General features: G+C 34.5%; 3 protein-coding genes across 15 annotated transcripts in view; 2 read left to right on the top strand and 1 right to left on the bottom strand.

Annotated features, from left to right (window-relative positions):
- LOC145256513 (sodium channel modifier 1-like) overlaps nucleotides 1–34,208 on the bottom strand; it is a 61,304-nt gene extending 27,096 nt beyond the window's left edge. The window contains exons 1-3 of one of the 7 annotated variants that reach the window (XM_080115493.1): nucleotides 34,035–34,208; nucleotides 11,395–11,494; nucleotides 5,040–5,110 (exon numbers count right to left, since the gene is read on the bottom strand). In XM_080115493.1, coding sequence (XP_079971619.1) covers nucleotides 5,040–5,110; nucleotides 11,395–11,445 — 122 coding nt within the window. In that variant the 5' untranslated portion in view covers nucleotides 11,446–11,494; nucleotides 34,035–34,208. Of the gene's footprint in view, nucleotides 1–5,039; nucleotides 5,111–11,394; nucleotides 11,495–29,578; nucleotides 29,939–32,758; nucleotides 33,160–33,600; nucleotides 33,765–33,786; nucleotides 34,014–34,034 lie in introns of those variants that run through there. The other 6 variants (XM_080115492.1, XM_080115494.1, XM_080115495.1 and 3 more) reach the window with 6 other exon arrangements.
- Nucleotides 34,209–74,402: 40,194 nt separating this feature from the next.
- On the top strand, nucleotides 74,403–212,280 carry LOC145256511 (uncharacterized). 4 transcript variants are annotated; one of them, XM_080115489.1, is made up of 19 exons: nucleotides 74,403–74,592; nucleotides 138,036–138,086; nucleotides 154,052–154,120; nucleotides 156,743–156,808; nucleotides 157,986–158,032; nucleotides 167,335–167,424; nucleotides 171,741–171,888; nucleotides 175,134–175,298; nucleotides 176,035–176,102; nucleotides 178,658–178,756; nucleotides 181,205–181,702; nucleotides 186,182–186,477; nucleotides 192,219–192,341; nucleotides 194,128–194,472; nucleotides 203,271–203,410; nucleotides 204,316–204,526; nucleotides 205,875–205,994; nucleotides 206,324–206,422; nucleotides 212,035–212,280. In XM_080115489.1, the coding sequence occupies exons 2-19, from the start codon at nucleotides 138,066–138,068 to the stop codon at nucleotides 212,043–212,045; spliced, it is 2,616 nt and encodes an 871-aa protein (XP_079971615.1). In that variant the 5' UTR covers nucleotides 74,403–74,592; nucleotides 138,036–138,065; the 3' UTR covers nucleotides 212,046–212,280. The 4 variants fall into 4 exon arrangements, with proteins under 4 accessions (XP_079971615.1, XP_079971612.1, XP_079971613.1 ...); XM_080115486.1 differs by having other exon boundaries at nucleotides 167,320–167,424; XM_080115487.1 differs by having other exon boundaries at nucleotides 74,512–74,849; nucleotides 167,320–167,424.
- A 31,423-nt stretch (nucleotides 212,281–243,703) lies between these two features.
- Nucleotides 243,704–282,500, top strand: part of LOC145256510 (uncharacterized) — a 223,732-nt gene continuing 184,935 nt past the window's right edge. For 2 of the 4 annotated variants that reach the window (XM_080115484.1, XM_080115482.1), the window contains exons 1-2: nucleotides 243,704–243,839; nucleotides 281,042–281,388. In XM_080115484.1, coding sequence (XP_079971610.1) covers nucleotides 281,259–281,388 — 130 coding nt within the window. In that variant the 5' untranslated portion in view covers nucleotides 243,704–243,839; nucleotides 281,042–281,258. Of the gene's footprint in view, nucleotides 243,840–243,885; nucleotides 244,008–281,041; nucleotides 281,389–282,500 lie in introns of those variants that run through there. The other 2 variants (XM_080115485.1, XM_080115483.1) reach the window with 1 other exon arrangement.

Here is a 282,500-nt window from a genome sequence, read left to right as displayed (position 1 = left end):
TTCTGCATGTCAGTACAGTTGGGGAAGCAGTGACCTGGAATGGAATTCCAAAGTCTAGCGGTTCTGGGGAAGAAACTACTAGAGTAGAAAGATCTTTTACATCTAGGGATCTCTACAGTGTGGGGGTGGGATTTTGCAGCTTGTCGGGTCTGTCGAGGGTGTTCACGTCGTGGGGGCACAAGTGCTTGCAGTTCATCAGAGCATTCACCATTAAAATACTTGTAGAACAGGCAGAGGGATGCAACGTTTCGTCGATGGGACAGAGGCTGAAGCTTAGATGCCAGTTTAGGACCTATCAGATTTGCGACTCTCTTTTGAACCTTGTCAAGGAGCGAGAGACTAGTAGCCGATGCACCAGCCCAAATATGACAGCAATACTCCATACATGTGCGAATGGTTGCCTTATAGAGGTACAGGATACTTTCGGGTGTTCATATAAGGAATTTAACATTTTGTGATGATATGGCATCACTTAGCCCCACCAACAGCTCACCACCCCAACATTGTGTGCCGCGGATTCTTTCATCATCTTATCTTCTTATGGCCATGTCATACTTTTTTATGCATTGGCGACCGTTGGGAGGAGCACACAGGATTACGAGTATAAAATAAAATAAAAGGAAAACAAAGGGAAAATACAGACTCCGACGCTTTACAGATTGCCTGGATTCTGGGTGTGTGTGACATCATTGACCTTCTACCTCTACTTGCTAAGGTCTACATCTCTATCTGTGGGGTATATGGTTAGAAAAAAAAAAAAAAAAAAACGTACCGGGCGTATCTGCATTGCTCTTTGAGAAAGAAGAAGGAAAGGATAGCCAGCGCATTTATATACACGAAGGGCATCTTGGGAAGGCAGAGCATGATGGGAGAAGCTATAATTTTTTTTTTCCTGTCTCTTCCTTTTTTTTCTAGATAGGACGATATAAAAGCAGGGAAAAATTCCCTGGGGGAGCAGAGAGAAAACAGTCGTGAACATCTTCTCTTGAAAAGAATTTAGTATTGCTGACGTTCGGATTGTGCGGTGTGACATTGGTGGCGAGAAGCCAGGTGTGGTTGATTGGAAAAGAAGAGGGCAGAAACGTGCTGTTGTCGAGAGAGTGACTCACTCCTTCCCGAACCCTAGAACTGAATCCTGATTATAACCCTAGAAATGTTGAGGTCATTTCCATCAGTTAGTTGATCAGTTCATAATCCCATCTGCTTCAAGTCATGATCTATCTTCAGCTGTGTCCTAACTCCAACTGATGCCAAAGTCCAACTAACAGTTCAGTCTGACTCATAACTGTCATAAAAACTTCAGAATGCCTGTAAACCATTCCTACTGTTATTAACCCACAGCCACTCTGCGGTGTTATAAAACTCATTGTCAATCTTAAAGTACCCACAAACCAAATCTAAATATATCTCAGGTCGATTATTACCTTCAATTTGACCAATCATCCCATGCCAAATTTCTTTTGTCTACCTTCCTATCTATTGTCTAGTGATAAATCCTATTTCCTATTTGTTTTGTTCCCCACTAAATGTACTATTATATAGTTGGTTCCCGGAAAATGACATATAAACCTAAATAATTATTGTTGTTGATGCTTGGAAAATTGAATGTCAGCTTAAATTGGTATTAAGAATTTAACTTCGAAATGGAATTTTTAGTATAAACAAATAGGAATTTTAGCTAATAATTTGTAAATGGAATTTTACATCATATCAGAATGTAGGGAAAATAACAAATAGATTAAAGATAAAGAATTTTACATCATATCAGTTCAGATAAAGGTAATAACAAATAGATTATGCGAAAAACATCAGGTGATTCTTTGTACAATGGTGCAGTGAAGACGTAATTAGAAAGGAAGATAGTTTGATATAAACGTGTAGAGTTTAGTCAAAGAGAGATTAGTTGTAGAAACTATCGAGTTCGACAGACGAGGGAAGTCAGTTAGCAACTGAGGTTGTAATGGTTTCTCTATGCCATGAAAGATAGAAGATAGCAAAAATGTAGAATAAGGAAAGCGAGCAACTCCCAAGTTGGGGAAACATCTGGAATAAAAGTTGTTTGAAAATACAACCTGAGACTTGTTGGCCATTTCTTTAGGATGAATCTTCATTGCAATTTTTGCCAGATCCATCAAACAAGACCTAAAGATGAACAAGCTTTATTTCCCCTATTGGCCAAATGTAAAACCCCACAGAACTGCTATCCATTCCTTTGTTGTAAAGACTGTCTGTTATAAATTCTTATTGTCCGTATTTGCTACACATACTTATGAACATATGTATACACACACACTAGATGAACACAGTTGTAAATATATACACAAATACAAGCATTACTAGATAATCAGTACACGTTATGTTACACACGTTTAAAGACATGTACATATATATATATATATATATATACATACATATATATATATATATATATATATATATATATATATATACTAGCAAAAGTACCCGTCGTTGACTGGGTTCAAAAACAGCCTACAGAAAATGGACTCTGATTTATGAAAGTATGATAGGTTATGAAAAGGAAGGGTTGTAAAGAGATAGCTTCGAATTTGGGGGTATCAAAACCAAAGTAAAATATGATGAAAGTAAAAATAAAATAGATAAACCCCATAATTTATTATACCATACCTGTTCACACTGAAACACTTATTACAACATTCTGTGGATCTAGATTAAAAAACCTTGTTAAACTTTGTGACATATTTCCATTCTATGGAGGTCAGGTGCGAACAAACACCCCATAATTTTATTATACCATATTTCTTCAAACAGAAACATAATTATCAAAGTATACTTACACAGATAGATATGAAAAGTCTTTATTAAAGTTTGTGTCTATTTCCATTCTATGGAGGCCAGGCGCGAATGCAGACCTCACAATTCTATTATACCATCCCTATTTAAGTTAAAACATACTTATCAAAGTATTCTTATCTATATCAAAAACACTTGTAAACGTTTTTTTTTAATTTTTAAATTTTTTATTTCCATACTTTGTGGACCGGGCGCGAACACAGATCCCACCACTGTTCTGCCAGATCAAACATACCCATTCCTGTGTCTCAATACATTTTCTATCATTATATGTAATCAGTTTTTTTAAATAGTCAACCATATAGGAACCTATTCGTGACCAGACACACACACATACACACACAGACATTCAGCTTTATATTATAGATATATATATATACGCAGTATATAACATGGACACATTTATGGTCACCATTTATGCAATACTACTTCCTTCTCTTTTGATATATATCTTTTTTCTTCTTCTTCCCAACCCCTGGGGTGGAAGCGCCTATAGTATCACAATGATGTCTACATCTTGGGCTGGAACTGAATTTTTGCACAAACTAATTGAATGGAAATAAGGAAGAAACTCATAAGCATGCATGTGCAGTGATGTACATGTCACCTGTGTATCACTGCACAAGTTAAGACATGTTTGTTTTAGCAAACCGAATCTATGCAAATAAATATAAATACACAAGGAAATAAATCTCAACCATGTGAAAGCTAGAACATATCACAGGCCTTCAACTTCAACCTCCAAAAGCTTTTGTGATCCGCACTCAATATCTACGAAGTGCATTCAATAAGCAATGCCCCTGACCCACTTCCAGTTGTCTGATCTAGCTGAAATTTTGCATATCCAATGATTTATATCTCTATATGTTATGTAACAAATTACAGCTCTGAACTAATTGTGGTTTCTGATTTACAGATTTTTTTTTTAATTGAGTCAGGTGAGAAATGAGCCTGTTGAGTGTTGCGCAGTGATCTGGTTTTTGTATTTGAAAGATGCACACCACAAGAAACATATGGTAATGATGCCACATCATATGAATTTGTAAAACGCTGGCATTGTGAATTCAAACATGGCCAGAAATCTGTGGAAACAGCAACCAGATCTGGTTCTCCCCACCTGTCATTGATGAGACATCTACCAGTCAAGTTGAGCCTATCATTTTGGAAGATCAAAATGTAAATATTTGCCAAATAGCTCAAGAGGTTTATGGAAACTACCATTCATGACCATTTGCATGCATAAGATGTTTACCAGATGGATTCCGAGGTTGCTGACACCTTATCAGAAACTAGAATGTGTTGAGTGCTCAAGGATAAATTTGAAAATGTTCCAACAAGATGAACCAAAATTTTTCAAAACACTGATTACACAGAATGAAACCTGGGTCTATCACTACGATTCAGAGACCAAAGCTCAATCAATGGAGGTGGTGAATCAAATGTTTTTACTACAAAGAAGTCGATGAGAATAGTAGTCGGAATAATACAAATTATTGATTTTTATCGAAAAAAATTTAGAAACACAAAATACACATTCGTCTGTTATAGTGTATAAGATGAAAATGGGTTTATTGCTAAGTAAACAACCTCTTTATACTTATGGTCTATAAGAGTGTTATCCAACAGTTTCTTCTTTAATTGGATTTTTACTAATTAAAGTAATTCTGATAGAAACCCTATCTAAGAACATTCCCAGACACATAAAATATATTTGTGTAAATTTTTTTTTTTTAATTGGCCCAGCCGTTTTGGAGTCAAACTCTCTCTATATATATATTCCTCTTCCCCAGGAAGAGGAATAGAGAGAGAGGGCAAAGGAAGTTTAATATCATGCAGTCATCAATATATATTATACATACGATTAGTACACTGGTAAAAAGAAAAAGAAAAAGAAATTAAAAGAAATTGGAAGCCTAGAGCAAAATAATGGTGTTGGTGTTTTTTTTTTTACTATTACAGATACTACTTACTACATTGTAGTAATTTTTTTATACTACCAAAATTAAAGAATAAACAAAGACCCAGATGAAGTTCTGATTCTAGCTTGTAGACCATATATAATTTTTTAATTTCTTTAGTTTAAAATTTACAAATGAAAGAGGTTGTCTGTTGTTTTTTGCACTAAAAAGATAGATTCAATGCAAGCGAAGATTATCAGCACATTCTAAAAGCCTGCAGACATTAAAGAAAACAGAAAATGAACTTACTTTCCATTTGAAAGCATTTGGGCTTCGTCATCGGGAATTTTTTCAGCAAATAATTCTTGGACTCTGCGTTTCTGTAAGAAGAGAAGAATAAACTACAAAATTGGTTCAGGCCATTTTCTTGAACAGACTTCAGAAAAGATTCAAGATCTAAGCAGCTTATAACTTGTGCTACAAATTCTGACACCTAAACGGATATAGTTGTGAAAATTTTCTCACCAACCATCAACTTTAATCACTTACACAATTAGCTGCGATCATTTTACTTACCCATTTCTTTACAATAATACTCGTTTCTTTTTTCAAAAAAATGTGAGACTTGAAAAAGGCTCGTACAGGTTCTTACATTTATTGCACTTAATGCAAACAACAGAATTGGTGAGTACTGGAAATCTAAGGAGACTCGTTGTCACCCAGACTCCAGGGAACACCACAGGCTGTTTTCAAAGAGAAATCTTTGACGATGGCCCGTGTGAAAACTCTTAGTGAGTAATCTGTGTATATTAATACGATAGCATGTGTGTTCTTTTGTGTGTCACGCTTACACCCGGGTCGTTTAATTGTTATGTTCTTCTATTTCTGGTCATAAATAATTTTACCAAGAATTCTTCATAAGTTTTGGTTTCAGTTTCGACTATGTAACCCATACAGGGTCGGCCCAGATGCACAGGCTTCAAAAAAGGGTGCAACTGGTGCTGATCCCTGTGACATCACCTTTGTATCCGTCTAGTGGTCGGATTTGTCCCTGTCGCCGTGGTCCGCTTACTTGTTTCCAACCTTGATCCGGCTTCCAGACTGTCACAGGGCTGGTCTGAAAAATAGACTGCACTCGACAATGGCGTTTTCAAAACAAAAAAAAGAAGTCAAGGATTAACTGGTTTGTCTTAACATAAAATAATTATTGCTTTCAATTTTTACAAATAGCATATATACAACTGCATTAATCATTTATACAGATTTGAGCGGCTGGCGTTTCCTAACAAAGTTCTTTGTTTCTTTTATCGTTAGTGTTGTGGTGGCAACCACTTATTTGCATATGCAAATAACATAACACTATAAATGGCAAGCCTAGGTTTGCCTTGGCGTGTCTTACTCAAATGCCACTGGAAGTGACGCCGAAGAGCGTACATGTCCTCCCACCAAGACTCTCTGACTCGACACCGTCATTTGTACATATTGTAAATATACCTTTTCTTTAATACACTTATTATTGCGTTATCTTGTTGTTTGCGTCTTCATTGTATTTCCTTACTAATTATTGTTCAACCTTGCAACCACAACAGTTGGCGACGAGATATGAAGCGTCAAATATAACAGTTTGACGAAGAACTATTTAAAAAAAAAAAAAAAAAAAAAAGTACAACGCAAAGGTTGACCATTTTTTTAAGGAATGCAAAGTGTTGACGAGCAAACGGATTTTACACTAAAGAGAAGTTTCAACTCAAGTAAAAAAAAACAAAAAAAACTCTAACGTGGCAAAAGCGACAATTTACGCCGTTTCTGGGAATCCGACTTACAAACGAATGTAAAAGTGAATTTTTGTTTTGTTGCTACACGACAAATCTTACTAAAGGACCAACTTGCAAACGAAAAGTGAACTTTGTTCTGTCGCAAAAACGACAGGTCAGACCCGTATTATGAAAAGCAAGGAAGTAACCTACGAAAAAAGTTCACCAGTGGATTCTAATTACTGTTCTCCGTAAACAAAACAACAACTAAAGGACTTTTTAATTAATGTTTTGCTACGAATTTGCTGTATTTCCTTACTAATTATTGTTCAACCTTGCAACCACAACAGTTAGTTACACTGGGGAGAAAAAGTTCACAGAGGCGCGTGTTATTAGGATGGGAGGGTCGTTGAAGACGCGTGGCAGAGTGTCGTTTAGATGTCTTTGCTTAATGTTATATTAGCATTGGTTGGTTGTAACCCCACCTCCTCTATATAGGTCCCAAATGGTCACCAGCCAATTGGAGCCGACCCCTTTGCTGGGTCCAATAATGTTCAGCTTCCCAAAGGTGTGTGTGGAGGGGGTTCAAGTACTTCCCACTGAATTCTGAACGCCCTGATGCAGAAGAAAAAGAAAAGAAATAAAAAACGACCTCTAAAATTATTGAAGAGAAAAGGGTTTTTGGTTTTAATGAGCCTCCTTCTCCTTCTCTTGATTCAGGCCACAAAACTAAATTAGCACGTCAGTAGAAACAATAAATTTCCAGCACCAGGGGATGTTGATTTTATAACTTACTAACACCTGTCATTTTCCTTACGGTCCAATTTTATGAGATCCAGTCTATCTTGCAATAAACATTTTTCTCTTCTGTCTTTCATTTATCAGTCATCATAGAGTTCTCTTCCCAAAGGGTTTTCACGGTCAATTACCAATTAACGGACCACTTGACTCGGTTATCTGGTGGTTTTCTCAGATAAACATAAGGGCTAAATCTTCACTGCTTGGGAAATATATTTCTGATTGCCATTTTAATCTTTGGACTATTCATCCTGTGAGTGGAGGGGGGGATCATTTTGATTACCTGTTAGGACGCAGATTCCTCTTCTTCCATCATCATCATCATCACTATTGGTTCAACAATGCAAAATCTTCTGAATTCATATTAAAGGGACCACCTAGGAGACAGGCTGTCTTTTCAATCCACTAGCAAGGTCTTCCCAGCATTGTCTGGACCCCATCAGGTCTCAACTATAGCTGATGTCACTTAAATCATCTATTTTTTTTTTAAATAATTTTATCAAGAATTCTTCATAAGTTTTTGTTTTGGTTTCGATTATAGCTGAAGGAACTCAAGTTTATATATATATATATATATATATATATATATATATATATATATATATATATATAAACATATTTTTTTCATAAGTTTTTATTTCGGTTTCGATTCAAGCTAATGCACCTAAGTCATATGGATATATTTTTTCATTTTTGAAATCGCAACTTTATATTATATAAAAATCGATAGAACATTAACTCTATAATAATATATACAAAATCTGCAAGAATTAAAATATCATATTTAAGCATACTTTACGACCTACTTACGTCGGGCATCCCTGTTAGCTTAGATAAATACTTTTGCAGTTTTAACAAAAAAAGCTACAATAATATCAGAGTGTCTCCATTTTTACTGAACATCTACAGAATGCCAACATCAATATATTACATATGAATGAGTCCCTTGTGGAATTTCCACAGGTCCCGCCAGTAATAACAATTACACTAGGAACAACCACAAAAATCTTTGAAAAAAGAATGGAAGAGATTGGAATCAGAGGGATTGCTGAGAAGATACAACGGATAACAATGATGAAAACGATTGAAATGTTAATGAAAACCCTTGAATGCAGAGACTAATACACATGAGCTACAAACATTGGATGAACACATGGAACCTGCTACAGAAGTTTGGGTTTGTTGATGCTTCAGCTGTAAAATTAGGTCAGAAACTCAAAACCTTCCAAAGCTACATTCATTATTGAATATAAACTATCACATCAAAGCGAACATAAAAAACAAACTATCACATAAAAGTGAATATAAAAAACAAACTATCACATCAAAGTTAACATAAAAAACATAAAACACAAACTATCACATAAAAGTGAACATAAAAAACTATCATATCAAAGTTAATATAAAAAACAAACTATCACATAAAAGTGAACATAAAAACAAACTACCACATCAAAGTGAACAAAAAAAAACTATCACATCAAAGTGAACAAAAAAAAAACTATCACATCAAAGTGAACAAAAGAACAAACTACCACATCAAAGTGAACATAAAAAACTATCATATCAAAGTTAATATAAAAAACAAACTATCACATCAAAGTGAACATAAAAACAAACTATCACATCAAAGTGAACAAAAGAACAAACTACCACATCACAGTGAACAAAAAAAACTATCATATCAAAGTTAATATAAAAAACAAACTATCACATAAAAGTGAACAAAAAACAAATATCACATAAAAGTGAACATAAAAAACTATCACATAAAAGTTAATATAAAAAAAATATCACATAAAAGTGAACAAAAAAAACTATCACATAAAAGTGAACAAAAAAACAAACTATCACATCAAAGTGAACAAAAAAACAAACTATCACATAAAAGTGAATATAAAAACAAAATATCACATCAAAGTGAACCAAAAAAACAAAATATCACATCAAAGTGAACAAAAAAACAAAATATCACATCAAAGTGAACAAAAAAACAAAATATCACATAAAAATGAACAAAAAAACAAAATATCACATCAAAGTGAACAAAAAAACAAAATCTTCTATATATATAAAAAGCAAAATGTGTGTGACATTTCGTGTATGTCTTCAAAAGGCTTTTCTCGCACACAGTTCCGAGGTCGTTACGATCGCTTACAACTGTTTATATGGGTCCTAAATAATAATATGTATGATTTGGGAAAGCGCGTTGCATCTAGATTTATTTATGTCGACTTTTACAAAATTATTGCTATTTTGGCTTCTCGCGTGTTGATGAGGCTTTTTCGTATAAAAAGCGAAACTAATTCAAAGTTAACAAGTCCTCGGCATTGCACCGGGAAATGTCCAGAAGCAATCAGTTTTGATCAATGTTGTACATCAGGCAATTGTTATTCAATCTGAACAATTGGGAGCTGGTTTCCCTCTCCCCTGGGGAAAAAAACAGTCAAATTTGGGTAAACAACTGCGTGACTTCTATTTGACCTTCTTAATAAGGTCAAATGGAAGCAGCAGAGTTAACTTTTATTGCACACGCCTGCTTTTATAGCTCAATAAATAAATTCAAACCTGTATATGTTGCATATATGTCACGGTGGCCTAATGGGTAACGTCGCCTGGTTTGTTTTTTCACACATTAATTTCCAACTCAAGGGTATGGATTTGATTCTCATACTTACCTACCAAAACATTTTTTTTTATTATTTAACACCACCCCACCAGAGTTTTGATTTACCTCAAGACACCGCTGGGTACCCCCCCCCCCCGCTAGTATTACATAAAAGTGAACAAAAAAAACTATCACATAAAAGTGAACAAAAAAAAAATATCACATAAAAGTGAACAAAAAAAACTATCATATCAAAGTGAACAAAAAAAACTATCATATCAAAGTGAACAAAAAAAACTATCATATCAAAGTTAATATAAAAAAAAATATCACATAAAAATGAACAAAAAAACAAACTATTACATCAAAGTGAACATAAAAACAAACTATCACATAAAAGTTAATATAAAAAACAAAATATCACATAAAAGTTAATATAAAAAAGAAACTATCACATAAAACGGAACAAAAAAAAACAAAATATCACATCAAAGTGAACATAAAATAAACAAACTATCACATCACAGTCCAATTCTGAATATGCAGCTTTTTTTATCACTTGCTGCAGGTGTAGTCAGTTTTAGTTGTAATTTGTGCCCTAAATATATTAAAATATTCATAGTGTTTGGTTTACGTGATTTCTTTTATCAATCCACTTCTGGTAAATATTGGGTTGGTGCAAAAATAATGTTTTTTTATCAGATATATATACATCAAAAAACATTATTTTTGCACCAACCTAACATATATTTAACAACCAAAAAAGTAGCTAATATACAGGAAATAACTGTTACCAAAGGACAGAAAATTTAACAATCTATCATTGATAGCCCATCAAATGTAAAGTTTTGAGATTGTCTGGTCACATTAAGTGTTTCAATGTAGGTATTACATATTCGCTCAGAAATCTGCACAGATGTGGGTAGGGGAGTCTACCAGTGAATATGCGCCACTCAGCTCCCTCCCATCAAATGAAAACCTATGGGAGAAAACCTCCACGTGATACTGAGTTGTGTGTACCCTTACATTGCCCAAGCAATTCTAAAAATACCTACACACGTCAGTTTAGACACTAATGATCATTGGGTCATTTGGTGGCACCCGGGATAAGAATGTCACAGTAGGGCTATGAAGGCATAATACAAAAATGGCGATAAAAAAAGTGATGAATATGAATATAAACTAAGTGACCACCTTGGCCCAAGGACGTACAGCTTGGAGGACACTCAACTGTATTAGTGCATATGCTACAGAGAAACCGTACGACACCATAATAAGTTAATTTAACTTTCAATATTCTATTTAAAAAATATATATTTTTGGACAAAGGGATTAAAGTAAAACACTTGTTCAATCTTATATCCTTGAGAGGCTTTTGGCCTGAATAAATGGTAAAAAGAAGGACATAAGGTTTAAGTAGGATTTGGACTTATTATCTGAAAATCATATGGTTTAAAAAAAATTCCTAAATAATTTTTCTTGAAGTCTACAAATCAAGACTTACCCTTAAAAGACCAAGCAAACTTTTGTCGTCTCCATCTCGTTTGAAAGACATAATACTTAAACTTCAATGGTACTCTTTGTTTTAGCAATCAATCAGGTTTCTGTTTAATAAATAAAAAAAAGAAACAAGTTACAGATCACAAAAATAAAATATTGCTTTACTGATATTATTATAATAATAATAATAATAATAATAATAATAATAATAATAATAATGATAAGATTTTGCCATTCCAGCAGACCACAGAGTGAAGATCAAGGAGACAGAGAAGCAGAGATTCTGTCCAGAGAGCTCAAACGGATATGGAAGATGAAAAAAGTCAAGATAACACCAAGGACTCGGACAGACATATGCATGGACTTGGAGTCTATATTCGAAACACCCTCCCCCTAACTAGAGAAATAAAACTAGAATCAGAGGGCCAGGCCTTTATGTGCTTCAGACTAAATATGCAACACAATATTAGCTACTTGTATTTTCTCTACCGCTCTCCCTCAAACCAAGACTGTACCTTAATAAACAAAGTCTCAGACAGCATAGATATAGCACTCTCCCTCGATACTAGCGCACAAATACATGTATTTGGTGACTTCAATGTCCACCACTGTAACTGGCTAGGATTCTCAAATCACACAGACGTAGCTGGTAGCGCAACACATAGCTTCTCTATATCTCATTCCCTATCTCAATTGGTTACATTTCCGACACGTTTCCCAGACCAGCACGATCAACATGCCTCACTTCTAGATCTCTTTCTGACAACGGTTCCCAATGACTGTACAACAAATGCCCACAGCCCACTCGGGAATGCTGATCACGCTGTGATAATGGTAGAAATCAGCCTAAATTCTCGCCCTAAAACTGAAGACCCACTACTCAAAACAACGAGGTATTACAAAAAGGCTGATTGGGAAGCCATCAGGGAGCTCATCAGAGATGCCCCATGGCAAAATATCTTTACTCTTCCAGCGGAACAGTGTGCAAATGAGACAACTGAATGGTTCAAAACTGCTATTGAAGCACATGTTCCCGCATGGAAATACTATAGCAAGCCCCACTCCCCCCAGTGGTTTACTTCTGCTTGTGCAGCTGCCATTTGTCAAAGGCAGCATGCGTTCCGCAGATTCAACCGACATAAGTCCAGCTCAAATAAACAGAAGTTCATAGAGGCTAGAAATAATTGTAAGAGAGTGATAGACACAGCTAAGTCAGATTACTCTGAAACCACCAGAAAGCGCATCGAAGCACAGAAATTAGGAACCCGGGATTTTTGGAAAATCTACAACAGCGTAGTTAATAATGGACAGTCAATTATTCCCCCACTAACAAACAATCATGAGGTTGCTTACACGGCAACTGACAAGGCTAATCTGCTTGCCAGTCGGTTTGCCTCAAACTCCACACTGAGCTCGGTACACCACTCACTCCCTGATTTTCCTCTGCGAACAGACGCCACACTTGACGATTTGAAAATCACCCCTTCTCAGGTACATGCTATTATAAAAAACCTAGACACCTCAAAAGCATGTGGACCAGATCTCATCCCGGCTGTGCTATTAAAAAAATGCTCTGCCGAGGTTGCTCCAGTTCTGTCCAAACTTTACAATAAATGCCTTAACGAATCTTGTTTTCCCGACTGCTGGAAAACCGCCTCTGTGGTACCAGTCTTCAAGAATTCTGGTGAAAAAACTGACCCACTAAATTATCGCCCCATTAGCCTCCTCCCGCTTTTCGCCAAAATATTTGAGTCCTTAGTTAATCAAGTCCTTGTCCAGCACCTAACAGCTGCTAAACTCCTGACTGACAAACAATATGGATTCAGGCAAGCCCGTTCAACAGCAGATATCTTAACTGTAGTTTCTGAACGTATATACCGTTCATTGGATAAAACAGGGGAGGGTAGAGCAGTGGCCCTTGATATATCTAAGGCTTTTGACAGGGTATGGCACGATGGTCTTCTAAGGAAAATTAGATCATATGGAATCACTGGAAGAATTCATAATGTAATTAAATCCTTCTTAAGTAATAGAAAAATCAAAGTTGTCCTCGACGGACGTACATCCAAACAATATGACATAAATGTGGGAGTGCCTCAGGGGTCTATCCTTGGACCTCTATTGTTCCTGATATTCATAAACGACCTCCCTGATAATATTGTTTCGGAAATGGGTATATTTGCCGATGACACCACTCTCTATAACAGATATGAGGGGAAAACAAATGAACACATATCCAAGAAAATGGCAGAAACACTAGAGGATGACCTCCAATCCGTAGTGGAATGGGGACAAAAATGGATGGTCACATTCAATGCTGCTAAGACTAAGCTTGTTTCCTTCAATAACTACAAGAAACCTTCTCTACCACCAATAGCAATGGCCAAGAACACATTGCCTGAAAGTACTTCTTTTAAACTCCTCGGCCTAACGTTTACAGGGAATATGAACTGGAATAGATACATTGAGTGCATTGCCAAGGCTGCTGCAAGGAAGGTTGGCTCCCTCTACCGTGCTAGAAAACTACTTACGCCTGCCAGTATCCTATACCTCTATAAGGCAACCATTCGCCCATGTATGGAGTACTGTTGTCACATCTGGGCTGGTGCATCTGCTGCTTGTCTCTCGCTCCTGGACAGGGTTCAAAAAAGAGTCGCCAACCTGATAGGTCCTGAACTGTCATCTAGGCTTCAACCTCTGTCCCATCGACGAGATGTTGCATCCCTCTGCCTGTTCTACAAATACTTTAATGGTGAATGCTCTGACGAACTGCAAACACTTGTACCTCCCCGACGTAACTACCCCCGACAAACCCGACAAGCTACTAAGTCTCATCCCTTTACAGTGGAGATCCCTAGGTGCAAGAAAGCCTTTTACTCCAATAGTTTCTTCCCCAGAACTGCGGGTCTTTGGAACTCCCTTCCGGGATTCTGCTTTCCCAACTGCAATGATATGCAGAAGTTCAAGTGTAATGTTAACAAACATCTTTCTACTCTTCTCCCTTCATAATGACCCCGCTAATTAATTCCCTAATAGTAGCCCCCTGCTTCAAAGTGGCACTGTGCCTTGTTTGGGGTGAAAATTGAATAAAAAAAAAAATTAAAAAAACACCAATAATAGTAGAAGCACAAGAAACAATACTGAATACAGAATGGGAGAGATTAGAATCAGAGGGATGGTTGAGAAGATACAATGGCTAACAATAATGAAAAGAGTTGAAATATCAAGGAAAACCCTTGAGTGCAGAGACTAACACACATGAGCTACAGGTGCTGGACGAACATATAGAAACTGTTACAGAGGTAAAACACTAAGAAATACCACACGCAATCATGAAAACTGAAACTGTAGAATTGTAAGTTAACCCCATCCCTACACCTTCGCCTTCCCCCTTTTTTAAGTGTCACCATAAACCGGTGCTACACCAAATAAGTGAGAAAGGTTAAGGAGGATGGAAAGACTGAGGAGAGAAAGCACTAACCAGATCTCCACTGGATGAGTGCAAAGAGGACTGGAACATTGGGGAGGGTTATTACCACCCAAATCCCAGTGAATACTAATGGTCATTACCAACAAGAAATCAATGGTAAACAGCTGTTGCGATGATGCAAATTAATTTACAAAGGTTATTAAAAGAGGTGGAGAGTACTGGAAATCTGGAGAGACTTCTTATCACTCAAACTCCAAGGAACACCACAGGTTCTCAAAGAGAAATCTTTGATGCTGACCTGTGTGAAAACTCCAAGTGAGTGAGCAATAGTAATAACAATAATAATAGAATATTTTCTTAATCTGTTTTTTCACCCCAAACAAGGTGGAGTACCGCTAAGTCGTAAGGGGCTACTATTTTGTTTTTTTGTTTGTTCACTTTTATGTGATAGTTTGTTTTTTATATTAACTTTTATGTGATAGTTTGTTTTTTATATCAACTTTTATGTGATAGTTTGTTTTTTATATCAACTTTTATGTGATAGCTTGTTTTTTATATCAACTTTTATGTGATAGTTTGTTTTTTATATCAACTTTTATGTGATAGTTTGTTTTTTATATTCACTTTTATGTGATAGTTTGTTTTTTATATTCACTTTAATGTGATAGTTTATTTTTTATGTTAACTTTTATGTGATAGTTTGTTTTTTATATCAACTTTTATGTGATAGTTTGTTTTTTATATCAACTTTTATGTGATAGTTTGTTTTTTATATCAACTTTTATGTGATAGTTTGTTTTTTATATTCACTTTTATGTGATAGTTTGTTTTTTATATTCACTTTTATGTGATAGTTTGTTTTTTATATTTACTTTTATGTGATAGTTTGTTTTTTATATTCACTTTTATGTGATAGTTTGTTTTTTATATAAACTTTTATGTGATAGTTTGTTTTTTATATAAACTTTTACGTGATAGTTTGTTTTTTATATTCACTTTTATGTGATAGTTTGTTTTTTATATTCACTTTTATGTGATAGTTTGTTTTTTATATCAACTTTTATGTGATAGTTGTTTTTTATGTTAACTTTATGTGATAGTTTGTTTTATATTCACTTTTATGTGATAGTTTGTTTTTTATATTAACTTTTATGTGATAGTTTGTTTTTTATATTCACTTTTATGTGATAGTTTGTTTTTTATGTTCACTTTTATGTGATAGTTTGTTTTTTATATTCACTTTTATGTGATAGTTTGTTTTTTATATCAACTTTTATGTGATAGTTTGTTTTTTATATCAACTTTTATGTGATAGTTTGTTTTTTATATTCACTTTTATGTGATAGTTTGTTTTTTATATTCACTTTTATGTGATAGTTTGTTTTTTATATTCACTTTTATGTGATAGTTTGTTTTTTATATTCACTTTTATGTGATAGTTTGTTTTTTATATTCACTTTTATGTGATAGTTTGTTTTTTATGTTCACTTTTATGTGATAGTTTGTTTTTTATATTCACTTTTATGTGATAGTTTGTTTTTTATATAAACTTTTACGTGATAGTTTGTTTTTTATATTCACTTTTATGTGATAGTTTGTTTTTTATATTCACTTTTATGTGATAGTTTGTTTTTTATATCAACTTTTATGTGATAGTTTGTTTTTTATGTTAACTTTATGTGATAGTTTGTTTTATATTCACTTTTATGTGATAGTTTGTTTTTTATATTAACTTTTATGTGATAGTTTGTTTTTTATGTTCACTTTTATGTGATAGTTTGTTTTTTATGTTAACTTTTATGTGATAGTTTGTTTTTTATATTCACTTTTATGTGATAGTTTGTTTTTATATTCACTTTTATGTGATAGTTTGTTTTTTATGTTAACTTTTATGTGATAGTTTGTTTTTTATATTTACTTTTATGTGATAGTTTGTTTTTATATTCACTTTTATGTGATAGTTTGTTTTTTATGTTAACTTTTATGTGATAGTTTGTTTTTATATTCACTTTTATGTGATAGTTTGTTTTTATATTCACTTTTATGTGATAGTTTGTTTTTTATATTCACTTTTATGTGATAGTTGGTTTTTATATTCACTTTTATGTGATAGTTTGTTTTTATATTCACTTTTATGTGATAGTTTGTTTTTTATATTCACTTTTATGTGATAGTTTGTTTTTATATTCACTTTTATGTGATAGTTTGTTTTTATATTCACTTTTATGTGATAGTTTGTTTTTATATTCACTTTTATGTGATAGTTTGTTTTTATATTCACTTTTATGTGATAGTTTGTTTTTATATTCACTTTTATGTGATAGTTTGTTTTTTATATTCACTTTTATGTGATAGTTTGTTTTTATGTTAACTTTTATGTGATAGTTTGTTTTTTATGTTCACTTTTATGTGATAGTTTGTTTTTATATTAACTTTTATGTGATAGTTTGTTTTTTATATCAACTTTTATGTGATAGTTTGTTTTTTATGTTAACTTTATGTGATAGTTTGTTTTATATTCACTTTTATGTGATAGTTTGTTTTTTATATTAACTTTTATGTGATAGTTTGTTTTTTATGTTCACTTTTATGTGATAGTTTTTTTTTTATGTTAACTTTTATGTGATAGTTTCTTTTTTATATTTACTTTTATGTGATAGTTTGTTTTTATATTCACTTTTATGTGATAGTTTGTTTTTTATGTTAACTTTTATGTGATAGTTTGTTTTTTATATTCACTTTTATGTGATAGTTTGTTTTTATATTCACTTTTATGTGATAGTTTGTTTTTATATTCACTTTTATGTGATAGTTTGTTTTTTATGTTAACTTTTATGTGATAGTTTGTTTTTTATATTTACTTTTATGTGATAGTTTGTTTTTATATTCACTTTTATGTGATAGTTTGTTTTTATATTCACTTTTATGTGATAGTTTGTTTTTTATATTCACTTTTATGTGATAGTTTGTTTTTATATTCACTTTTATGTGATAGTTTGTTTTTATATTCACTTTTATGTGATAGTTTGTTTTTTATGTTCACTTTTATGTGATAGTTTGTTTTTTATGTTCACTTTTATGTGATAGTTTGTTTTTATATTCACTTTTACAGAAACAAATTTCATTATTACATTCCTTTTCCATATACAGATATGTAAGCTAAACAATTGCAATTCCTTATTTCAATAACATTCTGTATTTATTTTAACTTATGATTGGAATTTTCAATTCCAAATCTAGCTTCGCAAGTTCGAATCCTTGACTATCCTATTTCATATTTACATTTAACTAATTCCCTATTTTTTTTTACTTACATGAAAAGGGGACAGCCCTTTTATCATTTAACAAATAAACAAACAAAAAAAAACGAAACAAATAAACAAAGACAAAACGAACATGTTTTTCTAATGTAAAAAAAAACAAACAAATCAATTTACTCATTTAAAAAATATTTGGTATTTTTTACGAAACCCAGTGTGGATTACCTCCTAAAAGAAATCAAACTCTACCTTTTTTAGGCTAATACAATTAGCGGCCTTTAAATCTATAGAATTTTAAAACTCAAATGACCTTGTAACAAGTGATGTAACCCACTTTCCGGTTTACGACATCCGGTTGCGCATGCGCGCATAAACATTAACGTTTAGACAATTGGACAGAGTTATCCCCCTTACACTATTAATAACCATGGAACTAATGCTCATAAAGCATGTTGGATGACATGCGTCACGTTGCCAAACTTGACCCCGAGTTCAGTAACCTATTTTTCAAATAACTTCTTTACAAAATATGTTTACAATTTCAATTGACGATTAAATTCCTTATTTTAATTTTCACAGAAACAAATTTCATTATTGCATTCCTTTTCCATATACAGATATGTAAGCTAAACAATTGCAATTCCTTATTTCAATAACATTCTGTATTTATTTTAACTTATGATTGGAATTTTCAATTCCAAATCTAGCTTCACAAGTTCGAATCCTTGACTATCCTATTTCATATTTACATTTAACTAATTCCCTATTTTTTTTTTACTTACATGAAAAGGGTACAGCCCTTATTATGTAACAGGACCAAATTTGCGGCGATACTATGTAGGGAGCAATTACACTTGAAATTCTGCATGTCTGGTAAGCAAGGGTCTGGGAATTAATTCCAAAGTCTGGCAATTCGAGAGAAGGAACTATTTGAGTAGAAGGCTTTACAGCATAGGGATGGATTTGCTGCAGGTCGGGTTTGTCGGGGATATTTACGTTGAGGGGGGGGTACTCGTGCTGTTAGTTTGTCCAATTTGATTTGATTTTCGTGACAAATTCTTATATAGAGATAGTCTCAAATGTTCCAGCCTGTTTGCTGTATCACTACGTGCGTGGAAACGTAACATAATTCCTTTGTTCCATATGCGCAGGTGGTCAAATCACAACGTTGTGTGCTTACATGTTTTGATACTCGTGGGCGTTATATTAACTGAAACGGTGTGAGAGTTAAAAATATGTATGTTTGACGTAAACTCTTCCACCAATGAACTTATTATAAATTATGGGATATATATTCTAAGCAATTCAGTGAGTACTGTGAGCACATTATTATTATTATTATTATTATTATTATTATTATTAGCAGTTCAGCCCGGCTTTGCTCAGGCCCTATGTACCGTTCATAACTGTCAGATTTCAAATGTTTAGACCAAACATTATCTGAGTAATTTTGTAGAGACCGCAGAAGTTTTAACTTTGACCCTAATTTTGACCTCTTAACATTTATTATTTTGGTCTCAAATCAAAATAAAAAGTTTTACCCTTGTCCAAGTTACTTACATTTAAAATTTCAAGTGTTTAGACCCAAAATTAGCAGTGAAATTTGGTAGAATCTGCAAAGGTCACTCTTTCAAGTTTGACCTTTTGGCAACCAAATTTTCGCCCCAAAACTGATTAAAATGCTTACCACATGTCTGAATACCCGTTATGTATAAATTTCAAATGTTTAGACCAAAAATTAACTGAGTAGTCTGCTAGACACCGCAAAAGTCAAATCTTTTGAACTTTGACCTCTTGGAAACTCAAATTTTCGACCCAAACATATTTTAAAAGCTTGCCCTATCCCTGAATACCCTTTATGTAAAATTTCAAATGTTTAGACCAGAAATTGGCTGAGTAATTTGGTAGAGACAGCAGAGGTCAATTTTTTTTTAACTTTGACCCGAATTTTGACCCCCATAACATTTATTTTTGGAGGCTCAAATCAAATTAAAAAGTTTGATCCATGTCCAAGTGACCTACATTTAAAATTTCAAGTGTTTAGACCCAAAATTGGCGGAGGAGTTTGGAAGAGTTTTCAAAGGTTAAATCGTTGAACTTTGACCTCTTGACAGCCAAATTTCTGGCTCAATACCGATTAAAAAGATTTTCCTAAATCTCAATAACCCTAATGTCAAATTTCGAGTCTGTAGACTGAAAAAAGACAGAGTTATTTGGTAGTGAAATGTAAACAGACAGACACCCACAGACATTTTCACTTTTACACATATAGATATATAGATTTTTTGTAAACATCAACTGTACCCCCAAAAAATATTAAAATTAAACTCTAATCTTTACTATTACATAAAAGAAACTTTTTTTTATTTGTGTGTGTGTGTGTGTGTGTGTGTGTGTGTGTGTGTGTGTGTGTGTGTGTGTGTGTGTGTGTGTGTGTGTGCGTGTGTGAGTGTGAGTGAGTGAGTGTATTCCATATGAACTCAAAAACAGCTGGACCGATTTTTATAAAATTTCACGCAAAGGTACTTTATGTGCCTGGCAGTGTTCTTAGATAGGTTTTGTATCGGAATGTCTTCGATAAGTATTGATAATCGAAATAATCTGATGAAAGAAGGAACAGGCGATTTTGACCAAAGTGAACACCTTACACAACCTAACATCACAAGCAGAAAGGCAACAATGCTTTTTAATATAACATATTGGTTCTGTGATGAGTATGTACATCATAAAGATTTTTCTGTAGATTTTACTGATTTGAATACTAAACTGTATTCATTATAAGACTGATTTCTTATCTAGATATTTCGAATGGAGTTGTCTCCTGCTTATATATTTCATTTGGCCGATAAAAACATTATGACTCACTCAATCATAAAATTTGATTTTCTCAGTTAAAAAAACAACACTACTTGATCAATTTACGTAATTTTGGGGATATGACATCTTTTTCTCGTGACGAGTACGTATATCATAAAGATTTTTCTGTATTTTGTTATTTTTTAAATGTGTAATTCTAAACAAGCACCTTAAATTATTTAAACTTTACTACACACTGTTACAGAACTCTCTTTCTGCTGACTGTTTTCCTCCTATCGTTTTGGTATTTTCAAGACTAAATTCGATAAGCATCTCCTGTCTTTGCAATAATCAAATTTCCTCAATTTTAACTTCTTACATCAAGTGCCTTCATGCCTTGTCTGGAGTGATTTCCATAAAAAGCAAAACAGAAAATATTATTCTAATGCTGTTCAGAGTATGTGATTCACTTTGCCAAATTATTGTATACATGCTATGTACGAGGTGCCTTCAATAAGTTTCCAGACTTTTTTTTGTACAAGCATTTAAAATTGTCATAAACTCTTGAAAATTCAGTACGTTATTGCTATCTTATGAGATGACTGACCAATTTTTATGATTACAGGTTCAAATAAACAGCCTACTAAAGCCTGATGGTCACAGACGGTGAATTTCCAAACTGCAATCTGTACGAGAGGACACTTTAGAAGAACGATATGCAATAAAATTGTTTTAAACTTGAAAAAACGCCACAGAAACGTCTGGAATGCTTCAGACTGCTTTTGGACCAAGTGTGCTCAGAGAAGATCAGACTATTTGACCAAGACAGATATCAAGACAGTTCTTCATCCTCCCTATAGTCTAGACCTTGTTTTTTATGTTCACTTTTATGTGATAGTTTTTTTTTATGTTCACTTTTTATTATGTAATTGGTGTTATTTTAGTAGAAGGTACCAAATATGTGTATATGTTATATACTGGTGTTATTTAATAGATGACATATATTCTGTATTGTTGTTGTTGTTGTTCGTTTTAGGACGTCTTAGTGTGATATCTAGAGACAGTCTTAGGAGAGTCTTAGTGAGAGATTAGAGTCTTAGGAGTGTTCATGTGTTGCTCCCTGTGACTTTTGGTTATTTCCTAAGCTCAAGGAAAACCTTAAAGGCTGTCATTATGAGACAATTGAGGAGATGAAAAAAAGCTGTGATGAGAGTCATTGACATGCTCATACCAGAGGACTACCGTGGTTCCAGAAGTTGTTGGAATGGTACAACAAGTGCATTGCAGCCGGAGGAGATTACTTTGAAGGGCACTAGAGTTTCATGTGTGTACTATCAATAAAAGTGCCCATACAAAAAAAATCTGGAAACTTATTGAAGGCACCTCATATGTTCATTGCTGCAAACCAACTATAAGGTGGTTGCCAGAAAAGCAAGAAATTTGTCAGTATTTTTACAAAGAATAACTTTTATAAAGTTTTTCAAATCTAATATTAAAAAGATGCCTGAAAGCAAAGAAGAGAATCCAAACAATAAAATTCACAATCTCAAATTTCTCGTTTTTCTAGCAACCACCATCTTTCAGAATGTTATGGGTTTCACGATCCATGTGGACTTATGGCTTCTTCTCTATTCTCTGCCCTTACCTAAAAGGTGTTTTTAGAGGCAACGAACTTTAAGATAAAATAAATCACAGGAAAATATTTTTATCATACAAGCTAGCAGGGATACCCAATGTTGTCTGGGATTTAATGAGAATCAACAAACTTTCCACTCTACCATACCTTTTTTGTGATTGAAATCAATGAAATCACCCATGTTTTTAATCAAATCAATTGATTGCCTAATCTTGTTAAGGGCACCCTACTCCCACAATGCACTATGAGAAAGATTCACATGCCTCCATGCAGTGACTTAGTCTGCAATACATTCTAGTCTACATTGCACTGTAGAGAATCTACTGTTGATTTTATAAAATTACTAGCATGGGTTCCTGACGTTGCCCGGGTGTTTGGAGGCGTGTGTTGAGCAAAAAAAAAAAAAAAGTGGTAGTAGGAAGGCAGGCTCAAACTTGTACTGTGAAGGAGGAAAAGAACAGGAAAAAAAAACTGTCTTTGCTGTTATGACCACCAGCAAACCGGAAGTAACGTAGGTTTAAATTAAGGCTAGACAATCGAAAAGAGAGGATGACTTTTGAAAATATCGGCGAAAAAAGTGACCCCCCCCCCTGTAGAAAAGTGCCAAGTTGAGGGGGAAAAAAATTAATGTTTTTAGCCAATTTTTCGGTATTTGTCGTCTGAATGGTCAAGCTTTAAAACAATACCGATCTTGTGAAAATCTGTCACCTCTGTCAAAAGTTTTAGGCAGACATGCAAACATACATACATATATACATTTATATATTGGTAGCTCAAATTTTCGGCCCGAACCGATTAAAAAGCTTGCCCTATTTCTGAATACTCTTTATGTAAAATTTCAAATGTTTAGACCAGAAATTGTCTGAGTAATTTGGTAGAGACAGCAGATGTCAAATTTTTTCTATCTTTGACCCCTATTATGACCCCTTAACATTTGTTTTGGGCTCAAATCAAGTTATTAAGTTAGATCCATGTCCAAAGAACTTATATCTAAACTTTCAATTGTTTATACCCAAAATTGGCAGAGGAGTTTGGTAGAGTTCTCAAAAGTCAAATCGTTGAACTTTGACCCTTTAACAGCCAAATCTCTGGCCGAAAACTGATTACAAAGATTTTCCCAAATCTCAATACCCTGTATATCGAGTCTTTTATTATTTGAAGATGTACATGTGATCGATTCTCATTTACAATTGTGAATGTTGGACAGTAACAAAGGCGGCTGAAAGTCAGCTGGAAGCAGCAAAGGAGAATTCTATGAATATCATGGCCAGAAAGGAAGACAAACAAGAGAAGTCATGCATAAAGATCACTACTCAATACCGTCCACGCCAGATAGTTAAAGTTCTTCGGCCATTTAATGGCTTGACAAAAAAAAAAAAAAGCTTGATGTTAGGAAAAAAAAAATAAATAAAATTGCCGTAAAAAAAAGAAGAGGAAGACAACAAACAAAGTTCACTGACAGTCTCAGCAAGGTCACTGGAAACACGACTATAGATCTAATCAGAAAGACCAAATACAAAGAGTACTGGAGTGCCATGATCATCAATGTCTGCAATAACAGACCTGATACATCAGGACTCTACATTGCGAGTGAAACAGTCGTATTTGCGAGTGATTTTTCAAAATGGCGATTAGAAATAATGAAATGCTTATCTTTTGGCGATTGCATTTCTTTCACTGACAATTTTTCAAAGCTCACTACTGAGTGAAAAATATCTTTTCAACTTTTTTTTTTATATTAAAATAAAAAAAGAATTAAATTATTTAAACAATAAAAGTTTAATAGAACAATATACACTTTTTTTTTTTAACGAAGGCCGTTTAGAAAAAATCATCTGAGGAAATCAGAATGTTTATACCTTCAAGTCTCAACATAAAATTTGTTGTATATTTAGAATTACACTTATTTAAAAAAAATATACAGAAAAATCTTTATGATGTACATACTCGTCACAGAACGAAGACGTCACATTCTAAAAATCATTTGGGTTTGGCTAGTAACTTTTCTATTTGACGAGTAAACGAAAATATTTAAGTTGTCAAAGGTCAACTAAAGATAAATTTGTCCGTAGAGCCCTGTTATAAATTGCATGGTTTTTCTCCTTTTTTTAAAAATAATTTTTAATAAATTCCTCATGAATGGCAATGATTCGTCCCTACTTGGAATACGAGTCCTAGTGTTCCCCAGAGTTAGCTGGGTGTTCTCTGACTCTCTTCAGCGTCTATAGCATCTTACCATCAGATATATACATATTCCCTGCAGCGATTCTGTTCCTTTTAGAATATATGATGTGCTTAGATTAGATCTGCTGTCTACTTGTCGGAATGTAATGGTTTCTTTTGTTGCCTACTGGTTATTTCATGGTTTTTGCCTCATCGTAATGCTTAAATGCCACCCTGTGCTATGGCTGAACAGACCAAACCTGCGACGATATACATTCACATTAGACCTTCTGCATAATCACACCAATGTTTGCTTAAAGATGTACTAGCAATCTCTTTTTGGACTATGTTCTTTTGTTTTTTTTCTTTTCCTCTTTTTACATAGGCATCACCACTTATCAAGGCCAAGAGGCCACTCGAGGATAAAGGTTAAAGCGTGTACAGTAGAAATTGGACAATATAGTAATCGTTAGTAATGGAAATTCGGTAAATTTGTTAACTTATATGGAACGGCTCATCCAAAACTTGTTTACGTTAGACTTGAAGACAACCATATTGTAGTCAGCTGGAAAGCAGGAAAACGGAAGACAATTCCATACGCGTGCAGTTCTAAGAAAGAAGCTTTGCTCATGGAATCTACGTTTAGGTTTAGGCCCAGATAAAGAGTGGGGGAAATTAGTGATAGTATTTTCTGCTAGACGGGTGTTTCTTGTGAAAGTTTGGCAAGGGGGAGGACATAGATTGGAGCTCAGCCGAGCACTTGCCATCAAAATAACAATACAATTTGAAGTGCTGCCTCAGAATTATATGAATAAACATGTATCCCTGTCACATTTTCAAAGTTTTGTATTGGTTATGATATTCCTAAGTTTTATGCATTCCATAATTAGCTAAGTAGACTCTGTCTACTGCTAACAGTTTTATGACCATGGCTTAAATTATGCCATTTATAAGTCTTTATTTAAGACACATTTCGGTCTAAACCTGGATCTTGTATCTGTGAATTTAGTCAATTCGTGAATAATACATTGTCGGTTTTTACTCAATGCAAACACTTATCTGAACTTTTCCATCATTTTGTCCATTTTTAATTCCGTATCGAAGCACGACTAACTCTAGGCAGATTGCACCATCTTCCTCTGAAAGAGGAAGTTTCATAGGAGTATGAAATTCATAAGCAAGCCGAATTGTAAGCAGGTACTCGTATATATAATTATGAACTGAATTTCTGTAAATGTCCGTTCGTGTTTGCCCGGTACATGACATAAACCGTCAAAATATGCTGAGTGCCGCCGAGCAAATCTTAAAAACAATACGAAACAGAAAATAACCGTTGGATACGAATTACAATTTTTTTAAAAAATGGCAAAACAATAAAATCAAATATAATAACAATCTACCATAAGTTTTATGAATCAGTATTGTTTTCTTTTTGTAAACAAGTAGAAACGTTTTTTTCTTTCGCATGATTAAAAACTGAATTGTTTTTAGGAGGCAGGTAGAGTTAGTTTTTCCAATTGGTAACGGTATGTTCCGTGCCCACCCCACATTCTCTTCTTCAGAATTTTTTGAAGCCAAGTCCTGCACCTAAATTTCAGGTGCTATCAGTTTATTTCGTTGACAGTACTCTACGACTTGCTCAGACATCTGTAGTAACTTGTCCAGCATAGTTAGATTAATTGCTGGGTGCTGCGCCATAATTTAAAATTAATAACTAAAAAAGTTTTTTCTACTTTTCTTCCAATTTACAAAAAGCCGTCTGCTTGACTTCTTATATGCTATGATTGGCTGATTAACTTGACTAGTGCTTTGCCTAAGTTTCCAGTCCAGCCCTACTGAATATTCGCGATGTATATACCTGTGGCGATATACATATGGGCACTAGCATGTTCAGGATTGCAGAACACAATGCAAAAGGACTATAACGGCGTTAAGTTTTTGCAGCTCTTGCATGGAGGTGTCGATGTCCTCCTACATAAAGTACTAACCAGGCTTAACTTTGGTGATCTAACGTGATTATGTCAAAGATGGAATAATGTCTACCTGTGTGATACAGTGTTTCTTTTTACATTTTCAACATCAAAATCAAAAGTCATGCAAAATTGCCTTTGTTTTTTTTTCACTAAAAAGTTTTTTTCGGATTTTTCTCACATTGTTGTGATCCAGTTAGGATCCAAAGAACACAACTCGGTAAAGGGTTCATCGTTATCCACACCAGTAAAATCTCTTTCGCAGTAAAGAGAGGGGGGGGGGGGTAAATGATGGTCCTCATCTTCTATAATATAAAAGGCAAAATGTGTGTGTGTGTGTTTGTATGTCTGCCAAATCTTTCAAAATACGCGATGGATTCTCACGAGATCGGTATCGTTTTGAAACTTGACATCTCGGACGATAAATATCGAAAAATTGGCCAAAAATAATTCCTTCACCCCCAACTCACCTGTTTTTTTTTTACAAGGAGGGGTCACTTTTTTCGACATTTTTGCAAGTCATCATCTCCGTTGGATTGACTACACTTAATTTCAATGCTCTTAACTTCCGGTTTCGCCATGGACGCATCAGCTAAGACGTTACTGTTTTTTTCCTCCTTCATGTTACGGGCTCGAGCCTGCCTGCCTACTACCACTTTTTTTTTTTTTTGCTCAGCACACACCTCCAAACACCCGGGCTAACTTTTATTGTTTTGACCCCCCCCCCCACCACCATCAATTTTTTTTTTTTTTTTTTGAGTTCCTTACTACACCAACTCCACACACCCAGGTAATGCCAGGGACTCCTGCTGGTGGGGGTCTCCGCTATTGCCCGGGTGTGGAGAGGTTAGGGAGGGAGGGGGTAGATCAAAGCAGTAGTGGAGAGAGGTGTTAAAAAAATGTTGTAGTAGCGGGGGTTGTGGAGAGGTTGGGGAGGGGGAACCAAAACAGTAGGTAGCCTGTGGTAGTAGGCAGGCAGGATCGAACCTGTAACGCAAATAGGAAAAGAAGGTGAAAAAAAAACATAGCGTTTTAGTGGGAGTACCCAGCGTCTTGTGATATGGCTTTTCTCTTTGCGAAGGGAGTATGTCAACACGACAGTCCAGGCATCTTTTTGCAGGTCAAAGTGTTCTTCTTTGAGGGCGCTGGCTTTTCAAATCCTACTTTCTATATCATCTTAACGTCTAGCGGGGTTACCCGACGTTGCCCTGATGTGTTGAGGTGGTGTAGTAAGGAATCCCGAAAATAAATTGGCAGTAGCAGGCGGGGGGTATCAAAACAACAGTAGGCATCCTGGGTCGAGATGTGTTATTAAAAAGAGAAAAAAAAGTGGTAGTAGGTAGGGTCGAACCCATAACGCGAAGGAAGAAAAAAAACGTAACGTCTTAGCCGAAGTTAAGAGCGTTGAAATTAAGCGTTGTCAATCCAACAGAGACGATGACTTGTAAAAATGTTGACGAAAAAAGCAACCCCTCCTTGGAAAAAACAGGCGAGTTGAGGGTGAAGGAATTAATACCTTTGGCCAATTTTTCAATGTTTGTCATCCAAAATGTCAAACTTCAAAACGATGCTGATCTCGTGAGGATCCGTCACGTGTGTCAGAAGTTTTTTCGCAGACATAAAAACACGCACACACACATTTTATCTTGCAACTTCCGGTTTTGCCATGGACACATCAGCTAAGCTGTTACACTTTTTTTTCACTTTCTTTTCCTCCTTGCGTTATGGGTTCAAGCTTGCCTGCCTGCCTACTACCACTTTTTTTAACACCTCTCTCCACCCGGATTACCTACTGTTGTAACTCCCCCCTCTCTCCGCTACTACCACTTTTTTAAAACCTCCCAGGATTCTTTACTACACCACCTCCACACACCCGGGCATCGCCAGGTAACCCCGCTAGTCTACATGAAAACTATTATTAAAAATGAGTTAAAGTAGTTTGCTTGAAGCATTGCTTAATGTGTATATAAAAAGAAATTTAAGTTTATAGAAGGCAGAACAATGCAAAGGTATGACGGATAGACTCAAACTGACACAACATAAGATATAATGGTGGAACCAGCTATACAGTTTTACTTTTTTTTATCCAATTCTTGTGTATATGCATAATCATATATATATAAAAATATCTGGTTGATATTACTTTATAAATATTAACTCTTTAATATTTATTACTTACTTAATATTATTATTTACTTTAGTTTTGTTTGGGTTTTGTTTTACGGCATATCAACCCTTTTCGGGTTATTTAATGCAGAGTCCAAAGATTTTGAAGAAAATTTTTTAATAGAATATATTTGTTGTTTTCAAGTGGGTTTCTATTTAACCCATAGTTAGGACCCTAACAGGTACTACCACTCTAGGTCAGAGTGGACTGGGAGCAATGGGAATTAAAGAGTGGCTCCACACTCTTCAAAGTCCGCAAGCTGGGGCCTCACCACTGGATATAGTTTAAGGTCATATCCAGGAACTACTTTAGTTTTGCCATCTTGGATCATTTTGGTAAACTTAACTGTAATTCTTATTTCATTTTATATATATATATATATATATATATATATATATATATACTAGCAAAAGTACCCGTCGTTGACTGGGTTCAAAAACAGCCTACAGAAAATGGACTCTGATTTATGAAAGTATGATAGGTTATGAAAAGGAAGGGTTGTAAATTTGGGTTGAATTTGGGGGTATCAAAACTAAAGCAGAATATGATGAAAGTAAAAATAAAATAGATATACCCCATAATTTATTATACGATACCTGTTCACACTGAAACACTTATCTCAATATTCTGTGGATCTATATTAAAAAACCTTGTTAAACTTTGTGACATATTTCCATTCTATGGAGGTCAGGCGCGAACGAACACCCCATCATTTTATTATACCATATTTCTCCAAACTGAAACATAATTATCAAAGTATACTTACACAGATAGATATGAAAAGTCTTTATTAAAGTTTGTGCTTATTTCCATTCTATGGAGGCCAGGAGCGAACGCAGACCCCACAATTTTATTATACCATCCCTATTTAAGTTAAAACATACTTATCAAAGTATTCTTATGTACATCAATATCAAAAACACTTGTAAACGTTTTTTTTTAATTTTTAAATTTTTTATTTCCATACTTTGTGGACCAGGCGCGAATGCAGACCCCACAATTTTAATGAACCACTGTTCTGCCAGATCAAACATACCCATTCCTGTGACTCGATACATCTTCTATCATTATATGTAATCAGTTTTTTAAAATAGTCAACCATATAGGAGCCTATTCGTGACCAGACACACACACAGACATTCAGCTTTATATATATATATATATATATATATATATATATATATATATATATATTTTTTTTTTATTTTTTTATGTAATATTTTATTTATTTATTTATTTATTTTTACATGTTGGATGTTCTTACTTGCATTAAAACCTGCCACGCATGCTTGAAAATCAAACACACGCCTAACAAAGGGAAGACATCTTGAACTATAGCACCACCTGACGCAAGTAAGAACATCATATATATGAAATATATATTATTAATAAATTTAAAGTATTTTGATTTTCTTTTTTTCACATACTCTTTGTTATATGCTCTTTGAACATTATCTAATTAGAAACTTTGGGTCAGGAAATAGATGATCATTTTATGTTACATTTATATTCACAACTGGTCCTTCATTCTAAATTCTAAAATGATTGGGGTTTTTTATTTTGCTTTACCGTCAAGATTTTCAGAGCAGTTACATGTAATTAATATAGGGTCCTGCGCGAGCCTTTTCTAGTCTCACACAAAAACACACGTTCACATTTCAAGCTATATTACTTGTCATATACATATGCGCACACAAACATACGTGCCCACATCCACACACGTACATATATTCACGTTCGCGTATATACACTCACATTCACGTGTATACACACACACACGCTAACGTACGCACATATACATGCACACATGGACAACGTCACTTCCTCTTTCAAAGGAAATCCACGCATGCGCAAAAGACCACCGGAAACACCTATAAAAAGAAGAGACAAGCTGTTTCCAGCTTTTTCAGACCAGCCTCCTAGCTGGACGGTCTACAGACCGACAGCGTGCCTTTTCGGCATGTGCGCACACACGCATGCCTCACGCCATTTGCTACTATGTGGGACAAAAAGCTATCAGACCGTACGTACACTTTATACGCTTTCTCTCTCCATGAACTGGAATGACATTCTCACTCTTTCTGTCTCTATCTACTGCTTGTGCCAGAGAAAACCACCGTGTAGCTGACGACTAACATGGCGCACAGTTTAACCTCTATCCTTTTCTTTGTCTACACGTTGGACTATCATTCCAATTTTCCACTACATCACTCACTTCTCTTCCAACGCGCGAACAAACGATAGTGACCCGAACGTGAGATGGACACACATTTCCTTTTTCCTTCTATACTACCAATCCCGCAACAAACGATGGTTACACCCACGCGGACATGAACACGTGTTATATCTAAAACATTCATTCTTTCAACAGTAAATAAATTACACGTTTATCTTATCCATCAATTGAGTTTTTGTTTCCTTCAATTCCATTCGTTTCATTATTTTCTTTTGTAACGGGATTAGGATTTATATGTCCTGGTCCTCTACAGCCCTCATAGATAAATTTACCCTCTGAAAGCAGATGTCAACTATTTTTAAGAAATAACCTAAGAAGCAAATTACAACTTTTTTTTTTTACATGCTTTCCCTTAATCCTATCAATGACCTTCTTTCAGGTGAAGCTTTTCAAATTTGGGAATCTTTGTTAAAAAAAAAGGGTCAATTTTTACGACGTGCCCCCCCCCGCATATTATAAACACCCCCACCTCTCTATGTTAAGAACGGCTTTTGGAATAAATACTCCCCAACCTAGAAAGCCGTTCTTAACATTGGGAGGTTGAGTTGTGTTTATTCCGAAAACCGTTCTTAACATGGAGTGGTTGTGGGTGTTATTACTACGCTGAAGCAGGTCGTAAAAATTTACCCCCCCCCTCCAACGTAGTTTCTTGGTGAAGCCGTCGTTTATGCTACAGCGCACATGCGGGTAGCGTAAACGGAAGCTGCAAAATGGTGGAAAGTAGTTTGTGGGTTCAGGGGGTTAATACCATGCAAACGGTAAATTTTCTCCAAGTTTGACTATCAGATTCGTTGCCAGTGACCTCAACTACTTTAAAATGACTACTTTTACAAGTATGCTGAAAACGAATATCGCATAAATTTTCCGCAAATAAGTAGTTTTTCGGATATTAAGCAATGTAATTTTTTATGTTTACGATTGTCAGGTGAAAGTACACAATAGTTATAAAACGTCCATCCTTCTCATGTTAAGAATAAGTAGTAATAACATTTCATATTTTTTTACCAAAGTATCCAGTGTAGTATAAACACCCCCCCAACCTCCCCATGTTAAGAACAGCTTTCGGAAATAAACACATCCAACCTTGGAAGCCGTAAAATAAATACCCATTATCTTTCAGCACGGTCTGTATTCCGGGACAATAAATGTATAAAACAATTATTGCGCTACTCGGCAATCGGCATATATATGAGTCATTTTGGATTATTGTTACGATTTATCATTTTCTTGCTGATAGATTTTATCAACCATCACATAACTCTCAAATTTCATTAAATGTACTAAAATTGTTATTAAACACGATGATAAAATATAAATAGAAAGCATGAAAATACTATGGGGGAGAAAAACAACAAATTAAAATCAAAAGTGCTGAAAAAAAAAAAAAATTGGCTGCCATATTGTAAATTATTTTTAGGTTAGATCACGTTGTTACAAACAAAATCTCGTTTGAAATATTTTTAATCAATTTATTTTTAAATTAGTTAAAATCATGAAAAATTGAATTTCTATAGCTAAAATGTAAATTTTATCCATTTTAATATTAAAATAAAATAATTTTTTAAAAAATACGTGAAAAATAAAATAGCCTCGTTGACAAAGTTTACAAATCTGCACAATTAGTTATTTAAAAATTATTTCACATGATTTCTATTTTTTGTTTTTTAAAAAATAATTAAACTCTGAAAGAGAAGATAATCTAAAAGGTACTTCTGTGGTTTAAAGCCTGTTTTTCTGCGAGTCTCGCTCGGCAACGCCCGCAGGGACGACGGAAACCGCCGGATTATACCGAGCGAACGGAAGTCAATAAAAAAATAAAAATAAAAAAACGAATAAAACAATATTTAATTTTACTGTTTTATTTATTTTTTATGGGAATTGTGTTTTTTTTTGGGGGGGGGGTAACTAAAAGTTTTGTTTCTTTGAATTAGTAAACAAATATATTTTTTATTTTGTTTATGTATAGAAAGTAATTTCGGTATTTTTTGTGTATAGAAAGTAATTTCGGTACTTTCTTTCGACCTACCCTAGCCGGCCCCCAGCCCAGTATAAACGCCTCCAAAACCACCCCATGTTAAGGACGGCTTTCGGAATAAACACCCCCAACCTCCCCATATTTAGAACGGCTTTCGGAATAAACACCCCAACCTCTTCATGTTAAAAACGGCTTTCGAGGTTGGGGTGTTTATTCGGAAAGCCGTTCTTAACATGGAGAGGTTGTGGGGGTGTTTATACTGGAATTATTCATATTCCTTCCTTGTTACAAGACTTGAATAAGCACAATAATACTCTGCCCTTCCTTTTTTTTTTTTTTCTTTTCCTTTTAAAACTCTTTCCTTCCCTTTCTTTTCTTTTTCTTACTTTTTTGCTCACTCGGTATAATCCGGTGGTTTCCGTCGTTCGCCGGGCGTTGCCGAGCGAGACTGACGGAAAAAAACGGGCTTTAAACTGCAGAAGTACCATTTAAATTTCCACCAAATATGAAAAAGGATTTTCTTTTATAAAAAAAAAAAAAAAAAATGAATCCATGTTAAATTAAACAAGTCAATTACCACGAGGTGAATTTGTCAGAATAGCAGTAAATAATATTTCCACAACTTCCTTTTTTCTTGTTTGTTAAAAAAAATATTAATATTTTTTTTAACTAAGCAATTTTTTTATATTCAAATTTTGTTTTTAAATATCCACATTTTTTTTTTAATTCACATTTCTGTTTTTAAATATTCATATTTATTTACCCTTTTAAAAAATCCATTCCATTTTTATCCTTGTTTTTTCCACTCCAGCCTTGACATTTTCGAAGTTTTAAAACATAAATAAATCAGGCTGGAATGAAGTTAGAATAGTACCGCAGAAAAAAATCATCCTGAAAAAGGAAGACCCAGTTTCACAAGAAGAGACTCAATCTCTTGAAAGTGTACGAGAAAATGGAAAAATTGTTTATGGAAAGAAAAAAAAGGATTAAAAATAAAACAAAACAAAAAACCTTTGCTTTTCATCCGGGCTTTCATAGTAACACCTTGATGACCTTTCACGATAGATTTCGTTTTCTACGGATGTACATACGCACATAAATTTATCACGGGACAGCATTTTTTCAAAAGAAAAGTGTTTAAATTTTGGTCAGCACCAACGTACAAACGCACGCAACTCAAATTCTCTTACACACACACACACACACACACACACACATTCACATACATCCACACACACAGGGTATTGGCGACAAATTTAATTTATTTTGGAGAGGAAAGATAAGCATAAAATCTTGTTGCGTGTGTGTGTGTGTGTGTGTGTGTGTGTGTATTTTATTTCATGGAAATCGCTCCAGACAAGGCATGAAGCCACTTGATGTAAGGAGTTAATAAGAACGAAAAATGAGGATATGCATATTAGTCTTGAAAAATAAAGACAAAATGAAATGAAAACAGTTCGATAAGCCTACAATTTTAGAAAAGAAACAATTGAAATAGGAAGCTGTTGTACAATGAGATATTAAAATTGTGACTTGATAAAAACAACCAGACCACCAAGTCAAAAGACCTGGAAGAAAGGAAGCAGAGAATAGATCAGATAATTTTTTAAAATTACATGTCATTATTAGTATTTATAGTACGGCACAATCACATTGACACATCGGTTCTCGTCAAATCACCAATGTTAAGCAATGTTGAGCCTGCCTAGCACCAGATGGGTGACTATTTGGGAAGGCTAGGTTCTGTGTGTACCTTCTGGAAAGGTTGGGCGTGGGGACAGCACCTTCACTCCGAAAAAAAACTCCTCGCAACAAAAGCATCTAAAAAGTTGTGGATGGCCTATGCCCCTCCAGGGACTCAAGACTATGGAATGGAATTAGTATTTATAGAAAAAATTGCTGTGAACACCCACCGATATAGCATTCATAGGTTTTTTATTTCCTCCCATTCATGCTGTTAGTGATCTAGGCCAAACTCTCTTCCTTATCTTCAATGATTTCTCAGCGTTCTCATCTAAAAGAAGTTCCTTGAAAATGCTTATCCTCTATCTGTGCCTAAACCTAAACAAATTCCATGTACAAAGCTTTTTTTCCTAGAATTGCCCACCTGTGGAACTCTGTTCTGCTGGCCTGCTTTCCAGCTGACTGCAATATGGTTGTCTTCAAGTTCAATGTAAATAAGTTCTTGTTGAACTGTCCTCCTAAATAGTTCATTTCTACCCTATTTCCATCACTAATTATTACTATGCTGTTGTCCCGGTGAGTCCCATTAAAAAAAAAAAAAAATTTTTTTTAATTCTCCCAAAACGTTAGAATGGTCCGGAAATGAGCATTGTTAAACTTCTATGCAAACATGATCTCCCAATGTAAATTCTAAAATATTTATATTTTGTCTTTTTATAGAAAAAACTGAGACCAGTACATCACATCTGTGAGAAAGAGATGCTGAGAAGAAGAGCGGCACCAATTGCAGATATCTTTCTGTATCTTATCAAGAATCCTCAAATAGGTACAGATCTTATTCACCAGCCCAAATATGACATTACAGTACTCCATACATTATCTGATAGTAGATTCTCAAATTTCAAAATTAAAGGATATTTTATAGGAACCTATGTTACTGCCATTCATAGTTGTTGTTGTCTCACCATATTTTTGGCCAACTAATCCCCTGGCCAGCTTTGGGTAGGATTTAAACCGTTATCTTCAGACAATTCTCACCCGCAACAGTAGAGATTCAACGTCTCTATCCACTGTGCCACAGGCCCCTTCGGGTTTCAATATAGCAGTTTCAATCATACCCAAAGCCGGCCAGGGGATTAGTTGGCCAAAAATATGGTGAGATGACAACAACTATGGATGGCAGTAATTGCTGAGAATGCAGTTAGGAGATTCGGAGTTGTTATCACGTCACGGTTACCACCTGACGAAGGCTAGAGGAATAGTTGGCCGAAACGTCATGAAACAACAACTAAGTAAGATGAGAATAATAGTCCACAATAAATAAAAATTAATAAATAATACTCATCTCAATAATGAATTCCAATTAAAATAATATATATATCAGGAAAATCATATTCAAAACTTCTCTGCTCATTGAAATAAATTATAATTCATTGAAATAAAATATAATTCATTGAAATAAATCATAATTCATTGGAATAAAATATAATTCATTGAAAATTGTTTATAAGAGTACATTACTCATTTTATTTCGTAATAGTAAGATAGTTCAGTGAGAAAGATTGGAAATATTTCCATGCATAAAGTTTATACAGATTGAGAGACGATAATGAGTTCATGAGATGTGAGTGTTTGCATGCTCATTAATGTTTGTGTGTGTGTGTGTGTGTGTGTGTGTGTGTGTGTGTGTGTGTGTGTGTGTGTGTGGAGAGTAAAGTATCCAACAGGGAAGCACCCAGTGACACCAATCCGTAGACTCGGGTCAACTGGTTTCACTAGTGTATTGAAGAAAAATCTGGCTTTTTAAAGGATTTAGGTAGCTCCCAGACAGACCATTTCAAATAAATTCAGAAAGTTTCTGATTAGTCCACAATATAATCATTTGTTTTTTTTTGTTTTTTTGGGTTTTTTTTTACATAGGAATCACCACATTATCAAGGTCAAGAGGCCACTCAAGGATAAGGGTTAAAGAGTCTACAGTAGAAATTGGACAATATAGTAATCATTAGTAATGAAAATTTGGTAAATTTGTTAACTTATATGAAACGGCTCATCAGAAACTTATTTACGTTAGACTTGAAGACAACCATATTGTACTCAGCCGGAAAGCAGGAAAACGGAAGACAATTCCACAGGCGTGCAGTTCTAAGAAAGAAGCTTTGTTCATGGAATCTACGTTTAGGTTTAGGCACAGATAAAGAGTGAGGGGAATTATTGATAGTGTTTTCAGCTAGACGAGTGTTTCTTGTGAAAGTTTGGCGAGTGGGGACCATAGATTGAAGCTCAGTCGAACACTTTCCATGAAAATAATGATACATCAGAGACAAACTCGCAACATCTCTTCTGTGAGATAGAGGTTGCAAGGAAGAGAAAAGGACATCTCCTACGAGGCTACGAAGTCTATTTTGAACTCTATCAAGGCAGGACAAGTCCTTTCTAGCAGCTCCTGCCCAGATGTGGCAACAGTATTCCATCCTTGGACGTACCTGGCTCTTATATAGATAGAGAATAGTATCAGCAGTGAGATATCTACCGGATCGATAGAAAGATCCCACCATTTTTCCAGCGGCCTTGGCAACAGATTTGATGTACCTGTTCCATTTAAGATCAGGAGTAATGGTCAAGCCAAGAAGCTTGTCAAAACTAGAGGCCTCCTGAAGACGAGCCATTCATTTCAATTGATGCCAGATGTGAATCAGAATGTTGATGATGTAAAGAGAGAAGCTTGGTTTTAGATGCATTAAAAGTAACCAGCCACTCCTTACCCCATTGTACTACCTGCTCAAGATCAGAGGAGAGAGAATTGGAGAGAACTTGGTCGTTTACTGTCTTAGATGTGCTACCATAAATGATAGTGTCATCAGCATAAATGTCTACAAATGATGTAAGGATGTGATTTGGAAGATCATTAATGTAGATCAGGAAAAGAGTTGGGCCCAGGATGGACCCCTGAGGGACACCAGCATTAATACTGTGAGCTTCTGGTTTTTGCCCCTCAACTACTACTCTTATGAACCTATCAGAAAGAAATGATTTAATAATTGAGAAGACATTTCCAGCAATACCAGAGCTAGAGATCTTATGAAGTAAACCTTTATGCCATAGCCTATCAAAGGCCTTAGAAAGGTTGCCTCCATCGAGAAATTTGCTAATCCTATGAGATATAACTGTAAGCACATCTGCTGTAGATCTAGCAGAACGGAAACCATATTGAGTGTCACTAAGAAGGTTATTTTTGTTGAGATGGTTGATTACTTCTGTATTTAACACAGATTCCAGCAACTTACTCATGACACACAGGAGACTTATTGGCCTGTACTGAGAGGGGGATGAGCGATCACCTGAATTCTTAAATACAGGGCATACTGATGAAATTTTCCAGGGAGATGGGAAACTATTCTCCTTAAGACAACGTTTAAACAGTTTTGTAAGTATGGGCGCTAGTTCAGGTTGAAGTTTTTTGAGTACTATAATTGGAATACCGTCAGGGCCAGTTGCTTTACTGGAATCAAGGTTTTTGATTAGCTTCGCAACATCACGTACAGAGATACGTATATCACATAGCGTGTTTTCTGATACAGGAGGAAATATTGGGGGTTGGCAGCCTTGATCGCAAAGGGTAGAATTAGCTGCAAAGTTCTTGACTGTTTTATTCAGGATAGTGTATGCGCCGACGATATGTATACAAACCAGTTTACGCATTTTGCTTTTGGATGTCGATGTGTAAACATCGACTGCTACAATATGAGAAAACATTCTAAAACAATCTGAAGGCTGATTGGTCATCATGTGACCAAACCACCTTGCAGGGGCTGCTCTCCATAACTCACATAAATGTTAATGACTAGCTGTTCAGCCCGGCTTTGCTCGGGTCCTATGTATTGTTCATAACTTTATGTACATGTATATATATATATATTAAAAAGTTTAACTTGTGTCCAAATAACCTACATCTAAAATTTCAAGTGTTTAGATTCAAAATTGACGGAGGAGTTTGGTAGAGTCTACAAAGGTCAAAGCTTTTGAACCTTGTACCCCTTGGCAACCAATAAAACCAATAAAATATTCCGAAATTTATCTACATTTGTATATATAGTGTCTTGGCTGGCTAGCTTTAGTTTTACTGCTTTGAGATGAATTTTGCTTAGGGTGTTTTTGCTTCATTGTCTCCACTGTGGCATTACCAGGGGACTGTATATATATATATATATATATATATATATATATATATATATATATATATATATATATATATCTGGATATATCTACACTCATAGCCAAATTTAATATTGAAATACTCATATCTTTGGTTCTATAGGACGAAACTACATGAAAATTTGCAGGCTTTTTGAAGGTTATAATACTATTTTATGGTTAAAATTTTATGACAATTAGTAAACCAGAACCTATATTTTCAAACCAATAAAATATGCCGTATGACAGGCTAGCTTTAGTTTTACTGCTTTGAGATGAATATGCCGAAATTTGCCAACATTTGTTTATATATAGTGTCCTGGCATGCAGCTTCAATTTTACTTCTTTAGTCATCTCCCCTGTGGCCTTGCCAGGCTACTAGTATATATATATATATATATGTATATATATAAAATAAAATAGAATCCGATCACGCATTTTGCTAATTCCTACCCTCTAATGAGAAGGAAAGTATTTCGTCGAAACTCTGCAGATTAAGGACTATCCACTTGTTTGCTCGTATATATATATATATATATATATATATATATATATATATATATATATATATATATATATATATATATATATATAAAGCTGAACGTCTGTGTGTGTGTCTGGTCATGAATAGGCTCCTATATGGTTGACTCTTATAGAAAACTTTTTTCTTTTTTTTTTTTTTTACATGGGGGTCACCACTTATCAAGGCCCGGAAGCCACTCGGGGATAAGGGTCATTTTGTGTACAATAACCAATGCGATAATATCGTAGTAATAGTTGATATTGGAGATTTGATAAAGTGTCTTACTTAAGAGGGCAATTAATCAGGAATTTGTTTATGTTGGACTTGAAGACGTTCAAGTTGTAGCCAGGTGGGAAACAGGCAAACGGAAGAGAGTTCCACAGGCATGCACTTCTCAGGAAAAAGCTATGTTCATGGAATCTACATTTTGATTTAGGCACAGATACAGAGTGGGGGAAATTACTGACAGTGGCTTTAGCTAGATGGGTGTTTATCATGAAGTATTGGAGAGGGGGGGACCAGAGATTGGAGCTCAGACGAGGACTTGCCATGAAAATAATGATAAAACAAAGACAGGCTCGCAACGCCTCTTCTGTGAGAGAGAGGTTACAGGGAAGAGAAGAGAGCATTCCCCACTAAGCCACAAAGTCTATTTTGTACTTTTTCAAGGCAGGATAGGCTGTTTTTTGAAGCTCCAGCTCAGATGTGGCAGCAGTACTCCATCTTTGGACGTACTTGGCTTTTATAGAGATAGAGAATTGCATCAGTAATGAGATATCTTCTGGAGCGGTAGAAGGATCCCACCATTTTCCCAGCGGCCCGGACAACAGACTTGATGTATGTTTTCCATTTCAGATCAGGAGTAAAGGTCAAACCCAGGAGCTTGTCAAAACATGAAGCCTCCCCAAGACGAGAGCCATCCATTTCAATTGATGCTAGATGAGGAACAGAGCGTTGATGATGTAAAGTTAGGAGCTTGGTTTTAGATGCATTAAAAGTAACCAGCCATCTCTTCTCCCACTGAACCACATGCTCAAGATCAGAGAAGAGGGAATCAAAGAGAGCTTTGTCATTTACGGCCTTTGATGTGTTGCTGTAGATGGTTGTGTCATCAGCATAGATGTTGACGAATGATTTAAGTATGTGTTTTGGGAGATCATTGATGTAGATCAGGAAGAGAGTTGGGCCCAGGATGGACCCCTAGGGGACTCCAGCATTAATACTGTGGGCCTCTGATTGCTGCCCATCAACCACTACTCTTATGAACCTATCAGAGAGAAATGATTTAATTATTGAGAAAACATTTCCAGTTATACCGTAGCTGGAAATCTTGTGAAGTAGGCCCTTATGCCATACCTTATCGAAGGCCTTTGATATGTCAAGAGCAATTGCCCTAGAAAGGAAGCCATTGTCGACAGATTCACTAATCCTATGGGATATAACTGTTAGCACATCAGCTGTAGATCTAGCAGAACGGAAACCATATTGCATATCACTAAGGAGGTTATTTCTGCTGAGGTGGTTGACTACTTCTTTATTTAATATGGATTCCAGTAACTTACTCATGACACACAAGAAACTTATTGGTTTGTACTGAGAGGGAGACGACTTATCACCTGAGTTCTTAAATACAGGGCATACTGATGAGGTTTTCCAGGGTATTGGAAAGCACTTCTCTTTAAGGCAACGTTTAAACAGTTTTGTAAATATGGGGGCAAGTTCTGGTTGAAGCTTTTTCAACACTATAATTGGAATGCCATCTGGGTCAGTTGCTTTACTGGAATCAAGGTTCTTGATTAGCTTGGCGACCTCATTCACAGATATTTGTATGTTGGATAAGGTGTTGTCTGTTGTAGGAGGAAATACGGGTAGTTGATGACCTTCGTCGCATATGGTAGAATTAGCTGCAAAGTTCTTGGCGAATAGTTTGGCCTTGTCTGATGCTGATGAGATGACCTCAGGTCCATTGATAATGGTTGGGATAGAACGCACGCATCTGTTCAGGATCCTGTTTGTTATTTGCCAAAACTGGTGGGAACCAAGCCGCTGCTCAGCTACTTTGGATTTGACGGACTGAGCATATAGCTCTCTTGCATTTTTTGTTACTCTTTTACAGTGGTTGCTGGCAGTCCTGAAGACAGTTTTAGTTTCAGTACATCTATTACATTGGTAGCTATGGAAAAAGTGATTTCTATGCGCAATGGCAGCAGCACATTCTGTTAGGTTTTTGTTGGAATTTTTTAGATGGTATGAATTAGTCTATGCCTACAATTAACCATTCGGTCAGATCTGATACTATAGAGGACACTTCCTTTTTAAACATGGAGTGCAGAGGTAGATCAGATATGAATGTACGGAAGCTATCCCAATCAGCCATAGAGTATCAATATACAGTACGGTGGAGAGGTACATCTGAAGACTTATTGTATTTCATTTTTATCTTAACTGATACAACTGTGTGATCGGAGGATCCCAGTGGAGATAGAACGGAACATAAACATAGCTCAGGGGAAGTTGTGAGAAAAAGGTCTAGAAGGCTTGCATACTGACCAGTAGTATCAGGCACACGGGTGGGTTCATGAACAATCTGAGTGAGGTCATAGGCAATGGCAAAATCATGACAGAACCTCCCCTCATCATCTGTCTTATTTGAGTGGGTCAGCCATTCCACATTATGGACATTTAAGTCACCACAAATGTGAATGGTAGCCGAAGGATGAGCAGACAGGATGAGGTCAATTTTCTCAGATATACTCTTAAGGACAGTAACCCCACTGTTGTGGGGGTGATAGAGGGCAAATATGAATGCAGTGGTGTAAGTAAGTACAACCCGGAAGCACATATAAGGTAAATTAGGGTCTTCTCTGGAGATATCTCTACCACGCGAGAAGCCATCTTTAATGTTGGTGGATATTCCATGCCCATGGCGATCTTGGAGGTCAGATTTAGCTGTTAAATTGGAGTATCCGTTAATTATGAACTCATCTAGGGAAGTGGTCAGCCTTATGCCAGTTTCGCTTAGAAAGAATATGTCCGGTTTCGTCTCCTGTAATTGGGTTTCAACCTCTGGAAAGTTGGAACGTAGACTAGACCCCTGATGTTGGAGAAGGAGACATGGTAGTAGGGGTCTACGTTGGAGGATGGGGTTCTAGGTTTCCTTGTGTTTTTTTTTTTTTAGATATTTCATGTTGAGTTTTTGAGATTTGTAGAACAGGTTGACAGACTTGGTTAGAGTAGGACAGAGAAGGAAAGTAAGAGAGATAGAGAAGTTTTTTTTTGTAGCTGTAACAATTACCCACCAGAAACTACTGCATGGTCCAGAATCCATTCACCAAATGGCAATACGGCAGCCCCAGTACTTTACACCTGCTGATAGGACAGCCTCCTTAGTGGTTAATCCAAGGTTCGGGTCCCTGACTATCAGGCGGATAAAGTCAGCCCAGATGAAACGTTTATCTCCAGCACCCTTACTAGTGACGTGGCCACAAGGATAGACATAGAAACAGAAAAATTTCCGACATCTCAGGCTACTGTTCACGAAGTATTACCGACCTGGAAAGCAGCTTTTTCTTCACCCTTTGTCAGAAAAATCACTCATTGGAAATGAGGACTTAAGGACAAAAAAGGAGAAGCGAGAATTACTGGAGCTGCTGATAACACAACCACAGTGTATTATCTACTCTCCATTAAAAAAAAAAAAAAGAATGTAAGGACTTATTAATATATGCTTAATATGTCTGTTACTCTGTTCCCAGTTTAGGAAAATATTTGAAAATAATCTTCCCTCCCATAATTATGCGTGAATATTTTTTTTTTTTTTTTTTTTGGCTTTATCTAACCTCGATAGAGAATGATTTGAGCATTCGAGCTTTACCTTTATAAGATACCGTAATGGAACTTTTAATTTGTGAAGTCGGGTTTTGGGGGGGGGGGTTCATTAATTTAGTTTGGAAGAACCTGTTTAAAAGCTGGTTAAGAGTCGAAAATTTTGGCTTAGGTACTAAGTTTAGACTGGTTAAGAAATAATGCATACTGTTGAGAAAAAGCATTTTTCAGTGTTTAGTTAATAGTGCAGATATAATTTGGAGAAAAAAAAAACAACAGAAAAAAAGAGCAAAAGAAAGATAAGTGCAATTGAAATGTTCAGAAATTTAGTCAAACCTGGAAAAAAAAAATGAATAGAGAATAATGTCTGCAATACATAAGTTTTTGCGATATCAAGACAGGTGGATTTCTAAATTATAGATAGAAAATGGCATAACTTAGCTTTGGAAGAGTTTGACCGTGCGGTCTTGAGTTTATATCAAGGAAGAGGGAAGAACTAGTCGTCCTAACTGGTTTATGCCGAGTACTTAAGTTGAGGGGTAGGGTGTGGCATCTTGGGTTCTGTATTTTTATTTATTTATTTTTTTAATTCAACAATGCTTTTGTTTTTGTTGGCTTTAACTACCTCGATAGAAAATGTCCAAGCATTTTAGCTTACATAATGACGTCACTTTTCAATGATCAGGCCTGCTTTACAGTGACCATGAGTTAGACCATTACTCCGGTCCCAGTTTAGGAGAATATTTGAAAATAATCTTCCTTCACATAATTATGTGTGAATAACTGATCACATACAATGATAGAAGATGTATCGAGACACAGGAATGAGTATGTTTGATCTGGCATAATGATGATTCATTAAAACTGTGGGGTTTGCGTTCGCGCCTGGTTCACAAAGTATGGAAATAAAAAATATAAGAATTAAAAAAAAACGTTTACAAGTGTTTTTGATATAGATGTACATAATAATACTTTGATAAGTATGTTTTAACTTAAATAGGGATGGTATAATAAAATTGTGGGGTCTGCATTCGCGCCTGGCCTCCATAGAATGGAAATAGACACAAACTTTAATAAAGACTTTTCATATATATCTGCGTAAGTATACTTTGATAATTATGTTTCAGTTTGAAGAAATATGGTATAATAAAATTATGGGGTGTTCGTTCGCGCCTGACCTCCATAAAATGGAAATATGTCACAAAGTTTAACAAGGTTTTTTTAATATAGATCCACAGAATATTGTGATAAGTGTTTCAGTGTGAACAGGTATGGTATAATAAATTATGGGGTTTATCTATTTTATTTTTACTTTCATCATATTTTGCTTTGGTTTTGATACCCCCAAATTCAAAGCTATCTCTTTACAACCCTTCCTTTTCATAACCTATCATACTTTCATAGATCAGAGTCCATTTTCTGTAGGCTGTTTTTGAACCCAGTTAACGACGGGTACTTTTGCTAGTATATATATATATATATATATATATATATATATATATATATATATATATATATATATATATATCTAATCCCCACTCTGTATGTTATTGTCTCCCTTCCTACTTTCTATAAGTATGTTTTTTGTTATTATAAGTATGTGTTTTGTTATTATAAGTATGTGTTTTGTTATATACTTGATTCTTACATATTCTCTTCTAGTGGACCTTCTGCCACTAGAAATCAGTACAGATATCGGGTTGAGCGTGTTTTAGAGGATGGTTGGCATGGAGGTTATCTCGTGAGTGTAAGAATGTCACACCTGCCACAATATCAATAACAACAAAAGTAACAAAAAGGTTGACAGTAGTTAAGTGGTTAATGACATGGACTAACAACCTGGGTGTGCCAAGTTCAAATCCCATTTGTTCCACAGAAAGACTTTCACTTAGAAATGTTGCCAACCTTCATGTGGTCCCTCCGATAAGTATGTGATATCGTTCTAGAAAGAAGTTTTAATGGAAAAATATTGAGGAAACGAATGCAAAAAATCATCATCATGAACAACAACAACAACAACAACAAGTAAAACAACAAGAAATATGCTCAACAACAAAAGCATCAGCAACAACAATAACAGCAACAGAAACAACAACAGTAACAGTAACAAAAAACAACAATAGCAGCACCAACAACAACAGCAACAATAGTAACAACAACAATAAAAACAACAACCGCAACAGCAGCAACAACAACTACAAACAACAACAACAACAACAACAAAAACAACATCAACAAAAACAACAGCAACAACAAAAACATCAAGAAAAATAACAACAGCAACAACAACAAAAACAACAACAACAACAACAAAAAAAACAACAACAACAGCAACAACAAAAATATCAACAAAAACAACAGCAACAACAAAAACATCAAGAAAAACAACAACAGCAACAACAACAAAAACAACAACAACAACAACAAAAACATCAACAAAAACAACATCAACAAAAACAACAACAAAAACAACATCAACAACAAAAACAACAACAAAAAACAGCAACAAATATGAATGATGCTCAACAACAAAAGTCACATAAATCGGCAACAGACGCTCTCTCTCTCTCTTTCTTTCTTTCCAGATCTTGGACGGACAACAACTCCACGTGGAACAAACCTGTCCACTTCCCTACTTCTCTCTTTGGACTCAACAGAGCTCACCTGACCTTTGGGCTCGGGGTTTTACTAAGACGTAAACACAAACAAGCCAACACAGCTACCTCCACACACGGACTTCCATGCGGAACACAAACTTTCTTTCTCATGTTACTACTGTAGACACAAACATATATGAACTCTTCTTTCTTTCAACATGTATAATCATCAACATTTCTGCACAGAAACTCTTCCACGTCTAACCAGTTTCCTTATTCTTACTAACTAAGATGACCAGGAAAGCTGTTTTTAAATGTTAGAATGAGGTTTCTCATCTTCTTTCTTCTATATGTTGGTGACTCCCGATGTGATGCAACGTTTGTTGACCTCTAAATCTTCATTTTCCTAATCTTTTTTCTTTGTCCATAATCAATAAACTTTAGAAAAACGGTTGGATCATTCTATCACTCCAGTAGATATTTCACTACCAATGCAGTCCTCTATCTGTATAAGAGACAAGTACGCCCTAGGATGGAGTACTGTTGCCACATCTAGACAGAAATTGTTCGGAGCACCCAACCCTGCCTTGATAGAGTTCAAAACTAACATTGTAACCTAGTAAATGATTCCCTTTTCTCTTCTGTGCAACCTCTTTCTCACAGAATAGATATTATGAGCCTGTCTCTGCTCTATCATTATTTTCATGGCAAGTGCTCGTCTGAGATCTAATCTATGCTTTCTCCTTGCCAAACTTTCACAAAGAATACTAAAACACTATCAATAATTTCCACTACTCTCTATCAGTGTCTAAACCTAAACGTAGATTCCATGAAAAAAGTTTCTTTCCTAGAACTGCCCACCTGTGAAACACTGTTCCACTGGTCTGCTTCCCAGCTGATTACAATATAGTCATCTTCAAGTCTAACGTAAACAAGTTCTTGTTGAACCATCCTCTTAAATAATTAAATTGTACCAAATTTTCACTACTAAGAATCACTATGCTATTGTCCAATGGTTACTCTATACACATTAACCCTTATCTTTGAGCAGCCTCCGGGCCTTGGTAAGTGGTGACCACTTTGTAAAAAAAAAAATGGACTACAATGTTACTATTCTATAATTTAATGTGCTGTACACCTGATTCTGAGAAGAATCAGAGTATCCTCGGATTAACTTGATGTTGAACCATATTTTTTTAAACTTATGCTTGACTCTTGCAACTCTTGCAACTCTTGCAGGAGGTGTATTGAATATTCTTGTTCAGCATTTTTTTTTCATACTTGCTATTCTGAAATCCATCTTTCACCAAGGTCTCCTTTAGGAATTACTTTTTTTTTTTTTTTTTTTTTTTTTATTACATTTTCACCCCAAACAAGGCAAATTGCCACTTTGGTGTAGGGGGCTACTATCAGGGGCAACAACTACTGGGGTACTATGTAGGGATTTGGGCAGCAAGGTGTCGGTTCACGTTACACTTGAACTTCTGCACGTCAGTACTGTTGGGGAAGCAGGGACCTGGAATGGAATTCCAGAGTCTTACGGTTCTGGGGAAGAAACTATTGGAGTAAAAAGATCTTTTACATCTAGGGACCTCTACAGTGTGGGGGTGGGATCTAGTAGCCTGTCGGGTTTGTCGAGGGTGCTCGCGTCGTGGGGGCACAAGTGATTGCAGTTCATCAGAGCATTCACCACTAAAATACTTGTAGAACAGGCAGAGGGATGCAACATTTCGTCGATTGGACAGAGGCTGAAGCTTAGATGCCAGTTCAGAGCACCCCTAATAAAATGATTGATAAGTCAAATACGAAGATTAAATAACAAAACCTCCTTTAAAAACAAAACAACAGCAGGGTTTATCTGGGCAGCAGAAAGTTGGACTGTGTCTGTTTGAGAAAAAAAAAAAGGAATAGAAATGGTGTGTAAAGTCAGACAACAGTCCTTTGTTTTTTATGCCTTAATGAAAAATTATTTATTATTAAATTTAAAGATAGAGAGAGGTTCTTAAAAGAAAAACAAAAGACATTAATTGTAAGCACTATAAATAACACCTCCACTTACATCCCTCCTCTCATTCAACTCTAACATAATTCAATTTAGTTCTAAGCCCTTAACCTAAATTTCTCTTATTGTCGGTCGATTTATTGTATCCGAAAATTTCAATTTCTTCTTTTAGTATTTAACTCCTAGAAGGCTTCTCGGGCCAATCTGAATCTAGAATATGGATTGGCAGAGAAAGCAGGTAAAGGTTGGTAGGGAGGTAGATGCTGTTCTGCCCATTTTTTTCTTCCCTGTCTCTCAATCTCCACCAGTCTTCTTTCTGTTTCATTTTGTTTAGTACTGGATATGATGGATCAGCGTCACAGGTACCTCCCCTGGACTGCTGTTTCCCAGGTGTGAATGTCAAATCCAGTGTTTTTCAGGGTAGTTTTAAGTTGGTATTTGTATCATTGTATAGGGTGGCCGATGGGTCTTTTTACTCTCATTCATTCTAAGGATGCACCCCAACCAACAGAGCCTATGCCTCATGATGGTGGCCTCGATACTATTTGCTTTCTCAAGGACATGTGTTGATTATATAGTCATACCATTTGACGTTGTATATTTCAAAGCTTCTGCTAGTGGAATGTTTCCATTTTATATACAGTTTAGAATTAGGGGTTAGGGTTTTAGGGTTAAGGTTAGGGTTTGGAGTTTAGGTTAGGGTTAGGGTTAGGGTTTGGGTTGAGGTTTAGGGGTTGGGTTTAGGGTTAGGGTTTTGGGTTGGAGTTAGGATTGAGGTTTGGGGTTAGAGTTAGAATTAGGGTTAGAGTTAGAGTTAGGGTTAGAGTTAGGGTTAGGGTTAGGGTTAGAGTAAGAGTTAGGGTTAGGGTTAGAGTTAGGGTTAGAGTTAGGGTTAGGGTTAGAGTTAGAGTTAGGGTTAGAGTTAGGGTTAGGGTTAGAGTTAGAGTTAGGGTTAGAGTTAGGATTAGAGTTAGGGTTAGAGTTAGGGTTAGAGTTAGGATTAGAGTTAGAGTTAGGGTTAGAGTTAGGGTTAGGGTTAGAGTTAGGATTAGGGTTAGGGTTAGGATTAGAGTTAGGGTTAGGGTTAGAGTTAGGATCAGTTGATATCTCTTTATTGCACTACTTGTACTTCCTACTTTACATCAAACAGTGAGATTAAAAAGCCTTTACTCTCACCTCTTTTATATTAGAATATTTTGACCCTTTTGATACCTAATTCATACCTATGGCTCTAATTTCATATTCATTGGGATTAAATTTGTTTTTTATGTTTATTGTATTTTCATGTGTTTTCTATACATATGAGGTGGCTTAAATAAGTTTCCAGACTTTTTTTGTATGGGAACTTTTATTGATAGTCCCCTTCAAAGTAATCTCCTCTGGCTGCAATGCACTTGTTGTACCATTCCAACAAATTCTGAAAGGTTCCATAGAAGTCCTCTTGCGTGAGCATGTTAATGACCCTTGTCACAGCCTCTTCTCATAACTACAACGTCTAAGTTTTCCTTGAGCTATGGGAATAACCAAAAATCACAGGGAGTAAGATTTGGATGGGTGAGGAACTGTCTTGATGCCTATCTTGGTCAAATAATCTGTGACAAGGACGGAGCACCCTTGGGACAAACTTCATGCAAATCCTCTGCATCTTCTTGTGAATAATAGTTTTCACACTAATATCAAACTGTGCACTCATTGTCTCTATAGACACACAACTGTCCTTATCCATGAAATTCTTTATTTGGCCAATAAACTCTAGTGTTCTAACTTTCTTACTCTTCCCACACCTCTCATCATTCTTCACAGACTCCCTGCTTTCCTTGAATCTCTTATGCGACTCAAAAACTGATCCTCAATTTGTGCAAGATGGCCCAAAAGCCATCTGAAGCATTCCATACGTTTCTATGGCATTTTTTCCAAGTTTAAAACAGAATTTTATTGCATATCGTTCTTCTAAAGTGTCCTCAAGTCCAGATTGCAATTTACTAGCTATGATAATCAGGCTTTAATAGTGCGTATTCCAATTCCTGCTGTAGCTGTTCATTTGAACCCAAAATCATAAGAATTGGTCAGTTATCTCATAAGATGTTTAGCAATAACATACTGAATTATCAAGAGTCTTCAAGAATTTTAAATGTCTGTACAAAAAAGTCTGGAAACTTATTGAAGGAACCTCGTATATATGCATTAATGTGTAAGTTTATTTTTATTTGCATTTTTGTTTTTGTTTTTATTTATATATGTATTTCTGTTGTTTTTATGGTAATCTACAGATTATTTATTTGGATACGTACACTATTACATATTTTTTTTTTACAAGGAACACACCACTTATCAAAGTCTGAAGCATTAATGAATGTAAAGTGTAGTGTCGTAATCGTTAATACTGTGAATTGGGTAGAATTTGATTATTTAAAGAACTTGTTTACATTGGACTTGAAACCTGCCATAGTGTTGTTGGCCAGTAAGCAGGCCAGCAGAACAGTATTCTGCAGGCAGGTAATTCTTGGAAAGAAGCTTTATTCATGGAATCTGCATTTAGATTTAGGCATAGATAGAGAGCGGGAGAAATTGTTGATAATTGTTGTAACTAATCGGGTGTTCCCTGTGAAAGTCCAGCAGGGGGGGGGCATAGATGAGCACTCATCATGAAAATAACGATAGAACAGAGACAGGCTCAGAACATCTCTTCTGTGGGAAAGAGGCTGCAGGGAAGAGAAAAGGGGCATCATTTACTAAGTTCTAAAGCTGGTTTTGAACTCAATCAAGACAGGATAGAGCGTCCATAGCAGTTCTTGCCCAGGTGTGGCAACAGTACTCCATCCTAGGTCATACTTGCTTCTTATACAGATAGAGGATTGCATTGGCAGTGAGATATCTACTGGAGCGGTAGAATGATCCAACGATTTTTCCAGAGATCTTGGCAACAAATTTGATGTATATGTTCCATTTCAGATCAGGAGTAAAGGCCAGTCCCAGAAGCTTCCAAGATGAGAGCCATTCATTTCAATTGAAGCATGATGGGGGTCACAGCGATTATGATGAAACAAGAGAAGCTTAGTTTTAGCTGCATTAAAATTAACCAGCCACCTTTTTCCCCATTGGCCCAATTTCTCAGAAGAGAGAGAATCAGAAAGGTCTTGGTCATTGCTGGCCTTTGAAGTGTTGCCATAGATTATATACCTACATATTGTAAAATTGCAATATATTTTGACCTGTCTTTAACTGTCATTTGATAATCAAGTATTTAAAATTTTCCCTACTTTATTTTTAATGGTTTTAGCTAAGATTAAAACTTTATAATTTTTAATTTTTTAATTCTTTAGCTTCATTCTATTCATATTAATCATCAATTTTCTTTAGATCCTTAACATGTATATTTAAAATTACTAGTTATACATAATATATTAATTTTATAGGCTTTAATATATTAGAATTCACATACTTTACTTTCTAGTTTCTCATTTCACTAACTGATAATTTTATTTTTTGATCCCAAATGATAAATCATTATTTTTTTGTCATCTTTTATTCGTATTACTTGAAAATTATCAATTTACACGTTTCTTCACTAGCCTAGCCAGAAATAGAATATATAACTATACTAGCGTGAGGTGGGTGAGGAGGTGTTGCCTGGTTGTAAAATATGGTTAAATATAATTTTTTTAATTCATGAAGATTTTGTATATATTGTAATAGAGTCAATTGAAAAAAAAACAAAAAAAACGAGACTTAGGTGCCATCAGCCAGAATCGAAACTAAAAGCAAAATTTGTAAGCAAAAAATGGAAACAGACAGACAAATGATGGGAGAGATAAAAACACAAAAATGTAGCTGACCACTTTTCCAACTTGATTGTTCGGCAGTTTAAAGAAATTTGTTAAATGCTGCCTCAGTCGAAAAAGGTTTGTGTTTACAGTCCATAAAGTTGAGAAGTTTAAAAGCTAGGAGAAAAAAAAAAATTTAACTACAGGAAAAAAAAAAAAAAAAAAAAAAATACGGAAAAAACACAAAACTTAAATTGCCATAAAAAAGTTGAGAATTTTAAAAGATAGGAGAGAAAAACTTAATGAAAGACGAAAAATACGGAAAAAACACAAAACTTAAATTGCCATAAAAAAAGTTGAGAATTTTAAAAGATAGGAGGGGAAAAACCTTTACTTATTACTTATTTTGTTGTAAAAGAAAAAAAAATTTAATGTGGTGGGTGCGGGCAAGAAAGTTGAGAATTTTAAAAGATTGGGAAAGAACACATTGAAAAAAAAATACCGTATGGGAGGCGTGAACTTGCAAAAGTTCATAATCAAACACACTATCAATAGGACCAATACGCCACCAATGTTGTCATGTTGCAAATTTATCTTTTTAAAATGAAATAACGAATCCGAGCAATTAACAAACAGCATTGAAACCAAGATTTTTACCTAACCCCCTTAAAAGAAAACAACATTTCTACATGAAATAACTGACCATTTTTCTAATTTTTCGATATTATGTGTTTGAGAGATCGCTCTTTCTAACGGTACCAGATTCATGCCAATTCGCTGCAGATGACAAGAGTTTTTAGCGGACATACAAACACACAAACACTCAGACGACTTTAGTTTAATGAGCTTCTTAACTCTTACTTCCATCATTAGTTTATGTGATGAGTTTAAAAGCTTAACCCATTTCCGGCTATTGTTATAGTGATGGTTGTTTAGATTCTAATCCCATCGTCTTCAACACATTTATCTCCCCCGCCCCCTTTAATATATCAGCCAGATGTTATGCGACTTTTGTGTTTTTATGTATGTGTTTTTTGTTTTTGTTTTTTGTTTTTGTTTTTATTTTTTACTATCTTTTATTTATATTTATTCTTTTTCTTTTCCTTTTTACCTTTTTTCCACTTCTTTTTCTACAAATTTAAAAGCCGTTTATCTCAACTTTCAATTTATTTTATTTTAAATATCACGTGATTGCTTATCAGACAAAAACTTCTGTGAACTTTTCTCCAAGTTTTATTGAGGATTTGGCTTTTGTAAAAGCAACATCGCCTGATAATGTCTCTAGTTATTTATAACTAGTTGACTGAAGCATACTCATGAATATGTAACGATACCAAAATGTTTAATAAAAAGTATATTTTTATAATATACTAGCCCGAGTGCCCGGCATTGCCCGGGTGTGTCGAGGTGTGTATAAGGGGGTTGGTTGAACAACCAAAGCTCTAAAAATAAAAAAAATGAGTACCCATGCAAGCGCAAAAAAAAACAAACAAACAAACTAAGGAGTAGTAGTCAGGCTCGAACCTGTAATGCGCAAAAGAAAAAGGAGGTGAAAAAAAGCAAGCATTTTTATCGATGCGTCTACCGCAATTGTGATGCTTTATGTGATGTCGTCCACGTGAGGCTTGAATGGCTTGCAAAAATGTCGATGGTAAAAATTAACCCCTTCTTACAGATAACAGTCCAGTTGACAGTGAAAGAATTAATCTTTTTGGCCAATTTTTTGATATTTGTCATCCGAGACAATGATCTTTGACACAATACCAATTTTGTCACTTCTGACACGTCTGTCGGAAGCATTTATGAGATATACAAACACACACACACACACACACACACACACACACACACACACACACACACACACACATTTTTTGCCTTTTATATAGACGACTAGTGGGGATACCAGGCATTGCCTGGGTGTGTGAAGGTATAGTAAGAAACTCCAGGAGTAATAAAAAAAGTGGTAGTAGCAGGGGGAGGAATCTAAACAACAGGAGGCAGTTTGGGTGAAGAGAGGTGTTTAAAAAAAGGGTAGTAAGCTCAAACCCATAATGCGAAAGAGGAAAAGAAAGTGAAAAAAAAAAACGTGACGTCTTTGCTGATGTGTACATGGCAAAACCGGAAGTCAAGAGTATCAAGATTAAGCAGAGTCAATGCAACAGTGACGATAACTTGCTAAAATGTTGGCGAAAAAAGCGACCCCTGCCTTGTACAAAACAGACGAGTTTAGGATGAAGGAAGGAATGTTTTGGACCAATTTTTGGCCGGGTGTTTGGAGATGTTGAGCAAAAAAAAAAAAAAAAAAGAAAGTGGTAGTAGGCATGCAGGCTCGAACCCAAAAAGCGAAGGAGGGAAAGAATGTGAAAAATATTTTTAAAAAAGATAGAGAGAGGTGGGATCGAACTCGAAAACATAGCGTAATTAGTTTTCCTCGCTAATTATTAGGCCAAAGAGGATAGTGCATTTCATGAGTTAGTAATTAAGTTAAGAATCAACTTTACTTTAAAACCTGGCTTTCTGTCTTGGTATTTATTTGCTTCCCACAAAAGCAAATCAGACATAAAGTCGTTTTTAATGTGGGGGAAGACCAGCTCCCCCAAAAAGGAGGCACTCTTGCATTATCTAAATAAATAGTGATTGTTTCAGTATGAAGGGTTTCCTCTACATTGACAAAGGACCAATTATAGAACAGATACTATCGGGCTCGAAGGCCATGCGTTTGCGTGTTTTTATTTATTTGCTTCCCTACGAAAGCAAATTAGACACAAGGTTGTTTTTAATGTAGAGGAAAACCAGCTCCCCCCAAAAGGGGGCACTCTGGTAGTTTCCAAATAAATAGTAATTGTCTCAGTACGAAGGGTTTCCCCTACATTGGTCAAGTATCAATTACAGAACAGATACTACTACTACGGTGTTTGCATTCAATTAGTTTCACTTTATTTATATGAAAAAGACAAACAAACACTCGAAACGAGGGAATTTTTTAAAACTCAATCAAAAAAAGATAGACGATGTCCGTTAGCAAATCTGAGATATGATGATCTAGGCAGTATAAGAAAACTTCTCCCGGAATCTAACCGATGCAAGAACCCCAATGCAAAAAGCCTTTTGTGGACATACACAAACGCTCGCACCCATTTTGCCTTTTATATAATAGACTAGCAGGGGTACCCGGCGTTGCCCGGGTGTTTGGAGGTGTGTGTGGTGTTAAATAAAAAAGAAACCGGGGGAGGGGGGTAAAAATTGGAAGGATCGAACTCAAAGCACTGAGGCGAAGTTTGAAAATAAAAACGGCTAGCCAGAATGAGTTATTGAAAGATATTTGAATTTATTTAAGTAAGAACCAAATTGACAGGTGTGCGCACGGAAGTCGTCGAGCGTTACAACAACGACGGAAGCTAATAAGCAAATGAGGTCAATGACCAGGTTTGTTTGTTATAAGCGAAGTAAAAAAAGAAAACAACGTTAAAACTTAGGCGGGGGAGGGGTGTAATCAAAACATCGAAAAAAAAAACACAAAAAAAAAACTAACGTAAGGCAAACGAACTATGTTGAAAACAGAAAAACGAACACGTGAAAAATGGCTTAAACAAGCCTGTTTCGATATTAAAATTTAAAAAATCGGTGGCTCCCCGGGTGTTTTTGGGTGTGTGGTCGGAGGTGGATAAGCGAAGTAAAAAAAAAACAGAAAAACGAACGTTACGTGAAAAATGGCATAAATAACACTGGTTCAATATTTAAATTTAAAAAATAAAAAAAAAGACATCTCACACTACGATTCGAACCCAAAACGTTTAGATAAGGAACCAACGCGCTAACCAACTGACCTAACACGACATACATGAAATTTAGTCAGTTTTTCAACTATTTAAAGTAAATCAGGTCATGACATCATCTGACGCATGCATAGAACCGGTCATCGTCACGAGAGGACCGTTTTTGTTGACCCCCCCTCCCCCCGTGGAAAATTGTCGATTTCGGGGTGAAAAAATGAACGTTTTTGGCCAATTTTTCGATATTTTGAGCGAAGGATGGAGCTTCAATATGATACCGAGTTTGTGAATTTTTGTTCTGTCTGTCGAAAGTTTTTAGCAGACACACAAACATGCACACATACACACATACACACATACATACATACATTTTCGCTTTTATATATATAGACTAGCCTGGGTGCCCGGCGTTACCTGAGTGCTTGGAGGTGTGCGTTGAGCAAAAAAAAAAAAAAAGTGGTAGTGGCAGGCAAGCTCGAACCCGTGACGTGAAGGCGGGAAAGAAAGTGAAAGAAAATCTGACGTCTTACCGCTATTCCATGACGTAACCGGAAGTTCAGAACGTTAAAATTAGGCAAAGTCAATCCAACCGATACGATGAATTGCAAAAAATGGCTCACAAAAAATCGACCCCTCCTTGTAGAAAAGTGCTCAGTTGAGGATGAAGGAGTTAATGTTTTTGACTAATTTTTCAATATTTGTCGTCCAAGACGTCAAGCTTCAAAATGATACCAATCTCCTGAAAATCTGTTGCCGTTGTCAAAAGTTTAAGGCAGACATACATACATACATTTAAACAGATAGGTGAGATTTATATTATAGACTAGTGGGGGTGCCCAGCATTGCTTGAGTGTTTGTAGGTGTGTGTGTGTGTTGTGGGGGGGGGGTAGATAAAGTAAAATAATAAGTGAAGTAATAACCCTATTTAAATATTAAAAAAACGAACAAAAACAAAAAAAAACAGTGAAAAAAGTTTTGGGAGGGAGGTAGGCTCGAAACCGAAGCCTTGAGGTTAATAGCCTGATGACATAGCATGACGCCACGGAGGCAGGGACAGTCAACAATAAGTGTTTAAAAATGCAAGTGGCTGAATGTCTGTATGGTTTTCTAGGTCAAATATAGCAGTAGCAGTAGTAGAGAAAACGAATTCACAGTCGCTGAAATAAAAGATATTTACGACGTTGTTTCTCAAATCGTAGATATTATTATCTAAGGAGTATATAAAAAGTTCTAAAACATAGTAACCCCTGGAGAAAAAAGCCTTTGCCGGACATACAGAAAAAATGCACACACACACACACACACACACACACACACACACACACACACACACACACAGTAACACACATTTTGCCTTTTATATATATAGACTAGGGGGAGTACTCGACGTTGCCTGGGTGAGGAGAGGTGGTGTAGTAAGGAACCCTGGTAGACAGCCTAGGTGGAGAGAGGTGTTAAAAAAAAGTGGTAGTAGGCAGGTAGGCTCGAACCCGTAACACGAAGAAGAAAAAAAAGGTTAAAAAAATATAACATTTTAGCCGATGTCTCTATCCCCTGACTGGAAGTTCAGAACATTGAAATTAAGCGTAGTCAATCCAATCGATACGATGCCTTGTGAAAATGGCAACGCAAAAACCGACCCCCTCAGTTAAGTTGAAGGAATTAATGTTTTTGGCCAAGTTTTCGATATTTGTTGTTCAAGACATCAAACTTCAAAACAATACCGATCTTGTCAGGATCCGTCACATCTGTCCAAAGTTTTTAGCAGACATACATACATACATACATACATACATATACATTCACACAAACCAACGATTGAGATTTATATGACAGACTAGAGGGGGGTACCCAGTATTGCCCGAGTGTTTGGTCAGGCGGTGGAGGGGTGTTAATGAAAACCTAAGAATAAGCGAAGTAAAAAAAAAGAAAACAGAAAAACGAACGTTAAAACTTATGGGGGAGGGGGTAATCAAAACAAAAAACACAAAAAAACTAACGTAAGGCAAACGAACGATGTTAAATGTAAAAATCTGAAAAACAAAAACAAAAAAGAAAACAGAAAAACGAACGTTAAAACTTCTGTAAAATAAAAACAAAAAAAAAACATGTGAAAAATGGCTTAAATAAGCCTGTTTCAATATAAAAATTTCAAAAATCGGTGGGTACCCGGGTGTTTTTGGGTGTGTGTGGTGGGTCGGAGGTGGGGGGTGTTAATGAAAACCTAAGAATAAGCGAAGTAAAAAAAAAAAAACAGACAAATGAACGTTACGTGAAAAATGGCTTAAATAACCCTACTTCAATATTAATATTTAAAAAACCGAAAAAAAAACCCCAGACATCTCACACCACGATTCGAACCCAAAACGTTTAGATAATGACCCAACACTCTAGCCAACTGAGCTAACACGATGTACATGAAATTGTGTCAGTTCTTCAAATATTTAAACTAAATCAGGTTATGACGTCCTCTGACGCATGCATAGAACCGATCTCGTCATGAGAGGACGGTTTTTGTTGACCCCTCCCTGTAGAAAAGTGTTGATTTCAGGGTGAAAAAAATTAACGTTTTTGGCCAATTTTTCGATATTTGTCGGGCGAAGGATGGGGCTTTCATATGAGACCAAGTTTGTGAAGTTTTGTTCAGTCTGTCGAAAGTTTTAGCAGGCATACAAACATACACACATATATACATACATACATACATACATACATACATACATACATACATTTTCGCTTTTATATATATAGATGTATATATATGTACATGTATATATATATATTTTTTCTCATTTTTTTTATTGTTTCTTTCTATGCTTTCAACCCAGCAAGAGTGAATGTTGTTAACAACCGGAGATTTTTCGATCGCCGCATGTGCATTAAGCTTTTTCGTATAAAAAAAGAAGAAGCGAACAGACTCGTGGTAAATAAAACACTGTCCTGCACTCAAATATAATTCGGTAAATTTGTTAACTTAAGTGGAACAGCTCATCAAGAACTTGTTTATGTTGGATTTGAAGACAACCATATTGTAGTCAGCTGGAAAGCAGAAAAACGGAAGGCAATTTCACAGGCGTGCAGTAAGAAAGAAGCTTTGTTCATAGAATGTGCGTTTAGATAAAGAGTGGGGGGAATTATTAATAGTATTTTCAGCTAGATGAATTTTTCTCGTGAAAGTTTGGCGAGGGGGGACCATAGATGAAGCTCAGTGGAACACTTTTCATGAAAATAACAATAAAGCAGAGACAAACTCACATCTCTTCTGTGAGATAGAGGTTGCAGCGAAAAGAAAAGGACATCTACTACGAGACTACAAAGTCTATTTTGAACTCTATCAAGGCAGGACAAGTCCTTTCTAGCAGCTCCTGCCCAGATGTGGCGACAGTACTGCATCCTTGGACATACCTGGCTTCTATATAGATAGAGAATTGCATAAGCAGTGAGATATCTACTGGATCGATAGAAGGATCCGACCATTTTTCCAGCGGCCTTGGCAACAGATTTGATGTACATGTTCCATTTAAGATCAGGAGTAAAGGTGGTAGGCTATTTTAAAAAAAAATATTTTCAATTACCTGCCGAAGATTCCTAAGGACGTACACTTTGCCAATGTCTTGTAAGAAATATTTCCAATCGGTTTCAATGTGTTCCCAAGCGATAGCACACTCTCATTGCAACTTTTGAACGTCGTGCAATCATATATTTTTGATTGATTTCCATTCCTGACAAAATGAAAATAACTTTTTCATTTTGTCAGCATAATGACTACAGCACAATCTACTCATTATTCATGATTTAAATTTTTGCGTGATTAAAACTGATATTTTCTTTCAACTTATTAACTGTCGTCTGCTGCAATGACTTAGTGTTTCAACACATTCTGTCAGTCTATGTCGAAGATGCTGGAATATGCCGAAGCAATATTAACGGAAAAACGGGTTGTTGTTTGCATAAGTGAAGCACAAATAGAAATGCACACATAATCATGTCAAGTACATGTACATACTTCTCAGCCCAGATGCAAACACAAATACATATGGATATACATAGATATATCCATGCACCCATAAAAACTTATATATATGGGCACGCAAATATACATATAGATAAACAAACTTATAGATAAACAAATTAAACTGAAAAAAAAAAATATACCTTTCTGGTGATTTCTTGGTCTTACTGGATGTCAGAACAAGAATTCATCTAGTCTGGTAGAATATCCAGATTTGTGTTGTAACTTGAGGTAACATAACTTGGAAAAGGTGGACCATTAGCCATACCGAGTTCTTACTTGGCCCGTGAATAGTACGTCATTTTGAATATTTAGTTAAAATTCAAGCAAGCAAGCAGTTCACAAAGTTTTATAATTATACAGATATATTATATGTATATATGTAAGAAAAAGTTTAAGTTAAAAATGGTTCCTGTTATGGTGTAAATGTTGGAAAGAATAACGAAAAGTTTCGGAAACAGTGAAATGAAAAATATATTAAACAGAAAATACAGAAACGACTGAAGGACAAAATAATGTTATAGCTGTCTCTCTCTGAGTCTTGGGTTCAGACTGCTGAAAAGCAGGACCTGGTTACCGGAAGTGACGTCAGGAATAGTCCATTGTCAAAATCTGTAGGGGTGCCACCCCAACAGTTTTACATATATTTTTGGTAAAAATAAATATTAAGTGTCCAGTATATGCTTCAATAATAGAGACAAAAATAAGCTCAACGATTATATCAATCAGAGCTTTCATGTCTGAGGGTAATTTTAAAGATGCTATTTATCGTTGCTTGGCGCGAAGACTTCATTGAATGTTCTACACTGATTCAATTTTACTTAAGTGTTAATTTTGATAATGGAGTGATTTTTTGAAACGTGTATGCATTTGGCTAGACATTATTGAGTGTTTGTTTTTTCGATACTGGAACTGGATTATAATATTTAAAATTTATACACACACACACACACACATACACACACATATACACATACACACACGCATATACACACACATACACACATACACACACACACGCACACACACACATACACACATACACACACACACACATATATATATATATATATTAGGGCAGGAATTAGGAAAATCTTTCTTGAAGTTATACATTCGGATTTTACCGTCACTGGATTTTTTATCTTCCACCAGACTAGCTATTCACGTGTAATCACCTTTTTCTTCACCATATTCCCTCTGCTTCACTTTTTTTGTTTTCAAGTAAGATCTTTGACTTACTTGTTGTTTCATCAAATACTTCTGCATGCAAAATCCGATCCCGCATTTTGCTAATTCCTACCCTCTGATGAGAAGGAAAGTAGTTCTTCGAAACTCCGCGGATTAAGGACTATCCATTTATCTAGTGTTTCCTTTTCAGATTAAATATGTTTTTAACTCATTTCAAAGTGTCTTTTAACATATTTTATTAACTGTTTGCTCATATATATATATATATATATATATATATATATATATATATATATATTTATATATATATATATATATTTATATATATATATATATATTTATATATATATATATATATTTATATATATATATATATATATATATATATATATATATATATATATATTTATATATATATATATATATATATATATATATATATATATATATTTATATATATATATTTATATATATATATATATATTTATATATATATATATATATATATATATATATATATATATATATATATATATATATATATATATTTATTTATTTATTAGTTTTCTGCCCCGGGGCATATTTTTTCAGGTCCGCATATGTTTGTTTATATAATGAGGTATGTTTTTATTTATTAGACTATAACGCATTAAATAAAAAAATTAAAAAGGAAGAAAATTCATACCGGATTAAAAAAAATTATACAGGAACTAGCTATAGTCTAATAAATAAAAACATACATCACTATATAAACAAACATATGCGGACCTGAAAAAATATGCCCCTGGGGCAGAAAACAAGATGGCTGACGAGAGCCGAACATTATTTACGTGTTACCATTAACGGTTTCCCGTTGTGTTTGGGCTTGAAACCGACAGTACCAATGTTTTTCTGAACTTCTGTAAAACTAATAAATAAATATTTAGCTCTTATATTGAAAAAGTTTTTCTTTGTAATCGAGCACTTTGTCGGAACTCTTTCCCCAAAATACAGTAAGCAAATATATATATATATATATAGTCATCCACATACAGTACTGTTTCGCTGTTTCACAGCTCATCAGTGCGGCTAGACAGGCAACTACCTCAAGCCAGGATTGAAACCCGACCGTTTACATGGCAGTCAAGGCTTCTAACCATTACGCTATTGGCGGCTGCTTAAACGAGTAGTGAGTTTAACGATGTTTTGATATCGTCCGAAATACCTCCGCTCGATTTGTTTACACAAAGAGCGTCGCTTATATGCTAATGGTAATTCGTTTTTCACTTCTCAATATGCTCAACTCAAGGTGAGGAGCACTATAGTCATCCACATACAGTGCTGTTTCGCTGTTTCACAGCTCATCAGTGCGGCTAGACAGGCAACTACCTCAAGCCAGGATTGAAACCCGACCATTTACACGGCAGTCAAGGCTTCTAACCATTATTCAAGCAAATATTATTAAATACAACGGAGACATTTTGTCTTATAATTCTTTTTTTTAATTTTTCAATTTTTCGTATTGTCTTTTTTGTTTCAAAATCAAAAATCTTAATAAAGGATCCATACATGTTGCTGTTACGAGCGCTTTCGATTCGTCCACGAATCATCATCAGGTGTTAAAAATACAGGATTGCGAAAAAGAGGATTAAAAATGAAAACTAAAATATATATATTCAGTGATGAGTTAAAATAAAAGTCGATTAAGAATAAAAGTCGATTAAAAATTCGAGTGTTAAAACCAGCAAGTTCGTAGACACCATGTACGAAGTCCGTCCAACACGGACTACGCAAGACATTTCAGAACGTTACTGCTTTTTTGAAATGCAATGTCATTTATATTAGGTTGAAGAGTTCTAATGTACGACGCTTCAAGAATCTTTAATTTTTTTACATTATTTTCCCGTTGTATAATTTTTGTGTTGTCAACGAGGACCTTTCTAACATTGGAGGGGGGACAGCTATGTTCTTTTTTTAAATGTTTGTAAATCGCGCTTAATTAAAAAAAAGAATTATAAGACAAAATGTCTCTGTTGTATTTAATAATATTTGCTTGAATGAAAAAATGCTGCCTAAATATACCAATTTCAAACTACATATATATCTTATGAATATAAAGAAAAGCCTCCATTGTTCAATATCTGGCATGTTGACGTCCATTCTCAGAGACGAAAGACAATACCAAAAAAAAAAAAATGTCTTCATTTCTTTGTGATTCCTGATCTCCGTTTTTGAGTCGACAATGTTTTTCCTGTCGATTGGCCTATTTTTTGAGACCCACTTCCATTATGCGATGGACTGGAATATTCTGTGATAAATTAGCTGCATTTCACTATCCTATCATAATTTGTTTCAGAATTTTTGTGATGAGAGTTTATATTATTTGTATTATTCGGACTATCTTTCTCATAACGTCTTGGCTGATGTAACCTCTGACCTTTGTGGATGCACAAACGCAGATGCATATAAATGACGTCACTGTAAAGAAAAAAACTATAAAAAGGAGAGACAGCACTGCAACATTGTCCTCAGACCACCAACACACGTTGTGTGAAGTTTCAGTCACAGAGGAGACCAAGACAAAGAATAGGAAATAACTTCAACTCACTTTTTCTAAAGTAAAAAGAGAAAAAAACAAAACAAACAAGTTACTTACAACAAAGCTTATTTCTTAGAACTGCACGCCTGTGGAACTCTGTTCCGTCTGCCTGCTTCCCACTGGACTACAACTTGGATGTCTTCAAGTCCAATGTTAAGAAATTCCTAATGAACCGCCCCCTTAAGTAAACACTTCATCAAATCTCCACACTAACGTAATGTACTTGCAATAACCCTTATCCCTGAGTGGCTTCCGGGCCTTGATAAGTGGTGACCACTGTGTAAAAAAAAAAAAAAACCTGACAATTTTTTTTAAAGTTTTCTTTTTCAGTTTGGTTAGTTCTTATCTCCTTCCTTTCTAACCATATACTTTAGTGCCAACTTTTTTTCTTCTTTCTTTTTTTCATTTTTACCCTTTTCTGTAAAAAAAAAAAAAGGGCTGGTCAATACGGCACCAAAGAATCTTATGTCACGCTGTCCAGGAACCAACACATGTTGTGTGCAGTTTCAGTTTCAAAGGAGACCAAGACAAAGAATAGGAAATAACTCTAACTCGCTTGTTCTTTGTAGCAGCGACATTTATTTCCTCATTGGTACAACCGTGATGTCATCCCCGTGATCTAGAACGTTCTCCACGTCTCTCACGAGATCTCGAACGTTATCTCGTCTCTCACATGATCATTCTCTTTCTCTTTTTTATAGTCCTTTTTCCCCCACCAGTGATGTCACTTTGCATGTATTTTCATGTCGTAGGTGAATAAAAAAAATGGAATGGCTCTTGATAGGATTAGATACCACTGATGTAGAATAGGCAATGTTTTGGAATACATGACCCAACCTAGTTGCAATCCAAAATGAACTATGAGAGATATGTACACCAGAAACAAACAGGCTACTCTTTGAACTTTAATTCTATGTCAGTTATAACTAGTGGTAGTGAAAGAATCACACAAATAAGTTCACCGACAGAAATTCCACTCCATGAGGCCAATCGAGAATGAGTCAACAACACATTTCTTATTAAGATTATGTGGCCAAGCCAAATTTTAGAATTCAATATCCAAACAAGCAAACAAACTTGCCAGCAGACTATTTAGATGACATGGTTGTTAGGCAGATGATACCCGGACTTAGAAACATAGGACATCAAAGGAGGGTATTTGTTACATTGGAGCAGAAGTTTTCACAATTGGTCTGTCTGAAGGTAATAGACAATTCAACTCCCCACTTTAATGATGCCACACACCCTCTTACAAAGGTTGAACCAAGAACAGCACAACCATGGGACCAAGGTCACTTCAACTCCATAATATACCGAACATTGAAGCAGATGCAGAAAGACATCTATTATATAAATCTCACCTGTCTGTTTAAATGTATGTATGTATGTATGTATGTATGTATGTTGAGCTCAAGGATTGGTGTAGGTGTGTGTTAAAAGAACACAAATGCTCTAGCGTCATATATAGCTTCTCCCAATCTAATCATCCCCATGTGCACGTCGTGAGTTCTGCTACGCTAACAGGGCTCGGTTGAATGGTGAGTGTTCAGCGTCAGAAAACGGAATCCCCACTGCCTTGTAGGATAAGGTTTTTGAACCAAAGGTTAAGGATGAGGTAACCCTGACAGAAACCTCCAGAGGAGCTTAGGCCCTGTTGACTGTAGCAGTCATGACCCACCGGTGTGTGGACGATGCTCTGGTGTTCAGCTACCTAAGTCCCAGTCATGGGTAAATGACACTAGCGGGGTAAAAGGAGCTCCTGCAAGCCATGGTGGAGGCAATCCTTCTAGGAAAGGACAACTTTTACAAGAAATCTGCAGTCAAAGCAATTACCAGTCATCTTGTAATGGCTTGTCACTGGGTTATTGTTGCGGCGACTTAGAGAGTGGCACTTGTGTCGTACAAGTGTTTGTTACTTTAGTACAGCGATGTACAAATGTTACTTGAGATTTATCTTTTATCTTTTATCTTTTTCTATCTTATCTTTATCTGTCGTTCATTTCTATTGCAAGTCCTATGGCAATGGAGGAGTGGCAACGTGTACAGACCTGACTAGTTGGAAGTACACAGTCACAAATCTGCACAGAGGCGACAGACACCCTATTTTAACATCGCTGTTGTGCCTTCACATGACAGAGGCCAACACCGGTGGGGGTTCCTGTGACTGAGCAGCCCTATTCAGGGAGAGCACTATTCACCCAGTGTATTGGGAAAGTGCTAGAAAACGTGCACTAAAAATTGTCTGTCATACTATCACTGGTTATTTATGCTGTTGGAATGTACGTACTCTTCTTGATAAAGGGTCATCCAACTGTCCAGAGTGCAGGACAGCGCTTGTCACTGCAGAGCTATGGAGACTTCATATAGATATTGCTGCTCTATCAGAGACCCATCTGACAGAGGTATCATCAGGCTACACTCTTTTTTGGATTAGTGAACCGGAGGGTATCCATAGAAATGGTGGAGTCGGTTTTGCGATTAAAACATCCTTGGTTGATACTATGGAATTTCCTTCCAGTATCTGTGATCGCATCATGAAACTTTGTGCTCTTCTCTCACACAACAGATTAATCACTATTCTTTCGGTCTATGCACTAACCCTTTAAGTGAATGAAGATGACATCTTGTGTTTCTATGAGTCCCTGCGCTCCGTTGTTGCATCTACACCAATTAATGAAAAACTTGTTATTCTTGGTGATTTCAATGCCCACGTTGGGAAAGACTATGAGACCGGAAGTGCTCTTGGTCGCTATGGTATCAGTACCATGAATGCTAATGGCCTTAAGCTATTAGAGCTGTGTTCAGAATTTAATCTTGCTATCTGTAATACTTTTTTCACTGTAAACTGAAGCACAAGGCTACTTGGATACACCCACATTCAAAGCATGGTCATCATAACTCGAAAACACGACCTTCGCGATGCATATGCTGTTTATGTCATGCGCAGTGCTGAATGTGACACCGATCACAAGTTGGTGAGACGAAAGTTTAATCTACGAATCTGTAAGAAAGTTCATCATAGTGGCATTAAGTGCCTAGCTGTATTGATATTGCCAAGTTAAAGTTGCCTGAAGTTCAAAAGAGTATGATGGAAAAGCTTGATAATCTTGCATTTGATGGTACATGGGTAAATTTCAAGACTCAGGTTTATTCTGCTGGTGTTGAAGTTCTTGGCTTCAAGAGGGATAAGAACAAGGACTGGTTTGACGACAACAATCTTGAAATTTATGAATCTTTACTTCGTGAAGATCATTCTGATCATACAACTAATTTGTAACAATACAAAGAGGTCAAAGCCACATTGCAACGTGAGCTGGGAAAAATGAAAAATGAATGGTGGATGAATATAACGGAGCAGATCCAAAATGCGTTTGACACAAAAAAAATTTGAAGGAATTTTATGGATTCCTGTGCCAAGTATTTGGTCCTCCTACCTCTTCAATATCTCCCCTGATGTCAAAAGATGGTTCTGTTGTCATTAAGGATCCAGAAAATATCTTGAAAAGATGGCAGGAGCACTTTACTGATGTGTTTCACAATCCCTCAGCAGTAGATGCTGATGCAATTGATAGCTCTACTTGCTCATGCATTTCGGGATTGCGATAAGAGTGTCATGTTAAAGTTTCGAACCACAGGTCGTATTTTTAATCTTATAAGATTTAATGCCAGAACCAAGCTGCATCATGTCTTGGTCAAAAAGTTACTGGATGCAGATGATGCTGTTTTGTTGTTGCACACTGAGGCTGATATGCAGCATATAATGGATAGCTTTGCTGACTCCTACACTACCTTTGGTGTGGGGATCAGTCTAAAACAAAGGTGATGTTCACTCCTGCACCGGGCCAGTCATATGTAGAACCGAACATCATGGTCTGTGGTGCTAGACTGGGAGTAGTTGATTCATTTGTGTACCTTGGTAGTTCTCTGTCGATGGATGGCTGTCTCAACACTGAAATCCACAGGCGAATTCAAAAGGCATCTGTAGCTTTTGGAAGGTTAGAGAAAAGAGTGTGGTCTGATCGTAGCATCACAGACAGGACTAAGATCTGCGTTTACAAGACCTGTGTGCTAACCACACTGTTGTATTCATTGGGGACATGGACTTTGCATCAAAGGCACGTTAAATGGCTTGAACGATTTTCCCAAAAATGCTTGAGACATATCTTAAACATCAAGTGGCAAGCACAAGTACCCGATACTGAAGTCCTTGCTCTAGTGTTGAGACCCTTGTAATCAGATCTCACATGCGTTGGGTGGGCCACCTGGTTCAAAGGAAACATTGTAGGCTACCAAAACAAATTTTTTTACAGGGGGCTGGAAAATAGCAAGCACCCTAAACACGAGCCTAGGAATAGGTTTATGAACTCTGCAAAGAATAATTTGAAAGTCTTACAAATCGACATTAACACATGGGAAGAACTTTCTCTGTAAATGCCAAAGTGGCAAAAGCTTGTACGTGAAAGTTGTGATGCTCTAGAGAAAAGAAAGCAGGCCCACAGCAATCTGAAGTGAGAGCTTCGCAAATGTTTAATTGATGGTCTTAACCATAACACACAGAGCTGGAAATGCAACACTTGTGAACGAGTGCTTTTGTCAAAAGCTGGCTACGTCAACCACCTTAAGTTGCACAAAACTCCTGTTCAGGTCAACTTTGAACCTATTAATCCGAACCAAGTGATCTGTTTAATATGCAGCAAAGTTTGCAAGTCTACTGCTGGTTTAAGAAGACATGTGATTGTTCATAGGAATACCATTCAACCTCCAGAGGAAGTCAACTCAGTGGAAATTGCTCAATTTGTACGTAACATCTGCTTCAAGATGTGCAAATCTGCGGCGGGAGTGCAGATTTATCTGAGATAGCATGGACGACGAGATTGGGAGAACGCAGTGTGATGGCGATCATCTGGAAAGATGCAGCAATCATCATGTATGTATGTCTGCCTAAAACTTTGTACAGAGGCGATGGATTTTCACAAGATCTGTATCATTTTAAAGCTCGACCTTTCGGCTGACAAATATTGAAAAATTGGCTAAAAACATTAATTCCTTCACCCTCAACTGACCACTTTTCTATAAGGAGGGGATCGCTTTTTTCGCCGATATTTTCAAAAGCAATACCCTCTTTTCGATTGACTAGCTTAATTTAAATCTTCACCACTTCCGGTTTGCTGATGAACGCAATGGCAAAGATGTCACTTCTTTTTTTTCACATTCTTTTTCTCCTTCGCAGTACGTGTTCGAGCTTGCCTGCCTACTACCACATTTTTCTTTTTTGCTCAACACACACCTCCAAAGACCCGGGCAATGCCGGGCACCTAGGCTAGTCACACCCTTAAGGGATGATGAGTCAAAAGAATTGTCCAGCAGCTGGCCTCAAGTGCCATTTTTGCATAGTGGTGGGGCACCTGAAAAAAGGTGTGCCATAAATTTGAAAAGTTCAAGTAATTTGGAATCTGTCTCTGAAACATAAACTATACTATACTTCTATTATGAATGAGGATTTTGTATCTGTCTGTTTGAAACGGAAACTATTCTATTACTTCTATTACTAACGGAGATTTGGTATCTGTCTGTCTGAAAAGAAAACCATACTATTACTTCTATTAATAATAGTAACTTGATATCCGTCTGTCTGAAATGGAAACTACATGATACTTCTATTATAAATGGAGATTTAGTATCTCTCTGTCTGAAACAAAACAATACTATTACTTTTATCACTAATGGAGATTTTGTATCTTTCTGTCTGAAACAAAAATTATGCTTTACTTCTATTAGTGATAGAAGTTTGGTATCTGTCTGTCTGAAATGAAAACTATACTTTCACTTCTATTACTAACAGAGATTTAGTATCTGTCTGTCTGAAACAGAAACTATATTATTTCTTCTATTATTAATAGAGGTTTGGTATCTGTGTGTCTTAAACGGAAACTATATTATTATTTCTATTAATAACATAAGTTTGGTATCTGTCTGTCTAAAACGGACAACTATACTGCTATTATTAATGGAGATTTGGTATCTGTATGTCTGAAATGGAACCTATATTATTACGTCTATTACAAATGAAGGTTTGGTATCTATCTGTTTGACACAGAAACTATGCAATAACTTCTGTTATTAATGAAGATTTGGTATTTGTCTGTCTGAAACAGAAACTACATGATACTTTTATTATTAATGGATATTTGATATCTATCTGTCTGAAACAGAAAACAATACTATTATTCGATTACAGATATTTGGTATTTGCATGTCTATAACTAAAACAATATTATACTTCTATTAGTAATTGAAGTTTTGCATTTGTCAGTTTGAAATGGAAATTATACTACAACTTCTATTACTACATAGATTTGGTATCTGTCTTTCTGAAACAGTAACTATATTTTTAGTTTTCGATTATTAATAGAGATTTGATATCTGTCTGTCTAAAACTGAAACTATACTATATTTCCATTGTTAATGGAGATTTGATATCTGTGTGTCTTAAACGGAAACTATACTCTTACTTCTATTGTTATGAAGATTTGGTATCTGTCTGTCTGAAATAAAAACTACAATATTATTATATTACTAATGAAAATTTAGTATCAGTCTGTCTGAAACAGAAAAAATACTATACTTTTATTATTAATGGAGATTTCATATCTGCCTGTCCGAAATGGAAACTATAGTATTACTGATATTACAAACGGAGATTTGGTATCTATCTATCTATCTATCTATCCATCTGAAATGGAAACTATACTATGCTACTATCATAAATAAAGGTATGGTATCTGTCCGTCTGAAACCGGAACTATACTATAGCTTTTATTACTAATGAAGATTTGGCATCTGTCTGTCTAAAATGGAAACTATAATACTACTTCTATTACTAATGAAAATTTAGTATCTGTCTGTCATAAACAGGAACTATACTATGCTTCTATTATTAATGCAGATTTAGTGTCTGACTGTCTGAAATTGAAACCATACAATTACTTCTATTATCAATGGAGATTTGGTATCGGTCTGTCTTAAATGGAAACTATAATTTTACTTTTATTACTAACGAGGATGTGATATCTGTCTGTCTGTAACAAAAACTATACTTCAATTATTGATTGAGATTTGATATCTGTCTGTCTGAAACAGAAAACATTACTATTTCTTCTATTTCTAACAGAGGTTTGGAATCTGTCTGTCTGAAACAAAAACTATACTACCATTCTTTTATTAATGGCGACTTGGTATCTGTCTGTCTGATACAAAAACTTCTATTAATAATGGAGATTTGGTATCTGTCTGTCTGAAAAAGAAATTTTACTATTACTTCTTTTGCAAACAGAAATTTGATATCTGTCTTAAATGGAAACAGTATTATTACTTCTATTTCTAATAAAAATTTAGTCTGTGTCTGTCTGAAACAGAAACTATACTATTATTTCTATTATTAATGAAGATTTATTATCTGTCTGTCTGAAATGGAAAACATATTATACTCTTATAATCTATGGAGATTTAGTATCTGTCTGTCTGAAACGAAAACTATACTCTTACTTCTATTTACTATTAATTCTATTACTAATAAAGATATGGTATCTGTCAGTCTTAAATAGAGACCATACTATTACTTTTGTTACTATACTATACGTCTATTAATGGAGATTTGGTATCTGTCTGTCTGTCTGTCTGTAACAAAAACTATACTATAACTTCTATTACAGAAGATGATTTGGTATCTATCTGCCTTAAACGGAAACAATGCTATAATTTCTAATGCTAATGGATATTTAGTATCTGTTTGTCTAAAACGGAACCTATACTATTACTTCTATTATTAATCAACGCTCTGATCCCCATCTGGCATCAATTGGGATGGATGGCTCTCATCTGGGAGAGGCCCCGTGTTTTGACAAGCTTCTGGGTTTGACCTTTACTCCTGATCTGAAATGGAACACGTACATCAAGTCTGTTGCCAAGGTCGCTGGAAAGATGGTGGGATCCTTCTACCGCTCCAGAAGATATCTCACTACTGATGCAATTCTCTATCTATATAAAAGCCAAGTACATCCAAGGATGGAATACTGCTGCCATATCTGGGCAGGAGCTGCTAAAAACAGCCTATCCTGCCTTGACAGAGTACAAAATAGACTTCGTGGCTTAGTGGGGGATGCCCTTTTCTTTACCCTGCAACCTCTCTCCCACAGAAGAGACGTTGCAAGCCTATCCTTGTTTTATCGTTATTTCCATGGTAGGTGCTCGTCTGAACTCCAATCTCTAGTCCCCCCTCACCAATCTTTCACGAAAAACACCCGTCTAGCTGAATCCACTGTGAAAAATTTCCCCCACTCTTTATCTGTGCCTAAATGAAAACGTGGATTCCATGAACAAAGCTTCTTTCTTAGAACTGCATGCCTGTGGAACTCTGTTCCGTCTGCCTGCTTCCCACCGGACTACAACTTGGATGTGTTCAAATCCAACGTTAACAAATTCCTAATGAACCACCCCTTTCAGTAAACACTTCATCAAATCTCCACACTAACGTAATGTACTTGCAATAACCCTTATCCCTGAGTGGCTTCCGGGCCTTGATAAGTGGTGACCACTGTGTAAAAAAAAAAAAAAAAAATGAAGATTTGGTCTATTTCTGTTTGAAATAGAAACCATACTATATTTCTATTATTGATGGAGATTTGGTATCTGTCTATCAAAAAGGAAACTATACCATTATATTATTAATGAATATTTAATATCAGTCTTTTAAAAACGAAAACTAAACTATTGCTACTAATACTAACAGAGATTTGATATTTGTCTGTCTGAAACGGAAATTATATTATACTCCTATTATTAATAGAGATCTGATATCTGTCTGTCTTAAATGGAAATAATACTATTACTTCTATTACTAATAGAGGTTTTGTATCTGGCTGTCTGAAACAAAAACTATACTATTTCTTCTATTACGAATGGAGATTTGGTATCTATCTTTCTTAAACAGAAATGATATTATTACTTCTATTACTGATAGAGATGTTGTAGCTGTCTATCTGAAATGGAAACTATACTATTATTTCTATTACTAATTAAGATTTGGTATCTGTCTGTCTGAAACAGAACCTATACTATTAGTTCTATTATTAACAAAGATTTTGTGTCTGTCTGTCTGAAATGGAAACTATGCTATATTTTTATTAATAATGGAGATTTGGTATATGTCTTTCTGAAACGGATACTATAATATTATTTCTATTATTAATGAAAATTTAGTATCTGTCTGTCTGAAATGGAAATTATACTATTACTTTTATTACTAATGAAAATTTAGTATCTGTCTGTCTATAATTTTATTTTTATATCTGAAGTTCAATTCAGATGATTGGTAGGACATTATCCATTTTGCTGTCACACATTACCTCTTTCGTTTTTTTTTGGGGGGGGGGAGAAGGAGTATCATCATGAGACCATCTATTAAATCATTACATCCTCTTGAGGGACAGGGTATTGATGCTATGGTGTCATGTTACCGCTCTTTTGTTTACATTAGAATGAAACGAACATGGATACACTGGTTGGCAGAGAAAAACACATGAACGACATGTCACGATCATGCTTGTTAAAAATACTGACAATTTTTACAACAACAAAGAAAAAGCACATAAAAACTTCATTTTTCACAAACTAAACAAAAACAACTGACTTTTATTTTGGACCGAGATTAATATATATATAGGCAATAAACACCCCAGACATTTCTGCCTGTAAGAAATCTGGCCTGAAATTAATTTTAGTCATTTGTTTGTTTAACAAGCCAATTTCTGTAGCTTGAACACATTTCCATGAAGCCAGCGACGTCACAACAAATCCAACAGCTGGGCCTGGGAGCTAAGAGATTCCTAATACTGACTTGACATTGAAATTCATGCGTCCCTAAAGTAGGATGACATGCCTTAGGTTGGTCCGAGTCATGTAGATGGGAGTCATATATATTGGAAACTGGTAGCATGATGTCGACGAGGTACTGGACATCAATGGGTGATGCCTAATAGCTATGGGAATCAGACGCAGCAGCAGCAATACCAAAACAAACTACCTGTCAAACTACAACTGTGATTTAAACTGTCCTTTTTAGGACACCTCACAAACTACCTAAATGCAATACACACTCCACTCTCTACTGCTACTCCAGATCTCGAAACTACTCCAGCAACTCCAGATCACTCTTGCAGCTTTCTGCAACTCCAGCAGCTTTGGTTCACTCTTGCAGCTTCCCACACCTTCCGGCAGCTCCAGCCATCAGCTCTAGCACCCCTTGAGGTCTGGCTACTTGCTCCACTGCTCCAGTACCCTTTGATGTCCTGCAGACCTACTCTAGTTATTACTAATGTCCAATTACCTATTTCCAGTGCCCACTGACGTCCAGCTACCTGTTTCCAGTGCCCTATAATATCCAACTATCCATTCCAGCACCCATTAATGTCCAGTACCCCGTTGATGTCCAGTTACCAGTTTCCAACATCAGATCCCATCTGTACGACCAAACTGAGGCATGTCAGGGATACATGAATTTCAATCCCATGACACCGGTTCTCACTCCAAACGAGCCTTATTTACGACCTTCATTGCTATACGATTAACCGTTTTCTCTTGATGAAATAAAACACGATATCAATAATCGATCATCTGTGTTTGTGCTCTCTTTGCTATGACCGTTACGTCTTTGCTTTGTGTCTACTTTCTTAGTTGTAGGGTCGATTGGCACCTTCACCTTTCGGTCCTCTGCAACATTGTTCTATTGTCACTAGTTTACCTCCTTCTTGGGAGTAGTGTAATCTGTTCTGTTATAATTAACCTAACCTCTCAAACTTTACCTCCTCCTTTTTTTTTTGGGGGGGGGGGGGGTCAGTATCGTATATATTGTTTATACGATCGTAGGGGGCATATTATTCCTAGTATGAATGGAATTAAAATAATTTGTAAGTTTCTAAGACTGACGAGCTCAGTTATCAATCATGAAAGTAGAACTCTCCAGTGAAAAATGAAAAAGAAAAGTGTATATGTAAATATTATTAGTTTATGCATGAAAATTATTGAATTTCCATTTTAAAAAAAAAGTGAATAAATAAATAAATATTCTTATTTAGCTAAATTTATTTAAATGGGTGGGGAAGAAACAGAAAAAAAAACTATATTAAGAAAACTCTAGCGATAGGAAAGGATTTATTCCCCCTTGCCTCCCCCCCCTCCCTGAACTGCTGACGATTGTGGCACGTGCGGGCCTTCGTAGCTGAATCGTCTCGTCGTCAAAAAAAAAAAAAAAAAAGAAAAAAAGCTGTGTGCGCATCCCAGTTGCGCAGTGTCTGTGTGGCTGAGGCTTCAACAGTAAAAATAAGCTTTTTTTTCTTGAAACTTTTTGGGGCCAGGCCTTCGAAAAACTAGGTAAGGTTCACGTACTGTGTGTATACATATATCTATATGTCCACCCGGAGCTCTCTTCTTCCTTGGCGTGTCCATCTTTTCTGTGTACAATTTCTAAAAACCGTTTCTTTTTTGTTTTGTTTTGAGGGGCGCCCAAAACTGAAGGCGCGAGAGCGACTTGCTACTACCACCACCATTATAAGATTACATTACATTTTTGCAATCGGACCTCGTCTTCCTTCCTCTTCTATATTTAAAAAAGATAAGAAACATAAATGGTTTGTATGTCTATATTCTTTCCCTTGAAAGTATTAAAAACGTCCCTGTCTCGTTTCCGTTTAAAATCTCGTGTTAATATATCCAATTAAAAGCGTATCGACAAACAGTACAGAAATAAAAAAAAAAATGTGGCCATAATCAAACTTGAGATGAAATAGAAATTAAAAAAATAAAAATTTCGTTTTTATTTTTTTTAATGTATTTTTAACTTTTGTTTTAATATTTGTCATTTTATTTATTTTAGTTGATGTAAGCTTTAAAATGTCTTATTAGTCAAAAATAATGTAGATAAAAAAAAAACAAAAACCCTAATATTTTAATGACTCCTGACTCGAATGTTGTCATGACGGTAGAAAATACTTGAATCCGAAAAGCTATTAGAAAGAAAATGTCTTTCTTTTTTAATAATTTTATTGTCAAATAAAGTTTCATTTATTTATAAACCTTTTAACATTCCTTTTATAATAGCTAGTTAATTAATTTCGCATATCTTATTTTTATGTCTAGAATTGAAAAAGGTTAACCTTATTTCTGTATAGAATTGAATTCTTTAAATTTTATTTTAATGAACCTAACTTTTATATTTTATAAATAATCCTTGTTAATACAAATCAACTCATTTAATAAAACAAATGTTTGTATTTATATCCTGACTAATAAACTCCATATAATTTCTCCCTTGCCCCCCCCCATTTAAAAAAATTAATTTCATATCCTTAATATATATATATATATATATATATATATATATATATACAAAAAACCCAGTCCTTATTATTGTGATATTTATGCAGAATACAGACCTTTCTGAAATAACATTCAGAAATCCATTCTTAAAATGAGGGGAAGGTGTTAAAAATAAACAAAAAAAACACACTTCTGTACTTTCACCTAACACTTTAACAAACAAAAGATACCGTAAAAATTGAATTCAACTTGTAAATCCTATTCAATAAATAGCCCGCTTCCCATTCTGTTGTTTATTGGGGTTTGTATTACTGTACACATAGATTCGAAAAAGTTGTCAAAAAAAACAAATATATAACAAATAAATGTTATCAAAGGCAAGATAAGTTACTTTTCTACTAAACTGGATATATTTTTCGTGTTTTTATTCAATGTAACATGTTTATTCAGCTCGAAAACCATAGTGTTTACCGATGTATTGGAACATTCAAGATGGCGTCTTATTCTCTCTTTAACACGGTAAGTTTGGGAAAAGATGTTATAAATAAAAAACCGAATAAAATACTGTTAAAAACTCGCTGAATATATGTTACCGTGACATAGGTTGACATATATTCGGCGGGTTTTTAATAGTATTTTGTATAGTTTTTTTTATTTATAACACCTTTTTCCATACTTACGGTGTTAAAGAGGGTGTGAGACGCCATCTTGAATTTTAGAATACATACATCGGTAAACACTGTATGTTTTTCCAGCTGAATAAATATGTTACATTGAATAAAAACACAAAAAATATATCGAGTTTGGCAGAAAAGTAACTTATCTTGCCTTTGATAACATTTATTTGTTATATATTTGTTTTTTTGACAACTTTTTCGAATCTGTGTACAGTAATACAAACCCGTTTATTGTTTATAAACAAAGGTGCTTGTGCATTTTAATCTCCCAGAAAAACAAATAAAAATCTTGGGTTTGTATTACTGTACACAGTACACTACACATAGTTTCGAAAAAGTTGTCAAAAAACAAATATATAACAAATAAATGTTATCAAAGGCAAGATAAGTTACTTTTCTACCAAACTGAATATATTTTTTGTGTTTTTATTCAATGTAACGTTTTTATTCAGCTCGAAAACTATACAGTGTTTACCGATGTATTGGAAAATTCAAGATGGCATCTGATTCTCTCTTTAACACGGTAAGTTTGGGAAAAGGTGTTATAAATAAAAAACCGGATAAAATGCTGCTTAAAAACTCGCTCAATATATGTTACCGTGACATAGGTTGACATATATTCGGCGGGTTTTTAATAGTATTTTGTCTAGTTTTTTATTTATAACACCTTTTCCCAAACTTACCGTGTAAAAGAGAGAATCAGACGCCATCTTGAATTTTCCAATACATCGGTAAACACTGTATGTTTTTCCAGCTGAATAAACATGTTACATTGAATAAAAACAAAAATATCGAGTAGTTTGGCAGAAAAGTAACTTATCTTGCCTTTGATGACATTTATTTGTTACATATTTGTTTTTTGACAACTTTTTCGAATCTGTGTGTACAGTAATACAAACCCACAATCTGATTCAAACTGATTCTTATTTAGAATTCAACCGAAAAATAAAAATACAGAAAAGTCTTTGCTACCCAAAACGGAACGGAAATGTCATATTCCAAAACTCGTATCTTAATCAAGTAGTTTTATAAAGACAATTTCGTTGAGTCATTTTTTTGGTTAATGTGAGATCGATGTCATTACAAGACTGATCTCGCAAGTTTAAATTATTATGGACTTAACTGTCATTGTTTTAAAGATGGCGACGCGCGCGAGAGGGTCCCTCTTTGCGTACTCAAAATTTTATTTTTCTTAGTTAAAACTTGACCAATTTACGTAATTTTCGAGATATGACATCTCCGTTCCGTGACGGGTACGTACAATTTTTCTTAATTCTTAAAATTAAGTCTTATGTTAAACAAGAACCACTAAACCTTATAAACGAAATGAATTATTAAAAAAAATATATATTCATATATTTGTATTGTGTGTGTACCGACGTGTTGGATACGAATACACTTCTGACGATCGGATTTACCACGAACCTGCAGTAAAGTATTAAGATAAGCCCCTTTTTAATTATTTATTGTGATGAAAGCTCTGTCTGAAAGGATATTGAGTCCTTTGTGTGTGTGTGTGTGTGTGTGTGTGTGTGTGTGTGTAAGATTTGTCTCGAGTCGGATCTGTTTTGACTTCCAGAAGCTGACGTCTCGTGTTAATTGAACTTAAAGCAGCAACCAGTAGTTCCGGCAGCTGCGGCTGCTTTCAAACCATTTTGCATGTCGACAACCACCATTCATCCTTTATGAGGTCATCTATTTTTGTCTTAATAGCGTCAAGTCTGCACAAGTGGCAAGCAAGCAAACAGTTTTTTTTTTAATAGTGTTATGAAAAACGAAAATTATCTATCGACGTTTCACTTTTTATTTATTCTTTATTTCCAGACTCCAAATTATTGATTTGAAGAAATAGGTACAATATTTGAAAATATGTAGTGTACTAAATGGCATTTGTTTCAAACGGATAGGTGAGATAAAACTAATGGAGGGACATCCCAGCGTTTGGTGTATACCCCACCCCACCCCGCATTTATTGGGGGGGGGGGGGAGAAATACCCCCCCCCCCGGAGTTTAGAGAGAGGTTCTTTTTAAAAAATGTTTGGAATTTCTTGTAGATTAGCCCACCACCCCCTCCTATGGAAAAAATGCGAACTAGTTTTTAGAAGGGGGGGGGGATCAGTTTCGCATAGAATTTGTAAAATGAATCCCACATCCGGGCCATGCTGTCGTTTTAGTATATTTCTTTATTTAGGCGTGGTTTTACGGCCTTGCCATTCGGACTTTAGGTTAGTAGTAAAAAAAAAAAAAAAAAAATTCATTCAGATAATGAACACTCTTTTGCATCAAATGTCTATACGAAACTGATCTCCTGCTCTAAATTCTAAACTATTTTTGTTTTTCTTTTCCGTCAAGTTTTTCTGTGTTCACACGTAATCGGATGAATTTTTCTAGGGGGAGGGGTAGCTAAGGATGTTAATCTAAAAATGTATTTTATTTAATTTTTTCTTTTTTCTTTTTTAAACTGGAAAAAAGCTCCAACCCCTAGTCCAGGCTTAAATACGGGAGGGGGGGGGCTTCAATTGTAAATTTTACCTACCCCCTTATGCGGGGGAGGGAGTCTCCCCTCCATTTTTCATTACCAACTGCGGGGGTGTTCCCCCTTTTAATTATAGGATGTCTCTCTTCTCTACTCGCCTTCCCTTTCGCTACAAACTGTGGGGGTGTTACTGTTCCATCCCCCTCCCCATTTTTCTAGACTACCCCCCCCCCCCGATATGTCTCATTTGTATTTATATCTTATTGTCCGAAACAAATGTCATTCAGCAATTTTTCTATTTCTATATCGACATTTTACAGATTTTTTTTTTTTCAAACTCTATTTTAGATTAAACCCTGTTTTCGTATCAAATATTTTTCTGTTCACAACTAATAGAATTGACCCGTCGATTTTTATTTCCAATGCCAATAAAATGCGTTTTTATTTTAGTTTTACAAAATCTTCGATGTAGATTTCTATATCGAACCATCAAGAGTCGCGACCGATATTTTTTACGATTGGCGAATTGTGACTCATATTTCTGCGATCCACAGTTCCGTCTGACATTTCAGGATATCGTCTTATTCATCGCAAATATTTAGTGCTTCTGCAGAATTTGAACCGAATCAAACCGACTTTTGTCGAATTAAATCTAGAATTTAGGTTATGATTCTAAAATTAAACTGAATAAAAACAAGTTTAATTCCAATTCGGTAAACGTGTCTATTTATAATGTTTTTACAAAAGTCTAGATCACATCAAATTACACTTTTCTAGAATAATTGAGCACTTTACGTGATTTCTCACCCGTTCAACAGAACGAGCAACAAAAATATTCGTATTTTTATAAAAAGAGGATTTTGAGACTTTATTTTAGATTTTTAGTTTTTCAAACTAAATCGATCAAATTGTTATAAAACCAATATTTAATTCAGTCTATTTTACTTTTTTTTTTTTTTTTTTAATAGTTTTCCTGAACATTTAAGAATTTTAAGACCACTTTAAACGACTTCGACAGTTTAAAGGTTTTCAAATGTCGTAAAGTCACCAATGTAATTCATCTTTATTATTTACAACTGTTGTCAAAAAGATTAAAATGACAAACTTGTTTACGAAGCAACAGAAATGCATTCTGGTGAATTTAATTAAAGTTAACGCTTTTTTTCTTTTTTAATTTTATTTCATCCTATTTGCATAGGAGAAATATCTTTTCGATTTAATTTTTTAGTAATTCGGTGTGTAATTACCAAAGTCACGTAGTCACGAGAAAATACGCGAAGTAAGTGGATTATTATTAATATATTGTATGAAACTAGGTGACTTTCCTCTTACTAGTTGTCATATATATATATATATATATATATATATATTTCCTGCTAATTGTTAAAAGTACCAAGCAAAATACTTGACATTTTATTTGATGTTGTCTACGTTGCAAACGTGACGTAATCTTTCTTCTCTGTTGATTACTCTATCCTTTTTTTTTTTTTTTTTTACGCCAAGTCAAATAGTGTTGGTTGAACCCTGTTGCACGATTCTTACACATTGATTCTATGTTCTAGTAAGTAAATTACGTTTCGAATATGTTTTTTTTTTTTTTTTTTTTTTGCCCCTGTTTCTTTCACCCACCTCCTCTCATCGAATTCTTTTTCCCCTCTTCAATAAAACGTTTAGAAGATTTAAAAAAAAAAATGACAACTACTGCTGCCATATGATGATGATGATAATGGTATTATTAATACTTGATGATGATGATGATGGTAGGTTCTATGTGGCATTGTTGTTGTTAATACTTAACGTTTCGAGAGCCTTCTTCAAATCCCATCCTCTCTCTTCGATCTCTGACCCATTTCGAAAAAAAAAAAAAAAAAAAAAAGCAAAAACAAATGTCGATCTTGTCAAATGTTTAACCAATAGTGTGTGTGTATATATATATATATATATATATATATATATATATTATACGCAAACCAGATCGGAAATTTCGTACCCGATTCAACACCTAAATATTTAGGTTACATCTGTTATCATCCCTTTTCTCCCTTTATATTAAGGAATAATTTTAAATATTGCCCTTTTTTTCTCTTCGACCACCCCTGGGCTTTGATTGCACGACTAGTAATATATATATATATATATATATATATATATATATATATATATATATATATATATATATATATGCGTACTACGTTCTAAACGAATTCTCAGTTGTACATATTAATTAAAAATGGACGAATCTCATTTTGTCCATACCATTATTCTGTGTCCGTTGTTGGTTTAATATGTAAAAACTAATCTAAAATCGTATGATCACTTCTCGAATATTTTAAACTCGCATCTTCATGACTTATGCATTGGTTTTCTTTTTATTGAAATAAAAATAAGGCAATAGTAACGTAACGTACTAAAAATGATTTTGTGAAAATATTCGACTAAATATCTTCATTACGAAATTAAATCTACCAAAATGCATTTCGGTTTCTTAAGCCAATCGTTTTAATTCTGGTGCAAAAAAAAAAAAGAAATGGATTAGTTTGTAACTTATGCAGAATTACGTGATAATTTTTAGATAGGATTTTAAAACCCAATTTACTTTTTACTGTTGTCTTTTATTTATTGTTAGATGAAAGTACAAAATGGTTTAAAAAAGCATTTCCCTCCGCATGCTAAGAATGGACTTCTAAGTGTTATTTCAGCATGGTTCATATTCTGTATAAGTACCGATATTTAGCATGAATTTTGAAATATATTTAAATTCTAAAATTCTTAATTTTCAGAGAACTACTTTAAATCGTTATTTACATATCTATTTATATCTTTAACCCTTATCCTTGAGTGGCCTCTGGGCCTTGATAATGTGGTGATGCCTTTGTAAAAAAAAAAAAAAAAAACATCCAATAATTAGAAAGATCCAATCGTAGGCTTGACGATTGAATTAATAATCGGATGGTTAATACCATAATTTAATTGGACTTTCAAGATGCTATTTTAAAATATATATTTAAAAAAAGCGCAACCAAAATATAAGAACTCCCGGGCCGTCTGGCTAAGATCAAAGTGTACTATCTGTTCTGATACTACACTTGCTCTGTTCTGTCCTCCTATAAATGAAACGAACATCTTTATTTTTGTCTTAATCCGCTTTTGGGTCTTGTTATTTATTTTTTCACAATTAAAACTCTATTTTGTCTCTCTGCCCTCGTAGGGAGACAAATAAGGACCCCCTCCCCCGGGCAACACTTAGTAGTAGCAATAAACCAGTTTCACATATCTTGTTATATAAAATATTTTTTCATTTATTCTAAAACCAATTCCAATTGGGATGTTATATTTTTTTCTACGTACAAAACGAATTGTCAATTCTACACAATTAAAAATGAACGAATTTCGTTTTGTGTTCATATTAAATATCGCCGTTGTTGGTTGAATACGAAAACAACCAAGTTGAGATAATACGAATATAATTTCGTATGGAACGAAATATAATTAAGAATGGGAAAATCTTTTTTTGGTCCATTTTCAGCCATCATGTCATTATTTAGGGAAAGAAGAAAAAAAAAAAATTCTCTTCATAAAAAAGCTACGCCCATGTAATTTGAAAGAAAGAAAAAAAAAAACAGCTAATTTTTTTTTTTTTTTCTTTCAGAAAATCCTTCGTGTAAACAAGTCTTATTCTTCGTTTCTTTGTAGTATTTGCGATGTTGATCAGTGGTCTGGTCACCTGATTGACAATATCAACCAATCTATTATACATTATTTTGAAAAAAAAAAAGTGAATGTTTCGGAATTTATGAACAAAATGTAGGGTAATTTTATAGAATTATTTTATTCCCTCCCCCCTCCCGAGTACCATGCCTTTTCTTAACTCTATCAGTAACCCTATGCCTGCGACGATATATACTTTTATTTTTATCTCATTATCGGCCTTGTGTTTAGTTTGGAGACTGGAATGAGTCTATAAAAATACCACTTACATTATTCAAACTTCTTGATTGTTAGAATCATAACATTTTGACCAATGTAATCTTCAACCTTCTTCAGGACATCTTTTTTAATTTGCGACAATGATTTATAATAACTTGTTTTATCAATTCAGGCTGTCTTGAGATACTGGCTTCCTGACCTAAAATGCATCAAACATTGCTGTTATTGGTATTTATTTCCCTTTTCCGTTGCAAAACTCAATCATGTTCTGCAAAGCCAAAATTAGTTTTTTCTAAAACAAAACCTGCAAACCAAACATAATAAATAAATATTTGGAGATATAAAGAACATGAAGCACAAAAACCTTTGGTACTCATGCACTTATTGATCCATGCTGAAATAATATCATTTAAAAAGCCATTCTTAGCATATGGAGGGGGTGTGTTTTGTACCTATTCTGTACTTTAACCTTATAATTGAATAAAAAAAAAAAAAAAAAAGAAACATATCATAAAACTTGGAAATATGATTTAAAAAATAGCGCGGATCGCTCTCTGCATTAGCACCAAACCTTTTCTAAAATGACTAGATTCAGCATTAAAAATGACCCCAAAAAGGTTGATATGCCATAAAACAAAACGACCAACCCACAAGAATAACTTGTGAATATTTGTCAAACTCCAGAACTTGCATGGACACATAGCTTAATGATTAAAAGTGTTGGATACCATTTGGTTCCAAGTGATAGTCTTCTGGGGTTTGAAGGTTCAATCCTTACTACAGACTATAATAATTGAGAACAATGTATAAATGAACTCTTATCTCTATCAATGCATAAATCAAAATGCAGATTCCATGAACAAAACTTCTTTCCTGGGACTGTTCCACTGGCTTACTTTCCAGCTGACTACAATATGGTATCGGGGACAAGAGCAAAGTGTAGTATCTGTTCTTCAGATGCTGCACTTCAATTTCTTGTTCTGTCAGTGGAGGAGGAATCCTTCATGACTGAGACAATTTTTATTTTTGTTCCTTTTCTCCACCTTAAAAAACGACCCTGGTGTCTAACTCTGTCCCATTGGGAGGCATTATAAATAGGGACTACAATATGGTAGCTCTCAAGTCTAATGTGAACAACTTCTTGAACTGTCTCCTTACATAAGCAAATTATACAGAGCTCTACGGACAAACTTATCTCTAAGTTGACCTTTGACAACTAAATATTTTCGTTTACTAGCTAAACCCACATGATTTTTAGAATATGACATTTCGTTCTGTGACGAGTATGTACATTATAAAGATTTGTTTTTTAACAAGTGTAATTCTAAATATACGACAAATTTTTTGTTGATACTTGAAGGTATAAACATTCTAATTTCTTCAGGTGTTTTTTAAACAGCCTTCGTTAAAAAGAATATATTGTTCTATTAAACTATTGTTGTTTAAATTTGTTCGTTTTATATAAACAAAAGTTGAAAAGATTTTTTTCACTCCATAGTGAGCTTTGCAAGATTTTCAGTGACAGAAATACAATCGCCAAAAGATGAAAAATTTCATTCTTTCTCTTCGCCATTTTGAAAAAATCACTCGCAAGCGCGACTGTTTCACTCACAATGTAGAGCCCTGTTATATCAGATTTCCACCACAAATGACTATCGTATGCTGATGAACTCTTATCCTCGAGTGGCATTCAAGTCTTGATAAATGGTGTTTGTCCTAATCATCAAATGTAACCCGTGCATCTTTTGCAACTTGTGAATTATGTCGAACTTTGGAACCTGAATTCTTTATTTGATCTACTGGGGTAGGTTGCTCTTAAGAATGTTGAAGGTTACAACGTCAGATGAAATGTTGAACATAAAGTCAAGGTGAGCATATTACTCTGAATACAAATTACTTGAATAAATCCATTTCATCTTTTTGTATTTAATTTCCAAGATTGTAATGACATCAGTTCAGTTATGGATTGCTGTGCAAAATGGCTTGTTTCATTTAATCCTGTTAAAACTCGACCTACATCTTTCAGTCATAGGTGTAACCTTTTTCTTCCTGAGATTCTCATCAATGACTTCATTCAAGATGAGAAATTGACTCTGGAACTTCTTGATCCTCAAATCTTCCATGGTGTCCATACATTAAACCTATTGCTTTTTTTGCTTCTAAGATTGGTTCTCTCCATCACTCTAAACACTTTAGCTAACCTGAGACTATCCTCTTTCTGTACAAATCTACTATCAGACCATATATGGAGTACTGTCATATCAAGGCTTGTGATTTTTTTTTTTTTTTTTTTTTTTTTCCTATTTGAGAGGGTCTTTTGGTAAGGTGCATAAACTTCTGTCATTTGATTGACTTTACTCTTTCTTTTCTGCAACATCTCTAACGTTATGTTTCTAATCTGTCTTATAAATACTTTTGGCATGTGTTCAGAATTGTCTGATCTATTCCCTGCTTCTTTTGTTGTAGCTTGTTTAACTCCTTCGACTAATGTTTTTTTTAACTTGCTGTTTTAATACCTCATTGTAATACAACTCTATGAGGAAAACAGTCAGCAGGAAGAGAGTTCAAAAGCTTGCAGTTCTTTAAAAAACTACTGGAATAGGAAGTTGTATTACAATGAGGTATTAAAACAGCAAGTTAAAAAAAAACATTAGTCGAAGGAGTTAAACAAGCTACAACAAAAGAAGCAGGGAATAGATCAGACAATTCTGAACACATGCCAAAAGTATTTATAAGACAGATTAGAAACATAACGTTTGAGATGGTGCAGAAAAGAGTAAAGTCAATCAAATGATCGAGGATAAGGGTTAAAGAGTGTACAGTAGTCAATTGGACAATATAGTAATTGTCAGTAATGGAAATTCAGTAAATTTAACTTAAGGGGGAACGGCTTATCAAGAGCCTGTATACATTGGACTTATATTGTAGTCAACTGGAAAGCAGAAGAGTTCCACAGGCGTGCAGTTTTAAGAAAGAAGCTTTGTTCATGGAATTTACGTTTTAGGTTTAGGCACAGATAAAGAGTGGGGGAAATTATTGATAGTGATTTCAGTTAGACGAATGTTTCTTGTGAAAGTTTGGCGGCAGGGGGAACCATAGATTGAAGCTCAGTCGAGCACTTGGCATGAAAATAACGATAAAGCAAAGACAAACAAACATCTCTTTTGTGAGAAAGAGGTTGCAGGGAAGAAAAAAGGACATCTCCTATGAGGCTATGAAGTCTATTTTGAATATCAAGCTGGTTTGATTTATTTGTTCAGTGATCTCCATTAATTTGCTGTTTTGATACCTCATTGTAATACAGCTTCCTATTCCAGTAGCTTCTTTCCAAGCATTGCAAAGTTGTGGAACTCTCTTCCTGCTCACTGTTTTCTTTCTACCTACAGGCTTGATCTTTTCAAGACTAAGGTCAATAGGCATCTCCTGTCTTTGCAATAATCAGCTTTCATTCTCGTTATCTCTTTACATCAAGTGGCTTCATGCCTTGTCTCTAGCAATTTCCATTAAAAAAAAACCCCAAAAAAAACCCTCTAAAATTGTACTTAATGCAAGTATACTAATTATGTATTCGCATATTAACCAAAGCGATATTCGTATATTAACCAAAGCGATATTCGTATATTAACCAAAGCGATATTCGTATATTAACCAAAGCGATATTCGTATATTAACCAAAGCGATATTCGTATATTAACCAAAGCGATATTCGTATATTAACCAAAGCGATATTCGTATATTAACCAAAGCGATATTCGTATATTAACCAAAGCGATATTCGTATATTAACCAAAGCGATATTCGTATATTAACCAAAGCGATATTCGTATATTCCTATCCCAACAGAAATTGGACTCTGTGATTGCACAGAACCATAATTCTACCTTTTTTAAATTTTGGGAGTCCTCACTTATCAAGGCCCAGAGGCCACTCTAGGATAAGGGTTAAATGTTAGGTAGATGGTTAGACCTGATCACTCATGGTGGAACTAGAGTAGATAGATTATCTAAATAAATAACTGGACAGGAATTTATTCACATTAGACTAATTACCATGTTATAGTCAGCTGGGGAGCAAATCCAGTGTTGCGGTTCACTTCTGGACAGTTCCAGGAAGGAAACTCTGCTCATGGAATTTTCGTTTAGTTTTAGGCACAGATAAAAAGTAAGGGAAGTTGTAGCTAGATAAGTATTTGTTGTGAACGTTTTACAGGAGGGAGGGGGGCTAGATAGGTGCTCGAATGAACGCCAATCATAAAAGTATCGATAAAGCAGACTTGCAAGGTTTCTTTTGTGAGGAAGTAGGGAGGCGAAAAGGTCATTGCCTACTAAATTTCAAAAACTGCTTTGTACTCTGTCAAAGCAGAAAGGGTACTCTCAGAAGCTCCACCTAAGATGTGACAATTGGGATGTATTTGACTCTTGTACAGGTAGAGGATTGCGTCGAGGGGGAGGTACTTTCTGGAGCAGTAGAATGATCCAACCGTTTTTCCAGTGATATTTTTTTTATTTAATTTTTTTAACTAGGTCTTCTATTTCGGGTCCGAGGTAAAGGTCTGTCTCGGAAGTTTGTCGAAGCAGGGTGCTTCAAGATGAGCTATTCATTTCAGTTAGGGCAAGATAGGATATGAGCATTGATGGTGAAAAGATAGTTTGGTTTTGGATGCATTAAAGGTAACTAGTCTTTTTTTTTTTTTTTTACCCTATTGTACCAGATGCTCCAGGTCAGAGGAAGGAGAATCGGAAAGATCCTGATTTTTGAAGTGTTGCCATAGATGGTATTATCACCTGCATATATGTCAATGAATCAACAAAGAATTTGATTTGGGAAGTTATTGATAAAGATCAGGAAGTGAATTGAACCCAGGATTTTTACTGGAAAAACTAATTAAAAAAGAGAAAAAAGAAAAAGAGGGATGGGTTGAAGCTTTAGTCTTCATCAGCAGTCATCTGAAGGTGAAAAAAAAAAAAAACTGTTCATCTGTCGGACTGACAAAGACTGTTTATCGTAAAGATGACGGATGACTTGCATTGGGAGTTTGCTTTAAGTGAAGCTGGTTTGCACGGTGATTCGGTGGCCGGATGAGGCCAAAACAGCTGGAGGTCAGGTGGAATCTAGAAACCAATGGAAGTGTTGATGTCCTCCATCATACAGCGCCTGGTATCCTCAAATGATCACTCATTTGGTACTAGTCAGACTCAACAATGCTTAACTTTGATCTAACGAGAACTGTTGTTGACATGATTATGCCATAGAGATGGTGCCTCAATAAAACCCGACTGGTCTTCATTACCTCGTTCGATTGGCATCAGGAAGGGTGTTAGATTTGTAAAAAAAAATCTCGCTTCAAAATAAGGTAATGATTCCCAAAGAAAATCTACATTTTATCAAATGTTATTTTTCTCTAAAAATGAAAACCAGACTCTAAAATCAGCCGATGAACTTGAAACTCTTTCATAAAAATCTTGAAGAGGAACTATTTAGAATAAGCAATTCTTTATAGTATTAAAATGGGTTTAATGTTTCAATCTAAATCCTAGTCCATGAATAAGGCAAGAGAAATTCTTTCCAAACAATAGAATTCATTGTTACTTTTTTTTTTTTTTTTTTTTTTTTTTTACACACAAATCTTGTTTAAAACTGGGTCGAATCTATCTTTTCTGAGAAAACCTTTGTGCTATGATCAACCTGTAGTATGTTGTGTTGGAGATCCTTTTTGATTGGGGCAATTTTTATTTTCTTCTAATTTGACAACTATTTGAGTATTCATCTTTTTTACCCCAAACAAGGCATATTACCATTTGAGGCTAGTTTGTGCTCATGTCGAATAGTGAATTGTGGGGAGTTGAGCAACGAGGTGTCTGTTCCCATTACATTTAAATTTCTGCAGGTTAGTACAGTCAGGAATTGGAGAGAGAATTCTAAAGTCTATGCAATTTGAAGGGATGAAACTTTGCTGCTTGTTGGGTTAGTCAGAAGTATTTGTCGAAGGGCCGCAAGTGCTATGAGATTGTTAGAGCACATTTCATTAAAGTGGCTATAAAACGGGAACAGGGATGCAACACGGACAGAGGTTGGAGCTTACACCCGATAGTGGAAAAGAAGGGGGGGCTAACTTGCTTTTATAGCCTTCGGTAACTGTTATTTGTGAACTATTCATTTGTTTTTTCAATTTGATAAACTTACAGGTTAAATTTTCTACTTTTCTCATTTTGCTTCTCCATTTTTCGGTTGGAAAAGGCCAACAGAAAGTTGTTTTTTTTTTTTCTGGTTCAAAAGTTGTACCGGTGCAGAGCTTTACGTTGTGAGTGAAGTGGTTGCATTTGTGAGGCTATTAAAAAAAAACATCTGAAGAAATTCGAATGTTTATATCTTCAAGTCTCTGAATAAAATTCAGTACATATTTAGAATTACCTATTTAAAAAATACAGAAAAATCTTTGTACATATTCGTCATAGAACGAAGATGTCATATTCCAAAAATCATACGGATTTGGCTAGTAGCTTTTCTATTTGGCTACTAAACAAAAATATTTAGTTGTCAAAGGTCAACTAAAGATAAATTTGTCTGTAAAGCCCTGCAGTACCAAAACATTTTCTTGACTGCATTTTTTTTCTTATTTCTTATTGATGTGTTTTTGCTTTTTAACTTTTTGATTGAATATTAATGAAATTGTGTGACATCTTGTTTCTTTCTCATCTCTAAATAACTGTTACATTTTTTTTTTATTTACCATTTAATTAATTTATTAAAATAAAGCAATACTTTAAATTGAACCTTGTTTTTTTTTTTAAATCATCTTTTTTAAAGGAATAATTACAAAATTAAATCTACCAGTACGCATTTTTTTTTTTTTTTTTTTTTTTTTTTTTTTTTTACAAATCTATTTGAATCCTTTGTTTACAGTTGAAAAAAAAACTGAATAAATAAAAACTTTACTGTTTGAAATTTGAAAGAAATTCGAAAGCGTTTAAACTGGCTTTAAAATTTGTAATGAGGAAACCACCCTTAACCCCTAGGTTAAACCTAGCACTGACGCACACTACCTTTACAGCGTATTAGATTCCTGGACACCAGTTTGATCCTGGCAATCTTTGTGTTGCAAACAGTTATGGTTAGTATTTTTCTAAACTGCTCCTTATACATAATAATTCGTGTTTGAGGAAGGGCCAAATATTGGGACTGGTGAAGTCATGAAAATTTTCTACTAGTCACTTCTAGGTTTTCCTAAATGTGATGTGCAGTCGAGACAACTGGCTGCTCAACTCTGCACTTCACATTAGTAGACGACCACTGAATGTAGCTGAGTTGAGTCCATCCCTTTCTATAGATGTGTGGTTGCATGGCATGACCTTTGAAAACCTGCCCCAAAAAACCCAGTTCAATGGAATTTGGTCTTTGACACATGCAAGCCACCTGTTATTCTGCGTTTTGTGTTCCTCTTCCTAATAGGAATCTCTTTAGTAGTGTTCTGATGATTAATCGAAAAAAATCGATATTTTGGAATTTGTATGGATTTTAAATTCATCCTGTTATTTTCCCTTTCCATTGTCTAGCCATTACACATATGTGCATACAAAATTGAAGAAAATTTTTTTTCCTTTTAAGTTATGCTCATAAAAGCGTTAGCAATAGACAGGTTACTAAGCTAATTAGGGAATTCATAAAACTTAGGAATATCACGATAGTTAGCGAATGCAGAACTCCAAAAATGTGAGTGATACCTGTTTATTCACGCAATTCTGGAGCGACACGTTCATAACTGCAGAACAAAGGAGATCGTTGATACATCTCTGAACAAACACTGATTATGCAGAAGGTCTAATGTGAATGTATATCATTGTAGTTTTAGTCTGTTTAGCCACAGCACAGGGCAGTATTAAAGTACTGTGGTAGTGACAAGAACCATGAAATAATCTGTAGGCAACAGGAGCAACTGTTACATTCCAGCAAGTAGACAGGCGATCTAATCCAACCAGATCATATACTCCAGAGGGAACAGGGTCTATTTCTAATTATGTCAAAAACTATTTCATTTGGATCTATTACAGTATTAGTTCTGTATTTGAAAATTTTACTTTTAAATGAAATCATTTACATTTGTTAAACTTTTTTCTTTTTTTTTTTTTTCTTTTTTTTTTTGTGTATCTGTTTCAATTTAGAATTTGGAACATAATAGAGAAATGAAATTTTTTATATATTTTGAAAATAACTTAAAGTCCACATTTACTTAGACTTGTATTTAGAAATAAACAAAAATTGTAATTTTTTTTTTTTTTTTTTTAATCCTTTTAGAGGATGCTTTATAATTTGTAGGTTTTTTTTTCTTTGTTGACTGTTATCCTCATCCTAATAGTTATTTCACCACGTTTCTCCCAACTTATCCTCTGGCCTTCAAGTGGTTAACCGTGATGGGATAGGAATGCTGAGTCTTGAGAAACTGTACCCACACTAATTAGTGCCTTCCACAAAATGTGAAACAACTATAAAGATGAGGATAAGTCTACAAAAAATGCTTACACAAAATTGTATTTATTTGCATTTAGAAATAAACGTTAAAACAATATTTGACACTATTCAAAGAATTTTCAGTTCGTTGAGGCTTATAGAAAATTGGTGAGCAAAGCGTCATATAGCATAATCAAGAAACACGTTAATGAGGCAGAAATAGGGTGTATTCATGTGATCTAAAAAAATCTCTTGATAAGATTAAAAAATATTTGATTGTCACCACTCTTTCTTCATTGCAACCTCTCAGACGTGATGTTGCTAGTTTTTTTTTTGTTTTGTTTTGTTTTTGTTTTTTTAAATACTATTGTAGGATGTGTTGTTTGGAATAGTCTGATCTAATCTGTTTTTGTTTCAGCTCGTTAGTCTAGTGGTCTTCATCAATTCGCTGTTTTAATACCTCGGTGTAATACAGCTTATCATTCCAGTAGTTATTTTTCTACAAACTGCAAGGTTGTGGAACTCTCTTCCTGCTCACTGTTTTCCTCCTAACTACAGACTTGGTGTTTTCAATATTACGGTCAATAGGCATCTGTCTTTGTGATAATCCTCTTTTGTTATTGTTACCTCCTTACATCAAGTGGTTTCATGCCTTGTCTCAACCGATTTCCATAAAAAACTTAATCTTGTCAAACTGGAATGTGCACAGAATTTTGAACAGAACTATTTAATTCAGACGTGGCTTGCTTTCATTTTGTTAGCTATGATTGGGTAACAATTTTAAGTAATTCTTGCTTGTATCCTTAGTGTTGTCTGTGCCTTTAACTTCCAGAAGACTTATTTAGAACTGATTATAATTTAGCATTTTTTATCCATTGTGCTACAGGTTATTAACTGATTATTTTTTAGATGTGTAGTTTTGTTGCTTATATAAAAATCAAAGATGGCATAGGTATCATAAAACACAATTGATTTATGTAGTCATGCCCAAACTTTTAATGAGTTTTTATTCTTGTGATGAATCTGCGCAGAAAATATTTAAAAATTGACAATCATTGTTTCTGTGCTATGAAACAAGTGCTGTCAAGAATTGAACATGTTAACATGCTGAAATAAATAAATCTTAAGATGAACATCGTGGAATTTGGAATATAGACTTTGTCACATAATTAAAAACAAATTTTAATGGTGTTTTTAGTCTATTTATAATTCTTCCCATTGTGTAAAATTCTATAATACTACTTATGAAGCCATTATCACTCAACATAGTTGCTGTTTTGAGTTGTCTTGTGCCAATATTATTCTGTCTATAATATGTCCCATCCTTGTTTTAAAAATCAGTGGTCCTCAACTGAAGGGGTGGGGTCTAACTTTTTGAGATCCGCAGCTCTCATTTTACAGCCGTAGAGAAAGATCATTTGAACAAATGCTTGAAAGATTTGGACTTTCATGTTGTGATCTTTGATCAAGACCGCATCAAGACCGCATACAGGATTGTAGGCACCTGAAAGTATGCCGGTATGAAAAATGTTTAACAAATGTAAATGATTTCATTTAAAAGTAAAATTTTCAAATACAAAAACTAATACTGTAATAGATCTAAATGAAATAGTTTTTGACATAATTAGAAATAGACCCTGTTCCCTCTGGAGTATATGATCTGGTTGGATTAGATTGGCTGTCTACTTTCAGGTGCCAACAATTCTGTATGCGGTCTTGTACATTGTACTCCTGATCTGTGGTAACAAACATTGAGTTCAAGTACTTGGTGATCAATCTTTTCTAGGGTTTCCTCAAGAAGAATCATGCTTTTCTTGGGGCGGGGGTAGGAATCCTGTAATTATCTAATAAAAGATAATGGCAAAGATGGGAGATACCTATTGTCCTTCTTTGACAAGACCAAAGCTATAGGTAGGAGGAAAACAGTTAGCAGGAAAAGTTGCACAAGCCTGCAGGTTTTGTAAACAAACTACTGGAATAGGAAGTTGGATTACAATGTGGTATCAAATGGCGAATTTATGGCAACCACTAGACCAATGCTTGGAAAAAAAAAAGTAGGAAAGAGATCGGTCAATTCTGAACATGTGTCATATTTAAAAAGACTGAGATTAGCAACATCACGTCAGAGAGAGGGTGCATGACTTGTTTTTACGTTTATATTCTCTTTAGCTTTTCCCTGCCAATTGATACTGTTACCTCAACTGTTCTACATCCACTAACCCAAGAACTTACATCTCTTATTTCAATGTGACCAAACTAAATAGGTATCCTGTTCTGCACATCTCTCCCTATACTTAAATTTTTCTCTGGGATCATCAGGTCTAAGCTTATCTTTAAAACTTTCATTGCACATTCATATCATTTTTATATAATTTCTCTCCATGCAACACATATCCTCAACCCTCACTGTCTGTTTTACTTCCATACATCATCACATTGCATACATATGCTTGTTAGACTCTTTTCTTGGTTGACAGTGGTATGCTCTGCTGGTTAGGAATTGATTTCCAAACTAATTTCTGACCAGGTCTTTATTTATCCATCTTTCTCAAGTCGTTTCCTCCCATGTTTTCCTTGGCATTACCATGTAAACTAATCTGTTGCCAAAACTTTTTCTAAATTTACTCATCAACATGTGTTCTACACGTCTTCACCAGATTTAGTCTTTGAAGTCCTGTCATTACAGTAGCAATACACATGGACTGATAAAACGCTTTGGATAATCAGATTTCAAGGGGGTTCTGCTTAAATAGTTACATTTTAAAAAAACAAAACCCTTCAAGTTCTCAAAATATCACCATTTTATTCAGAAATGAATATACTTTTAAACGAATTTATAAATAACACATATTTTAAGAGTTTTAGGAAAATGAAGTGTTAAAAATGTGAACATCATAAAACAGCATTTTCTGTAAGGTTTTGTAAAGACCCCCACCCCCGATTTGTAAATGCTCGTACCGCGTTTGTATTAAGAATTTTGTCATGAAATTTGGAAACTGACCAGAAGAGACCTCACTTTTAATAGTTCGGGGTGTCCGAAATACTTTTGACCACTCATCTTGAAGTGTTAAAAAATGACTTCAACATGACAAGTATTGAAAATTTTGAGAGCACTCCCTAGTAAATAAAATCTTACTATTTTTATCCATTAGAAGTATAATTGTAGGTTTTTTGTTTTTTTTTCTTGTGATAGTTAGCAGTTTCAAATCACGACACCTGGAAAAAAGAATTGTTTCTATTGACTTTCGATGCAAAACTGTTTTGTAGCAGCAGCAATAGCATGGCCATAAACAACAGATGGGATTTTTTTTGTTCCAGAGTAATTTTTTTTTTATTTTTTTTTTTTTATTAAATAATTGAAAATATGAATATAAAAAAAATGTTCTTATAATTTTAGTTTAATTAGAGCTATTCAGTTATCAAAATATATAATTATTAAAGCAATCCAAACCAGTCCGGTATAATGAACTTTGTCCCACTTGCAATTTCTTGCATATTTCTAGTTAAATTTGTAAAAATATTTAGATGATTGAAAAGACATGTTTTCTAAATGTTATAACTTGCATGCATTTTTACCTGTTGCTTTAGTTTTTTAACTGAATTAAAGTGTTTTACTTTGAACAACTGAAAATGTGAAATGATTTTTTTTGTTGTTCATGTGTACGAGTGGTAACCCCTCCCCCATATTGTTCATTTTTCTCATTTTTACAATTTTTTTTCAGTGGATTATCGAACGGACACCAATTTACCAGTTTATTAAAAAAATACAAAAAAACAATCAATATTTGTAGGGCTGCTCAGTTTCTAATGATTTTAAATAAAAAAAAAAAACATCTTAAACTGGAAAGTTTAAAAACGAAATGTATCACTCGGCAGAAAAAAATGAAATGTAATTTGAAAATAAGTCAAATTCATTCAAAATTTGTGACTGATTTTTTAGTAGCAATATCAGACACCATAACGCTCAGTGCTGGACAAAAGGCACACTGCTATTTAATTCGACACTCAGTCTTTAAATCAGTAATAAGTACATTTCTCTCATCTCCATCAAAATAAAACTTACGTTATGGATTTATTCCTAGTCTAGGGGTATTGGAACGCCGCAAACAAAGAGTAAAAAAAATTGAAAAGAAAAACAAATTTTTATTAACAAAGAAAAAAAGAACAAAATCAAAAAATAAAGAAAAACAAATGTCTAATAAGCTGTTTATAATCGATAGTGTAAGGGAGATAACTCTGTTTTCTAGTTATTTTCCTTTTAATAGAAGTAAATGTTTTTATAGTAATGTTTGTTTTTATCTTTTAGATATAAATGCTTTTTGGTTAAATATAATTCAGAAACATCTATATTTACCAGTTTTTGATGAAAAAGATTTTTCTCTGCATCTTGTTTGGTTCATCTGTTATTCTAACAACTAGTTTTGTTTTCCTTCGGTCGGAGTTTTATAATAGGTGGTCGCCTCTCATTGTGTCATAACTGAGTTATAAATAACACTCGTTCGCTATTTATAGTGATCGCTAGAGAAGGTTCGGGAACAAACAGTTTAGAATGTTTTTTGTTCCATATTTTGAAAATCTCCAGAGACGCTAATTATTTTATATTATATATTAAGTATTTTGTTATAATTATTAATTATATTAATAATTATTTTCATTATATTTTATTTTTATTATGTTATTATTTGGATAGTTAATATTATCTTTTGTGTAATAAATCATAATTTTTTCATATTGAAAGAGGAAAATATATCATCCCATAGAACTTATATAACTGAATTCACAAAATTTACTTTAAAGTGGTATTTTAATATTTTTCTTAGGATTTGTATACCCAAAGAAATTGCTATTTAAATCTGACTATTAAAGATGAAACCTGTCAGTGTAGCATGCTTGTTGGCAGTAGATCACATTTTGCAAATAAGCAGTCGGGTGTGTTCACATAAATACTCAAAGCAGAAGTTGTACCCGTTGACGTTTCTAGTTGTTTTAACTATTGTGCCCCCACGACGTGAACACCCTCGACAGACCCGACAAGCTGCAAAATCCCACCCCCACACTGTAGAGATCCCTAGATGTAAAAGATCTTTCTACTCCAGTAGTTTCTTCCCCAGAACTGCTAGACTTTGGAATTCCATTCCAGGTCACTGCTTCCCCAACTGTACTGACATGCATAAGTTCAAGTGCAACGTGAACCAACATCTTGCTGCCCAAATCCCTACATAGTACCCCAGTAGATGTTTCCCCTGATAGTAGCCCCCTACACCAAAGTGGCAATGTGCCTTGTTTGGGGTGAAAATGTAATTAAAAAAAAAAAAGAATTATCTTGGCTACCGAATTTGAACACAGTACGTATGTCTTTCTAGTCAAAAGTTAGAATATCTCAAAGTTGACGCTTTGTAGTACAAAGATAAGTAAAGATAGAAACTGTTCAAACGCTATTTAATAACAAATTAGTTTCTTTTGTCCTAAAATTTGAAAAGAATTGGATAAGAACTTTTTATGTACGAGTCGATAGAAGTCGTGACAATCTCATATAAACATGAGACTTTTTGTGCGTCACGGCACACACAAACAAATCTAAACAAGTGTTCGTCAGCTAACTTACGAACATAAAGTATTTATATAATTTTTATTTAGAAAACAAGTTTTTAATTATGGATGGGAAAATGTTTTTTAAAAAATAAATTCTTTTAAAAAGAATAACCGACAATGAACATTTAAAAAAAATTTTTTTATTGTTGTTCTTGGTTTTCGAGTTGCAAATAAAACATCTCAAAGTTAACACTTTGTAGTACAAAGATAAATATAGAAACCGTTCAAACACTATTTAATAGTGAATATATTAATTTTTGTCCTAAAATTTGAAAAGAATTGGGTAAAAACTTTTGATGCACGAGTCGATAGAAGTCGTGGCAAACACATATAAACATGAGAATTTTCGTGCCGAGACGCACACAAAAATCTATAAACAAAACGTTCATCAACTTACGAACATAAAGTATTTTATTTTTATTTAGAAAACACAAGTTTTTAATTATGGAAAGGAAAAGAATTTTTTAAAAATAAATTCTTTGAAAAAGAATGACTGATTTTCGTTTTGGCCACTTTTTAATACGTCTGTGGATTGTAAAACAAACCCAATAAAAGTTAGTCTTTTACTTAACCGGATAAGTGGGTTGTGTTTCAACCCACTTATCCGGTTAAGTAAAAGACTAACTTTTATTGGGTTTGTTTTACAATCCACAGACGTATTAAAAAGTGGCCAAAACGCAAATATATAACAAAAGGCAAGTTACTTTTCTACCTACCTCAATAAACTTTTAATGTTGTAAATGTTTCTGTTCAAAAAAAAAAGTAGTGTCGAGCATTACATGAGAACAAGAAAAAATGGCCGCGATATCTTTGTCTCAACAATGACATAAAATAAAAAAAATTATACAAAATAGTGGTAGAAACTCTCCCGATAATTGTCACGGTAATTTGAAACCGTTAAAAATGAAATTTAATTATCCGAATTAGTTTAATGAACTTGAAAACATAATTGTAATCTTCTATTTGATATGCTAAAAGCCATATTTTGTTAATTTCTTTGAATCGTGTCATCGTGACCATCTTGGATTTTCTGGTTGCCATCTTGGATTTTTCACGGTGTGATGACAAATGATAAAGTCCATCAGAATAACATTTCGTATGATAGTCTTACCTCCTATTTTTTAACTTTATGATGCTTCTTACTTGAAGCCGATAAAATGAAACTTAATTTTGCTAATTAGTTTAATGTACTTGAAAATATAATTCTGATCTGTACAAAATTTCTTCTAATTTAATATGCTACAAACCATATTTTAATTTCTTTGAATCATATGGTGGCATCTTGGATTTCCTGGTCGCCATCTTGGATTTTTCATGTTATAATGTTATAATGGCAAATGATAATGTTATCAGAATGATACTTCCTATGATGATAAAGCTTTACTTACCATTTTTTTTCTTAGCTGTTTTTATGTTTCTACTTAAAGCGGTTAAAATGAAACTGAAATACGCTAATTAATCAGTAAATTAGCAAGCGAAATGGTCGTAAATAACAGCAACCGAACTTCATGATATATGTTGAAAATTTCATAATATCTTAAGATCTGAAGATAGTTTTTTAAAGATGGTTTAGTCTGTAAATTGTGCAAATTTCCTACCATTTTCAGTCGCAAGCTTATATGCATTTGAATAGGACAGACTTAAGGCAAAATGTCCAGTGAACCACACATTTTTTGATATTTTGAATGGTCATAACTCCAGTTCTAATGGGCAGATTTAAAAAAAAAAAATAATAATAATAATGCTCGCTTTGAGTTTATTTGATCTAAAGAAAAAAAAAAAATGGTGTGGTATTGCTATTTTCAGCTTTAGCAAAAAAATATTTTTTTATATTTAAATAGATTGACAAAAAATACTTGGTACTTTTCCAAAACGTCACATAATCTGTTAGTCACATCACTTGTTTTAAATAAACTTTATTTTTGTCTGTTAACCCACATAATCGTCCCTTGCTTACTTGTCTGGGCTGGTTATTTCATTACTAACAAACCAATCAAATAACTCAAATTTCATCATTTTTTTTTCATAATTCTTGGCTATGTTACTAATTTCGATCATTTTTCATGAGTTCACCCACATAGTCGCCCCCCCCCCCTTACTAAAATAACTTTGATACATTGTCTGGGCTGTTTATTTCATTAAAAACACACCAATCAACTCACATTTCATCATTTTTCGTAATTCTTGGATATGTTACTAACTTTGACAATCATTTATCATGATTTTACTTACATTATCGTCGCCCCCCCCCTTTCTAAAATAAAAACGTTGATACAATGCCTTTTTCAGCAGTTTAGCGATGTGATGTTTGGAATATGACATCTTGTCTTAATTTAGTATACGATAAATATATAATATGCATCTTTTTTTAATAGAAGATAATGTTTGGTAGGAAATTACGCTTTATAATATGGTTACTTGGTCTTTTGGCTAAGATCAAAGTGTAGTATCTTTTCTTAGAAGTCAAACGATCACATCTTTCACCTCCCCCACCCCTTCCTCTAAACAGTTAGGATATATTGTTACTAATACTAAAAGAAATTTTTAGTGCGCGACAATTTTAAATGATTGTTTGGGGGGGGCATTAGTATTAATAATAATACCCATAATAATAATAATTACTCCTCCCCTGTTTATTATTAGGGGAGGAGTAATAAAGCAATTGTCTGATATGATGGTAAAGCCGACCATGACCAATCGAATCGAGTTTCGCTTTTTTTTTTTTTTTTTTAATTATTATACCGAAAAACGAAAGCAGCACGTGGCAATCCAAAAATGTGGAATATTTAACGTTTCAAAGTCGGGTAAATTAAATAGACAGGCGACCCCCCCCCCCCCCGTCCTGTTAAATCGTAAATATTACGATTTAGAGGTCATATAAAAAGTTTTAAGCAGAACAAAAAGGAAACTTAACCCTGTTTAAATATGAAAAAAACGATATTAAACTTTAAAAAAAAAATAAAACCAAAAAACAGCGTTTTTTTTTTTTTTTTTATAATGGAAAAAAAAAATCTTTATGTATAAAAGAAAAAAAAGAAAAGAAAAAAAGCGGGGTTTAGTGGTAGGTAGGCTTGAACCAGGAGCCTAGAGGCCAGCTAGTGTTACGATGATGTAAGCAATCGCTATTCAGCAGTTAACATTTTCTGCGGGACAGTTTTTAATGAGGTCAAAAACCCGGTTTGTCTTTACCCAACTTTGGGGAAATCCAGCTCCCCCGTTTATTATGGGAGTATCTAGATGAAAGCAATTGTCTGATATAACGGTGAAAAGCCAACATTGACCAAATGTTTACATCGCTTCCCGGAAACCGTGGGCCAGGGAACTGCCGATTCGAATCCAGTTTCACTTTCTTATACTGAAAAGCGAAAGAAACACTCAATCAAAAAATCTGGGAAAGATAGCACATGAAAGTCGGGCAAATTAAATACACACACGACCCCCCGTTCGAAACTCGTACATATTATCATTTAGATAGCGTATAAAAAGTTTTAAGGAGTAAGCCAATCGAGAAGCCCCGCGAAAAAAGCCTTTTGCAAACATACAGAACAAACCTCTTTCTACTCATCTCCCTTAATGTTCCCGATAGTAGCTCCTACTTCAAAGTGGCACTTGCCTTGTTTGAGGTGAAGATTGAAAAAAAAAAAAAAAAAAAAATTTTTTTTTTAAAGTATACACACACACACACACACACATACGCACGCACACACATTTTCGCTTTTATATATATATATATATATATATATATATGACTAGCGGGGGTAACCGGCGAAGTCTGGGTTTCAAGGTGTGCTCTTAAATCAAAAAGAAATATGGGGGTGGGTTAAAATTTTGGTAGGATCGAACCCGAAGCCCTGAAGTTGGAAAATAAAATGAAAAAAACATGACACGTTAACCACTCAAATTCAGTTTCTAGTTAATGTTCCTAACCCTAACCCTAACCCGAATTGTTTTGTATTCGATAGCAAAACATGATGGTAAACCCCCTCAAAGTTTTTAATGCCAAAAGATTCCCTAATCTGATGACCTATTTCTGCAGACAGTTTTACTTTGGAATTCCTTTGCTGCTGCTTGTTTCCCCAACAAACATCTTGTTACTCGATTCTGATTGTCCCCCTTATGAATCTGGCCTCTATCACAGTAGCTTTATGCTTCAGTTGCAATACGCCTTGTTTGGGGGTGAACGAAAGTTTAAGAAAAACATTTTTTCTTTTTTAATCTGGACAATTCCTGCAATAGTGTGAGATAATTTTTTTTACTTTCAACATGACACGCTACAAATTCCATGACTTTCTATAGTCAACATCAACAACTACTAGCACCATTTGCATATTTTGGTTGTAAGTACATACATGTTACAAATTATTGCACCTAGGTGCACCTGCAGGCATGCACTGCTTGCGTCTCAACAGTCTAAATTATGTGGATCTGAGTTTTCAGTTTCATCAGAATTTAGCTTTTCTGTTTTTTCTTTATTCAGGAATAGTTAATTTTTGCTTGATTAGAAAATTTCTTTGTTTTGAAATCCACTTTTTTTATATAAAATTTTAAAACCGTTAATTTTCCTTCCTATGACAGTTGTCTCTGAAAACTGAAACTTAATTTTGCTTTGAAGATTAAAACTTGAAACAATTCATGAATAAGGGATTTAGATGACTTGTTTTATCAAGAAATGATTTTTTTCTTGATTTAAATCTTAAATGTTTTTGTATTTGCATCTTGCTCCAGTCTCAATAACCGCTGTCATTTCCGTCATGTCTGCTAAGTAGTTAACGTGAATTGAAAACCTGCATATACCACGTTCAAATCCAGTTTGTTCCACAAAAACACTTTCATCTAACCCACATCTGACCTTGCGTCTAACCTCCTGTCCAGGAGGTAAATCAATCTCCTCAATGAAATCGGAAAAAATTTTTTATTTTATTTGGATACTCTAATTTCCCATGAAGGCAAAGTTAAACAGTTCTTTTTCTTAAGCAAGAAATATCGAGCGGCCTCCCTCTAAAAATGGTATCTTGGATAAAACACAAATAAAAATCCTGTTAAAAAAGGATCTTTTGTCTTCTGACTGAAGACAGATCAGATACGACACTGTTTATTTATTCTCCATAAAATTAAAATACAATATGAAAAATTTTTCTCTCTCCCTTTTCCTGCTTTCTATAAATCTTAACTTTGCCATACTTCAAACAATTCATAGGTCAGGGAGGTAGAAGACTTTTGTTTCATTACTAAAATATATTGGTAATTATAGATATACTAGCAGGGGGTACCTGGCATTGCCCGAGTGTTTGGAGGTGTGTGTGGTTTTGGGTAAATCAAAACTCCGGGGGGTGGGGGTTAAAAAAAAAAAAAAAAAATTTTGGTAGGTATGAGGATCAAACCCGAACCTTTGAGAAAGCTAGAAATTAAAGTGAAAAAAAACGTGCGCCGTTAACCACTGGGCCATCGCGAAATACTAATGGAAACACGTTTGAATTTGTTTAATTACTTAGAATTGGCAGGTGCACGTTTTAATGACTTAATGAGGTCAACTTTGACTGTGGGGTAGTATTTACTGCGGGAACACTTTTTTTATTTTTACTTTCCCAAGATGTTGGGGGGGGGCAGCTCCCCATAAAAAGGGGATTGTCCAAATTGAATAGCAATTGTCTGATATAAGGAAAAAATTTCCACCTTGATCAAATCTGATTGCTTTCGGACATTTCCGGCGACCGGAAAAATACCGCCAGAATTAGTGTCTCTTTTATTATACAAAAATGCCTAATCCACATACGGCGAGCTAAAACTGTTGAATATTTATCTTTTCAAAGTTGAGCAAATTAAATAGAGGCAACCTCCGCTGATAACTCGTAGATATTATGATTTATGTGATATAAAGTTTTAAGTGAGCTGACCGATTGCTTCTCGGAAAAAAAGCCTTTTACAGACATACACAAAGAGCGAACATACATACACACATTTTCCCTTTTATATATATATAGATGTATATATATATGAGAAAACAAAAACTATTACATTTCACTCCAACTCCTCTCATGAGAAAAACAAGATTTTATTTGCCTTTTGCAATTGGGTGTTCACATACCCCTCCCCCCTGAATGAGATTTTACTTTTTTATTTTTTGCCATTGACCACTCACATTCGTGATACTTATAGTTATGTGGATATTTATGAATGCTGATGGTAATGATGATGAAAGTCTGAAGAAAACCAATTGAAGACAGTATTTGGGTTATGAATGTTTATAAAATTAAATATGCAACTCAAGTGCTGAATATTAATAAAACTGTCTGGGATGGTGTAGCATTTTTGATAATTTTGGGAGAAACCCTTTTCTCAAAAATGGAATGTAAAAGTGGAACTTGAAGTGAAGAATTCAAGATGGCTGCTCTTCTGAAGACATGAGGCTTGTAGACGAGCAAATTTGGCCAATCATTTGGTATTAGAATAAGTATTCGACCATCTGGTTTCTTTAATTTGATTAGGTTTTCAGCTTTCACATTCTTTTGTTGGTAGATAACTAAAGGCCTTTTAAATGTGCCTGCCACTGTCTCGCTAAACTTGGTTCTTACTAGTGATGGGACAATTCTAGTGTTTCCTGATTCCAATACAATTAGAGATTTAGATTATTTTTACATGATTAAACACAAATTTGTTTCTTCTGTGGAAGGGCTCAAATTACTGCAAAACCCATGAAATATGTACATATATTTTCCAAACACGTGTAATGTAGTTACATTTTATCACTGACCCACACGTTGCATATCAAAGTCTTGGAAAGGAACAAAAAAGAAATTCGACTTAGCAGCACTCGGGTCTACAAGTAGTTAGTCTTTGACTAGGGAAGCCTGTTCAACTCAACCAGGGTGATGACCGTTAAAGTCCAAGCAAATGCTTTTACAAGCGATAGACAATTTATCATTGACCTGGCTGGCTCAGAACAGTGAAGCAGGATGCTGAATTGATTCTAAACCCTCATCTTTATGAGGTCTGTCATTGGAATTGCTAATGGCTTGCACTCATAACTGAAGCAGCCTTGAATCCTTGTGCTTGATCGGCCAGTGTTTAGGACATGGTTAACTTGTTGGAAAGAGTTGGTTCAACTGACCTGAGGTGAATGCCACTACCATGGCCATATTATTAGCTTGAAACAAAGTGTAGTATCTGTTCTGATGCTATATACTGATGTTCTATTCTTGGTTAGCGGCGAAGTTGTAGACAATTTTTCTATTTTTTTGTAGGGGGGGTGGATTTTCTTCACATTAAAAATTGATCTTATCTAGCCTTTCCCTTGTAGGAAGGCACACAAATCGAAACGATCAACAAAACAAAAATATATGGAAGAACAAATAATTTGTAAGTCGCTTAGAAATGAGAAAACACTTAGACATTGTGAGATGATATAAACCTGGTGTTGCCTCAAATAATAAAGATATTTGTATTTATGGCTAATTACATTGACAGTACATCAATTGACTCGGTCAACTTGTAGATCTTGGTCTAATGCAACAGTCTTAAACTTAAAAAAACAACAAAAAAAACGGTCACAATCTTGGCAATGTTGCATTATATCATATTCGGACCCTATGCCAGTAAGTAATGATTAAGTTAACTGATATGGATTTTGACAAGGGTCACAAAGTACATGGTTGGAGTAACCTGGCAGCAAACGGAAGTAGACCCAGTACAGCTTGCAATCTCTGTCTAATGCAACAGTCTAACTTCTAGCAAAACAATTTATTGAAATGCCTCTGGGTTTTACATTGCGAGTGAAATAGTCACATTATCTTTTGGCAATTGTTGGGGTTTCTTTTTTTTTTTTTTTTTTTTGGTTTTCACTGACAATCTTCCAAAGCTCAATACTAAGTGTTAAATTTTTTTTTTTTTTTATTATAAAACGAGCAAAGTCAAATTATTTAAATAGCAGGCTTAATAGAACAATACTTTTTTAAACAAAGGTTTAAAAAAAAAAATCTGAATAAATTTGAATATTTATACTTTCAAGTCTTAAAATAAAATTCTGTGGATATTTAGAATTTAGGAAAAAGTACAGAAAAATTTTTATGATGTACGTACTCGTCACAGAATGTCATATTCCAAAAATCATATGGGGGTTGGCTAGTAACTTTTCTATTTGGCTAGTTAAACAAAGATGTCAAAGGTCAACTGAAGATAAATTTGTCCGTGGAGCCTTGCACGGTCTTTACAAATTTCAACTCTGATAATTATGTTGTAGGTTTTAGCTGTCTGTTCATCTAGTGAAACTTTATCTAAATTGGTCTTTACTGAGACTTAAGTGGCAGCTATTAGGTTGAGGCGATCCTTAATATTTATATTATTGTCATGGTCCCAGCATTTTTTTTTTTCTTTCTTGAATACTCTTGCACACATTTTCCTAAAGACTATAACATGGCCATTTTCAAGTAGTGCCAACAAATATCCGTCTTGTCATCTTGTGAATTAAATGTTTATTTTTTAAGTGTGCAATTTGTGTACTTACTAGGAGTTCTCGCACAGATCAGATCACTCACTGACAACAACCGGTAGTGTTCCCTGGAGTCTGAGTGATAAGTCTTCCAAGATTTCCAGTATTCTCCACCTATTTTGATAATCTTTCGAAATGAATTTGCATTATCACAACAGCCACTTGCCGTTTACTTGTTAGCAACGACCATTGATCTTTACTGGAAATAGGTTGGCAACAAGTCTCTCTAATCTTTGCACTTATCCAGTGGAGGTTTGATTAATACTTTCTCTACTCGATCTTCCTATCCTCTTTGACCCTTCACAAATATTTGGTGTGGCGCCATGATTCAAAGCCAACAATATCTGCCTAGTCATCCTGCAATTTAGACAGTTATTAATCCTTTCATTATACTGTTTTTTTTATCCAACTGATAATCTAACCCTTATTCTCGAGTAGCTTTTTGGCCTTGATGCTCACCTTTATTCTAAAGTATCACCATGGTTCTGCAATTTTGCTCTATTTTAATTTTTATTTCTTGTATTAAATATACTAGCGGGGAGCCCGGTCATAAGATATATTTTAATTTGTCCAGATTTTGTAAATATTATCGTGATTTCAAAAGTAAAAAGTATTTGGGTGCCATCAGCTAGAATTGAAACCTTAAGTAAAACTGTAGTATTCAAAGCTTGTGATGTTACTACCGTACCAACGTGACATGCATATGAACTGATTTAGAATAAACTAAGATGAATGTACGAAATGTATTACAATTTTTTTTTTTTTTTTTTTTTTTTCAATTTTGATCCATTTGATCCCCCTTGAAAAATATTTTAACTGGGTAAAGATCCATAAAAGAAAAATCCGTAAAAAATCGGATCATTTGAGGCCCCTAGCACCGCTCTGCAACTTTCAGAGATAATTTGAAAATATGGAGACACAAACATATAGCCTTTTATATATTTGATTTAAATAATTTAAAGGTTTCAAAAGAGATACACATATATATTCAGGTTTGAGGCGTTCAAAAGTCGAGACTAATGAAGACAACGAGGTTGTTAGATAGTGCGGTTATCTTTCAGATGCAAGGTTCCTTGTTTACTTGCGATTGTAACGATGTAAGATTCCGTTGTACGGAAGACCAAATCGGCCATAATTTGAATATTTAAATTTATTTACTGAATTTAAATATTTAAATTGATATACTGTTTAAATAATATACGTCTACGATGTTTTTATTGGCGCTTTTCTTCGTATTTTTTAATAACATTTTTTTGCACCATTTACAAGGTTTTTTTTACAAATATTTTTTTTAATACTGTAATAGTAAAATTATTTTAGTAAAATTCTATATTGGATACGTTTTTTTATGAAGTTTAAGTAAAAAAGTTCACTTTTTTATTATTAAAAATACATTTCATGAAAACACTCATTATAAAATGTTCACGTTGTTTAATTAAAAGTTCTTAATTATAATCTAATACTTTTATAATTTTGTTATTTTGTTACAAATTTCTAATTGAAGATTATTTTAATTTTAACGGTAATTTGGTTTTCATTATAAATTCCGTCATGTTAAAGGCTTGAAAATCACTTTAAATCAATTTTAATATTTAAAAAAAAGAGAGAAATCAACAGGAAACAAATCTCGTGTGAAAACATTACGAGATACTTTTTCCGTATAATTAATAAATGTATCTTTATTTTACTATTACAGTATAAAAAAAATTATTTGTAAAAAGAACTTGTAAATGGTGCAAAAAAATGTTATTAAAAATACGAAGAAAAGCGCCAATAAAAACATCATAGACATTTTGGCCGATTTGGTCTTCCGTACAACGGAATCTTACATCGTTAAAACCGCAAGTAAACAATGAACCTTGCATCTGAAAGATAACCGATAGTGCTAAATAAAGAGCAAAATATTTTTTTTATTTGAGGGTAAACAATTACATATGGTCGCTACAGTCAGACTTCTTCAGGCGATGTAGGACTTCTTGACGCGAAGAGGTCCTAGGTCGTCTGAGTCAGTCTCTTTGACTAAAATAGATGGCTATTTGTAGCGACCATATATAACTGTTTACCCTCAAATAATATATGTATATGTGTGTGTGTATATATATATATATATATATATATATATATATATATATGTGTGTGTGTTTTTAAATATTAAATTAAAAATAAATTAATCAACTTTAAATAATTTCTAAATAGAAAAATTCTATTATTTGTTTGGTGTAAAAATGTCGTTTTTGATGTTCAAATTTAAAAGATCATAATTCCTTTCATAATAAACATTATTAATCGAAATAAGAACCATTAGAATCAACACATTTTTGCCAACAACAAACCAGTTTATTTATCCAATTAGCATAGAAATCCGGAGTTCTCAAAGCGATGAAATCATTGAAGGCCAATTTAACATCACCTTGGCTTTTTGAAGCATTTTTCGTGCAGGAAGTTGAAATGCTTGAAAAAGTGATAATTGGTGGGCTAGAGGTCCGGTGAATATGGCAGACGAGGCACTTGTAGCCCAATTCGTTCAACTTCTGCAGGATCAGTTGAGCAACATGCAGGTGAGAGTTGTCATGGAGGAGAATTGGTCCCTTCATATTGACCAATCTTGGGCACATACGTTGGATCTTCTGATGCATTTTGTCAATTTGTCAGCAATACTTCTTCGCCGTAATCGTTTCGCCCGGATTCAAGAAGCACTGATGGATGAGACTGATCCCCAGACCACCAAACAGTAGCCATGACCTTTTTTCCGAATTTTGACTTCGGGAAGTGTTGTGGAGTTTCTCCGGCATCCAACCATTGTGCTGAACGTCGCTGGTTGTCGTAGAGGATCCACTTATCATACGTCACAATCCGCTCGAGAAATAACAAATTGATCAATTGGGTAGTCCATCATTTGACCTTGCAGTACATTTCAAATGGTCTTCTCGTGACGATGAGCGGTTCTACGCATGCGCCAGATGACGGCATGACCTGATTTACTTTAAATAGTTGAAAAACTGAGCAAATTTCATGTACGTCGCGTTAGGTCGGTCGATTAGCGTGTTGGTTCATTAAACGTTTTGGGTTCGAATCTTGGTGTGAGACGTCTTTTTTTAAATTTAAATATTGAACCAGTGTTATTTAAGCCATTTTTCACAACGTTCGTTTGTTTTTTTTTTTTTTTTTTTTTTTTCTATTTTTTTACTTCGCTTATCCACCCCCGACCACACACCCAAAAACACCCAGGTACCCACCAATTTTTTTTAAATTTTAATATTGAAACAGGCTTATTTAAGCCATTTTTCACGAGTTCGTTTTTCTGTTTTCATCGTTTGCCATACGTTAGTTTTTTTTTTTTTTTTTTTTTTTTTTTTTTTCCCCCCCCGCTTTAGTTTTAACGTTGTTTTCTTTTTTACTTCGCTTATAATAAACAAACCTTCGTCGTCGTAACGCTTGACGACTTCCGGGCGTGCACCTGTCAATTTCGTTCTTACTTAAATAAATTCAAACATCTTTCAGTAACTCATTCTGGCTGGCCGATTTTTATTTTCAAACTTTGCCTTAGGGCTTCCGGTTCGATCCTACCCAACCCCGGGTTCTTTTTTATTTAACACCACACACACCTACAAACACCCGGGCAACGCCGGGTACCCCCGCTAGACAATAAAAGGCAAAATATGTGTGACCATTTCGTGTATGTCTGGCTAAGGCTTTTCTCGCACACGCTCCCGGGTTTGTTACTATCGCTTACAACTGTTTATATAGGTCCTAGATAATGTCTAGGATTTGGGAAAGCGCGTTGCGTCTAAATTTATTTGCATTGACTTTTACAAAATTATTGCTATTTTGGCTTCTCGCGTGTTGATTCGGCTTTTTCATATATAAAAAGCGAAACTAATTCAAATGGAGGTGTACTCGGCATCGCGCCGGGAAATGGCCCAGAAGCAATCAGCTTTGATCAATGTTGTATATCGGACAATTGGGAGCTGGTTTCCCCCTCCCCAACATCTGTTGAGGAAAAAAATGGTTAAATTTGGGTAAATAAACCCAAACGCTAAAAGTTAACTGCGTGACTTCTATTTGACCTTCTTAATTAGGTCAAATGGAAGCAGCAGAGTTAACTTTTATTGTGGCCACCTGTTTTTAAAAGTTAAATAAATTCAAATGTGGTGGCCCAATAGTTAACGTCACATTTTTTTTTTTTTTTTTTTTTTCTTCACTCTTTTATTTCCAACTTTGCCTCAAGAGTTCTGGTTCGATCCTCATACTCACCTACCAAAACATTTTTTTTTTATTATTTTAACATCCCCCCCCCCCAGTTTTGATTTACCTCAAAACACCCGGGCATCGCGGGGTACCCCCCGCTAGTATTTATTGAAAAGACAAACTAGCAGCATCACTCTTTATTATGACATGTTTTTGGAATTTTTTAATCTTTTTCGTCCAGCTCGTTTGAATCATTGATTTAGTGGTCTTCATCACTTCATCAATTTGCTGTTTACAGCTTCTTATTCTAGTAACTTCTTTCACAAGAACCACAAGGTTGTGCAACTCTTACTGCTGATTGTTTTCCTCCTACCTGTAATCTTTATTTATTTATTTTTGTTTTGTGCACTTTAATTTCTTGTTCTCTCTCAGTGGAGGAGCAATCCTTCATGACTGAGACAATTTTTATTTTTGTTCCTTTTCTCCACATTAAAAAACGACCCTGATGTCTCTGTCTTGTAGGGAGACATTGTAAATAGGAATAATCATTTTTGTGTTAGCTTCTTACATCAATCAAGTGGCTTCATGCCTTGTCGATTTTCCATTTAAAAAAAAAAATCAGTAATGAGATCACTAATTAAGCTGGTTGTGTAGCTATCAGTAAGTTTTCAAATCAAGGGATGTAAACTGATATGTTTGAAGTGCAGAACGGTAACCAGAAACGAATGTAACAGTTATTACTTTTAAAATGTTAGTATTATAAATTATGGAGGTTTGTTAAAAAAAAATTTTTTTTTTGAATCGTACCTGATCATGTTAAAAAATAGTGTTGCTTGATTTCATAATAAATCTCTGTGCATACACATTCAATTGTCATGTTGTTGGATAAACTATCTTTCAAAATGCTCTTTTGTAGAGCATATATATATATATATATAGCAAAAATGTGTAGTCCGCAAAAGGCTTTTTTCTCCGGTCTGCTCTGTAGGCTCGCTCATTAAAACTTTATATGCTGTCTAGATCATAATATGTACGACTTAACGATTGGGGTTATGCGTGTATTTAATTTGCCTGACTTTTAAACACTACTTTTTTGGCCTTCTACGCATGCGTCAACATGCGCAAATGACGTTATACCATGAATTCGTTTAAATATTATAAAAAACCGACCTACATTCTGTCGCGCGTCCATAGCCCAATGATTAAATGACAGCGTCGTTATCTTAAGATTGCAGGTTCAATCCGAATTATCAGATTTTTTTTTTTTTTTTTTTTTTTTTTTTTTAAACTTTTAATATTGAAACCCGGTTATTTATACCATTTTTTTTTTTTTCGCTGTGTCCCCCCCCCCCCCGATTTTATTTTATTTTTTCAGAAGTTTAAACAGGGTTATTACTTAGCTTATTCTTCCCCCCCCCCACACACATCTCCAAACACCTGGGCAACGCCGGGTACCCCTGCTAGTCTTTAATATAAATCTCACCTGTCTGTTGAAATGTATGTTTGTATGTCTACCTAAAACTTTGGACAGAGGCGACGGATTTTCATGAGATCTGTATCATTTTGGAGCTCGACCCTTCGAACAAGAAATATCGAAAAATTGGCTAAAAACATTAATTCCTTCACCCTTAACTGGGCTGTTTTCTAAAGGGAGGGTTGTTTTTTTGCGTCGCCATTTTTTAGTCATCGTATTGGTTGGAATGACTATACTTGATTTCAATGTTCCGAACTTCTGGTCACGTCATGGAGTTGTGGTAAGATGTCGGGGCTTTTTTTTTTTTTTTTCGCTTTCTCTTCCACCTTTGCATCGGGTTCGTGCCTGCCTGCCTACTACCAATTTTTTTTTTGCTCAACACTCCTCCAAACACCGGGCACCCAGGCTAGTATTCTTATATGTTGCAAACAAGAAAAGAGCACATATCAGCTTTTCCTAATCAATCTGGCACAAAAAACAATTGTACTTCAATACCATGTAGAGAAAGTATGGTAACAATTTAGAGATGGTGAGCACCTGTTCAAATTCACCTTTAATTGTTGCGTTGTTGGGCCATTTCTAACTTTATTTGGAGGTCTGTTTCAATTGTCCAAGAATCCTAATTGAAAAAGTGACCTTTCTTTGGTTCTAGCAGTGAAATAGTTTCTTGTAGTATCCATGTAAACCTTTTCCTGGTGCAGCGGTAAATAATGGGTCCTAACGTATATCATAATGCCTAATTACAAATTGGAGATCAAAATGAAATCACTGCGTAATCGTCGGCGCTCAAGAGAGAAAAGGTTAAACTTTGGGAGTCTATTTTCATATTGCAGATCTAATGGTTACTGCACTGCTTAAGTATCTAGTCTTAGAAAATTTCTCCAGATGCTGGCTATTACATCTTAGATATTGAGAGGAGGCTTAGATACCATACTCTAACCGTCGTCTGACGAGGAACACATAAAGAGGGAGAAATAGTTCAGAATTGAGTTAGCAGAAAGAACGTACGAGAAACTGGATATATTGATGGTTAAACTTGGAATTGTTGATTTCGTTTCTACTTGCTACTAATTCGATATCATCTGCAGATACGAGCACGTTTCCACCAATCACTTCTGGCATGTTGTTGGTGTAAAATAGAAAGAGAATAGGATCAACACAAATTTTTGAGAAACCTCATTGCAGGCATCCATGAAATTTGACGTTTATTTGAACCGTGTACGTTTGATTTCTAAGGATCTTATCCACTTTATAGCTTGTAACCATGTGAGTTTGCAATGGATGGAAGGTTTGAATGACAAAATTTATAACCTTCTGGTCCTCCGACAAAAGGAAGGTGGACCTATAAATTCACCCTCGTCCGTTCGTCTGTCCGCACTTTTCTCAATAATTACACCTTGGAATTTTTTTTTTTTTTTGATGTTTTGCACAAACATTAAGCATGATATGAGTAAAAAACAGTACGGCTTTCCTAGGGGTGCATTTTGGGTTAAAATGGCTAAAATTGGCTTTTGTGTTTATTAAAAAAAAAAATTGTCTTGGATTTTTATAAAACTTTCTGGAAAGTTGTATAACAGATTTCTATATAATTTTGTCTATACTTCGCGATAACTCTTGGGTGTGCCCCAGGGGCTCTTTTAGGGCTAATAAAAATGCTCCATTTTTGGGACTATTTTACCATATTTGTCCAAAATTTTCTGTGTATGTCTATTTAGCAGTTTTGCATGGTGCTGAACTCAAATTTAAATATATTAAGGCCTTGAGAACTCTTGGGCTAAGTTTTTTTTTTGGGGGGGGGGCAATGATGGACTTGGTCATTTCTTTTTTTTTTTTTTTTTTTTTTTTTTCTTTTCATATTGCAGAACTCAAATTTACATGCATTAACTGCACTGTTCATTTTCACCAGGATTTGACTTTTTTATTTTATTTTTTTTTTTTTTGCCTTGTTCACTGTATACTCACGGGACTATGCATACTTCACTTGTTAGAAAGTTTAATTCATAGGATTTTTAAAAAATTATGAAATTTTGACCACACCTACCACCACAAATGTGTAATTTTCTGTTTTGAAAACGATAAAATGTGCTTTAGTTTTGATAAACTTTCTAAATACATAAAGGTTCTTTATTTTATTCAGTGAACATGTTTATCTAATTATTATTTTTTAAAAAAAACCCAAAAAACTGCAATTTTGTCTTTTAAATAAAAAAGGCAGTAATTTTCATGCAGACCTGAAGTGTTTGTGATGCATGAAAAGATGTTATTTTATTTTTTTTTCTGAACCATTACAATATCAAATGTTTCAGAAAAAGAAAAATATCAAACATTAAAATTTTTACTTTAACTGCACTTCAACACGCACCTGTAAATTGACGACTTTTGTGCTTTTTTTTGGGTATGCTGAAAACTAATATCACATTCAAAATTGGCGCAGATTAGTTTTCTGAATATAAAGACTCCCACCCATCCCAATGTATTGTTTAATGAAAGTTGGTGGCATTGTCATTCTTAACATGGGGAGGAGACGGGTGTTTTCTATCATGCGTGAGCATTAGTACTTGTTCAGTTGGGATAAAACATGGCCACTAGTGAAAACATAACAGATGGCATTGGATGATAAAGGTCTTAATAAACTACTAGTCTGCCCCAAATTTAAATGTGCTATTCGTTTTCAGCATACCCAAAAACCTATAGAAGTCTACGTCAGCTGTTAGAAACATGAGATGCGTCCGCAGAGATAAATGTATGAATCATAAAATTCAGGTAAGATGAGAAACAAGAAAAATGGTTAGATTTCTTTCTCGAGAGGACTTTTCTGGTGTATGAGAACTAATAAATTCTACCATAAAGGAATTGCAAGATTCTAACACCAGTTGGAATATAACAATTTAGCATTTATTTGCAGCCATAATAATATATATACAATATAGAACCCCGAGAAATGGCATTAAAAATCGGTAACAAAATACAGTACAGTATATAATACACATATGTATATAATCAAATGACAGAACTAACACTGTAAGGCAGGGCAACTACTGGGGCCGGAAAAACGTATTCCACATCGTAACCTGAAAAAAAAACGTATCTTAGAGCCACCATATCCCGGGAGTTCTACTGTGTACGAATATGAATTAAAAATGGGAAAAGGCTAAAATGCTTGCTAGAATCCTATATGAAATCATGTCCTCTTTTGAGAGAAAATGTATGTATTTAATACGTTCTACAGGTAATACTGGTCATGATAAAAATTAAGACGTTATAGATCAAATAACTATCGAATCTTTTCTCTCCAATAGGTTTATTCAAGTAGTTGTGGGCAAAAGTCTGAAGCTCAAAGTATCCCTACTGGCATGCCTCAGGGATCCATCCTGGGCCAACTCTCCTATCCTCATCAATGATCTCCTAAATCACATTCTAAGTTCATTCATCAGCATATACACTGATAACACTACAATCTATGACAGCACTTTAAAAACCAACATCTGAGCTTCAATCTATGGTCCTTCCCCTCCACCAAAAAGCACGTCTAGCTAAAATGATACATCCTCCTTCATTAGAGAAGGTGTCTTACTAGAAATTACCTTCGCCTGAGAGGGGTAATTATAGTTTTGTTGGCTCCTTATGATACCCCACCCCCAGATATTACCACCTCCTTTGGGGGAGTTGAATCCTCCCAGGCTTTAATATTTTGCACCAATCTTCTTCACATCATGTTTGTTCATAGATTCTAGAAATTGCTAGAACATTCAAATAGGTTTTAGTAACGGTTAAATTTTTCATAGAATCTAAATCACTATCAAAATTTTCCATCTAGTGTTACGAAAGACAATTATCAGGTCGGTCCATAAAATAAACATTTTCTTTTTAGAATCTCTTGATTTCATATAAAATTTTGATCTATGTAAATACTTTTTTTTTTTTTTTTTTTTTTTTAATATATATACATAAAAATTTTTTCAATATAAAATAATTAAATAACAAATTCGATGAAGCCATCATCTAGCTTTTTTTTTTTTTTTCACCCACAGTGCGACTTGGACATAAGAAGCTACTATTTGAAACCATCACTACAGGGATACTATGTAGTGAGTTCAGCAGCATGATGTCTGTTCACATTACATTTAAATTTCTGCATGTCGATACAGTTAGGGAAGAAAGTTCAAAGGAAGAAACTATTTAGATTCTTTTTCTCTCTCCTTACATTTTATTCTTACACATTGATGACAAATCGAAAAAAAATAATAAAATATACTCTCCGTTCGGTAAAAGGATTAAATTTTTATATTTTCTTTTGTAACCTGCATAATCCAATTTGGAGATTGTGAGATATATATACTAGCATTTCAGCCCGGCATTGCCCGGATGTTTGGAGGCGTATGTTGAGCAAAAAAAAAATAATAAAGTGGTAGTAGGAAGGCAGGCTTGAATCCGTACTGTGAAGGAGGAAAAGGGGGGGGGCTGACGTCTTTGCTGTTACAACCACTGCTAAACCAGAAGTGACGTAGGTTTAAATTAAGGCTAGACAATCGAAAAGAGGGGATGACTTTTGAAAATATTGTCGAAAAAAGCGACCCCTCACTGTGGAAAGTGCCCTGTTGAGGGTGAAGGAATTGTTTTTAGCCAATTTTTCGGTATGTCGTCTGAATGGTTGAGCTTCAAAACGATACTGATCTTGGGAAAATCCGTCGCCTCTGTCGAAAGTCTTAGGCAGACATGCAAACATACATACATACATTTATATATTGGTAGCTCAAATTGTCGACCCAAACCGATTAAAAAGCTTGGCCTATCTCTGAATACCCTTTATGTAAAATTTCAAATGTTTAGACCAGAAATTGTCTGAGTAATTTGGTAGACCAGAGGTCAAACTTTTTAAAACTTTGACCCCTATTATGGCCCCTTAACATTTATTGTTTTCGGCTCAAATCAAGTTAGACCTATGTCCAAGGAACCTATATCTAAAATTTCAAGTGTTTATATTCAAAATTGTCGGAGTTTGGTAGAGTTTTCAAAGGTCAAATCGTTGAACTTTGACCCCTTAACAGCCAAATTTCTGGCCGAAAACTGATTACAAAGATTTCTCCAAATCTCAATACCCTGTATATCAAATTTCGAGTCTGTAGACTGAAAATTGACAGTTATTGTTTAGGGAAATGCACACACACATTTTCAGTTTTATAGATATATATTTAAGCATCCTGTTCCCTCCTTGACAGATTCGGCATCCACAAAGAATGGCTTGTATTTGTAAAAATACATAGCTATGTACAAGCTCATGAGAAATTTAGAACTTGGAAACTCCCAAATTGCTGTTGTGGCTTTCAAAGAAACCCGTGCAAATGTTTTGTAACTCTCGCTATGTCATAAAAGATGAATGATAGCTTTTGACAACTTTTAAAAGAAATGAAAACTCATTTTATGAAGTCGTCCATTTTTCAAGTAAATATATTGATTTAAAAAAATTTTTTTTTTCTTAAATATTTTATTTCTGTCTTTCATTTCCGGTATTTGTTTTGCCCAACAACTTATCTTGTGACAAGCAAGTTTAAAAGATTAATGGCGTTAGACTTGTAGTTAGTACGTAGATAACTAAGTTAATGCTTTAATTTCTATTTATAAAATGATTGGATGTAATGATATTCCAAAACTTTTGTAGTAGAAGTAGTGTGTGACTATATGCTCTTCTGTACTCAAACAATCGCCAACAATAACGCTGTGCCGTGGTCTTTTATCTTTTCAATTTCTGGCCATGTTATCTCTTATGTTGGCAGCTGTCAAAGGGATGTGCACAGGTTCACAAATAAAAAAAAAAAAAAAATAAATAAATAAAGCAGCCCAAAACTCCAGAAACAAGACACCAACACATTCTGTATATATTGGTTGGGCTTTGTGTGTGTGATACCACCATTGGAAACCACACTGCTAATGTTCACATTTTGGTCTTCTACTGAGGCCATCTTCCTCAGTTGATGTCGACTCCTCTGCTCTCAGCCATAACATGCCATCGACTGTGCCAAATTGGAAACTCCTCAACTGTCGCAAACTCAGGACAGTTAGTAAACTGTCCCCAACTGTTGAAAAATTCACTGCCATTCCTAAAACTCTTTGTAAACTAACCCTAAATATATCAACATGTATGTCCAATCTTTTGTCTCGATCACTTACCACACGTTGATTATTTCAGCTTTTGTGTGCCTTGGACAATTTCATTCCCATTATCTTTCTACTCACCTCACTTCCTAGAATATTTGTTCTGTTGATCAACTTTTTTTTTTTCTTCTTCTCCTAACACTTGGGAAGAAGCGAGGCACAGTAGTAATAAAAACAGAAGACGCAATCTATAAATTGTTCGATATTTGCTTGATCTTAAATGCTTGGTACTAATTGGATCAAATACTTCATGTTGATTGGCTAAATTTTGATATATGGAACCAATCAATCTCTCAAAGAACCAGACATCTGTTTATAGATCTAATTTGAAAAAATGCATTTGCGCTTTCCAAGCAAATAATTGACAAGGTCTCCGTGTTGCCTAATGAACGCTTGTCACTACGAACAACTAACATAAAGAAAACGTCTTTAACTTCTGGCTATTGGTATCAGCATGTCAGCTTGCATAGCAACATGACTGAACATGGCCATCCTAATATTTATACGAAGCTGGCCATGTTCACAAACTCCCTACTCCAAGTTGTATAACACTTTGTTCTTACTCTAGGATTTTCACCATAACGCTTTTTCTGTTTCTGAATCTTTGAGACAACCATTAATTATTCGCATTTGGATTCTTCAGACTACAGTTTTTCATTGTGTCATTTTCACAATGTTTTGGTTGATATAATCTCCGACCTTCTTGAGATGTAGCTTGTCGAACTCTGGTGAATCTGCAGTTTCAAACGAAACTTTGTTTACTTCATATGAGTAACATGTTATTATTCTATTGGCCATAACTAGGTAAAACTCCTAAGTAATTTACGGTTGTATTTTGAGTATCACTTTCACTGAGGATTAAACCGTGAACACTCAGCACAGTATAACTTCCAATTGAATTTTTACTAAACATTTTATCCACGACATCAATTAAAGGGTCCATATATCAGATCCCATTATGAATTATGTAGCTTTTACACAGACGATCAACATCTACATTATATTGTCAATTGGGATGCAAATGTGTTCTGTCAGTGAAGTATTTGAAGTCAGCTGGTCTAGTACCACTGTCAGTCTCATCAGTGGGTACTTTTGTGAACAGATTCACTACATCGAGAGTATTGGAATCGGAAATATGTGTACCTATTTTCCGATGCCAAAAATGATTCTTTCGTCTTATTTGATTTTGTTCAAAGCAAAATCTTCCACTGCTAATAGTAATAAAGTAATAAATATTTATTGATTTTTAAATTATCATAAAACTAAAATCTATAAAAAATCTCCCACGTGTGTACTTTTATGATTAAGAAAATATATGCACATTTAGCGTATGTTATGGTAATCGGGGGAGGAGGGGATAGCAACTCTATAGTTCAATATTTAGAAGGAATCGCAATTGTCCCAGCACTAACATCTCTCTCTCTTTCACACACACATATACACATTGCCTAGTCATAAGATACTTTTAAATATACTTTAACTAATGCAGATTCTCTATTATTACAGATAATTCTTTATCGATTATTATATTAAGCCTAATATATAGTAGTGAGATCAAAACTGTTTATATTTTCCCAAAACCTCTGCCTTGTGGGAGGGGAGATTAAAACTTGCTATGGTTTCAAATCATCTGAAATAACAGCAAGAGAATTGATTCCAAATATTTCTTATGTAATATTTCCCTTCTTTTGGAAATAGGGTACGATTATGAATATCTCGGTATCAAATAATCCATATACACTTTGGATAGTCCATGGTAGATCACTTTTTCAACCATGTTGAATTCAGAGCCCTGAAAAACATGTCTGTCCTTTTTAGAATCAAGTTTTTAATCCTCCTCTCCTCAAATTAAAACCAAGCACAGAGCCACTTTGTAAAAGACTAATTGGGACCAAATTAACAGGGGTATGTAGGAACTTGAGCAAGGAAGCAGAGACCCGAGAGAAATTCCAAAGTCTCAGTTCCATGGAAGAAACTATTTGGGTATTTTGTCATCTAAGGATCTCTACAGTGTAGGGGTGGGATTTTGCTGCTTGTTTGGTATTTATGTTGAGGAGGTACAAATACTTTGAGTTAGTCTTAGATTTCAAAATAACATTAGCCCTTTTAAAATATCCAGGTTTGAATGTTTGGGCTTTCTTCATGCAATAACCCACGCAGACAAGATTGAATAAATTATGATAATTTGAAATGTCTGCTTTTTTAATGAAAATTATTCTCCAGTCTCTTGAAACATTTCTTATTTTTCTTAAATTATACAATCATATCTCCCTTTGTCCATGTTTTTTTTAATATAAAAAAATTTTTTTTTTGTTCTTTAACCAATGTCTACATCTTTGTCATTTTAAGAATTAATCAATAATTTATAACAAGCTTTTTTTTTTTTTTTTCTTTTTGAATTCCTTGCACAAATGTGATGCTTTTTTTTTTTTTTTTTTTTTTTTTTTTTTTATATATTTATAATCTCATTGATTATCGAACTTGGTATCTCCACTTGTATAGATGACCTCTTCCCCTCTTTCTGTCTTGTTTTCGATATTTTTCATCTGGTGAGACCAACAGCTGCTTCCAATCTCTGTCCTACAAATGCTTTTATCTCGGGAATAAAATATACATTTTTTTTTTTTTTATTTATCTATGTAAAGTTCAGTATTTTTATTTTAATTACAAAATTACAAATTTTGATTTTTGTTCAAATAATTGCTCAATTTGTTTTCCCAGATTACTTTTTTTTCAATTTGAAATTTGGAGATTGTTTTCCATAATTGTTCAACAACTGATTTTGTAGTTTTTCTTTGTATGTGATGCGTTTTGTGTTGGAAATAAAATCCTGCATATCCACAAATGGCTATGGCGTGATTCTGTTTGCATTGGATTTACAATTAATTATTATCTGCATTTGTACATTCATAGGAATGTATTTAGGCTCTAAAGGCTAGACAGAAATTGACTTGGACCGCGTCATAATGAGATCACTAAAACCATAAACCCGGTTGAACTTTTTTTATTTTCTAAACCAATATTAATGCAAGATCTTACAAAATTAGCAGAATCTATGAAAATTCCATGGAATGAGAAATGTATTTAAATGTTTTGATAAAGCTGATGGTTTTCTGAATAGTGCAGAAAATTTTTATTTCAACAGAAAACACCATATGCAACAAATGAGTTTATTAGCATTTCTATGAAAATACTCGACGTTCTTTAATTTACTAAGTCTAGCACCTCTTGGCAGACAACGTTTTTTTTATTTGCCTTATTTCTTTCAAATGTTTTTTACATAACATATTACTAACTTCTCTCTTCAATAAAGAACCGCTGCCTGCCGAAATTACTAAGTTCCTTTCTCACACCTTTTGCAACAATGATCATATGATATACAAAAACGAGGCTACATTAAAGGGAGGTCATTCAATCTTTTCCAGAGTTGCCACATTGGGCTTCTTAAATCTGAATTTTGCAATTTTTTTTTTTTTTTTAATTTTTTTTTTTTATAAGCAGTTTCACCTTCAAAAACTGTATTGGCCTTTTGCAAAATGTAACATACGGACTAAGGAAGGAAGAAATCAAATATTATATAGATTGGTGAAAATGAACAAAGTTTGAAAATTAAATTATTCCTATATTAACTAATTGAATTTTTAAGCAAGAATGCGTTAAAAAAAAAAAAAAAAAAAAAAAAAAAATTAAGCCCAACATTTCTATTAGGAATTTAAAAAAATGTATATATCATTCAAACACTGTTTGAATATATGGTTAAGTGTTAATTTTACTCATTTAGAACTGCTTTAAAGCTTCGCCGCTCACTCATTCTCAACCAAATTTTTTGTTGGTCCACATTATTTGCGGGTCCTGGATATGACCTTAAACTATATCCGATGGTGAAGCCCCAGCTTGGGGTGTGGAGCCACCCTTTAATTGCCGTTGCTCCCAGGTCCACTCTGACCCGGAATAGTAGTACTTGTTAGGGTCCCAACTATGGGTTAAATAGAAACCGACTTGAAAAAAAAACAAATATTCTACTAAAAAAATTCTTCAAAATCATTGGATTCGACATTAAATAACCTGAAAAGGGTTGATATGCCATAAAACAAAAACAACCAACCACATTATTTTCTGATCTCTTTGGTATGATTTGATCAAGGATTGAACCTGCTTTTCCATCCCATTACTAAACACCCTAACCATTATGTCAAATGAGCTGATTGTTTATTTACTTATTTTTTATATATTTTTTAAATAAATTTAAATATTTTCAAACATGGAGTCTTGTCGATTGAACATTTATCATAATCGTTACTTGTCCATTTTACATTTACCCGGGGTGAGGGGTTGAGCTGGCTCAAAGTGAATTCGATGCAATAAGTCAAGACGGTCCATCCTCAGCATACTTAAGCCATTCACTATTCCATTGTTACACCGAAGATACGAAGGCCGATCATAGCTTCTAAGTCGGTTTGGTCATTGTGAGCCTCAGTAGACCACCACTACTCTTATGCCATCTTAGTAGCGATGTTGGTGCTGTTGCTTAGCGATGTTGGTGGACGGAGTGTTCAAACCATCAGGCCCTGCTGATAAGTACTTCCTTAAGTTTAGGAGGCTTACATTGTGTGTGGATTGGGATGTGGTTGGCGATACGAATCCAGAGAATGCACCAAATAATTCTCAAAAAATGCTTCAAATATTGGTTGCATTTGTAATTAACCTCCCACCCCCACCCACCCACATTTTTCCCCAAATGCTACTCAAGGATAAGGGTTAATGAGTGTACGGTAGTCACTGAAACCGTGTATTTATAGTTCATGATTTAGAACTATTTTACATTGGACTTGAAGACTACCATATTCCATAAGTGGGCAGGTTTGACCACATCCAACACATGGCAGTCGATAAGTAGCCAAGAAAAATTTTTTTTTTTTTTTTTTTTTTTTTTTTTATGTCCCTGGAAGCTGTCCAAGAGGCAGACTTAGGAAGAGGTGGAGTGATAACATCAAGCAGGACTTAAAACATCATATCATTAACAGAAGCATTGGCAATGGATCGAATCGAGTAAAGAGAATACCCAACTGTTGAACTCTGGGAACAATTAACGATAAACGTGCAGTAGTTGTAGTAATAGGTATGTCTACTATTCTCTTGTTCAGACGATGCGATGGTTGTAAGTCATGGCCAGTGAGTGTTGTCGATTAGCGGAAGTTAAGTCTTTGATAATGTCAGCCTCTGCTGAATACTGAGCTGAGGGTGGATTGACAATGTTCTATGAATTTTCTGATATCCATATTATTACGATGACGTCTTTGAGAGTTCAGACAAGTTGTTTGTCACTTAGAGGAAGTATAAATCTTCGTACCTCTCTGTTTGGGTGACGCAGTTGTATTGATAATCAGCTGAGCACATTGTTGGCAACTACCAAAGAGGACTTGGCTATCAGGTCCGCAAGTGGTTTGTCTTTGACGATGGAATTGTCAATTTGTTAAATCCTCATTTACAGCATTGTTCAAGACCACCATGAAAGAAGTCCGCTCAACCCAACAAGTGGTGACAAATAGGTTTCTTGTTTACCATATTGTGTGTGTTGGGGGGGGGGTCTTTGGTACCTAGTGTCAAACTTCTTCACATGGGCTGCCCATCTGTGGAACACATTACCTTGGAACTGCTTCCCTGTAGATTAAAACATGTTTGTTTTCATATCAAATGTCAATGGATTCCTGTCTTGAACTCAAACCAAACTTGTCTCTTCAATCCTCTTAAAATTGTTCATCTCAATTGCATTTGAACTCCTTTGAACATGTCCTTTTAGTTGATTTTGTTAAATGGTTATTCATTAAAAAAAAAAAAAAAAAAAAAACTTTCAACTCAAAAATTGCAAAGAAATTGTTTACGACTATTGAAATAATTTCCAACATTATTGATGTTTACCCTTTTATTTATTTATTTTTTGTTTTGTTATCGGTTGTTTGAATTCATATTTTGAAACCTGACAAAAATTATAATCTGACGTCATCCTGGAGCTATAATTATTTTATTGAAAGTAATGTTTTAAGCTGTTTTCTAAAAAGTCCAAATAGGTTGATAGTTTTACGGCTTCAATTTCTCATCTTGGCATCTGCTTTATTTGTTGAATTTATTTACTGTTGATGCAATATTCTCCATTTCAGAAAGTAGTTAAGATTTGATATTTCAAAATAAAACATTCTGTATGTGTGCATGCATGTGTCTATAATTTTTTTTTTTTCTTAAAAGTGCCACTATGCTAATACTAAAATTTGGAGAACAAAAAAAAAAAATCAACTTAGCAAAACAATGGTATCTTCTGACTTTTTGTATCAATTTCAACTAAAAGCAATATCTATTTAATTGGCATGTCAGTAGTATTTGAATATATTACTGCATTATTTAAAAAATGAGTTTTCGATTAGTTTTAAAAAAAAAAAAAAAAAAAAAAAAGCCCTCGCCATATTTCTTTGGGAACAAGGGAAGTAACTCCATTATCGATTATGCTGAAAATAAAGCAAGTAACTTGTTTGTGACAGTACATAATTTATTAAAAAATTGGCAATAGTTACATGCTATTTACTTCCCCTTGGAACTCTCTGGTATTTTTTTTATTTATTTATTTTTTTAATTTTTTTTTTTTTTTTTTTTTTTTTTTTGCCAAACATTTTATTTTCACTAATTTTTTTAGTCAGTGTTTGCTTTAAAATTTTTCTACCTTATCATTTTTTTTGTAATTTTTAGATATATTCATTGCTGTAACATGACAATTAAGTTGAGACCATTGGTTTTGCCTTGAAATTCAATATTAAAAATTTTGAATTTCGGTGTAGTTGCACCAAAATTTGTGACCGAGTGGAAGTCATAAAAAATCCCTAAGATCAAGTGTTTTTTTTTTTTTTTTTTTTTTTTTTTTTTTTTTTTTCTTTTAAATGTATTTTAGTTAAAAAAAAAAATTCTGAAAATTAAAGTAAACTTACAGAAAAAATCTTCAATTTTCCATAATTTGAAATTATGAAAATTGTTTTACATAACTGTCACTTTTTAAAAAATAAAAATAAAAAAATGACTTCGTGGATAATGTACTTGATGAAATTCTGTTGTCAAAGTTACTCTTTTGAAGGTTCAATTCTTAGTGTGGGCAACACACAAAATTTTATTGGTTCAGGAGCATACTACCGCCATTGATTAGATAAAATTCTTTCTATGTAGATTCCAGAGCTTTTGTCCAGAAATGGTTGATGGAAGTTACATCATTCCAAACATTCTGTAAATATGATCCAAGATGAGAACAGTAGTTCGAATCATCCAAATAATATGGATAAAAAACAGATTTATAAATTGCATGGCGCCAAACTAAGTTCAGTTGAATCAACTGAATTTCTGCCTGATGAGAGCTTTCATTAAAAACATGACCAAAAAAAAAAAAAAAAAAAAATTGGCATCGCAGACGGTGATTACCGTTTTATAGTGAGTGTTATTGGTTTCATGTTCTTAGCTCAAAATTGGTGTGGACTTTTTTTTTTTTTTTTTTTCGTTAAACTTTTACGAATTCTACTTGTTTATTTGTAACAGTTTGTCTGCCCCCCCTCGTCCCCTCCCCCCTCAAATGCAGACCTCTCAACTGAATTTTTTTGACTTTGAAATAATTTAACAAATATAAATTTATATCTCTCCCTCCCCTCCAATTCTCATCCCAACCCCCTTCTCACTCTTGTGTTGGAATTGGAAATTTTTTTGATGTCAGTCAACAGGTTTACTCAAACCAGATTCCAGAAATATTAAGCAACACTTAGAGGGACGCACACTAACACTTGCACATGTACACCTACTTGTACACACATGCTCACACTCTTATATACAGCACACACTTGTATGCATACTGTCTCTGTGCCTATCTATCTACCCCTCCCCCCCCTCTCTGTACCGTGTATACCACTTGTTGCTGCTGATTGCTTCACAGCTGCCTGCTGCTTTTATTTTTATTTTGGACTGCATGGAGACCCAGTGTTTGTGTAACTGTATCTTTTATTTGTTTGAATTAGATGTCAGGTCCTTCTTAATAAGGTTATACATGCAGAAGAAACTCCTATTTAATATCTACACAGGCCTCATTTCTAAAACCGTCCAAAGATATGAATTCAACAATTTCTCTTGTGTTTAAGAATTTTTGTGATGAAGATTGATATTTTATTCGGAGTACTGCTATCCTCAACATCTATGGTTTTCTCAATGTTTTGGCTGACGTAAATTCCTACCTGAGAGCTCCTCGTTCAAATTTCTTGGCTTAACATTAACGGGCAACATGAATTGGAACAAATACAGTGAAGATATTGCTAAGGCTGCGGCAAAGAAGGTGGACACTCTACCATGCTAGAAAGTTACTAATGCCCGGAAGTATCCTGTACCTCTATAAGGCCACCATTACTCAATGTATGGAGTATTGTCATATTTGGGCTGGTGCATCTGCTACTAGTCTCACTTCTAGACAAAGCTCAAGTCGCCAACCTGATAGGTCCTGAACTGTCATCTAAGCTGCAGCCTCTGTCCCACCGAAATGTTGCGTCCCTCTGCTTGTTCTATAAGTATTTTAATGGTGAATGCTCTGACGAACTGCAAGTACTTGTGCCCCCACAACGTAAATATCCTTGAAAAACCCGACAAGCAGCTAACTCCCACCCCTACACAGTTGAGATCCCTAGATGTAGGAGAGCTTTCTACTCCAGTAGTTTCTTCTCCAGAACCGCTAGACTTTGGAATTCCATTCCAGCTTCCTGCTTCCCCAACTGTACTGACATGCAGAAGTTCCAGTGTAACGTGAACCGACATCTCACTGCCCAACTACCTACATAGTACCTCAGTAGCTACCTGATAGTAGCCCCCTACACCAAAGTGGCAATGTGCCTTGTTTGGGGTGAAAATGTAATAAAAAAAAAAATCACTTGCACCAGAGAGTAACCTAGATATTTACGAAGCCACCTTTTGTCTGGTGCATCTCCCACTAGTCTCTCGTTCTTAGACAGGGTCTCAAAAATAGCCTCAAATATAATAGATCATGCACTATTGGTCAAGCTCTAACTTTCGTCCCATTGCCACAATGTTACATCCTTGTGCCAGTTGTATAAGTAATTTATGACTGTGCTCTGAACTCTTAGCACTTGGGCCTCCTTAATGTACATGCTCCCGACAAGCAGCAAATTCTCCCTTCTTCACTGTAAATATCGGAAAGCCTTATACTCTGATAGTTTCTTCTCTCTGACTGTTAGATTTTGGAATTACCTGTTTCCTGCTTCCTTGACTGTACAGACATGCAGAAGTTTAAATGTAATGTGAACAAACCTCTTGTTATACTTAACTCCTCACAGTTCCCTGTTAGAAAGGATCCTTAATAGTAGCCTCTTATCATGAGTGGTACTGTGCCCCCCCCCCTTTTTTTTTTTTTTTTTTTTTTTTTTTTTTTTTAACCTTGAAGTGCGTCTTGTTGAACTTTAGAATCTATACAGAATTTCGAATTGAAACTGTTATTTAATCCTTTTTATTCAGTTATTGATTTTTCATAATTTTTTATTTGTGTTTGTATTGAGAATTGAATTTTACAATAATTATCAGTTCTAAGTGAGTTTTTTGAATCACGAAAGATATCACTCGATGGACATCTCTCTGATCTCTTACAGCTTCCTAGTCAGCCTTTTTAAAGTCTTTTATTTTAAGCAATGGCTTTGCAGCTTGGGTTGAGGTTGAGAGGGTGATGCTGATCAATATCACAAATATTCTAAGAAATTTGAGACTTGTATCGTTTGTATTGTTCCGACTACTGTCCTTGTCTTGGATGTTATTCTCACGTTTTGACCAAGCTAACCTTCAAGAGTCTTGTTGAATGAAATTGCAAACTGAATCCATTATTTAAGCCACCGGGGTAGAAGTCTTAATTTTTATCCTATTGCTAGTATCTCCACTAGTAAGGATTGAATCTTCAGAAGACTAACTTGGACTCATTATTACATATAGACCCATGGCACAATGGATAAAGTGCTAAGTTAACCTGTTCTCAGAGACCAACTTCAGCAGTTTAAAGGTTCAATCCTCGTTACACGTGACACAGGCAATATAAATTACTTTATTTTTACCCATCTATGGCTGACAGAACGAGAACAATCTACCCTCGTGGATTAGTGTTCAATACAAATTCCATAATAGTTCGATAAAAGTTGGGGTTACATCAATCGAACAGTTTGAATAATCAAGATTCTCATGAGATGCTCCATTGTTAATTTGAAAGCTGACCGTTTTTTTTTGTGGAAATTTCAAGGTTGACTTAACACTAACAGTGGTCAAATTATGTCACAAGTAATATTGACTTCGTTCTGATATCAGAATTTCACTTTGTATTTATATACTGAATCTGAGTTAATCAAAGTTACTTTTTGTCCCCCCCCCCCAATGTATTTTAATTGCATAAAATACCTAGTAAAATTTTCCTTGGTTATGATTGAAAAAAAGTCCTTTACTGTAATTTTCAATTTACTCACAAAGTCAACCATTTTTATTTCATACAGTATCCGTTCTTGCTTTTATCCCCTCAGTTTCTTTCAACAGTTGAAGGTAATAAAACTATATAAAACAATTTATTATAAACAATAGGAAATATCACCACAAGTGTTAATGCTATTTAGGCGATAGCCAAGTTTTTCTTGGGGGGGGGGGACGTATAGCATATTAATTCTTTTCAAGTGATTTAATGCCAAATCTAGTAATTTTGGGAAAAATTTGTTTTAAAATTTTTTTTTTTTTTTTATTTCTTAAGTGGGACATTGTTCTTGATTTTTAGTTTTGCAAAGTGCAAGGAAAAAGCAATAACATCAATGTTTGGCGCATTTTAGATCAGAAAGTCAATATCTTCACACAGCCTGATCTGATCACATCAGGTGATAGCTGAGGAAAACGGGATGGGAGGAGAGAAAATAGTAAATAGAACTAGTTTTATCTTAATTTTAAACATTTAACTGGCATTGCAAACTCGCTTTCTCATTACTGCAGTCTAATCAGGTCATAGAATAACCCAACATATCATATTTTGTTTCTATTATTAGTATTGATTTAGACGTTTTTGGTCTCCAGGGCAAAGTAAGGATTGTACCTTGTAATCCCCCACCCCACCCCCATCTGTTCGCACCTTTCCACATTAACCACTCCTTGAATTTTTTTTTTTTTTTTTTTTTTAAATTTTGCACAAACATTAGTAAATTGAATGTTGAAAATGAATTTTTACCAGAATGGATTTTCCAGAATAACTCTTCTCTTCAAAGTTTTTGTGAGTGTGGGTGTTCTGGAGGTGTAGAGAGAGCCTAATCGTTGTCTCTTTGAAGTTTCCAGCTATGAATATTCTATTGATTTTTGGGGATTTTCCGTAACGTATGTTTCTGGTGGATGCAGACCCTTCTAATGCTGCTGCTGTGATGAATTTTCTCTTCAATTCGATAGACATTAAGAATTAATATTTTTTGTTTCTGGAAAATAAATCATATTACATTATCGCATGACAATAAAATAATAAATTTATTTTAATATAAAAAAAAAATAGTTCTGAAATTTTGTAACAGCAATTATGCCCCACCGTGTAATTTGATATGATCTTGGTATTGAAACTGGTGTTGGTCTTAATTATTTTGGTCAAGTTTGTTTGTGTTCAGATAGCATTCATATTGCTTGACCAATCATCGCCAAACCTGGATGAAATATCAATCATGGTTTTGACCTCATTAAAGTTTTGGATATCTAAGTCAATGGTCAAGGTTACAGAAAAGGTGAAGGTCATAGTTTTTGTGATCAGTTTTGTTTATCATGGATTCACCTTAATCCATGAAATCGTGCATTTAATGTGACCACGATAAGATTGCCAGTTTTAACAAAATCTCAACTTGTAAAATGTAAGGTCAGATAGTTTGAGTTATCAACATTTCCATGATAAAACTTTGGAAATACTTTATCTATAATATAAATCTCATCTGTTTAAATATATATATGCATGTCTGCCTAAAACTTTTGACAGAGGCAACCGATTTTGACAAGACCAGTATTGTTTATGAAGCATGACCCTTCGGACAACAAATATAAAAAAATTGGCTAAAAACACCCTCAACTGGGTAACTTTCTATAAAGATGGGGTTGCTTTTTTCCGCCAATATTTTTTAAAGTTGTCTCCCGTCTTTTCGATTGACTAGCCTTAATTTAAACCTTCGCCACTTCCAGATGGAAGCAACGACAAATATTTTTTTTTTTTTCTCAGCACACACTTCCAACACCCAGGCAATGCCGGGCACCCAGGCTAGTATAATATAAAGAACTAAGATTCTCTATAACACTTTAGCCTATCCTTACGTTGTCAGACATGTGTATGCAGTCTCGCAATTGATTTTAGTTGTTTTTTATGTGGCCTTTGTTTTGATACTTTGTATTTCTAACAAGTTGTGCATCCCCTGCCTCTAAAGAACAGTAGCCTAAAACAATCACTAAGAAATATTGTTAGTCTTTTCCTTGTGCACATCTGACTAGAAGGGTGTGGCTCTTTCAAACTTGATTTTCATCTGTTTATATTGCGAATACTGCCATGACCAATATCTGTTTAGTTATGTTTCTGACCAGGTGAGTGGGCTCAGTGTGTAATAGAAAATGTTGACCAATGTTTACAGATGGTATTGGCCTTTAGTTTCTCGTCTTGCTCTATTTGGACGATGCAACTTTTGCATGATTGGTTTCTCTGTATATATGCAGTATTCATGTGGTCTGAAGAATGCAGGGAGGGAGAAACTCTCACCCTCTTGATAATAAGTTTGTTCTAAAATTTCCTACATTGTGAAAGAAGCAAATGGTCGACAAATATGTTACCACAAGCAAGAAAATTATCATTGGTCAATAATGTAATTCTAAACAGTTGCATGTGTTATTTTTATTTATTTATTTTTTTTTTGTTAAAAATTTTTTTTTCTCAATCCCAGTTAAGTTCAATTAACCTCTAGAACTATTTTTGGAAACAAGTTTACAAAACACGAGTAAACGCACTTCAAGTGAGTGTCCCTAATGATGGCGGTCTGAACAGAGCTGAAAGAGAGAAACAGACCAAATATCAAGGTCTCATGTATGATATGAAAAGAAACTGGAATCATAGGGAGATATCAATCATACCAGTTATTATAGGTGCCACAGGGCTTATGAAGAAGAACCTGAAGTCCTAGCTAACTGATATTCCTGGTGAACCAAGTGCAAGAGAGATCCAGACAATTGCACTTGAGGGAACAGCGAGGATACTAAGAAGAGCTCTCGGTTGATTTCAATAAAAAGCAGGGAAATGTTGGCAGCTGGTTTGGCTGCCCCATACCCAGCATAACAATCATCAAAGAAAGAAAATGCAAAAAAATGTTAAAACCAGAATTAAGCAACTAGATAGAAAAGTAATATTTCTGTTTTGTGGTAATGGTTATTTAACTATTTGCTTCTTTCACACTTATTTAAAAAAAAAAAAAATTTTTTTGGTTGGAAATTGTACAACAAACTCCTTGTATTATTTGGATTATTATTCTCGTTTTAGATTTTTTTTTCTTTTTTTTTTTATTTTTATTTATTTATTTTTATTTATTTATTTATTTATTTATTTATTTTTATTTTTTCTATAAACATTTCAGTCAATGTAACATCTGGCTTTGTGTGTCTCACCAGAAACTACAGAATTTGAAATTGGAAGGATGTTCTCATTCTGTCAATCATGACTGGGTGGAGAATTTTAAGTAATTCTTAGCATCACCTAAGAATTGTACTTTCAACTTCCAAAAGACTATCACTTATAATTGATTATAACCTAACACTTTATCCATTGTGCCAATGATCCATGTCACTTTCTGTAGGTTGGTTTAATTCATATTACTGGTGATACTTAAAATTGCTTGAGACTTCTACCCAGTCATGGCTGATGAAATGAGAACAACCTATCCATGTGGATTAAGTGAGGTGCTTAGTTTGAAATTCCTGAGTTTGGTAAAACTCACCTTAAGAAGGTTGAGGGGGTGAGGTTTGGGTTAACTGAAACCTTGTGAGAATAATATTCAAGGTGAGAACTGTAGTTGAATATAAATTATCAATCCTCACTCTGAAGCGTTAATTTTGTTTACATTCTTCTAAATTGTCTTTGTTGATAAATGGTTTGAAAAAGTAACTAATTGTACAATGCAAGCAAATCCTGTTTTAGCTGGTTTTTATAAGAAATCTTGACCAGCCTCGAGTTATTTTTAAGTCTTGACCAGCCTCGAGTTATTTTTAAGTCTTGACCAGCCTCGAGTTATTTTTAAGTCTTGACCAGCCTCGAGTTATTTTTAAGTCTTGACCAGCCTCGAGTTATTTTTAAGTCTTGACCAGCCTCGAGTTATTTTTAAGTCTTGACCAGCCTCGAGTTATTTTTAAGTCTTGACCAGCCTCGAGTTATTTTTAAGTCTTGACCAGCCTCGAGTTATTTTTAAGTCTTGACCAGCCTCGAGTTATTTTTAAGTCTTGACCAGCCTCGAGTTATTTTTAAGTCTTGACCAGCCTCGAGTTATTTTTAAGTCTTGACCAGCCTCGAGTTATTTTTAAGTCTTGACCAGCCTCGAGTTATTTTTAAGTCTTGACCAGCCTCGAGTTTATTTAATTCATAGGGGATAGCATGCTCTCATTCGTCAGTCGTGACTGGATAAAGGTTTTAAATCCTTCGCACTTGTATTTTCAGTTGCCTACACTGAGAATTCAACCTTCAGAAGAATGTCATTTTTACAACTGAATTTTTCCAAGTACTCTAGCTATTGTGCCACGGGTTCTTGTGGATCAATCCTCATTTCAAAGATGGAACAATAAGTAATATAAACACATACTAAAGAAAGGCAAGTTTCAACAAAAGGCGCCATATAAAAAAATAGATTTAAAAAAAAAAAAAGGGTGCATCGTCAGGAGTCATACTTCATTGATATTCACTTTAGCATCCAAAAAGGATGAGTTCTCTCACCTACGTTCCTCAATTATGACATCCACTGGATCACATCGAACGCACTGACCAACTTTGCAACAGTAAGTCATGGTCTACAAATATCGGATCTCTACTACATTGCTATCATCATATTGAATGAAAGCTTCACTGACATTCAATCGGCCATTGACAGGATGCAATCTTGCGCTTCCAAGATCAGCACAGAGATAAACTCTAATAAGACACAGTTACTGTCGGTGGGTTTTCTTCGAAATGAAAAATAACTGGTTGTCCTCAACATGGAAACCCTTAAAGAGGTTGATTGGTTCAAATATCTGGGTTCCATCAGCATCACATGAGGCCCCACCTTGCGGGCCTTGGGGAGTGTGGAGCCACCCCTGAATTGCCATTGCTCCCAGGTCCACTCTGACCCGGAGTGGTAGTATCTGTTAGGGTCCCAACTATGGGTTAAATAGAATCCGACTTAAAAAAACAAATATACTCGATTAAAAATCGTTCCTCAAAATAACTAGATTCGGCATTAAATAACCTGAAAAAGGTTGATATGCCGTAAAACAAAAACAACCAACCAACCATCAGCACCACAACAGACCAGGGGAAGGAAGACATCCTTTACTAAATCAGCAATATTTGCATCACCTTTTGACTACGATCCTGACTCTGGTTTTGAAAAGAAATAAGGCCGAACACCAAAGTCAGGATCTGCCAAACCTTGGTTCACATGATTCGTCTTAACGATCAGGCTAGAAGATATATTGTAATGGCCAACTCAAAACTTAGGCTGGGACAGTGAAGCAGGATGCTAAACTGATTTTGAGCCCTTACCTTTACAGTGTTTATTGCTGGAACTGCGACTGGCTTGCATTCATAACTAAAGCAGTACCTGGTCAGCTAGTGTTGGGGACATAGTGAACTTGTTGGAAAGAGCTGGCTCAAATAATCCAGGTTGAATTCTGCAACCATGACCATTTAAATAAAAAAAAAAAAAAAAAAAAAAACTAAAACAATTTTTTTTTTTTCTCCCACATGCTAGATTTAAACTACACTTCTAATTTCTAAGATTACATTAATTAAAGCAATCCACACAAAAAAATCTCTGAATTGGCTATCCTTTCCCAGGCAAATCACACCATCAAACACATAGTTTAGCTAAACTCATAATGCATAAAAATAACCTTTTGAAGTTTTATTCTTGTATTAATATCTATTATTTGAAACCTTTCTTTCTCTGTATGACAATATATATATATATATATATATATATATATATATACTAGCAGGCTGCCCGGCATTACCTTGTCATAAAATATGCTTTAATATTATATTTTGATTAATGCAGATTTTGTATTTATTATATTGGACAATGATTTAAAGTTTAAAAAAAAAAAAAAAAAAAATTTTTTTTTTTAAATAACTTGTGCCACCACCAAGAATTGAAACCAAAATGTTTAGCTTACGATTTACTTTTCCTTTGATGTTAAAACCGGAGCTATGGCAACATGTTTGCTGCAAGGCTAAAAATGAAAAGCTTGAATCAATAGCTATACGTTACACATGCATATTCGTAATGCCATTGTCTGACCTTCACCTGACAAATTTCATTTTTTTTTTTTTTTTTTTTTTTTTTTTTTGAATTTTCACTTTTGTACCTATTATCCCTGGCTAAAATCCAGTAAAGTTTCACATGAGTTTGAATACCCTATATATTAAGTATTATTTAACTTTTTTTATGCAAATATTTTTACGCAAGTATAAATCATGTTGTATCTGCATGAATATAATTACATGTAATCTATATAATTATAAAACTCAAATGACCTTGTAACGGATGTTGTATAACTACACATAATTAACTAAAAATGATCTTTCCCATAAGAAAACGGAAAAAACTAATAGGAATTAATTAAAATGAATGTTTAAAAGAATATGCAAATTAGTTTTTTCAGATGAATGCAATTCCACAACCCATACATAACAAAGTTGTATTTTCTTGTTAAATAAAAGGGATTTTGATATGAATATCAATACACAAAACCCAAATTTGTGTGTGTGTGTACACTTATTCACCCAAACAAAAGACATTGTCATTTAAATATAAGGAACAACAAGTTGAGCCATGAGATGTCTGTTCACATTACATTTAAATTTCTGTATGTCAGAGACTGGGAGGGAATTCCAAAGTCTAGCAGTTTGAGAGAAGAAACTATTACAGTGGGAGGCTTTCCGGTATCTAGAGACCTCTACTGTGAAGGGTGAATTTTACTGAATACATGGATATAGCCCATCTATGGCAGCACATCAAAGGCTGTAAATGACAAAGTTCTCTCTGATTCTCTCTCCTCTGATCTTAAGCGCGTGGTACAGTGGGGGAAGAGGTGCCTGGTTACTGCTAAAAACAGCCTATCTTGCCTTGACAGAGTACAAAATAGACTTTGTGGCTTAGTGGGGGATGCCCTTTTCTCTTCCCTGCAGCCTCTCTCCCACAGAAGAGACATTGCAAGCCTGTATTTGTTTTATCATTATTTTTATGGCAGGTGCTCGTCTGAGCTCCAATCTCTGGTCCCCTCCCTCACCAATCTTTCACAAAAAACACCCATCTGGCTGAAACCACTGTCATTAATTTTCCCCACTCTTTATCTGTGCCTAAATCCAAGTGTGGATTCCATGAGCAAAGCTTTTTTCTTAGAAGTGCACGATTGTGGAACTCTCTTCCGTTTCCGTTTCCCACCTTACTACAACTTGGAAGTCTTCAAGTCCAACATAAACAAATTCCTGACAAACCGCCCCCTTAAGACACTTTGTTGAATTTCCAATGCTGATGATTACTACGATACTATCCCATTGATTACTGTACACGCAAGAACCTTTATCCCCGAGTGGCTTCCGGGCCTTGATAATTGGTGACCTCCATGTAAAAAAAAAAAAAAAAAAGTGGTAGTAGCCAGTCAGGCTCAAACCCGTACCGCAAAAGAGGAAAAAAACATGACGTCTTTGTCATTGCATCCGTCGCCAAACCGGAAGTGACGAAGGTTTATGACTTTAAAAAATATCGGCGAAAAAAAGCAACCCCTCCCTGTAAAATAGTGCCCGGTTGAGGATGAAGGAATTAATGTTTTTAGCCAATTTTCAATATTTGTCATCCAAAGGGTCGAGCTTCAAAATGATACCAATCTCATGAAAATCCGTCGCCTCTGTCGAAAGTTTTAGGCAGACATACATACATTTAAACACAGGTGAGATTTATATTATAGATGAAGTTTCCCTTCTGGTAAATCAGGTGTGTGTTTTAACTATCAGTATAAAACTAAAAGCTTTTTAATGTGTAAAGGCAGATGAAATTAGTATTTTATTCTCTTTTCATTAATATAATTATTAATAGAGTTCTCAAAAGAAAAAAGGTTCTTGATGGGGCTTGTTAAAGTATGACTTATGAGATTTTGCTGACGTCTAATAGATGTCTGTTTTTAATGTTACGTGTGTGTATTGTATATACTAGGCTTTTTAAGTCCATTAAAAACTGGCAAGTTGTAGCCTGTTGACTTAGAACAAGTGCTTTATGCCAAACTTAGAGTAAATGTAATATTGTGTTAACTAATCCCTATTAATTCCTAATTATACATCAAACCGATACTATGATTCTTAGTTTGCTGCACCCTAAAACAGATCCATAAAAAAAATTTCAGCCAGATTGGTTCAGTAGTTTTGAGAACGTCGAAGAGACGAAGAGACCTATAATGTATATATGCTTTCTTCAATGTTGTTTTTTGCTTCAGAATTTTAGAGATGAAGATTTGGCATACTATTCTCATTTTGGTTGTTAATATTTTCAAATCTTTCTTGAATTTGAGAACCTAATGCAGAATTTCGAACATGACCCTTTATTTAATCGACTGTGTTAGCTTGTTCTTATTTCATTTGCCATGACTGGATAAAAATGTTAATTATATTAATACTATCACCTGTAATGAGGATTGAACCTCCAAACGATTCACTTAGAACTAATTGTGAATCAATACTTTTATTTGTTGTCCCACTTAATACGTCTACTGTCATGGCTAACTGAACGAAAAATGGTCTATCCTCCCTAGTGGTGTAACTGTAAAAGGTTCAATATGAAGTCTTCCAGGTTCAACAAGTACCAATTTCGAAAAGGTGCGCCTAAAGAAATTCAGTTGTTAGATCAATCGAAACCTGAAAATAACCAAGATGAAAATGCAGTGTATTCATTCTTTGGCGGACTCTTATCCTCCTCTTCATAGTTGATGTTTTCACCACGTTTTGGCCAACTCATCCTCTGGCCTTCTTTCATATGATTAACTGTGACGGGATAGGAGTGCTGAGTCTTGTAACTGTATCTCCAGTAATTACTGCCTTCCATAGTTGTCTCACCATGTTTTGGCTAACTAATTATAAGAAAGAAGCTTTGCTCGTAGATTCCATGAGCAAAGCTTCTTTCTTAGAACTGCACGCCAGTGGAACTCTCTGCCGCTTGCTTGTTTCCCACCTGACTACAACTTGGACGTCTTCAAGTCCAACATAAACAAACTCCTGTCAAACCGCCCCCTTAAGACACTCTATCAAAACCCCCAATACTAATGATTACTACAGTACTATCTCATTGATTACTGTACACGCAATAACCCTTATCCCTGAGTGGCCTTCGGGCCTTGATAAGTGGTGACCTCCTTGTAAAAAAAAACAAAAAAAACTAATCCTCTAGCCTTCTTGGGTAGGATTGAAACTGCTACCTGGAACTGTAGAAACTAAATTCCTCTATCCATTAAGCCTGAAAGGCAATCATGGTTGGATTTTATCATCTTATAAATCCAATTTTTTTTTTTTTTTTTTTTTTTACATAGGCGTCACCACTTATCAAGGCCGATAGGCCACTCAAGGATAAGGGTTAAAGAGTGTAGAGTAGTCAAAAGGACAATATAGTAATCGATAGTAATGGAAGTTCGGTAAATTTGTTAACTTAAGTGGAATGGCTCATCAGAAACTTGTTCACGTTGGACTTGAAGACAACCATATTATAGACAGCTGGAAAGCAGGAAAACGGAAGACAATTCCACAGGCGTGCAGTTCTAAGAAAGAAGCTTTGATCATGGAATCTATGTTTAGGTTTAGGCACAGATAAAGAGTGGGGAAAATTATTGATAATGTTTTCAGCTAGTCTAGTGTTTCTTGTGAAAGTTTGGCGAGGGGGGACCATAGATTGAAGCTCAGTGAAACACTTTCCATGAAAATAACGATAAAGCAGAGACAAACTCGCAACATCTCTTCTGTGAGATAGAGGTTGCAGCGAGGAGAAAAGGACATCTCCCACCAGGCCACAAAGTCTATTTTGAACCCTATCAAGGCAGGACAAGTCTTTTCTAGCAGCTCCTGCCCATATGTGGCAACAGTATTCCATCCTTGGACGTATCTGGCTCTTATATAGATAGAGAATTGCATCAGCAGTGAGATATCTACTGGATCGATAGAAGGATCCGACCATTTTTCCAGCGGTCTTGGCAACAGATTTGATGTACGTATTCCATTTAAGATCAGGAGTAAAGGTCAAGCCCAGAAGCCTGTCAAAACTTGAGGCTTCCCCAAGACGAGAGCCATTCATTTTAATTGATGCCAGATCGGGATCAGAACGTTGATGATGTAAAGATAGAAGCTTGGTTTTAGATGCATTAAAAGTAACCAGCCACTCCTTTCCCCATTGTACAACGTGATCAAGATCAGAGGAGAGAGAATCGGAGAGAACTTGGTCGTTTACTGTCTTAGATGTGCTACCATAGATGGTAGTGTCGTCAGCAAAAATGTCTACGAATGATGTAAGGATGTGATTTTGTTTTCTTATCTAGTCTTCGAATGGTATTATATATTTGTATTATGTATATTCTGCGGATAAGTTAGCTGAAACACGAAACAAACAATGAAGATGAGGATAACAGTCCACAAAAGAATAAATATACAAATTATCAAGTCTCCTCTCAAAGGATTAAAATAAAATATGATACTGTGTTCTTTTGTTTGTTTCATTAACTTCAATGAAGGTTAAACTATTTCATTTTCTCTTGTCTTTTCAGAAAATTTGTGAAGTATATAATCCCAAGAAAATGTCTGAAGATCAAATTGAGGTAAGTTCAGAAAATTATTTTATTCAAAAATGAAAAAAAAAAATTTCTTAGTATATTTAACAAATTTACAAATAATTTCTACCCACCGCAAATTCTGATAACTTCAGCAGTTTTAGAACTAAAAATAAATTTAAAATGACCTTCTTTACTTGATGTGAAGGTTCGCTGTCATATGTATAACAGCTGATTAACGGAAATAAAACAAAAATACAACTAATAACTGTCACCAATCGGTCAAATATTTAACTTCTCACCATTTTTAAATTCTTCATTTAAAAATACTTAGCACTGTACTGCACTCATTTGATCTTCCCTATTATTCCCGTTTCAAACACAATTTAATTTTTTAACTCTTTATAAATATGACCAGAAAAACAATTTTAAAAATTAAACCCAGAACCCCAATTTCCAACGTACACACCTTCTACCCGGTCTCCTTCTCCAACATCAGGAGGTTTGTTCCAACCTTCCAGAGATTGAAATCCAATTACAGTAGACCAAACCTGAACTGTTGTTCATTTGTGAAACTGGCATTGATACAACTGCTTTCTAAAACGATTTCTTGATCAATGGTTATTCTAATTTAACCCCCAAACTGACTCTAATGGCCGTAACAGACATGGAATATGTGCCTACATTAGGGATGGCTTCTTCTGCATCAGGAACAGCTCCAAAGACCTAAAACTATCCCCATGTGCTTCAGAGTAGCACTTACTCACAGCACCCCTTTCCTATTTGTTCTATACTCTCACCATATTTGAGAGTATTGCCGAATAAATTGACCACATCCTGACTGCCCGTCTCTCAGCCAACATTCATGTCTGGAGATTTCAACTTTCACAACGTTGAATGACTCGTCCACTCTAACAAGATCAATTATGAAGGGAGGTTCTGCCAGGATTTCTCCCTTGTCTATGATCTAACCCAAATTGTTGACAGACCCACTTGTGTTCTAGATTCTAATAATCAATTTGCAAGCCTTCTAGGCTGTACTCATCCTCCATGATGTCTCCACTAGGATCTTTCGATAATTGAGACAACAGGGTAACATGTCCTCAGATATCCCTCTTCACTGCACTGTGTATCGATACTTTATGGCCGACTAAGACAGTTTCTGTACATTCATATCAGATATACCCCTGTGCTCCATATTTAGAAAGGATATATCCTCTATAGCATCCGACTTGACAGATTAGCTATATAGATGCAATCTAAAACGTTTAAATTTAACCTAAATAGTCAACCATTATACACCCATAAATGCGCTGTTGCAGTTACACATAGAAATCACTAATTATGTTGCTTTCAATGAAATGGATGTTCAGAAATTAAAGCCGCTCATAGGACTGCTAGTAACCAATTCCTTTTTTTTTTTTTTTTTTTTTTTTCTGTGAATAGGATCGGGGAAATACATTTTGCTGTACATGATTCTCTACTCGGAATCTCAGTCGAACCTTTCGTTGAATCAAGTTGTCGGAAAAAAAAATAAATAAAAAGTAGTTCTTGGAAATGTACATTCTTTAATTCTGTTTTTTTCTGTAGACCAGTTCAGGCTCTGAAAATAACAGCTTTTTGACCTAAAATATACTAAACATGTTTTTTTTTTTTTTATTGTTTTTATTTTTCCAAAAGTTCATCATGCCCTGTAAAGCCCAAAATAATTTTCCTCTACAAAACAACCAAACAAAAAACACCATAAAAAATTTTGAAGCATAAAAAACTTATCAAAATGGCCAGTTTCTACATTAAATAACTCAAAAAAAAATTTGTTACGCCATAAAACAAAACCAATGGGTAATTCAGACGGTTTCCTGGGCCTAACACTTGATCTCTACACGAGATACAGATATTCAATTATTCCATTAAAGTTCTCAGTTAACTCTCAAACACTACATTAGTAAAGTTGAGAACATAATTTTCCTTTCCCTAATTGGCAATTTAAATATGTTATAGTATACTTTATTGTGGTCTCTTGGTATTATTGGATTCCAGAACAAGAATTTATCTAGTCTGGTGGAGTATCCAGTTTCTTGCTTTTACTTAAGGTAACATCGTTTAGAGAATGTGCAGTCAGTGTGGATTAGCCATACTGAAGAGATCTTATTTGAACCAGAAATACTGTGATTTTGAATATTTAGTCGGGGGTTTACTTGTAGTAAAAAGTATCTTTTTTTTTTTTTTTTTTTTTTTTTTTTTTTTAAGGGAATCTCCACTTATCAAGGCCCAGAGGCCACCTGAGGATATGATACGGGTTAAAGAGTGTACCGTGGTCAAAAGAACAATGTTATAGTAATTGTTAGAAGTTGAAATTTGATAAATCGGATTACTTAAGGGGAACGGCTCATCAAGAACTTGTTTACATTGAACTTGAAGACTACCAGATTGTAGTCAGCTGGAAAGCAGACCAACAGAACAGTTCCACAGGTGTGCAGTTCTAAAAAAAGTTTTGTTCATGGCAGAGATGAAGTTTGGGGGGAAATTATTGATAAGGGTTACATATTCTAGCCAACTGATTCTACATCTGACTGGAAGGAGGATATGCAGCAGCCCATCTATCTGAAGACAATTTCTCAGACTGGCTGAAAAATAGTGGTATAGAGGTCTAACCCATACAATACTACTACTACGCGGCGCCTTCAATAAGTTTCCAGACTTTTTTGTACAAGCATTTAAAATTGTCACAAACTCTTCAAAATTCAGCATGTTATTGCTATGCATCTTATGAAATGACTAATCAATTTCTATGATTTCAGGTTCAAATGAACAGCTACAGCAGGAATTGCAATACACCCTACTAAAGCCTGATTGTCACAGTTGAATTTCAAAAATGCAATCTGGACGTGATGACATTTTAGAACGATATGCAATAAAAATTCTGTTTTAAAACTTGGAAAAAATGCCACAGAAACGTATGGAATGCTTCAGACTGCTTTTGGAGCATCTTGCATGACTTGAGCATCAGTTTTTGAGTAGCATAAGTAATTCAAGGAAGGCAGGAAGTCTGTGAGGGATGGTGAGAGATGTGGGAGGAGTAAGAAATCAGAACACCAGAGTTGATTGGCCAAATGTAGAATTTCATGGATGAAGACGTTGTGCATGATTTGATGTCAGTGTGGGAACTGTACACAATTATTCGAGAGGAACTGAAGATGTGGGAGATTTGCGCAAAATTTGTCCCAAGTATACTTGGAGAAGATGAAACTATTTGACCCAAACGGGTATCAAAGTTTCTGACCCTCCATATAGTCCCGACCTTGCTCCCTGTGACTTTTGGTTATTTCCTAAGCTCAAGGTAAACCTTAAAGGCTGGTGTTATGAGACGATTGAGGAGATGAAAGAGGCTGTAATGATGGTCATTAACACGCTCACACAAGCGGATTTCCATGGGGCTTTCCAGAACTTGTTGGAATCGTACAACAAGTGCATTGCAGCCAGAGAAGATTACTTCGAAGGGCACTAGAGTTTCATGTGTGTACTATCAATAAAAGTGCCTATACGAAAAGTCTGGAAATTTATTGAAGGCACCTCATACATTGTAGATAATGAAGCTTGCTTCGATGTTGAAATTGACAGAATTTTAATTTCTAGTTCATTTTTCTTTAACAAAATTTAAGCGTGATCAGATGGGTTTTGAGTGATCAATGTTTCCATGGCATAACTTTAAGAAGAGATTCGGCTAAAGTAAAGTCTTGGTTAATCTTTGTCAAGCGAAGCTGTGTAGTCTCACGACTGACTTGTATTTTTAAATTATCCAACTGCCTATATAATTTCTATTTATGCACATATAGAGCTTGTGTAACATGTTTTACAATTGCATGCATGTAGGAAGTTATTATATATATATATATATATATGATTGGAAGAGAAGCGATTAAAAACGAACTTATCACAAGACTAAACGAAAAATAACTGTTCCTAATTGTTCTATTTTTCATTTTATCACACTGAGAGTGAGATTAAAATGCCAAATTTCTATTCAAAATAGAACAATGACTTTCTAATATACTAATTGTTGTAGACCCGCGCTAGAGGTCACAAATGAAAGAAACAAGTAGTGTATAATATATATGTATTTATCATAAAGAATACAGGAGCCACTAAAGTGGTATAAGAGGACCATGTTCATAGCATGCGGTTAAACATGGTATGGATATCTTAATTTTGTCTCTGAAATCAATGGTATTCATAGGTGTGGTTGATTCCACTTAGTTCTCAAATAGGGGTGGTTTGTACACCCCCCCCCATCACTTCCGAGCTTTTAATTTCCCTTGAATGATCATATAGCTCGTTTTCTTGGGGTTGATCGCTATCGGGTCGGTCATTTTCCTTTTTCTGGAGGACTGGCGTTGTCCAACTGCTTGTGGTGTTACCAAGTCGAACGTGTCGTATATCTGGTCCATTACCTCTTCTTGTTCAGCAGGAGGTTGTCTTTCGTCATCTGTGATACATTTCTGAATTTGGTTTAAATGTTTCTTGTGAGTATTTCTTGGACCTTCAATAATGTAGACCATCTGCCCAATCCTTTTCTGGACCTTTCCTAGTTCCCACATCATACTATTATTTTTGTGTACCTGGAAAAATTCCTTTTCACCATGTAAATACCTCTTTTTAGGAACTATAGTATTTGGCGGTTTCACCTGTTTTGGCAAAAGTTTCTTGAAGACCGGCCTAATTTTCATTGCGAACATAAACTCTGCCGGTGACATCTCCGATTGAGTTCTTTCATTTGGCGTAATTCAGTAAACTTGTAAAAACTGTTGAGGCGCCTTTCTGAGGGCATTCCTTTAGCCTTCTTCAGGGCTCTTTTCAGCGTGTCTACAAACCTCTCTGCCTGAGTGTTCGATCAAAGATGATAGGTTGGTGTCATATGGTTAACCTGGACATCCTCGCAGAAACTTTTAAAATCTGCTGAAGTGAATTGTGTGCCATTGTCTGACACTAGACGAATCAACCACACCAAACCTAGCATTCAATTCGTGAATAGCACCGATTGTAAAATCCGTCATTGGACTTTTACATCGAAATACCTCAGGCCATTTTGAAAAACTGTCTACCACTATTAAATAATGGTTTCCATCCAGTGCGACTGCGTAATTTACGTGTATTCTTTGCCATGAGTTGTCTGCTTTAGGTCACGGGCTAAATTGTATTGGGGGCGCTTTTGCAGCTAATGCGCATCCCTTACATGACTTTACCGTGACTTCTATATCAGTGTCCATACTCTTCCAGTAAACGTAGGACCTCATGAGGCTCTTCATTTGTGTAACCCCAGGATGTCCTGTATGAAAATCCTTTAGAATTTTCTTTTGTAGTGTAGCTGGGATTACAACTCTCTCTCTCGGTATAACAGTACGTCATTGTACATAGAATAAGCTTCCCCTGCCGATTCATCTGATTGAATTTTTTGTTTTGTCTCTTTGATGAAACTATCTTCAGCCTTCCTTATTATATCTTCCAAAGTGACTGGTAGTTCCTTGATCGTATTGCATAGTATTTGTGTATAGTGCTTTTCACTTTGTAGTACATTATTACTGTCTTCCAGCGGGTTCCCTTGATTTTGGGATTAATCGCAACAATCCGTCTGCGTGACTTAACTTTTCAGATGTAAAACATTCCATACTGAAATCGTAATTCAGTAGAATAGTTCCATATCTTTGCAGTCTGTTGGCTGTGTAAGTTGACATACCTTTTTTAAAGCCAAAGATGGTTATAAGCAGCTTATGATCAGTTTGCAATTTAAATTTACAACCGTGTAAAAACTGGTGGAATTTTGTAACACCGAATATGATCCCCAGTGCTTCTTTTTCGATTTGGGAGTAATTCTTCTCGGCAGGCAGTAAAGTTCTAGACGCATAGGCGATCGGCTTAGTGGACCCATCAAGCATCTTGTGTAGAATGCACGCCCCAATCTCATAAGAACTTGCATCAGTTGCAATAATAATTTCTTGTTTTGGATTGAAATGAGTCGGGAATAAATCTGACGTTAATACATCTTTTAATTTTTTAAACGCTGCCTGGCACTCGGGTGTCCAATCCCATTTTTAGTCCTTTTTTAATAGTACATTCAATGGTGCACGCAATTCATGCATATTCTTAATGAACGTTTGATAATAGTTCGCAAGCCCTAAAAAACTCTGCAATGTAGTTACATTATGAGGTTCTGGCATGTCTTTTATAACTGTGGACCTATCCGGATCGGGTGACCTCCCGTCCTTATCTATGACATGACCCAGGTATTTAATTTGTTCCAAAAAATAATTTGCATTTTGCTTCCTTCAATGTGAACCCGTAATCTTTTATTCTGTCAAGCACCTGAAATCCATGATCTCTGTTGTTCGACATTTTGACTACGCATAAGAATATCGTCCAGATAGTCTATTGCAAAATCCAAACTACTTAGCAAAGTATCAATTACTTGTTGGAAAGTTGCAGGTGCAACTTTTAAAAAAAATGCTAGTCTATTGAATTTATAAAGCCCTTTGTGCATTGAGATACACAAGTTTTGACAAATCTTCATCTACTGGTATTTGTAGGTACGCCTCGCTTAAGTCTATTTTGGAAAAAAAATTTCCACCATTTAACTTAGCAAATATTTCGTCTGGGTTTGGTAGTGGGTAGTGATGGTCCTTGAGCGCCGCATTCAATCCAGTCGAGAAACCGGGTATAGCCTAATCTCTTTAGATATTTTTTTTTTTTACATATACAGTGAGGGCTGCCTATTCACTATAGTTAATAGGGGTTAAAATCCCAGTGTTAACTAGTCTTTCCAATTCTTCAATTTTTTTCCCTTGAAGTGAACGGTACGCTCCGTGGCTTTTTGAATATTGGCTTTGCTTCATCCAGCAATTCGAATCTCGCCTTTATTTTTGTGCAGCATCCAAGCTTTTCAGAGAAAACACTTGGGTGAGATTTCTTAAGATCTTTTTTAAGTTTGTTGGCTTCGGCCGTTAGGTTTTCGATTTTGTGACAAAAATCACTCATTGGTAAGTCCCATAATTCAAATTCCTGAATCCAATCGGTCCTGAATAAGTTTATTGCGTTCCTTAGAACAAAAACTTTTAGGTTTTTTTTTTTTTTTTTTTTTTTTTAGTGACTCATTAATAACTACCTCACCCTCAAAATTTATTTTTACCAGTTACCGATCTTGCGACTTTATTCGTCTTTGTCATCGTGAGCTTTCCTTTTCTCTTCCACGTGTGAAAATTTATAATTGATAAATCCGACCGTGAATCGAGCTGCAGTTTCACTTTATTTCTGATTCTCACCGTAACACAGTTCCTTATGTTCTATTGGTGAAGGATCCATTTTTGCAGTTTTACGTAGCTTTTTTTTTTTTTTTTGCTACTTTTGTTCTGCAATATGAGGCCTTGTACCCTTCTCGCTTGCATAGGTTACATGTTATTTCTCTTTGGTACTGACATGCATTGTACCCATGAGGTCCTCCACTATTTTCTACAAGGGGTCCTAGGATTTTGTCTATCCTGATAATTTTGTGAAGGGTTCTTTTTGCCTCTTGGTTGGTAATTACTGGCTGGCGGGTTTCCTTTATTTTTGAAACATATTTTTTTAATGTGAGCGATACCTGCTTCCTCTGTTTCGGGAATCTTGCTTCATTGCAACAAACAACTGGCAATCTTCAGTTTCTGAAGCGTCAAATCGGGTTCTAATTCCAATTTATTTAGAGCACAGCGTCTTTTGTGGCTATCAAACCTTGTGTGAATATTAAGCATTTGAAATTGTCTGCCGTTAATGACGAAAATATTTGAAATCGTCACAGTGCTTATTAACTAGACGCAAAAGTCTATTCCTGACCCTCCTTACGTGTAAGATTCATGCATTTCCATCTTTTATGAAAAACACTTCTTTTTGGACAGTATAGCTCCATTAACAGTTTGACTGCCTCGTCAGATGCCAATTCATTGGTTTTTCTTGGTAAAATATAGTCCACAAATTTATGTTCGGATGTACCTAACTTCCGTAGCAATAAATGAACCTTCTTTTGATCCGTCCATGCACTGTAATCAATCTTAAAAAGACCTTCAAATCTTCTGAAATATGCTTCAAACGTTAGGTCTTCCTCAGAAGCATAGTGAAATGTATCAATAGTTGATTAGATCGCATTTTGGGAAAAAGCCGTGCTGGTTTCTTCTCCGCTGACCTTATTCACTAAAACTTGCGTTATCCATTGTTTTGACTCCAGTGTGTATCTGTTATTTTATATGCTTTTATATAGTGATGTGGCTCTCGGTTGATTATCTGTGTCTGTCAGATATATATTTGAGTCAAAACAATGAAAAGAATATGCTGTTGTCCTAGCCCTAGTGGTGACTATTGATTTCATAATGTAACAAGTGTGTGTGTACAGTGAGGGGAAACAAGTCTTTGAACAAAACAAAAATGTTTATTTTTCAGCAGTTTCTTACAAATGATAGCAAACAAAATAATAATTAAACTTTCACATTACTAAAATACATAGAAATGAGAAACTAATTTCTTAAAGAAAATAAAGTTATTAAGCATTTCCTAAAATAGATACTGAAACAAGTATTTAGACAGCCTTTCATTTTTTTACTTTCCAGATCGTTTAGAAGGTACTAGTTAGATATTCAGTGAACCTCTAGTCATTCGGTCCAGATCTCAGAAAACATTGCAACATGACCAAGCGAAAGAAACTCAAACGGTCCATAAAGGACCGTATTATTTCAGCACATAAAGATAATAAAAGCTACCGATGTATAGCACAAATTTTCAATGTTCCTCTTAGTAATGTAGGGTACATTGTAAAGAAGTGGAAAGAGCCCGGTACTACAAAAAAAAACTGCCACAATCAGGAGCTCCTTGGAAAACTCCGGAAAGGTGCCAGCAAAAAATCTTGCAAACTGTTCAAAGTGATCCTTTTATGATCCGTGAAGAGCTGCAAAAGAACCTCCACAGTATCGGAACCAACATCTGCTAGACGACCATCAGTAACAAACTGCACAGAGAAAGTCGCAAGCCTCGCAGACCTCGCAAGACTCCTTTACTAAAGAGAGTTCATCTTAAATCAAGACTAGAGTATGTCCAAAAGTATATCAATGAGTATATCCCACATTTTTTGATGTCATATGGTCGGATGAGACCAAAATTGAGCTATTTGTCTGGCGTGTAGAGGGTTCTGCATATGATATGAAGAACACTATCCCTACCGTGAGGCATGGAGGAAGAAACATGATTTGGAGCTGCTTTTCTTTACACGTGATTGCAACACTTAAAAATAATCGAAGGAAGAATAAATGGAGCCAAATACAGGGATGTTTTGGACAATAACTTGCAAAGGTCTGGAGAAAATGGGATTGTCTGGTGATTGGCAGTTCCAGCAAGACAATGATCCAAAACTTACAGCAAAAGCAACTCAGAAATGGTTTGAAGATGAGGGAATTCATGTTTTGCAATGGCCCAACTATTCACCAGACTTGAATCCCACTGAAAATTTGTGGCTAATTTTGAAGAGACAGATTAGAACAAAACGCCCTTCAGGCATCCACCAATTAAAGTCAATAGCCAAAGAAAAATGGGAAAAAATTCTGTTAGGCGTTTGCCAGGACCTTGTGAAAAACTACAGCAATCGTTTGACAGCGATAATTAGTGCTGAAGGAGGCCCAATTAAATATTAAACATTCTTTTTGCATCTCTCCAAATACTTGTTTCACTATCTATTTGAAGAAATGTTTAATAACTTTTTTTTTTAATTTAGTTTCTTTCATTTCTATGTATTTTAGTAATATGAAAGTTTTATTTTGTTTTTCATTTGTTCGAAATTGCTGAAAAATAAACATTTTGTTTGTCTCAAGACTTGTTTCACCTCACTTTATATGTAAGTTTTTTTTTTCTTTCTTTAAAGGTGACAAACTTTAATTTTTTAATTGCTAATTTGGCAACTATCAGTTATTGAGTTCAGCTTAGTTTTGCAATTCGTCATGAAGAAACTGGCAACCAAGCTGTTTGTACATTTATTTTGAAAATCAATTTGGATCATTTGATGAATAATTTCATGAAATGGACCTATCAATGGACCACCTCATTTGTGATTTAACCGCATTAGATTTTCTTTATGAATATGTGAAGTTCCAGGTCTATGCTGATGAACTAGACACAATTGACCACTTAGAAGACAAAATTCGACAGGTGAGATCTCTAGATTACACCATATGCCTTCTCTTCCTCTGTAGCTGGATATGCATATGCACAGACAATTCTCCTTTATATAAGACTAGCCTGAGTGTCCGGTATTGCCTGAGTGTTTGGAGGTGTGTGTTGAGCAAAAAAAAAAAAAAAAGTGGTGGCAGGCAGGCAGGCTTGAACCCGTACCGCAATGCAGGAAAAGAAAAGTGAAAAAAAAAAAACATGACATCTTTGCTGTTGCGTCCATCGCCAAACCGGAAGTGACAAATGTTTAAATTAAGGCTAGTCAATCGAAAAGAGGGAATGACTTTTAAAAAAAAGTGACCCCCCCCCTCCCCTACTTGTAGAAAAGTGCCCCGTTGAGGGTGAAGGAATTAATGTTTTTAGCCAATTTTTCGATATTTGTCATCTGAAGGATTGAGCTTCAAAACGATACTGATCTTGTGAAAATCTGTTGCCGCTATCGAAAGTTTTAGACAGACGAGCATACATACATACATTTTAAACAAACAGGTGAGTGAACAATGGGTAAAGTATTTTCTTTCCAAATTAGTAAATAACGTGTCTAAAAAAAAAAAAAAAAAAAAAAAAAACTACCCAATGAAATCTGACCAAGTTGACTTCAAGAGAATGTTTTTAAATTTAGGTATTATTTATCCAGGATCATGCTGATAAAACTATACCAACTTTGTGGGTGTTCATTTTGTAGTTTTTGACTTTTATCTGGACATTAAAACACCCATGTGAATTAATATTTGCCCTTTATATAATAGATTTATTTTATTTTTTTAACAATCTTCATTCCTTAGGTAAAAAAAAAAAAAAAAAAATCTTCACATTATTGCAACTTGATACAGTTGTTCGACCCCTTCCAAAATAGTTGAGCAATCAATCAATCAATATAGCCGTCTCTAAGTTTTCATGGCATTTTTATCGTCATAAATTTATCAGTGTTTGTGACTTGCGCAAGGAATTTTCTCGGAATCAATTGCAGCAAAATAAAAAGGTCACAACTTAATGAGAAAGTTGGCAAGAAGCTGACTTATGGCAGGTGTATGTCTAAACCAAACTGAATTCTAATTTAGCAGGAATGACTTGTGGCGCTGACAATAAATGGTTTTGAAGCGACAATAAATGGTGTTGAAGCTGTTGTGGAAAGCAAGTGTTGAGTTCTTAATGACTGCAGTCACAGATGTTTTCATATATTTTTTTTATGCTTATATTCTTGTTTTTGACACTTTTCTATATGGATAAAACTTATATTGGTGGTAGACGTCAAAATGACTTTTTATATACTAGCATGGATATGCGGCGTTGCCCGGGTCCACATGAAGTTTCGTTTGGACACACCTTCTATATTAAGGATATTGTGCACTTTTTCATTATGTCAACTTCATTGTGGGCAACGTCGATACCCCCACAAAAATTTTAACAATAAGATACGGTAATCCTACTTAAAAACGGATAAAATCATGAAAATGTAATCACCCAAAAAAAAAGTATGTGAAAACCGCACCAGATATTTCGGCAAAGAGATACAAAAAGCTGTTCTCCCGATATTGAGCACTTTTTGTTAACTATATATCAGTTTAAGTGAATATTTTTAATGCTGTCTCAGTCTAAAAACATTTTTCTTTACGATCTGCTGCGATGAAAACAAACTGAAAATAATTCAGTTTTGAAAATAACAAAGAATTTGTTTTAATTGAAATGTTTTCGTTATAAAAATGATTAGTTATGACTTATGTTATTAAAAGAAAAAAATTATCGGTTATGATGTAAAAAAAAAAAAAAAAAAAAAAAAAAAAGTTGTAACCCTCGAAATAAAAAAGGTTTTTAATTTAATGAACATTTGAGAAAAAATGCTAAATAAATAATACAAAGTTTAAAAATCTTAACCTTGTTTAAATGCAAAATAAAAATAAAAAACTTAAATTGTAAATCAATTGGACTTTTCTTCTAAATAAAAACTTAATCTTCAGTTTATTTAATCTTTAATAAAAAATCGAAAGAAAGAAATTTTTTTTATTTATTTTTAATATAATTATCCGCTGAAATTACAAGACCATCTACTTTTTTTTTTTTTTTTTTTTTTTTTTAAATTACATGTACAAAAACACTAAAACTTAAGAGGCAACCTCCTAATCCACTGGCCCACAATGCTGATTGCGAAATAAGGTTGGAAATTTTTTTATTTAAACCAACTCAAAAAAAATAATGCTTGATGCATGCACAGTTTTTGAAGTCGTTTAGAAAGAGACAATTTTACTGCTCCTCCCTCCCTTCATTTAAAACTTTATTTCTAAACAAAATAATTGACCCCCCCCCCTTTTTTTTTTTTTTTTTTTTTTTTTATTGCACCCATATTATGTGCCCGAGGATCACTGTTTCAGATTGTACCAGTTTCGACCAGGTCCAATGTGGCTGACGAAAGTTTTTAGTATACATACAAACATCCCTACATTCACTCATACACTGACAAGTGAGATTTATATAATAGACTAGCGGGGATACCCAGCATTGCCTGGGTGTTTGGAGGTATGTGTGCTCTTAAATTAAAAAAAATAAAAAACTGTTTTGGTAAGTAGTTAGGATCGAACCCAAAGCCCTGAGGCGAAGTTGGAAAAAAACGTGAGACGTTAACCGCTCCGCCAGCAAGAAAGAGTAAGTGAAAGACCTTTGAATTTAAGTAGAATTGACAGTTGCCCGCATAATGAGGTCAAATAGAAGTCGCGGAGTTAAGATTTACGATGTAAGCAATGGCTATTCAGCAGTTAACATTTTCTGCAGGACAGTTTTTAATGAGGTGAAAACCCAACTTTGGGGAGGAAAAGCAGCTCCCCCGTTTATGATGAGTGTTGTCCAAATGAAAGCAATTGGCTGATATGACTGTGAAAAGCCGACATTGACCAAACGTTTACATCGCTTTCTGGAGACCAACCACAACTGGCCAATTCAAATTCAGTTTCTTTTTTTTTTTTTTTTTTTTTTTTTTTTTAGCGAAAGAAATGCATGGCGATCTAAAAATCTGGAAAAAATAGCGTTTAAAAGTCAGCAAATTAAATACACGCACAACCCGTACATATTATCATCTAGACAGCATATAAAAAGTTTTAAGGAATGAGCCGACGGAGAAGCCCATCGAAAAAAGCCTTTGCCAAACATACACAAAAATGCACACACGCACACTAACACACATTTTCGCTTTTATATATAGAGATTACTAACTATATGTAACATTGAATGACTTAAAACGTGTCTATAAGAATGTATTTCATTAATTTGGAGGACTCCAACATATAAAAGGTGACTGAAACAATGAAACGGTTCGCTTTGCAAGGGATCTGCATGTTATTCGTGTTTGTATAAAAGGTCATTGGCAAGGCTCATGAGCACTTGCCTCTGAAACGATTGTACACAAATTTATTTTCCTACTTGGAACATGAAAATGATCATAAATTTTGTTTACCTTCTATTTACTCTGCTTTAGCTCGGGCAGATATAACTCTTCTGTTGAGTTGATTTGTAGCATTTTGAACAACTGGTCATAATTCCTGCTTTTCTGACCAATATAAGGGTTAGCTTTATACTTGGCTATCCGTTGTGGTTTCAGACCACACACACACACACAATGTGTTTGTGTGTGTGTGTGTGTGTGTGTGTGTGTGTATATATATATATAATCTCTGAAAAATTACATATACGATATCTTTGAATTAACTGATGGAGAAAGAATCAAAGAAAAGAATTTTGCTTTGTTGATTTCATATTGTATTCCTGATAACTACTAGAAATGATTTAACATTTTTCTTTTCTTTTAAACAATCAGTTCATGATATTAATTCATAAATTAACAATCTCTGGTAGTCATCAGGAATGTGATATGAAATCAACAATACTAGATTCTTTTCTTTTGATTCTCTCTCCATCAGTCAATTCCATAATCTTCAAAGATATTGTATGTGTAAGTTTATATATATGGGTGTGGCTCAGAGGCTAAGGAATGAGGGTGGAGAGGTGTATGTTTTGGTTTTGATTCTGGTTGATGGCACCCAAGTCATATCTATAATATAAAGCTGAACGTTTGTGTGTGGTCACGAATAGGCTCCTATATGGTTGACTATTATAGAAAACTGATCACATATAATGATAGATGATGTATCTAGACACAGGAATGGGTATGTTTGATCTGGCATAATGATGATTTAAAATTGTGGGGTCTGCGTACACGCCTGGTCCACAAAGTATGGAAATAAAAATTTAAAAAACGTTTACAAGTGTTTTTGATACATTTTTGGTACATAATACTTTTGATACATTTTTGGTACATAATACTTTGATAAGTATGTTTTAACTTAAATAGGGATGGTATAATAAAATTGTGGGGTCTGCGTTCGTGCCTGGCCTCCATAGAATGGAATTAGGCACAAACTTTATTAAAGACTTTTCATATCTATCTGCGTAAGTATACTTTGATAATTGTTTCAGTTTGAAGAAATATGGGATGTTCGTTTGCGCCTGACCTTCATAGAATGGAAATATGTCACAAAGTTTAACAAGGTTTTTTAATATAGATCCACAGAATATTGTGATAAGTGTTTCAGTGTGAACAGGTATGGTATAATAAATTATAGGGTTTATATATTTTATTTTTACTTTCATCATATTTTGATTTGGTTTTGATACCCCCAAAATCGAAGCTATCTCTTTACAACCCTTCCTTTTCATAACCTATTATACTCTCATAAATCAGAGTCCATTTTCTGTAGGCTGTTTTTGAACCCAGTCAACGACAGATACTTTTGCTAGTATATATATATATATATATATATATATATAAAATTTGTGTGGCTTTCACATCTGAAGCCATGTTTTAGTTATACTACCTCTTCAAAGCTCTAAATAATTATGAAAATAAATTGAGACAGTAAATAAAAACAAACTAAAAACAATAGCAGCTGGTTTGAATCTTTGACCAAACAAGGTTATTTAATCGATAACTATCAAAAAAAAAATGTATAATTATATATAACTAGCAGGCCACCCAATGGTGTCCAGTCATACAATATGCTTACATATATTTTAATTTATGCTTATTTATGATTTTGTGTTTTTTATAGAGCCAATTCTTTATTGATTATTATATTGTACCCAATATATAGTAGTGGCCCGGTTGTAAAATACTTGAATATATTTTAATTCATGCAGATCTCATTATTATAGAGCCAACACTATTATTTATATTGTACTCCATACAGAGTGATTTTCAATGGTTTAAAAATAGTGACTTGGATGCCATTAGCTAGAATCAAAACCAAAACAGATCTCCAGTCTTATTTGTTACCCTTTGGCTTACATCTATATAAAAAATATTGGTGAAAAAAATAGCATTTTATTGGTAAAAATAACATTGTCTATGAATTTATATTTGCACATGCATAGAAGAGCACTTTTTAAGTTGACTTGTGCCTGCCAAGTTTTGACCCCCACCCCCATAGCAGCTATTTTTTACCGATAAAAAATCAAATTGAATTTGTTCCACAAGTCCAAATCCCCTATATATAATTTCAAGTCTGTAGACCAAAAAAATTAGTTTGGTAGACCATACCTCACACACGTATGTCTCATATATATATATATATATATATATATATATATATATATATATATGTGTGAGAGATTGGATTATAAACCCTGTATACTCAAATATTTTTACAAATTTGAAAATCATAAAAAAAATATGCAAATTTTAATTTCTTTTTTTTTATATACCTTTAATTTTTATTTATTTTTTTTTTTTTTAGTGTCCACTATGTATGGATCCACTAGAAATTGATGACAAAAATTTCTTTCCCTGTACTTGTGGCTATCAGGTAAGTCATTTTAGATTCTTACAAAAAATTGCCTTTCTTTTGGAGCCAGGCCTTAGAAAATATTCTTTTTATTTAAGTTAATGGAGCTGGCTTGTTTGCTCATCTACATCAAATCTCGAACCATGGTGGTGTATGCACAGTGGTCCCACACAGTGGCCAACCAATCACAATTCTGCAAATATTGACTTTAACCTCATTTTAATGTCATACATCAAAAAATGAACTGTGACCGTAAAGTATCTCGGAACTTGTATATAAAGAAAATTTGTTTCTTAAGTGAAATGACTATCCCCCACTCCAACCTTTATCCCATGTGGCATCCCTGTGCCTGTTTTAGAAGTGTGGGGAAAATAGGAACAGACATACAAATGGCCTACCTGTGAAGCGCCCACGTGTCTGCCTGTCATGCGCATTGGACAGGAAAAAGAGAAACCAAGATGGCGTCTGCGATATTTAACAGATACGGTCTCGTGATCTTGCGAGATTCACGTGGGCGAATATAATATAAAGCAGGTCGCTTGGAGGTTTTGCTGTACAGACCGTAAACAGGTGATGTTACAAGACAGACGGTTACTCAATGCATTGGAACGAGTGAAGGAGATTCCAGTTCTACAAGAAGTATTTTAATGAAAGTGCTCAAACAAACTCTAAGCACTACTACCCACTTGACGTAACCCCCCCCCCCCCCCTACACTGTAGAGATCCTCGGATGCCGCAAAACCTACTCAAATAGCTTCTTTCCTCGAACTGTTAGACTTTGGCATTTGCTCCTTGTTTCCTTGACACAACTGAACTGCAGAAGTTCAACTTGGTATCTTTGAAAATTCTTGTCCCAAATAGTAGCCCCTTATGACTTGGTGGCATGGTGCTTTGTTTGTAGTGAAATTACGGTTGAAAATATATATATATATATATATATTGGTTTTATTAATATTCTAACTTTATTTCAGCTGGGGGACCTGATAGCTCAGCCAAGTCCGCCCCCCTCCCCCGCCTCCCTGGATGGTTGTTTAGATCCTTGGCTGTTTACCAGTACATTCGTGCCAATGCAGTAAGGAGGATTACGTTGGGGATGAATTTCCTCTCTGGGCAGCATGTATGTTCGAACCATCGAAGACAAAACTGATGGCAGATTTCAGTTTGAAGTGTCGCTAGAGAAGATGAGGAAATGGTCAGCCTGCCAGCAATGCAAATACAACTTCCTACAATTCTTTTTATCTTATCCCCACTCCTATTTTGTCAGGGGTGGGGTTAGAAGGTTCATACCTAAGCAACAAATTACATTATGGTGGAGATTGGGAAAATGGTCGACTTGTCAACAATGCAATCTTCCATGATTTCTTTTTAAAAGTAAAATTAAAATACTGACAAAGATGAAAGATTTCTGGAGAAATCTTTGAATCAATTGTTTTTGCTTCGCCTCTCCCCCTTATTTTTGGCCGGGGGGGGGGGGTAATAACTGATAACCAAGGACACAATTGGCATGAAAGTTTTATTAACTGACACATAATCGTTGATATTTTATGATTTGAATTAAAGTTGAGAATTTATTTTTGACTCTAAATATTTTATCAGCATACAAAGATTAAAATGTAATGTGAACAAACATCTTACTTCCCACTTGGGATATGCCTTGTTTTGAATGAATAAATTTTTTTAAAATAATTAAAAACTTCCAAAATTATTATATATCTACTTTGATGCGTTTCTATTTTCTTCCCACTAGAAAAAAATTAGACACAAAGGGCAGTTTTTTTTTTTTTTTACAGAGGATTATATAGGCTCTCTGGTGTAGCAGAAATAAAAATTGCCACATTCGAAAAAAAGGTTTCTTCTCCTTCTCTAAAAACAAGTATTACATTTTTATCGAATAAGTAGTCCAATTGTTTCTTCGCGTGAAACTTTTGATCAAGAAAACGACCAGTGATTTACTATTTGTATTATTCGGACAATTGTTTTCCTCTTAGATGTTATTTTCATAATATTTTGGCCAATGTAACCATCAGCCTTTCTCTGGTGTCTTTGGAATCTGAATAAATTCTTTCAGTCTAGTGAAAGTTTAGAATAATTTATATTCCTGTTATCGCCTATAGTGAGGATTGAATCTTCAACCTTTTCTTCCTTGATTAAGCCATGGTCATAAAACCGCTAGCAATAGAGAGGCTACTAAGCTAATTAGGGAATGCATAAAGCTTAAGAAGTGATGATAGCCAATACAGAACTTTGAAAATGTGACAGTGATACATATTCATTTGCATAATTCTGGTTAATAGATGGTTATAAAACTTAGCAATAGACAAAGGCTACTAAACTAATTAGAGAATGCATAAAATTTAGGAATATCACGATAGTTAGCCAATACAGAACTCTGAAAACATGAGTGAAACGTGTTTATTCACACAATTCTGAGGCAACACATTCTGGATGGCAAAACACAATGCGAAAGGAGATCGCCGCTACATCTGTTTTACATAATCACACTGGTGTTTGCTCCATGCCATTTAGAAATGATTATATTTAGCATTTTATCTGTTGCGTTACAGGTACAATTAAAAAAAAAAAAACAACTTATGCCGACTACATTATAGAAACCTTGATGTTATATTTTTTTTCTCTCTTCAGATCTGTAGGTTTTGCTGGCATAGAATCAGAACAGATGAGAACGGGTTGTGTCCTGCGTGTAGGAAGGTAAGTCACCACTAATTCTATGTCACCGTTATTGTCATCTGCACAATTGTTTGGAAACGGTTTTTAGTTTGTTTGTACATAGTTTTTCTTATGAATTTATGTGGGTCTGTTGAGTTGTTTGGTGCATCTATACCATTCAATGAAACACGTGTAAGACGTACCATACAACCAATAAAATATTGTTATATAAATATACTTGTGGTATTAGAATTGTTTACAAATGAAAGGGCAATCTAGTTTTATTGAGCTTAATTAATGTGGAAATTTTTTTTTAAAAACAACTTTATTGAATATACATTGATAAACCAGACACAATAGACAACATTCAATGTATTAGTGCCAAAATACAGCTTAATTTAATGTGGAAATTTTGTGAAAATTGGACCTTATGCCATATACGCATGAGTTGCATGCCTGAAATTGTATTTCAATTATAAATGCCAAAAAATTAATCTTCAGAATAAACCTGACATTTGTATCATTCACACACACGCACACCATTTTTTTTTGGGGGGGGGGTAGTTTGATTTAAAGTTTGATACCTCTAAAACATATCTGATTTGTGTATCCTTGTTGTCCTGCCCTTTTCTCTTAAATAATGATTTCCCTTTCCTTAATTGGTAGGATTCAAATGATGCAATATTCTCACTGGTTTCATTCTCCCGTACACGGAATATTGTTGCCACTTCTTGACTGGTGCATCCACCACTAGTCCAAAAGGAGCCACAAATCTAATATGTCCCACACTGTTAACCATTGTCCTATCCCTGTGTCTGCTTTACGAGTACTTTAATAGAATGTGTTTTGATGAACTCCTTGCACTTGTACCCTCTCAACGTACATACCTCAACAAACCTATTTAACAGAATCTCGCTTCTTCACTATAGAGGTAGCTAGATGCTGGCAAGCCTTCTACTCTAATAACTTCTTTCCCTGGATTGCTAAACTTTGGAATTCCCTACTTCCCTGACTGTACTAACATGCAGAAGTGTAAATGTAATGTGAATTAACATTTCTGATCTCCTTGCATATTCCCCTGTTAGACACAATCCCACATTATAGCCCATTATGTTCCAAGTGGCAATATGTCTTTAAGATGAACAAGTTTTAAAAGTTTTGATTTAATGCAATTCTTTTTTTCTCTCTCTCTTAAAACTGATTTTTTTTCCTTTTCCAGCAATATCCTGAAGATCCCGCAGAATTCAAACCTCTCACAGAGGATGAGTAAGTTTCAGTTTTTGTCTTGCAATAATGCCAGCAATCAAAGTTCCTGCCTTTTTATTTTTAAAGATTCCTTCTAGATAATTTTCCAGTTCCCTGACACCCAGCAAACCCTAGTTCTATACTGTACATTCTTTTTTCTCCCATTACAAAATTAATTGCACTGCAAGTCCAAATTTAATTAAACTCTCAAGTAATCGGATTGGTTTATTAGGTAGGGGAGCCATGGCGATCATGCTGATTTCACGAAACTCACTCCACCCGTAGGGACTGTAGATGCCTTGAAAAGCGGCTTTTTCAGTTTAGGCAGCAAGAGATCATTAGAAGGCATTTAATTCCAGAAATGATGAAAAATGATCTCAAGTAAAAATAGAATTTATTGAGTTTTATTGCATGTTTTAATGTGGAAGAATTGATCAATTCAGCATGACTGAGAGTTTAATATTTAAAGTGATCCTTTGCATACGGTAGTTAGAATTTGAGTTCATAAGACCCATTTGTGTTTGTTTGAAAGTCAAGAACTACACAAGACACCAGGACCCCATTAGTATTTTTTTTTCCCTGCTAGTGTCAAAACTAATGCTGAAATTATGTGAAATTTAGTCGGTTCTTTTTGTTGCCCAGATGAATGTAGTGCAGCAGTCAGTCTGTCAAGATTAACAGGGACACCATGGGAAGGCTTTGTGTGTATGTGTGTGTCCCCAACTCTGTGGATGCCAAGGCACAGGTGTTATGCCTGTGAATTTTAGCGCTGTGCTATCCAACTGCAGAATACTGCACAATGACATAGACTCCTTTTGCTCATGCTGCAAAGGTTGATGTCGATCTCAACAAGGCATGCAGGATGATTGCTGGCAACCTGAAATCAACTAACCTGCCATTTGTCTCCAGATGTCCAGAATCATTGCACTGGCAGAGCATGACCAGTAGAGTAACGACACTTGCTATTTCCTATTTGTACACCAAGAGATGCCGCAGTGATTATCATCTCGCAAGAACTTTGCCACTGTCACAGGCCTCGAACATACAATACCAGCATCCTTCTGCCTTTGTTAGCAGAAATGAATTGGTCAAAGATAACGGGACTCTTCCGACACTGATAAAGACCTCCCAGCAGCCTCTGAACATCCCAGGAAACATTGGGTAACATTCAACTGGGCTCGAGCCCAGGTTGCCAAAACACTGGACAATCTGCACAAGTGGAGCTATGTACAGGATGCTTGATGTCTCTGCTGTACAGACTATCGCACGCATCCTCAGACCCTCCTTTAAGTGAGGCATGCTCCGATGTGGATCCGAGGGATGCCTCTGGCATTGTCATGGACCTCAAGATGGAGTGAAACACTATGATGATTTCTATATTACATATTATATTGAACCAGTTGCAGAGAGGGGTATGCGATGTTAAAGGTTTTAAAAGATGCTACACACAAATTTTATTATCCATGTATGTAGACTGTTTCTATCAAATTTTCTGAAAGTCTATTCCATCCTGCTTTCTGCATGTTCTTGCCAACTAACACTGAAACTCTAACAAGTGGCTGACTCTAATATCTGAAACTGAAATAAAACTGGTTGCGTTTAAACAGATTTAGTGCTTCTCAACATTGCTTTCATATTTGCTTATATTGCAAACAAGGTAAGCAAAACGAAATTCAAATGAAGATTGGGTGCTTATTCAAATTGGCACTTATGACGGCAGTTAAAAAGTAAAGAAAAAAGTTTGTATGATTTACATACTTGTTAACAAACAAAGATTGTACTCAAAAAAATTATGTAAATTGATCAAGTAGTTTTTTTAAAACTAAGAAAATCAACATTTACAATTTTTAATTATTTTACAACTATTAAACATAAGGCTTTTTTTTTTTTAACTGATACTTCAATTTGAGTTATCTCCCCCTTGTTTCATCTGATTTAATCATGGCCAGCAAAAATACTATGACTCATGTAGTCGTAAAAAAAATTTTTTTTTTTTTCTTGAATAAAAAAAATAATACTTGATCAAACTGATTTTTGGAATATTTCATCTTCATTCTGTGACTGGTACGTACATCATACAGACTTTTCTGAATTTCTTTACTTTTAATACTTGCAATAAGTTCCAAATTTGAATAAGCATCAAAAAACGTTCACAGCTGCCCTTTCCTCCTCCCCTCATTTTCTTAGACCGACATCTTCTCTTCCGTTTGCTTGTTTCCCACCTATCTACAACTTGGAGGTCTTCAAGTCCAACATAAACAAGTTCATGTTGAACCGCCCCCTTAAGACTCCATTACTAGCGATTACTACGATATTATCCCATTGATTACTGTACACGCAAGAACCTTTATCCCCGAGTGGCCTCTGGGCCTTGATACATGGTGATTTCCTTATAAAAAAAAAAGCATCTAACATAGACTCTCCCACCACAATGACCACCACCACCCCATCCGTTTCTGTATTGACCATGAGCCTAATTTTTTTTTTTTTTACAAAACTTTGCTACGTAATTTTTGGGATATGATATCTTCGTTCTGTAACAAGTACGTACATTGACAGCAAATGCAAAATCCTAAATGGATGTTTACAAGTGGTTGCATGGGTGTCACATATCATTATCTAAACCAATCCAAAATTGAAATTAATAGTTTACTGGTGATTGGATTTAAGAAAAACTGCTAATTTCTATAAGTCTTCTTTCCTCACTAACCCATACACATTCGCCGCCACCGACAATAAAGATTTTTATACGTCAGTTTGTTCTTTTAAGCACAAAAGAAATACAAGGTTTCAGAGATCCAGACACATGTAATTTGTGAAGTGCATTGGTCACTTATTGTCACTTTCTCTCGCTATTCATTTAATGTTACTTTTTCCTTGTCCAGAAGTAAGATGTTTTTTTTTTTTTTTCTTTTTTTTTTTTAGTTTTTTCCAAAAGCTAACTCTCCACCTGATCCCATTGGTGTAACGCATTTGTTGCAAACGTTCCGACACCTGATCGCATTGGTGTAACGCATTTGTTGCAAACGTTCCGACACCTGATCGCATTGGTGTAACGCATTTGTTGCAAACGCATTTGTTGCAAACGTTCCGACACCTGATCGCATTGGTGTAACGCATTTGTTGCAAACGTTCCGACACCTGATCGCATTGGTGTAACGCATTTGTTGCAAACGTTCCGACACCTGATCGCATTGGTGCAACGCATTTGTTGCAAACGTTCCGACACCTGATCGCATTGGTGTAACGCATTTGTTGCAAACGTTCCGACACCTGATCGCATTGGTGTAACGCATTTGTTGCAAACGTTCCGACACCTGATCCCATTGGTGTAACGCATTTGTCTTTAAGATAAACTCTACAATCATAAAATGTATTGCTCTCAGCAAATATTCTTAACAAATGTTTGACTTGGTTATTTAATTTTAAAAATTCATCTAATTATGGATTTATCATTTCACTGCAGTCAGGTATGAGAAGTTGACTCTGTCTCCCATATAGCATGACCCTGCTAGACAACTTGTCCAGATATGAAGATGGACAACTCTGATGTTATCAAAATAACAGCAACTCACTAAATTTTGCCCATTTTGCTGTCTTCATCTTTGATTGTGCTAAGCTCACATCCACAATCCACACTCAACACATCCTGTAGGTGGAGAGTAGAAAGTGGATCTTGAGTTGTTTTATTCTTTAGTCCTCACATTCCATGAGCGATATTTCTGGCAAAAGAAGAATTGCTGTTTTTTTGGGTTGGAAAATATCCATATAACATAATTTTCTAGTTTTTGACCTTGACTAGCATTTCAGCCCGCTGTTGCCTGGGTGTTTGGAGATGTATGTTGAGCACAAAAAAAAACAGTTGTAGTAGGAAGGCAGGTTCGAACCCATACCGCAAAGGAGAAAAAGAATGAGAAAAAAACCTGACGTCTTTGCTGTTACAACTACCGCCAAACCGGAAGTGACGTAGGTTTAAATTAAAGCTAAACAATTGAAAGGAGAGGATGACTTTTAAAAAATCGGTCCCAAAATTTTTTTTACCTTTGACCCCTATTATGACCCCATGACATTTATTGTTTGGGACTCAAATCAAGTTAAGTTAGATCCATGTGAAAGGAACAAAATTTCATGTGTTTAGACCCAAAATTGGCGGAGGAGTTTGGTAAAGTTCTCAAAGGTCAAATCGTTGAACTTTGACCCCCTTAACAGCCAAATTTCTGTCCTGTAATGGATTACAAAGATTTTCCCAAATCTCAGTACCCTGTATATCAAATTTCGTAGACTGAAAATTGACAGTTATTGTGTAGGAACATCTACAGACACGTTCACTTTTATAGATATATAGATTATTTTTTATTCTTGTTTTTAAAAAAAGAAAGAAAAAAAAACTCGCATCAAGTGGCTGTAAGTTTACTACCCCTAGGGTATTTAGTTTCCTCTCATTATTAGCATGATCAAGGAACTGAAATTTTTTTTTTTTTTCTTTCAATTATGGTTTAAGAAATAGTACCAATGAATTTAGGGAAGGGGGATTTTTCCGTCAATTTTTCATTTTTAAAATAAAATTTATATAATTTATTTACCATGGTGGAGATAAGGATGGCTTTTAGATTTTATGTGACCCATTTCTCAAATCCCGTTAGCCTTTTCCCAGGCTGAACCTCTTCACATGAAAAATTCAAAAATCCATTTCCTTGTGAGATTTTTCACACCTACATGTGTAACAATGGAAGTTAAACCTTTTTATTTATTTTTTTTAAATGGGGGTGGGGTGAGACTGTGACTTTCTGTGGAACAGTAAAAATAAAAACTCAAAATTTTATCAAGCACAAATTGTTGGGTTTCAAGAGATGTCAGTCATTTCATCTGTTAACTTTCTCTTCTGCCTCATTTGCTGACTTCTCACCAGAGAGGACCTTAACTAACTCAGCTTTATGTCCTCTCTTTGCCCCCCCCCTTAGCTGTTTTTATTGTTTGCATTGCTGATCTTCTAAACCAACACATTTCAGGTTAAAACATTATGTACTTAATGCGTCATGGTGAAATGAGTATTAATTACGAAAACGGATCCAATGGAAGATGTACTAGACCTGCTTTTGACAAAAAAAAACAATCATCCGCATGTAGGATCTTTGATTTAATTCAAGTCGAGGGTTATCTCTTATTTGTCATGCTGAATTGGTTGCACAATTCTTCCACATTAAAACAAACTTGATGATTCGATAAATTCTATTTTTAGTTGTTTTTCAACTGGATCATTTTCTGGAATTTTTTTAAATTTGTACAAATTTCACCATGACCTGCAAGTACATAATGTTTTCACCTGGAATGTGTTGGTTTAAAAGATCACCGATGTAAACAAGTTGTCAAGTTTGCTATATTACATTTCCATTGATTAATTGAAGGTTGCGTGTGATTGGGCTAATGTATATTCTTTCTGATTATGAGATCTATCATGTCAAATTCAAATCTGATTAAATCTGTTATATTTAATTGAAAACCAATAATGTTAGAAAATGAAACCTGGAATTTCCCTCTCCAGCTATGAATAAAATACTGACTTTTCTTCAATTAAGAATTTATAATAACAAATTTTATTTTTCACCATTTTCCTTTTTGTTTTCATTTGATTTTGGAATTGTTTCTTTTTATTTTCCTTTTTCTTTTTCCACTTCCATTATTTTCCCTCTCCCATTATATTTCCTTTTTTTTTTCCTCTCCCATTATATTTCCTTTTTTTTTTCCTCTCCCATTATATTTCCTTTTTTTTTTCCTCTCCCATTATATTTCCTTTTTTTTTCCCTCTCCCATTATATTTCCTTTTTTTTTCCTCTCCCATTATATTTCCTTTTTTTTTCCTCTCCCATTATATTTCCTTTTTTTTTTCCTCTCCCATTATATTTCCTTTTTTTTTTCCTCTCCCATTATATTTCCTTTTTTTTTTCCTCTCCCATTATATTTCCTTTTTTTTTTCCTCTCCCATTATATTTCCTTTTTTTTTTCCTCTCCCATTATATTTCCTTTTTTTTTCCTCTCCCATTATATTTCCTTTTTTTTTCCTCTCCCATTATATTTCCTTTTTTTTTCCTCCCCCATTATATTTCCTTTTTTTTTCCTCTCCCATTATATTTCCTTTTTTTTTCCTCTCCCATTATATTTCCTTTTTTTTTCCTCTCCCATTATATTTCCTTTTTTTTTCCTCTCCCATTATATTTCCTTTTTTTTTCCTCTCCCATTATATTTCCTTTTTTTTTCCTCTCCCATTATATTTCCTTTTTTTTTTCCTCTCCAAATATATTTCCTTTTTTTTTCCTCTCCCATTATATTTCCTTTTTTTTTCCTCTCCCATTATATTTCCTTTTTTTTTCCTCTCCCATTATATTTCCTTTTTTTTTCCTCTCTCCCGTCATCCTTTTTTGTTTTTCTCTCCGGTCATCCTTTTTTGTTTTTCTCTCCGGTCATCCTTTTTTGTTTTTCTCTCCGGTCATCCTTTTTTGTTTTTCTCTCCGGTCATCCTTTTTTGTTTTTCTCTCCGGTCATCCTTTTTTGTTTTTCTCTCCGGTCATCCTTTTTTGTTTTTCTCTCCGGTCATCCTTTTTTGTTTTTCTCTCCGGTCATCCTTTTTTGTTTTTCTCTCCGGTCATCCTTTTTTGTTTTTCTCTCCGGTCATCCTTTTTTGTTTTTCTCTCCGGTCATCCTTTTTTGTTTTTCTCTCCGGTCATCCTTTTTTGTTTTTCTCTCCGGTCATCCTTTTTTGTTTTTCTCTCCGGTCATCCTTTTTTGTTTTTCTCTCCGGTCATCCTTTTTTGTTTTTCTCTCCGGTCATCCTTTTTTGTTTTTCTCTCCGGTCATCCTTTTTTGTTTTTCTCTCCGGTCATCCTTTTTTGTTTTTCTCTCCGGTCATCCTTTTTTGTTTTTCTCTCCGGTCATCCTTTTTTGTTTTTCTGTCCCGTCATCCTTTTTTGTTTTTCTGTCCCGTCATCCTTTTTTGTTTTTCTGTCCCGTCATCCTTTTTTGTTTTTCTGTCCCGTCATCCTTTTTTGTTTTTCTGTCCCGTCATCCTTTTTTGTTTTTCTGTCCCGTCATCCTTTTTTGTTTTTCTGTCCCGTCATCCTTTTTTGTTTTTCTGTCCCGTCATCCTTTTTTGTTTTTCTGTCCCGTCATCCTTTTTTGTTTTTCTGTCCCGTCATCCTTTTTTGTTTTTCTGTCCCGTCATCCTTTTTTGTTTTTCTGTCCCGTCATCCTTTTTTGTTTTTCTGTCCCGTCATCCTTTTTTGTTTTTCTGTCCCGTCATCCTTTTTTGTTTTTCTGTCCCGTCATCCTTTTTTGTTTTTCTGTCCCGTCATCCTTTTTTGTTTTTCTGTCCCGTCATCCTTTTTTGTTTTTCTCTCCCGTCATCCTTTTTTGTTTTTCTGTCCCGTCATCCTTTTTTGTTTTTCTCTCCCGTCATCCTTTTTTGTTTTTCTCTCCCGTCATCCTTTTTTGTTTTTCTCTCCCGTCATCCTTTTTTGTTTTTCTCTCCCGTCATCCTTTTTTGTTTTTCTCTCCCGTCATCCTTTTTTGTTTTTCTCTCCCGTCATCCTTTTTTGTTTTTCTCTCCCGTCATCCTTTTTTGTTTTTCTCTCCCGTCATCCTTTTTTGTTTTTCTCTCCCGTCATCCTTTTTTGTTTTTCTCTCCCGTCATCCTTTTTTGTTTTTCTCTCCCGTCATCCTTTTTTGTTTTTCTCTCCCGTCATCCTTTTTTGTTTTTCTCTCCCGTCATCCTTTTTTGTTTTTCTCTCCCGTCATCCTTTTTTGTTTTTCTCTCCCGTCATCCTTTTTTGTTTTTCTCTCCCGTCATCCTTTTTTGTTTCTCTCTCCCGTCATCCTTTTTTGTTTCTCTCTCCCGTCATCCTTTTTTGTTTCTCTCTCCCGTCATCCTTTTTTGTTTCTCTCTCCCGTCATCCTTTTTTGTTTCTCTCTCCCGTCATCCTTTTTTGTTTCTCTCTCCCGTCATCCTTTTTTGTTTCTCTCTCCCGTCATCCTTTTTTGTTTCTCTCTCCCGTCATCCTTTTTTGTTTCTCTCTCCCGTCATCCTTTTTTGTTTCTCTCTCCCGTCATCCTTTTTTGTTTCTCTCTCCCGTCATCCTTTTTTGTTTCTCTCTCCCGTCATCCTTTTTTGTTTCTCTCTCCCGTCATCCTTTTTTGTTTCTCTCTCCCGTCATCCTTTTTTGTTTCTCTCTCCCGTCATCCTTTTTTTGTTTCTCTCTCCCGTCATCCTTTTTTTGTTTCTCTCTCCCGTCATCCTTTTTTTGTTTCTCTCTCCCGTCATCCTTTTTTTGTTTCTCTCTCCCGTCATCCTTTTTTTGTTTCTCTCTCCCGTCATCCTTTTTTTGTTTCTCTCTCCCGTCATCCTTTTTTTGTTTCTCTCTCCCGTCATCCTTTTTTTGTTTCTCTCTCCCGTCATCCTTTTTTTGTTTCTCTCTCCCGTCATCCTTTTTTTGTTTCTCTCTCCCGTCATCCTTTTTTTGTTTCTCTCTCCCGTCAACCTTTTTTTGTTTCTCTCTCCCGTCAACCTTTTTTTGTTTCTCTCTCCCGTCATCCTTTTTTTGTTTCTCTCTCCCGTCATCCTTTTTTTGTTTCTCTCTCCCGTCATCCTTTTTTGTTTCTCTCTCCCGTCATCCTTTTTTTGTTTCTCTCTCCCGTCATCCTTTTTTTGTTTCTCTCTCCCGTCATCCTTTTTTTGTTTCTCTCTCCCGTCATCCTTTTTTTGTTTCTCTCTCCCGTCATCCTTTTTTTGTTTCTCTCTCCCGTCATCCTTTTTTTGTTTCTCTCTCCCGTCATCCTTTTTTTGTTTCTCTCTCCCGTCATCCTTTTTTTGTTTCTCTCTCCCGTCATCCTTTTTTTGTTTCTCTCTCCCGTCATCCTTTTTATTCTTCCTCCATGCTTATGTAGTTCATTATTCATTCTGCCACTTACGTCAGAAAAAAGTTTTTTATAACCAAACTAAAATGTTTGCCGTTGTTCCAACCACAACAATTTGTTTTTTTTTTTTGTTTTTTTTTACAATATTATTAAAAAATTTAACAAATCTTTATTTTAAGTATTGAATCATGTTCATATTTTCACTAGTGTTCTATTCTACGACATGTTCCCCACTTCCTTCTGCTGGAATTCTTTTCCTTTATTTAGCTATTACCTATCCTTCGCCCTCCCCCCCTCCTTCTACTTTGAGTATATCTACTTTTTTTGTTACCTTGTTGAAATGTTGAATTGCATTCTGGATATTTTTTCTTTCTGATGCTTCATTTTAAGTATTTACAATACAGAATCTTGTCCTCCAGATTACAAAGGATAAAGAAAGAAAAAAGACAGAAAGATCTACAAAGAAAGCAGAAAGCGGCAGAAAATAGAAAACATTTAGCAAACGTCAGGTAAGAAAGTAGCCTCATAACCCCCCCCCCTCTTTATTTTTTTACCTTTTATGGTAAATCGTGACTATTTTATAGTTCTGAATTTTTAAGATGAGGATTGATTATTCTTATTTCAATTCTTCATCTTACTGCATTCATCTTGCGTTATTTTCACAACGTTTCAGTCGATGTAACCTTCAAGTGTGTCCTGTTGAATTTGGAGGAATCTGCACAGAATTTCAAATGAAACCCTTTATTTAATCCACATGAATAGATTGTTCTTATTCTGTCAGCCATGATTGAGTAGAAGTTTTAAGTAATTTGCAATTGTATTTGTAGTATTACCCACACAAAGAATTGAACCTATCAACATTCTTGCAGATCCATGGCATAGTGGATAACATATTTGGTAAAATTCAGTTGTAAGTTACCCTCTTCTGAGGGTTGAAGGTCAGTCGTCAGTGCTGGTGATACATTTTAAGCATTCTTTTTCTCAATATTACATGCAAAATATTAAATGGATTTTAAATGGAAATGATTCCTTGCCACTTGATATTTAACAGAAGCAACATATAACCATTTATGCCTATACAGGATTTGTCTTGTGTTCATCTCTAACCATAAACTTTTAAACGTGTGTGTGTGTATACGGACGGAACTTCAAATGGAACCCTTTGCTTACTTCAAGGGGGTAGCATGTTTTCATTTTGTCAGCCATGACTGGATAGAGGTCCTAAGTAATTCACAATTGATTTTTTTGTTATCCATACTAAGAATTGAATCTTCAACCTTCAGGAGAAAATCTCTTTTACAATTTTTTACAATTTCTTTAATCATTTAAGATGAAAACAGTCTGAAGAATCCAAATGATTAGATGGATTATATTATTTTGCATTAAAGGGCCCAGCCGAAAAGGATTATACAAGTTTAATTATATATATACTAGCAGATGTATCCAGCGTTGCCTGGTATTAAACTTAACGTTAAATTCCTTTAAAATAAATAAATAAATAAAACAGACCTGTGCATGCAAGATTTTGAAACAGTTCACTTGTAAGTAAACAAAAAAATTTACTCTTGCTGAGATCGAAACCAAAACCTAAAGAGAGTGAGTCAAATATGATAACCATTAGGCCAGCTTGTCACAATCTTGAAATGTTTTCAAACCTACTTATTCTTAACATAAGGAAGCTGTCGTGTCAATGATTTGTGAAGCAGTTGACAGATAAAAATGCAATATTCAATTTTGACCTCTTGGCCCCCCCCCCTTTTTTTCCAGATGAAAACTAAATTTTTCCACATGTCTGAATACCCTATATACCAAATTTCAAGTCTGTAGATCAAAAATTTCTTGAGTATATAGGTTGAGAAGTGTCCTCACATACACACACATTCTCACCTTTATAGATAAGTGTGTGAAACCAGTTTCTTTAAAGCAGGATGCCCTTCCTAATGCCAACGATTTTATGATCGACACTAAGTGGATCACCAACCACAGTTAACAATCCTTACTCAATAGTATGAGCCAGCTCTTCTGGTGACTAACACTCACTAATCCCATACTTTGTAACGGGCATCTGTATGCATTTCACGAAGATACATCTGACCAGGATCTATCTCGCACATGCCCTCTGTGTAGGCTGTCATTTGGTGTGGGACTGCTTATTGAATATTCAGTTAACCCTTTGTGACCTAAATTATGATGTAGATGATTAACAAAAATATTTATTAATTTTAGTTTAAAAGGTAATGATACTATGATTTTCTTCAAAGTGGAAAAATTTTGAAATTCAATAGTTAAACTACCATTGATATTTTTTGCATTTCATAAACTTACCTTGATTATTATCCATTATGCTTGAAAAAAAGTGTTTGGCAAACAAAATCTTCCACTATCGGAGACGGATGGTGACATACTGACGGTTACAATCTGGAGGTATATGGCATCTACCCAGATACTGAACTAATACGTACAAGGCGTTTGAATCGATTCCCACTTTATTTATGCTATATTCATTTTTTACAACTGAACAAATTGGTTTAACCAGGTCATAAAAGGTTAACCTCCATCTGAATTTCGATTCTCTATCTACCACCTGCAGTAATAGTGTGTGTGTGTGTGTGTGTGTGCTTTATGTATACAGCATAATCACATTGATACACCGATCTCGTCGGATCACTGAAGTTAAGCAACATTAGGCCTGGTCAGCACTAAAATGCGTGACCATTTGGAAATTCCAGGTGCTGTGCTCATCTTAGCGTGGCTTCCAGTCATCTTGGACCTCTCCTTGCCACTGGGCGCGAGCTGTGCCGATTCAGGAGAGGTGTGGTTGATAATTGTGCAACCCATACCTCACAATTCACCTGTGCAGCTAACCTTACAGGCGGTATCCACTGTCTCTTGAGACTGAACGGTCGCATCGATCAAAATATATAAACAAGAATAGGTTTAAAGTTCCTAAAATTGCCTTCAAAAACTTTTGGTATAACAAATATAAGTGTTAAGTGATAATCAGTTTTAAGTGACTGTCTTCTCGAGGTTGAAGGTTCAATCCTCGTGAGCAACACTAGTGTTATAATTATGAATTAAGACTTCTGCTTGGGTATAGCTGTAAGAACAAAAGCAAGCTATTACATGGATTGAACAAAGTTTTGTACAAATTCCTAAATTTGAGAAGTCTGGCTTAAAGGTCAGAGGTTACATCAGCCAAAACATTGTGAGAATAACGTCCTAGAGAAAAGTCGAATGATCCAAATAGAAATAATATGCATATATCAAAGCTTTACGTTGTGACTGAAACAGTCTCATTTGCAAGTTATTTTTTTTATTTTTTTTATTTTTTTTTTTTTTTTTCTTCTTCTTTCTCTTGAAGTGGTGACTAGAATAATAAAGTGCTTACCATTGGGCATTTTTTTTTTTTTTTTTTTTTTTGACCAATCTTTCAAAGCACATTACGGAGTGAAAAATGTCTTTTCAACCATTTTTTTTTTTTTTTTTTTTTTTTTTTAATAAAATGAGCAATGTCAAAATTAGAACCTATCAAGATAATAAAACAATATTTTATTTTTTTACAAAGATTGTTTAAAAAAAACATCTGAAGAATTTTGAATGTGCATACTTTTTAAAAAGGGAAAATCAGAATGAAATAAGAGCTAAATAATATCAAACCTAAATTTCCAAATTTTTTTTTTGAACTTTTGATACGAAAATGTGGAACTTACCTTTTGAGTGAGGCACACGAAAAACTTAAATTATTTTTCAGTTTCTAATTTTATCGTTTCCTCCCTCTGTTTTTTTAATCACTTTGAACTTCACTTTGTTTATTGATGGCCTCTCTTAAAAGAAATGATCCAAAGCTTGTTTCTGTTTATTTTTAAATATGTTCCATCAGCCACCCGAGGAGAGCAGAATCTTTGTCACTCGTATCTTTAATATCCTGTAAAATTTTTGTGTATGCAGAGACAAAAAAAAAAAAAAACTCCTATCACATTTCGTGTGCTGAAATTTTTATAAGCAGTTTTTGTATCTTGAGGTTCCACTGTCATTACAAAGATATTATTTTAAAATTGGTACCTATCACGATGATAAAAGTCACGATGATAAAAGTCACGATGATAAAAGGCTCAATATACTAGATAGATCAATTAAAGAAACAAGAACATTTTTTTTTTTTTTTTTAATGGTAAGAAATTTTATTTATAAATTGATTCTCTAGAATTTATTTTGAACTGACTTTTTTAATTTCATTATATCCCAATCGCTCATCGGATTACAATGATTATACGTTTTGGACCTTATGGAGTACAATTTGATCGAATTGATTGACTTTTTTTCATTTTGCGATAATCCCTTCACACCAAGAATTGTATTTTCTTCACTGTATCTAAATATTTTTTTTTTTTTTTCACACTTGAATTCTAAATTCTTCCTTTGGCTTCACAAATTATTATTTCAATTGATTTGACTAGTTAATTAATTTGCTAATGGATTAATTTTTTTTTTTTTTTTTTTGTTGTTTATCTGTTCTATTGAAAATGCCTTTTGGAAAGAGTCTTATATTTTTTTTATATTTTCAAATTTATGCTAATCAGTGATGCAATGTTTATCCTCTGATGCAAACAGCTTATCTTTGAAAATACATGGGTTAAAGATTTTATAATTTCTTTAGAATTTTTGATGGATTATTAAATATTGTAATTTATCCAATGTTTATTTTCATTAATTATTCTTGTTTACATATAAATGCATAAATATTAAAAAAAAAAAAAAAAAAGTGTAACATTTTTTTTTTTTTTTTTTTTTCTAAGATTTCATCTTTTTTTTTTTTCTTTTGCAGAGTGGTTCAGAAAAATCTTGTCTTTGTTGTGGGTCTTTCACAGAGATTGGCAGAACCAGACGTACTGAGAAAGCATGAATATTTTGGAAAATTTGGAAAGATTCACAAAGTAGTTATAAACCAAAGTACATCATATGCAGGAGCACAGGTAGTTATAATACGCCATTTTTTTTTTTTTTAATCCAAGCTAGAAGCCACTCTTAATGGGATTCATAAAATGAAGAACGGTCATTAAAGGATGAAGAATTATTACTTGGATGGACTAAATTTGATTATTTTCACAAAAATAACACTTGACTAACTACAACCACTATCAACAATTTTCCTCACTGTCAAAATCTAAACAGATTCCATGAACCGTTTCTTTCCCAGAACTACCCACCTGTGGAACATTGTTCCAGTGGCCTGCTTTCCAGCTGATTACAATATGGTAGCCTTCAAGTTCAATGTAAACAAATTCTTGTTGAGCCATCCCCTTAAATAATCCAAATTCTACCCAATCTTCACCATTAACGATTAATACACTACCACCTTACATTCATTAACCTTTATTCTCGAGTGGCTTCTGGGCTTTGATAAATGGTTACTCCCTTATGGGGGGGGGGGCTCTGTTCTGAAAGAAAATTTAAGGATTACAATTTCTACAAGTCTCCGTTCTCCAGTGTTTATTATAACATTTTATTTTAAGTACATCTCAAATTCTAAATATTTTGTCAGATAAGCCCAAAAAGTTTATTTCTGAATTCATCTTAAAACTTCTGGTACTTGTCCAAAATAATACCAAAAATTGAATTTCAACTGAAAGCAATGTTATCTACTTGTCATGTTGAAATGGTAACACATTAATATATTACAAAAAACGTTTATTTTCATGGTCCAGCAATCTACCATTTTATTATTTTGAAATGTAACTTAAACAAGGGAAGTAACTCATAGTTTGGAATCTGTTTTATGTAAAACTTGCAATTTTCTTTGAAGACAATTTTTGGTTATAGTCAGCTAACATACTTCCTAATTTCTGACATAACGCTCCAGAAACGGTGACAGGGCAATTCAGTTCCTCCACTTTTTCTTTCAAGCTTTCTACCGCTCCAGAAGATATTTCACTACTGATGCAATTCTCTATCTATATAAAAGCCAAGTACGTCCAAGGATGGAATACTGTTGCCATATCTGGGCAGGAGCTGCTAAAAACAGCCTATCCTGCCTTGACAGAGTACAAAATAGACTTTGTGGCTTAGTGGGGGATGCCCTTTTCTCTACCCTGCAACCTCTCTCCCACAGAAGAGACGTTGCGAGCCTATCCTTGTTTTATCGTTATTTCCATGGCAGGTGCTCGTCTGAACTCCAATCTCTGGTCCCCCCTCGCCAATCTTTCACGAAAAACACCCGTCTAGCTGAATCCACTGTGAAAAATTTTCCCCACTCTATATCTGTGCCTAAATCAAAACGCGGATTCCATGAACAAAGCTTCTTTCTTAGAACTGCACGCCTGTGGAACTCTGTTCTCTGTTCCGTCTGCCTACTTCCCTCCGGACTGCAACTTGGATGTGTTAAAGTCCAATGTTAACAAATTCCTAATGAACCGCCCCCTTAATTAAACACTTCATCAAATCTCCACACTAACGTAATGTACTTGCAATAACCCTTATCCCTGAGTGGCTTCCGGGCCTTAATAAGTGGTGATCACTGTGTACAAAAACAAAAAAAAAAGCCTATGCATGTACTCTTCCCCCTACACCCATTACATTTTTTCCAATTGTTCATTGAAAAGTTTTTTGGTCTTAATTTAATTAAGAATTATTGAAATTAGTTTTTTTATTAATTATTAAAAACTTAGTTTTTTTTTTTTTTTTTTTTTTTTTTTATTTAAGCAATGACCTATATAATAAAGACTAATTGTTATTTTATCTGGAACTAATTTGCCTTAATAGTGCTATGCCGGAAGTTAAGAAATATGTTAGCTGATTATAACCCCAATTTTCATTAATAATTACTTTTTGTAATTCTTGGATATGTTGCTAATTTCGACATGACAATCAGGTACATAACATTGCTTTTAGTTGAAATTCAAAGTTTTTGTTATTCTGGACAAGCACCAAGCTTTATTATTCTCATGCTATTTATATTCTGTTCTCTATCTCTAAAGCCAAAATGAATCAGATTGTAATTATTTTGGTCCCCTCGATTTATCGGAGAAGGACCTATGTTTTAAGTGACGTCCGTTAGTCCGGACTATTGCCAGATAACCGTCCATTAGTTTTTCCTGAAATTTTTGCCACAAATCCTATTTCATTAAATAGATGTGCACAGTAAAAAAAAATATTTGTCTTGCAAAAATTCCTGTTGCACCCCAGGGGCTCAAAAGATAAAAAAAAAAATGACCAAAAATGACACATTTTGCCTCATAACTTTTGATCCATCCATTAGATTTTTTTTTTTTAAACTTGGCCAAAATGTGGAGCCCATTGTTCTTAATTCTGGTTTGTGTCCCCCAGGGACTTTCAGTGGCTAAAAATTGTGGCTCTTTTCATATTTCTCAACAAAAACTTGATATGTCTGACTATATAGAGGTTTTTCACGGTGTTCAACTCAAATATACATGTGTTAAGGCCTGAAACTACATCGTTATTCATTTACACTGGGATTCAGCGTCCCTAGTGGCTCAAAAAAAGTCAAAAATGACCAAAAATGATGCTTTTTGTCGCATAGCATTTGATTCATCTGTTAGATTTTCCTGAAATTGGCCAAAATGTGGGGGCTATTGATAATATAAATTCAGTATGGGTGACCCTGGCAAAAGTTCTGGTTCGCATCCCTCTTGGACCTTTAGGGCTAAAAAAACATGCCGTTTTGGAGCTCTTTTTTTTTTTTCATATTACTCAAGAACTTAATATGTGGGTCTATATAGTTTTCCATGATGCTGAATTCAAATATACATATCTTAAGACGTGAAACTGCATCATTTGTCCATTTTCACTGGGATTTGGCATTCCCACGAGCTCAAAAGGGATCAAAATTGCAAAAAATAACACTTTTCACCCCCATAACTTGTGCCCCATCCATTAGATTTTTCTGAAACTTGGCGAAAATTTGAAGGCAATGTTGGCCCTTCACACTTCTCACATTCATCATTTCTTCACTATTTTTTCGTGGCGTCATCTCACACGCAGTACCAGAAGGGGACCACGCACGGGTGGCTTATCCCTTTGCTTTCTCTTTCTCTTATGAGCATTTCGAATTGATGTTTTGGTATTCACAAGATTTTTTGCTTGTTTGTATGTTTCATCTTTAAAATTTTTATTTTTGAAACCAAAAGGAATTTGGTTTGAAGTATTTCCTCTCCTCCCTTTTGTTTTTCTCACTCTCTACTGACACTTTTTCTCTTTCCAGGGTCCAAGTGCAAGTGCTTACGTGACCTACAACAAATCAGAAGACGCTCTTAAAGCAATCTTAGCCGTCAATAATGTCCATGTCGATGGGCGGACATTGAAAGCATCACTGGGTACGACAAAATATTGTAGTCATTTTCTGAAAGGGGCTCAATGTCCAAAATCAGTAAGTACTTTTATACCTCCATCTCGCTTTTTTTTTTTTTTTTTTTTTTGTAACAGATTTTTATTTACCTTAAAGTACTGAAAGCCTACATACTTTGAATATTAACTAACAATTTTTCTGGTCAAAATGTTTTAATGAAAATAACTTGTATATATGTCATTCACGAGACAGTATACATCATGCTGGGTACTGTTATAAAAGATCAGATCCATACATCAAATTTGGAAAACTCAAAAGTTGAAATTACGTCCAAATTTCAATTGTGGCCGAACATGTCAAGGTCATACAAATGCTGGACTTTATTGGCTACATCATGGGCCAAGTAGTGTGTCTCTAATGAAGAGAAAGTTATTGCCAAAAATATGACTTTCACCTTTGACCTAAATCCTCAAATTGCATCTAAATTAGACCATAGCCAATATTTTAATTTTGTAAAAAAATTAAAAAAAAAAAAAAAAAAAAAACCTTTAGATTCAGACAAAACTGAAAATTATCTTTGTCTAGGAGTTTTACTTCACTGATCGAAGATGAAGTGTAGCATCAGAACAGATACTACACTTTCGTTGTAGCCAAAAATTCTTTCCAATCTAAAAGGAGATGGAGGTTTTGACATTAGATGAAAATAAGGGTCCTTTTTCAACGTTGTTTTCTGCTTCTTTTTTAAAAAAAATTTATGTTTTTACACTACCAACTTTCTGTCTTTCCCTACTGAATCTTATTGAATATTCTTTTCTAGGATTGTATGTATTTGCATGAATTAGGGGAAGAAGCTGCAAGTTTTACAAAAGAAGAAATGCAAATGGGGTAAGTAGGCATCATTGTTAATGTTAATCCTGCAATTTTTTTTCCCATGTTAATGGGAGTTTTTTTGTTTTTTTTTCTCTAGATAGGGACTGTTTTTGTATGTCCAAACACGCTCTATCATGCATACTAAATTTTAAATAATCCCATGTTTTGTTTGTTATATGCGAGAAAGAGAGAGGGAAGAAGATTAGTGTTGTGATAATTAATTGGGAATGGGGGAGGGGCATAACTTTTGGGGGGTATCAGAATTGGAAAAAAATATGGCTATTTTCCGATGTCAAAAACGATTCCTTTAATTACCTTTCTTAATTTGATTTTGTTTTAAGCAAAATCTTTCATTACTGGTAATAATGATAAATTATAAACATGTATTGATTTTGAAACGACTAGTAAGACCAAAATCTCTAGATCATCCCCACCACAAGTGAGTTTTTTACGTTTGGCAAAAGGATCTGCGCATTTAACATGTTTTTACTGTAATTGGGGTGGGGTAGGGAATAACAACTCTGTATAGTTAAATATTTAGAAAAATCGCAATTGGAAATATCATTGTATTGGAATATCATTGGAGTATCGGAATCATTTGACTTGTTGGTTTAGTGGTCTTCATCAATTCGTTTTGATATCTCATTGTAATAGTTTCCTGGTAGCTTTGCAGAAACTGCTTGTGGAACTCTCTTGATTGTTTTCCTCCTCCTCCTTATAATCCCCCACCCCACCCCAAGAGGCTTAGGACAATAGGCACCTTATGTCTTTGCGATAATCATCTTTTGTTCTTAGTTTTTTTACATCTTCATACCTTATTTGGAGTGATTTCCATTGCAAAAAAAAAATTACAAATTAAAATTAACTCGACCAAAACTATCTTTCTGAGGATCGCAGAAACAAACTGTCCATGAAATGTACTAAGAACCAATTCTGATTACACCCTTCTTCTGCTCGTTTGCTTGAAATATATATACATACTAGTGGGGGTATCTGGCGTTGCCCGGGTGTTTGTAGGTGTGCGTGTTGGGGGGGGTAAAGTAGAACAAAAAGGAAACAACCCTGTTTAAATAAAAAGCTGTTAAACATTAAAAAATAGAACAAAATCAGCGTTTTTTTTTTTTTTTTTTTTTTTTTTTCTTTTTTTTTTTTTTAATGGAAAAATCTTTTGTAGGTGTTCTTTTTTTTATTTTTTTTTTTTTTTTTTATTTTAGCCAACTTTGTCTGGCTTTGTTTCCCCAACGTGAGGGGAAAACCGGCTCCCCCGTTTATTAGGGGAATGTCCAAATGAAAGCAATTGTCTGATATGAGAGTGAAAACCGACATTGACCAAACGTCTTTGCTTTCTGGACACTACCAGTCCGTAGGCCGTGAACCGCGCCTTAGTTTCACCAGTTTCGCTTTTATACGAAAAAGCCGAATAAACACAAGAGGAGCCGAAATAGTGAAAATTATGTAAAAGTCGTTTAAATAAATCTAGCCGCAGCGCGCGTTCACAATTAGTACATATTATGATCTACAGGGTATATAAGAAGTTCTAAGCGATAGTAACACCCCCCACCCCCACCCCCACCCTGAGAACTCCCCGAAAAAAAAAGCCTTTCTTGGACATACAAAAACGTTCGCGTGCATTTTGCCTTTTATATATATATATATATATATATATATACACACACACGCACACACTATTATATAAAAGAAACCTTGAGTTTGTTCCCTATGAACTCAAATATCTGGGCCAATTTTTATGAAATTTTATACAAATGCTTGCCAGTCTTCTTAGATAGGTTTTGTATCGGAATGTCTTTGATAAGTATCAGTAATTAAAATAATCCAATGGAAGAAGAAACAGGCGATTTTAATCAAAATTTAAACATTACACAACCAAACATCACAAGTGCATTTGAGATTTTATTTTCTTCATGAATAAAATTTTATTAGTTTTCCATTTGCCTTCGTCTTGTTCTATGTGTATTCCTCAGGGATATATTTTACTGGTGTCTTGAGAAATAGATACACTCTGTTTTGTTAACACTTTGCTATAAACCTGGGCAACTTTTTTTTTTTCTTTTTTTTATTATATACAAATTTTTTTTATTTTTTGTACATCGTCTTCTGCCGTTCCCAGCGGATTTCAAGGTCGTGACAACACACACGCACACACCTTCCTGGGATCCAGCAATTGATAAGTCACATACCTGCTTGACGTTATTTTGGAAATTAAGCTAATTGCATCCCATTTCTGACATGGCCAGTCCATAATCTGATTTAAAAAAAAAAATTAGTTATCTTTTGAGAGAACTTGACATCATTTTGAGAATCCAATGGTCAGTCCATAATTTGGTAGCAAAATATAAACAAGTCACTTAAACCTTCTGAGATATTGCTGCTTGAGAGAGCTTGATATCATTTTGTGAGCAATTAAGTTCCATTCGTTTCCTTCGTTTTGTCCAAATTTCGACATGCAACATCACTTTTATTTTCTCAAACTTACCAATATGCACACAAAAACATTTACATGGTTCCTTGATTTATTTTTTAATTGAAATTCTATGACCTTGTTTTTGCAGCAAACACCAAGAATATGAACAGAAGTTGTTAGAACAGTTTATGAATTCTCAGAATATAGCAAATAACCATGTAACCTCCAGTAAAGTTATAGCTTCAAGGTAAGTAACTTTCGTACGACCATGACCCACTTGTATATATTTTGTAGAGTGCACTTTGGAATTCTTTTTTTTTTTAATTTTATCATAATATTCTTCATTCAACTGTATCCCTCTTAACCTTGGTTCGCCAGAGGTTTCTCATTTTAATAAATGACTTCTCTTTTGTGTGTGTGTGTGTGTGTGTGTGTGTGTGTGTGTGTGTGTGTAGAAAGTGAGAATATATAATTATTTCCACAACCGAACCGTCACAACCCTCAAGAGCCAAGAAAGCCAACAAACCGAAAGTCCAAGTTAGTTTTTCTAACTGATGAGCCAAATGAGGGCGAAACTTGAGTCTTGGACTTCCGGTTTGTTGGCTTTCTTGGCTCTTGTGGGTTGCGACGTTGGTTCGGCTGTGAAAAAAATATATGTATTATTACAATATCTACAGAAACTATCCTTATGGGAATCATAAGTGCAGGAAGTTACAAATACAGCCGGTCAGGAGATTCAAACCCGGCCACGAAGCCATCACTGACTCCATTAGCAAGGAACAAACCACTCGACCAATGTTAACTGCAGGGAAATTCAGTTGAAATTAACATTGCTATAAAGCATGAATGTCAAGATGGAGGGAGTGATCTTATGATATAACATGATCTGTGCATACAAGCTTAATTGATGGACTTATTACATTTCAACGTAAAGTGCTCAACAATAAGAACTGAGTTCTTAAAGGGGCTGACATGATTCCATAATATATTTTTGTTTTTGTAAATTGTTTTGGCAATTATCTTTCACTTTGTGCATACCAAATCTTTTTCGCTTGAAGCTCAGTGTATGTTTAATATAACAAAGCATATATAAAAAGAATAACGGTAAAGTTACATTCCAAGATCCAAATATTTGACGTTTCTTAATTTTTGAGATGAGGATTAGTTATTTGGATTCATCAGACTACTGTTCTCCTCTTCAGTGTGATTTTCACAACGTTTCGGTCGATGTATCCTCGGACTTTCTTCAGGTGTATCGATATCAGGAATTTGGAATTACTTAGGATCTCTATCCAATCATGACTGATGGAACAAGAACACGCTACTCCCGTGAAGTAAATAAAGGGTTCCGCTCCAAATTCCCGACTTCGACAGAAACATCCCTGAGTTCGACAAGATGCACCTGAAAAAGGTCGGAGGTTATGTTGATCGAAACATGAAAATCACTCAAGATGAGAACAGTAGTCCGATGAATAATAATACGAATATCCAAATATTTATTTTTCATGCAAAACAGCTTCTCCAGTATGCTAAAATTTCAGTACATTTTTTTTTATAGATCCGTTTTGTTATGCAGAAACGAACAGTTATGTCAATACTGTCTGTTTTCGTGCATATACTCAGAAAAATTAGAAATCTTTAAGATTAAAAAAAAAAATGCATGACAATATAATGCTGCAAGAAGATAGTTTCGTAGAAGACTCCACATCGTGTGATTGTTCCGGCAGCCATATTGACAATATCAACCTAGTATGACAATATTTTGAATTATTTTCAACAAGTTATTCAGAAGATCAACATCTGATATATACACAGTGAGTCACAGGAAACGGATGTTTTTAAGGAACACAAAAATCTGCGAATATTTGAACAAAAATTTACTGAACTGAAGAGAAAAGCAATTCAAAATCAATAACTAAAACAAATTTAACATAAAGGAAGAACGTTCTAAAAACATCAGTTTCCTGTGACTCACCCTGTATAATACCGAATTGAATAAGTGAAAAATCAAAATGTACAACTGAATACATGTAAGCCGCCAATCTGACAACATAGTTTGCTTGAAGCATTGTTTAGTGTGCATATAAAGCAAATGTACACGACTTAAACAATCTTTTTTTTTTTTTCTCATTGTATCTTGCCAATTAGATAAAGGATGAACCTGGACCATTATAAATTAAAATATCAATAAAAATCAAATTTGCATTTGTGATTATTGAAATGAGCCAGATACAATGTTCACTTATATATATATACATGTATATACTTAAGAGGTTGTAGTTTGCTTGAAGCATTTAGTGTGTACATAAAGCAAATTTATAGAAGACAATACAACGTAGAGGTGTAACGGATCAATACAAACTGAAACAAATCAAAACATAATTTATGCAGATACACCTTTTATTAATACAATATTTTTTTTATTTATATTTTATACTTGCATTTGTTATGTCGGCATGTTCAAATGGAAGTTTCGTGTAATGTTTCAGGAAAATTACCTTTCGTCAGATATGTAACTTTAGTTCAAACGTATATCTTGGAGGCTGTTGTTCCTTAGTTTATTTCCCTAGAAAAAGTGGCCTTTTAGTTAAGCGATTGTTTGACAATAAAACTTAATTGATCTATTGCTTCCCTCTACATAAACGCTTTTTTTTTTTCTTGTTTAGTTAATAAAATTCTTTTTCTTTATTTTTAGAAAAAAATCTTCCTCCCCTGTCACAGTCGAACAGTCATCCCCACCCCAACAGTCTTTGCTCCAACAAACGTCGGAATCATCACTTCTCCCAACGGGCTGCAACTCCACTTCCTCCTCTTCCTCCTCCTCTTCTTCCTCCTCCTCCTCTTCCTCTTCAACGTCTTTGGTCGTAGGTTCGGGTATTCCCAGCCAACAAGTGCCACTCAACACAACCAGCAAAGATGCCTGGCCAGTACTGAACAGTGTCGCCGGTGCTGGCGGCGGTGGAAATGCTGGTTCCACTGGTAATGGCGGCAGTAGCAGCATAGTTGGTAACTCCTTAGGAGGAGGTGGCAGCAGTGTAGTCCCGGTAGGAAGTAAACCAGGTGCATCTGACAGACTCCTTAACGGGAACAAAATGGCGAACACAACGTCACGACACCCCAACCACAGACCAAGCACACCCACTAAACAGAACAAATGTCTCAGAGACAAACGAGATCCTGATAAATTAACAATGTAAGTGTTAAACCTTTTTTCTTTTACAAAATTCTGTACTTATGCAGTTTAATGAACGTGATATTGTCTGGGCGGTGTATGGAAAATGCCAGAAGGTGTTGAACTAAAGTTTTTTTTTTTTTTTCCAAACGCTGGTCAATTTTTCAATGAAAAAATGTTTGTCGATACAAAGCTAATTTTTTGAAAAATTAATTTCAAAATGAAAACCATATTCTTGAATAATTATTAGACAATTTCTAAAAAACTAAGAAAATTCAAATCCAGTAAAATAAAAACAAGCTTTCATTGTAAGTTAAGTTTTATAAATATATACTTTTTTGAAAAACAAACAACTAAAATTTTAATTAAAAATTTTTTTTTTTTTTCAAATTAAGATAAATATATTTTTTGTTTATATAATGAACCAATGATAGCAAACAAATGTTAAGATTTGTTTTAGTATCAAGATAAAACTGCTCAGTGTTTCGACGTATGCTAGCAGTTTTCATAACCACCTGGATGATATGTAAGTACCTATTTATCCTTTTTTATTTTATTTTATTTTTTTTTTACCTAAAAAGCTAACGATCTTGCTCTGTTCCTTTTTAAATTTATAACTTGCATCACATGGATGAATACGAAGATTGGGTCCATTTTTTTGCACTAAAGTTAGATAAAAAAAAATAGGGATGGGATGATTCCAATGTTTTCCCAATTTTGATACAATTACTGATTCTAAAATCATTTGTTAAAAAAAAATTTAATACGATTTTCTTTTCTTTTTTTTTTTTTCTAGTAGCATTTCAATTGTTTGTTTTGGGGGTGACTGGGTGGCAGTCATCTACATTTTAAATGTAATTTTCTTAATTTGACAAACTGAATGTTTTCCCTTAATTTTTAAATGATTGCGAAAAAAATAGTTAAAAGTAAAATTTATCAAATTATATCTTTATTATATTTGTTAATGTTGACTGCACTCTGATTATAAAACAATTGTCAAGAGATTCACTAATCCTATGAGATATAACCGTTAGCACATCTGCTGTAGATCTTGCAGAGTGGAAACCATATTGCATGTCACTAAGAAGGTTGTTTCTGTTGAGGTGGTTGACTACTTCTTTATTTAATATGGATTCCAACAACTTACTCATGAGACACAGGAGACTTATTGGTCTGTACTGAGAGGGAGATGACTTTTCACCTGAATTCTTAAATACAGGGCATACTGAGTAGGTTTTCCAGGGTGTTGGAAAGCACTTCTCCTTAAGGCAACACTTAAACAGTTTTGTAAGTATGGGGGCAAGTTCTGGTTGGAGCTTCTTCAGCACTATAACTGGAATTCCGTCAGGGCCAGTTGCGTTACTGGAATGAAGGTTCTTGATTAGCTTGGCGACCTCACGCACAGATATTTGTATGTTGCATAACGTGTTGTCTGTTATAGGAGGAAATACAGGGAGTTGATGGTCATTGTCCCATAGGGTAGAATTAATTGCAAAGTTCTTGGCAAATAGTCTGGCTTTGTCTGATGCTGATGAGATGACCTCGCGTCCATTGATGATAGTTGGGATAGAACGCACACTTCTGATCAAGATCCTGTTTGCTACTTGCCAGAACTGGTGGGAACCAAGCTGCTGCTCAGCTACTTTGGATTTAACAGATTGAGCATATAGCTCTCTTGCATGTTTTATTACTCTTTTACAGTGGTTGCTGGCAGTCCTGAAGGCAGCTTTAGTCTCAGTACATCTATTGCGTTGGTAGCTATCGAAAAAGTGATTTCTATGCACAATGGCAGCAGCACATTCAGGGGAGAACCATGGCTGGCTGTTAGGTTTTTGTTGGAATTTTTTGGATGGTATGAACCAGTCTATGCCTACAATTAACTATTCAGTCAGGTCTGATACTATAGAGGACACATCCTTTTTAAACATAGAATGCAGAGGTAGGTCAGATATGAATGTACGGAAGCTATCCCAGTCAGCCATAGAGTATCGATATACAGTACGGTGGAGAGGTACGTCTGGAGACTTATTACATTTCATTTTTATCTTAACTGATACAACGGAGAGGTCAGAGGATCCCAGAGGAGATAGAACGAAACATGAACACAGCTCAGGGGAAGTTGTGAGGAAAAGGTCTAGAAGGCTTGCATATTGGGCACACGGGTGGGTTCATGAACAATTTGAGTGAGGTCATAGGCAATGGCAAAATTGAACAAAACCTCCCCTCGTCATCGGTTTTGAGTGGGTCAGCCATTCCACATTATGGACATTGAAGTCACCGCAAATGTGAATGTTAGCCGAAGGATGAGCAGACAGGATGTGGTCAATTTTCTCAGATATGCTCTTAAAGATAGTAACCCCACTGTTGTGGGGGCGATAGAGGGCAAATATAAATGCAGTGGTATAAGCTAGTGCAACCCAGAAGCACATATAAGGTAAATTAGGGTCTTCTTTGGAGATATCCCTACTACATGGAATATGTGCCTACATCAAAGATGGCTTTCCATGCCCATGGCGATCTTGGGGGTCAGATTTAGATGTTAAGTTGGAGTATCCTTTAATTATGAATTCGTCTAGAGAAGTGGTTGGCGCTATGCTAATTTCACTTAGAAAGAATATATCTGGTTTCGTCTCCTGTAATTGTGTTTCAACCTCTGGAAGGTTGGAACGTAGACCCCCTGATGTTGAAGGAGACCTGGTAGTAGGGGTCTACGTTGGAGGATGGGGTTCTAGGTTTAGTTGTTTCTTTTTTGGAAATTTGTTATGATTGTTGAGGTTTTGGGGTTTGTATTGCAGGTCAGTAGACTTGGTTGAAGCAGGACAGAGGGAAAATAAGAGAAAAAGACAAGTTTTTTTTTTTTTTGGGGGGGACACATAAGATAAAGCCGTAACAATTATCCAATAGTATGGCATCGAGAGGCCCTACCAGAAATTACTGTATGGTCCAGAATTCATTCACCAAATGGCAATACAGCAGCCCCGGTACTTTGCACCTGCTGATAGGACAGCCTCCTTAGTGGTTAATCCAAGGTTTGGGTCCCTGACTATCAGATGAAACATTTACCTCCAGCACCCTTACTAGTGACATGACCACAAGGATAGACATAGAAACAGAAATTTCTCACATCTCAGGCTACTCTTTACAAAGTACTACCGACCTGGAAAGCAGCTTTTTCTTCACCTTTTGTCAGGAAAATCATTCATTGGAAATGAGGACTGAAGGACAAAAAAGAAGTGAGAGTTACTGGAGCTGCTGATAACACATCCACATGCATTATCTACTCTCCATTGGGGGGGGGGGGGAGAAGGACTTATTAATATCTACTTAGTATAAGTCCGTTGCCCCATTCCCGGCTTAGGGTTGTACTTAAGGATAGTCTCCCCTCCCATGCTATTTGCATGGATAGTTTTTGCCTTTATCTAGGTCGAGCTGGGATGTTAAACCGTTCCAGCTCCACCCCCCAATAAATATGCTATAATGGAACTTTTATCAAATTGAAAAAGTCTAGTTATTTTTAACTCGTTTAAAAAGCTGGTTAAGAAGTAATATCTTTAGGGTTATGTATTAACTTTAGCTAGAAGTAATGCATACTTAAGAAGAAAAAAAAAAAAAGCCGCGTGTTTAATTCCTTCACCCTCAACTGGGCAGTTTTCTACGAGGAGGGGTCGGTTTTTGCGTCACCATTTTTGCAAAGTCATCGTATTGGTTGGATTGACTATGCTTAATTTCAACGTTCGGAACTTCCGGTCGAGTGATAGACATCGGCTAAGATGTAATGTTCTTTTAACCTTCTTTTTCTCTTTCGCGTTACGGGTTCGAGCCTGCCTGCCTACTACTACTTTTTTTTTTTTTTTTTTTGTATTGACTCCTTACTACACCACCTCTCCACACCCGGGCAACGCCAGGTACCTCCCCTGATTTATTATATAGAGGGCAGTTGTCTGTGCATGTTTGTTTGGATGTTGAGCTAAAAGTAAAATGTATGTTAAAAAAAAAAACACTACAAAGGTGTTGTCTTTACAGACGTTGCTCCACATGTTTAATATCTAAAATATATTCATTCTGTGAGGGTCAACTGGGCCAGATTTCTTCATGAGATCACTTTTTCAGCTATTTCCAATGTTATTGATTTATATTAAGGAGAGGTAAATAGCTTACATTATTTTTCAATCGAAGAATGGGCAAAGATGGAAGCGGGGTTAGAGAGGGTGGGAGGGCGTGATGAAAGGAGAAAAATAAAGACAAATTAAAGGAGTTAGATAGGTTCAATGCAAAGGTGTAATACACACTTTAACTTTTCATTTTTATGAACTCTGATAATGTTGGGTAGTCCTGCAATTAATATGAAAGCCTTGTTTAAATTGCGATTAATATTTTAAATGTTTTCCCGAAGCTGAAAGACAGTCTGGTCAAAAACAGACGTATGCAAGGATTTGTAATTCTCTGGAAATTTGTTTAAATCGAAATTTTTTTTTTTTTTTTTTTTTTTTTTTTATCAAGGGTGGAAAATTACAGCAATGGTTCAGTTGATTCTTCTAATGTACGTGTTTCGACTTCATCGTCGTCGTCCTCGTCCTATTCAGCGCCATCTCCCACGTCGGGAATCCCGTTGAATGATACGGTTGCTGCTGCTATCAGCCATCACCAGTCTTTGAAAGCCATCAGCCAGGCATCTCGTCAGGTTTTAGAGAAACGCAATGCAGATAGTCTTTCATTCTTCAGCGGTAATGGTTTCAGCGGCAATTGTGGCAGCGAAAGGGAAGCTACCAAAAATTCTTCACTTCAACATTCGACAGGTTTGTATGCTTCGATTTTCACAAGCAAATAGTAAACTCACAAAACTACTTGATAGCACGCCATCTCCCAATTTTTCAGATGTACACATTGTAAAGGCCCAATGTCTCCTAGCAATGGTGTTTTGAAATTTCAGAGACATTTGTTTTATAACAATGGTGTTTTGAAATTTTAGAGACATTTGTTTATATTTTTGCTTGCTAAATTTTCAGAAAGTAAATTTCAATTGTTAAGAATTAGATTTGAATTTTTTCTGCAAGTAATACTGTTAAATGTTAATATCAAGTTTTTACATTGAAAATATATGCACACACACATTTCTATATATTTACATACAGATGGTTCGAACTTGGATTTTTTTTTTTTTCCAGTGTAGAAGACGATGATTACTGTTAGTCCAAATCGAATAGCAATTGTCTGATATAAGGAGAAACTCCACATTGATCAAAAGCTGATTGCTTTCTGGACGTTTCGGCGCGAGAGCCGAGAACACGAACCGTTTGAATTTAGTTTCACTGTTTGGCTATTTAGTATAAATGAACAGGCAACAGAGCGAAACGGTGCAAATCTTATAAAAGTCGATGTAAATAAATCTAGACGCGACACGCGTTCGCAAATCTTCGATATTATTATTTAGACGGTATATAAAAAGTTCTAAGACATAGTAACCCCCTCGAGAATGGCAGCGAAAAAAGCTTTTGCGAGACATGCATAAAATGATCACACATTTTTTGCCTTTTTTTATTTATATATATATATATATATATATATATATATAACTAGCAGGGATAACCGGCGTTGCCCGGGTGTTTAGAGGTGTGCGTGTTGGGGGGGGGTCACAACAAAAGAATAAGTGAAGTAAGAACCCTGTTTAAATATAAAAAAAGAAAACCATGTTAAAACTTCTTTTAAAAAAAAAAATTGTTGCCCGGGTTTGGGTTAAAAAAAAAAGTTTTGGTAAGTAGTTAGGATTGAACCCGAAGTCTTGAGGTGAAGATGGAAAAGAAAGTGTGCAAAAAAAACCTGACACGTTACCCGCTCGGCCAACAAAGAGCAACTGAAACACGTTTGAATTTAAGTATTAAAAACATAATTGACACGTGCCTGCAATAAAAGTTAACTCTGCTACTTCTATTTGACCTCGTTAATGAGGTCAAATAGAAGTAGCAGAATTAACTTTGCTGCGGGGCAGCTTTGGGTTTGTTTACCCAACTTTGGCTGGTTGTTTCCCCAAGATGTTGGGAGGGGTAAACCAGCTCCCCATTGTCCAGATTGATTAGCAATTGTCTGATATAAGGAGTTTAGCCCCACATTGATCAAAGCTGATTGCTTCTGGACATTCCCCGATGCGATTGCCGGGAACTGCCTTAGCTTTGAATTAGGTTTGGTTTTATACAAAAAAGCTGAACGAACACAAGATGGGCTGAAATAGCAATAATTTTGTAAAAATCGACGTAAATAAATCTAGACGCAACGCGCGTTTGCAAATCGTACATATTATTATCTAGGGGCTATATAAACACTTCTAAACGATAGTAACCCCCCCCCTCTTTAACTTTAAAGCAGTTCTAAATGATTAAAACTGCCACTTAACCATGTATTCACACACTGTGTTTGAATGATATATTGATGTTGGCATTCTGTAGATGATCAGCGTAAATGCAAACACTCTGATATTATTGTAGCTCTTTTGTTAAAACTGCAAAAGTATTTATCTAAGCTAGCATGGACGTCTGGCAAAGCCCGGTTGTAAAGTATGCTTAAATATGATATTTTATTTCCTGCCGATTTTGTATATATTATTATAGAGTTAATGTCCTATCGATTTTTTTTTTTTTTTTTATATTATAAAGTTGCGATTTCAAAAATAAAAATATATTTATGACTTGGGTGCATTAGCTTGAATCGAAACTGAAATAAAAACTTATGAAAAATAAAAATGTGTGTGTGTGTGTATATATATGTATATGTATATATATATATATATATATAAATTATTTACTACAATTATTAGATACCTACAGACTAGTGTTTCATCCTTTTGGGAATCATCAGTGCAAGGTGTCATTAACATTGGTCGATAGATTCGAACCGAGCAACAGAAGCCATCTCTGGCTCCATTAGCAAGGACCTAATCCATTCGGCTATCGTTAACTGCGAGAAATATTGTTGATATTTAAACATTTATTTCTGTCAGTCTGTCAGTGATCTAATCATTATACTATGATCTTCGTATATGAGCTAAATTGACCGACTTTTTTTTTTTTCAACTGAAAGTGCTCAACGGTAAGCAGTTTATATATATATATATATATATATATATATATATATATATAATGTATATGTAGAAATGTTTTCTTATAAAATATACCAATCCTTATTTAAGAAGCTCAATGTAATTACAGAGCAATATAGAGAATAAATGAAAAAGAACTATATTCCAAAATTCATGTTGACCATCTTATAATTTATTCCTTTAATTCAGTTGACTTTTACAATTCTTGACAGTATCTGTTTCGTAGCGCAAAATCAATCACTTAATTATTATATCAATCAGTGATTCTATTATGCCCTTAACTCATCCAAAGAAATTTTTTTTTTTAGTGATCACCACTTATCAAGGCCCGGAAGCCACTCAGGGATAAGGGTTATTGCAAGTACATTACGTTAGTGTGGAGATTTGATGAAGTGTTTAATTAAGGGGGCGGTTCATTAGGAATTTGTTAACATTGGACTTGAAGAAATCCAAGTTGTAGTCTGGAGGGAAGCAGGCAGACGGAACAGTTCCACAGGCGTGCAGTTCTAAGAAAGAAGCTTTGTTCATGGAATCTGCGTTTTCATTTAGGCACAGATATAGAGTGGGGGAAATTTTTCAGTGGATTCAGCTAGACGGGTGTTTTTCGTGAAAGATTGACGAGGGGGGACCAGAGATTGGAGTTCAGACGAGCACCTGCCATGAAAATAACAATAAAACAAGGATAGGCTCGCAACGTCTCTTCTGTGAGAGAGAGGTTGCAGGGTAGAGAAAAGGGCATCCCCACTAAGCCACGAAGTCTATTTTGTACTCTGTCAAGGCATGATAGGCTGTTTTTGGCCGCTCCTGCCCAGATATGGCAACAGTATTCCATCCTTGGACGTACTTGGCTTTTATATAGATAGAGAATTGCATCAGTAGTGAGATATCTTCTGGAGCGGTAGAAGGATCCCACCATCTTTCCAGCGACCTTGGCATTCTGACTTGATGTACGTGTTCCATTTCAGATCAGGAGTAAAGGTCAAACCCAGAAGCTTGTCAAAACATGGGGCCTCACCCAGACGAGAGCCATCCATCACAATTTATGCCAGCTGGGGATCAGAGTATTGATTATGTAAGGATAGGAGTTTGGTTTTGGATGTATTAAAGGTAACCAGCCACATCTTCCCCCACTGAACCACGCGCTCGAGATCAGAGGAGAGAGAATCCGAGAGAACTTTGTCATTTACAACCTTTAATGTGTTGCCATAGATAGTCGTGTCATCAGCATAGATGTCAACGAATGATTTAAGTATGTGTTTAGGGAGGTCATTGATGTAGATCAGGAAGAGAGTTGGGCCCAGGATTGACCCCTGAGGGACTCCAGCATTTATATTGCAGGCCTCCGATTTTTGTCCATCTACCACTACTCTTATGAACCTATCGGAGAGAAATGATTTAATGATTGAGAAAACATTTCCAGTTATACCGTATCTGGAAATCTTGTGAAGTAGACCCTTATACCATACCTTGTCGAAGGCCTTTGATATGTCAAGAGCAATTGCCCTGGAAAGGAAGCCTTTGTCAAGAGATCCACTAATCCTGTGGGATAAAACCGTCAGCACATCTGCGGTAGATCTTGCAGAGCGGAAACCATATTGTGTGTCACTAAGAAGGTTATTCCTGCTGAGGTGGTTGACTATTTCTCTATTTAATATGGATTCCAGCAACTTACTCATAACACACAGGCGACTTATTGGTCTGTACTGAGAGGGAGATGACTTATCACCTGAATAGCTGCAATCAATCCGTCAAAAGGAAATGAAGTGTGATTTGATATAATTCAAATCTGAAAATTGGAAGAGAAGCTGCATATACCTTTAATATGACGTAATGGAAACATTAAATGAATTTTCAGATGGGAAGTTGTATCTATATTATGTCTCCTAAAAAAAAAAAAAAAGAAAACAAAAAAAACCTTAAGGAAACTGAAAATTTGGAATATTTATTGAATTCTAATACCTATTGTTAAAATTTCACAAAAATTGGGAGTATCAGAATTTTTACAAAGCCGTCTACCTCTTCTTTACACCTTTCTGCATGAAACTAAATATAGTCTACATTATGATCTCTTACACTTACCAGGTGTATTGCATAAGTCATATTGATCAGTTAATGAGGAAGTTGTATACATACAAATGAGTCCTCCAGAATCAAGCAGTACTAAGCACCACTTCTAAAGAAATATCAGAAAACAGTTTCTGAGTTTCACTATTTTGTAACATGTGTATCTCTGGCGGGGGGCTAATACAAATATTTTGTAACATGTGTATCTCTGGCGGGGGGCTAATACAAATATTTTGTAACATGTGTATCTCTGGCGGGGGGCTAATACAAATATTTTGTAACATGTGTATCTCTGGCGGGGGGCTAATACAAATATTTTGTAACATGTGTATCTCTGGCGGGGGGCTAATACAAATATTTTGTAACATGTGTATCTCTGGCGGGGGGCTAATACAAATATTTTGTAACATGTGTATCTCTGGCGGGGGGCTAATACAAATATTTTGTAACATGTGTATCTCTGGCGGGGGGCTAATACAAATATTTTGTAACATGTGTATCTCTGGCGGGGGGCTAATACAAATATTTTGTAACATGTGTATCTCTGGCGGGGGGCTAATACAAATATTTTGTAACATGTGTATCTCTGGCGGGGGGCTAATACAAATATTTTGTAACATGTGTATCTCTGGCGGGGGGCTAATACAAATATTTTGTAACATGTGTATCTCTGGCGGGGGCTAATACAAATATTTGTTTAGGGTTTACGCTATCACATGTTCATTTGATGATAGCTGTGATATAATCGATTGTGAGTGACAATGTGCTATTACTGCCTGTAATCATTGTAAAAGTTAACGAAACAAGTTTTATTGCACTTACGTTGCTTTTTAGTCATTCTGCATTGATGTTGGTGTCAACATAATCCATGAATGCGTTACGATCATCAATGTCATTTGATTCTTTACTGACAGCCGCAGTTGCCTATGAGGTCATGTTTTCTTCCATGTCTTGACAAAGTGATTTTTGTTCATCTAGAACACAACGGTGATAAGAGGTATGTGCAGTGGGTACGAAGGTGAATCCATGTCAGCCAGTTTGTCTTTTTTCAAGAGAGATGATGTTGGGCATCTTCATAAACATTGGATTCTGATGGGGTTGTCCAATACATTTTGTGCCCCCAACCTGTGCCGTGTAGAAGAGTTTAGGAAACACAGTGGTGTACATAATTCGTTTTCCCTGTATATAGTGCTTAATACTGTATTATTCTGGGGATTCTATATATGTGCATGACTAATAGATAATTTATTCTTGCTTTTAATAGGTTATGGACTTTGATCATGATGGAAGCTTCTACAAAAAAAATGTTATCAACAAAATAAAAGCTATTAATAAAATTTGAGGAGAAACTTATTAGTCTCAATTTCCAAATTTTCTTTATAGGAATTCCAGAGTCGTTACCCTCTTTAGAAATTCCAGACACAATTCCGGTGACAAGTGCGACTGACTGGCAAGCAGCGTTTGGATTTGCACCCAAAAATCTCGACTATCAAGACGATGATCTTGGTAAGTTGTGAACTTTTGAGTTTGTAATTTTTTTTAGATAAGGATTGATAATTTTTTGTATTTGGATTGTTTGGACTATCGTTCTCATCTTGTTTGTTTTACTCACAAATAAGAAAAAAGTGGTCATCTATTTAAAAAAAAAAAAAAAAAAAAAAGTTTGTATTTGTTCATTAATTGCTCTCACATAGGAAGGGTTTGAGAAAGACTGTCCAATTTTGACAATTATAGTCATTTAAAATAATTCTCTTCAATATGTCTTCTAATGGTGTGGCGCTAATGAAGAGGTTTGTTTTTTACATTGTTACAGTACAGGGTAGAGGAGTTAGAAATGTATAGAGCTGTTGACGAAAGGAATAATCTATTAAGCAGGTGTATTAGGTGTGATGATGGATGAAAATGAAACCTGACCAATGAGAATGAGTTGAGGATATGTTTCATGGAGAGAAATGATATGAGGATAATGCAATGAATGTTTAATGTGAGTCTTCAAGAGCGGCTTAATCTAGATGGTCTCAGGAAGATTTGGACAGTATAGAGATATGCATACAGGACCTTATTAAAATTATATACAATTAAAATTTTAATTGTATATAATTTTAATTGTATATAATTTTAATTGTATATAATTTTAATTGTATATAATTTTAATCGTATATAATTTTAATCGTATATAATTTTAATCGTATATAATTTTAATTGTATATAATTTTAATTGTATATAATTTTAATTGTATATAATTTTAATTGTATATAATTTTAATTGTATATAATTTTAATTGTATATAATTTTAATTGTATATAATTTTAATTGTATATAATTTTAATTGTATATAATTTTAATTGTATATAATTTTAATTGTATATAATTTTAATTGTATATAATTTTAATTGTATATAATTTTAATTGTATATAATTTTAATCGTATATAATTTTAATCGTATATAATTTTAATCGTATATAATTTTAATCGTATATAATTTTAATCGTATATAATTTTAATCGTATATAATTTTAATCGTATATAATTTTAATCGTATATAATTTTAATTGTATATAATTTTAATTGTATATAATTTTAATTGTATATAATTATATACAATTAAAATTATATTAAAATAACACAGTTGGTCTTTATTTGCACTTTTAATAACAAAATTAAATAATTTTTATTTTGTTTGAAATTTTATGAGGAATACGTTTTTTTTTTTTTTTTTTTAATAAAAGTATTTTACTTAAATGCTTATGAAAATATAAAAAATAAATTTATCGAAATTAAGAACAAAAATATTTCAAACATACAAAAACCCTGTCCCATACATAATATTCCCAAAATAGTTTTAGAATATTTTAAACTGTTAATTCTTAAAATAAGGCCGAAAAAAATTTTCAATTATTAAATAAAAAAAAAATAAAAAAATCTTATAAAAAAAGGAGTATGTGCACAAGGGAGATGTATGTGAGAGAGAAAAAAAGCGAAGGAACTGATTTGCCTTGTCACCGCTTCCGGTAGCAGCCACGTTGGAAGTTAGAAAATACGTTAGCTGACTATTACCATAACACTTTCATTCATTGAACCACTGGTTCTTACTAAAGATTTCTCCCTAATCATGGCCGACAGAATGAAAGCAAACTACCACTATGGATTAAATATAGGGTTCGAGTTTAGCAAGACCAACTCAGAGGTTATGTTGGCCAAATTGTTGCAAGAATATCTGAGAACAATAGTCGTAAAAATTTAAGTGTAAAGACAATCTTCTTTATTTATTTTTTTTTCTTTGTTAAAAGGTTTCGATCCTTGGGATGAATCTTCGAAAGCCTTGGCCGATCTCATGGAGAAGGAGAATGGCAACCGAGAAGTCAGAGACAACCCCCACAAATTCTTCCACCCCCACCCCCCACAGACACCTCCCCCACAACAACACCATCACCAACAGCAGCATCAGCAACAAATAGCAATGAATATTGCCCATCACCAACAGGCTTTTAGAAATAATATGCGACCACAGATTCACACCCACAATATACCACCTGGTTTCTCTATAGGCCATTTACAACAACTGCAACAAATCAAGCAGCAGCAACAACAGCAACAGCAGCAGCAACAGTTACATCAGCAAGTGCTCAGACAAGGTAAGTTTATTTCTTGTCTGTGTTTGAAATTGTTTTTGTTTGAAATTTGTTAAATTCATTCCAACTCCTAAAACTGTCCATAAATTAGCTCCAACTGTATCAACCTATGTCTAATATTTTGTCTCAGTTACTGTCACACCTTGATTAGCAATCCTATTTTAACAACCTTTGTGTTCCTTGGTAAAACTCTTCCTCTCCCCCATTATCTTTCTATTGACTTCTAATGCTTTTTTTTTTTTTTTTACCTAACACTGGGGGGAGGGGGGGGGAATAGTATCACAGCTGTGAAAATACAGAAACTTCCAATTACCAATGATAGATGGAAAACTACAAAAGCATTTTGACTTTTTTAAGTTAACTGTAATTAAGACACTTTACTTGGTTTTTTTTTTTTTTTTTTTTTTTTTTGTCTTTGTTTTTGTTTTGAAATGGTTTTTGTGTTTGAAATTTGTGTACAAACATCTTTTGACACAATTCCCCATTTAGATAGGAGTTGCCACTTATCAAGGCCTGGAGGCCACTCAAGGATAAGGGTTAATTGGTATACATTAGTCAATGGGATTATAGTGTAGTAATCCTAAGTAGTGAAAATTTTGTAAATTGGATTACTTACATGGAACGGCTCGTCAAAAACGTGTTTCCGTTGGACCTGAAGCCAACCAGATTATAGTCGGCTGGAAAGCAGGCAAACGAAAGAGTTCCACAGGCGTGCAGTTCTAAGAAAGAAGCTTTGTTCATGGAATCTACATTTAGGTTTAGGCACAGATAAAGAATGAGAAATTATTGATAGTGGTTTTGGCTAGAGGAGTGTTTTTCGTGAAAGTTTGGCGAGGGGGTACCATAGATTGGAGCTCAGGCAAGCACTTGCCATGAAAATAATGATAAAGCGGAGACAGACTTGCAACGTCTCTTCTGTGAGAAAGAGGTTGCAAGGAAGAGAAAAGGGCATCTCTCGCTCAGCTACAAAGTCTATTTTGAACTCTGTCAAGGCAGGATAAGTTGTTTCTAGTAGCTCCTGCCGAAATATGGCAACAGTACTCCATCATTGGCCGTACCTGGCTTTTATATAGGTAAAGAATTGCATCAGTAGGGAGATATCTACTGGAGTGGTAGAAGGATCCACTTTTTAACTTAAATTTTATTCTGCATAAATTTCTATTTTTATTAAATGAAAACAAATTTTAAAGCTGCTCCTGTCCAGATGTGGCAACAGTAGTTCATCATTGGCCGTACCTGGCTTTTTATATAGGTAGAGAATTGCATCAGCAGTGAGATATCTACTGAAGCGATAGAAGGATCCCATCATTTTTCTAGTAACCTTGGCAATGGATTTGATGTACGTGTTCCATTTCAGATCAAGAGTAACGGTCAAGCCCAGAAGCTTGTCAAAACATGGAACCTCCCCAAACTGAGAGCTATTCATTTCAATTGGTGCCAGATGGGGATCAGTGGTGATGTAAAGATAGGAGCTTGGTTTTAGATGTATTAAAAGTAACCAGCCACCGCTTTCCCCATTGTACCATGTGCTCAAGATCAGAGGAGAGTCAGAACATGGTCATTTGCGGCCTTTGATGTATTGCCATAGATAATAGTGTGTGTCGTCAGCATAAATGTCAACAAATGATCTTAGGGTGTTATTTGGAAGATCATTGATATAGATCAGGAAGAGTTAGGCCCAGAATGGACCCCTGAGGGACTCCAGTATTAATAGTGTAAGTTTTCTTATTTCTGCCCATCAACCACTACTCTTATGAACCTATCCGACAGAAATGATTTAATAATTGAGAAAACATTTCCAGCTATACCGTAACTGGATATCTTATGAAGTAGACCTTTATATCAAGAGCGATTGCCCTAGAAAGGAAGCCTCCATTAATTCTATGAGATATAACTATTAGCACATTTGCTGTAGATCTAGCAGAATGGAAACCATATTGCATGTCACTAAGATTATTTTTGCTGAGGTGGGTGGTTGACTACTTCTCTATTTAACAGATTCCAGCAACTTACTCATGACACACAGGAGACTAATTGGTCTGTACTAAGGAAAATGACCGATCACCAGAATTCTTAAATACTGATGAGGTTTTTCAGGGTGTTGGGAGGCAATTCTCCTTAAGACAATGCTTAAGCAGCTCTGTAAGTATAGGAGCTACTTCTGGTTGAAGTTTTTTCAACACTTTAATAGGAATGCCGTCACACCAGTTGCTTTACTGGAATCAGGGTTTTTGATTAGCTTGGCAACATCACGCACAGATATTTTTATGTTGCATATGAGTTTTCTGATACAGGTGGAAATAAGACTAGGTTGACGGCCTTGATCGCATAGGGTAGAATTAGCTGCAAAGTTCTTGGTAAAGAGTCTGGCTTTCTCTGATGCTGACAAAATTACCTCAGGTCCATTGATGATGGTTGGGATAGAGCACAAGCTTCTGTTCAGGATTCTATTTGCTATTTGCCGAAACTGGTGGGAATCAAGCTGCTGCTCAGCTACTTTGGACTTAATAGACTGAGCATGCAATTCTTTCATGTTCTTTATGGTGGTTGCTGGCAGTCCTGAAAGCGGGTTTAGTCTTGGTACATCTATTATATTGGAAGCAATGGAAAAGTGATTTCTGTGCGCAATGGCAGCAGCACATTCTGGAGAGAACTACGGTTGGCTGCTAGATTTTGCTGGAATATTTTGGAGGGTATAAAGCGGTCTATACCTACAATTAACCATTCTGTCAGGTCTGATACTATAGAGGATACATTATTTTTAAACATGGAACACAGAGGTAGATCTGTTATAAATCTACGAAAACTATCCCAGTCCGCCATAGAGTATGAATATACAGTATGATGGAGAGATGTGTTGGACTTATTACATTTTGTTTTTATCTTAACTGATACAACTGATTGGTTGGAAGGTTGAAGTGGTGATAGAACCTAAGATGAACCTAGTTCAGGGCAAGTTGTGAGGAAAAGGTCTAGGAGACTTGCATACTGACTGTCAGTGTCTGGCACATGGGTGGATTCTTGAACAACCTGAGTGAGGTCATAAGCAATAGGGAAATTGTGACAGAACCTCCCCTCATCTGTCTTGTTTGAGTGGGTAAACCATTCCACATTGGGAACATTGAAGTCACCACATATGTGAATGTTGGCTAAAGGATGAGCAGACAGGATATGGTCAATTTTCTCGGATATTCTCTTGAATATTCTGCTGTTGTGGAGGCAATAGAGGGCAAATATAAATGCTGTGGTGTAAGCAAGTACAACCCGGAAGCACATGTAACATATAGGGTAAATTAGGGTCTTCTCTGGAGATGTCTCTACCACATGAAAAGCCATCTTTAATTTGGAAGTTGGAGATCTGGGTTTAATCGTGTATTTTTTCTGGAGACTTTTCATGGAGTTTTTGGGAGTTGTGGAACGGGTCAACAAACTTGGTTAGAGCAGAGCAGAGGGAGATTAATTAACCATGCTCTAGTCCAGCACCTTACAGATGCTAAACTTCTGACCGACCATCAATATGGATTTAGACAAGCCCGTTCCACGGCAGACATCCTCACTGTAATCTCTGAACGCATATACCATTCACTGGACAAAGCGGGAGAGGGCAGAACGATAGCTCTAGATATATCTAAGGCTTTTGACAGGGTATGGCATGAGGGTCTCCTCAGGAAGATTAGATCTTACGGTATCACTGGTAGAATACTTAACATAATTAAATCCTTCTTAGATAAGAGAAAAATCCAGGTTGTCCTCGACGGTCGTACATCTAAACAATATGATATAAATGCGGGGGTGCCCCAGGGATCTATCCTTGGACCTCTGCTGTTCCTGATATTCATAAATGACCTCCCCGACAAAATTGCCTCTGAGATGGGTATATATGCTGATGACACCACACTCTATAGCAGGCACGACAGGAAAACAAATGAACATATATCTAAAGTAATGGCAGAAACACTAGAGGATGACCTCCAATCAGTAGTGGAATGGGGACAAAAATGGATGGTAACGTTCAATGCCACCAAGACAAAACTGGTTTCATTCAATAATTACAAGAAACCTTCTCTACCACCTATAGCAATGGCCAACGACTCTTTATCTGAGAGTACGTCTCTCAAGCTCCTTGGCCTAACGTTCACAGGAAACATGAGTTGGAACAATTACATCGAGGGCATTGCCAGGGCCGCTGCAAGGAAGGTGGGCTCTCTCTACCGTGCTAGAAAACTTCTAACACTCGAAAGTATCCTGTACCTCTATAAGGCCACTATTCGCCCATGTATGGAGTATTGCTGTCATATTTGGGCCGGTGCATCGGCTACTAGTCTCTCGCTCCTTGACAGGGTTCAAAAGAGAGTCGCAAATCTGATAGGCCCTAAACTGGCATCTAAACTTCAGCCTCTGTCCCATCGTCGAAATGTTGCATCCCTCTGCCTGTTTTACAAGTATTATAATGGTGAATGCTCTGAAGAACTGCAAGCACTTGTGCCCCCACGACGTGAACACCCTCGACAGACCCGACAAGCTGCAAAATCTCACCCCCACACTGTAGAGATCCCTAGATGTAAAAGATCTTTCTACTCCAGTAGTTTCTTCCCCAGAACTGCTAGACTTTGGAATTCCATTCCAGGTCACTGCTTCCCCAACCGTACTGACATGCATAAGTTCAAGTGCAACGTGAACCAACATCTCGCTGCCCAAATCCCTACATAGTACCCCAGTAGATGTTTCCCCTGATAGTAGCCCCCTACACCAAAGTGGCAATGTGCCTTGTTTGGGGTGAAAATGTAATAAATAAAAAAAAAAAAAAAAAAAAAAAAGTAAGAGAAAAACAAAGAAACTTTTTTTTTTTTTTTTGTAACACACGAAAAGGTAAAAACCGTAAAAATTACCCACTAATATGGCATCAAAGCCTCACCAGAAGCTACTGCATGGTCCAGAATCCATTCACCAAATACAGTAGCCCCAGTACTTTGAACCTGCTGATAGGACAGCCTCCTTAGTGGTTAATCCAATATTCTGGTCCGTGACTATCAGGCAGATAATATCAGCCTAGATAAAGCATTTACCTCCAGCACCCTTACTAGTGACATGGCCACAAGGACACACAGAAATAGAAAATTTCTGACATCTCGGGCTACTGTTCACGCAAAATATTGCCGACCTAGAATACAGCTGTTTCTTCTCCTTTTATCAGAAAAATCGCCCATAAATGAAGACTGAGGGACAAATTAGAAGCAAGAGTTACAGGAGCTGCCGATAACGCATCCACGATGCATTTTCTACTCTTGATTTATAAAAAAAACCAAAAAAAAACAGGTAAATCATGCTAAGTATTGTACTTTAAAAAGTCCAATTAACAAGTTCAGGGGAAAGTATGGTGAACGATTCCGTTCTCAACAACTGAAAATAAAATGTTGGACCTATTTATGCTATGTTAAAATCTATTATAAATTTAATAAAACAATATAAAAAAAATATGAATTACAAACTGAAATAAAGATGATTATAAATATTTGCATTTTATTAAAAAGATTGCAGATTCAACCACTTATCTGTTAAGTGTCTATCTTCAAATGCAAAGTATTAAGGATTGTCTTAGCATGAAATTACAATCCTGCGTTTGCCAATTTTTAAAACGCTCCTTGTGTCTCGGTGGCAATGCCTGGTTTGAGATGAACAAGAAAAAATTGTTTTTATTAGTTGTATGCAACCATGTCAACACCACCCCAAAGCTGAACAACAATCGGCTACCCCAATGCTGCGTCTTAGATTTCTTCTTTTGTCTTCTCTTCTGGACGTGTTGTCATCTCTCATATTGGCAACTACCAAGGAGGCACGCACGAGTTCACAACTATTAAAAAAAAAAATACCACAAAAAACTGACTTGGACACGCTTTATAGATATCAGTTTGGCTCGTTGTGCATGTGTGACAACATCATAGGAAACCACCCTTTGAACACTAATGTCCGCAGTTGTCTGTCATGTTTATTTGTCAGTTGATAGATTTATATCCATATCTGCTCCAGGCCACAACCTGCCTTCAACTGTCACAAACTTGACTGTCCGTAAACTGTTGCAAAATTCACCCTTACTCCTAATGTCCATAAATTAACTTTAAATGTATTGACCTATGTCCAGTCTTTTGTCTTTGTCTTTAAAGAATGACTTCCTGCTCTCCCAGCTCGAACCCCATATCATCTTCAATTTTTCTTATTTGCTATAAATGGTGCTTGTTGAGCTATAGTCAACAAATCTTTTTTTTTTAAGCAAAAAAAAATATTTACTTAATTGTCATGTTGAAAATAGTAATATATTCCAAAATTACGAAAATTTATCAAGTGGAACTATTGTGTTAGTAAAACAAAAAAAAATTTATCGCTATTGAATTCTACTCTCATGAGACACTCACACTCTACTTCCAGAGATGCGGCAATTTCCAATTTCGAGTTGCAGCTCAGGTGACCAAGATCAAAGTGTAGTATTTGTTCCGGCAGATACTGCAATCAGTTATATATAGCCTAAACTCCAACAAAATACTAACATTTCTGAAAAAAGTAAATCTCTATAAAAGAATATAACTTTAATTCAATCCAACTTTACACCCAAAAAAAAAAAAAAAAAAAGGGGAAGCACATCACCTAATGATACAAAAAGTCTGATTTGACTCGCTGATTAAATTAAAATATCTATTCCACAAAAAAAAAAAAAAAAAATTGGAACTCTGCATTAAATAACCAAAAAAAAAAAAGGTCGATATGCCGTCAAATCAAACCATAGCCTTGAGCCCGAAGGGACATAGGCCATCTACAACTTTTTTAGATGCTTTTGTAGTAACAGTTCTTTTTACGGGGTGAGGGTGCTGGCCCCACGCCCAACCTTCTCAGAAGGTACATACAGCGCCTAGCCTTCCCAAATGGTCACCCATCTGGTACTGGCCAATAATAATATTATTTCGGGTCCGCTCATCTATGGCCTGTCTCATTGGAGACGTGACTGGCTATTGCTCACTCGGGATCTTGCCTCCAATCGCCGGGCTTGGGCCGCAGCGGTACGAGATGTGCATCTTCATGAAGCCGACTCAACTCCTCCAGGGTGAATGTCGTTTCAAGTACAAGTAAGTACTGGCCAGGCTCAATGTTGCTTAACTTTGGTGATCTGGTGAGAACCGGTGTGTCAACGTGATTGTGCCGTACTTTTCTTTCAAGAGTACTTTTATAAAAAATAAGTTTTATTTCCATTCACTCTTACTTCAACAGTCGGACTAAGAGTTAACGCCTATCAAAGTTCGATTCAAGGCCAATTTTTAATTTCTTCAATCTTTTGCATGTGGTCCCGGCCTACACGTACACGCCTTACGCATTCAAAATGTATATTTAAACACCAAACGGGTCTTGTTTTTTTTTTTTTTTTAGTAGTAGCATGCTACAGGAAATAAAAAAGATGAAAAAAAGTCTATCCTGATGAAGATGTGATTAAGTTCAATTTCTAAACAAAATGTTTATTTTTAAAAATCTTACATTTTTTAATTTATACTTATTTCATGATACTGAATCTAAAATGACAGGTGTAGCTTTCAAATGTAACTATGCACATTTGCTACCAAACGCAACATACAATACTTATTTCATGATACTGAATCTAAAATGACAGGTGTAGCTTTCAAATGTAACTATGCACATTTGCTACCAAACGCAACATACAATACTTATTTCATGATACTGAATCTAAAATGACAGGTGTAGCTTTCAAATGTAACTATGCACATTTGCTACCAAACGCAACATACAATACTTATTTCATGATACTGAATCTAAAATGACAGGTGTAGCTTTCAAATGTAACTATGCACATTTGCTACCAAACGCAACATACAATACTTATTTCATGATACTGAATCTAAAACGACAGGTGTAGCTTTCAAATGTAACTATGCACATTTGCTACCAAACGCAACATACAATACTTATTTCATGATACTGAATCTAAAACGACAGGTGTAGCTTTCAAATGTAACTATGCACATTTGCTACCAAACGCAACATACAATACTTATTTCATGATACTGAATCTAAAACGACAGGTGTAGCTTTCAAATGTAACTATGCACATTTGCTACCAAACGCAACATACAATACTTATTTCATGATACTGAATCTAAAACGACAGGTGTAGCTTTCAAATGTAACTATGCACATTTGCTACCAAACGCAACATACAATACTTATTTCATGATACTGAATCTAAAATGACAGGTGTAGCTTTCAAATGTAACTATGCACATTTGCTACCAAACGCAACATACAATACACGACTTCTCACCAAAGTTAAGCGACGCTGAGCTTGTCTAGTACCAGATGGGTGACCATTTAGGAATCCCAGTCGCTGTATGAAGGGGAATGTCAACGTATCTCTGCATGAACTACAAAAACCTAACGTCTTTTTTTTTCTCCTATTTTTGTCTTGCCTTCTCTTTCCCCTCTTGGTAGTTTTCTCTGAAAACAGAAAATGCTCTCTTGAAGGCAAAGCCTTTAAACCATGATGAGGGTTAGGGGGTAAATAACTTTATTTCCATCAAAGAATTACTGTCTCCTGTCCCCCTCCACCACCACGTGTGCATTGAATGTCAATTTTTGCATTGGATTGAATGGGAATGAAAGTTGGGAAGTTTGTCTCAATGTTATTGTTTTAATAATGGCTACACGCAACAGAACTAAATTGCTATTTATTTTGTACATCTTGTCGGCTAAATGAAACGAATGTCTTCAATGATACCTGCATTTAATCTTTTCACTTTTTTCAGATTATACTGGTGGCAAAGTGATGGAATACATATACACCCAACCCAAATTACCTCAGCCTGTACAGAATTCCTACCATCCAGTCTTATCCGAAATGCATCTTCATCAGGGTAAAGAACAAATGATGCAGAATAATACACAGGTGCGTAAATGTTAGCAGTTTAGGTTTTTATTTATTTATTTTTTTTTTAATTTTTTTATTTAACCCTTGACTGCCAAATTGTATTTTCAAGTTGTCTTTCGAAAAAAATATGTCTTGAACTTGTGGCTTGTCAGCCCAACTGGTCTTCTATGTACAGATCTACGCAGGGTTCAGCAAGTTAATGAGGGGTTTGTTTATATTTGTGTGTCAGTTGCACACTAACTTCCGTCACGTGTAGGTTTCATGATTTAAAAAATTTATTTATTGCATAAAAAATTCTGGTCTTTTATTTTTTTATTTTATTTTTTATTTTTTTTTTTTAATTCTACTTAAATTTTTTGCTTTTTAATTTTTTATTTGGGTTCCGACTCGATAGCTTTGACTCAATAGTTCTTGCTTTATTTTTTATTTATTTATTTTATTTATTTAGTTTTTTTTTTTTTTTTTTTTTTATTCGCTGACTACATTTAAAACCGAATGTTTTTGCATTACCTTTTTGACTTCCAGTTTCTGCTGTTCAGCTGGATAGTAGGAATTAAATATGGTCAAACGGACAAGAAAGCCATTCTTAACATGGGAGAAAGAGAGAAGTCTTTTACATTATGTTAGATAATGATTAAGTCACAGACAATATTGACTATAACCATTCATGTTTATGAAGGTTTATTCACAAAAAATGAAAATTCTATTTTTTAACGTGATTTTTGGAATCTGAATCTGGGAATATAGAAAAGAATCAGTAATTCTATCTGAATGAGAGAGTATTACAATTGTCCCAACAACTATATTGCTTGTATGTTTTGTTTACATTTGCATTATTGGTTGTCAAGAGAGCTCTATTCTAATTGTGGAGAATAATGGTTTCTACAAATAAATTGCAATTATAACTTTTTTCTCATTGACAGCATGATAGCTTTCATATGAAAGATCTGCAAGATGGTTTACGGGCTTTATTGCCCAACATCAACATCAGCTTTGGTGCTCCTCTACAACCACAACACCCACACCAACAACCTCCACAGCAACAACCACAACAACAGCAACCACCACCTTCCTCCAGTTCAGCCTGTACAGGACAACAGCAACAGCAAACACAAAACAACCCCACACCAAAAAGTAAGTATGCTATAAACAATTGTGAGTACAGGGAAGGAATTTTTATTTGGTATAAGTTTTACACCGACATTGAATGGAGGAGAAAGCACAAAAAGCTAATACAGGTTTTGTGTGTGTGTACATGTGTGCGAAGAGAAAAAATATCCCATCTTGTTGTCCTGCTTGACATGATTTTATGAACTCTCTTCTCTGGCTCCCTCGGTATCCATTATAGAAATGAGTGGGGGGGTGGGGGTATTTTTTCTCTTCTTCCTTTCTCTTGAGTTCGTATACTGCTGTTGATGTTGTTGGTCATAGGACTAATTTCTGCCTATTTGATTGATCTGCGCATTCCCTCGTTTTGTACTAAATTTCAAGCGGAAGGTGACAGTTCAGAATGGAATGGACATTTAAAATGTGTTGACATACTATCTTTTCTCCGTCTAAACAGGATATTAAAATGTTGAAGTGAACTAGTCAAAGTTACCTGGCGAAGTTTATAACATTAAAGTGATTGCGTCTAAGTTACCCGACGTATTCATATCTCACTGAGAGAAATCTACTTCAAGAAATCTGTCGAGGACTTGCAGTTAAATATGTCGGAAAAATACCAGCTTGGAGAGAAGACACGCGTGAGAAATATTCTCACTAGGAAAGATTGAAGAAAAGTCGTTCAATTGGATATTTTCTTTTAAGGTTTAAAGAAAATGGACACTTCTCAAGCTGCAGTTTTTTTTTTCTAAGTCAAAAAGAGGACCCTTTTATTCTGACCAGACTCTAAGAAAGAACGAGGAAGTTTTTTACAGGTTATTCTTTCAATAAAATGAGGAAATTCCTCGCTAAAAGAACACTCTCGAAACATTGTTCCAGACAAGTCATCTTTATCTGCACATATTTCAACTAATCTATTTGAGAGGACTTTTTGCAAATACATAACAAATGTAAACTTAAATTGCAAACAAAGGGAGTGGACTCTTTTTGATTTTGCTAAAAGTATTACGATCTTCTAAAAAGAAATTCCTACGTTAATTGAAATTAACATCACCGCAGTAAGTAGTAAAAAAAAAAAAAAAAAAAAAAAGCTTACTCAACACGTCTATCTTTCGTAATTGTTACCACATAAAGGACCTTTCTTTGTAGCAAAGAGTAAAATCTTAGCAGCAGACAGATCGTGAACTTTTTTGGGCTCTGTTATTTTTTCTTTTAATAAAACTGTTTCTATCCACCACATCTTTTCACTCTCTCTTTTGTTGCTTTTCTTCATCTTTGTATTGGTAATGTTTTTATGTCGAAGTGACCTTCATCGAAAATGATAATTTCAACACCATCTTTTATTTTGACTCGTTCTTTATTTTCTTTGTGGTTTCAGGTAACTTTTCTCATATGCCAGATAATCCCCATTGGATGAAATCCATCCAACAACTTACAGAATTTGATTCCCAAGGTCACAATCACAGACTTCCTTTTGTACAGCAGTTTCCTGTTCGAGGTTTGTTATAGTTTCTACTTTTTTTTTTTTTTTTTTTTTTTTTTCCTTTGCCTGCGTTCACCTTAAGATCTGTTTGCATATTCTGAGCTGTTAAAAAAAAAAAAAAATAACTTGTGTTTCAAAACAAAGACCCTCCTCCTAATTTCTGATTTTTTTTTTTTTTTTTTTTTTTTTTCTTTTAAGTATTAATATATTTATTCAAACTCCTATTCTCTTGTTGTTGTAAATATAACAATCAAAATATGAAATAATGCTATATTTGTTCCATCCACCCCTTAAACAGTTATTTTCACCCATGTTTCTTTGTTTTTTTGTTTTTTTTTCTTTAGGTGCTGGCTGGGTACAACAGACTCACAACCCACCCCCGGGCTTTCATACACAGATCCGACCCCCGACTCAAACTACAGAACCACATAAAGTAACTGAGGGTGGGTACAACCTTACTTTGTTTTAGTCAAATGCATGAGAAATTTACCTTGCTCTGTGTGTGACCGAATCACCTTTTGTGGTCGCGCTACAATTCGATAACACAAGATGAGGATTTGATAACACGTGCTACGCCACTTGACAACATCACCGATGCCAACGTTGTGGCTATGATCTTCTCTGTTAGCCATCTCACCATATTTCACATTGACAGCTTCCAAGGGGTGGGATAGTCACACGTGATTACAAGTATTAAAAAATAAAACCCACTCTGCAAATATAGGTTGCATTTGTAGGTGTGTGTGTGTGTGTGTGTGTGTGTGTGTGTGTGTGTGTGTGTGTGTGTGACACCATTGACCCTCTGAATGCTAAGCTCCACATCTATGTCTGAGACGCATGCATTGCACGCAGATGGTCATAAAGAACCAAAAAGGGAAAATTGATTCTGCTTTTTATCTAAGTTAAAATTAGAGGCACTTATTCACAGTACTTTTCTAAAGAACCCATCGCATCTTGTTTTACAAATCTCTTCACCATGTAATTAACAAAACTTTGCTGTGTCAAACATGCTTTTTCTTGTGTGTCAACGTATCTGCTCGTCCTGTTGCCATGTGGGTTTCAAATCTCTTCACCATGTAATTAACAAAACTCTGCTGTGTCAAACACATGCTTTTTCTTGTGTGTCAACGTATCTGCTCGTCCTGTTGCCATGTGGGTTTCAAATCTTACGCTATTTTCTTTCTGCTGCTCTATCTTTAGCTCGCCCCACGATACATGGTCGTCCAAGTATTTTCTTTTGTTCAAAGTTCGGATTGCATCTTGTTTCAAAAGTTCCTCTCACACTCACGTGCTTTCATAACAATACAACCAGCACATGCAGGATTGATAAAAAAAAACTTATATAGTTCTCTCTAATAGTCTCATATCAATTTCCTTACAAAACCAATTAAAATCGGACACAAAAATAGTAAGTTCAAATTTTAAAACCATTAAAGGTTAATTCAACAGCAGACCTTGTCCTCTAAGCTCACTTCTTCCGAAGTCCTCTGCTCTAACCCAGGCGCCACGTGTTCATTTCATGCCGGTACACACTTGTTGATTGCTCGCCACATGGTTTTTTGTTTTCTTTCCCTTCTCTTCCACTGTGGCGTTACCTTCCATTATTGATCAATTTGCATGTGAGATGCCGTTGCTGTTGCACACGTCTACTGTCAAGGCCGTGTTTGTCAGTAGGTCAGTCCATTTCCTTGTCTTTTTACAGTGATCACCACTTATCAAGGCCTGGAAGCCACTCAGGGATAAGGGTTATTGCAAGTACATTACGTTAGTGTGGAGATTTGAAGTGTTTACTTAGGGGGGCGGTTCATTAGGAATTTAACGTTGGACTTGAACACATCCAAGTTGTAGTCCGGTGGGAAGCAGGCAGACGGAACAGAGTTCCACAGGCATGCAGTTCTAAGAAATAAGCTTTGTTCATGGAATCCGCATTTTGATTTAGGCACAGATATAGAGTGGGGGAAATTTTTCACAGTGGATTCAGCTAGACGGGTGTTTTTCGTGAAAGATTGGCGAGGGGGGGGGGACCAGAGAATGGAGTTCAGACGAGCACCTGCCATGGAAATAACGATAAAACAAGGATAGGCTCGCAATGTCTCTTCTGTGGGAGAGAGGTTGCAGGGTAGAGAAAAGGGCATCCCCCCACTAAGCCACTAAGTCTATTTTGTACTCTGTCAAGGCAGGATAGGCTGTTTTTAGCAGCTCCTGCCCAGATATGGCAGCAGTATTCCATCCTTGGATGTACTTGGCTTTTATATAGATAGAGAATTGCATCAGTAGTGAGATATCTTCTGGAGCGGTAGAAGGATCCCACCATCTTTCCAGCGACCTTGGTAACAGACTTGATGTACGTGTTCCATTTCAGATCAGGAGTAAAGGTCAAACCCAGAAGCTTGTCAAAACACGGGGCCTCACCCAGACGAGAGCCATCCATCACAATTGATGCCAGATGGGGATCAGAGCGTTGATGATGTAAGGATAGGAGTTTGGTTTTGGATGCATTAAAGGTAACCAGCCACATCTTCCCCCACTGAACCACGCGCTTGAGATCAGAGGAGAGAGAATCCGAGAGAACTTTGTCATTTACAGCCTTTGATGTGTTGCCGTAGATGGTCGTGTCATCAGCATAGATGTCAACGAATGATTTAAGTATGTATTTAGGGAGATCATTGATGTAGATTAGAATTGGGCCCAGGATTGACCCCTGAGGGACTCCAGCATTTATATTGCAGGCCTCCGATTTTTGTCCATCTACCACTACTCTTATGAGCCTATCGGAGAGAAATGATTTAATGATTGAGAAAACATTTCCAGTTATACCGTATCTGGAAATCTTGTGAAGTAGACCCTTATACCATACTTTGTCGAAGGCCTTTGATATGTCAAGAGCAATTACCCTAGAAAGGAAGCCTTTGTCAAGAGATTCACTAATCCTGTGGGATATAACCGTCAGCACATCTGCAGTAGATCTTGTAGAGCGGAAACCATATTGTGTTTCACTAAGGAGGTTATTCCTGCTGAGGTGGTTGACTATTTCTCTATTTAATATGGATTCCAGCAACTTACTCATAACACACAGGAGACTTATTGGTCTGTATTGAGAGGGAGATGACTTATCACCTGAATTCTTAAATACAGGGCAAACTGATGAGGTCTTCCAGGGAGTCGGAAAGCACTTCTCCTTAAGGCAGTGCTTAAATAGTTTCGTAAGTATGGGAGCATCTCGATCTCATAAAGATATTTCGATTTTGTCCAAGCTGCAAAGGGTCTAAAAAAAGGTCCCACATTGTCAACTAGGCTCCAACCCCTGTCCCATTATCATAATGTTGCATCCCTGTACCCGTTTTTAATGAAATGTGCTCTGATGAACTCATTGCACTTGTTCCCCTTAGACGTACATATTCCTGACAAACCCACCTAGCAATGCTCTTCCTGCTATCTGTAACTATTCTGTACTTTCACCTAACAACTTAATAAGATACTATAAAACTTGAATTTCACTTTAAAATACTATCACAGTACCTTCTCTGCACAAGCACCGTGTTTTCTTTTAAAAACATGGTTTTAGTAAATAAAAAGTTTAGGAGCAATGTCAAAACTCATTTAACTAAATAATTTACGTGACTGAAATAGGAATTTCATCTATTTGGTGTAAATAAGCTTTATTAAAAAAAAAAAAATTGGAGATGTCTCTCGGTCTTTCCTTTTTGTTTGAAATCTCCTTTTGCATTTTAAACCCACTTGTGTATGTTATATATATATATATATCTGCTCAATACTTTGCAGTAGTATAAAATATACTTATTACAAATATTTCATTGCATTGAAGGAATTCCTCAGACTAACAGATCGCCTTATGAATTTGGTAGAAACAAACATTTGTATAGCTCACTTGCTATAATTGTTCATTTTGATACTATTACATATATACACATAAATGCACATATATTTGCAGAATATTATGATTTGCTCTTAAAATGAAAACTATTTTTATGTGAAAAATTAACTTTTTTTTTTTTTTTTTTTTTTTTAAGTAAGAAGTGTAAACACTTTATTAGTTTGTGTTAACACAACACGTGGTTTTAAGATTTGGAGGGAAATAAAATAAAAATAATTTATTAATTTATAAAGTTTGTGGAAAGATCGATTTTTATAAAAAGAAAAAATAGAATGCTGGCCAAAAATATAATCATGTTAGTAAAAAAATGTTCGACTGTTTGACAGATCTTGCTTGCTAGAGCTTCAAACCATGTTTTTCTGTGCAAAGGTCTGCATATATATTTAGGACAACTATCTTCACAACCCCAAGATTACCCACAAACTGTCATAAACTGTGATGAAACAAACGGGCATATTGATCAAGCGTTTGTTCACGTTTGTCTCCACATCTTGATTAATAATTCCATTTTAGCTTTATTTTGTGTCTTTGTGAACAACTTGAAATGAATTGCTCTCGTCTTGGGGAAGCTCCATGTCTTGAGGAGCTTCTGGGACTGATCTTCACTCCTGATCTGAAATGGAACACTTCCATCAAATCTGTTGCCAATATCGCTAGAAAAATGGATCATTCTACTGCTCTACCTGTATAAGAGCCAGGTAGGCCCGAAAATGGAGTAGTGTTGCCACATCTTGGCAGGAGCTGCTTGGCGCGCCTTATCCAACTTTGAAATCTAGTAGGTGATGCCCTTTTCTCTTCCTTGCCACCTCTTTCCCACAGAAGACGTTGCTAGCTTGCCTCTGCTCTATCGTTATTTTCATGGCAAATGCACAACTGAACTCCAATCTATGGTCACTCATTGCCAAACTTTCACAAAAAAAAAACACTTAACTAACTACAACCACTATATACAATTTTCTCTACTCTATCTGTGCCTAAATCTAAACGCAGATTCCATAAACAAAGCTTCTTTCCCAGAGCTGCCTGCCTGTGGAACACTGTTCTGCTGGCCTGCTTCCCGGTTGAATACAACATAGTAGCCTTCAAATCAAATGTAAACAAATTCTTGTTGAGCCGTCTCCATAAATAATCAAATTCTACTCAGTTTACACCATTAATGATTACTACACTACCACCTTACATTCATTAACACTTATCCTCGAATGGTCTTCGGGCCTTGATAAGTAGTGATTCCTAAGGAAAATTAAATAAATCTATTTCCTCTTGTCATTTTTTTGTTTTTTTTCTCCTGACTTACTAACATTTGGGTGGGGGGGGCATCAATGGTATCACACCTAATAGATTTCTCACTGTCAGTCAAGTTCCAACCTCTGTTATAGTGAGTTTTTACAAATATTTTAATGCAATGTTCTCACAAACTTGTACTGGTGTCACTTTGACATAAATATCTGTAACAAGCAGCAAACTCTCACGCCTTCACTAGATGCCCCCCCTCCCTCACATGATTAAAATTAGAAAAAAAGACAATAGATCAAGTAGATCACATCAGACTTTATATTAAAAGTAAAGATTGGTCTTACATGTTCTTGATTTGCTGTTGAGAATACTAGAAGTTCTTGTAAATCAAGGGAGAGAAGTCCTTCTTTTATTTAAGCAGAAATGAGCACTGTAACTTCACAAGGAAAGAGACAGACCCAATTAAAAAAATATATTATCACACCTGGCAATACGATTGTGACAACCGTCAAGTCAACTGAACAACAAACGTAAACCAAACACTTCCATCTACACAACTCAATGTAAACTATTCCATCCATGCGACTCTACACAGTCCCAACATGCTACCAGAGCAACCGCAGGTAGTTACTCACTGAACGACTTTGGAGGATTTAAAAAAAAAAGTTTTTATCCTTTGGATGAACTAATTTTTGCTGTAGGTGGCCATGACAAGACACTGACACAATTCTTAAGCACTTCCGTGCATGCCTGTCAATAAAACTGCAGTTTATGATAAAATTGGTTATTTTATTTCAGCATGACATCAAAGTATTTATTTATTTATTTTTTTTTTCTTGAAATATTTATTCAATTGTGAAAAAAAACCTAAATTTAGCAATTTTAAATGTTGCACTAATAATTTTTTTTTTTTTTTCTCTGCAGGTTTACAATGAGAGAATTTGATTGGAGGAGGACAAATTCATATTCCATACCCAGTGTGCTTTCGGCCTGTTTTATTTGTTAAAATGCAATTATTTGATTTCTTCCTCGCAGAGATGCCGGTAACCAACCACAGACCCAAATGTTATTTATAGGAATTTGCCTAATTGTGATGTTTAATTAAATTAGGATTTTGGAATAATATTAATAATAATGTTAAGAATAAAAAAAAACAAATGCTCTTCTTCAGCCCTTTTTTTTTTTTTTTTTTTTTTTGTATTTTTTTTTTCTTTTCACAAACTTTTGTTTCTCCCTCCCCGTCCCTCTCCCTCCCCCTCCTAATATAATGTACCTCTTCTGCTTCTCTTTGGAAAAAAAAAAACTCAATTGAAAACAATAATTTTTTCTTAGAAATAAATTTCAATTTGACATATAACAAAAACTAAATTTTTTATTATTTCTTTGAAGAATTTCATTTATAAATTTGACTTTTTTTTTTTTTTTTTTTTTTTTTTTCCCTCTCCCTATTTCTTGCCAAATGTTTTTGTTGTTCAGTCAATGATAGAGGCGGAGTTAATAAAAAGACAGTGTTTCTCACAGGTCATTTGTGTTCCTAAATCAAATATTCAATTATTTTGCCAATAAAACTACATTCAGGAAAGTACTCCCTGGTTGGTAACTTAATGGCTTCAAAATCACTTGAATTTACTTTTTACTTTGTCCTAAAAACTTATCTTGAAGCTTTTAAAATTGCAGATAAAAATCTTAGGATGAACGTTTTAAAGGCAAGAGGTCAAATATTAAGGTTCAAGTGTGCTCATAAGCCGAAACTGTTTTTCGCTTCCATTTTCATCGATGGACCTTTGTTTTTAGTGATGAGAAACTTCGCGCACATCCTCTCACCTTCATCCCCACTTAGATTTTGAGGGTTTTTTTTTAATATTTTTTATTTAAAAAAAACAAAACATTTTTCTTTTTATCCCCCTTCCCTCTCCCTGTCTACTGTTAACTTGGGGCTTCTGGCATCTCTGTTAGTGATGGAATTTTTCTTAGCCAAAGTGGGCAGGCCACACAGTCATATAACGGTCAGACCCACCCAACCCTCTACCTACTGAGGCGGTCGAGTGATCCAGCCGTTTTTCCCGTGATCTTGGCAACAGGTTTGAATAATAATAATAATAATAATAATAATAAAAAAAAAAAAAAAAAAACTCTGTCAAGTAGACAAAACTCTTTTCAGTTGTTAGTTTATCTGATTTTGGTATTGAATTTTTCTCAACACACGCATACACACACACACACACGCACGCATACACACACACACGCACGCATACACACACACACGCACGCATACACACACACACACACACGCACGCATACACACACATACACACACACACACACACACACACACGTGTGTGTGTGTGTGGAAATATTTGCAGAACTTAGTATCTATCTCTACTCGTGTATTAAGTACTGTTAAAGTAAATATTGAAAATATACATAAAATGTGTAGATACATGAAATAATATAAATTTTTTTTCATTATTAGATTCATCCAAAATCCTATTTAACTTTATTATTTTTTGTTTTCTCTATGAATATCCGTTATACGGAGGGGCTCTCTTATCTTTTCTACTTACAGAGTTTGGATGTCTGTTGTGCATACACTCCAAATTATCCAAAGTCTGGAATTTAAATTATTTTATTTTTTTTATTTATGATAATCAACATTTTTATAGGCCAATTTAAAAAAACATGTTATTTACAATATATTCCTATGGCATTCAAAGATTAAAAAATTTCAACTCTGCAAATTTTTTGCTTCCAGACTTTTGGATAATCCTGTTTAAATAACGACTGGATAATTATATGTAAAATTGGTTTCTTCATACTGCCATGCGGTCTATACATTCGTTTCAGATAAGTGTAAAAAAAATTCTTTGATATTGCAAATCTTATTACAAATGAGTAAAAAAAATTTTTTTTATTGATGTCTCAACTGGATAACATTTTTTTCGTTAGGTTAGATAAGGTGTATAAATTACAGTAAGACATGAACTATTTCATGTTATGCAATTATTTTATAATGTTGTTAGATATCCCCTACATACACCATTCGCCTTTTTCTTCTCTCCCCCCCCTTTTTTTTTTCTCTTTTTCCCCTAAAGATGTTGGGTATGGTTTCATCCTTCTCTCCTGGATACAAATGGATTTAATCAAATAAAATTGTTATTTATTATTATAAAAAAGTTTTTTTTTAAAAAGACAAATGTCCCCATATTATTAAAAAAAAAATATATAATCATGTTTATACATGTTTAATGGGGTCTCGTCTAGACTTTTGACCTCTTTACATGACTGTGTGGTTAAGCTTAAACAGTTAACATAAAGATGCTTTTTGAACTGAGGGTTCTTACATTCTGTACCAGTTCGACCCTTTTTTTTTTTTTTTTTTTTTTTTTAACAAAAAAGAAACAAAAATAAACTTTTTTTTTTTTTTATTAAATACTAATCGTAATGAATAAATAATTTCAAAATTTGAATAAAATTTAAAAAAAAAAAAATCAAAATTGTTTGGATAATGAAAGAAAGTCTTTCCCATTCCCCTCCCTTGGCCCCTACTGACTTAAGAATGACCAAATGGTTTTTGTTGTATTTGGAGAAGGTGGATCGTCATTGTACCTTCATTCCCCCCCCCCTCAATCCCCCAGCCTTTTTCTCTTTAAGGGATTTTTTTTTTTTTTTTTCTCGCTCTAAGTCTGAACTCTCTCCTGTACTGTTATGTGGATGGCTACAACTGGCACTGTGTGTCGGGTGGGTGGGACTAATAATGATGGGGATGGATGACAGCAACTGTTGCTATGGCAACTCAACTATTGTGAAGGGAGGGAGGGAGGGGCCGATAAAAGAACGAAAACTGCTGTGTGATGGCTGTTATTTGAAAATGGCAGTTGCAGACTTTGGTTTTCAGAACGTCTTTGTGATTTCTCAAAGACATTCTTACATCTTAGCTCCAATTTTTTTTTGGTGACTCAAAAAAAAAAAGTGAACATTAAACGAATAAAATGCCATAAATCAGTTGAAAAAAAAATTCTTTGTCTTATTTAATAGTTGTCGGGTAGTGTGCGTGTTTTTTTTTTTTTGTTTTTTTCATGAAAATTGCTGCAGACACAGCATGAAACCATGTGATGTAAGGAAGCTAAAAAGATGAGATGGTTAACCCCTTCAGTCCTCTGGTCAATGTATTGAACATCTTTTTAAAATAGTAAATTTGATGCAATACAAGTCAAATTGTTCTCTATTGGACAGGTTTCAAATGCATTACAAGCAACCACCTGTTAAAATCTTGAATTTGAATCCAGCTTTTTTAATGAAAAGTCATATTTTAAGCCATGACTAAAGGGTTTTAATTTGCATAACAAAAATGAGGGATTTGTCCAGAATTCATTCTATATTTAAAAAAAAAAAAAAAATACAAAACTAAATAAAAATCCGCATGATGTGCGTATCTGTGATGGAACAAAAATATCATATTCCGAAAATTATGTAAATTGAAGTATTTTTATAAAGGAAAGTGATTAACTACAGCATAAGTCTTGCAAGTTTTGGATTCCTGAATTAATTAGACTAATGGATTTTTTAAAAATATATTAATCAGCTGAAAAAAAGATCTGTTGATTAAATTCAAAGTTCACTGATGCCCCCGACAACATCAGGACGGTATTCAAGAGCGAGTCAATACTCAGACGACAACTAGTACGAGTGAAGCCACGCATGGAGAATATGACCAAGAACTGCATATACTCCATCCTATGCAGTTGCAGAAAGGTTTACAAGGGTGAAACATGCCGCCCCCTTAAAGTAAGGGTGGAAGAACACCGAAAAGCTTTAACTAAAGGGGAGACGGAAAAATTGGGTATAGCCAACCATGTCTGGATGGAGATGGGGGACCATCGCCCCCTATGGGATGAAGTAAAAATAATAAACAGACCCACTGGAAAGTAAGAAAACTTAAAGAAACAGCTCACATGCTCGGACATAACAACCTACTGAGCAAACCAAGCGTAGAGCTGAATGCAATTTGGACACCTCTAATAGAGAGAGAAAACCTTGAATAACAACATAGGTTTAACATTAACAAAAACCAACTAAGAATTGTCCTAGGGACATATGGCCGAGTGGTCCTAGATGTTGTATCAAAGTTTACAGTTAACCAAAGGTGCTGAGTTCAATCCTGAACGAAGGCAGTGAAAAGTAACATTCAAAACAGAATCAGCAACTATGTCCCAGAGCCTAGCTGGAGTCCGAACACGGTACCCCCGTAATAATAATAAAGGGTTGGATTCGAGACTCCTACAAAACACCTGATGACGGCCGAAACGTTGTGACGATAACAACCAATATGAAGTCAGTCCGACAATCTCAATAAATGAAAATACCTCATCTCAAAAATACAGACAATTACTATCATTGGATTGAATTAGATGTGTGGAACTTTAGTCACCCGGATTGAATGAGATGTGTGGAACTTTAGTCACCCGGATTGAATGAGATGTGTGGAACTTTAGTCACCCGGATTGAATGAGATGTGTGGAACTTTATACTAGCAGAAGACCCGGAATCGACTGGGAGTGAATAAAGCATGTGGAAATATATACTTTGGAAGATTGCTTATATATATATATATATATATATATATATATATAATAGCAGAAGACCATCACCTGGGATTTATGGCATCAATTTAGATGTGTGGAATTATGTACTAGCAGAAGACTTGGTGTCGCGCGGGATTGAATGAGATGTGCAGAAATACATATATAAATATGTACTAACAGAAAACCTGGGATTAAATGAGGTATATGGAAATATATACCAAGAAGACCCGGGGATTGAATGGGATAGCAGAAAACACAGCATCACCCGGGATTGAATGAAACGTGTGGAACTATATGCAAATTGGGTTTGTGGAAATATATACTAGCAGGATTGATGTAGATCTGTTGAAATACATACTATGTGTGGAAATATATACTAGCAGAAGATCTGACGTTGCCCGGGATTAAAGAAGGGCTTTGAGAAAAAAAAATCTTTCTTTGTCAAAATGACTTTATTTGATGTCTATATGTAATAGTATTTTTGGGGGGGGTGGGGGGTATTAAGTCAGTCCCAGAATTCATATTGTCGATCTTCTGTGAAGGTGAACTAGGTCAGTTTCTGTAGAGGGTGATCAATACATTAATATTGAAAATTGTGGTAAAGTACAAGTTGCCTAATCATTATCCGTGTCAATGCATTTATGTAAATATTTGGAAAACCTGCTGAGTTATGGTCAAGAAATGATATCATTTCACTTTAAGTGATGGTGTCAGTAGGGGGGGGGGGAGAACAGTAATGTGGAATTTTGTAGTGAAGCAAGGGTTGCCTAATTACTAAGCCTCTCAACATATTTGTGTATTTGTTTGTAAAGCCTGCTGAGTAATCTTCCAAAAATGTTGGTGTCGGTAGTGGGGAAAGAAAATGAAACGCAGCAATGTAGAATTTTATAATGATGCAAGAGTTGTCTAATCATTTAACTGTGTCAATATATTTATGCATTAATTTTGAAATCCTGCTGAGACATCTTTCAAAAATGACCTAATTTTTCTTACAATAATAGTGCCGATAGTGAGAAAGGAAATAAACCCATTAATGTTGAAATTTATGGTGAAGCAAGGGTTGCCTAATCATTAACCAAAACAATGTATTAATTTGGAAATCCTAAAGATCCATCTAAAAATGATTTCAATTTTCTTAAAATTATGGTAGCCTTGGTGGGAAGAGAAATTTTCATATATTGCACAATACCTGTCGAGAATATCTTTAATTATTTCCTATATGTATTTAAATTAACCTTCCGAGGGTAGGTAAACTTATTTAAAATATGTGTGGTACATTACCGAACCTTGCGAAGGTAAAATTATTTCATAAACATGCTGTAAATTACCTGTCCTAGGGAAGGTACAATTATTTCATACATGTGTAATACCCGTCCTAGGGTAGGTAAAATATTCTTTTGCTCAAAATAGCAAACGATACATAAACATTAAAAATTCCTCTATCCTGAGACTAATAAATGTGTTCAAAATAAACTGCAATTTTCTCATTGTTTATACGGTCCCGAGCTACGCCGGGTAGCCCTGCTTGTCGTTTATAAAAGTAACATATATGAGAAAACGATATTGTTTTTGCACCAACCTAATACATTTCAGAAGTTTTATTACTGCACAAGCAGTAAGATCAACAGTAAGTTCTTTGATATAACGGGTATGTTTGAAATGAGCACAATTAAACCATTTTAAACTTTTTTATGCAAGCCATTTATATATATATATATATATATATATATATATATATATTACACAGTATTTTCTCTACAGTGCAATGTAAACTATAATATAACGACAGTTGGGTTCAAAGATGAAAAGGGAAAAAGTTACTAATGCTAGCTGTTCCGGCCATCATGACTTATGACATCATGACGTTGCAAAATAACGTTTTTTAAACAGTTTCAGTTTTGTATGCATGTGTGATTTGCAAAAATCGCAACAAAAAGGTGACCTTCCTTCTTGCAAGAAATCGTCCAGTTGGCTACCACAGAAATAATCTTTTTTTCTTCTTATTTTCACATATTATTTATCCGAGGCATTGTTCTTTCAGATGGTACCAGTTTTGACCCAGTCGGATGCAGCTGACAAAAGTTTATTATTCCTCGCATATGCGCCTTTGAGTCGTCTTACTCTACATCGTTCTGTCTATCACTTCATCCCATAAAGGGAGATAAGTGCCTTTTTCCCTCCACATAGTCAGCCGTACCTGAATTTTTAATTTCTCCACGTATATGGCTTTTTGCTGTTCCTCTAGCCTTTTAGTGGCCAATTCAACATTCAGAACTAATATCTTCCTTGTTTTTGAGATTTTTCTTTTTTCAAACTAGTGGACAAGACAGTCACTCCCTCGATATTCATAAAATTTGATTTTCTTTATATTTTTAGCCGATTAAGGGGTCAAAAATGGGTCAAAATTGAAAAAAATCGTCATACATTAATCTTAGTTTATTTTTAATTATTAATCAGTTAATCAGTGTCACATTGGTACAGTGGTGACGTCACCAACTTTGAATGCTACAGTTTTGGTTTCGATTCTAGCTGATGGCACTCAAATCCCTTTTCTTTTTTTTTTTTTTTTTACTTTTGAAATCACGACTACAAAAATATATACGAAATCTGGACAAATTAAAATATCATATTTAAGCGTATTTTCCAACTGGCTATAGCCGGCTGTCGTCCACCCCCCTGCTAATAAATAAAAAAGGAAAAAAGTTGTTTTTAAAATTTGTTTTATTTACAAACGAGTCATCACTTATCCTCGAGCAGCTTATGCATCTTGATAAGGGTTATTGAGTTTGACAGACCGTGAAATGCCAAGGGGGGGGGGGTTAGCAATGATAATTATAACTGTTCAGAAATTGACTATTTTAGAAGACTGTTCATGAAAAATTTGTTTACATTGGACTTGAAAACAAATGTTATAGTCATCTAGAAAGCAGCTCCATGGTAACATGTTAAATCACAAATCTTTTACTGCAATATTTATTTTATAAAATGAATGTATGATAAAAGAAATTGGAAGGTTCTACTTATAACCCGACTGACGATAGGAACTGACTCAAGGATTAAAATTAAAGTTTTCCTTGGAATACCTATAAATGTTCGTGCAAAAAAAAAAAAAAAGTTTTTCTCGCCTTCAGCTTGCAACGCTCTCGACACATACAAAAAAAACAACAATCCTCCTTCCCTTCCTGTTTCAACGTTTGTAAAAAAAAAAAAAAATCCATATTTCTCTCTTCCCACTAACATACAAATCAACTGTACGTTCAAACGACTAAGAATCAATAACAAGAATGATTTTGCCAATGCCGGCATTTTATATGCTCAAATTTGTTCTTGTCTTAATTTGCATATGTCACCTTTTCGTTTCCTATCGGTCATGTTTCAAGTTTGAGTGTCGGGGACTTTTTACAATACACACACGCCACCCTTGGATACTTGTTTTACACTGACCAATCAAATGGAGCCAGTCTACTAGCAACCAATCAGAAACTGGAATTACTCCAAAAAAATATTGGAGCTTTTAGAATTCCAAGACAAAATTTTTTTTGTGTCCATGTGAGAAAGATCTGAAAAAAATGAAGACAAGTCATATTCTAACGTTTATGACTTTATTGGTTATTTTCGTTAGTTTTGCATAGAGAAAGAATTAGTATTGGGAAAAGTTCCTATGTAGTAACATAGATTAAACAGTCTCATGAGAGGAGAATTGTGTCTTTCATATTGAAGTCCATGTGCTGCAGTAGTCATGTTAGCTTATTTGTTTTCTCGCAAGCCTGGAGCCAAAGGCCTAGGCAAACTCACGCTCAAACAGAGGAGTGGGCTGTCAGCAAGAGCCAGGAGAAAGAAAGGGAGAGTTGCCATGGTTTAACCTTTATGCACTTCATGTGGTCAACTCGCCAGATAGATGGCATCTGATTGGACAAGCCAGAAAGGAAGCTGAATACTACAACCAATCAGCAACGATGTTACGAAATAAACATATTCAAACTCTTAAGCCATGAGTATATCTACTTCTGCTGCTACAAAATTTTGAAATCCAGGACTTATACAGATTAATTACCCATCAAAAACTCTTCTAAATTATACATGGCTTTTAATTTAAATGTTTTAAATTCAGAAAACTATGGGCAAACGAAGCAACTGACTCAATGTAATTTTAATGATAGAAACCAAATATTTCGGGTTGTTAAAAAAATATGGAGAATTTCAATCTTGTGAATGCTCTGGATAGTCATAGATGAGGTTAAATTACATGAAAAAGGGGTTGAACAGCTCTAAAATAATTTAGGAAAGTAGTTTTTAAAAAAAGTAAGAATTTACTGTAAAATAAAAATTACCTAAAAAATCTGACGCAAAGCAGACTTTTACAATGGTTTGGTATTCACTTTTATGAATGTCGGTTGGTAAGTTGTCATTTCCTTTTTTTTTTTCTATTAACTTGCCTCCCCATGAGGGCAAAGTAAGATACAAGATCGTTTTTTACTGTTGAGAAAATCCAGTTCCTCAGAAAAGGACATTCTGGATTTAAACAAAATTTAGAATTGCCTCAGTCTAGAATGATTTTTATTTCACTTGTCGATGACAGAATAGACTGAATGTCCTATCAAAACAGATACTACACTTTGATCTTAATCCAACTAGATGTATATACACAGTATGCAAGAAAATCATTTTAGTTTTCAATTTGATTTTCACATTCTTAAAACGTAAGGTAGATAATTGATGTTTTATTTTTCAATTTAAAATGAGTTATCCCCCTTGATAATTCATTCATAGGTGATTTTAAAATGCTTTATGAATGTTAAAGCCGGTTGAAGTAATCTATTCTATGCTATTAATAAAATTCTAAATGTTTATTTGTGTGTGTGTCTATATATATATACCAATAAAACTTTTGAACGGATGCACTGAATTGAAAACTTCTTTTCTTTCCCTGAAAGGTGTGAGTCCCTAGATTGTCCTTATCTATATATGGTTCATCACGAACAATGTCGAGTCGAACAAAAAGCCCGACATAAAGGTTATTGGACCGTTTCGTGCAATTGTCAAAAAAGTTACCTGCCCATATCAATGGAATTTAGCACTGTCTGTATACAGTCGCGGTAACATCTTTTGGCATACAGACAAGTCTTGTGGCGCAATGGATAACAAGTCTGACTACGGATCAGAAAATTCCAGGTTCGAATCCTGGCAAGTTCATAATAATTTTAACCATTTTATCCGTTTACTCATTATCCTTACCCTTAATTAGGGTATTTTTGTTTTTTCAGTGATTTTGTTTTGTGCACATGGGAATTTTCCATACTCGGAGTTCACAGGGTAAGCGTTGATGGTAAGACGATGTTGAGTGTACTCGATTTTCTCTTTGACTCGGCGTTGTATGAGCTGATGCAGCGCAACCGCTAGTTTAAAATAACTTTTAGCTACATATGTTATTATATTGCCAATAACATGGTACAACAATAACACATGGAAATTGGCTAATCAGGTGACTAATCTTCTAAGAGATTTTTCATTTCATGATTGCATGGAAAAAGCAAATAAAATACTTGTGTACAATGGCGTACAAAAAAATTTCAGTACAGTTGTAATGCTACAGCTACATGTTAACATGGACTCAACGTTGTGCACAAAAGTTTTCCAAAAGAACAAAGGTGCTTGTTGAGATAGTCGACAGATCAATTTTTTAAATATATCTTAAGCAAAAACAATGAAATCATGTCGAAAATAGTAATATATCCAAACATTATGAAAATTCATCAACTAGAATAACTGCTGTTGTGTTTTTAGTGATAAAAAAAAACATTTAGCGCTATAGGCTACAATGATAACCTATGGCGCTGTAATCTAAAATTTGCTTTTCGAGTTACGTCTCCTGTGTGCAAACTCTTCACTGTCTACTTCATAACATCTAAAAAAAAAAATGCAATTTTATCCAATTGTCCGCAAAAATTACTTTTAACCATAAATAACTTTCTACTTGATGAATAGTCATAATTTTTTCTTTTCCTTCTCTTCCTTTGCTGTGACGTCAACTCTTGCCACAGCTTGGTCATTTGCATACATGAGCTGTCAATGCTGTTAGATATGACTCCGTGGCTTTGTTACATAACTTCCCATGCCACAATGGTTCTTAACTTTGCGTCACTGGAAAGATTTGGGGGTGACTACACAGGGTTAATAGAGTTCTAAGGGTAGAGAAATATGCATTTCAGTTATGGCCTTATCACAGTTTAGTTTTGTCGTTCAGTAAATTTTATCTTTAGCGACAATTTTAAATGAGATATTCATTCAAAACAGACCCGAATACCCTAAAAATCAACTTTCTAGTGGTAAGTCTTCATTTGGTCTACTAGGCTACAAAGACTCGATATATAAAATATTTTTGTATTTTTTTTTTTGTTATTTCGGGGGGGGGGGGTTGTTGTTCATAACTTCTATAAGCCAGTACAGTCGAGGAAGCAAGATATATAGAGAGAATTCCAAAGTCTACCAATAGTTTGAGGATAGAAAGTTTCAGAATTTAGGGATCTTTATAGTGTAGGGGTGGGATTTTGCTGCTTGTTAGGTTTGTCAGGGGTATTCACGTTGAAGAGGTACAAGTGCTTTGTGTTTTTTAGAACACATTCTATTAAAACACTTGCAAAACAGGCACAGAGATACCACATTTTGGTGATGGGACAGAGGCTAGAGTTTGGTTGAGAGTGTGGGGCCTATTCGGTTGGCCACTCTTTTTTTAACCCTGTTTAGAAGCAAGAGACTAGTGATAAATGCCCCAGCCCAGATGTGACAACAATACTCCATACATGGGTGAATAGTGACTCTGTAGAAATACACGATACTCCCAGCACAGTAGAGTGAGCCTACTTTCTTTACAACAGCCTTTGCGATAACCTCAATGTATTTGTTTTAATTCATGTTACCTGAGAATGTTAGGCTAAGGAACTTGAATGAAATACTTTCAGGTAATGCATCATTAGCCATGGCAATCAGTGGTTCAGAAGGTTCCTTGTAATTATTGAAGGAAATGAGTTTAATCTTGGCAGCATTAAATGTTACCATCCATTTTCAGCCCTTCTACTACAGACTGGAGGTTTTCCTTCAAAGTTTTAACAATTTCTTCAGTTATATGTTCATTCATTTTCCCCTTGAGTCTGCCATAGAGCATGGTGTCATCAGCAAATATCACCATTTCAGAGGCAATTTTATCAGGGAGGTCATTTATGAATATCTGAAATAATAAAGGTCCAAGAATTGACCCCTGTGACACACCTGCATTTATATCATATTGTTTGACTTACGACCATCAAGGACAACCTGGATTTTTGTCTTATTTAAGAAACGTTTGATTATGTTGACTATTTGTTCAGTAATTTCATATGATCTAATTTTCATGACGAGACCATCATGCCATATCCTATCAAATGCCTTAGATATATCTAGGGCTACTATTATACCCTCCTTAGCTTTATCCAATGCATGGTATATATGTTTAGAGATTACAGTTAGGATATCTGCAGTAGGATGGGCTTGCCTCAATCAATACTGTTGGTAGGAATGAAGTTTATTATTTATGAGATGGTAGACTAGCTTGATTGATTAAGGATTCAAAAATTTTAGCAAAAAGTAGGAGGCTAATTGAGCGATAATTGAGTGTGTCAATTCGTTCACCAGAATTCTTGAAAACTGATACCACAGAAGCAATTTTCCAGCAGTCAGGAAAGCAAGATTCGTTAAGGCATTTGTTAAAGAGTTTGAAGAGAACCGGAGCAACTTCAATGGAGCACTTTTTAATAGTATAGCAGAGATGAGATCAGGCCCACACGCCTTTCAGGTGTCTAAATTTTTAATAAAATCGCAAACATAGGAAGGGATGATTTTCAGATCATCGAGTGTGGCATCTATCCACATAGGGAAATTTAGGAGGAGGAATTTGTTGCGTCTAAAGTGGAGTTGGAGGCAAATCATTGGACAAGCAGGTTAGCCATCTCAATTGCTGGGTATTTATTTGCTTCCCCACTGAGCAAATTAGGCACAAGCCGTTTTTTTATCATGGAGAGAAAGGGGAGAGGAAAGGGGGACCAGCTCACCAAGGTGGGGATGGGGGAGCTGGATTGTGCCAACTACTATCAAGGGTTTCCCCTACATTGAATGATCTGATATATGAGGTTTCCCCCACATATAACTGATAGCAGTATCTGCCGGAACAAATACTACACTTTGATCTTGGTCACCTGAGCTGCTGCTCAAGGTTTTTGGATAATGAGGGGATTGTTGATTACCCATTATTTACTACACTGTTACAAAAAGGTTGCAAAGCATTAATCTTGGCAAACTGCTCCCTAGCATCATAAACCCATTGTCAATCCTAAAATGGCTGCAAATCAACTCTAAATATATCTCAAGTCCATTGTTCTGTCCTTTTATTACCGTTATTGCTACACCCTGACCAACAATCACATGCTACGTTTCTTTTGTCTACCCCAGTGAACAACTTTTTATATACTGTCTCCTGATAAACCTTATTTTCTATTTCTTCTGTCATATTTTTTCCTCTTTTTTCTTTTACTTAAAACTCTGACACATTCCATAGATATCAGTTCGGTTCTGGGTGTGTGTGTGAAACCATTGTGGGGAAACGACTTTCCCAATGCTAACGTCCACATCTTAGTTATGTGTCAAGGCCAAGTTCGTCATTCAGTTGATCAGTTCATCTTCCATCTGCTTGGTGCCACAACCTGCTTTCAACTGTCCTTTACTGGAACCTGCCCTCAACTGTCACAAACTCAAGAATGTCCATATATATCCTCTTTCCTGTATATTTATGCAAATAAATTGCATTTTTTTCGTTGATATATAACGCTATATTTTCGTCTTCATTATGCGACCTTTTGTTTTTTCAATTCCTCTACCATTAAATGCATCCATTCCACCATTACATACATGGGGACGGGATCGTCCAACACACAGCAGACTGTCCTACCCCCAACATATGTGTATCTGCAAGAAACAATGTAGAATAATTATCAGACTTACAAAGAAATCATGTGAATAAAAATGATGAATCTGACAGCAGGGTAGAAACAGATGACCCAGAGAGTGAAAGGACTGTTTTAGTAACTCCGAAAAACCATTTCAGTGGAAATCGTGTTGCCACACAAACTAAGAGTCTGCAGATATTTGTGCACCTCTGAGCTAAATTTATCATTCTAACGTCCAGTGAATTGCCTGAATACTTTTAAAAGGTTTGTGATTATACGATGTTGTATTTGTGATTTCACAGTTAAGATTGCAGATAATTTGTAACCTATAGCTATTGTGAATAATAGCCCACTAAACACATAGGCTACACCAAAAGGCACTTGCATGGGAAGGAACAGCGAATATGATCGATTGTCAAAAAGATAAGTTAAATGTTGAATGCTTAAAAGTCATTTTTAACAAAAAGTATACACAGGTGTAATCAAGTGAACCAAAGTCAAAGTCAGGTTGATTCATTGAAATGATTAACAAATGAAATACCTTTGGGGTGTAGTCTGGTGACAATGCTGTTCCAAGGGAGCGTTTCAGGTGGTCACAAATAGTTATATAAGAACAAAATAAAATGGATATCGTTGTTGGTTGATGATTTGGGCCTAAGGAAAATCAACCCATTGAATTCCCGTGCATGCATCTTTTTCCTAACAACCAACCATCCATCACAATCTTTGATAACAAAGATATATTGTTACTGTAACGTTACGCACGTTTACACATGACTTCACATGTAGGGACCCAACACGTTATAAACTCTGTTGCAAAGGAGACAAAGACAATGGAAAGGAAAGAAATTCAACTCGCTGTTTAAGGTCTTAAGAAAAGACTATTTCTTAAACTCCAGTCATGCGTGACTTCTTGTTAAAGCAGTTATATTAGCCACATCTTTGGCATGATCGTGATCCTATCAAACGTGATCCCTGGTCTGTTCACAACTTCTTTTTATAATCTTTTTCTTCTTCCTTGCCATAACGTCACTTTGCACAAAGCTTGACTCATTTGCATACAGCTGCTGTTGCCATAGGTGCGTCCACTCTCTGTCGCAGTTTTAATTTTCATATACTTTCAGCTTGTCACTATTCTTTCAAATGCAGCAGAAAAATAATGTCGAAACCAAACATGATGTGAATGGCTTTTATTATTGTAGCAGTTTTCAAATCATCTTTGGCCACTCCCCGAGAAAAGTATTTTTCATATTTTTCGATGAATGGCCTGAAACACACTCATTTATGTTGGTCAACCTTGTATTCATTACAAATCAAAGATTTGAAAATTTCTTCATTTTTATTAAAAGTTAAAAATTAATTATAAAAAAAAAGTCAAAACCTCTAAAAAGAACTGAAGAAAAAAGAAGACAGCCCCGCAGAAAACAATTAATAATTAAAATAAACAAAGCTAATAAGACAAAGTAACAAAACACGGCCGATAATAATAATAGTAAAAAATATTTTAAAAAATATGAAAATGCCCAACGATCCTAAAAGAACCACAGAAAAAATAAAAAACAAATAAAGTAAATGAAGACTAAAGATAAGTAATTAAGGCTAAATATTTATATTAAAAAAATAGCAAATAATATTAAGTAGCAACACACGTCCGATATTAATAAATTTATGCATCTGAAACCGATAAATTAATTTCCAATTTCTGTGAACTTGCTCTATCTACAATAAAACCAGCCATGCACAATTGAAAGTCAAAGACACACCTGACGAAGGGAAGACATCCTGAAATATAACATCACAGCCATACCACCTAATGCAAGTAAGACCATCATACATGTAAAATATTGTACATAAAAAAAAAACATGTATACATATATATGATTATACATATACACAAGAATTGAATCAATAAAAGTAAAACTGCATAGCTGGTTCCACCATTATATCTTAAGTTGTGTCAGTTTGAGTCTATCCGTCATACCTTTGCATTGTTCTGCCTTCTATAAACTTAAATTTCTTTTTATATACACATTAAACAATGCTTCAAGCAAACTACTTTAACTCATTTTTAATAATAGTTTTCATGTAGACTAGCGGGGTTACCTGGCGATGCCCGGGTGTGTGGAGGTGGTGTAGTAAGGAACCACGGGAAGTGTTAATAAGAAAAAAGTGGTGTAGCGGGGGAGGGGGTGAGTTCTGCACCATGCAAAAATTGAAATGACAAAGTCCATCATTTAACCCTTGCCACCTCTATTTAGCTCCAAAAGTCCCGAAGGCCTTAACATTCTCTCTAATAGGTTAATAAGAGTAGTAGTTGATGGGCAAAAATCAGAAGCTCACAATATTAATGCTGGAGTCCCTCAGGGGTCCAGCCTGGGCCCAACTCTTTTCCTGATCTACATTAATGATCTTCCAAATCACATCCTTACATCATTTGTAGACATTTATGCTGATGACACTACCATTTATGGTAGCACATCTAAGACAGTAAATGACCAGTTCTCTCTCCTCTGCTCTTGAGCATGTGGTACAATAGGGAAAGAAGTGGCTGGTTACTTTTAATGCATCTAAAGCCAAGCTTTATCTTTACATCATCAACGCTCTGATCCCCATCTGGCATCAATTGAAATGAATGGCTCTCGTCTTGGGAAGGCCTCATGTTTTGACAAGCTTCTGGGCATGACCTTTACTCCTGATCTGAAATGGAACACATACATCAAATATGTTGCCAAGGCTGCTGGAAAAATGGTTGGATCTTTGTATCAATTCAGTAGATATCTCACTGCTGATACAATTCTCTATCTATATAAGAGCCAGGTACGTCCAAGGATGGAGCACTGTTGCCACATATGGGCAGTAGCTGCTAGAAAGGACTTATCCTGCTTTGATAGGGTTCAAAATAGACTTCATATCCTCGTAGGAGATGTCCTGTTTTCTTCCCTGCAACTTCTTTCTCACAGAAGAGATGTTGCGAGTTTGTCTCTGCTTTATTGTTATTTTCATGGCAAGTGCTTGACTGAGCTTCAATCTATGGTCCCCCCTTCACCAAACTTTTACAAGAAGCAGTCGTCTAGCTGTAAACACTATCAATAATTGCCCCCACTCTTTATCTGTGCCTAAACCTAAACGTAGATTCCATGAACAAAGCTTCTTTCTTAGAACTGCACGCCTGTGAAACTGTCTTCCGTTTCCGGCTTTCCAGCTGACTACAATATGGTTGTCTTCAAGTCCAACGTAAACAAGTTCTTGATGAGCTGTTCCACTTAAGTTAACAAATTTACCGAATCTCCATTACTAACGATTAATATATTGTCCTTTTGACTACTGTACACTCTTTAGCCCTTATCCTCGAGTGGCCTCTGGGCCTTGATAAGTGGTGATGTCGATGTAAAAAAAAAAAATACATTTAAATTTGAGTTCAGCACCATGCAAAACTGCTAAATAAACATACACAGAAAATTTTGGACAAACATGGTAAATTTATAGTCCCAAAAATGGAGTGTTTTTATTAGCTTAAAAAAAGCCCCTGGGGCACACCCAAGAGTTATCGCAAAGTATAGGCAAACAAAATTATATAGAAATCAGTTAGTTGCAACTTTTCAGAAAGTTTGATAAAAATCCAAGGCATCAATTTTTTTTTAATACGCACAAGCATGTCAATTTTAGCCATTTTAACCCGAAAGGCACCTCTAGGAGGGGGGGGGCAACCGGAGTTTCCCTGGAAAGTCCATTCTGTTACTTTTTACTCATATAATGTTTAATGTTTGTGCAAAATTTCCAAAAAATTCCAAGGCGTAGTCATTGAAAAAAGTGCGGACTGACAAACAGACGAAGGGACAAGGGTGAATTTATAGGTCCAACCTCCTTTTGTCGGTATGGACATATGGAATACTCAAGTATTCCAAGATAGTTCTTGATTTGAAAATAACTGGCAGAGAAGGAAAAAGCTAACCTAGGTTTCCTTGAAAAGAACTGATGCAGAGAGATGGCGTAGCATGGAAGCTTTCTGTAATCGATCCTCGTTATAGAGTTTCTTAGAAGTGCGGAGTAAGATCTGTAATGTATGCAGTTAGTCAGCTACTTTGAGGGAGGGGGGGGGGCACTAGTGTGGATGACACCCTCAACCCGCACATTATTAAAAAAGTACTGATACTTTTTTGAGATCTTATATATGTACATAGACTTTATAAGCAAATCCTAAAAGATTAGGCATTTTTTTTTTGTTCGGTAAATCTAGAGAAATTGGAAGAAATAATCTATGAACAAGGCAGAGAAAGATTTGGAATGGACAAGAAAGAATTGGCAAAACAAAGAAAGCTAAAATAAATAAGAGTAAACCATTTAAATAATAATATAGTCGTGAAATTGCAAAAAATCTATTTATTTAAATCAGGATAATAAGTATTATATCTATATATGTGTTTACATTATCTATATATATAAAAGGCAAAATGTGTGTGATCATTTCGTGTATGTCTCGCAAAGGCTTTTCTCGCACACACTCCCGGGGTCGTTACAATCGCTTAGAACTGTTTATATAGGTCCTAGATAATTATATCTAGGATTTAGGAAAGCGCGTAGCGTATAGATTTATTTACATCGACTTTTACAAAATTATTGCTATTTTGGCTTCTCGCATGTTGATTGGGCTTTTTCGTATAAAAAGCGAAACTAATTCAAAGTTAACAACGAACAACGTTCTCGGCATCGCGCCGGGAAATGTCCAGAAGCAATCAGCTTTGATCAATGTGGGGACAAAGTCCTCTTATATCAGACAATTGCTAATCAGTCTGGAAAATGGGGAGCTGGTTTCCCCCTCCCCAACATCTGTGGGGAGAAAAAACCAGTCAAAGTTGGGTAAACAAACCCAAGTTAACTGTTCTATTTGACCTCACTAATTAGGTCAAATAGAAGCAGCAGAGTTAACTTTTATTGCTGCCACCTGTCAATAGTTAAATAAATAAATTCAAACGTGTTCCTTTGCATGTCGTGGTGGCCCAGTGGTTAGCGTTGCATGCTTTTTTTTAAACACTTTACTTTCCAACTTTGCCTCTAGGGTTCGATCCTCATACTCACCTACCAAAACTTTTTTTTTAATTTTAACCCCCCACCCCACCCCCCACGGGAGTTTGGATTTACCCAAAACCAAACACACCTCAAAACACCCGGGTACGCCCCCCCCCCCGCTAGTCTATAATATAAATCTCACTTGTCTGTTTAAAATGTATGTATGTATGTATGTATGCCTAAAACTTTCGACAGAGGCGACGGATTTTAACAAGATCGGAATTGTTTGAAGCTTGACTCTTCGGACGACAAATATCGAAAAATTCCTTTGCCCTTAACTGGGCAGTTTTCTACAGGGAGGGGGGGTCGCTTTTTTTGCCAATATTTTCCAAAGTCATCATCTCTTTTCAATTGATTAGCGTTAATTTAAACATTCATCATTTCCAGTTTGGCGATGGGCGCAACAGCAAAGACGTTACTTTTTTTTACGTTCTTTTCATCCTTCGCGGTATGGGTTCGAACCTGCCTGCCTACTACCACTTTTTTTTTCTCAACACACACCTCCAAAAACCCAGGCAATGCCGAGCACCCAGGCTAGTTATATATAAAAGGTTAAATAGTTCTATTTCATTTATATACAGCATTTCAAAATGAGACATACAAAGAGATGTGTTTGCATATATAAAGGGTAAAATAGCACAATAAAATTACAAATGAATAACATAAAACATTAATTTATAAATTGTTTACAAAAATAGTTATGCAAATGAGACATACAAAGAGATGGGTTTGCGTCTTTGCACTCTACTATAGATACAGTATTTCAAAAGTAAAATCCAAAAATCCCGTAATTGGAAGAAGATGGTCCATAATAATCCAAAGGCAGAAATCCATGGAAAAATTCACAAAAATGTGTACAAGGCAAAAAAGGAAAAAATTCCAATAATATTGATAAAAGAAAAATAAGATATGCTTTTCATTCTACTGCCGAGATTTTTGGATTTTACTTGTGCAAATGGAAATTCAATTAACTTTCTTGAAGTTATATATTTGGATTTTACCGTCACTGGATTATTTACCTTCCACCAGACTATCCATTCATGTGTAATCACCTTTTTCTTCACCATATTCCCTCTGCTTCAATTTTGTTTTCAAGTAAGATCTTTGACTTACTTGTTGTTTCATCAAATACTTCTGCATGCAAAATCCGATCCCGCATTTTGCTAATTTCTACCCTCTGATGAGAAGGAAAGTATTTCTTCGAAACTCCGCAGATTAAGGACTATCCACTTATCTAGTGTTTCCTTTTCAGATTAAATATGTTTTTAACTCGTTTTCAAAGTGTTTTTTAACATGTTTTATTAACTGTTTGCTCGTGTGTATATATATATATATATATATATATATATATATATATATATACACTTTGTCTGTGTGTGTCTATATGTGTGTGAGTTCATTCCCCATGAACTCATACATGGCTGGGCTAATTTACAAGAAAAAATTACACAAATGTACTTTATGCATCTGATGGTGTTCTTAGATAAGTTCTTTTTTATCAGAATGGTTCTGATAAATCGATAATCAAAAGAATTTGATTAAAGAAGGAACAGTCTGATTTTGACCAAAAGTTAACATCCTTATACAGCCTAACATCACAAGTGCATTTTAGAAGTTTTATCACCGCACAAGCAGAAGGGCCCGATGTATAAAATCAACAATAGGTTCTTTGATAAGACAGAGGCGCATTTAAAATGAATGTTTCTGTTTGGAGCACAATTAAACAATGATACTTGACTTTTGGAGTTTAACATTTTATTCAAGCCATTATATTAAAATAATTTTATGAAGTCAAAAGGAGGTTCTGTATTATTGATAAAGTCACTGTGTGGAGGCATGCGATGCTTTATCCCCATGCATCATATTGGGTCCTTGAACTAGAGCAGGCAATTTGATTGAAAATTATGCGATTTTATCGGTTTTGATGATAATAAAAGTATTGGAAGTATGAACATTTCTTGATCCTCATTCAACCATTGGCAACTTCAGATTTCATGCTAGTATATATATATATATATATATATATATATATATATATATATATATATATATATGTACTAGCATGAGTGCTCGGCATTGCCCAGGTGTGAGGTGTATGCTGAGCCAAAAAAAAAAAACAACGGTCAATTTTTTAACTTTGACCCCTATTATGACCCCTTAACATTTATTGTTTAGGGCTCTAATCAAGTTATTAAGTTAGATCCATATCCAAGGAACCTATATCTAAAATTTCAAGTTTTTATACCCAAAATTGGCGGAGGAGTTTGGTTGAGTTCTCAAATCGTTAAACTTTGACCCCTTAACAGCCAAATTTCTGGCCGAAAACCGATCACATAGATTTTCCCAAATCTCTTACCTTCTATATCAAATTTCGAGTCTGTAGACTAAAAATTGACAGAGTTATTGCATAGGGAAATGTACAAAGACAGACACACCGAAAGATACACAGACACGTTCACTTTTATAAATATACTAGCATGGGCGCCCGGCGTTGCCCGGGTGTTTGGAGGTGTGTGTTAAACAACAAAAAAATAAAAGCAAATGGGAGTAGGAAGGCAGGCTTGAACCCGTACCACGAAGGAGGAAAAGAACGGGAAAAAACATGACGTCTTTGCTGTTACGACCACCACCAAACTGGAAGTAACGTAGGTTTAAATTAAGGTTAGACAATCGAAAAGAGGGGATGACTTCTGAAAATATTAGTGAAAAAAGCGACCCCTCCCTGTAGAAAAGTGCCCAGTTGAGGGTGAAGAAATTAATGTTTTAGCCAATTTTTCTATATTTGCTGTCTGAAGGGTCGAGCTTCAAAACGGTACTGATCTTGTGAAAATCCGTCGCCTTTGTCGAAATTTTAGGCAGACATGCAAACATACATGCATACATTTATATATTAGTAGCTCAAATTTTTGACCCAAACCGATTAAAAAGCTTGCCCTATCTCTGAATACACTTTATGTAAAATTTCAAATGTCTAGACCAGAAATTGTCTGAGTAATTTGGTAGAGACCGCAGAGGTCAAATATTTTTAAAAATTTGACCCCTATTATGATCCCTTAACATTTATTGTTTTGGGCTCAAATCAAGTTAATAAGTTAGATCCATGTCCAAGGAACCTATATCTAAACTTTCAATTGTTTATACCCAAAATTGGCAGAGGAGTTTGGTAGAGTTCTTAAAGGTCAAATTTGTTGAACTTTGATGCCTTAACAGCCAAATTTCTGGCCGAAAATGGATTACAAAGATTTTCCGAAATCTCCATACCCTGTATATCAAATTTCGTGTCTGTAGACTAAAAATTGACAGAGTTATTGCATTGGAAAATGTACACAGACACACAGACACATTCACTTTTATAGATTAAACAAAAATATATACGTATATATATAAATATATATGGAAACAATTTTGTGTTCACTGCACACTTTTTGCGCAAATATTATGCAAGTATAAATCATGTAGAATATCTGCATGAATATAATTACACGTAATAGTTAACTAAAGATGATCATCCCATAAGAAAACTGAAAAAACTAATAGGGAATTAATTAAAATGAATGTTTAAAAGAACATGCAAATTAGCTAGATCTTTTTCTAGTGAATGCAATTCTACGACCCATATATGAAAAAAATTGTATACTTGGACAATTATTATTTTTGGTAACCAGAGTGCCCCCTTTTTGCCTACTTTGAGGGGAGCTGGCCACATTAAAAACGGCCTTGTGCCTAATTTGCTTTGGTGGGGAAGCAAATAAATACATTAAATACATAGAAAAGAGGGGTTTTAATATGAATATCGATACACACAAAAGAAAACCGAATTTATAGGAGTATATATATATATATATATTGTTCTGCCAACTAAATTGTTGTCCATAAGTAAAAATACTTTAATGATTTGAAATAGTCTTTATTCCTCAGTTGTTTGCAAACGGACTTTTCTACAAACCTGGATTATGCACATTTTGGATTATTACAAGCATTTTTGATTTTAATTAATTTAATTTGTTGTAACAGTTTTTCTTATGGGAGTATTGTCTCCTGTCATCATTTCGTCTTGAAAATACTTAACCTATCTTTTCATCTGTTTTTTTAATCCTTTCATTTTTTTTTTTCCTCATTTTATGAACTCTTTTCACAAGAAAGATTTTCTTTTGCTTTTATAACTAGTTTTCATATAATGCTGTTCCAATTCATGCCAGTACCAACAAATTCATAGCCAAACATTTTGCCAAGAACTTTGCAGCTAATTCTATCCTATGGGATCAAGGCCGCCAACCCTTTGTATTTCCTCCTGTGTCTGAAAACACACTATGTGATATACAAATATCTGTGCATGATGTTCCAAAGCTAATCAAAAACCTAGATTTCAGTAAAGCAACATCCAAATTGTAGTGCTCAAAAAGCTTCAACCAGAATTAACTCCCTTACTTACAAACCTGTTTAAGCGTTGTCTTAAGGATTGCTTCCCAACACCCTGGAAAACCTCATCAGTATGTCCCATATTTAAAAATTCAGATGATCGCTCATCTCTCTCTCTCGATACAGACCAACCAGCCTCCTGTGCATCATTAGTAAGTTGCTGATATCTGTGTGATACAGAGAAGCAGTCAACCACCTCAGCAAAAATAACCTCCTCAGTGACATAGAATATAGGTTCCATTCTGCTAGATCTACAGCAGATGTGCTAACAGTTATATCTCATAGGATTAGCGAATCTCTTGATGGAGGCTTTCTTTTTAGGGCAATTACTCTTGACATATCAAAGGCCTTTGATAGGGTATGGCATAAAGGTCTACTTCACAAAATTTCCAGCTACGGTATAGCTGGAAATGTCTTTTCAATTATTAAAGCATTTCTCTCTGATAGGTTCATAAGAGTAATGGTTGAGAGGCAGAAATCAGAAGCTCACAGTATTAATGCTGGAGTCCCTCAGGCGCCCATCCTGAACCAAACTCTCTTCCTAATCTACATCAATGATCTCCCAAATCACATCCTAAGATAATTCGTAAACATTTATGCTGACAACACAACCATCTATGGCAACATTTCAAAGGCCTTAAATGACCAAGTTCTCTCTGATTCTCTCTCCTCTGATCTTGAGCATGTGGTACAATGGAGAAAGAGGTGGCTGGTTAATTTTAATGCATCGAAAACCAAGCTTCTATCTTTACATCATCAATACTCTGATCTCTGTCTAGCAACAATCAAAATGAATGGCTCTCATCTTGGGGAAGCTCCATTTTTTGACAAGCTTCTAGGTCTGACCTTTACTCCTAATCTGAAATAGAACATGTACATCAAATCTGTTGCCAAGGTCGCTGGAAAAATGGTGGGATCGTTCTACCACTCCAGTAGATATCCCACTGTTGATGCAATTCTCTACTTATATAAGAGACAAGTATGTCCAAAGATGGAGTACTGTTGCCACATCTGGGCAGGAGCTGCTAGAAGTCTTATCCTGCCTTGACAGAGTTCAAAATAGACGTTGTAAGTCTGTTTCTGCTCTATCATTATTTTCATGGCAAGTGTTCCTCTGAGCTCCGATCTATGGTTTCCCCTGGTCTGAATTTCTCGAAAAACACTTGTCTAACTGAAACCATTATCAATAATTTCCTCCATTCTTTATCTGTGCCTAAACCTAAAAATAGATTTAATGAACAAAACTTCTTTCTTAGAACTGCATGCATGTGGAACTCTGTTTTATTTTCCTGTTTTCCAACTGACTACAGTATGATCGTCTTCAAGTTCTTGATGAGCCATCCCCTTAAGTAATCCAATTTACCAAATTTCCACCGCTAACGATTACTACGACATTTTCCCATTGACTACTGTATACTCATTAACCCTTATCCTCGACTGACCTCCGGGCTTTGATAAGTGGTGAATCTTTTGTAAAAAAAAAAAAAAAAAAAATTTTTTAATTTTTATTAACTGTGTGAAGAAAAGGTTAAAAGAAGCAAATAGTAAAAAAAAAAAAAATTAAATTAAATTAGTGATTTTTTTAATAAATTTCTTTTTTTTATTTTGTCAAATCAATAATTTTAAGCAAATGTTTTTTTAAAAAAAAAGGATGAAAGTAACAAGTTTTGTATTTAAAAAAAAAACAAAAAAAAAACAAGTTTGTTTAAAAATGTGATAATTTAATTTTTCTTTTTTAAGAAGACAGGTTGGAAAAGAACTTTTACTGTCGAAACTTCACATTCGCACATCTCCGGCCATAACCCTCTTTTTCCTAGGCTGCACTTGTGGCCGCATGTTGCGTATTATATTCGTTTTGCTAGTAGTTTCTGCTGTTGACAAAAGTCAATTACAGCGTCCGGTGTTGTTGGCCCAAGACGGTTAAATTCATGTTTTGCTTTCTCGTCTTGACTGACTTTGCATGTAAAAAATGGTGGCTTTTTTTTCTCTTTATTTTATTTTATTTTTTCCTCTTCGAATATTTATCCCATTTCTCTGTTGCTTGAGAGTCGCACTCGCGCGTCGAGTTGAAACGAAGCGTGCGGTGTTATGATTGGCTGATTGCCATGTTACGTCAGACAGCAGCTAAACTCGGGGAAACTAAACTAAGGGAAAGCTAAATGAACGCGGAGTTACGTCTGCTCAAAGGATGTACCCGAATTACAAAAAAAAAAAAAAAAAAAAAAAATGGAAAAGCAAAAGCATAACATATAACAACAATCTACTGTAATATTTTTTTTCTTGCGTGATTAAAAATGATAATTTTTTCTTTTGTGGAGAATAAAGTAAAGATCAGGAGTAGGATTTAGGGTTAGGGTTAATTCCTCCAATTGGTAACGGTAAAAACAACATTTAGCAAAGAAATAAATGAAAAACAATGTAAAAAAACAAAAAACAAAAAAACAAAAACTAACTAAATAAAAAACTTATCGTGGTAATGTGTTATTTGTAATTTTTTTCAAGAGAAAGTTATATACATTTTTTTTCGCAAGATAATTTTAAGAAAAGTTTTAAGAAGAAAAAATTGTTTAACAAAGTTTTAAGAATGTAATTTTTTTTATTTTTTGTAATATAGCACCATTGGTTTTGTAATAAAAGTTCATGTTTTTAAATTCTAGCAGGGAGACCTGACGTTGTCTGGGATTAAATGAAGATCAACAAATATTCCATCCTCCCATACTTTTATTGTCATTGAAATCGGTGATTTGACCATTTTTCAATCAAATCGATTGCCTGCTCTAGTCGGGGACGCCCTGCAGTGTACTGTGAGGAAGCATCACATGCCTCCCTGCAGTGACTTAGTCCACAATACATTGCAGTTTACATTGCACTGTAGAGAATCTACTGTTGATTTTATGAAATTATCTATAAATAATGACTCTACTTAAAGTTGACACACCGGTTCCTGCCAGATCACCGAAGTTAAGCAACGTTGAGCCTGGCCAGTACCAGATGGGTGACCATTTAGGAAGGCTATGTTGAACACGGTAAGTTTGAGAAAAGGAGTTAAAAATAAAAAACTATACAAAATACTGTTAGAAACTCGCTCAATATATGTTATCGTGACATAAGCTGACATTTATTTGGTGGGTTTTTAACAGTATTTTGTATAGTTTTTATTTTTAACTCTTTTTCCCAAACTTACCGTGTTCAACAGAGAGTCTGACGTCATTTGTAATTTTCAAATACATCGGTAAACACAGTATGTTTTTTGAGTTGAATAAACATATTACATTAAATAAAAACACTAAAAAATTATCCAGTTAGGTAGAAAAGTAACTTATCTTGCTTTTGATAACATTTATTTGTTATATATTTGTTTTTTGACAACTTTTTCGAATCTATTTGTATAGATTACTGTACACATAGATTCAAACCCGACGCTATTCTCTATCTCTAAAATCCATTATGAGATTATGTATGGAGTATTGTTGATGTATTTGGACTGGTGAATGCCTATCCCATTTGAGGGTTCTTGATAAGGTGGTATCTGTAATTGGCCTCACCTTCTCTGCCACCTCTCTCTCAAAGATGTGATGTTGCTAGCTTCAGTTTTTTCTATAAATACTATTATGGCATGTGTTCTTCGGAATTGTCTGATTTATTCCCTGCTTCCTTTGTTCCAGCTCATTTAATTGTCGGTCTAGTAGTCTTCATCAATTTGCTGTTTTCATACCTCATTGTAATACAATTTTCTATTCCAGTAGCTTCTTTTCAAAAAGTGCAGGCCTGTGGAACTCTTTCTACTGACTGTTTTTCTCCTCCTTGGTCTTTAAAGATTAAGGCCAATGGACATCTCTTACTGTTCCAATAGTCATCGTTCCTTCTTGTTAGTTTCTTGCGTCAAGTGGCTTCATGTTTTGTCTAGAGCGATTTCCATAAAAAAACACAATACAAAAGCTAATTATTACGGTATTGTTTGGTCATTAAATTATTAATTTGACCAAATTTTTGTAAAGTTAGAACTAATTTGGTTAAGCTAATACTGTTTTAATTGGAGCCATCTTAAAGCTGAAAAGTTCAAGATAACATATCTGTTCGGTCCTCAGTCAACTGAGCTTCAATCTATGGTCCCCCCCCCTTCACCAAACTTTCACAAGAAACACTAGACTAGCTGAAAACATTATCAATAATTTTCCCCACTCTTTATCTGTACCTAAACCTAAACATAGATTCCATGATCAAAGCTTCTTTCTTAGAACTGCACGCCTGTGGAATTATCTTCCGTTTTCCTGTTTTCCAGCTGTCTATAATATGGTTGTCTTCAAGTCCAACGTGAACAAGTTTCTGATGAGCTGTTCCACTTAAGTTAACAAATTTACCGAACTTCCATTACTATTGATTACTATATTGTCCTTTTGACTACTCTACACTCTTTAACCCTTATCATTGAGTGGCCTATCGGCCTTGATAAGTGGTGACGCCTATGTAAAAAAAAAAGAAAAAAAATGTCAGTGGAGGAAATTATAGCTAGAATGAAACATGGTTAAGATTTTATCTTTTCCTCGGAAAATAATACATTTTTCTTGTTTAAAAAAAAATTAAGATTAATGAATTGTGCTCTGATGAGCTCATAGCATGTGTACCTCCTTAACTAACCCGACAAGCAGCAAAATCCCACCCCTTCACTGTTGAGGTCTCTAAATATCGGAAAGCCTTCTATTCTAATAGTTTCTTCCCCCTTACTGCTAGACTTTGGAATCCCCACCCTGTCTCCTGCTTCTCTGACTGTACTAAGCTGCAGAATTTATTTATTGCGGACTATTATCCTCATCTGTTTAGTTGTTGGTTCACAACTATTTCTCCGGCCTTCGTCAGGTGGTAACCGCGACAAGATAGGAACTTCGAATCTCCTAACTGCATCCTCAGCAATTACTGCCTTCCATAGTTGCCGTCTCACCATGTTTTGGTCAAGTAAGCCTCTGGTTGGTTTTGGGTAGGATTGAAACCGCTATCTTCAGTCAATGCTCACCTGGAACCGTAGAGATTCAACGTCTCTATCTACTGCGCCACGGGCCCCAAAGAGCAAATTTAGCAATGAATTCCAATTAAATACTATATAACTTGCTGAAGTTTAAATGTAATGTGAACAGACATTTCGCTGCTCAACTCCCCACCGTCATCTGTTAGACACGATCCCAAATAGTAGCCCCTCGCATTCCAAGTGAAAATATGCCTTGTTTGGATTGAAAAGGAGCTAAAAAAAAAAAAATGTTTAAAAAAGAAAAAGAAAAAAACTAACAAATTTATTTTTGCACTTCATCTAAAACCATTTTGCGTACTCGCAGGAAAATCAGTTTATGTGAATTTAAAATATGCATTTAATGATTTTTAGCCTTTTATTTTGGAGCAAGTATGAAACAAGTGTAGTACCTGTTTCCAAAATATACTTCATCTGTTCTATCTCGGTCAAAGAAATTCTTCTAAACTGAGGGAATTTAAATTTTTATCCTTATCTGGAGTGCTTTTTTTGGGGTTAAGCTTTATTCCCCCGCCTCCCACGCACACACATTAAACAAAAACGATTTCACGTCTAAATCTACCCTCATGGGGAAGAAAATAAATCAGAACTCATATAAATTCTATTTTTTTTTTTTTTCATTTTAATTCAAAGATGGTTAAAAATATAGATTTATAGATTTGAATAATTAAAAAATATCTTCAATGTATTTTATTTTTTACAGAAAACAGCATAAAACGATAGATCTCTCTCTCTCTCTCTCTCTCTCTCTCTCTCTCACACACACACACACACACACACACACACACACACACACACACACACACACACACACACAATGTGTTCAATAAGTTTCAATAATTTGAATATTTCAAATCCCAACAGTTTCATATTTTCGTCGGAATTCCTTTCTTGTATTTCTTGTGTACCGATTCTTTTATGTAAAAAAATAAATTAACAAACAAAACAATCTATCTTTAAAAATAAAAAAAAAAGTAGACAACTTAGCGGGTTTCTCTCCCTCTGTTCTCTCGAAACTAACTGAACTGACTTAAGCATTTTATTAAGATAGTTTTTTTTTTACTTACTATTAAATGGATATTAAAAAGAAAAACCAAAGTAACTGTGGTAGAATTCAACCTTAATAATAATAAAAAAAACATAAATAAAGAAAAATCTCTATGGTGTACGTATCCGTTATATACGGAAATATCATATTCCAAAAATCACGTAAATTAATTGAGCAGTTTTATTTTTATAAAGAAAATCATTTTTAAACGCTTAACATGAAATCGGTTGCATTACAAGACGGGTGTCGCAAGTTTGGATTGTTGTGGACTTATCTGCTCTTTTTTTTCAAGATGGAGACGCGAGGCAATACTCATGAAATTTGATTTTCCTATTTAAAAAAATTAAATAACTTGATCAATTTACGTGATTTTTGGAACATAACAGTTTCGTTTCGTGTTGGGAACTCAGATCATACAGAATTTTCTCTATTTTTGTTCTTAAAAAATATATATTTTTTTTGTAATTAGGTTTAATTCTAAAAAAAGCAAAAAAAAAACTGCTAAAGTATAAAATAAAAAAGAATTTTAAAAATCCTATTAAAAAAATTCAAAATTAAATCTACCAGAATGCATTTTAGGTGGTAGCAGAGTTAACAACTGGAAATGATGTTTCCTCTGAAAAAAAAAAAAAAATGGTGACTTTTAATACATTTTAAATTCATTTTCTCCTAATTCATGAGCAGGACAACGCCAGATATATAGAACTGGTGTTTAATACATTGATTTCAAACCTTCAGATTTTTTTATCTTATTTTTTTTTTTTTTTTTACTTGAAACATTTAAAGCCCTTATTTATTACAAGGGCAATGTTAGAGACAAGGTCAGTTTTTAATGTATTGGGATCCATCTCCCCAAAAAGGGGCACACTGGATTAGGAGAAGAAAAACTACACCAAGTCAATGATATATATATATATATATATATATATATATATATATATATATATATATATATATATATATATATATATATATATATTACATAAATATATTATGACATAAATAAAATTTATGCTAATAAATTCAACTTTATAATCATATTCCTAAAATATTCAAAATATGAAATAATGAAAGTACAAAGTTTAAAAAAAAAGTATTATTATTTAAACCACAGACATACAAAGGTTTGTAATATTTATAAAATTAAATTATTTTAAAACATAATTTAAAATTTATTAAAGAGTTATGATTGGAAATGTAAAAAGAAATGTTATTTTCACAGCGTTTTTAAAAATAGAGAAAACTGAATGACGCAGCCATTTAAATGTAAACGAAGTTGATTAAAGAATTGTTAAAAATATATATAACATTAATAAAACGGTCTGGGTTTTTGTCACAAATAAGACATTTTTATGTCAATTTAGTTTTGTTTACTCGACAAATCCATCAGTGGCAACTGGTGTTTAGCTTGTGTCCCCGTTGGGCTTCCATAGACGGCAATGTTTCACGATTTAATAAACCCTGTTCGTGTAAATTTTTTAAAAAGCCCACCAAAGTGACATTCACATACCAATCGCCATTCAATGCTTTTCGCTTTTTTTTTTTGCTCACAGTTGAAATTAATTAAAATTTACCGACTTAAATGTTTATTAGTCATAATTGAGCGATCCATCCATGTTTTCAGATTTCTTCATTAAATTCTTTCTTTTTTACCCAGAGATTACAAAAAAAGAAAACAAAAAAACAAAGTAGTCCAACTTCACATTCATGAGTTTATTAATAAAAGTGTCCGCCACGTTTTTTTATTAAAAAAAAAAAAAAAAAAAACATACGATAGCAATTTAAATTTTATTTTACATAATAAAAGGATGAATTACAAATCCAAGAATTTTTGTATTTGGTTTATAAATTATTAAATAGACTTGTTTGTATGGGAAAAAATGGCATCTTCTTTTTAAACTTCAGAACATCTACTGCAAAGAACGCGTAAAATGGAGATGGATACCTTCTTCTTTTTCTTCAACTTGGACAAAAAATAGACATTAAACTTAATTTTTTTTCTGTTCTGAGTAAAATTGAGTTATTCTAATTAAATTAAAACTAATACGCCTAAAAGATGTCCATCGGACTAAAAAAAAAACACCCACACTTTCTCGATGAGCTTTTATTTGTTTATTTATTTATTAAGTAAACACGCAAAAAAATAATCAACAGATATGGGGAAAAATATCAAAATCTTTATAAAATAATTCTTAAAAATAATTCGTTTTATTTAATTATAATTAGGTAACGAAACATGTTTGATTAGGGAAATTATTATTTATTATTATTAATAATAATTCCTTATTAAATTAAAAAAAAAAAAAATTCAGACTGCTTTAAAAATATTTCTTCCTCCTCCTACTCTCTCTTATTTTTGTTGTTTTTCGCCTCCTACTATATTTAAACTAAATCGCCACTCTGTCTTTTTCCCCTTAGTAAACTTACTCACTCCGTTGATGCAATGTATTCGCTTCGCCACCTCCTGCTCCCCACACTTCTCCTCCCACCTCGTCTACGTTCCACTTACAACTACACAATAGCTTAACTTCCGGAACGTCTACTTTGCTTCCAGAAATACGAAAAAAATAATAAAACCCGACGTAATTAAAAAAAAAAAGATAAATCCTGCTAAAATGGTGAGTCTTTCTTTAAAATGTCTTTTACGTTTAAAATAATGAAGGTATTTTCTTAAAAGAGAGAAGCGAAGAAAATAATGATAATAAAAAGAAACATTTTTGTTTTAACTAGTCGCAATGCATTGTGGTTGATTCACGTTTTTAATGGCGCTTGCCGCAGACGCAAAGGTAAAAATAACCATGTTATGACTTATTTTCCCATTTTCCCCTCTCTTTCAGAAACCTAATTTCAGATTATTGTTATTTAAGCCCAGAAGCATTCATTATTCAACCTGCTAGCTATATATTTGATTATAACTGGCTATTGCGTTTAGCTTGTGTCTTGTTTGATTTTTAACAGAACAGATTGTCTACCGATTCTTAAAAACTCGTTTCATTCCAATTTCAAGAAACGCACATTTTTGGTTTTTGTTTTCGACAAAATTTCTTTATCTCATATTTTTTTATGTATTTATTTTATTTTTGTTTTTTGAAGAGAAATTCTGATAAATAATTTCAATAATGACTTAAGCGTAATTTCAATTTAGTTATGAATGGACAGCCATAATAACCGTCCAGAAAAATAAATCTACATATATAGATAATACCGTGAATAGTCATAACGGTTTTAATATTTTTTTGTTTGTTTTTTGAAATTGTTTTTCATTTTAATTTCATTTTTCATCTAACATACTTAAATTGACAGCTCTAAAAAAAAATTTTTTTTTTAATTTATGAAAATGAAAGAAAAAAATTTAAAAACAAACATTGGATTTGTTTTCTTCCTTAGGGGGTGTGTAATTGTTTTGGTTCTTTTGGTCCTCCATAGTTGCTAAAATTAATTTCAAAATTTAATTAAAAAATATTCCTGCACACATTTTCTACCAATACAAATAATGAATTACATTGGCAATTTCTTTATAAACACAAAAATTCGTGGGATTAATATTGAAATATCTCGCTGGAATTTCATACACACCCCTTTTAAGAGGTAATATCTGATGGAAATAATGTTTCAACGTGATGGAAAAGGAAAAACAAACTTGGTGCATTTATATTACAGCGCTATTTTTTTTTTTTTTTGTACTCATGCACTTATTGATCCGTGCTGAAATAATGACATTTAAAAAGCCATTCTTAACATGGGGAGGGTGTTTTGTACCTATTCTGTACTTTAACCTTACAATTGAATAATAAAAAAAACAAACTTTAAACTTGGAAATACGATTTAAAAAAAAGCGCTGATCAGTAAGTGCAGCATTGGCACCATTTTCTTAAATAGTATTTTCAAGTTTAAATTCAATTTCTAAAGATTTTTGGTTAAAGTTTTACGACGTGCCCCACTGCCCCAGTGTATTATAAACACACCAACCTCCATATTAAGAGCGGCTTTCGGAATAAACACCTAACCTCGGACGCCGTTAACTCGGAGTGTTTATTCTGAAAGTCGTTCTTAATATGGGGGTATTTATACTACGCTGTTGGGGCAGGTCGTAAAAAAAAAATACTGAATTTTTTTTTTTTTTTGTTTATTAAATTGTTAGGTGAAAGTACAAAAGATATAAAACATCCTACCTCCATGTTAAGAATGGCTTTCAAAATGTTTTTATTTCAGCGCGGTAACATAGATGTACCGATATCCAAAATTCATATATTAATGTTTGAATTTTATTTAAAGCATCTTGAGAAAGTCTTGAAATTAAGACGGAATGTTAGCTTTTGGTCTTTTAATCCACCTAATGCTTGTGTAGTAATTTAAAGTATTACTTATGTGGGTTTTTGTATTCATACATATTATCAAAAAAAAATTTGTGAAAAACAAAACTAAATTGGAGGTTTTTAGTATGAATTTGAATATTTTTTTATATCGAATAGTATCGAATAATAAATAAGCTTAAAACATTTAAGATAAAACCCTAAAAATTATACTTTTTAGTCCGTTAAAATCATTTTTTTTTTTATAATTGTCTTAGTTTTTGGTTTTCCATTTTAATAGTTGACCCTTAAAATTCAATAAAAAAATTAAAAACCTATATTTGATAACATTTCCTAGTACTTTTGCACGCATTGTACCCTGCTGAAATAGCGTTATTTAGAAAGTCATTCTTAACATGGGAGGGTGTTTCGTAATTATTCTGTACGTGTACTTTCACCTAAAAAATAAATATCGAAAAACTTGAATTTAACATGAAAATATTATTTTAAAAAAATAGTGCGGTACAATAAGTGCATGATAAGCACCCTTAAATTAATTATCGTAACTTTAAATTCCTTTTTTAAAAATAAAGAAATTGTACTTTCGATTTACCCCCCCCCCTCCTCCTACGTCTCTCCATGTGTTTTTCCCTTAGAGTTGTGAAATTGTTTTGGTCATCAATAGTTATCATGTCCTTTCGTTTATTTTTATTTTTTTATTTAAACATTTGGTTTCAATTTGTATTTTTTTTTTTTAATGGAAAAAAAAATACTTTCGGTTTAAAATCTTTTTTTTGTTAAATAGAATTTAAGTTAAATTTAAGTTTTACGATCTTTTATATTAAAATAAATTAAGTGAAAGTAGAGAATAGTTAGAAAACACCCTCCTCCTTATGTTAAGAATAGCTTTCTAAACGTTATTACAGACAGCACGGTAACAAAAGTGCCACTTTTGATTTTAAAGTGTATTGTTCGTTGGTTAATGATACACTTTTTTTATATGAAAAAAAAAATCAGGCATTTTTTATTTACGACCTTCCCCCAGCGTAGTATAAACACCACCCAACCTCCATATGTTAAGAACGGCTTTCGAGGTTAGGGGTGTTTATTTCTAAAGCCGTTCTTAACATGGGAAGGTTGGGAGGGATGTTTATACTACGCTGGGGGAAGGTCGTAAAAAAATACCAAAAATCCTTTGTAGACGTTCCAATGTCTTTGAACGCATGTTTCTACTTGATTGTAAAATTTTTGAATTTTTAGAATCAAATTTTTTTAAAGATTTGTTTTAAAAATGCAATTTTCTCTCCCTAAAATGCGAATTTAAAAATGTTTCCCCATTTTTTTTTTTTTTCTGCGATTCTACGTGTCGCAACCTGCTGCAAAAATAGGAGCGAAAACGTAAGGTTCACATGAAAATCGCAATGCATATTTTAAATTTAACATTTAAAATAGATTTAAATTGTTTGAAACAAATTTAAATTCTAAAAATCCATCATCGTCTCCATTTCTCCACGTTTTTGATTGTTTTTTTTTTCGTAAATTTTTTTTTTGTTTTTGCTCGAAATTTTTCTAGAGAAACACGCAGCCATTTCTCCGACTTTAATGAATAACTTCTGTGCTTAATTCTTAACTGTTAAAAAATATTTGTTTAAACCAAACTTTATTATTAATAGGATTAAGAAACCTTTTGTTAAAATTTATGCGAAATCTTAAAGTTCCGAATGAACCAATACATTTTCGTTTGCAACGCCTTCTTTTTTAAAGATTTTTTTATTTTTAAATATGGACATTTTATTAAATTTGTTCCGGTCCTCGTCGCACAAAGATTATTTAAATTATTTTTAACCTTTACGTCTTTTTTAGTTTTGACACCCGGAGATTAAAACCTGTTTTGACAACAGGTGGCAATTATTAATTGGGCACGTGTTGCTTTATTTTTAATGCGTGTTTAATTTCCATTTAAATGAATTTGACTACTTTTTTCTTTAAATCAGCTTTTATTGATAATGGTGATTCTTGGTGGTTCACTTATGTTACCATGCTACGTCTTTTTTTAATTAAATTGTTAGATGAAAGTACAGAAGTTACAAAACATCGCCCTCTCCCCATTTTAAGAATGGCTTTCTAAATGTTATTTCAGCACGGTAACGTAAATCCATAAGTATCACGTTCTTTTATAAAGAAAAATGCTTTTAGTTCTAATTCTTGGTAAATGATTATTCAAGTCCTTTTAAAACTTCATTTGTGTGTATTACTTATGGCAAGTGAGCTTTACATAGTGTTTGTTTCATTCCCTCGAAGGAATTCTGGCCTCACGAATTCCTTCAGTGGAATGAAACACATTGTGTAGCTCACTTACCATAAGTATATTTTGATACTGCAACAAAGTTAATAGTGAAACGGAAAATATGCATATATTAGGTGTCTGACAGAATAATATGGTCATATTACAATGTTATTTACACAAACATGTCTACGTAAATGCATGTTTGCGATTAGACAAAATGGCCAAGTCTCACGTAACCGACAGTTAAAATAAACAGTACATTGAGTGTTTATTCTTGACGAAATTGAACCATTTTGTCACTAGTCAAAACATGCAGTTGTGTAGCAAGATATGCTTGCATAAATACACAATTATAAATCTACGTCTCTATTTTGTTTATAAATCTATAAGATTGTTTATTTAACCTTTATGAACAAAACTGATAATGAAGAAAAAAATATTTCTGAAGATGGCATGAAATCCTGGATAGTAAAAGCTCCAGTTCCTGAGATTCGAACCTAGAAACGAAAGTATAAGTTTCAGTCGTAATTGAACCATGAAAATCTTTAAATGGAAAATGTCCACCCACAATAGTAGTTTTGGTGTTTTTGATTTTTACTTTCTCTTAAACCTTAATTTGACGCAGATGAATTTTGTCAAAAAATAAATAAATAAATAAATAAATATTGGAAGGTGATTACTAAAAAGAAATGGACGATTATTTTAATTTCTGTTCATTTAAAGAAAATGAAACCGAAGTTTTAAACGCTTTTCACAAAATTCATTTTTTCTTCCAAATTTGCGTTTCGTTAATAAGATTGGCGCTGTTGAACAAAGATGAGCAACATTAAAACAAAATCTAATAACAGTTTAAAGGCTTCACAATTTTCGCCCAGCCACGTAGAAATTGTGACAGCCTTTTTTTTTTTTTCTTTTTGAATCTATCAATAACATAATGGCTGGAAACTGGATTTTAATTGTCAGATAAAAAATAATTTCTGGGTAAAATGAAAGTTATCTTGAGAGGAAAATTGTTATTATGATTTAGTTTGTTCTAAACTGAAATAGAAACATGTTTAACCGCGCCACTGTTGTAACAAAGAACTAAAATGTCAGAAAAAGTATTTTTCTAATTTTCTGTCATCAAAAATAAAATTTGTCTCTCCCCACAAGGGCAGAGTTTGACACAGTCTATTTTATAATGTGGGCGATAGCCAGGCCCTCCCCTCCTTAAAAGTTAATTCCAATGAATTGGAGTGAAAAAATAAGGATATCTCATATTCCTGGCCTATGGCAGAACAGGTACTACAATTTGATCGTGATCTTTTAAATAGGGTGTTATTTAAGACTAGGATTAAATCGTAGTACCTCTTAACATGTTAACCCTAAAAAACAAAAAACTAAAAGCATCATGCCCCCCCTCTTTTTTTTTTTTTTACGAAAGGCAAGACAGCAAATTTGACCCTTGACATTTTTTCTTGTGAAATTTTAAACATAACAAGTGTTGTTGGTTTTACCCTCCTGCAGTAAAATTTTTTTTTTTTTTTTTTTTTTGAGGACGTAAGTAAATACTCTTCCCCCCCCCCCGGGGGAGGGTGGTTTAATAATAATCTTATTTAAACTGAAAGAGATAGAGGGGAAGTGTTATAATGCAGTCAATGCAATGGTTGTAGTTGTACACCGTTTCCTTGTTGGTTCACTACTGCAGGCATGGCGCTTTGGCTTGCTACTACCACCGTTATTACTACTATTAGCACAACAGTCGAGACTTTTAGTAACAGGAGTAGTAGTCATAGTAGTAATAATGGCCGTGGTAGCACCATGCTTACGACTACCACTACTACCGTTTTACTTCTCCTCCTCCCACCACTTTCAGTAAATAGTCTTGAGAGAATTGTTTTCTTGCAAGTTTTCAGGCAACAACCCCCTCCTTCCATCTGTTGCTTTTCTTAAGAACCCCCCTCCCCCTCACACCCAAACTTAGGTGAAATGGCGAAGTCAAGTAATAACAGTGGTTCTTTGCTTTTATAAAATTTTTATATTAATACGATTCGGTAACTACCCGTGTTTGTTTCTCGTCTCTACATGACTTACATTTTTTTATATTTACTATAGAGTATTTATAAAAAAAACAATGCAATAACCTATGGTACTAAAAAATAACTTTAATAAATACCCAATTAAAAAAATAATTACGAAAATCAAATTTGCAGCATGAATTTCAAGTTGATCATTTTGATATTTGAAAAAAAAAAATTTTTTTTTTTTTTTTTTTTTTTTTTCGAAATGAATATGAAAACATTCGTCGAAAGTCATTAAGCTGACTTTAAAATTCCTAGCAAATTTGGAAACTTTTTACATTCAATAATTTTATTGCGATTTAAAAAAACATAAGTTATAATTTGGTTTATTTAATGACTGAACTTCATAACTAAATTTAAATCTCAACAGTACTTAAAAAAAAAAAAATTATATGGAAGATTTCTTAACACGTTAAAGACAAAATAAAAAATAAATGCAAGGAAAATATTGTAACCGTAAAAAAAATTAAGACAAGTTTGCTTTCTATTTCTATCGTATTTCATAATCATAAATAACATTTCGTAAAACTGATCTTATGGTTCAATATGCTTTATTTTGATAAACTTAAAATAGTTTAAATCTTTTTGAAATCATTTGAAAAATTTTTTGATGTATTTTGTTTATTAAAATACATTTGAGATTTCACATAATTAACATTTCTTTTTTTCCTATTCCAAGCACAGTCTGTCATGAATTCTAATTTCACCATTTCATGTTCAGTTACAATAAATGTAAATCAGATAAGTTTTCAAGATATCTTCTGACCTAATTATGCTTTCACGATGAAAAAAAAGGTCATAGAGTTTATTTCTCCAATTGTCTCCCCTTGAATAGATCTTCTATAAAAACAGTCACCAATTGCTGCCAGATTTTATGGCCATTTTCAGTTTTAATACCGGCCTTCGTTTGCATTTCATCCAACCAATGGGTGTGATTGGGGTCACTAATTTGTGGGTGGATTCCTTCTCCACCCAAATAATTTTTCTAAGCAGTTTCCTTTTCAGAAGTAGCTTTGTAATACTGGTTGTTGCATTTTCTTGCATGGATGCTATAGACTGGAATTTGGTTGGACAGGTGGATACGTCTTGGGCAGGATCTTCTTTAAGCACAGGCCTGGTCTCTTCGACATTGTGCATATCAACACCTAATATATTCTCAATTTTGTTTCATTTGATCTTTTGAGACCAGTCTACTCTGGAACTGCATAAGGAAAATGGTTAGGCAACATATGGCCTTGTCTTTTTATCTGTTAGTGGGGGTGTAACTGAATTCATTTTTGTCATATTTTGAACATTGCTCGATTGTAGCCCTCTCCTGCTTCTTTCTTTAACGAAAGACCTTACCTTTAACAGGCCTGTCAATTGTGCAACTAAGTCATCATAACTGGGTATGTGGTGACCTAAATTACTACTAAATAACATTTGCTAAGAACATTTTTAACAAGGTTCTTAATATGACTATACCAATTTAGTAGGAAAAACCTACAGCTATTTCTTTAAATTGCAAATGTATATTAAGAAGTATATACACAAATCACTGAAGTGAGAAACATTTTTTTAAAGATTATAGAAATAAGTCAATTTATTATAAGCAGAAAAAAATCTAAATTAAGTTGCAGTTTCGCATATCAGTAAAGTCTGAGAATACATAAAAATAATGAATCTCAAAGATGTAATAATTTGTAGGTAAAATAATTGTTAATTTAACGAAATACTTGTTAAAAATGTTTTATCAATTATTATTTATATAATTTACATGTATGTATTACGGATCTTGTCCTAAGTTTTATTCAGTGATTTCTAAATTTATTTCAAGAGAATTCAAGTGAAACTTGTAATTTTAGTGAGAAATTTTATTTCTTTCAGAATTTTTGAGATGAGGATTAATAATTTGGATTATTCAGACTAGTTTTCTCATTTTGGATGTTATTTTCACAACTTTTCAACCCATTTTACATATAAACCTTCTCCAGGTGCAATTATTGAATTTGTATGGGATTTTAAACAGTTCTTTATTTAATCAATAGAGGTAGTTTGCTCTCATTCTGGCAGCGATAATCAAGCAGAAGAGGAATAATTATTCACACTTAGAACTGATTACAACTTAATTTTTATCTGTTGTGCCATGCGTCCTTAAAGTCAAAGACTACATTAACCAAAACTTGAGAATAACACTTAACATGATAATTATTGTCCAAATGATAAAATTTTACCTTGTTATTTAAAAGAATATTTAAAAAAATTGTTTCAATTCAGTACAAAAAATCTTAAGTATATTTTATATTCTGAAATTTATGAAATTCTGCGAATATTTACTGAAGATAATGTAGAATAAAGATTGTTTAAATATTGGTCACTAGAGAAATTCATGTTGTCCTACCTCTGACTGGCAATTAATGAAGTTGATAAAGATATGTTAGAAAGGGCAACAAATCAAAAAACATGTTGATAAATTTCAAACCTGAAAATAATTGGCCATTACCAAATAGACATGTTAAACTTTCTAAAACATTTCTTACACAAATTCTATTTTATATTTCTTTTCTGTTGAAATGTTGCTAATGTCATTAAAATTTGATATTATTCCAGATGTTTATCACCCCTCCCAACTTTTTAAATGTAATTGCAAGAACAGTATTTGTATCAGCAAAGTATCATTTTATGAGCACATGGTAAATGTTTATAAAGGCCAACAGATGGAATTGATTTCCAAATAAAATGTTTACTGCAAATTTGTTGTATATACAGTTCTACAGGAATTGCTTGGAAATTTTATCTCTACCAAAATGTGACAATAAAGAAAGTCTCTAAAGAAGCAAAACTTTGAAAGATATCACATGGGTTATGGCATGTAATGATTCGGAACATGGAAGACGAATGATTATCAGTTAATAAAGCTTTCTTCATCTAGAATCACAGGTATGCATGCTGAAATGGAAGAATGAAACTTTGCTAAGATTTTACACTAAGTAACAATGCTTATATGACATGGCACTCTGAGTGGAAAGAGTTCAGAGAGGGATTATGAAATGATATACAAAGGTTCAAATGCAAGCATCTGTTTCTTAGATGATAGGGATTGACACATTGTTGTCGAAGAATGAACTCCGATAGGTTCTTATCGAGTGTTGTATCAGCCTGTGAGGTTTCACAACATTCTTTGGATACACTCGATCCAAATGAGATATCATTCACTGGAGACAACAATCATTAGTATTAGGTGCTACATTTTGTGGTTTTGGAACAAGTTGACGCAACGACACTGTTTCCTCCCTTCCAGTTGGAAGTCTAACATGGGCTTATTGAGAGTTTAATTTACCATGCTCTAGAATTTAATTAACCATGCTCTAAGTCCAGCACCTTACAGATGCTAAACTTCTGACCGACCAACAATATGGATTTAGACAAGCCCGTTCCACAGCAAACATCCTCACTGTAATCTCTGAACGCATATACCATTCACTGGACAAAGCGGGAGAGGGCAGATCGGTAGCTCTAGATATATCTAAGTCTTTTGACAGGGTATGGCATGAGGGTCTCCTCAGGAAGATTAGATCATACGGTATCACTGGTAGAATACTTAACATAATTAAATCCTTCTTAGATAAGAGAAAAATCCAGGTTGTCCTCGACAGTCGTACATCTAAACAATATGATATAAATGCGGGAGTGCCCCAGGGTTCTATCCTTGGACCTCTATTGTTCCTGATATTTATAAATGACCTCCCCGACAAAATTGTCTCTGAGATGGGTATATATGCTGATGACACCACACTCTATAGCAGGCACGACAGGAAAACAAATGAACATATATCTAAAGTAATGGCAGAAACACTAGAGGATGGCCTCCAATCAGTAGTGGAATGGGGACAAAAATGGATGGTCACGTTCAATGCCGCCAAGACTAAACTGGTTTCATTCAATAATTACAAGAAACCTTCTCTACCACCTATAGCAATGGCCAACGACTTTTTATCTGAGAGTACATCTTTCAAGCTCCTTGGCCTAACGTTCACAGGAAACATGAGTTGGAACAATTACATCGAGGGCATTGCCAGGGCCGCTGCAAGGAAGGTGGGCTCTCTCTACCGTGCTAGAAAACTACTAACACCCGAAAGTATCCTGTACCTCTATAAGGCCACCATTCGTCCATGTATGGAGTATTGCTGTCATATTTGGGCTGGTGCATCTGCTACTAGTCTCTCGCTCCTTGACAGGGTTCAAAAGAGTCGCAAATCTGATAGGCCCTAAACTGGCATCTAAGCTTCAGCCTCTGTCCCATCGACGAAACATTGCATCCCTCTGCCTGTTCTACAAGTATTTTAATGGTGAATGCTCTGATGAACTGCAAGCACTTGTGCCCCCACGATGTGAACACCCTCGACAGACCCGACAAGCTGCAAAATCCCACCCCCACACTGTATAAATCCCTAGATGTAAAAGATCTTTCTACTCCAGTAGTTTCTTCCCCAGAACCGCTAGACTTTGGAATTCCATTCCAGGTCACTGCTTCCCCAACTGTACTGACATGCAGAAGTTCAAGTGCAACGTGAACCAACATCTTGCTGCCCAAATCCCTACATAGTACCCCAGTAGTTGTTTCCCCTGATAGTAGCCCCCTACACCAAAGTGGCAATGTGCCTTGTTTGGGGTGAAAATGTAATAAAAAAAAAAAAAATTAAAAAAAAAAAGTTGCCTTCTAGCAATTCAACTTCGTCGACAAAGGGTTCATACTTAGATGACTGTATATTACATTTTATCAGGAACAAACCTTGATTCAAAAGCCACTGGAAAGAGAGGTACCAGATGTTGATTTCCGATTCTACTGGAATATTCGCTCATGAGGTGTAGCATTAGTGGCAGAATACAATAATGAACGAATGGAATGCAAGGCATTGCGCAAAAATGATTCCCAATGAGAAATCAACAGTTTTTGTGCCAATGCCAGCGATATCGTTTTTCATAACATGACATTTAGTCGTTCTCTTTGACCATTTTCTTGAAGGTTTATAGGTGGTTGTGAGGCTCGTTGCTATTCCCTTTCTATGCAAAAAAATCTGTTCTGTTAAAAGGCATGATGGACATCTGTCAGAGTGAATAAACGAAGGCATGCCAAACAGCGAAAATAGTTGACAGAAATAATTTATGATTGTGAGAACATATCTTGACAAGGAAAAGCAAAGGGGAAGCGTGAATATTCGTTGATAATTGTTAATAGATATTTGTTTCCATTATTAATTGTTAATAGATATTTGTTTCGACTATTAAATGGGCAGAAACCTTTAAAGTCAACACTTAAGCATTCAAATGGTTGTCGCTTTTGACAAGCTTAAAATTATTGGGATGAAAAAAATCGCAGTTTTAATTCTGCACAGACGGAACAGTTCTCAATTGTTCATTGAACATCCTTGATGGGGGAGGGGTTATGCAGACGTACAAAATGAGACCTACGTGTGATGCCAGGATGACACAATAAAATGTGTAAGTCTCATAGATTGGTTGAATTAGTTGAGGAGCAAACCGCTTGAGAAAGTGTGTCTGCGGCTGCTTTATCTTTCCCTGGACGGTATATTACATCAGATGTAAGGACTGATAGTTTGATTCTCCAGCATTCTACCTTCTCATTTATTTTGCTTGAGTGTTTCAGGCCACACATGAAAACTATGGAGGGTTGGTCTGTAATTAGTTTAAAGGCGGAACCGATAAGGTAGTGACAGCATTTAGGCTCAGTGCAAGTCCAGGGTAGTAAAGTAAGCGATTTTTATTTTTTATTTTTTTAATTTATATGTTTATTATTTATTTATTTATTTTTTTTTTATTATATATATTAGTATAGCAATTCTTGGTAAAGGATAAGCATCAAGGTACGTGAACCAGTTGATGGTCTGACTATAGTCAATGACAAAACGCTTCTTGTATCGATTGTTAGTGGTTACCTGAACCTGTACTCTCCAGGGAGAGTGAGACGGGTCGATAACACCGTCTTTTAGGTCATGAATTTTGGATTGTATAAACTGCTGATGGATCAGTGAGTGTCTTTTGGCTTTTATAGCAATAGGCTTACAACCAGGCAATAAATGTTCGAATAGTAATGAAGAAACAAGACTGGACACTATTATGGCAAAGGGATCTTTGTGACCACCAAAGGGTATTTCTACCTTGAGTGTAGTTAGAGAAGTTTGATGGCCAAGTAAGACATCTGAGCAAAGAGAACGACTGAAATGTTTGAAAGTTTGTCAGCCAGTTGTACTTATGAATGATGTTCAATGATATATAGCTTCCTAAACCACCAGTACTCACCAGAGCTGCCAGGATTATTTCATTCACTGAAAGTTTAATTATGGCTTTCGACAGACAATCCGGTGATGCAACGGATGCGATTGATGATTTACAAACAGAAGTCACTTTCTTAGGGGAGCGATTTGATCGGCAGACTAGTTGGAAATATCCCCTCTTGCTGCAGTTTCTACAGACTGCATCACGGATGAGGTATTTAATTTGTTGATGTCGTTGATTACCGCCGAAGAAACATTTTTTTTTTCCCCCCTGCTTGAGCTGAAGCATTTTCCCCCCCCCATTGCAGGCGAAACATTTTCGGAAGTATGAGAAACCTCATAAGTCACTGATAGTGAGGTTGATATAAGATTCGGCTTGTTTCTAGACTCATTCTGGAGAATGAGCAGAAGCATCTTTCAAGTTGAGTGTCCTTTCTAAGAATTGTTGTCGAATTGTATGAGAGTGAATGCCTGTCATGAGGGCATCATAAACGGCTTGGTCACAATGTTCATCAGCTGTTATTGCCTTAAAGTGACAATTCACACTATGTGAATCTAGCTTCTGCAAAAAATCGTTTTACCAGACTCCTGCCTAGAGGTTGCCAAAAGATGTCTAGAATGAACAATGCTAGAGGGCTTTACGAAAAAAGACTAGTTTAGCGATGGCTGATTCATACGAGTCACAATTTGCTATTAATTTGTGCAATGGATGGGCAATGTAATTGGTAAGAAAGTAGTTTGCTAGTTGGTGGACGGTCGATTAACCACAGTTTTTGAATGTACACAGCCAATGTGTCCAATGGTCTGCGGAATCAGGTGCTGAAGGGTTACCATCAATACGCTGTGGCTTCAGAAATTGGTCCATTTTTGGATAAGATTCTAGATGCATAAATTGTAATGATTCGGAACATGGAAGACGAATGATTACCAGTTAATAAAGCTTTCTTCATCTAGAATCACAGGTATGCATGCTGAAATGGAAGAATGAAACTTTGCTAAGATTTTACACTAAGTAACAATGCTTATATGACATGACACAACACCATAGCATAAAATACAATCTTTATGTGACAAAATGTGAATAAACTGAATCGATTACGTTTTTTTTTTTTTTTTATTGCAATATTCTTATATAGTCCTATTGGTTTTAAAGTGAATAAACTCCGTCTTTGTTACTTTTTTGTAGAAATATCAAAATTTTCACACCACCTTGTACTTTATACTTTTAACATATTTTCATGAACAAATTAGCTTTATTTTTATATAAATAGCACACTCATAATTTGTGATAAAATTTTAGCCATTGGACAAGGAGATTGGATTGTCAGTATTTGTGATTCCTTAGTAACAACAAAGCACCCAAAATATTTTCAGGCGATTTGTATCCATAATTTAACGCTTGAGAACTAGAATACGCACTAATGCTGAAAGGTTTTTAATATAAAGCATCCCTGGGAATTAAGCTGATTTTTTTTTTCATTGGTTTAAAGACAATTGTAATCGTTTCAAATGACATTGACAAATTAAATAAAAATATTGTATTTATAATTCAACTCTGTTCAATAAGGAAATTATAGTTTTTGAAACTTGTGACGAGCTTCTAAAACTTGAAGCTTTTTAATATCTTTAATTTTAAAACCAGTTTAAATGACTTTCGATTCGATGCTTTAAATGCTTCTAAATTCCAACGGTTACAAAGTATTGCTTTTTTCTTTTTTTTTTTTTTAATAAAGTATTAAAATATTTATAAAGAATTAGAAATACATTCTAACATTTAATTTGTTTAAATTTTTTTTTTTTTCAGTATAGTTAAATTTGTTACACTTGCATTTTTTATTTCAATATTTCATTAAAACAAGATGCACACCTAACAATTATCTCTGAATTATACTAAGCTGATTGAATGTATTTTAATGACATAAAATACTTGATATATATTTAGTTTTGGAATTGAGTTAGGCTTAAAAAAACTCCATTTGAACTCATTTAATTTGCTATGATTTGTAAATAACTGAAAATAAAATCACTTGTTTCTGTTTGTCTTGCACTGATTGTGTACTGATTTAAGCATACTTTAAATTTAGTAATTTTCATGTCTCAATCAACAGTTTGAGAAAGAATAACTTTATTTTTACTTCTTTTCCAAATGTTTCATTTTAGTTGCTTTATTTTGTCATTTAATTAACTGTGTATTCATAAACACTTGTATAAATGAACTGGCAAAATAATTAGTCTCTTTACATGTGCATTATTCATGAGTAAAGTTTTGGTATGACAATTTTAGTTTCCGTATCAATTTTTTCCTCTTTGTCAAAGAGGCCATTTCTCGAGTAATGTTTATTATTCCAGTCTCTTTAGATTGAGCCATTGTTTCAAGAACTTTGACCATCATTCTCATTTGAAGTCGGTTTTCTGTATATTGTAGTAAAAGTATTCTCTGCCCTTTCCACCAAGGCATCTAAAAAGTGTAAAGAGCCATTATGCTCTTTCTCGAGGGTAAACTGTAGTGGAGATTTAATTTCAGGAAAAATTTACTCCCTTTATGGTGGGACTTGAAAATGAGTGTCCTCTCTCTCGTCTATATATCTATAAAAGTGAACGTGGCTGTGTACATTTTCCTTTGCAATAACTCTGTTGTCAATTTTAAGTGTACAGACTCGAAATTTGATATACAGGGTACTGAGATTTGGGAAAATCTGATCAATACTTCATTTTAAACATTAAATTTAAAAAAGTAAAAAAAGTAACTATTTCTGAATCTTTGTTCTAATTCTTTATCACTGCTCCTTCACACGCTTATTTTAGCATGTTTTTTTTCTCTTGTTAGATTTTATTTTAGAATATTAAAATAGGAGATAAAAAAATTAAACAATGCCCTCCACCTTCCCTCAAATTATTGGTATAGTTTTAAGGATGTTAAATTCTATTTTGAATTTATTTTAAACTTTAAAAAATGTGAAGAAATAGATTAATTTAGATTTAAAGGTATTGTATCCTAATTAATTAAAACATACCAAAAGAATATGCACTGCTAATAAAGTTTGTTTAAATATTTGCCTATCGTAGATGTAAAGAACCCTGGAATTAATATTACAGCAGACCTTCGCATTTTTAAAAAAATTTGAATATTTTTATTTTATATAACTAGTCCGAGTGTCCGGCATTGCCCAGATGTTTAGAGGTGTGTGTTGAGCAAAAAAAAAAAAAAAGTTGTAGTAGGCAGTCAAGCTTGAACCCATACTGCAAAGAAAGAAAAGAATGTGGGTAAAAAAAAAAAAAAGTGACGTCTTTGCTGTTGTGCCCATTGCCAAACCAGAAGTGGCAAAAGTTTAAATTAAGGCTAATCAATCAAAAAGGGAATAATTTTCGAAAATATCGGCAAAAAAAGCGACCCCCCCTCCCTATAGAAAAGTACCCAGTTGAGGATGAAGGAATTAATGTTTTTAGCCAATTTGTCGTCCGAAGGGTCGAGCTTCAAAACGATACCTATCTCGTGCAAATCCGTTGCCCCTGTCGAAAGTTTTAGGCAGACATACAAACATACATACATTTAAACAGACAGGTGAGATTTATATTATTATCTCTTGTTACACTTCCCCATGAGTGTTCTGAGATTGGTTTAATGTCCGCTCCTTAAAAAAGGTGTACAGAATGGAATAGAAATTGCTCCAGTTAAGCATTATAATGTAGAACAGATGTTACACTTTGAATTATCAATTAAAATAAATTTTCCAAATTGGGTAGAACCCCCTTGAAACTGTGGTTCATTGATCATCTTAACTAGAAACATTTTGATCCATTCGTCTAAACACTTTATACAGGTGATTGAGGACCGCCTGTGAATTTGATATTCTCTTTACACTTCCTCCTTCGGTGGAAGCTAGTTCAATCCACCTAAAGAGAATGCTGTACAGCAACACTGTTTCTTTCATTATTTTCTGTCACTTAAACAGTTATTACAATGCCACATTTACTGTATGGATGTCAAACCTTTGCATATTTGTTTACAAAAGATAACATTTTCATAAATGATTAAGAGTCAGATAACAGAAATACTCTAAAAAGAATAAAATTAACCAGTTTAGTAAGACCTTTTCAATTTCTGGCTGTTTAGAACTGAAAACAATCAAGTATTTAAATGAGTGGGATTTGAGTGAGAACAAATAAAGTAGGGAGTGGATCGTGTCCTGCCAAGATTAAAGAGCAATTTAAGGAGGCTAGTCGGGTTAAAAAAAAATAAGTGGGAGTCTTAAACAATCTTTATTATTGAAAAGGAGACAGATCCCACTCTCAACTAGATAAGAGACTATTAAGCAAGAATTGGCTCCAAAGCAACTCAAAACTATGTCCTATGCTTGACCAAGAACCGAATACTCGTACTAGACTTCATACACACAAGGTTCCAATTGGTACCTACTTTTTTTCTTTAATTCTACGGAATGTAATCTTTAACATCTAATTTTCATGCAAAGCTGATGCTTAAAGAATAAAACCAGAGCCTGGTGAGAAAAAGATTCAATTCCTTCAAATGCATCATCCACACCACAATTTTAGTTATGGCTAGGATCACCATAAACACCATTTACTTCTCCCTGACCCATGGCAAGTTGAGATTTTCAATTGTGTATGCAACATACCGCAGCATCAACTGCTTGGAATCGATGTAAGTCATTATCTTGTTGATATACATTCAGAGCAGTTGAAGTTTAGCTCAGTTAAAGGTGAGCTCAGAAAGTATGTCAACAAGGTAACGACTATACCGCATAATAGCAGTGGGACACGGCAGACCTGACTCTCAGAAAATCCTTTACTGATCAAGCCAATAAAGGGGAGTTTAAAGTCGACTGGACACTTGGGGAGCCAAAGAAAATCTCACTGTTAAATGTTGCAGTATTGCCCTCTGGGAAACCATTTTTAATAAGAATATCTGCTATCTTGCTCAGTTGCTAATTTGTTGGTTGTGAGAACTAAGGTCTTAAAGAAATCCCAACTAACATACAGGCCAGTGAAAGTCGGTTTTCTGTATATTGTAGTAAAAGTATTCTCTGCCCTTTCCACCAAGGCATCTAAAAAGTGTAAAGAGCCATTATGCTCTTTCTCGAGGGTAAACTGTAGTGGAGATTTAATTTCAGGAAAAATTTACTCCCTTTATGGTGGGACTTGAAAATGAGTGTCCTCTCTCTCGTCTATATATCTATAAAAGTGAACGTGGCTGTGTACATTTTCCTTTGCAATAACTCTGTTGTCAATTTTAAGTGTACAGACTCGAAATTTGATATACAGGGTACTGAGATTTGGGAAAATCTGATCTATTTTTGGACAGAAATTTGGCTGTTATGGGGTCAAAGTTCAACGATTTGACCTTTGAGAACTCTACCAAACACCCCTGACAATTTTGGGTCTAAACACTTGAAATTTTAGATATAGGTTCCTTGGACATGGATCTAACTTAACTTGATTTGAGCCCAAAACAATAAATGTTAAGGGGTCATAATAGGGGTCAAAGTTAAAAAATTGACCACTTTTTTTTTTTTTTTTGCTCAAGATACACCTCCAAGCACCCGGGCAACGCCAGGCTGAAATGCTAGTATATATAAACTAGTCAACAATAATAAACATCTGTTATGTATTAGAAAACACTTTGTAGTTATTAAAAAACCTTTCTTTTATGTGACCGAAGTCTCAGTGTAATGTCATATTTTCTTATTAGAGATTGTATATTTGGTAATAATTCTTGGTCTCTCCCTCTTCTGCCAGACAAAGTGTCATTAAACATTTCTAAAATGCCAAAACCTTACAAAATGTTTCTTATTAATAAATATCACCTATTATTATTATAACCATGGTAACAAAACTGACTATTAGCACCTGTTATTCATGTTTGGAATCCTTGACTCCTGAATGCAAGGCAGTAATTTCAGCTTTTCATTTTATTTTCAAGCATTATATTCCTAAAGGAAGATTTAAAATTTTCATCATGCGTTTTACATGCTGGCTTGTGTTGGACAGCTTTAATCTTGACAATATTGTACTTGAATCTGCATTCATCTGGAGTGTGTTAAACCGGCTTCACCCATCCTTGCTACTGTATGCCTCACAAAGACTGATCCTGCCTGACAATTTGAAGTCAACGATTGAGTGATATCTAGCCACTTGTACAACTAACTCTAAAATATATTGACCAAATTTTTGTTGTTATTGTCACACTTTCTGATTAATCTTTTTATTTTTTTATTGCATTTTCACCAAACAAGGCACAACGTTACTGATGTAGGGGGCTACTATCGGGGACATAATTTGCAGGGGTACTATGTAGGGAGTTGAGCAGAAAGATGTCTGTTTACATTACGCTTAAACTTTTGCATGTCAGTGCAGTCAGGGAGGCAAGGACCCAGAAGGGAATTCCAAAGTTTAATAGTTTCTTAGGACTAGATTAGAAGGCTTTCTTACATCTAGGGATTTCTACTGCATAGGGGTGGGATTTTGCTGCTTGTCAGATTTATTTCTGTCGAGGGGGCAGAAGGACGTCTTTTTGTGTTCCTTTGTTCACAATTTCCTATCTAGTATTCCATCTTACTGGAAATATATTATCAAAATTATAATTGTTGCAACAACTTTGGTGTCATTGATAGTATGACATAAAACATGGAATATGCAAGCATATTAAGATGATGAATGAGCAAGAACTTTCAGCAATAAGAGATCAACTAGTGTAACCGTGCGTATGGGCACTTGTGAAAGAATCAGCAGCAGCCAGGGGATGGCTCGCCGTTAAAGCACGTATGCAAATAAGCAATAAGCAAGTGTGCATGACCTTGCATCACAAAAAGAGAAAAATACACCGTGGTCGAGAAGAGTGGCAAAGTGCACGCCAGGGAAGATGGACGTGTGAATATAAGGGTGAGAAAGTGCTGATGACAAGAAAAACTTTTAAAGTGTGTGTGTGTGTGTGTGAGAAGACTTTTGCAAGATAATAAAATGCATTGTTTTGGAAGAACGATGAATAAATTCATTTCGTTTGCACTTTTAAAAAAATGCCAAGTTGGATATTTATTTCTTTTCTTTGTTTCTGCAACACTATCTATTTTACTCTAGGATATAGTATTAACAGAATATACTGAGACTACTTAATTTTAATGTGATATATACATTTCTATTTCTATTCAACAAAGCATTCCCTCCTCCATAAAAAAAAAAATTTACATGTCTCCAAACATCTTTATAACAGGCTCTGTCTGCCAGTCATTCTGTTTTAAATTTAAAACATTTTTATCGCTAAGCATGTGCATTGAATGCATTTTGTGTAAAGCACCAGTTTATTTGTTTGAATTTGGTCACGTGTTTTTCTCCTCCTTCCCTTTTCTGATGTTAAAAATGGAAACTACCCCCCCCCTCCTGTGTCTCTTTGGCTTAAGTGATTTTATAAAACTGCAATTGTTCAATGGTTTCTTATCAGCCTCTGAACCTGACATTATTGGACCCATGTATTTTGAATATGATCCTCTCACCTCAATAAAGGAGAATCTCTCTTCTGATGACTATGAAATGTATCCCCTTCATTATTTACTTGCTGCTGACCTGGTTTACATTCTAGTCCACTTGCACAGTAAAGGGACATTGAAAGATTATCAACAGATGGAAACGAATAGGATGACCATTTAAAAAAAAAAAAAAAAAAAAAAAAAAATCGCTTTCTCATTAGTCAGTTTTAATGAAATATTAGCAATCTTTAATAAGATTGCTTGGTGGTCGTCATGGGATTCAATAGCATTCCAAAAGTAATGTCACTTGCTTTGCATTGATGTAAACTTGTTGGTACACAGAAATGCGCATCTACCCTCACACACCACCACCACCATCACTGTCATCAGTAAAGTACATAATGTCACTACTAGTGTGTACAGATCATTATCATGATGCTTGAATTGCTCGGACATTTACAAAATGCATTGTTGCATATTACACGGGGTGAAGGGGTATTATGTAATGCATGAAGTTACTTAGGTATGATAATGGTTTGATCCCATGATCACAGATCACCTGATATTCAGTGGAGTCATGTAACGAATTGGTAGGTATTTAAATCCGTCTAAAACATTAGATTGAAAATTAAGATATAGGGAGGGGATTAATTAAAGCAAGAAACCATTCTTAGTTAAGGAAGAGGGATCCAAAGATGAGTTAATAAAGCATTAGAATTTTAAATAATTATTTCCTCCTTCATGTATCTTTTCAACTGCTGTCAGAGTGAAAAGCATCCAGAGAGTATTCCACCAACCCTTTTGGAGTGAGGGGCATTCATAGTTCCTAATTAAACTCTTTATTACAGTCAAATGGTTTCTATTAAATTGAAAATCTTATCCTTTATTGTAGAAAGAATTGAACTGTATTTTACTTTTTTATTCAGAATATTTGTTGAAATTTCATCATACTTGGATGTGTGCATTTTTTTTTTTTTTTGTTGTTTATTTTAGTTGAATTAAAAAAAAATTTTTATTATAATTATTACTAAAAAAAAATGATAGTTTCATTTATTTTGATTAAACCCATAAATATTAAACCCAGAAAAAAAGGCTAATATGTTTCTTATTACACCCACAAACTTAGAATTGATAGTAATGATTCTCTATGTATATTTTCGTTAGAATATCATATTGTTCAGTATTTTAATTTTACTGAGATTAAACCCTATTACAGACTGTAATTGTTTTATAATTGAAAACCTTAAAGAGGGATTAACACCTTAAGATTTTTCTAATTTGTAATTTCTATTTTCGCATTTTTCTTATAGTAGTCAATTTTTTTGATTCCAGTCATAGCATTGCCATTTTCTTTTGAAGTCTTAAGTTATGACTTTCCTCTCTCATCCACCACTTTTTGTTTTCACCTGATTTTAATGAGAAAGTAATCATACTTGGACAATGGTTCTTATGATGTTCTTGTGCCTACGTGAATTAAAACGGACCTTTTAAAGTGTTTCTATCAGATTTTGTCAGTCTCTCTAGCATGCATAACTTTTTTTCTAAAAAGCAATCTTCCTTATGCAAGAGTATAGAGTTTGATTAAAGTTATTATTTTATAAGTCTGTCAAACCCTTTCTTTTGTGGAGTCTGTTAAAATTAGTCAATTCAGAGTAAGAAAAAATTTTTTATTTGTTAATTGGGTGGAAGCAACAAGATTATTAACAATTTAATTTCAGGACCCTCCTTTTACAGTAGAAATAAAGTTTTAGGAATGGGGAAGTTCTGGGACTACCCTAAAGTTTTAGACTAAAAGAAGATTAAAGCAGGCTAGAGTAGAGAACACTAAAATTCCTTGAAATTAGGAATGCAAAATTGCAAAAAGATGAACCTTGAAAGGGTGTTCATAAAACATTGAAATACTCCACAACCCTTCAGAGGCATTCTCCATACAAGCAGCCACTTTTAAGGTTTTGTTAGAACCGGATTCCATTGCCATTAGAATCCAATCCATTTCAAGATTCCTGGACTTTGATCTTGTATCAAAATCTCACTATAAGAATTTAGTAATTAAAAATTTTTTTACTTGAAATGTCAAAACTAGTCACATTTTGAAGAATAGTATGAAAAGATTGGTTTGTGTTATTCATGATACAAAAATATTAAATCCAGAGTTCTTAGTTTGGTAAAAACGTTTGTAGCCAGCCATACAATACATTCTGGATTTTCAATGTCCATCTAATCTGTGTCTGTGATTGAAAACACAATCTAACAAACATTGAGCTTAGCTGACCATCATTTTGCATACTAAGAAGAGTCCACAAAAACATACTGGGAAAGGATTAGTATATATGAACCAAAGTATTTAATTAGCTTTAAGCAAATCTTATAAGTATTTTTTCTTAAAGTTCTGAGTATTTATATTTTGAAAAAGAAAAAACAAGATTTAAATAACTTTTGTATTGTGATATTTTGATTAGCATGTCTACTTTTGTTAATGAATTTATGTATTTGCCATTCCTGGTTTTGTGTTATGGAGTGTCCATTTTGTATCTCCCTGATGATAGCCAATTTGCTCAGATCAATAAAAAGCAATTTTCCTAATTAAATTTATTTTATGTTCAATCAGAAAAGTATACTGGCATTGAGAGATCACTTTTCTCCGCTTCACACATTCAAAGTGACATAAATTATGGAGACATTCTGGAAATGTTTTTAGATTTTGTTTTCAATTGCATTCTTTAGACACGCGTAACAAATGTATCGATAACATATTTTTTCTTTTGTGACCCTTCATCCTCTGATCATATGACGATAAATTCTCATTCTTTTTTACTTTACAAGCAGATTTATCTGCCGCTTTTTAATGGTTCAATATGTTGAACAACATTAGAATTAAATTCATATTTTCTCTTAGACATTTTAGACCCTAAAAAACTTGACAGAAAAAAGATAAAACAACTTTGAAATTTATAGTGAGAAATCAGTTTTGTACATAACTTTCAAGCAAAATGAACCCTCATTTTTTGGCCATTTTAGCGCTTGATAGTAATTATCAATGTTTTTATTTTGGCAAATTCTATGCATTTTAGCAGGGTGTTTTAGGTGATTATTTTTGATCCCCCACAAAAAAGGAGGGTGGATCTGTAAATTCACCTTTGTCGCATTTTTCTCAATAATTATGCCTTGAAATTTAAAAAAAATTTGCGCAGACATTCAACACGATAGGAGTACAAAAGTAACAGAACGGATTTTCCAGGAAAACTTTGGTTGCCAGCCCAAGGGGTGCCTTTCAGGTTAAAATGGCTAAAATTGACACTTTTGTGCTAATTAAAAAAAAATATTTATGCCTTGGATTTTTATAAGACTTTCTGAAATTTTGTTTGTCTATACTTTGCGATAACTCTTGGGTGTGCCCCAGGGGCTCTTTTTAAGCTAATAAAAACACTCCATTTTTCAGACTATTTTACTGTTATAGGGTTAAATGGTAATAAACGAAAAGGAACACAGGATTTTTAGGAAACGAACATGTATTCATATATATTACAAAGACAGGTTGAGAATACCATTTCTCAACTGTAGGCATTTGCACACAACCTGTTTCGTCACATACCAATCTCAGACTGCCGGGCACCGGTACTCAATACCGGAAGTGACGTCATGAGATAGTCCATTAATCCCCTGGAAGGGCGTCTCCAACATTTACCATATTTGTCCAAAATTTCCTGTGTACGTCTATTTAGCAGTTTTGCATGGTGTTGAACTCAAATTTAAATATATTAAGGCCTTGGGGACTTTTGGGGCTTAATGGGACTTAGTCATTTATTTATTTTTATTTTTTTTGCATGGTGTAGAACTCAAAATTTATGAGTTAAGGCCTAAAACTGCACCTTTTTTTTTTTTTTTTTTTTCACCAGGATTAGACGTCTCCTAGGGACTTTGGCGGCTAAATGGATGGGGGCGGGGGCAAATGCTGAACTAAGTTATTTTTTTATTTATTTATTTTTTTTATGCCTCGTTCACTGCGCATTCACGGAGGACCATTCATGCTTCACTTGTTGATTTTCCAATGTTGTTTCTTTAGGAAGCTTACTAATACATATGTTTAGTTCAGTTAGTTAAAGTTTTTTTTTTAATAGATGGTCACTAAAGTCTGGTTTGGTTATAGGGTAAATGACTATGTTTTAGAGGTTGGACTTTGCATTTCAGACTTACGATTAGTCGGGTTAGGATTAAGGAAAATTATTTGGAGGTTATCACTCAAACCTAGGGTTGGTAAAATTAAAATAAAACATAAAGAATGTCAATGGGTGTGACTCCTAGCTTGGTAAATTCACCTTTTTTGTTATTGGGCATGTGTATGCAGTGTGATGTGTGGACATGGAGCCTGAACAGTAAGAGTTGAGATGATGTGTTGCATGGAGAGAAATTTATTTTTTCATTATTTTTATAACTGAGATTCTCCCCCTCTGACTGGGAACAATTATGTTTACATCTTCACTAAACTAGGATATAACTAGTATCGTCATCATAAATTTATTTTTTCTTTAATCTTTCCTATTTGATAACTCAGTATTATGCTGATTGCTTTTTAAGTTGTTTACTAACTGCAGGAAATTTGCGTGTGTAGGGGGGGGGGTAAAAAACAAAACAAAAAAAAACAGCTCCTGCATGATTACAATTTCATCCACACATCTCGTAAAATAGTATTATCAACATGAATTAGATCCTTGAATTTATGACTTTATATATAAATTCTGTTTTAATTGCATAAATTACAGTGAAATGGCGACTTTTTTTAAATGAAATTTGTGGTTATAATTGTATTTCATGCAGAGTTTTTTCTGCGATAATCCTTCTTTTCTATTTCATCTAGACCTGCTAGTTATATATATTTTTAAAGATTTTGGTATAGGAGCAATTTTTATTTGCATTTCTGATTTTTTTTTTTGTTTTGTTTTTTTTTTTTTATAGATAAGGACTGATAATTTGTGTGTTCTTTGGACTATTGTTCTCATCTTGAGTTATTCTCACGTTTTGGTTGATGTAATTTCCGACCTTCAGGTGTATCTTGTTGAATGCTGAAATCTGCGTGGAATTTCAAATGGAACTATTTATTTCAACCATGATTGAATAGAGGTCCTGGATATGACCTTAAACTATGTCCAGTGGTGAGGCCCCAGCTTGTAGGCTTTGGGGAGTGTGGAGTCACCCTTTAATTGCCATTGCTCCCAGGTCCACACTGACACGGAGTGGTAGTACCTGTTAGGGTCCCAACTATGGGTTAAACAGAAACCGACTTGAAAACAACAAATATATTCTATTAAAAAATTTTTCTTCAAAATCTTCGGATTCGGCATTAAATAACCTGAAAAGGGTTGATATTCCATAAAACAACCAACCAACATGATTGAATAGAAGTTTTAAGTCATTTATAATTGTATTAGTATTGTCCTAGTGGATTTAATTTTGTAATTTAAGGATTGAATTTTAAGCTTCCAAAAGAATCAAACTTAGACTTGAATTTTATCTAGTACTTTAGCTGTTATGTCACAGGTTCTTGTGGATAATTCTAGTATGAATTTTGGGAGCTTTAAACTTTATTTACACATGCGACTTGACACTTCCTCCTTTTGGAGGAAGCCGGTTTAACCCACCTGGGGTGAATACTGCTTGCATGCATACAAATGTGTCTACGCTATGCACATTTGCACATACTACCAATTTGTTTTGAAATCACCAATTTTTAATTATGATTGACTTTAAGTTGATGGGGTCGACAAAAACGGGTTTCTCGCAACGATGCCCAATTCTACGCATGCGTCAAATGATGTCATGACGCCGTGACCTGATTTACTTTAAATAGTTGAAAAAACAAGTAAATTTCATCTCCGTCGCTTTAGCGCAGTTGGTTAATGCGTTTGTTCATTATCTAAACGTTTTGGGTTCGAATCGTGGTGTGAGATATGTTTTTTTTTTTTGTTTTTTTTTTAATTTGAATATTGAACCCTGTATTATTTAAGCCATTTTTCACGTAACGTTCGTTTTCCTGTTTTTTTTTTTTTTTATACTTTGCTTATTCTTAGCGACACCCGAGTATCCACCGATTTTTTTTTTTTTTTTTTTTTTTTTTTTTTTTTTTTTTTTAAATATCGAAACGGGCTTGTTTAAGCCATTTTTCACGTGTTCGTTTTTCTGTTTTCAACGTTCGTTTGCCTTACGTTAGATTTTTTTGTGTTTTTTTTATGTTTTGATTACCCCCCCACACACACACACTTAATTAAACCATTGTTTTCTTTTCTTACTTCGCTTATAATAATGCTTACATCGTCGTCGTAACGCTCGACGACTTTCAAACATCTTTCACTAACTCATTCTGGCTGGCCGATTTTATTTTCAAACTTCGCCTCAGGGCTTCGCCCCCCCCCCCCATACACACCTACAAACACCCGGGCAACGCCGGATACCCCTCGCTAGTCTATTATATAAAGGGCAAACCTCTGTATGTATGTGTGTTTGTATGTCCAGCTAAAAGTCCAAAAATAAAAAAAAGCAGACCACAATGAATATGAAAGAACAGGGATTCGGATGTATAAAAATTAGGAACAAAAAAAAAATCAATACTTTGACATACAAATACCATTTTATTTAAAGGTGGGGGTACAGGTAAAAATCTTTTAACACTCTTTCTTAACAATTATAATCGATGCATGTGTGAATGCTATTCATTTCAAAAACAAATTTCCAACATCATAACGCTGTTGCGATGTTAGTCTAATAGATAACGAGTTTGCTTACAGCATTAGCTTTTGAGGTTCGCGCTCAGCATGGGTCTTTTTTTTTTCAATAACACAATAAGTAATCAGCAATCATTTTTAAAACATAAAAACGTTTAGTTTCATTAAAAAAACAAAAAAAAAACCCACTTGTGCGGTTTGCGAAGCACTGAAAATAATTTTTCATTTTCTTTTTAATTTTATTTATATTTGAGTTGTATTTTTATTTTATTTTTAAAATTGAATTAATTTCAATTTGTTTTATTTTCAAGTTTTTCTCTCCTATCTTTGGAGAAGACATAAAAAAAAAAAAAAAAATTCTGAAGTTTGCAGACCATGCTGAGATAACGACTCACAAAGTAACATGGCCATTGCAACGGACTATAAAGAAAAATCTTTCTAAACTGACACAGCATTTAAGAAAATCGCTTTGCATAGGATAGAAAGTGGTATACAGTCATCAAAAAGTGCTCAATATCCTGAGAATAGCTTCTTCTCTTTGTATCCCTTAATCTTTTGTTTAACACCCTCCCCTCCAATAATCTGATAGGCAGGTGGGGGGGGGGTAGAACTGCAAAAGAATTTGGTGGGATAGTGGTCAGGTACTTCTTCTTTAGAGCAATTACGTTTTTGTGTTTTCGTCCAGTTCTTTTTTTAAATAGGATTTTCAAACTAAATTAAATTTTTACCATATCTTGTTTTTGAAATTGTCACATTCAAGTACAGTTAACAAATTCCTCCTCCATATACTTTGATAGGAGTGAGGGTAGAAATGGAATTAGCATAGTAATGATAAAGTGCTCAATATCCTAAGTATAGAAGGTGTGTCCAAATAGAACTTCATTTCCTCTATTATTTGTGGACCTGGGCAATGCCGGCCATCCCTGTTAGTGCTGAATAAATAAAAATTGACTTAAATACTGTTTGAAATGGCAAAAAAAAAAAAAAAAAAATGAGAATAGGTTGGAAATTTAGTTAGAATTGATTTAAACATTTAAAAACAATAGTATCACTGATTCTTTTCTCTCTAAATAAACCAGATATGCAGCTTTCTGTTTGTAAATATTTAACTGATAAACTCTTAAACTATTGGTCACATAATACTGAAATAAACAGGAAATAGTGATCCTATACCAAGAATGGTTTACAACGTTTGGATGGATAAATAACATGTACACACACATCGGCAAGTTGAAATGTAAACTTTATTTCAGTTTTTCAACCTATTTTTACTTCTTTTCTGCGCATGCCCAAATTCAATTAATTTCTTAAAGTTGTTTAATATTAAATCCTTCTTAGCTATCTTCCAATAGCTACATTGGTTGGATGTTAAACGTTTTGATTTCGATTCTAAATAATGGCACTCCATATTTTTTATATAAATTTGGAAATCGCTACTATATAATTAGGTATGATATAATATTCAATAGAGAATTGGCTCTGTAATAATAAATATGAAATCTGCATGAATTAAAATAAACGCATTTTATGACCCCATCCCCTCTCTGCAAGTATACAGGATTTCCAGAAGTCTTGGACAAATTTCCAGACTTTATATCTATTGAACTATGTTAAATGAAAGTAACATGATTTTAAAGCCAAATTTATCAAGTTCAACTTTAATATTAATGATATATCTATTATATAAAGAGCAAACTGGGCATGCGCGTTTATGTCCACAAAAGGCTTTTTGCATCAGGGTTCTCCATGCTAGATTCCAGAAGTTTTTGTATACTTCGTAGATAGTAATATCTCAGCTTTGCAAATGGACATCGTTTCCTTTTTTTTTTTTTTTTTTTTTTTTTTTTTTTTTTTTTTTTTTTTTTTTTACGTTCTTTTCCTCCTTCGCTGTTTGGGCTCGAGCCTGCTTGCCTACTACCACTTTTTTTTTTTCTTTTCTTAACACCCATCTCCAAACACTCGGGCAACGCCGGGCATCCAGGCTAGTATATATATATATATATATATATATATATATATATATATATATAAAATCTCTGCATGCTTTTTATATCCTTAATTATTTTTGAGATATTTAATGTCCAAATGTTTTCACGATTTGTGGAACACACACATATATATATATATATATATGTGTGTGTGTGTGTGTGCACTCAACAACTGGCATTTTCCCAGTGAACAGGTTATCTCCCTCCCTATTTAACTTATTTACATTTTAAGAGATAAGCTACTGTAATTGTAGTTGTTGATTTCATATTTTTAGAGTTTAATTTTATTTTTTCAGTTAATCTTTTATAAGTAACTCAATCAGTTTAAGAAATTTTCTCTGTATGAAAAACTGTTTATAAATGCGTTTTTGTCTTTTTTACTATAGATCATTCTTTTTAAAACTTTTTAAGATGATTGAGAAATCGTAATTGCATTATTTAGTCTCGTCTTAAATGTTTTCATAATATGGATCATCACACAATAAAGGCATTGGCCAACAGTTGTTTGGAGGTTGATAGTTCAATTCTTACTATAGGCAATACTAATACTAAAATAAAGTTAAAAACTTCATGGTGATCAATAATACCCCCCCCCCACTTCACTCCACTTCTCCATGTATTAAATAGTTCAATTGAAAATTTCATAAAAACTCCAGAGTTAAAAAAAAAAAGTACGCTTTTGATTATGCTCGATGAAACCTTGTGAAAATAATGTTTAAGATCAGAATACAATTTTCTTTTGATAATTAAATTGTAGTAAAAATAGTTTTAAATTAAATTTTAAGAATTGCAAAAAAAAAAAAAAAAATGAAGATTCTAAAATTCGACTTAAATTATTTTGGTGTACATGCACTAATTGGTTTTCTGTTTTTAAGTTTTTGGAAAACAACTTTTCTTTTTATTTTGTTAATCTGTTAATAAAATTTTGTGATTTCTTAATGAATATTTTTATCAAAAATGCAATAAAATAAAACTAAAAAAAAAATTTTGTTAAAAATAATTAAAACCACTAGAACGTATTTGGGTTTCTTCATAAGTCGGTCATTTGACTTGTTTTTAGGTGATTTAAAAAAAATTGTGACCCATTGAAATTTGAAAGTATTTAAAATGTTTAATACAAAATCTTTCAAATTTTCCACAAATCCTCATTAAGTTAAAAGATTGAAAGATTTAGCTTTTTATATCCATTTAGTAAATAGATCAAAACATTAACTTGATAATTATATAGTTTTGACAATCTGTTTTTCACTAACAAGTAAATGACCAAACATATTAGATTTAACTTACAAACAAAACTCCAGGACAACAATGTGTAATGATGGGAATAAGTTTTGTTTGCTTTTTATACATATTAAATGGACATAAATTTACTGTTTAATCTATGTGTGTATGCAGGTGGGGGTGGGTTAAAGGTGTAAGTTTATACTCCTTTCAAAAGTATCACTTGGTAAATGAAAATTTATATTTGAACTTGACATGATTCTTTTCAGTAGAGATTTTAAGTTTTGCAGCTAAATATTTAGTTTATGAGGCATTTTGTTGTCAGCTGACACTATAAATGGCAGCTTAGTTTTATTACCATCTCCCTTTCTCCTCCTCCCATAACTGTTGGCAAGTTTCCATTTGGAGAAGTGACATGAACACATGCTTATTTAATGTAGACAGGTCAACTCTCTGTCTGGGGGTGGGTGGGGGTAATATACCCCCCCCCCCAAAAAAAACCCTAACTAAATCCTTCATAAAATGGGTGAGGTTTTGTACAAACATTTATTCACTTGAGAATAATACATTTTGATAAAAAGAATTTGACAACTTAAGACATACAATTTTTTTTACCATATTTGTTTCATAAAATTCCATAAAAAAAATTGATCATCTCCAACCAAAAAACATCTTTATAATTTAACTGCAACCTTTTTTGCAATTTGCAAAAAAAAAAAAAAAAATGAACAAAAAATTTTACATTAACTAATCTACTTGTAGTTAAGCAGTGAGATGTCCATTCACATTACATTTAAATTTCTGCATGTTAGTACAGTCAGGGAAGGAGGAGACGGGGAGATCGAGTTTATGAAGTTTTCCTTCATAATTTTTTATAAAATATACAGCATTTCAAGGTTTTTCAGTTAACAAATGCAAATATCTCTCAGTGTTATGATTTCATCTATTATATAAATGTTAGAATATTTAAAAACAAAACTTATTTATTTGAATTTCAGAATCGTGAATTATTTTAGAGAAATGTAATTTGTTTCTGTCATCAAAAAATCTATCAGACAATGTTGGTTCTGTTTACTTAGAAATAAAAAAATTTTTTACTAAAAATGTTCAACATTTTTATGACCATTCATAGAGTACTTAACAGGCAATATATCAATTTGAATAGCCATCCAACATCCCTTTCCCACTCTGCTGATGATAAAATCTTATTGGAGCTGACATCGATTTATGAGATATACCCCCCCCCCCCCCATAAATGCAAACCTTTTTAATAATTGACTGAAAATGTAGACCGAGATCATATACACTTGTATGATGGTCTCAACCTAAAAACATTATGCATTCCTAAAATTCCAATGAAGTCTACATTTTTTTACCATTACACATTTAATATTTACCCAACATTATTAAAAGAAATCAAACATTATTCAGAAAACTTTATTTTTTTTTTTTTTAATAACCTCCCTCCTATCCCCCTGTTCATTTTTTTCCTGTATTTTGAGTTTTCTGTTTGTAAAATTTCAACAAGATTTTGTTATTGCTATTTGTGAATAAATTCAACATTAGTTCTTGGAGAAATGGCAAAGATAACTTGATACAAAATAAACATGCATTTATCAGTTTTGATATCATTCAAGTGACACCTGCGCGGCCAATTGCATGCTCATTACCCTGCCTCCCACACTCACACTTTATTTTTATTTTATTTTTTTTGTACATAGGATTGCTGAAGGTGCAAACAAAAACTAATTAAAATTTCATTTGATGCTGCTGTTAATGTTAAACATTAAAATCTAACTAAAATGCATTTTCTTGGCTCTTCCAAAGATGAAGCAATATTGTGGGGTCTGTGTTCACACCAGATATCCATAGAATGGAAATATGTCAAACTCCTACCAGTTTTGTAGATAAATCCCTATAGCCAGAGCAACTGGAATTTCCGTGCGACCCACTATTACTTATTTTGTAAACACAAAAATATTAAAGCGTATCTTTCCTTTTTTTTTTTTTTTTTTTTTTTTTTTTTTTCTATCAAAAGTTTGAAAATTTTTAGTTGAATGAAAATATATTTGCTAAAAAAATTCAGACAAGTTAATTTTGTCTTTTTTACATAAAATTTCTACCCGGACAAAAATGATTCCACAATCGTTCTAAATGATTTTCATTTCTTTTTACACCTTTTCTCTTTGATTTTTTTTTTTTTTTTTTTTTTTTTTTTTTCTATAAATAACCTCTGTAATTTAAATTTATCTAATGTTATTTTGGATTTCATATTTTATTTTTTCAATTTTTATAGGTATTTAATTATAAATTTGTTTTCCTAATATTTTATTGTATCTCAACCTGTTGCAATGTTTTGTCCTCTCCACATGTTATAAGCAACGACTTTGTCTCAATGTCTCCAAAGTAGAGTTACGTTAATATCTTGCCATATTGATTTACATCCTCTTATGAAGAGAGGGAAGGGGGGTCACTACTGGCCTTAGTTTTGCCATTCTTAATTTACATACTAATACTGTTAGAAAAAATGCAACTCACAACCATCCTTCCTCCATTTCTGTGTAAGATAGCAACTTGGGTTCAATTAATGGTATACAATAAATCACTTATTCCTAAATCTAACTATTATTTAATAGGCTAATTTTTTTTCTTTTTCCATCACTATTCTTGAACCTACAATCTCTATATAAAAATTGTACTGGAATATCTATTAATGAAAAGCCTCTATTCACTTGGCTGTGTAATCAAATTTTGAATCTTTCAATTTTTCTTTTTCTACAATTCTCTTGCAAAAGTTTGAAATCTTATTTGTTGCCTTGCATAGATTCCAAGCAATTGTGGAGTATCCCTCTCCCTCTATATATAGCATGTTTTTGTAAATGAACTGCTTGTGTTGCTGTTAACAATTCAATATTTTTTAAGGATACATTCTTAATAAGTGGTCTGTGAAGGAAATAGATGAAATTAAATTTTTCTACAAAATAAATTTAAAAAAAAAAAAAAATGTTATAAAATCCGAACTGCAGGGATAATTTATCAGTTTTTCAGTGTACAAATAATATTCATAATGGTTTTCCGTCTTTGTCCTATATTTACCTATTTTGTTTACATGTATAATTCTGTCAAAGGTGGGACAAAAACACAATGATCGAAAACCATAAGTTAGAGAATCGACTATAAATGAGCAGCTTGTTGACTAATAATTTTTTTCTCTTTTTTTCCCCCCCTTTTTATGTTCCTCTTTCCCTTTCTCTCTCTCCTTTCATTTAAAAAAAAAAAAATTTTTTATATACAGTGACTAGCATGTATTCTGTGCTCATCATCTCATTCCTGTCAGCAAATTCTGTTTCTGTATAAAATGTAATGCTTCCTTTTTGAAGTAGCAAACATGTGTTCATTTATGTTAATGTTATCAAAAAGGCAACAAAAGATTAATTCTTATATTGTATAAACTTTACAAATTATTTTTCGCAGTGAAGACAACTTTTTCATATGATGTAGTTGTTGCTTCTCAATCTCATGTTCTTTAGCATAAAACTAGTGTTAAAGCGATTGAATACAAATATAATTTTTTTTGTTGCTTGCCATTATAATGTTGATCCTAGAATATTCTATTTTGAAATGCAATGGTGAAATTTTTTTTTTTTTTTTTTGTAATCCTTCTATCTCTTATGATGTTGTATCAGAAATATTTAGAAATATTTACATTTAAAACATTTTTAAAAATTTGATAAAATTTGCATTCGCATCTGTTTGAAGCAAAATACTATTTTAATTCAGCAAAAATAATTTTACGTATAAAAGCGCACTCAAGTTCTATGGAAATATTTTTTGTTCTTTTAAATTATATAAATATTTTTAACATTGGTTTAAAAATTTGTCAGAAATTGTAAGTTGAACCGATTTAAAGTACAAATCTATCTCCCAATAACTCTTAAATGATTAGAAATGCTACAAACCTTTTATGAACTCTAACTTATTTCTCTTTAATAATGTGAATACAGAAATTAACTAACCTTAAGTTAATTAAAAACAAAAATTGCTGAATGTTGTATTCCAATCGTTGCTAATCTTATTGGTACTTATGTCAGTCATCATTCTGCTGTGGTTGGACTGGCTTCCTCCTAAGCAAGTCAGTGTCTATGACCATCACATCCAACGTTTGCCAAGCCTGAGTTAGGTTATATGATATAGCTAGCAATCTTGATTCCATAATCAAAGAGCAAGTACCTGTGGCCCTAGTAGTGCAGACAGAGCACCTTTGGTTATTGTCACCAAGGCCTCCAACTAGCCATCAGCCTGTTTGTGCCAAAAGATAGACATTGGGGTTGCTGTGAAATTACTCATTTCTCATTTTACAATAGCAAAAACATTGTTGTAATATTTCTTGTGAGTTTTATGAATTGTAACATTTTTTAATCTTGTTTCTGTATATATTTAAGTAATTGTTAACCGGCTTGAATGTAAACAATTGTTTTCCCTCAAATTAACAATTTAAAGCTTTGTAAATTAAAACTGAAATGTAAGAAAACTATTTTGCAACTGTGTTAAATATTCCTTTTGTCTAGTGCAGAAGTTTTAAGTGAGGCTATTAATCTGTTTTATTAGTGGTTGCAAAGCCATAAAAATTTATAAAAAAATCTGTCTTTATGTGAGGATGAAATGTAAAATCTAAAGAAATGGCAAAAGAGATTGTTTAAAATAAGGGGCTTATACTGTGCCGGTTGTGTCCAGTAACTGCATATAAGACGCAAAGCTGTCTTTAGCATCACAAGGTTGAAGTTTTTTAATAATTTTCTTTATCTCCTTACTTATATTTTTACATTGTGTGTTTTAAGAACTTGCTGTCATTTTTCGGTGGTCACTCAAAAAGCATTTTTTGGTTGTTAGTAAACTATCAGCACTAGGGTTTTAAGTCTTTTAGCAGAAGTGTCTTAAAGTTGCAGCCGATTTAAGGATACACTGCAATTTAAACCCCCCCCCCCCATGTATACAACAGATCTTCAGAGTTAAAAACATTTTGGATTTGGATTGTTAAGCAACTGAAGCCCTTGCTGTATGCGATACAGCAAAACATGTTACCCATTTTACGGCAAGACCTTTTTCTTTTTGTCTTTTTTATACAGATGTATGTGTGTTGGTGCAAAGATTTGTATTTTTTTATTTTTTATTTTACTCTAGTAGGTTATACAGAATATTTAAATTATCTTCCTATCTCTCAAACTGGGTCGCACCAATTAATGGGGGTTTTACAATATTGTTGTGATGTTTGCATTTCTTGGCTCCCTCTCTTTACAAAAGTTGGTTTGTACAAGTTTCTTGTACTTTTTTCTTCTAATTTTGCTGCCTCTCTAAAAGTTTTTTTTTTTTTTTTAAACATAATTTTGCTGCCTCTCTAAAAGTTTTTTTTTTTTTTTTAAACATAATTTTGCTGCCTTTCTAAAAGTTTTTTTTTTTTCCCTTCTACAAGTATGATGGTTTTAATGAAATGAATATAGAGCATAACAATGTGTGTGAACTGGAAACAACATGTCAAAGATGGTCACATTCCTCTTTTTCAGTGATGAGAATGGATTTAGGAGGAAAAAGGATAAATAAAGGCTTGGTCAGAGATAGTTTAGTTTGGAAATCAGTAAAAGCCGTCCAGCACATGCTAATGATTACTCAGCAGTTTCTGGATTCACAGGGAATGAACTTGTATCCACACGTTCAGACAGTTCCATTTATATAATCGTAGAGATGGAAATAAACCTCCTACCTACTTGCATATGAGATTAGGTAAATTTCTTTGCATAGGCAAAGTCATATTGAAATGATTTAGAAAATATCTTAGAAACAGCAGTGTATTTTACTGCTTTCAACTAGGCATGAAATACTCTGGAGAGAAAAACAGATCTCACCTGTTTTTTTGACAGTGATATGGGACAAGGGAGAAAGAAACTAACCTTGACATAGGTTAGTGTCCTTAATGATGCTAGGTTAGGTGGAACTGAGAAAGAGAAGATAACAAAATGCCAAGGTTTTGTGTATGATGTGAGGGAAACTGAAATCTTGGGATCTCTATCATTCCAATAATTATAGAGAAATTGGATTCATGAAAGAGTTAAAAACTACCTGGCAAAATATACCTGTTGAACAAAGTGCAAAAGATTCAAACAATTGCACTTAAAGGGGCGGTCAGAAAGATCTCTCTGTTGGAATATCTGAATGTTTGACATTCAGTAGGATGCCCTGTCTGCAGCTTGAACAAACTGATAAGGAAAAAAAAAAAAAAAAAAGATTGTTTTTATATATATATATATATATATATATATATATATGTTTTTTTTTCTCCCCCCCCCTTTCCACCGAATAAAATAAAACGAGTGTTTAAAACTTTAAAACATTTTTTGCTTTTTGAGTTCATTGTTTTTCACCAATTCATAATTGGATGAATTTATACTTTTGAGAAAAGTATTATTGAAAGTGATATAATATTAGCAAAAACCAATATACAACTAACCACTACGCAACTTCCGTAGAAATTATAATCTAGATAAATGATTGTGTTTTGAAACAATTTTTTGTTGTCATATCCTTCATCTTAGTTTCTCATTCTTTCTCAATTATTATAGCTCAACCAGAAACTGTTTCTGCAACTTATGAATTTTCTTGGTCCCATAAAAACTTTATATTCAAGAATCTCTCATAACTTTTTCCAGCATCCATCTTGTTCTGTTCATTTTTTTTTTTTTATATATACCTGCCTTTCCTCTCGATTGTCATTTTGAATGCACTTTTCAATAATACTCGTGATCTTTTTTTTTGTCATCTGTTTAAGCTATCCTGAATATTTCATTCTTGTTGGAGTTTATCTGGAAACCTTGCTCAATTTCTATCTTTGTGCATTTCTCTTCCTGCTGTTTTTCTTGCACCAGATAAAGATGATATTGCATAACAGATCGAATTCTAATTTAATATAAATAAGTGCAATCAGGTTGCCTACTTTTGAGTTTTCACTGTTATTGTTAGATTATTAAGTTAACTTCATTAAAAAAAAAAATGCTTAAAAATAAATATTACAGACCAACCTGGTTTAGAGTGTAAAATTTCCTTTTATTTCAACTTATGATACCTTGTTTATTTGATTTTTCTTATAAAATTTGGATGTAAATAAAGTTGAACTTTTTCTCCATAAATTTATAGTTCTTTCCTTTGTAATTTTTTTCCAGCCACTTCAAGTTAAATGTACCACTGAACTTTTTATTTTTTTTAATTTATTTATTTTTTTTGCTTGATGGGAGTTCTATGCTTTTTCTATTCTTTCTTCAGTAAAATCATTAGAACCTTACCCTCTTATCTGGTTGAATTTCTCTGTATCTTTTTTGATTTATTTTTCTCTTTTTCTCCTCAAGTTTACATGCGTATGTGTTTTTTTTAATTTATCACGGATGTGTCCCTGCACTATCTCGTATTGACATGCTTATTAATCAGTTTTTCGTTGTTTTTTTTTTCTTCCAGGAACTCAGACTTGTGAGATGCAGCCGACTTGTATCTAGATGAGTTTGATGAAGTAGAATCAGAAGATCCTCTTCTTTTTCTTCCTCTTCTCCCCGCCCCCCCACATTGCTGCTGCTGCCGCCATCTGGTGTGTGTGTGTGTGTTCTCTTGAGGCACTGCAAGACCTGCTGCTGCTGTTGCCACTGGCTGGTCGTGTTCCCTCCTCCTACTTCTCACCATGGATCCGAACCACTGGAGTAATTACAACCAGCCCTACAGCCGAATCAACCACAGTAGTGCCATGCCTACGGCTCACAGTTCTATAAACCGTTATGAACTCCCCATTTTGGATCAAGGAATTGGAACAGGTAACTCCTATATTTTTTATTTTTTTATACCTCCTACTCGCCCAATCTCCACTAAACTAATGATGCTGATAATTTCTTGTCTTCTAAAAAAACAGCTTTCTGCTTTAGCTATTCTTTTAAATTGTCATCTTTTTGTGGGCACACCATCAAAATCACAACTTTTTACTTTCCTTTTGAGTTGCCTCCTCCTCCTCCTTTTCCTCACCATCACCTCACTACTAATACCACTGCACCTTTCTAACACCACTACCATTGCTGCTATTAATACCACCATCCACCCTCCGTTCTAATTGGATTTCATTTCAACCTTAAAACATAACTTTTAGTTGAATTTATCAAATTAATGCCATTTAATGATGTAAAAATGTTACAAATAGACATTTGCTAAATGCACATAATTCTATTTTCATTTTATATATTTGTATAATTGGGCAGCATTTGGTTGAATATCAGCGTTAAGCTCTGCATATTTTCTTTTCTTTTAAAAAAAATTTTTTTTTTTCAATATGGTAGGCTAACTTTCTTGCGTTTTCCGCAAGAGAGTAGAGAAATTTATCAAACATACTAACATGTACAACCCATATGCCCCCCCCCCAAAAAAAAACGTTCGGTGGTGGAGACAGCGAACTTGAATGTTTATAGGCTCGTTATCTGATCAGTCAATTCAATGAACATTCACTATACTACAGTACCTGAAGATGGCCCATGTTGGTTGGAAACATTAATATGTTCGCCAAATTTCTCTATTTTCTTGTGGAAAAGGTGAGAAAATTAGACTGCCATATTGAAAAAAAAATGGACAAAACGAATATAGAGCTTAGTGCTGATATTCAACCAGACAAACACACACACACATATATATATATATACTAAAACTAACCGTTCCAACGACTGATAGATTAAATTTGCCACACAGAAGTTTTGCACCACTTTTATACCACATTTCAAAGCTTAAATATTATGGGGATATGATATCAAACCTTATGTCTTAGAAAGCTTATTCTAATCTTGATCAAAATCAATTACATGATTTTGATTCAAGAAAATGTTTGAGATTTAAGATAAAAGGATTTGTAGAAAAAATTTAGAATTAGAGAATCTTAATTGGTGTC

This window comes from Euprymna scolopes, chromosome 32 (assembly GCF_053919585.1).
Source record: "Euprymna scolopes isolate OS-2025 chromosome 32, ASM5391958v1, whole genome shotgun sequence".
Lineage (NCBI taxonomy): Eukaryota > Metazoa > Mollusca > Cephalopoda > Sepiida > Sepiolidae > Euprymna > Euprymna scolopes.
The sequence above is the reverse complement of the archived record's forward strand: the minus strand, read 5'-3'. Positions and strand labels throughout refer to the sequence as shown.

Coding starts and splice junctions, on each gene's coding strand:
- LOC145256511 (XM_080115487.1), top strand. Junction 138,087..154,051: donor TGTCTGAAGATCAAATTGAG/GTAAGTTCAGAA, acceptor TTTTTTTTTTAG/TGTCCACTATGTATGGATCC. Junction 181,703..186,181: donor GATCCTGATAAATTAACAAT/GTAAGTGTTAAA, acceptor TTTTTTATCAAG/GGTGGAAAATTACAGCAATG.